This window comes from Onthophagus taurus, chromosome 3 (genome assembly GCF_036711975.1).
Source record: "Onthophagus taurus isolate NC chromosome 3, IU_Otau_3.0, whole genome shotgun sequence".
NCBI classification, from domain to species: Eukaryota; Metazoa; Arthropoda; class Insecta; order Coleoptera; family Scarabaeidae; genus Onthophagus; species Onthophagus taurus.
Genome location: NC_091968.1, coordinates 24,133,705 through 24,422,062, shown reverse-complemented (window position 1 = coordinate 24,422,062; position 288,358 = coordinate 24,133,705). Strand labels below are relative to the sequence as shown.

At 30.3% G+C, this 288,358-nt stretch overlaps 13 protein-coding genes, 2 long non-coding RNA genes and 3 other non-coding genes across 23 annotated transcripts in view; 9 read left to right on the top strand and 9 right to left on the bottom strand.

Annotated features, from left to right (window-relative positions):
* Nucleotides 1-43,137, bottom strand: part of LOC111420118 (tyrosine-protein phosphatase non-receptor type 13-like) — a 118,294-nt gene extending 75,157 nt beyond the window's left edge. Inside the window, exons 1-3 of one of the 4 annotated variants that reach the window (XM_071195462.1) lie at nt 43,041-43,137; nt 42,961-42,982; nt 32,567-32,608 (exon numbers count right to left, since the gene is read on the bottom strand). The gene's annotated coding sequence lies outside the window, so the exon portion shown is untranslated. Of the gene's footprint in view, nt 1-15,943; nt 16,364-17,039; nt 17,276-32,566; nt 32,609-42,412; nt 42,433-42,490; nt 42,648-42,960; nt 42,983-43,040 lie in introns of those variants that run through there. The other 3 variants (XM_071195461.1, XM_071195463.1, XM_071195460.1) reach the window with 3 other exon arrangements.
* A 1,392-nt stretch (nt 43,138-44,529) lies between these two features.
* On the top strand, nt 44,530-50,749 carry LOC111420586 (sialin-like). Its single transcript, XM_023053602.2, has 9 exons — nt 44,530-44,700; nt 44,763-44,992; nt 45,665-45,889; nt 45,952-46,203; nt 46,253-46,405; nt 46,463-46,595; nt 49,199-49,354; nt 49,415-49,500; nt 49,559-50,749. The coding sequence occupies exons 1-9, from the start codon at nt 44,631-44,633 to the stop codon at nt 49,733-49,735; spliced, it is 1,482 nt and encodes a 493-aa protein (XP_022909370.1). The 5' UTR covers nt 44,530-44,630; the 3' UTR covers nt 49,736-50,749.
* Nucleotides 50,750-52,303: 1,554 nt separating this feature from the next.
* Nucleotides 52,304-54,369, bottom strand: LOC111420581 (uncharacterized). Of its 2 annotated transcripts, XM_023053598.2 has the most exons (3): nt 54,184-54,368; nt 54,042-54,117; nt 52,304-53,981 (listed from the first exon to the last, which is right to left on the bottom strand). In XM_023053598.2, exons 1-3 carry the CDS (start codon nt 54,196-54,198, stop codon nt 52,450-52,452), a joined length of 1,623 nt encoding a protein of 540 aa, XP_022909366.2. In that variant the 5' UTR covers nt 54,199-54,368; the 3' UTR covers nt 52,304-52,449. The 2 variants fall into 2 exon arrangements, with proteins under 2 accessions (XP_022909366.2, XP_022909365.2); XM_023053597.2 differs by having other exon boundaries at nt 52,304-54,117; nt 54,184-54,369.
* Nucleotides 54,370-67,069: 12,700 nt separating this feature from the next.
* LOC111420582 (uncharacterized) lies at nt 67,070-85,679 on the bottom strand. The gene is made up of 3 exons (XM_023053599.2): nt 85,533-85,679; nt 72,768-73,535; nt 67,070-68,668 (listed from the first exon to the last, which is right to left on the bottom strand). The coding sequence occupies exons 1-3, from the start codon at nt 85,551-85,553 to the stop codon at nt 67,658-67,660; spliced, it is 1,800 nt and encodes a 599-aa protein (XP_022909367.2). The 5' UTR covers nt 85,554-85,679; the 3' UTR covers nt 67,070-67,657.
* Nucleotides 80,545-164,315, top strand: LOC111420585 (nuclear transcription factor Y subunit gamma). The gene is made up of 7 exons (XM_071195425.1): nt 80,545-81,076; nt 97,053-97,129; nt 97,793-97,918; nt 99,054-99,128; nt 99,832-99,867; nt 133,401-133,904; nt 162,646-164,315. Exons 6-7 carry the CDS (start codon nt 133,860-133,862, stop codon nt 163,828-163,830), a joined length of 1,230 nt encoding a protein of 409 aa, XP_071051526.1. The 5' UTR covers nt 80,545-81,076; nt 97,053-97,129; nt 97,793-97,918; nt 99,054-99,128; nt 99,832-99,867; nt 133,401-133,859; the 3' UTR covers nt 163,831-164,315.
* On the bottom strand, nt 105,390-112,148 carry LOC111420583 (cuticular protein 97Ea). Its single transcript, XM_023053600.2, has 3 exons — nt 112,056-112,148; nt 111,435-111,571; nt 105,390-106,682 (listed from the first exon to the last, which is right to left on the bottom strand). Exons 1-3 carry the CDS (start codon nt 112,071-112,073, stop codon nt 105,857-105,859), a joined length of 981 nt encoding a protein of 326 aa, XP_022909368.2. The 5' UTR covers nt 112,074-112,148; the 3' UTR covers nt 105,390-105,856.
* Nucleotides 117,611-118,980, bottom strand: LOC111420584 (vacuolar protein-sorting-associated protein 36-like). Its single transcript, XM_023053601.2, has 2 exons — nt 118,878-118,980; nt 117,611-118,683 (listed from the first exon to the last, which is right to left on the bottom strand). Exons 1-2 carry the CDS (start codon nt 118,890-118,892, stop codon nt 117,874-117,876), a joined length of 825 nt encoding a protein of 274 aa, XP_022909369.1. The 5' UTR covers nt 118,893-118,980; the 3' UTR covers nt 117,611-117,873.
* Nucleotides 144,827-144,897, bottom strand: TRNAG-GCC (transfer RNA glycine (anticodon GCC)). The gene has a single exon. It is a non-coding gene; the product is annotated as a tRNA-Gly (tRNA).
* LOC139429575 (uncharacterized) lies at nt 161,653-212,965 on the bottom strand. The gene is made up of 4 exons (XR_011640131.1): nt 212,801-212,965; nt 212,301-212,491; nt 193,618-193,754; nt 161,653-162,064 (listed from the first exon to the last, which is right to left on the bottom strand). It is a non-coding gene; the product is annotated as an uncharacterized lncRNA (long non-coding RNA).
* On the top strand, nt 164,347-164,442 carry TRNAY-GUA (transfer RNA tyrosine (anticodon GUA)). The gene is made up of 2 exons: nt 164,347-164,383; nt 164,407-164,442. It is a non-coding gene; the product is annotated as a tRNA-Tyr (tRNA).
* Nucleotides 183,014-184,554, top strand: LOC111421366 (nuclear receptor subfamily 2 group E member 1-like). The gene is made up of 4 exons (XM_023054510.2): nt 183,014-183,124; nt 183,180-183,413; nt 183,466-183,677; nt 183,734-184,554. The coding sequence occupies exons 1-4, from the start codon at nt 183,070-183,072 to the stop codon at nt 184,427-184,429; spliced, it is 1,197 nt and encodes a 398-aa protein (XP_022910278.1). The 5' UTR covers nt 183,014-183,069; the 3' UTR covers nt 184,430-184,554.
* LOC111418259 (uncharacterized) lies at nt 195,172-199,856 on the top strand. The gene is made up of 2 exons (XM_023050763.2): nt 195,172-195,287; nt 199,219-199,856. Exons 1-2 carry the CDS (start codon nt 195,261-195,263, stop codon nt 199,741-199,743), a joined length of 552 nt encoding a protein of 183 aa, XP_022906531.2. The 5' UTR covers nt 195,172-195,260; the 3' UTR covers nt 199,744-199,856.
* On the top strand, nt 210,544-211,592 carry LOC111418258 (DNA translocase FtsK-like). Its single transcript, XM_023050762.2, has 2 exons — nt 210,544-210,635; nt 210,697-211,592. Exons 1-2 carry the CDS (start codon nt 210,624-210,626, stop codon nt 211,378-211,380), a joined length of 696 nt encoding a protein of 231 aa, XP_022906530.2. The 5' UTR covers nt 210,544-210,623; the 3' UTR covers nt 211,381-211,592.
* A 2,414-nt stretch (nt 212,966-215,379) lies between the features above and the next one.
* Nucleotides 215,380-221,593, top strand: LOC111418257 (uncharacterized). Its single transcript, XR_011640126.1, has 2 exons — nt 215,380-215,550; nt 221,448-221,593. It is a non-coding gene; the product is annotated as an uncharacterized lncRNA (long non-coding RNA).
* Nucleotides 221,594-229,562: 7,969 nt separating this feature from the next.
* TRNAV-AAC (transfer RNA valine (anticodon AAC)) lies at nt 229,563-229,635 on the top strand. The gene has a single exon. It is a non-coding gene; the product is annotated as a tRNA-Val (tRNA).
* A 5,026-nt stretch (nt 229,636-234,661) lies between these two features.
* On the bottom strand, nt 234,662-253,796 carry LOC111418256 (ubiquitin-conjugating enzyme E2 eff). Its single transcript, XM_023050758.2, has 5 exons — nt 253,203-253,796; nt 252,645-252,708; nt 252,555-252,586; nt 252,305-252,488; nt 234,662-236,249 (listed from the first exon to the last, which is right to left on the bottom strand). Exons 1-5 carry the CDS (start codon nt 253,224-253,226, stop codon nt 236,110-236,112), a joined length of 444 nt encoding a protein of 147 aa, XP_022906526.1. The 5' UTR covers nt 253,227-253,796; the 3' UTR covers nt 234,662-236,109.
* A 5,593-nt stretch (nt 253,797-259,389) lies between these two features.
* LOC111418261 (progestin and adipoQ receptor family member 3) lies at nt 259,390-279,559 on the top strand. 2 transcript variants are annotated; one of them, XM_023050765.2, is made up of 6 exons: nt 259,390-259,615; nt 260,012-260,094; nt 278,166-278,567; nt 278,619-278,771; nt 278,825-279,013; nt 279,068-279,559. In XM_023050765.2, exons 2-6 carry the CDS (start codon nt 260,017-260,019, stop codon nt 279,302-279,304), a joined length of 1,059 nt encoding a protein of 352 aa, XP_022906533.1. In that variant the 5' UTR covers nt 259,390-259,615; nt 260,012-260,016; the 3' UTR covers nt 279,305-279,559. The 2 variants fall into 2 exon arrangements, with proteins under 2 accessions (XP_022906533.1, XP_071051527.1); XM_071195426.1 differs by lacking the exons at nt 259,390-259,615; nt 260,012-260,094 and adding an exon at nt 277,985-278,106.
* Nucleotides 266,933-267,817, bottom strand: LOC139429356 (uncharacterized). The gene has a single exon (XM_071195044.1). It carries the CDS (start codon nt 267,698-267,700, stop codon nt 266,981-266,983), a length of 720 nt encoding a protein of 239 aa, XP_071051145.1. The 5' UTR covers nt 267,701-267,817; the 3' UTR covers nt 266,933-266,980.
* Nucleotides 279,560-288,358: the final 8,799 nt, after the last annotated feature.

The window sequence follows — 288,358 nt, the reverse complement described above, 5'->3', positions numbered from 1 at the left end:
ATCTTTTTTTTTTTCTAATTTTTGGTAAGTAAAAGCTAGTAATTTACTTACCAAAAATAACAAACAGAAGATCAAATAAATGAAACTATTAAAACAAAAAGTTAATGACAAAAATTAGATTTGAATAAAAATATACATTTATAATATAAATTAGATTTGGAAATGTAATAAAATACGTTAAATTATTTATTTCGTTGTCTTCATCACTGGTGACCGGAAATATGCGATTTCTTTTGGTCTCGATATATCCAGAACTAATAAATTCTTTATCAATTTTGTGAAATTTTTCGTCGTCTCGTGATGGGCGTTAGGTTTGTTAGGCATTTGTTAGGAAAGTTTATTACATTCCCCATCAATACAAAATAAATTTCAAATATCGGCGTTGGAATAATTTACCATGATGTTCAATAACTTACACCCGTCCTCAAATGTAACTAATGGCAACAATAATACAAATATAGACCAAAAACCATAGCTTCCATAGCTTTCTAATAAAAAAACCTGCATTTCGTGCATGTTGTAATAAATTTCGCAATATGAGGCAAACTACAATAAATAGGTATGGGAATTTTTATAGATAATTTGTAGAGAATTAAATTGTCTTTCTGATAGGCTAAAAAAATATGGGGCGTTCCGTTTAAAATTTTCGACTTTCTCGCCTTTGAATATGGAGAAACAGTAATTCAATTTTTGACCACCCTGTATAAGATATTCCGATACAACAAATGACAATCTCTTTGACAACATCTGAAGAGTAATCATGCCAACGTAGATCTTTTTTGAATGAACGTTGGCTGAGATATGGAGCTTTAAAGAGCATGTTGAAATTTTCCAAAAAAAGCTTAAAACCAAAATAACTCGAAAACGAAAAACGCTAAGTACTAATAATTTTTATCAAAGTCAACCTATTTTTTTACAAACAATTAAACGGTGTAATAAAAAGTATAGCATTCCATTTCAAATAGCGAAGTTATGGTCTACTTCCGGTAGACCGGAAGTGGCGGCCATCTTGAAAATATTTTAGATCGAAAGTTCCGAATGAACAACCTATGCTACCAAAATTTCAAATCTCTACGAATAGTAGAACCTGAAAAAGTTCTAACGAACCAGTTACGTGAGACACCCTGTATAACAGATGACTATCCTCTGTTTTTAAACCAGGAGGAGTATTTTAAATTTGTCACCAGATTGACCTTGCACGTGATTGGTTGAATGCGAGGAAGGTTCACACACAGGCAATTTTGAATTTTGAATTTGAAGGTTAGGTAATTGATAATTCGACAGTTTCGTGTCATTACTGTATATTTTGTGTTCTTAAACCCTTTTTTATTATATTTTGAAATAAATACACTCATAACTTCAATGTTAATTTGTATGTATAGTGTTGACGATAACAAACGAAAATAAATACAATAATAAGTAAATAAATAAATAATAATTATTAATTTAAATTTACCGCCAAAATATCTAGTGATATTTTCTGGTGATTTTTTCCAGTGTAAATCTGACTTTCGCGTTTACTCCTCCTGGTTTAAAAACAGAGTATAGTTCTAGTGCAAGTGTTAGTTCTAGTTTTAATTGTTATTCAGCGCTAAGTTGTATATTTTTAAGTTTCGGGTTTAGCCCTGTGTCTTCAGACGCTGAATGTTAGGTAAGGTTAGTTTTGTTTACAAACATTAATTATACCATGAAGTATTCTTTGGCAATTAGTAATGGCAATTATAGCGTGAAGTTTTCTTTTGTAATGTCAATTATAGCGTGAAGGAATGTGAGGTAAGGTTAGTTTTGTTTACAAACATTAATTATACGATGAAGTATTCTTTGGCAATTTGTAATGGCAATTATAGCGTGAAGTTTTCTTTTGTAATGTCAATTATAGCGTGAAGGAATGTGAGGTAAGGTTAGTTTTGTTTACAAACATTAATTATACCTTGAAGTTTTCTTTGGCAATTGGTAATGGCAATTATAGCGTGAAGTTTTCTTTTGTAATGTAAATTATAGCGTGAAGGAATGTGAGGTAAGGTTAGTTTTGTTTACAAACATTAATTATACCATGAAGTATTCTTTGGCAATTAGTAATGGCAATTATAGCGTGAAGTTTTCTTTTGTAATGTCAATTATAGCGTGAAGGAATGTTCGGTAAGGTTAGTTTTGTTTACAAACATTAATTATACCATGAAGTTTTCTTTGGCAATTAGTAATGGTAATTATAGCGTGAAGTTTTCTTTTGTAATGTCAATTATAGCGTGAAGGAATGTTCGGTAAGGTTAGTTTTGTTTACAAACATTAATTATACCATGAAGTATTCTTTGGTAATTTGTAATGGCAATTATAGCGTGAAGTTTTCTTTTGTAATGTCAATTATAGCGTGATGGAATGTGAGGTAAGGTTAGTTTTGTTTACAAACATTAATTATACCATGAAGTTTTCTTTGGCAATTAGTAATGGCAATTATAGCGTGAAGTTTTCTTTTGTAATGTCAATTATAGCGTGAAGGAATGTTCGGTAAGGTTAGTTTTGTTTACAAACATTAATTATACCTTGAAGTTTTCTTTGGCAATTTGTAATGGCAATTATAGCGTGAAGTTTTCTTTTGTAATGTCAATTATAGCGTGAAGGAATGTGAGGTAAGGTTAGTTTTGTTTACAAACATTAATTATACCTTGAAGTTTTCTTTGGCAATTTGTAATGGCAATTATAGCGTGAAGTTTTCTTTTGTAATGTCAATTATAGCGTGAAGGAATGTGAGGTAAGGTTAGTTTTGTTTACAAACATTAATTATACCATGAAGTTTTCTTTGGCAATTAGTAATGGCAATTGAAGAGTGTAAGTTCTAAAGGGTCTAAGTGCCAAAATCGGAAATTTTTAGTTATACATGCAGAAAAGGTCTAAGTGCCATGCCTAATAGTAGTACAAACGGTATAAGTGCTGGCGATTTATTTAGGTGTTCATCTACTATAGGATAGATGGCGCTTCCTGTATGTGCCAAGATAAAATTGTAGTCAAAAGCAAGGACCATTATAGTCGATTAAAATCTCAAAAAGAATTTCTGAGCCCCGATTTAAACATAAACCGCCTCTTTATAGCATTTAAAAAGAAACATCCTAACACTGCAGTAAATTACAGATTTTATTCGGACACATTCCACAAACACTTCCAACATCTTCAATTTGGGAAACCAAGATCTGATACCTGCCCAACTTGTGATTTACTCAATTCCAAAATAAAGGCAAGCACTGCTGAAGACCAGAGATCCCTTAAAGGGAAACTTGAATTACACCAGCGAAAAGCCGAAAAAGCCAGGAAAGAGCTGCAGAATGATTCAATTGAATCACAGCAACCAACGTCTAATAATATAGTGATTTCCATAGATTTAGAGCAGGTCATCTTCATACCAACTCTCACTCATAGTGACATGTTTTACAGCCGTCAGCTCTCCTGTTATAACTTGGGCATACATTTGGCAGACACCAATAGTGCCTTCATGTGTCTTTGGGACGAATCAGTAACAGGAAGAGGAGGTTGTGAAGTCGGATCTGCGCTCTTAAGAGTTCTTCTTTTCAACAATACGTTCGCAACTACAAGTAAACTAGTCATTTGGAGTGACAACTGTATTGGGCAAAATAAAAATCGAATGCTCCTTATAGTGCTTATATATTTAGTTGCAACGGGCAAGTTTCTGCAAATCGATCAAAAATTTCTAGTAAGTGGACATTCTTATCTTCCCTGTGATAGGGACTTCGCCCAAATAGAGAAACGCAAACGAGTTTGTAAGCTATTTGTACCATCAGATATAGAACGGATGATTAAAGAAGCTCGTCATCAAAATCCATTTGAGGTTGTCAACTTGGTTGAAAATGATTTCTAGGATCTGCAGAAGTTCGCGGATACTTTCATAAATACAGCAAATCTACAGATTTCTCAAGCTTCATGGATTCGAATTTCTAGTGAGAACCCAGGCCATGTAAAAATGAAGAAAAATTTCAGCGAGTTCGAAGATTGGAAAATCTGCAATTTATTAAAAAGAGGGAAAAGTATCCAGGCTCTTCGTTCGTACCAGATACCTCCCCTGCAATGTAAGAATCGGATTACTGCAGCCAAACTCAAAGATCTCAAAGCTATGCAAGACTATATTCCACTTAGACATTATCGTTTTTATTCAGACCTGATTGGTAAAACCTCTAAGCTCATGCAGGAATAATAATCCTCCATAAATATTAATTTTAAAGTTTTTAGTTACCTATGTATGTGGGTTTAACTTTTTTTTGCAATAAAATATCCAAAAACTGATGGAATGTTGTGTTATTTGTAGTATTCAATCCCTTCTCAATAATATATATTAAGGTACATAGACCCTTTGAAAAAAAATAAACAAGGCACTTAGATCTTTTTAAGATTTCCTGTTTTCATTTTTTTTTTGCAGTCCGATTTAAGCTTTTGTCTGCACTTTTTTCCTGAAGTAACATGTTCTATGTAAAAAATATATAGTTACAGCTGAAATACTGTTTGCTACTTTCCAAGATAGTTTTCTTTGATTATCTCGCTTTCATGTTTTTGGCACTTAGACCCTTTAGAACTTACACTCTTCAATTATAGCGTGAGGTTTTCTTTTGTAATGTCAATTATAGCGTGAAGGAATGTTAGGTAAGGTTAGTTTTGTTTACAAACATTAATTATACCTTGAAGTTATCTTTGGCAATTATACTCTGTTTTTAAACCAGGAGGAGTATTTTAACTTTGTCACCAGATTGACCTTGCACGTGATTGGTTGAATGCGAGGAAGGTTCACACACAGGCAATTTTGATTTTGAATTTGAAGGTTAGGTTATTGACAATTCGACAGTTTCGTGTCATTATTGTAAATTTCGTGTTCTTAAACCCTTCTTTATTATATTTTGAAATAAATACACTCATAACTTCAATGTTAATTTGTATGTTTAGTGTTGACGATAACAAACGAATATAAATACAATAATAAGTAAATAAATAAATAATAATAATTATTAATTTAAATTTACCGCCAAAATATCTAGTGATATTTTCTGGTGATTTTTCCTAGTGTAAATCTAACTTTCGCGTTTACTCCTCCTGGTTTAAAAACAGAGTATAGGTATGACTAGTCGAAATCGGTACCGTTAAAATAAAGAAATTAATTGCAAGAAAAGAAGTTTTATTTATTTACCATTTTGATATTTATACAAAACTTGCAACATAGATTTCAACAGGAATATTTCTAGTTCTAGTGTTAGTTCTAGTGCTAGTATTAGTCTAGTTTTAGTTGTTATTCAGCGCTAAATTATTGTATAATTTTATTGAGCTATTACGAACACTGCCTGAAAATCAAGGTTTTAGTGTAACGTCAAATTACATACAGGGCGTGTCAAATGTCTGGAATATAGCCAATAACTTCGTCATTTGTGGTTTTAAAGAAAAATGTTTCAAATAAAAAATTCCTTAGTAATTGTGGCGTATTTTTTAGCGATACTTGCGTCGTAAATCAGCAAATTACAATCAAAGAAGGTGCCGACATAACGCCGTTGATAGCTTGAAATGCGCAAAAAACGCGCCACAATTAGTAAGGAATTTTTTATTTGAAACATTTTTCTTTAAAACCACAAATGACGAAGTTATTGGCTATATTCCAGACATTTGACACACCCTGTATATTGACATGTTACATTTTATGTGAGACAAAGTAAGTAGGTACTCCCTAATCCATTATATCGAGGTTTTAGTGTAATGTTAAATTATATTGACATGTTGTATTTATGTGGGACAAAGTAAGTAGGTACGCCCTGGTTTTTATTGTAACTACAGTTTACTTAAAATCCTCTCTGGTTTTAAAACTCCCGCCAAAAAATACCTATGAAAAATTACACTGCGTAAACGTGACTTTTCAGTTTACTACTCCGAATTAAAAAATAGAGTATAGTTGATGTTAAGGAATGTATCTAATCTCAGAGGACTTAGGAACTTTTGAGTTTTTAGGGTTGGGTGAAACAGTTAAAAAAAGAATGTCACGATCAACAGTTGAAATGTTTTGGGTCAAACCGATCGCGTTGCTTGGTTACGGGTTGGTTACCGTTAGTTACCATCCAACCGCCATGTGACGTGCGAAAATTGACTTATTTATTTTTTTTTTTTTGATAAATTAACCTATTTGCATCATTTAGTGAAATGACAATTTTTTTTTACTTATCATGAACAGAAAGGAATGCAACGACAAGATGACGAGGATTTTGGATCCAGTCACCTACAAAAAAATCAAAAAGATGAAATCTACACAAATTCCTGTTTGCTTGTACAGGGTGTCCAAATTTCGATGGGTTTGCAGGGTGTCTCAGTTATTATAAAAGATATAAAGTTGCGACTTTCGTGAACCTGAGCTACTTTTTTGTGAAACTTACAATGGCGCAAACCAAATTTTCATAGCCCTCTTCGTTTTTGATATACAGGGAGTGTTTCAAAATTTACGATTTTCAGACACCTCCTGTATCCGGAAACGTAAAAACGGGTTCTAATAGATGTTTTCATGTAGAATCCAATGGTGCACGAAGAATTTTTCTAGTCATCACGGTTTTTGAGTTATAAAAAGTTAAGTATTTTAGAAGTTGAGTATTCAGTATTTGAGTTGTGTTTATAACTCAAAAACCGTAAGCGCTAGAAAAATTCTACGTGCACCATTGGATTCCACGTGAAAAAGTCTATTAGAACCCGTTTCTACTTTTTTACTAAGTTTTCGGATAGCCGAGATACAGGAGGTGTCTGAAAATCGTAAATTTTAAACACTCCCTGTATATCAAAAACGAAGAGGGCTATGAAAATTTGGTTTACGCCATTGTAAGTTTCTCAAAAAAGTAGCTCAGGTTCGCGAAAGCCGCAACTTTCTATCTTTCATAATAACTGAGGTACCCTGCAAACCCATCGAAATTTGGACACCCTGTACAGGCCTCAGTATCACCAATAATTCATGGACTACCTAAAATCCATAACCCAGATATTGTCAATGCCACAAATTCTCCAACGTATCAGTCGACAAAGCTCCTTGCCAAGATTCTGTTTTCTTTTAGAAGTAAAACAACATCATATGTCAGAGATACTATGCATTTTGTGGAATCAATCAAAAGTGTGAAGTTAGATCCTTATGATGTGCTGGTAAGTTTCGATGATTTTTATATTGAACTGTCTAAATACAAATCGATATTAATTTTCAATTGTTAGTACTAAATGGCAATAGTTAGGAATCTTGTCTAAATGATTGCAAAATAACTTATCGCTATGCCAACTTATTCAAAATAATTACAAACTAGTTGGTAATCATTGCAAATGTGTCTAAATACTTAAAACTTGGTCATAACTATTAAAAGTTGTTCAAAATGATTGTTAACTATTTGGTGATTATTGTAAACTTGTCTAAAAGATTGACAAATGTTTTATAGTAATACCAGGATGTTCAAAATGATTAAAATCTGGCTGAGTCATTGAAAAATTATATAAATGATTAAGATCTGGTTCCTAGCTAAGCGCAATTTTTAAAAAATGATTAAAAACAAGCTGGAACTTATTGAAAGTGTGTCTAAATGATTAAAAATTGGTCGACTATCATTGAAAACATTGCGATATCATTGAGAGTTGGTTTCTAGCTATGCCAAGTTGTTCAAAATGATTATTGAAAACTTGTCTAAATGTTTTAAATCTGGTTCATACCTAATCTATGTTGTTTAAAATACCTAAAAACTGGATGTTAATCATTGATAACTTATTTAAATGGTTAAGAACTCTTTGTTACCTCCGTCAGGATACTCAAAAAGATTGAAAATTAGTAATAATCATTGAAATTTGTCAAAATACTCATAATGTGGTTGAAAATTTGTCTAAATGATTGAGATTGGGCTCCTAACAATATCAGGTTGTTCAAAATGATTAAAAATTAAGTAGCAATACTTGAAAAATTGTAAAAATGATTGAAAACTACTTCCAAGCTTTGCTAGGTTGTTCGAAATGAATGAAAATAAGTTGCTAATCGTTGCAAGCTTGTCTAAATAATAAAACACAATTTGGTAGTGACCAAAAGTTTCTCTAAAAGATTGAAATCTGGATAATTAACATTGAAAACTTGGCGATATCATTGAGAGCTGGTTTTTACCTATACCAGGTTGTTCAAAATGGTTGAAAATTGATAGATTATCCTTGTAAGCTTGTCTAAATGGTTAAAAACTAGCAGGCTATCACTGATAACTAGTGTATATCATTGGAAATTGGTTTCTAGCTATGTCAGGTTGATTAAAATGATTAAAAATAAGTAAATAAATAATCACTAAAAACTTGTCTAAAAGTTTTAAATCTTCATTTAAGATTTTCTGATGTTAGTACTGTTTTTATCGATGACAGATGAATAAATTTCTTCATAATTCTTTGGCCACAACCTTTGACTACAAGTCCAACTTTACATTGTTCTTCTATATTTTCTTCCATTTGTTTTTTAGTTTGGTTTTTCTATTTCAAATCAATTTCTCTTTCCATTACTTTTAACCAATAATACATGGTTTCACATTTCTCTATGCCTTCATAGTCCTTTGGAACTTCCTCTATATAATTCGTTGCATCATATGCCATATACAGGGTGTATCTAAATTGATGCGAAAGATTTTAAGGGTGATCTTTTAACGAAAATTAAGGATGGTCTGTTTGGTCAAAATCATTTCTCCTCTAAGTTATAGCCCTCAAAAGTTAAGGGAAAAAAATCTGTAGCTTTTTTATCTCTCCACATTTTACAACTAACAAATTGTTGGTTTGATCACAAAAAATAAAATAATGCTGAGTTCAATTTGACACAACTTCATTTTTTTGACTAATAATAACCAATCTCTGAATTAATTCATTTGAGGCTGTGTATTATTTTATTTTTTGTGATCAAACTAACAATTTTAGGAGACAAAAAAGTTGCGCATTGAACCCCTCTCTTTAAATCAAGATTGCATCTGATGCAAAGTATTATAGGGGCTGATTTTTTAAGCCCCTTCTAATAACATTTTCGGATTATAAAACAATTTTTCCCCCTAATTTTAGAGGGCTGTAACTTGGAAGAGATGTGGTTTTGACCAAAAAGTTATATGAAAAACCCCCCTTAATTATCACTGAAAAGCACCCCTTAAAGTCTTTCGCATCAATTTAGATATTCCCTGTATATCTCATAATGTATCATTTCTTATTTCATCTTCACCTGATACATTTTCTTTTTTCATTTCAATACTTGCACTTAAATCGTCTGCTAATATCTCCTTTTTCCCTACATTTATATGTTCATTTATGTTTATTCTTGTTATCATCACGATAAAAAGATGAGAAGGATTACGAATTTATTCAAGATACTTGTTTTAATTACACACACTTCTTGATTTTTACACTTCTATTTTTCTCTCGTACACGTTTCACTTTAAACTTTAATTAACTCCAGTAATAATTAACTTAAAATCATACAAAGAGTTAAAAATATTTCAACCCTTCCTTTATTTAGATAAATTACGCTGTAATTTAAAATAATTTTAATGTATTTTTTATGAAACGTGCACTTTTCTCTTTTCTTCACCGTGTTATTGTGTTGCACTAAAAATGTTATGTCTATTATTTAATTTAATTAAATTTTAATTAATTTATTGATTATATAAATATTAAAATCCATGTTGAAAGCGTTGCTTAATTAAATCACCAAATCGGATCTCTGTACCGGTTTCGAATAATATATTCATCATCAGGCGAATTTGAACCAAATCATTAAATTTATACGGGGTGTTCCGTATCTTCCGCATCAGAGTATTATACGGTTGTAGGATACATTATTAAAGTCGTTTAATAGCGTTATAAGTTTATTTCTCTTTCCGTGTCAAATCTATTGCGGAAGATTATACAGGGTGAGGAAAATATACAGGTGTCCCGTGTCACTTTGTATATTTTCGAAGATATCAATGTTACTGGAATAAAGAAATAAAAATGGACTTAAGAAGGAAATAAGATTCTTAATATCTTAAGATTATAAACAAAAACTACCCCTTATTATAGGATAGTACCAAGTACAGTCAAACAACAACCGCAAAACTTGAACGACCATTACAAGAACCATTGTAGGCGACTACGATGTTATCAACGAGAATTTACGACGCCGAAAACTTGTCGCAAACTTTGCATTTACCGCAATAACGCAACCTTCCTCCTCTAATATTTATTTTCTTCTTTATTTTCGTCCTTATTTTCGCGGGATTTTCTACACTTCAAAGCCGATCGACAGGATGTGTATTTACTATATCGCGTTTATCCAGAGTGTCTATGAAATGAACTCTGAACTCGTCGTTTCCCGCTCGGAAGCTTGTCAGGTGTCGGATAAAAGGATTTAAGAAAATCTCGAAGGATATTTTTAGTACGAATTTTATTTTGTGGTGATAAAAATTTGAACCTACAATATTTTAAGCTTTTTCGTGTATGCGAATGCATTCGGGTCGTTTCTCGTAAGTGCTAAAGCACTGAGAGGTGGGAATAATCTCAAATGGAAATGGACAGCCCACACAATAGCGTTAGTTGCCGCTATGGTATATCGACCGGTTGCAAATTTTTCAAGTTCCTCTCCGAGTGGACGCCAAAGCGGAATCCAATTCACCATCCCCTATTTCACAGCTGTCCAACGTCAGGACAAGGGTAGACATTAAGTATTTTCGAGATGCATTTAATTTGCGTCTTTAAAAACAATGACTAAAATTCAAATCGATCACAAGGAATTGCGAAAAAAACTCGATTAATAAGAGCAGTTTAATTGAAATTCTTCACTTTATTTTAGATTAATAAAACTGGTACGAGCAATTTCGTCCGCCGCTAGGCAAATTGGAAAAGAAGAAACCGACAAAAATGAGATTCCAGGAATCCGTTATTAAGGAAGTTTTCATACCTGGAACTTTCAGGAATCCCCGTAACCATTCCCGTGTAGGTACGTTTTTAGTTCCGAGTCGGAATGGCAGTATTAACTTTAACTATTCGAATTCTCGATCATTTTATGTTAGTACGTAAAAATAAAAACGAATAGAATTAGAACAGTGATTTCCAAAAACTATGCATATAAACAATCATGTTTTTTTCATCTTCGGGCAAAAAATTGCAATAGAAGGAATCTTGTCTAAATGGTTGCAAAATAACTTACAGCTATGGAAAGTTGTTCAAAATAATTGCAAACTTGTCCAAATACTTAAAAACTAGATCATAACTGTTAATTAAAAGATGTTCAAAATGATTGTTAACTATTTGGTAATTATTGCAAACTTGTCTAAAACATTGCCAAGTGTTTTATAGTAATACAATGGTGTTGAAAATGTTTGAAATATAGCTGGGTTATCATTAAAAAATTTATAAATGATTAAGATGTGGTTCCTAGCTAAGCGAAATTCTTTGAAATGATTAAAAATGAGCTGGAAATTGTTGAAAGTGTGTCTAAATGGACACACAAAGGACACATAAAGAGAGCTGGTTTTTAGCTATGCCAGGTTGTTCAAAATGATTGAAAATTGATAGATAATATATCAATGAAAGCTTGTCTAAATGGTTAAAAAGTAGCAGGTTATCACTCAGCTATGCCAAGTTGATCAAAATGATTGAAAATAAGTTGGTGATAATTGAAAGATACTGAAAATGATTGAAATTTAGTGATAATCATTGAAATTTGTCAAAATACTTATAATGTGCTTGTCTAAATGTATGAGATTTGACTCGTAACAATATCAGGTTATTCAAAATGATTAAAAATTAATTGGCAACCCTTGAAATATTGTAAAAATGATTAAAAACTAACTGGTAATTATTGAAAACATGTCTTTATGATTGGAAACTACTTGCAGCTATGCTACGTTGTTCAAAATGAATGAAAATAAGTTGGTAACCGTTACGAGCTTGTCTGAATAATAAAACACAATTTGGTGGTCATCAAAAGCTTGTCTAAATGATTAAAATCTGGATAATTAACATTGAAATCTTGGATATATCATTGAAAGCTGGTTTTTACTTATGCCAGGTTGTTCAAAATGATTAAAAATTGATAGATAATCCTTGAAAGCTTCTCTACATGCTTAAAAACTAGCAGGTTATCATTGATAACTTGTGTATATCATTGGAAACTGGTTTCTAGCTATGTGAGGTCGATCAAAATGATTAAAAATAAGTTACTAATCATTGAAAACTTTTCTAAATGTGTTAAATCTGGTTCATATCTAATCCATGTTGTTTAAAATACCTAAAAACTGGATGTTAATCATTGAAAACTTATTTAAATGGTTGAGAACTATTTCTTACCTACGCCAGGATACTGAAAATGATTGAAAATTAATGATAATCATTGAAACTTGTCAAAATACTCATACTGTGGTTGAAAAATTGTCTAAATGATTGAGATTTGGCTCCTAACAATATCAGGTTGTTCAAAATGATTAAAAACTAATTGGCAATCCTTGAAAGATTGTAAAAATGTTTGAAAACTAACTGGTAATCATTGAAAACATGCCTTTATGATTAGGAACTACTTTCAAGTTATGCCATGTTGTCCGAAATGAATGAAAATAAGTTGCTAACCGTTGCAAGCTTGTCTAAATAATAAAACACAATTTGGAAGTCATTACAAGTTTGTCTAAATGATTGAAATCTGGATAATTAACATTGAAAACTTGGCGATAATATTGAGAGCTGGTTTTTACCCATACCAGGTTGTTCAAAATGATTGAAAATTGATAGATAACCCTTGAAAGCTTTGTGAAGTTAGCGAAAAACATCAATTTCTTAAAATTTTAATGATTTATACTGTCAATTATGCGAAAAACCTTGAAAAAATGTTCGATATATTTATGTTGGGTTGTATCAGTTTTTGGAAACTCATAAAAACATACATCGAAGTAGAAAACATTTATCAAATTTCCCAAAATCTTGAAGGGAGTGTTGTGTTATATTTAGTGAATTGAAAATAAAAAGTGTATTAAAATCTTTTCTTCGACAAACGTCGTTACCTCGATACTATATAATTAAATGTTTTTTTTTACTAAAAAAATTCCAAAAGGTTTAATCCTAAAAATGAAGAGTTTTACAAACTTATGATTTTTACGGAGAACTCGAAAAATATATAAATGGAGTCATTTGTCGTTTTGAAAAGATGACTGAGGAAAAACCGGTGTTTTTACAAAATATAATTCGGGGTGGCGCAGTCGTAAAATTTCGGTTGAAAGAAGGCAGCGGTCACAAGAAAAGGATGTAAAATCTATGATTACAGATCTTAGAAGTTACAAAATTTCAAAAAATATTTATGTGAGTTAATGTCTCGTTTAGATATGAAGAATTCTTCGTACAAGTCTAATTCTTTTGACTTTTTTAGGGTTTTTAATAAAGTGACATTGTTTAAATTTACGTTGTGTTTAAATTAATTTATGTTTGAAAACTGTCGACGTATTTTTATTTTTATGTTCGTTAAGACGGAGTTTTAAATTTCTGCCAGTTTGGCCTATATAGAATTTATTGCAATTATCACACTCTATCTTGTAAACACCGCCTCTTTGTTAAATTTATGTTTGCAATTCATGATGTAAGAACGTATCCTATTATTTGAAACAAATGCCGGAGTAATGTTAAATTTATGTAAGTTAAGTTTGATTTCAAATTGTGATGATGGTACAAAAGGTAAAGTTAAATCATTTAAATTTTAAGAAATTGATGTTTTTCGCTAACTTCACAAAGCTTTCAAGGGTTATCTATCAATTTTCAATTATTTTGAACAACCTGGCATATGTAAAAACCAGCTCTCAATGATATCGCCAAGTTTTCAATGTTAATTATCTAGATTTCAATCATTTAGACAAAGTTGTAATGACTTCCAAATTGTGTTTTATTATTTAGACAAGCTTGCACCGGTTCCTAGCTATATCAGGTTGATCAAAAAGATCAAAAATTAATTGGCAATCCTTGAAAGATTGTAAAATAACTGGTAATCATTGAAAACATGTCTTTATGATTAGGAACTACTTCCAAGATATTCTAGGTTGTTCGAAATTAATGAAAATAAGTTATAACTGTTACAACCTTGTCTAAATAATAAAACACAATTTGGTAGTTATTAAAAGTTTATCTAAATGATCTGGATAATTATCATTGAAAACTTGGCGATATCATTGAGAGCTGGTTTTTCCTATGCTAGGTTGATCAAAATGATTGAAAATTGATAGATAATCCTTGAAAGCTTGTCTAAATGGTTAAAAACTAGCAGATTATCACTGATAACTAGTGTATATCATTGGAAACTGGTTCCTAGCTATGCCAGGTTGATCAAAATGATTAAAAATCTGGTTCATACCTAATCCATGTTGTCTAAAATACCTAAAAACTGGATTTTAATCATTGATAACGTATTTAAATGGTTGAAAACTATTTTCTACCTACGCCTACTTCAGGATACTTAAAACGATTGAAAATTTGTCAAAATACTCATAATGTCATTGAAAGGTTGTCTAAACGATTGAGATATGGCTAAAGTTAGCACCTCACTTTTTTTGAAATTTCAAATTTTTCTTGAGTTCCCATTGCACCCCATTGAGTTCTATAGTTCTCTACCATTTTTAATAATAGTTCCGCAAAAATAGGCAAAAAAATCGATATCGACTTTTTGGGGTTCACAAAACGAGTTAACAAAATTTGCAATAACTATTAAACGAATGCAGGTATCAAAAAATGTTATCAAAATGTCTTTTAGAACTCGTGAGGTGCTATCCAATCACCAGTTATTTTTCAATCATTTTTAGCAACCTGATATTGTTAAGAGCCACGTCAGTGAAGTTAGCACCTCATTTTTTTAATTAAGAAATAAAAGACAATAACTTCTTTCTTGCTTTTTTATATTAAATTTCCTCGGTACCGGTTTCGACTAAACAGTCATCCTCAGCCGAATCTACATATATGTTAAAAATATTTTACACAAAAAACTTAATTCTATAATTATTACACTTACGGTCGAATAAAATCTAAATATGAAAAATTGAGCACATCATATTCAAATAAATCTTGCATAAAACATTTTTTAATGAAAATAATCCAAAATAGGGTTATGTTACGGTTTTTGACGACCGTAATAATTATAGAATTAAGTTTTTTGTGTAAAATATTTTTAACATATATGTAGATTCGGCTGAGGATGACTGTTTAGTCGAAACCGGTACCGAGGAAATTTAATATAAAAAAGCAAGAAAGAAGTTATTGTCTTTTATTTCTTAATTAAAAAAATGAGGTGCTAACTTCACAGACGTGGCTCCTAACAATATCAGGTTGCTAAAAATGATTGAAAAATAACTGGTGATTGATGAAATGAAAACATGTCTTTATGATTGGGAACTACTTTCAAGGTATGCCCAAATGAATGAAAATAAGTTGGTAACCGTCTAAATAATGAAACACAATTTAGTACTCATTAAAAGTTTGTCTAAATGATTGAAAAGTGGTTATTAATCATTTAGTACTTGTTTAAACCATTGAAATTTGGTTCATAGCAAATCCATGTTGTGCAAAATGTTTCTAACAATACTAGGATGTACAAAATTATAAAAAACTAGTTGTGTACAGAAGGACGGCTAAACCCAAAACTTTCTAATTTTAGATCTAGTGTTAGTTCTAGATTTATTTGTTATTGGTTGGTTGTTGTAATAAGGCAAAAAGACTAGAAAAGTTTAAGAATCACTGGTTTAGAAAATTTAGGTACTATGTCTCTAAAAGAAAATCTTTTCTCTTGGATTTTCTTATATATATTAACGGCCACCATTCCAAACTTGGATAGATATTTATACCTAGAGATTTGTCTCCGAAACGACGATATATGTCTACGAACGATTTATGTTTAGAATTCACTAGTCTAGTAGTACATATATCATTTTTGATTACTTACTGAAAACAATCATTTTGTATGGTTATTAAACGTGGTCAACTGGAGATTGTTGAACGTCTGCTGAAGAAACGGTGACGTAACACTGTAATGGTCGGTCGTCGTGTTCCGGTGTTCTTCTCCCGGGTAAATAATAAACGAGACAGGTGACACCGATCAAAAACAGGAAGAATGCGAACACGATGTCGAACATGATCAGTGAATTCCAAGTTAACAGGCGCATCACAGACCGACTGACTCCACGTCATTCACTCGCCACTCCGTTACAAAGACCGTTGTTTGCAGTGGCCTCCTCCAGGTGATCTTGCCGACGAGGGTCCATCACATTTGCAGACGGTGGCAAGAAACACATTAATGAGCCGCCTTTTCGATAAATGATACTCAATAATTTCTTTTTAGCGGAAAGTACATTTTATAATTTTCCTATAAAAAAATTTCACGTGCAGCAATTTATTTCAGTTTCCGAAAATTTTCAACGCGGTTTTAAATTTAATACCCTCGACGTTTAAGAGTGATTTACACGAGAACACGACACCGGTGTTGTAACAATTTATCGCTCTACACCGCTAGTCCAGACTGTGATTGATATAGACCAATATTGAAATCTCTCCTTTCCTGTCCTATTAAAACCGCAACATTGAAGAGATCCCACTAAATACGATCGATTTTTTTTTTTTTGAAATCAACATATTTCGATGTCGCGAATACAATGGAAGTTAAATATAGTTTTGGTGCGGGAGAGAAAATTAAACTATTAATCCATACGGCTTTGAGGGAAATATTTAGATTCAAGCTGACCTACTTCGCTTTGTTCTCGGGTTTAATCAAAAACGTGTTATGAGATAAAAGGATTAATCAAAAAATAATAACTTAATATAGCCTGATGATTGCAAAAATTTTGAAATCGGTTTGTGTACAAAATTAAGACTTAACCACAAATTCATTGAATATCCTCAAAAAGGATTTGATACAATAACACAAAACGTAAACCGCGTAACATTCGGATTAAAAGCTCTATCATTGAACATTTCATAAGCTCCATACGGATTAATTTGAAAGCTTTTCATCCAAAAAAAAAACCGCTTATGGTTACGCTTACCACTCGAAGCCTACAAAACCAGACAACAATTATTAAAACGACGACGATAAAATTGCTGCACGTGTTGCGTTTTAATTTTAACCGTGTGATCTTTAATTTTATTGTTAAAAGCACGGTTTTGGTGAGGACAATTATGTGGCCACCATGTATGCGGATTAAAGCTAAACTTAAAATGCCTATTAATTCACCGAAAGCTCGCACGTCCGTTATGAACACGGAGTTTCGCGCGGCGACCGCTTCGACCGAAAGCTTCCGTATCACTGAAAGCTCACAAAGTTGCGCGCCCTAGCTTATGTACGCGAACGTCGCTGCTTTTGAGCCAGGCAGCAAGTGGGGGTGCTTACGTAGCTTCCATTCATAATTTTTTTTTCGTTGTGGCAAAAAACTCGTCGAGCTTTGACGTCCTGGGTAACCGAAAAAAATTTTTTGGTTAACTATTTATGGATCATAAAGTATTTTTTAATTCCATTATGAAAATTACATTTCACATGTCTTTCTGACGTTATGTAACGTCTCTTTTTTATCACTAGTGATGTAATGAATTCCATTACCTAACTAGAAATTGATAAATTGACATCTGAACTAATAGAATAAGTCAAGTTTTGAACAAAAATTGCTTTTTCAATGGAATTAGATACAATTTTGTACTTAACACGTTATGAAACGGCTAATTTTGTTTAACTCGCGTAATTTGCATAATTGGACCGCGTTAGGCATCACTTGACTAAGCGACAAATTAATAATGTTGAGAAAAACGGGATTTTCGTTTTCATCTCTCTAAAAATATAAGACTTCTCAAAACAGAGAGGCTCAAACTATTGAAAATTGCTTGGTGCTTGTCCATTTTTATCAAAGAACACTGATGACAGCTATCACAAGCACAGAAGCCGCTTGGTACGTTTTACGATCATACAGGGTGTTTCTATAAGTCGTGGCATAAATTTAATCACTAAAACTAGAGACAAAATGATGATTCGTGTAAAAATTTTTGAAGAAAATAATCTAGAGTTTGATTTTATACCTTTAACCTAGTTTTTGATTTATATAGAATTTAAGTCTAACCGGTCATCTATTCTACAAATAGATTAACATCTCTTATCCATTTTACAAATAAGTTTCTTAATATTTCTTTTTGTTTTGTTAAAAAATATTTTATATCAAAATCGAAATCAGATTATTAATTACTAATTTACAAAATTAAAGTTTAAAGAGTTTAAAAAAAAAAGAGATTAAAATTTAAAAATGCTTTTTTTTAACAAAAGAAATATGTATTAAGAAACTTGGGAAAAATTCAAGAATCATCATGTGGCTTAAAAATCGACAATTTTTTTTAATCAATGTGAAATGACTCAAAAACACGTTAAAAATTAAAAAGAAAGTGCGGAAAAGTAATTAACACTAGATTAACTTCAGTTATAAAACTTCTATTATATGATAACTAACTTCAGGTTTAAAATGTCAACCTCAATTTTGACATATTCGTAATCTTCATTAAAAATCCTTTAAAATGAGTACAAACACGACATATTTATCTTCAAAATTAATGAATTTATTGTCAACTTCCGGTTAAGAATGTCAACGTCAATTTTGACATATTTGTAATCGTCGTGAAAAATCCTTTAAAATGAGTCCAAACATGATACATTTAATTCCAATATTACTCGAGATATAAGCAACTTCCGGTTTGAAATGTCAATGTCATTTTGACATATTCTTAATTTTTATAAAATGTCTTAATATTTGTGACAAAAACAAAAATATAATAAAAAAAATACAAAATTAAGGTTGGTATTGATATTTAAACATTAAATTACTATCTTCATTGTTGCTAACTTCGCGTTTAATGTTTTTTATTCTAATTTTTTTGTTTTTTGAGATAAGTGCGTCATCTTTGGACTCATTTTAATGGTTTTTTAATGAACATGACAAATATGTCAAAATTGATGTTGACGTTTCAAACCGGAAGTGATTCTATTTCCATTAACATTAAAGTTAAATATGTCGAGTTTGGACTCATTTTAAAGGATTTTTTATAAACTTGACAAATATGTCAAAATTAAAAGTTGAAAGTTCGAATTTTTTGGATGACAACATTATTAGTTCTAGTGATAGTGTAAAACTAGATCGAAAACTAGAATCATTCGGGTTTAGCCACACGTCTCTAAAGTTAGTTCTAGTTTTAATTGTTATGCAGCGCTAGATGTTGCATATCTGGTCTTTAATTAGCAGTATTTAGTAAACTTTCAGCAAAAGCTAGACTTCTGGAAGCCATATATAGTTTTTTATTGGTAATTTCTAGTTTTCTTTCACCAGTGTCTAGTGCTCTATTGCCAATATATCCTCTGCCAGCGGTATCTAGTGTTTTGCAAACAGTATCTTATCTGCCATTAGCAATTTTTAGTTCTGTTTCAGCAGTCTCTAGTTTTTCACTAGCAATATTTAGTGTTCTACTAGCAGTAGAGGTTTTCATTATCAATATATTCTATTTCAGCAGTATCTATAGTCCTTCGCTAGCAGTAATTAGGTATGTCAACAGTATTTAATCTTCTGCCATCAGTAGCTAGACTTCTGGTCTTCTATTATAGTGCGACCAGTTGGATTTGGCCGGCGGAAAATATGCCAACTATTATCGGAAACGTCTTACCCCTCACCTCCTTGACCTATATATTTGGCTGTAGTACAGTCAAATTACCAAATAAAACAATATGTATTTGATATATTTCTGACATTTCATTTCTTTGACAGCGTTGCTTGAGTTAGATCACGGTTTTGTGAGTTTATCGAGTTTATTTTCTATTATCGTTCTATTTCGTTTATCTATTAACTGTTCTTTTCAAAGCAAAAGCCCTTCTCATCTGATTTTCAGGTCAGTAATGTATATGGTCTGTAATACTGCAGAATATTATCACATTTTGCGAGAATGAAAAGGCAGCAGGAAGATATACATTTTGTGTTGACCAGGTTATAAGTCGTGTGGCAGCAATGACAGGGAAATCCGAGAGAACAATTTGAAATACCACAAGTATATTTTATGTTATAATGTAATCAATAAATATGTATGTAGAGTATAATATTGTTTTGTATATGTCGACATAAAATCAAATATTAATAACTAAACAAAAAGCCATTATTTTATAATCTAAAATGCAACACTCATAACCTCGCATTCACAATTGTCCACATTATAAATATAAATGTCAAACTTTTCAATTAAGCGTCACAAAATTTTTGTTCTGAGTGTACCTTTCAAAACGATCGCGATGCTTGACCGTCCATATTGGGTTGGTCGTACTATAGTAGGAGATATTCTGGAGGCAATATATAGTCTTCCATTAACAATATTTAGTGCACAGTCAGCAGTATCTAGTCTTCTATTAGCAGTATTTACTTCGTTATCAACATTATCTAATCTTCTGCCAATTATAAGATGACGAAAAATGGGTGAAATGCGCTTACAAGAATTTTTAGTTATATTTTTTTTTTATAAAAATACAACATTTTTTGGTTAACTATTTATGGGTCATAAGGTTTTTTTTTGTAATTCGCAACGGTAATGAAAACTATTACAGTACTCAAACGGGTGCTGTAATGAGACTCCTTACAGCATCCGATGCTGTAATGAGATTTTAGTAACATTTTATGGAACCAGTTCAAGTTGGTGACATTAGGTCATTAATTTTTCTAGTTGTCAATGTGACAATTTTTGTCTATAGATGTTTAAACACGTTCTTAGCATCGAATACAAGATCCACAATGATGAGGACATTGAACTCTGAGCAATTTCTCTTATTTTGGGAGGTGTACATGAAACTTTTTTTTCAGGTGAATACATTTTGTGTTTTGATACTTTTAATTGTCAATTCAAATTTCTATTTTCAAGTGTTACGGTGTTACCAACTGCTACATACCTATTTCTCTACATTGTCAACATTTATTTTATTTTTGAGCACTGATTCATTAAAATTCAATTTGAATTCCCGCATTTCAAACGTGTCTTACGAAGCTTGTTTTTTAATATACTATTACCTAATTCTATAATGACAATTACATTTTACATGTCTTTATAACGTTATGTAACGTCACTTTTTTATAACTAGTGATGTAATGATTTCATTACATCACTAGTGATGTAATGAATTCCATTACCTAACTACAAATTAATAAATTGACTTCTGTCACTAATAGAATAGGTCAAGTTTTGACCAAAAATTGCTTTTTCATAAAATACGATAACATTTTGTACTCAACACATTATGAAACGGCTAATTTTGTTTAACTCGCGTAATTAGTCTTTTCATAACTAGTTACGTAAATAACTATTGTTTATTATTTGGGTTTACAACTAAATTGTAAGATAACAGAAAAGGACTTTTTTAAAAATACGGCGAGGTCATGATAACACAAATTGATGTCGTTTGCATTTTTCGAACGAACCCATCCAGGGTGTGACACTTTGGTTGAGCATTTTTCACACGTAACGGCGCCCCGTGTCATCTGATACGGGTTACACGCCCCCGTATCAGCGTCCTCTGTGTTCATTTTGTCACGTAAACACCCTCCAACATTAACGACTGACGAGATACACACGCGGTTGTATACATAACAACCAACATTTTAACACAAAAATAACACTAACATCAACTAAAACAAAAATGGAGCTTTTGATTCAATATTTACGAGGCTTTTCGTTCGTCTGTGGTTTGACGATAACGAAATCGTGAAAAGTCCCAATTTCACTTTGGGAATTCAAATCTACGTCGTCGTCGTCTTCCAGACGGACGTTAACGAGGATTGTTGTGAATGGTAGATTAATCGGGAAGGCCGCAGCATGTTCCCGTGGGAGTCGACGCTTTCCAACAATGGAAACGAAACGACTACGAGGAGCAAAACCGAAGGTTAGAGCAACGACAAAGCCCACGTCCATTGGGGTTAATTTCGAACTCAAAACTTTCTCTAAGCAGCGTAGTTGCTCTTTTTTTGGGGTTGAGTCGTTTATATAAAATGAAATTGATATGGGTGTAATGGTAATGTTGAAAAGTATTTTAATTGTAATGGAGGAACTCGTAATTTTAGTCGCGTCCGAGGCATATTCGAAGAATGCGCAGTATTCAAATAAGGCGCATTCTCGTAGTAAAAGGGTTGAAACCAGTTGGGAATTTTGCATTTTCCGCTGGCCCGATTTCAAACGCTCCCCTAACTACAATACTGGCGCTTCCGCGCAATAACGTCCTCACAATAAATTATAACAAAAAAAGTCACCCTCGATGTATTCATATGGAAAATATTCAATCGGTTAATAAATTTTGTGGATAAAATATTATTTGTATTACAAACGACACTAAAAAAATCCTTCCAGTTTCCATTACTAATTACTAATAACATTTTCGCATAGATTATGGATTTTGCCGACTTCAAAGCGATCAACTTATCCAACCAATTTTGGATATCTTGGTGATCTTGCAAAACCATTGAGCCATTGATTTGAAATTATGATAATCCGATGGAGCGATGTCTGGAAAATAAGGAGGGTGAGATAACACTTCCCAATTGAAGTTTTTTATGGTGTCTCCTTTATCGATTTTGGTATCTTTATTGCGCTACTACCTGATATTGATAGCGATTGGCATTTCGCTTGTTTAGACAAGCTCATGGTACAGTATGCCAATCTCACCATATGCACAGTAATCATGATCTTTATTATTGACGTCAAAATTATCCGATTTGACCAATTCTGGGCAGATTCTTATTGAAGGAGCATCAATGCCATAAGCTTCAACGAGCATTTGGTGAGTGGCAGAACCGTTTTTCTTGAGATGGAAAAGGAAATGTAAAGTTTCCCGCAAATAACATTTTTCTGGCACAAAATTGGACATCTTATATAATATCGTATAGGTACTATTATACAGGATGGAACAAAAGTGTGTAATATAACTAGTATATATGCCATTTGTGATTTAAATGAAAAATGTTTCAAATAATTCCCTGCTTAATTATGGCACTATATTTCTTTGTTTGTATTTTTCTTAGTTTTGTTGCTATGGTAACCAATATTGTTTTTTTGCACATTTTGATAGATATATCATATTATCAGGTTTTATAAGAAAAAAAACGTTTTCTATCGCCGTACCAATACATCATTAAGTTTTTAATTCGTTGTTGTTCGCTTAAATGTTCCATAATTTGTTGTAACTGACAATTTCTTGACGTTTATTGATGACAACTGTCAGGTGAACTCTGTCTACACTGATTTTAGTAAAGCTTTTGATAAAGTGGATCATCTGCTTTTGCCAAAAAAAATTGAACATGTTGCTTTACCCTACAGCATTCAATAATGGCTTCCTTCCTCTGTGGCTGATAGGACGCAGTCGGTTAGACTTAGAGATTCTCTCTCTCAGACGTTGTCAGTCTCATCCGGCGTCTTTCAGGGAAGTATTCTTGGGCCTTTCTTTTTCAACACTTATATTAATGACATATCTTTTTCGACATTTTTTTCTTGTTACATAAGCGGAACTTTAAGGTTTAGCCATGTTGACGATTTGAGTGGGATCGTGATCGAGAATGGGGATTTATTTGGAATAAGCGAAACATATTCCAAATGCAGCTATCGAAATACCTGGTTATACCATTGTGAGACGAGATAGGGCCACTCGTGGGGGAGGTGTGGCATTATACATAGCGCAGCATCTGAGGTATGTCAATCATGTCTGGAACTATTGCTTTCGGGTGCGTGTATAGGTCTCCAAGCTCAAATGTGTCTGCTTTCCTTGACAAGCTGGGTTCCGTGTTGTGTCATACGCAGGGTGTCTCTGACTTCCTGTATTGTATAGGGGATATAAATATAAAAATGGTGGATTTTGTTGGAAGAGCCACAATGAGGTTCAATATACTCTTAGACGAATTGTCTCTTGATCAGGTAATTAATCTACCCACTAGAACCACCACCACTTCGGTTTCTCTGATTAATTGTTTAATTACGAACAATTCAGAAAGTTGTACAAACCGAATAAACAGCCCTCTAGATATTTCAGACCATAACCTAATCCAATATGATATAGTCTTTTCAGGCTTGAAGTCCGCTTCATATCTGGCATGGATGACTCCGACTTATGGCGTGATCTCGCTTGTTTATTTCTTCATAACATGTATCATATGAATTATATTAATCAAAAAATAAACTCTCATCTGTTGATACTGTTGAATCTACATGCACCCATTTGGATTATTACAAATCTTTGAGAAATTAAGTTACATCGGCAATACGCCGTAAAAAAAAGCTTATTTCAATAGCACATTTAAAAATATGGACGGGCAGAATAATTGGAAGCTGTTAAATAGGTTGAACATCGGGAAAAAGTCCAAACCAATTATTCCTGCAGACTTGCATGATGTGAATGAAATTAATGATCATTTCCTAAAATCTGTCGGCCATACTGGTGTAGACACTGCTTTACTTACATTTTATAATACAAATACTCTTTTTGCTGAATCCCATGACTGGTTTTCTTTTAAAATAGGTGATACCCCTACAATAATAAGTGTATTAAACGAAATCAAATCGACAGCTGCTGGAGCCAATGAAGTAAATATCATATTTATCAGAAAATGCCTTCCGGACTTATTGCCATACATTGTGCACATCGTGAACTCCTGCCTTGAGCAATCAGTATTTCCCGATGCCTGGAAGTCTGCTGTTATAATGCCCTTACGAAAAAATGTGAATCCTTATAATTTCGAGTCAGTATTCTTCCAGTTCTTTCCGAAGTCTTGGAAAAGTGTATGGATGAACACAATATTCTGCGTCTGTTTCAATCCGGTTTTCGACCTAGTTATAGTTGTCCACTGCCTTATTAAACGTCATTGATGAACTCTTGAGGGCTCGCGATGATGTCAGAGTGGAGTGGTTGTGCTCCTGGATTACAGCAAGGATTTTGACAAAGTCAACCACCGAATGCTGTTATCCCTCTTGCATTATGTTGGTATACCTAAGTCGGCAGTGTCTCTTATAAACAGCTTCCTTTCTGGCCGAGTCCAAGTGGTGAGATTGGGAGAGGAATTTTCGGCTTCCTTACCCGTGGAGACTGGTGTATCTTCGTTAGCTCCGCTACTATTTACTCTGTACACCTCTCAACTGCCCAAATGTGTTAAACACTCAGTACACATGTACGCTGATGATATTCAGCTGCATTTGACTTTTCGACATTTGACTTTTCGAAGAGAGCACGCTGCCTTGTCATGTACAAAATTAAACGCAGATCTTCTAGCACTTTCGAAATACTCCATTAAATTGGTGTTAATACTCAATGCAACCCAATCAACAATAGTTATCTTTGGCAATTTATCAACTGATAATGTCAATGTTTCATTGAATGGTGAGTGACTGGTGGTGTCTCAGGAGTTAATGTTATTTGGAGAATGTTATTATTTTTATATATTTTTTATCTTTCTTTCCTCATAATTAGTTATGTAAGAGTGGAAAACGATATACGCTAACAGTTCTAGGTTTTTGTTTTATTATCTTGAACGTTTGAACGTTCAACTCTTGGTTGAGTAGAACAGATGACAGAATCTTTGTAAGCTGTTATCTCGACTTCGCCGTTTGACTGCATAAAGTTTAAGTCTGATGATGGTATATTATCGTACTCTGTCATCTTCTGATTAGACACACGAATCCTAGAGACTGTTCTGCTCTTCAGCGAGATCTATGTCAACTTGCTCAATATTGTTTGATGAACTTCATCACCATAAATTATTACAGCAAATGCTCACAATTACTTTTACAAAAAAGCCTGGTCCTATACGCTTTGACTACATCATTGGAGGGATGTGGTTGAACAGGGTTACTTCTATAAGAGATTTTGGCGTCACGTTTGATTATTCAATGAGCACGTCAATTTGGTGGTTGGACACTAACTCATTAATGACTCTCTATTTTACGTATGTATTTAACATTTTGAATTATTGCACTGTTGTATGGAATCCACAATATGATATATTTTATTTAAGGTACTATTATAAGTATTTTGTGTCCTTTTCTTCTTTCTTTTTGTATTTTTTAGTGGCACAGCTTTAATTGGGTTTATCCTGTGCTGTAAATTACTTTAATGTTAATAAAATAAAGAATGAAGAAACATGCGTTTTGTACATATTAAAAAAAATGTGCTTAATGATGGGTATTAAAACTGTAAAGGGGGGGGAGGAGAAAAAATTAAAAGTCACATTTCGTTACTACCCTTTACTAATTAGGGGTAAAGATCGCACGCGACGCAAATTTAGCCCTCGTTTTGAGAAAACCCGACCAGGGGTCGTTATTTCACCCTCTTCAACTTTTAATTAACGAACAGTACGAATGGGGCGCAAAGACTGATTATCGTCACGTTCCAAGGACCTATGTTCGCGGTATAGCAACCCTGTTGAATTTCACGTTCTCACCTCATTATCCCTTTTCGATTCTTCACGCATTCCAAACACTCAAAGGGTGACTGTAGATTTATTTTAGTGAGTTTATCTCCTTTGTTAATATCTTTGTTGGTTTTATCGTTTAGGTAAATTTTTAGCAAATCATATTTTTATACAATTTGATTTGAATTTATTTTAGATAACTTCGAGTATTGGATCAAGTTCCGGTCGTAGATCGCAAAAGCTTCGATAACGATATTCGCAACGGGATATTGCCTAATTTCCCGTTGACGCGACTTGATGTTTATCGGGAAACCAATTATTATCATTGGATTTTTCAATACTCAAAAGATTCGCTTTGAAAATCTAATTTTCTCGTGTACATCGGAGTTGATAAAGATGCGCCGTTAAATTATTGAAAACCCAGTGAAGTGCTTAAGTTAAGTTTGAATTGAGTGTGCTCCCACAGGATGAGTAATTAGTTCAAAAGTTGTTCGACTAATATTGTTGTTGAGTTCGAGAAGTTAGTTACAGAAAGTTAACTATCTCGAAATAGTTTAAGTTTCGTACATATGTTTTAAAAATGTAACCCAAGAAAATCACAAAACTCGTTATTTCCTAAAAACCACTCGTTTACCATGCTACAAACGGGAAACTTCCACCAGTTAATATCCTCGGGTCGTAATTTTCTCTCGTCTCGCTAAATACATTTTCACTAACGACGAGTTTTTACCCTAGGTCATTAGAATACCATTCGAAAATGTTTCACAACTTGCACAATAATTCCTTTGCAATGTCTTTACGTAGCATCACGTTTTACAATATTATACGGGCCATTTACCACCATAACCACGTGGAATGCTCCGAATACGTGGGAATGCAGCGTCAACGACATCTTGTGTTTATCGAAGAATTTATAATGATGTGCTCATGATTAAGTTACATCATCATTATTAAACATACACATTTCGAGATGTCTGAAAAGTTTCTATCTAAAGTTATTTGCATTCGATTTGAATTTCCTTTCCCCCTCTCTCTTTCACAATTCCGAATACTGCACCAACCCCTCGAAAATGGCGTAGTCGAGACGGTTTAACAAATCGATACCCATTGCCTCGAGTAAACAGTCCCAAACAATGCGTTATGCTGGGTGGAATACCTTCACGATTTCCACCGAGTAAGAGATCCTTATGCCATGACCAAAGCTCACCGGAAACCGGAGCAGCAGCTTATGGAGCTCATAAAGCAGCTACCCCGAAACTGGTCGGGGCTGCAAACGACCAGAAATTACCCAAGCTGTAACGCTGTCCTCGACGTTGACGTCGTTCCACCACTTCCGTTTAAAACTACCTCGCTTCATCTTAGTGGAAATGTCGCGAGGTCAAATCTAACTCTATAAAAGTAGTACGTATTTATGTGTAGGTAAATATGTAATAGAGATGTGGAAAGATCTTACTCAACCTATCCTAACTCATATCTTCTACTTTTATATACAGTGTGTTAATTAATTATTATACCCGACGTCATCATTGCAAGTATGCAACTAATAACACGATTTGCGTATTGCCATACGAAAACTGTGACATTTTCATATTTATTTAAATAAAGTACAAAAACGATACAATATTACATCAAAAAAGATATTACAATAACTTGCATTTAGAAAATGAGTCGGTTAAAATTATAAACAATCACAATATTCTTGGACTAAATAAAACCCCTTTTCCAGGAGTTTTCCATACTTTTCGTTTTTGAGTTCTAAATTTAGTATTTGCTGATTCTCAGTTCCCTGATGTATTAAAAATCGCTAACGTGGTGCCTATGCATAAAAAAGGAGATACTACGGATTGCTCCAATTATAGGCCAATAAGTGTACTGCCGGCTTTTTCCAAGGCGTTTGAGCGTGCAATGTATGATAAAATGGTTTCTTATATAGAGATAAATAACTTGCTTTGCCCAAATCACTACGGATTTCGAAAGGGTATTGATTTGGAGCTTGCCGAGTTGACCAAACTGATTGCATCAACACAGCTAGTCGAAGAGTGTTTTGATACAGCCTCGATTTGCGAGAAGAGAAGGTCTTGGAGATTTAATGCTGAATTTTCTGCTGCGTTTTCCTGAATTTTCCAGTTTCATGTTTGACAAGTTTCCAGGCAAGTCAAGGTTTTAAATGTCAACATGTTTTCAGTGTTCATTTTTCTACATTTTATTTGTATTTGCTTTTCTGCTTCAGAAGATAGTTGGAAAGTAGCAATCTGTGCCAAGTGATCTCCAAGATGTAAGTTTATTATTAGTCTGTGAATACATTGTCTACGCAGCGTTTCCCATTAATTCTTGAAGGACTGTTAAAGATAGGACGTAATCCAAACTCGGACATTCCCGCCAGGAAATCGTCTCTTATAGTACTTTTTCATTAATACAGATGTTATAATCTCCAATTACAAATATATTCTTACATCGATGTGTTTGTGTTATGTGTGTTAGTATATCTTCAAGCCTTTTAATCATCTCATTTTTGTCACCGTTTGGAGCATGATGCTAAATTTTGGTAGTGCTACAGAGCAGACCTCAAAACATCTTTCTTTGTTGTAAGTAGAGATATCGATATTTTGAAAAGTAATGGAGTCTTTTACGATTATTATAACGCCTGCATGTACATTAATTGTTGGTTCTCTAAGCTGTAAGCAGCAACTGAATAATTTTGGATGTGTACTGATTGAACTTCCGATTCCTTTAACCAATATTCTGTTATGGATAGTATGTCATAGTCGGTTGATTTTTGCATGTTATACTGTAGACGAACAGCTGAATCCCGATTTATAAAAAATGTGTACCTTGTGTGTTCATAAAAGTAGAATGTCTCTTAAAATCAAATCTACGAATAGCAACGTTGGTAGGCCAGAAATCTGGTTTATAAAGTTTTTAATCTTATGAACTAAAACTAACACTAGAAACTTTCGGGTTTTGCCGTGCGTCTTTTAAGAAAAGGTTTGACGTTTCGGATGCCATGTTGCAACCTTCTAGAGAAGACAGATAAATCCAAGAGGTTTTGTACTTACCGCGTCCTCCCTCTGCTATCGCTGCTTGATGGCCCGGTTGATGTCCTCGACGTGTATCCGTTCTTCTGCAGTACGCCTCGTAGAAACTGTTGCTCCTTCCTCAAGTTATCTCTTCACATATTCTCGCTGCTCGCTGAAATAAAGTGCCGATCACGGACCTCTTCTGTTGGAGATGATGATGCTTACAAGTACCTGTTGGTATAGGTCTTCTTCCGATATACACCAAGTTCCATATCTCCACTTGTCATCTTGATGACCAACACATCTAGGAAAGGTAGTTTTTTGGCAGTTACTGTTTCCATGGTAAACTTAATCATGGGATGTTGAGAGTTCAAGTGATCCAAGAAGTCTTGGAGCCGTTTTTGACCATGTTGCCATATCACAAACGTGTCATCCACATATTGAAGCCATAATTTTGGTTTCCACTGGCTCTTCTTCAAAGCGACTTCTTCGAATAATTCCATATAGAAATTCGCTATAACTGGCGATAATGGAGATCCCATGGCTACCCCTTCGAACTGCTCGTAAAATTCTCCCTTCCAACTGAAATACGTCGGTGATAAACAGTACTCCATTAGATCTGGCACGTATTCTGGTAATCCCTCCGGAATGAGCTTTTGGCGGGGACCATCTACAGCATCCTTAACTGGTACCCTAGTAAAAAGGGATTCCACATCGAAAGTCACCAAAATATCCTCAGCAGCTAGCTTTATATCTTTTACCGATTCCACAAAGTGTGTAGAATCCCTGACATACGATTCGGTATTCCCTGTGAAAGGGGGCAGAATCTTTGCAAGATATTTGGCCAACTTGTATATTGGAGAGTTGATGGCACTGACGATAGGGCGGAAGGGGACGTCTGATTTATGAATCTTCGGTAGTCCATAAATTCTTGGAAGTACCGGCGCCTGCACAAACAACCTTTCTGCTGTTCTGCTGGAATTCCTGTGGATTTTATCAGGTCCTTCATTTTTCTTACGATTTTGTCTGTGGGGTCCTTCCTGTAGATGGCTGGTTCCAGTAGGTTCATCATTTTGTCGTCATATTCTTTTTGTCCAAAACCACGGTGGCATTCCCTTTGTCTGCTGGTAACACGTCAACTTCAGACTTTTCTTTAATAGATTGAAGTGCCTTCTTTTACCAACCGTCAAGTTGGATTTCGGTGGTTTTGCTTGGAACGAATTGCCAGGCACACTCCCGATAGCCCAGGACAAACTAACTCCATTAAAAGGAACGGGAGTCTACCGACTATCGTGTAGTTGTGGGAAGGTTTACGTTGGCCAAACTGGACGTAACGTCGAGTGCCGCATCAAGGAGCATGAAAGGGATGTAATGTTGAAGAAGATCCAGCAGTCGGCGGTTGCGCAATATTGCCATGCAGAGGGACACCGAATAGACTTCGAGCAAACAAAGGTACTGGCTAGGGACAACACATATCACTAGCGACTGACAAGAGAAGCCATAGAGCTCCACCGACATAGAAATAACGTCAACAGAGTGGATGGCTGGGAGCTTAGCAGAACCGCCTCACACCGGACGCGACGCAATTAGTTAACAATTAGCTTTAATTGATTATTAAAAGCACCTTAATTTTTCGGCACCTTAAAAGCAGACATCTGGGGTCTCAGCTGTCCTGAGCCTTTTTTGTCTTTGGTTTTCCCGGTTCGATCGTCTTGGAACTTGTTGCCATTCCCCGTCATCTTTATCTAAATTTATTATTTTTTCAGCTAACATTTTAATTTGCTGTTCATGCAGGACATTTTGTACTTGTTGTATAAAAATTTATTCTTTCTCTTTGTCTATTTTAGGTAATTGCGGTACGTTATGTGGACACTTACCGCAGTTTTGTTTACAGTACTTGCGGAGCCCTCTTTTAGGTTCGTTTGCAACTTCTTTTTATAGGTTATGTTATTTATATTTCATTTTTATATTATTATTACGCTTTTCATGATTCAGAGATTCGATTTTTCCATACAATTCTTTAATAAGAAGATCCTTTGCATTAATAGTTTCTTCTTTCGCACGTATTTCTATTAGTTGTTTATATAGGGTCTCGATTTTATTTACAACACCTGTTTCTTCATGTTTTTCTGCTTCGCAGCACTTTATTAAGCTCGATTTTATTGCTTTGGCTTCTTTGCAAGCTCTCTCTTTACACCCCGTGTGGTAAGCTTCGCCGCAATTAACACACACGACAGTTTTCAACACTTTACTTTTACAGTACTTATAAGTGGCGTCAACTTCGTCAGCCATTTTTGAATACATTGGTTGCATACTTGCAATGATGACGTCGGGTACGATAATTAATTAAGACAGTGTACTCTTTCCTTATTAGTAAAAATAAATAAAAAAAATTAGTGAGTTTAGATACTTGTAGATTATAAAAAGGGTAAAAATATCCCTGGGGTAAGGTAAAGAATAAATCTTCAAGGTCTGCAGATTCAACGTACCGAACGTAATTACTAGAACCGAGTAAACTTGAAGTTAGTAGAGAGGTGGAAGGAAAAAGTGGAAAAACCCGTTAGCTTTTTTACTCACAAGGCAGGAGTAGGTACGCCGTTCCACGAATGATAAAATTGGAAATTAGGCGCCATCTGGGAAAAGGGGACAATAACGCCTCGGAAAAGCTTTAACTTGGCAAGCTAAAAACTTGGAGCGTAAATGCGCCGTTCGTCCGTTAATTTGACTGCATTCGGCGTACTACAATTTCCCTATTCCTTTTATTATGAGCAACTCGACGTTTGGTGGAACACTTTGAGTACTAGATGAAAAGGGCAGTTTAAAAAAGAAAATTATAAATTTGTGCTGAAATATACATTATTCACGAGAATAACTTTATTTGCTAATCGAGAATCAGACTTAACCCGACGAGGATTTACGATTCCTCGACACTATAACATGGAATTTCAAAGCGAATCTGGTTACATCCGAAACCATCTGGCGTATGCCACATCAGTTATGGCACAACGCGGCGCGACGCCACAAATCCCAGAGTAATTGTAGGCTTACATCAAGTATTCAACAATTTCAAACTCCCACTATTCCCTAATAATAAAACAAAAATTGACTCACCTAAAAATCGTTTTTTCTTAATCCCTCCAACACTTCTTACATCTAAAACAAAAAAAAAAGAGTTTTTAAGAATTTCAAATAAGAAATATTCGAATATGCAAGTAAAGGGGTGTTGTAGGAAATGAGGTCGTAATATTCATCAAAGAGCGTTTCACACAGAGCGACGTCGTTTTCTTGTCGACGTCTTTGTCGTCAGACGAGAGAATGCCGTAATTCCCGTTCGTATTTTTAATTGCACCCCATCAAGAGCTGAGAGCGCGACGAAAGCAAATGGGGAAAAAAACTAGGAATTTTCCCGAGCCGCCGTTCTTGATGGAAAATTGCACCTCAGGACACTACTATTACTTATAAAAGCAAAAAAAAGAATGAATCGCAAAATGGACCATCCGATCCAACAAAAAAAATCTTATTGTTCGCTTTTGCTTCATTTTCTCCATTTAAGTTCGTATTTTTAAATAAAATCTTATCATAGATCTTGTAGATTAAATCTTTTGGGACATGGTGAAAAAGCAATTTTCGATCTCCCTTTAACGACACGTTTGGGTCCCTTAAAACTAGTTAATGGAAAATTAAGTAACGTCACGAGGTTCCATTATGCTCTCGATATTACTTGATAAAACGGCGAGGCAAGGAAACTACACGGTAATTTAACCGTTTTAATATGCAGTTCGTTTATGGTTTTTCTTATTTTACGGCGATTATTTTTTACTTTTTGAAATGTAACCATTTCAAACCGAGACGTTCATTAATATTTTACACTGAGTACCAAGGTTTTCACGGTCGATGTTAATTGAACTAAAAGTGGAACCAACACTAGATCTAGAACTAATAGAAAGTTTCGGGTTTAGCCGTGCGTCCTCAGACGCAACAACAATCTAGCCCTGAACAATAATTAAAACTAGAACTAAAACTAGGTCTGAAGACGCACGGCTAAACCTGAAACTTTCTAGTTCTAGGTCTAGTGTTAGGTCTAGTTTTACACTGGCACTGTTACTATGTAGAACTAACAGTATAACTAGAACTAAAATCATTTGGGTTTAGCCGCACGTCTCACTTGTGTTAGTTCTAATGATAGTGCTAGTGTAAAACTAGAACACTAGACCTAGAACTAGAACCATAGAAACATAGAACCCAAAAAACGTGTGCCATAAATAATTCTATCCCATCGATTAGTTCTGCCAATGCAACTTGGTTAAAATCTAGAAAAATGTAAAACTGAAGTTTTTGGCATTAAAACTGATCATAACTCATGAATAAATAGAGATGGAAAAAAGTCTTTACGACAAAAAATTTTCTTTATTAACCCAAAAAGTCGTGGCATAAATAATTTTAACTCATCGATCAGTTCTGCTAATATTGCTTGGTTAAAATCTATTAAAATCCAAAATTGACGTGTTTGGCATTAAAACTTATTATAATTCATGAATAAATAGCGATGGAAGAAAATCTTTAGGACAAAAAATCTTCTCTGTTCACCCAAAAATCGTGTGCCATAAATAATTTTAACCCATCGATTAGTTCTGTCAATGCAACTTGGTTAAAATGTAGAAAAATGCAAAATTGAAGTTTTTGACATCAAAACTGATTATGACTCATGAATAAATAGAGATGGAAAAAAGTCTTTACGACAAAAAATTTTCTTTATTAACCCAAAAAACTCGTGCCATAAATAATTTTAACTCGTCCATCAGTTCTGCTAATATTGCTTGGTTAAAATGTATTAAAATACAAAATTGACGTGTTTGGCATTAAAACTTATTATAACTCATGAATAAATAGTGATAGAAGAAAAACTTTAGGACAAAAAATCTTCTCTATTAACCCAAAAAACTTGTGCCATAAATAATTTTAACCCATCGATTAGTTCTGTCAATGCAACTTGGTTAAAATGTAGAAAAATGCAAAATTGAAGTTTTTGGCATCAAAACTGATTATGACTCATCAATAAAAAAAGATGGAAGAAAGTCTTAACGAGAAAAAATTTTCTTTATGAACCCAAAAACTCGTGGCATAAATAATTTTAACTCATCGATCAGTTCTGCTAATATTGCTTGGTTAAAATCTATTAAAATACAAAATTGACGTGTTTGGCATTAAAACTTATTATAACTCATGAATAAATAGCGATGGAAGAAAATCTTTAGGACAAAAAATCTTCTCTGTTCACCCAAAAATCGTGTGCCATAAATAATTTTAACCCATCGATTAGTTCTGTCAATGCAACTTGGTTAAAATGTAGAAAAATGCAAAATTGAAGTTTTTGGCATCAAAACTGATTATGACTCATGAATAAAAAGAGATGGAAAAAAGTCTTTACGACAAAAAATTTACTGTATTAACCCAAAAAACTCGTGCCATAAATAATTTTATCTACAACTATTGAATTATCTATTCGTTATACAATTGATTTTTGACGGGTAATGACACTCATTACCCATGACAGACAAAGTGTTGAATAATGAGGCCATTATTCCACACTTCTGACACTGCCTACTAATCAAAAAATAAAATATTAACAGAAATGACAGCTTTCTTATATTGAGGTTATGTCTGAAATGTCTATCAAGTTTATTTCTTTTTCGTTTTTTTGATTTTTTTTTCAAAATTAAATAGTTGTAGATAAAGTATAGTATTCAACTTGCGTATAATGGATTTTACCCACTCAGATTACAACACTCGCTCGCTTCGCTCGCTCGTGTTGCAACTTCTTCTTCGTGGGTAACAGCCGCCATTATACGCTTGTTGAATAATATACTATTAACTCATCGATCAGTTCTGCTAATATTGCTTGGTTAAAATCTATTAAAATACAAAATTGACGTGTTTGGCATTAAAACTTATTATAACTCATGAATAAATAGCGATGGAAGAAAATCTTTAGGACAAAAAATCTTCTCTGTTCACCCAAAAATCGTGTGCTATAAATAATTTTAACCCATCGATTAGTGCTGTCAATGCAGCTTGGTTAAAATGTAGAAAAATGCAAAATTGAAGTTTTTGGCATCAAAACTGATTATGACTCATGAATAAAAAGAGATGGAAAAAAGTCTTTACGACAAAAAATTTTCTTTATTAACCCAAAAAACTCGTGCCATAAATAATTTTAACTCATCGATCAGTTCTGCTAATATTGCTTGGTTAAAATCTATTAAACTCCAAAATTGACGTATTTGGCATTAAAACTTATTATAACTCAAGAATAAATAGCGATGGAAGAAAATCTTTAGGACAAAAAATCTTCTCTATTCACCCAAAAATCGTGTGCCATAAATAATTTTAACCCATCGATTAGTTCTGTCAGTGCAACTTGGTTAAAAAGTAGAAAAATGCAAAATTGAAGTTTTTGGCATCAAAACTGATTATGACTCATGAATAAAAAGAGATGGAAGAAAGTCTTTAGGATAAAAAAATCTGTTTATTAACCTCTTTATTATGTTCTGCAATGTAACTTGGTAAAAATCTATAAAAATATAAAATTGACGTTTTTTTTGGACCTGAACTGATCTAGTTAGTTCTAGTTTTAATTCAATAACAACATAACGCTGAAAAACACCTAAAACTAGAGCTAACACAAGTACTACACTAACACTAAACCTAGAAATATGCGGGTTTAGCCGTGGATAAAGTAAAACTCCGTACGTACTTCAAAGCAGATTCTTCGCCAAACCATTACAGATCCTCCCTGGTGTTGTACTCTTTCAGAGAAGTTGCATTGAGCATAACGTTCTCCTGCTCTTCTCCAAACTCTCTCTCGACCATCTGAAAAGTACAAGCCGAACCTTGACTTGTCTGAGAACAGTACGTTTCGCCACTCTGCATTGCTCCACTGAACATGATCTCGTGCAAATTGTAATCGAGCAACACGATGTTCTCGAAGTAACTGTGGTCCAATTGCTGGTCTCTGTGATCTCAACCCCGCTTCTTCAAATCTCCTTCTTAACTGTGCGTTCACTCACGTTCACCCGACGCACTTGCTCCAGACGATTTCTTATCTCAACTGCTGTGGTATGTTGATTTCGTAACACGATCGTTACAATATATCGATAATCACGGGGTTGTGAAGTGACCCAAGTCGTCTGATGAAGGTCCCAGTCTGCCGAAATCTTTGAATGGCGCGACAAACCATACTCTGTATCGTGGCAAGAACACGAGCAGCATAACGAGTGCTGCGTCCATCTTCCACCAAAGCCTTTGCTTGAGCAAGTTCTGCAAGACTTAAAGGTATTTTTCTTGTCTAGCAACAGTCAATGACGTTGACGACTCTAAACGTCACTGAGTCAGATGGTTTTTTGTCAAATGATAGACCTTTCAAATAAAAAAAACCGTATTCAAATCGAGTTATACGTTGGCGATGCGTTTCTTATGCCGCTGAGATAATATACATAACATTTATAACTTAAAAAATTATTTCAAAAAAATCTTAAATTGGCACATAATGCTGTTTCCAGTTTTGTTTCCATTTTATGGCATATTGAAACCGTTCCTGTGGTAGTATCCGTATGTACTGTCTTTTTTAACCGGTGCGTCGGTATTGCAAGTTGTGCTTTTTGTAGAGTATTGTATTCATGCTTTTCTTCATATATTTATCAATATTTTGCCGCATATGTATAATACAATTTAGTACATGTACTGAATATAGGGTAAGTATACGTAGGTTTTTAAAATGTTAATCTTTGATTGGATTTAAGGTTGCATCAGAATCTTTCTGCTGCTGATGATGCTCCCCTCAATAGTATTCCAAAAGTAGCAATGTTATGAAAGTTGGCATAATAATAAGTTGGCGTCTTTTCTTCGTTTAGTTTTATGCCATTTGCTTCAAACCATTCTTTTGCAGTTACTAATGTTTGATGGGTTTTATTTCGCAGATTGTCCAAGGTGTTTGCAACTGATATAAAAGTGGTGTCATCCGCATACAAGCACAACTGTCATTAGGGGCAGAATAAGGCATGTAAGGATAGGATCCTCGATAATAGATTGTATTACTTTATGGGCTTTACTAGTAATAATATGTAGATCGCCCTTATTGAGGACCTCAGTTTTCTTAAATCAATTTGTCAGTCTGGCAGCTATTATGTGCTCGAAAAGTTTAGAAATTGCAGGAAGAATCGATATTGGTCTATAGTTTGCTGGATTCTTCAAATGTCCCTTTTTGCGTAGTTAGGAGATATTTTAGTAACTTTTAATTCGTCAGGAAAAACATCATGTTTTAAACATGCATTTATTAAATATGTTGTACATTCTGCCATCGCAGGTATGACTTTTTTTAGAAAGATTATCGAAATTCCATCTATATTTCTGGATTTTTTTAGATTTTAGTTTCATAGTTACCTCGTTTTTGTCAGTAGATCTGAAAAAGCGTGAACATTTCTTTTGTGAGTCACGTTTACTTGATCATATTGTACGGAAGCAAACTGATCTGGGGTTACTTTCAATTCTTGTTTTTATCTTCTTAGTGTACTTTGTCTCTGAATTTATTCTTTCCCATGTTGCGTTTTGCGTATTATCTGCATTTAGAATCACAGATGCATTATAATGCACTTTTAGTATCTTTGAATCAGACTTGCATTTGTCTTGCAAGTACAACCCCAGTTGGATTCCGTATGTCCATTTTGATTTTAATACTTGCTTGTATATTAGCAACTTGTTACTTACAATTAGTGATAGCGTTGATTTTCTGTCAATAAGCCAATATTAGTGTCTAAATTTAATATCAAGTTCCTCACGTATTTTTTTTTTTGACGTGAGCTTTCCATTTGAGTTTGGCATCCAGCGTCATACCAAGATATTTTGCGGATTGCATTGCCCTTTATGTGTACTGGGACATAGGTTACTTTCTTATAAGTAAAGTTTATGTATGTCGATTTATTTTTGTTTGGTCCAGTTTTCTATTGAATTTAAGGCCAATTGTAACTTATTTGCTGCAACTACTTCATTTTCTTCACATTCTTCAGGTCGAATGTGTAGAGTAAGTACAGTGCCAAGCACACTTCCTTGGAGGAACTCCGGAAATTGTCGAAAGCTTGTGCAACATCCAAAAATACGGCGGAGCAAACTTTATTTTCTTCCAATGCTATTTCGATAGTATTCGTTATTTTATGCACTTGGTCTATTGTTGCATATTTATTCCGAAACCCAAATTGGTGTGTTGGTATTAGGGCTTTTTCTTCTATGACACGTTTTAGTCTTTTTAATAGTAATTTTTCAAGCAGTTTTGATAGTAAGGGTAATAATGAGGTTGGCCTATACGATGTAACATCTGTGGGGGGTTTACCAGGTTTTGGTATCATTATTATTTCAGCAACTTTCCATATGCTTAGGAAGTATTTCTGTTTAAAAGTAGCATTAATTATGTGTAATAGTTTTGTAATCGCCCGTTTTGGTAGATGTTTCAATGTTTTTACATGAATTAGGTCATAGCTTACTGATTTCTTTATATTTAGTTTTTGTATTTCATAATACAGTTCTTCCATTCTTACACATCGTATATTACTCTGCTGATTACTTTGAATTACGCTAGGGACATTATTTAGCATAATGTCTGATGTAAAAGTTTCTTTCAGCTGTTAGCCCAATTTCCATTATTATTTCGAAATGGAGGTGTATGTGTTTTTGGAACTTTAAGCTTTCTTGTTGCCTTCCATAGAGAATAATCAGTACTGGCATCGTCAGTAAAGTCTTTTAAGTAATCTTGAACATTATTATCTTTGTGGCTATCTGTTAAAGCTCTTAATTCGGCTGTTATTTTATTTAATTTAGTTTTATCACTAGGAATTCTATTTATTTGCCATTTCTTTCTTGCTTTCCGCTTTTCTGCAATTTTGTCTCTAATGAATTTAGGATAAATATTACATTTAGGTTTTGGTGTTAAAATTGGTGTTGTGGCCCAGGCTGCGTTTTGTATGTCTTGAGCATTAAGATGAATTTTATTATCTAATGTTTGTTGAAATAGATTCCAATTAGTGAGTTTATTAGTTAGTGATAAAGAGTTCTTTGTTATTAAGAGTAAGTTAAGCGATATATTTTTCGTAATAAAAAAATCAGCTCTATTGCATGGTTCAGTTCTCTTCCTTTTGTATTTATCAAGTGAGAACCCCAAGACATATGTTTTGCATTAAACTCTCCTCCAAGTATAAATTTGTTGTCAAGATGTAGAATTTCCCGATAATCTTGTCTATTGAGATTATATCTCGGTGGTATATACGCTGCTCCTACAGATATTAAGCCATTAGCAGTTTGAACTTTTACCACTGTAGTGTGGTGTTGCTCAAAGAATTTAAGTTCAAATAATATTGACACATCATTTTTATAGTCGTAGTATTAGTTCCAGTTTTAATTAATTTTACATTAGATGTTAAATTTCACTTCGAAACTTAAGAGGAAATGAAAACGGTAGTAATCTCAACCGACTTACTTAATCATCTCATCATTTTTAATCTTAACTACTCCTGGTAATACCGTGCTTAAGGAGATTTAAAAAGATTTTAGATTTGGAGTACATAATTACAGCTAGTCATTATCACCGTCATTTTCGACGAATGATTTCCACGGCAGGATATTACGATCCGAACCCGATTGAATCCTGGGTGATTTGCAATATCTGCCAGTGCGGATATTAACGGGAGACTGGGAGATACGCGAACTCGAGGTTTGATAGCGATTTTCATCTCTCGCAGTTTATGCCACACATTCGGATTGATCGAGAACACGAATAAAACGAATGCGAAGACTGATGGCGAAAACTAATGTGTGTTCGTGAACCAGATTGCGGCGATCGGCTGTGCGTGGTTAGATAGGGACTATCTATCGAGGTTTTGGGACACATAAAATACCGCAAAATGGGACGATTTGGATGCTGGATATATATTAGGTGGAAAGCTTTTTATCTTCTACTCTTATAATGTCACACATAACATGATCAAAGAGTTACAAATTCTTTTCATAATAATAAAAATAAATCATATTGGATCGAATTGATATTTGACAGTTTTCAAATGAAAACAATTCGTAAATCCTCTTGGGCAAAGCTGCAAAAGGTTTTAACGATAGACTTTAACAAAGCGAACGATTGACTTTCAATTAAGAGCCATTCGATTTGAGATTAGAGGACTATGACGTATGAGTTTGGAAAGCTCGGAGCTTAGGTGAATGCGTCACCAACAAAATAGAGTGATCAAAATAGTTCCTATGATTAGTTAAAAAGTTGCAGGATGATTTAAAATAATTATTGTAAAATTAAAATGTAACGGTTATAATTTTTTTGGGGGAAAATCAATATTCGGGATATGAATATTAATTATAACCTGCGTCAGAACGTGTCCCGAACAAAAACGTTCAAAAAAAAGCTCAGTCTGCTAGCTTTCGATAAATTGATGCGCTTTTTATTAAAGCTTCCGGGTACAGTTGCACTGAATTCCCAGTGATAAATTGAACCCGTTTATCGGTATTATTGATTCGAAAGTTTTTATAAATTTCTTTTCATTTCGATTAATTTTTTTATAAAAAAAATTATTTTTAACCCAATTTTCTCTCAATTTATATTAACCAAGTGATTAATTTCAGTGTTTCTAATTACACAAAGCTTTTAATTACAACCCTTCTACAATGACGGCTTAAAAAAGAGAAAAAGTGGAAATTTACGTTTCTGGATTCTCTTCGAAAAGCACAAATACAATAGAAACTAAAGAAAATGCACCTTTTAACCCAGTTATTCTTAAACTTTAAGAGTTTTCGTGACATTTATCGTGCTGAAAATGAACGGTAATAAATCCGGGATTTTAAGCCCTTTTCCAATTGCCGTTTCGATTCGGTATTGTTCAATTTATACCTTTTCTCTCATAGTGAAGCTTTAACATTTTTAACGCATATTTACGGGTCTATAAAATTAAAAACGACGACCATCTAGGCATGCCACGGTTGGGTAATAAAAAAAAAACGGAAAATCCTGATTCCCTTTTATGTAGATGTCGTAAAATTCGCCAATAAACCCTTTTATTTTATTTCCTCTTCCTATATTTAGACGTCACGAAATGAAAGATAGCTACATTTTCAATTTATTTTTCTTAGAAACCTAAAGAATTCCTTTTTTTAAGTAATAAACGTTAAATAAACCGCTTTGTTTTAACTTAAATGGCTTCCACTAACGAGATTTTTATCGCTAATCAATATCACAACCTATTTTTAAATCAAATTCAGTCAATTCACATCTTTTCACCACAAAACAATGCTGATATATAAGTTGTATTAATAAAATTGGTAAGAAAATTCGATTTAAAATAATTCCCTTTGGTTTTAGGTTCAAAATATGAAAAGAAATAGAAAATGTTTAAACCCAAAAAAATTAAAACAAAGCGAATTAGATTCTGAAACTGAAGAGAGTTTTGCAAATTGGTTAAGAACTGGGGAAGGAACTGAATATTTAAAGCTTTTTGTCATTGCAAATAGTGTGTTTGTAACACTTTTAATGATTTGGCCCCAATTAAAAGAATTTTATTATTTAGGGATTGAGTATTTTAGGAGTTAAAGATGTTTGTGTTAATGCTACGTATTATAGTGTTCATCGGAATTATGATTTGGTACACAATTACAATTTGGGAGTTGATTAATACATACTTTCAACAAGAATTTAAACGATTCTTAAATGATACCTTTAAGGAGAACAAATTTACAAACCCCATGTACTTAGATTACCTAAAACAACGTTCTAATTTGTGTTTCCAACATGTAACCGATTATTTTAAAACTTTATACTTACATCAATGTTATAATAATAATTTATGTGATTGATGTTAAACATAGAAAATGTAATAAATTAAGTAGGATTTCATTCATTAAATTGTAATTTTTTACCTTATTCTTGCATAATCGATCTGAAACAAAGTTTTTTGAGGTTATGTTACCATAAACAAAAATATTAAACGGTTTTACCTCGACTTGAATTGGTAATTTATCACCACCATATCCTCAAAGATGGGTTAAAAACGCGCACGATTCGAATTCATGGTTATTTATCAACATAAACACTATTAAAGTTAACGAAAAATTCAAAAAACCACAACAGGTGTTTAAATAACAGTTAATAACGTTGCGACATCTATTGGGAAAGACCTCTATTATAAAGTGTCAATTCATTTTTCTAATTTGTTTTAATTTATAATAAAAATGTAACTATATTTTTTATTTAAACGTAATTAATGATGATATATTTAATTGTTAATATAATTGATATAATCAATTGAAGTAAAATTTAAATTTACACATTTTTTGGAGCGACATCTCTTGATAATAAGGCAAAACTTTTAAAATAATTTAAAAGTGAAAGAGGAAGAAATAGGAAATAAAAATAGGAAATGTAATAAATTAAGCTAGATTTAATTCAATAAATTGTAATTTTTTACCTTATTCCTGCATAAAATCGATCTGAAACAAAGTTTTCTGAGGTTATGTTACCATAAACAAAAATATTAAACGGTTTTACCTCGACTTGAATTGTTAATTTATCACCACCATATCCTCAAAGATGGGTTAAAAACGCGCACGATTCGAATTCATGGTTATTTATCAACAAAACACTATTAAAGTTAACGAAAATTCAAAAAACCACAACAGCTGTTTAAACAAGTTAATAAAGTTGCGACATCTATTGGAGAAGACCTCTATTATAAAGTGTCAATTCATTTTTCTAATTTATTTTAATTTATAATAAAAATGTAACTATTTTTTTTATTTAAGCGTAATTAATGATGATATATTTAATTGTTGATATAATTGATATAATTAATTAAATTAAAATTTAAATTTATACATTTTTTGGGGTGACATCTCTTGATAATAAGGCAAAACTTTTAAAATGATTTAAAAGTGAAAGAGGAAGAAATAAGAAATAAAAATAGAAAATGTAATAAATTAAGTTAGATTTAATTCATTAAATTGTAATTTTTTACCTTATTCCTGCATAAAATCGATCTGAAATAAAGTTTTTTGAGGTTATGTTACCATAAACAAAAAATTAAACGGTTTTACCTTGACTAGAATTGTTAATTTATCACCACCATATCCTCAAAGATGGGTTAAAAACGCGCACGATTCGAATTCATGGTTATTTATCAACAAAACACTATTAAAGTTAACGAAAATTCAAAAAACCACAACAGCTGTTTAAATAAGTTAATAAAGTTGCGACATCTATTGGAAAAGACCTCTATTATAAAGTGTCAATTCATTTCTCTAATTTATTTAAATTTATAATAAAAATGTAACTATTTTTTTTATTTTAACGTAATTAATGATGATATATTTAATTGTTGATATAATTGATATAATTAATTAAAGTAAAATTTAAATTTATACTTTTTTTGAGCGACATCTCTTGATAATAAGGCAAAAGTTTTAAAATAATTTAAAAGTGAAAGAGGAAGAAATAAGAAATAAAAAATGTAACAAATTAAGTAGGATTTCATTCATTAAATTGTAATTTTTTACCTTATTCCTGCATAAAATCGATCTGAAACAAAGTTTTTTGAGGTTATGTTACCATAAACAAAAAATTAAACGGTTTTACCTCGTTTTGAATTGTTAATTTATCACCACCATATCCTCAAAGATGGGTTAAAAAACGCGCACGATTAAAATCAACAAAACACTATTAAAGTTAACGAAAAATTCAAAAAACCACAATGTGCTTAAATAACAATTAATAACGTTGCGACATCTATTGAGAAAAACCTCTATTATAAATTATCAATTCACTTTATTTTAATTTATAATAAAAATGTAACAATTTTTATCATTTTAACTTAATTAATAATGATATATTTAATTATTGATATAATCAATATAATTAATTAAAGTAAAAAATAAATTTATTCATTTTTTGGTGCGACATCTCTTGTTAATAACGCGAAACGTTTAAAATAATTTCAAAGTGTAGGAGGAAGAAATAAGATACATATTATTCAATTTAACCGGCACTTTTGACGGTAATTTTAAACAACCGGTCGTTAAATTGTTCAAAGACGAATGTTTAAAATGTTACTCTTTGAATTTGCGGTTTATTTTCAAAACTGAAATGTCCGGAACGTTGGCAACAATTAAAAGGGGTAGCGTCCAAGTTCAATTAGCTGCAAAAGCCGTTAACGGTAAGATTCTTTATTATTCAAAAAAAATTATAATAACTTTATTTATTTCTCATTGTTTTAAGATCAAATAAGTTCGCGACAAATAATTTGCATATTTATCATCACCGGATTCGTTTTATGCGGGATCGTTGAGCAATCTGCTTCCGTTGCTTTGAGAGCAAACAGCACATCTTCATATTCACCGGATGAATTTGCTGAATACGTCGAAAATACCAGTTATATTACAAGATATTGCCAGCCGGTTGAAAATGATACGACGATTCATGTTATAAGATCTATTCCTCACATTGAAGTAAGGTTATTAAAAATTTATTTGACAGTTTAGGTTATGCAACCAAACATACTTCATCATCATTATCATTGATTCTACAACCCTGGAAGGGTCTTGATTTGTTTAAACATTTTCTCGTCACCGCGATCTATAAGATCTATTGTAACTTAAGCCCTCCAAATGTTTAGGACAAATATAAGTCCTTGATAAACCTTAGTATGGCTCCAAGGACTTTTACCTTGCTGTCAGTAGGTGTCAAAATACTAATTACCTGTTTTAAGTGCCTTTTTTGTAGTCCATAGTCGGTTGGGGTCCAATATGCAGCATTTTTGCTGCGTCTTTGGCCAGCTTCTTGATCTAATAATTACAAGTTTCTGATCATGACATCGTTCAATGTGACATTGAGCTTTTTGTGACACACACAGTCTAAAGAGATTATTACCGGATGTTTAAATTCCAGAAGAGAGTGAGATGCTTGGAGGAGTATTGAGGTCAAGGCTCGATTTGAGCTGTAGCGTCATTCAAGAAGAAGAATTTGGCCAGCTCTGTTACTTTTTCTTCTAGTCCTTTCTGATATTTGTTCCTCTACTCATCGTTTCTGAGCTTTATTATCATAATACAATATTATACAATATATTACATACTAATCATTACACCGAGATTTTATTTACTTTATTTCTTATAAATTTTCAGATCCCAATGACAAGAACTGACCGTACTGAATCAGTACTACGTGAAGCTTTTTTATGGGGAACGTTAATTTCGCCTTTAGCAGCTAGTAGAATCGCCGCAAGAGTCGGTGCTGAACGATTATTTGGAGCTGGAGTTTTTGGAGCGAGTGTTTTGGCCGTTATGGTTCCAGCAGCTTGGCTAACACCTTATCACGTCGCGATAAGAATCGTTCAAGGAATTTTTATGGTTTTATACATAACTAAATTGTTTAATTCAAATTTGATCTATGTTTTGTATTATTTTTTAAGGGTGCAACTTGGCCAGCTGCCCATATGTTAGCTGTAACTTGGTTCAAATCAAAACATCTTAGCGGTTTTGTGTCAACATACACTGCTGTAAATTTGGGATATGCAATAGTCGGAATTTTGGGAACTTTATTGGTTAGAACGATGGGAAGAGATTGGTTGAGTTATATTTTGACTTTATTAGCTTGTTTGTGGTATTTTCTTTGGTGGAGATTTGTCGAGGAAACTTTAAACCCAAATAGACCAATAAGAGATGTTCGTTTTGTATCAAAAAAAAGTAATAATTTTAATGAAATATTTTAAGGAGCACCGTTTATTACCTTGGCAAAAACTTCTGTTGTCTAAACCGGCTTGGGCTTGTGGGATAGCCGTTGTTGGAAGTCAATGGGCTGACGCAACTTTAATGTTGGGAGTAACCAAATACTTGAAATTAGTTTATGGATTTTCAATAGATTATGTGAAATAATCCCTTTTTAGCTTTTACTAAATTATTCTAGATATTTATCTGTTTTAGGAGGATGTTTTAACATCTCTTCCTCATATAGGCCATTTCTTTGCTGCCATCACATTCGGATTATTAGTAGACCACATCAGATCAACCGGAATTGTATCCACCACAACTGCAAGGAAACTTTTTGTCTATATTTGTAAGAATTCAATTTCAGTATAATTCAAGAATCATCATGTTGCTTAAAAATCGACACGTCGATCTCTTTAACTTATTGGTTCCTGAATGCTAGATACTGTTGGCAAAAGACTAATGATTGCTATCAGAAGATTAAATACTGCTAGTAAAAGGCTAAAAACTTCTTGGAAAGAGGAAATACTACATGAAAAAGTTACCTAATGCTTCTAAAATGCTAAATACTGCAGAAAAAGACCACAACTTACTTGGAAAAGACTAGATATTGTTTTCAAAATAATACCTATTGCATCCAGAACGCTAAACACTGCTATTAAAGGTTTTGACTTACTTGGACAGGCGAAATACTGCTTCCAAGACCACTTATTATTTTCAAAGGCATTAATAATTGTTTGGAAAAGAGATATGCTTTCCAAAAAGCTACCTACTGTTAGCAGAATGTTAGATAGTGCTGAAAAAAAGGTACCTACTGTTTCCAAAATGTTTGATAATGGTGGAAAAGATTACTAATTGCTTGGAGAAAGCTAGATATTATTGGCAAAGACTATTTAATGTTTTCACAAGACTATATACTGCTGCCAAAACACTACTAAGTGCTTGGAGATTACAATACTACTGGTTATTTTATCAATTAAATCAACTACGATCGATTAATTTCTTTTATTTATTGTTATAATATTATTGAACTACAACAGCAGATTTTTTTTCTCTTGGAAAGAGATTCTAAACGCTTATAATAATGCAAATGGAATGGGGAAATATACACTGAAAAGGTGTATACCTCAACGTTGTCCAAGCACTTAGAATTGATTCTGAACGTTGGAAACAGTTACCACATCCTAAAATGTACTGCGTCGTTTCCTGCCAACTTATATAATTTTATGTGAACACTCAAAATTGAGTCTGATAAGTTTTAGTATTTGCCAAAAGATGTAATAATGCAAATTAAATAGTTTGGAATGTTTCAAAACGCAGTTTTGAATAAGACCAGAATCTATTGTAAGTATGGCAATAGAATAAAGTCCAACCTCAACGTTATCTAAATACTTTTAACTGATTCTGAACTTTCTGGAATCAATTAAAATCTACTTGTGATGTTAGATGCTCAAATTTGACAGTTACAATGTTAATTGGTTACAGAAAATAAGGTAAATATGTCATTCAGAATGTCAAATTGTCAATTTTGTCTTTAAGCTATCATTTAGATGTCACTTCTGACGTTAAAATCATCGTGTGAGGCAAAATAATCAAATTTGACAGTTAGAACTTCAATTGGTGGCAAAGATTGAGGTTGACATGTCATTTAGAATGCCAAATTGTAAATTTAATCTTTAAGATGTCATTTAAATGTCATTTTTGACATTAAAATCTACTTGTGATGCAAACTGATCAAATTTGACAGTTAAAACGTCAATTGGTAGCAAAAATTGACGTTCACATATCAATTAGAATGTCAAATTATAAATTTAATTATTAAGATGTCATTCAAATGTGACTTTTGACATTAAAATCTACTTGTGATGGTACATGCTCAAATTTGACAGTTACAATGTCAATTGGTAGCAGAAACTAAGGTAAATATGTCACTTAGAATGTCAAATTGTCAATTTTGTCTTTAAACTATCATATAGATGTCACTTTTGAAGTTAAAATCTTCGTGTGGGGCAAAATAATCAAATTTGACAGTTAGAACTTCAATTGGTGGCAAAGATTAAGGTTGACATGTCATTTAGAATGCCAAATTGTAAATTTAATCTTTAAGATGTCATTTAAATGTCGCTTTTGATATTAGAATCTACTTCTGTTACAAAATGATCAAATTTAACAGTTAGAACGTCAATTGGTAGAAACAATTAATGTTATAAATTGTAAATGAACGTAGCCAATGATGATTTGACATTTAAACGTCATTTTGAATTTAGAATATTAATTAATTAAAACTTAACCTTTATCAAATTACACAAAACGTCAAATTTGACATTAAATATCTTATTTAAATTTACAATTTTCTTCAAATTTTCAATTTTTGCTACCAATTGACATTCTAACTGTCAAATTTGTAAAAAGTGACATTTGAATGACGTTTAAAGATAAAGTTTCCAATATTTTGTCATTGTAGGTCTAGTTCTAGGTCTAGTGTTAGTTCTAATATTAACACAGAGTCTATTGACACATAGTCCATCTAACGACAGGTAGTTATATGTATCGCAAACCTAAGAAAAACAAGGTGTTTCATCCAAAAATATACGTTGTAATCTCACTTAGTTTAGTGAAAATAACTTTACTTTTAAGTTGATCAGATTGATTTCGTGCTTGGCTATAAAATAAACAATTTGTAGGTTAGGTGTTGATCGGTTTAATACGAAAATCCATGGTTAACATTACTTGTGACGTCATGTCACATCGAAACTTTAATTTGATTTTTCGGTATGTTCTACTCGCTTTCTTTTTATATTTAACGTGTTTTTTTCGTCGATTTTTAAGCCACATGATTCTTGAATCTAACTATTTTGAGGTTAATTTGACATTTCAATTTGACATTCAAAAAATTATTACCAACTTAAATTTTACTAAGAAAAAAAATTTATTAAACTTTTTTTTCTTTAGCTCATTTTCTTCCTGCTGCTTTACTTTTCGTTTTGGGTTATACAGGATGCGACCCAGCAGCTCCTGCAGCTTTATACACTGCTGCTTTAACTTTAACTGGAGCGACCCCCGCTGGGGCTTTTGCAAGTGCAGCGGATATCGCACCAAATTTTGCAGGTTAAAAAAAGCTTGCAAGTCTTAAAATTTACTTTTAAATAATTTAATTTTGTAAAAAAGGAACTGTATTTGGGCTCTGTCAAACAATAGGAGCCGCGGGGCTTTTGGCAGCTAATTACGTCGTTTCGGAGGGATTACACGGATCGGTAAATCTTTTTTATAAATTTTCTTTGACAAATATTAACATTTAACATTTCTTTTTAGTTCGCTGGTTGGTGGAGATTAGTTTTCGGGGTCTCATCCGCTGTGCTTTTAATAACAGCAACGTGTTTTATGGCGATAGGAAGCGGAAGCATTCAGGATTGGAACGCTCCGTGCAATTTCGAGATAGAAAGGGAACCGGTTGAGGAAGCCTCACGATTAGAATCCGTTTTAGAATAAAAAAATATTAAAAAAGTTCCCAAGAACTCGTTCTTGTTGTCACAATTTCTTCTTGTACATTTTTTTTTCTTTTTTGCAACCCGAAGAAGTCTTGCGATGAGAACACTATCAGTTCGATCTTATTCTTCATTATTTCAAAAGTTTCCCAAGAAATTGTATTGCGGGAAAATGAAAGTGCTCTTTTAATATTAATTGTTAATGAATAGTAGTGAATGCAAAAATGCAAGCGTTTCATATACAGGTGTCTCATGTAATTTGTTCGTTAGAAGGAACGTTTAGTTCGGAACTTTCGATCTAAACAGGAATAATACAAACTTGGACCAAAAACTGTCAAAATTCCATAGTTTTCTAATAAAAAAAACCTGCATTTCGAGCATGTTTTAATAAATTCCCCAATACGAGGTAAACTACAATAAATAGGTGTAGGAATGTTTATAGATAATTTGTAGAGAATTAAATTCCCTTTCTGGTAGGCTAAAAAAATATGGGGCTTTCCATTTAAAATTTTCGACTTCCTCGTCGTTGAATATGGAGAAATAGTAATTCAATTTTTGACCACCTGTATAAGATACTCCAATACAACAAATGACAATGTATTTGGCAGCATCTGAAGAGTAATCGTGCCAATGTAGATCTATTTTGAATGAACGTAGGCTGAGATATGGGGTTTTAAAGAGCATGTTGAAATTTACCAAAAAAAGGTAAAAACCAAAATAACTCAAAAACGAAAAACGCTAGGTACCAATAACTGTTATCAAAGTCAACCTATTTTTTTATGTATAATTAAAGGATGTTCTAATCTCTACGAAGATTAGAACCTGAAAATGTTCTAACGAATCAGTTACGTGAGACAGCTGTATAGTTTAATAAGAAAGGTAAATAAATATTAATCTGTCATCTGTCATTAAAATTTGAGGTTATGTAATTAATATAATTATTATTATAAATTCAAATTATAACAAAATCAGCATTTTAACGATATTTGTCATAAAAAATAAATGTTTTTAACATAAATATTTGGGGAAAATGAATTTATCTGATGAAATAAAAAGTGAGGTTAAGTAAATTTTATAAATTTATTTAAAAAGTGTATAAAGCGATTTTATTTGATAAAAATCGCAAATAAATAACTAAAATAATGCATAATCTCAAAATGACTTTATATTTAATATTTAACTTTAATCATAGATATTTATCTTTATTAAAATATCAATTGGTAGCAAAAATTGAGGTTGACATGTCAATTAAAATGTCAAACTGTAAATTTAATCATTAAGATGTCATTTAAATGTGACTTTTGACATTAAAATCTACTTGTGATGGTACATGCTCAAATTTGACAGTGACAATGTCAATTAATAGCAAAAAATAAGGTAAATATGTCATTTAGAATGTCAAATTGTCAATCTTGTCTTTAAATTATCATTTAGATGCTACTTTTAACATTAAAATCTACTTGTGATGCGAAACGATCAAATTTGACAGTTAGAATGTCAATTGGTAGCAAAAATTCGGGTTGAGATGTCAATTAGAATGTCAAACTGTAAATTTAATCTTTAAGATGTCATTCAAACGTCATTTTTGACATTAAAATCTATTTGTGATGCAAAATGATCAAGTTTGATAGTTAAAACGTCAATTGGTAGCAAAAATTGAGGTTGACATGTCAATTAGAATCTCAAACTGTAAATTTAATAATTAAGATGTGATTCAAATGTGACTTTTGATATTAAAATCTACTTGTGATGATACATGCTCAAATTTGACAGTTACAATGTCAATTGGTAGCAGAAAATAAGGTAAATATGTCATTTAGAATGTCAAATTGTCCATCTTGTCTTTAAATTATGATTTAGATGTTACTTTTGACATTAAAATCTTCTTGTGATGCGAAATGATCAAATTTGACAGTTAGAATGTCAGTTGGTAGCAAAAATTGAGGTTGAGATGTTAATTAGAATGTCAAACTGTAAATTTAATCATTAATATGTCATTCAAATGTTACTTTTGACATTAAAATCTTCTTGTGATGCAAAATGATCAAATTTGACAGTTAGAATTTCAATTAGTAGCAGAAAATAAAATAAATATGTCATTTAGAATGTCAAATTGTCAATTTTGTTTTTAAGCTGTCATTTAGATGTCACTTTTGACGTTAAAATCTTCGTGTGAGGTAAAATAATCAAATTTGACAGTTAGAACTTCAATTGGTGGCAAAGATTGAGGTTGACATGTCATTTAGAATGCCAAATTGTAAATTTAATCAAAGTTAATTAGATGTTACTTTTGAACAAAAGTAACATCTTGAAAATATTTTAGATCGAAAGCTCCGAATGAACAACCCATTCTACGAAAATTTCAAATCTCTACGAACAGTGGAACCTGAAAAAGTTCTAACGAACCAGTTACGTGAGACACCCTGTATAGTTTAATAAGAAAGGTAAATAAATATTAATCTGTCATTAAAATTTGAGGTTATGTAATTAATGTCATTATTTATGTTAATGTTATCAACATAAATATTTGGGGTAAATGAATTTATCTGATAAAATAAAAAGTGAGGTTAAGTAAATTTTATAAATTTATTTAAAAAGTGATTTTATTTGATAAAAATCGCAAATAAATAACTAAAACAATGTTATATTAATCTACATTATTAAAAACATAATCTCAAAATGACTTTGTATTTAATATTTAACATTAATCCTAAACATTTATCTTCCAGATATCTTCGAATCATCCTCTTCGCCTAAAATCTCAACATTCCTCACCCCCGATTTTCTCAATTTTGGTACTGAAGTGGTTGCATCGACCAAGTTATCAGGAACGTTTAACGGCAAACCAGGATTAATCGCCAATTGCAGCATTCTCAACAACAACATCTCGCGAACATCCGCAGGTAAGTAATCGGATTCTTCATCTTTTTGTTGTTGCGGTGTTAATAATCTTGCAACTCTTCGCGTGGGGGTATAAGAAGATTCGGATGTGACGTAATTATTATAACCGTAATCTAAATTTTGATTATAATTCGTTTTATAAACGGGACGTGTTTTTTGCCCGAACATATTTCGGTACTTCCGACTCAAAAAGCTAATCTGTTCTAATCGACTTTGTCTTAAAATTAATTGTTCCAGTAATTTTTGAAAATCCCTCGTGCTCACCGGGGGTTTTATCGAGTTAATAACTTCTTCGTTGTTGATGTAATCATCGATATCGTTGATTTTTTCGTAATTACGGTGATATTGTGGTTGCATTTCTCTTATGTAGCCGTTTTCGTCGACTCTTACGGGGATTGCTCGAAATTTTTGTTGTTCTGGGGGGTTTCGTTGAATCGGTTGGTATCTTTTTATGTAAAAATTATCGGATTCAATTTCGGGGATTTCCCTTAAAGGAACTAAAATTGTTCTTCCATCGGGTTGAGTTATCGCAACTAAAGTTTCTTCTTTCGTTGAAGGAATTTGAATTTGAGGGGTTGGTGTTGTGGTTATTTCTGGTTGATATTGATATTTAATCCCTTGAAGGGGGGAAATTGTTGATGAAATATATTTGGGTCTCGATGTGGTTGTAAATAAAGGTCTTTGGGGACTCCCCGTTGTTAAAGATGAAGTATAAACATCGATCATATCGCCACCACGATTTTGTTGGAATTCCATAACGTGGTCTTTTGGATTAAAAGAGTTTGATGGTTGGAGTTGTCTTCGAAGATTATTTTTTAAATTTTCATCTATTATTTTCCCCTCTTCATTTGAAATTGTTTTTTCTTTATCTAATAAAGTTGGGGGATAAATTGGAGGTTCCGTTGGGGGGATATTCGTATCTGGCCTAACAATTTGTCCTTCCGAAGATTTTTGGCTTAAAATAGGTCGTTGCAATAAAATCCTTGGATATTGATTCTCATATTTTATATTTTTCGAAGCCTCAACAGCCGATTTAATGAAATCATTAACTTTAGGAGACTCCGTTGTTGTTGTAGTTGTCGTTGTAACTCTTCTTTTTGCGATATTTTGACTTGATGAAGTCGTTGGAGGAATCGTTGGAACATAAACTGGTCTTCTCGTCGTTGTTTTATTCAACTTTGGGATTCTTTGCACCACCGAAGATTCGGTTTTTAATTCGCTACTGTTATTTGAAGTGTACGAAACTCTTTTAATATCACCGTTTTCATCGATGTAACCATAAGTTCCTTTTACATTTCCCAAAACATCGCGACTCTCGATTTTAAAAGAACCATCATCGGCTTCATATCCTATTGTGTATGAACCATCATCGTTTACTTTTTTAATTTGTTTAATTATTTCTAATTTACCATTTGCTTCAGCTATTTGGAGATCTTCTTGCTCTTCGCACGAAATGAAGATAAAAAAGGAGATAAACAATATAATCTACAAAATAAATTTGATTTAATTTATTCGGAAGATATTTGGTATCGTTTAATTAATTTAACTCACCTTTCTTAAAATCATTTTAAATTATTTAACACATTAATCACTTTTTCACTTAATACTTTGTGTTGTTGTTGTTGTGGTTTAAACTGAACTGTCTTAGACAGAGCTCGAGTTATCTTCTTTATAATTTCTCCGAGTTGTGTTCCTCTTCTTCTTGGTTGTGCGGAAAAAACAGTTAAAGTAGGGATGGTCCTTGACTGGATTTAAAATCTCACGATCTCTTGGATGCATGCTTCAATTGTGGAGGCAGTGAAAGTGTTTAAACGATTTGAGAGATCTTCAAGACCTTAGATTTAAAAGCAATTAGAGGAGCGGATCGTGACCTTGAATGAGGTGTTGTTTTTGTTGTAAATTATAAATAATAGCAAATAGTTTGTTTATTAAGGAACGATTTATACCTTAAATTGTTTAAAATTAATGAACAATTTTCGCTGATTAAGTTTTAAAAATTCGTATAAAATCCACTTCTTTGAATATAAACATGAAAATTTCTCAAAGTGTTAATAAAGGTGTCCTCTTTCCAATGCACCAATCCGTTTTGAAAAATAACTTTTAGTTTTTGAGAAAACAATATTTGAAGAATGATAAAATTTTCGATGTTGCAATTTTCATCGATAATTTTCAAAATTCGCTATAAAATTAATTTCTTGAAGGATCCTTGTGGAAATATCACTAATTATTAATTAAAGTATCCTCTTTTTAATGCAACAAGCCGTTTTTAAAAATCGGTTTTAGTTTTTGAGAAATAAATTTTTGAATTCGAATTTTGCAATTTTCGCCGATTAAGTTTTATAAATTCGTATAAAATCCACTTCTTGGAATATGAGTATGAAAATTTCCCAAAGTGTTAATAAAAGTGTCCTCTTTCCAATAAACCAACCCGTTTTGAAAAACAACTTTTAGTTTTTGAGAAAACAATATTTGAAGTTTTGATAAAATTTTCGATGTTGCAATTTTTTTCGATAACTTTCAAAATTCGCTATAAAATTAATTTCTTGAATGATCCTTGTGGAAATATCACCAATTATTAATTAAAGTATCCTCTTTTTAATGCAAAAAGCCGTTTTGAAAAATCGCTTTTAGTTTTTGAGAAATAAATTTTGTGAATTTTGCAATTTTCGCCGATTAAGTTTTAAAAATTCGTATAAAATCCATTTTTTGGAATATTAGTATGAAAATTTCCCAAAGTGTTAATAAAAGTGTCCTCTTTCCAATGAACCAAGCCATTTTGAAAAATAACTTTTAGTTTTTGAGAAAACAATATTTCAAATTTTGATAAAATTTTCGATGTTGCAATTTTCATCGATAACTTTCAAAATTCGCTATAAAATTAATTTCTTGAAGGATCCTTGTGGAAATATCACCAATTATTAATTAAAGTATCCTCTTTTTAATGCAACAAGCCGTTTTGAAAAATCGCTTTTAGTTTTTGAGAAATAAATTTTTGAATTTGAACTTTGCAATTTTCGCCGAATAAGTTTTAAAAATTCGTATAAAATCCATTTTTTGGAATATGAGTATGAAAATTTCCTAAAGTGTTAATAAAAGTGTCCTCTTTCCAATGAACCAACGCGTTTTGAAAAATAACTTTTAGTTTTTGAGAAAACAATATTTGAAGTTTTGATATAATTTTCGATGTTGCAATTTTCATCGATAATTTTCAAAATTCGCTATAAAATTAATTTCTAGAAGAATTCTTGTGAAAATTTCACCAATTATTAATTAAAGTATCCTCTTTTTAATGCAAAAAGCCGTTTTGAAAAATCGCTTTTAGTTTTTGAGAAATAAATTTTTGAATCTGAATTTTGCAATTTTCGCCGATTAAGATTTAAAAATTCGAATAATATCCACTTTTTTGAATATAAGCATGAAAATTTACCAAAGTGTTAATAAAAGTGTCCCCTTTCCAATGAACCAACGCGTTTTGAAAAATAACTTTTAGTTTTTGAGAAAACAATATTTGAAGTTTTGATAAAATTTTCGATGTTGCAATTTTCATCGATAATTTTCTAAATTCGCTATAAAATTAATTTCTTGAAGGATCCTTGTGGAAATATCACCAATTATTAACTAAAGTATCCTCTTTTTAATGCAACAAGCCGTTTTGAAAAATCGCTTTTAGTTTTTGAGAAATAAATTTTTGAATTTGAACTTTGCAATTATCGTCAATTAAGTTTTAAAAATTCGTATAAAATCGATTTCTTGAAATGTGAGTATGAAAATTTCCCAAAGCGTTAATAAAAGTGTCCTCTTTCCAATGAACCAACCCGTTTTGAAAAATAACTTTTAGTTTTTGAGAAAACAGTATTTCAAGTATTGATAAAATTTTCAATGTTGGAATTTTCATCGATAGTTTTCAAAATTCGCTATAAAATTAATTTCTTGAAGGATCCTTGTGGAAATATCACCAATTATGAATTAAAGTATCCTCTTTTTAATGCCAAAAGCCGTTTTGAAAAATCGCTTTTAGTTTTTGAGAAATAAATTTTCGAATTCGAATTTTGCAATTTTCGCCGATTAAGATTCAAAAATTCGTCTAAAATCAATTTCTTGGAATATGAGTAAGAAAATTTCCCAAAGTGTTAATAAAAGTGTCCTCTTTCCAATGAAGTAACCCGTTTTGAAAAATATCTTTTAGTTTTTGAGAAAACAATATTTGAAGTTTTCATCGATAATTTTCAAAATTCGCTATAAAATTAATTTCTTTGCAGGATCCTTGTGGAAATATCACCAATTATTAATTAAAGTATCCTCTTTTTAATGCAACAAGCCGTTTTGAAAAATCCCTTTTAGTTTTCGAGAAATAAATTTTTGAATTCGAATTTTGCAATTTTCGCCGATTAAGTTTTGAAAATTCGTATAAAATCCATTTTTTGGAATATGAGTATGAAAATTTCCCAAAGTGTTAATAAAAGTGTCCTCTTTCTAATAAACCAACCCGTTTTGAAAAATATCTTTTAGTTTTTGAGAAAACAATATTCAAAGTTTAGATAAAATTTTCGATCTTGCAATTTTCATCGATAATTTTCAAAATTCGCTATAAAATTAATTTCCTGAAGGATCCTTGTGGAAATATCACCACTTATTAATTAAAGTATCCTCTTTTTAATGCAAAAAGCCGTTTTGAAAAATCGCTTTTAGTTTTTGAGAAATAAATTTTTGAATTCTAATTTTGCAATTTTCGCCGCTTAAGTTTTAAGAATTCGTATAAAATCCACTTCTTGGAATATGAGTATGGAAATTTCCTAAAGTGTTAATAAAACTGTCCTCTTTCCAATGAACCAACCCATTTTGAAAAATAACTTTTAGTTTTTGAGAAAACAATATTTGAAGTTTTGATATAATTTTCGATATTGCAATTTTCATCGATAATGTTCAAAATTCGCTGTAAAATTAATTTTTTGAAGGATTCTTGTGGAAATATCACCAATTATTAATTAAAGTATCCTCTTTTTAATGCAACAAGCCGTTTTGAAAAATCGCTTTTAGTTCTTGAGAAATAAATTTTTGAAATGATGCACATTTTTTTCGAATTTTGAAAAATAACTTTTAGTAGTAGTAGTGAAAGTATTTATTCCGGAATTACAATTATTATACAAACATTATTTACAATTAATCCTCCTGCCCTTGTTGAACTCTAATCCATATAATAATTACAATTTACTTCATATCCTTCAACAAATAACTAATTGACATTCGGTAAAGGGTTGTTATCCGAAAGAAATAACGATGTGAGACTGTGGTTTTCAGTTATTTTTAAATTGCTGTTATTAGCAAGTGCAACTATTCGGTCTGTAATTGGTGTTATTTTACATTTCTCAAAAAGAAGTTGATTCGATGGGTTATAAAGTGGATTTCTAGGGTTTCTTAGTTTTGTTATGCATCTTAAACACGTTCCCTCGGCAACTTCAAGATTTCGTCTGGCTTGATTTCCTACGTCGCACAAAATTGATGCTCCATAATCCAAAATCGGTCTGCAGATGGTTTTATAAACGTCAACTGCGCATTTAAAACTGATGCCTCTGGTTTTATATGTTAAACATCTAAAATATTTCGCCATAGCGTTAGATTTCATTTTAAATTTTTTAGTGTGAATATTAAATTTTAATTTGTTATCTAGATCAATTCCTAAATATTTGCACACCTTAATTGGAGTAATCAACATATTAACTATCGATATTTTAGGTGATCTATCAGATATTCTATGGAATGGTAATAATAACTGTGTTTTTTTGTTTATTAATTTGAATACACCACGTCCTATACCAGCTTTCTATTTTTTCCGTCAGATTTTGAAGTAACTTTTAGTTTTTGAGAAAATAATATTTGAAGTTTTGATAAAATTCATCGATAACTTTCAAAATTCGCTATAAAATTAATTTCTTGAAGGATCTTTGTGGAAATGTCACCAATTATTAATTAAAGTATCCTCTTTTTAATGCAAAAACCCATTTTAATGCAATTTTTGAAATAATCGACAATTTTTGCCGATTAAGTTTTAAAAATTCGTATAAAATCCATGCAAAAAACCATTTTGAAAAATCACTTTTAGTTCTCGAGAAATAAATTTTTGAAATAATCGACATTTTTTGCCGATTAAGTTTTAAAAATTCGTATAAAATCCATTTTTTGGAATATGAGTTTGAAAATTTCCGAAAGTGTTAATAAGAGTGCCCTCTTTCCAATGAACCAACCCATTTTGAACAATAACTTTTAGTTTCTGAGAAAACAATATTTGAACTTTTGATAAAATTTTCGATGTTGCAATTTTCATCGGTAACTTTCAAAATTCGCTATAAAATTAATTTCTTGAAGGATCCTTGTGGAAATATCACCAATTATTAATTAAAGTATCCTCTTTTTAATGCAAAAAACCATTTTGAAAAATCACTTTTAGTTCTTAAGAAATAAATTTTTGAAATAATCGACAATTTTTGCCGATTAAGTTTTAAAAATTCGTATAAAATCCATTTTTTGGAATATGAGTTTGAAAATTTCCGAAAGTGTTAATAAGAGTGCCCTCTTTCCAATGAACCAACCCATTTTGAACAATAACTTTTAGTTTTTGAGAAAACAATATTTGAAGTTTTGATAAAATTTTCGATGTTGCAATTTTCATCGATAATTTTCAAAATTTGCTATAAAATTAATTTCTTGAAGGATCCTTGTGGAAATATCACCAATTATTAATTAAAGTATTCTCTTTTTAATGCAAAAAGCCGTTTTGAAAAATCGCTTTTAGTTTTTGAGAAATAAATTTTTGAATTTGAATTTTGCAATTTTCGCCGATTAAGTTTTAAAAATTCGTATAAAATCCAATTCTTGGAATATGAGCATGAAAATTTCCCAAAGTGTTAATAAAAGTGTCCTCTTTCCAATGAACCAACCCGTTTTGAAAAATAACTTTTAGTTTTTGAGAAAACAATATTCGAAGTTTTGATAAAATTTTCGAGGTTGCAATTTTCATCGATAACTTTCAAAATTCGCTATAAAATTCATTTCTTGAGGGATCCTTGTGGAAATATCACTAATTATTAATTAAAGTATTCTCGTTTTAATGCAAAAAGCCGTTTTGAAAAATCGCTTTTAGTTTTTGAGAAATAAATTTTTGACTTTGAACTTTGCAACTTTCGCCCATTAAGTTTTAAAAATTCGTATAAAATCCACTTCTTTGAAAATAAGTATGAAAATTTCCCAAAGTGTTAATAAAAGTGTCCTCTTTCCAATGAACCAACCCGTCTTGAAAAATATCGTTTAGTTTTTGAGAAAACAATATTCGAAGTTTTGATAAAGTTTTCTATCTTGCAATTTTCATCGATAATTTTCAAAATTCGCTATAAAATTAATTTCCTGAAGGATCCTTGTGGAAATATCACCAATTATTAATTAAAGTATTCTCTTTTTAATGCAAAAAGCCGTTTTGAAAAATCGCTTTTATTTTTTGAGAAATAAATGTTTCTTAAAAGAAATAAATTTCTTAACAAGACCTTCCATATTTTTACACCTTTTTTTAAAACCATTGACAAAAAAAATAATAAAAAGTAAAATTTTTCACATGATGTTGGCAAAGACTTCATTAAGAACTAAGGAACCCCACTTCTAAGTCAAAAAAATGGGTAATTACGGTTTGGGAAATGAGATAAACGTCGGCAGTAAAGTTTTTTTGCATAATGTAAAAAGGTTTTAGGCGGGGAATCGTAATTTTCTGTTGCAAGCAAAAGAACATTGTACCAAGCAGTATTGTTAAGTTGGTGAGAAACGGCCTCAAAAACTCAATATATACAAAACGGTCCTTGCAAATTTCGTTTTTAATTCGTTTCGAAACACTCATTTAAGAATTAAAACGAGTCTCTTGCGATTAAAAGAGAAATTTTAAACGCGGATGTTGTTGAAGAGGAAAAATGATCGGTTACGTTGTCGCTTTAATTTTATGATTTTAGAAAATCGCAAGATGCTTCCATATCTTTATGTAATTCAATTTATTTAGTTTCTGGATAATCACAAGTTTTCATAATTCTTATTTCATTGTTCACCCACAATTACGCCTTGCATAATTCGGTTGTAGTTGGTAAGTAGGACGAAAAAAACGACAAAAAAGAGGTAAATGAGGACATACCATACAAAAATTGCGAATGTATGGGAAAAGATTTGCAAAAACCGAAAATAATTAGCTGTTTATAACCAAAATTTGTTGCATTTTGTATTATTTATCTAGTTGTGCATTAAAATTGCACAAACAGGCCGTTAATTTCCGGAAGTTGCTAACATTAAATGCATGCTTCGAAGATTTTTTAAACGACAAGACAAATGGGAGATGATGTAATCCTTGTTTATTCTAGATGTCTTTAAGACGCAGTTTTAAAAAATAAAATCGTTAATCAATTAACGCTTTTTTATTGTTATAGGAAGATTTATTTTACTAAATAATATGTTGTTTAATAAATAATAATTAATTGAAGCAGCTAAAAGCGAATTTTGGTTTAAATAGTATAGGCAACTTTAATTACATTTTAGTATACTTGGTGGTTGATTTAATAATTTAAATTTCTAAATTTAATCGAATTTGTTTAATTAATTAAAAATAACTTTTATTTCAAAAAAAATAGATTAAAATAATAATCCTTAGACGTTAATAATAAAAAAAATCATAAAAAATTATTTAATTTTTAGGTTAGAAAATTGGCGGAGGCGCCGGTAAAATTTAATTCATAAAATTAATTTAAACAATTTCTTATACTTTAAATAACATAATGAGTGTTCATCGGACTTTGGATAAAGTTAAGATATAATTTTTTTTATAATAATTTTATTTTTATTATTAATTTTAAGTGGTTGGTAATGCTGAAGAGATATAACCTCACTTTTTATATGTTAATGTCAAAGTGTTGTTTATAGAGAATTTCTTTTCAAATTTATGTAATGATGTAAAAAATAATGCCTTTGAAACATATTTCGAAGATATATTGAGGTAAATATTATGATAGATAATTTTGTAATAACCTATAATTAATTTTTACTAAAAAAATTTTTTGTTACAGGTTTTTATGGTATAATCGGAACACTTTCTTAAACCACTTCATTATCGATGAGCTGGAAAATTGTTTAAAGAAAATAAACTTATTACATACTCAAGAGATAATGCTGGAGGAAACTACGAAAAATATAAGGTAATAAACCAAAAATTTATTTTTAAACAAAATACATTTTAAAAGTTAATTGTAATCACAACGAATTACAGTATGCTTTAATTTTGCTTGTTTATTAAAGATTTATTAAAAAATAACAATTTAAGACAGTTTAAAAATTAAAAAATAATATAGGCAACTTATATTACACATTTGCTATCTTGGTTGCATATCCTTTTAACTCTACTTTTTTACATAAATTTTTTTTTATCTAATCTTTATTTTAAATGATTTTTCTTTTTATGTATATGAAAGTTTGAATCTTAAAACGCAGCGAGCGTAACGTGTATTAGAAAAAAACCTCTTCCTAAGAACGAAGAATTGACTTTAAACGGCCACTTTCTTCGTTTCGGTTCCTGCTCATTCATTTGAACCATTCTCGGTTTTAATCGGACCTCGACCTCTCTATACATAGAGTGAAATCCGAATCGATTTCCTGTCGGTTTTATTTTTGATGCTACGTAAGGTATTCGTTGTAATACGAGTTCAAAGGTATTTCGTGATTGACTCAATGATTTTTATTTAGTTATTAAGTTGGTATTAGTGAAATAAAGGATTATTTACCTACTCAAGACTTCTATTACACATAACTTACATAAAATGGAACACAATATCCTCTACCTTTTAGTTGCTTTCGAATAATAAATTTTTACGTGAGAAATATGTGAAAGTTTTGATCGCTATTTGGAGATAATTGTAGATATTTTCGTATGATCGATAATTTGTACCCTGTACAGGGCAATTTTATCTTTAAACAATATATTGGGCGTGAAATACAATATAAATAACCTATTGTATTTAAAATAGACAAGAAATAAATCGAGGAATTTAAGTTAATACTGTAAAATTTCGATATAACGGACTTAAGATATACTACTTAGTGAATGTTGAAGAAGAAATTTGTCGAAATTGTTGATGCAGATCTAAGTACTAGTATTCGTCAAATTTCTTACCAACTCGAAGTTTCCCAGAACTTTGTTTGGCGTACATTGAAAACTCATAGTTTGTATCCCTACCATTTCCAAAAAGTGCAAGGACTGACTCCCGCTGATTATCCTTTGCGGTTGCAATTTTGCGAGTCTCTACTAAATCGTATCAACAGAGAAGCAGATTTTGCGACCAGTATACTGATAGCGGATGAATGCTGCTTTACCAGACATTTAATGGTGTTCTAAATTTTCCAAATTACCATGTGTGGTTGGACGAAAATCCACAACAGCGATTCAAAGATTTAATGGAAATTCTTATTTACAGTTTTTACAAGAAAGTCTGCCAGAACTCCATATATAATAGATAACATATAGATAACAAAACTACTGAAACCATAAATTGTCTGGTTTTACAGCTCCTTCAAAAAAGAGGATGGCAAGTGAGATGACAAGTATTTTAATTGTTCTTTATTGAATATCAGCGGTTCTCAAAAATGGACGTTAATTTATTTAAAAAATTAACATGCGATATCTTAAGTTTTGAACAAACGTTATTAAGAAAATCTCTTCACTTTGACCCCTAGTACCTACCTTTTAATCTGCTCCGTATGTTATAAAGCACCCTATATTATACAGTGCTTCCCAAAAGTAACGGAAAAATTCGTTAAAACAATTAAAAACGGTTTATAGAAAAATCGCTGAGGATTTAAATTTTTTCGCCATTTTTAAACTAGTTATGACAGCATTGATATTTTTTTCAAATAGCAACCAGGATATTTTTCTGAATTTGGTACAGGCAAAATTAATATTAGTTACATAACAAAATTTTCGAGAAAAATTGCCTTAAAGTTTCATGATTTTCCATTCATTTAAGGTAGAAAAATAGCGGTAGCAACGCGTAACCATGGCAACCGGTTGGTTTAGATATTTTATTAAGACAATGATTAATTTTTGATATCTGAAACAATTGGTTGGCATGGTTACGTATAGCTACTGCTATTTTTCTATCTGAAATGAATGGAAAATCATAAAACTTTAAGATAATTTATCTCGAAAATTTTCTTATGTAACCAATATTAATATTGACTGTACTAGATTCAAAAAAAAGGCATCTTTCATGTTCCGTAATAGAAATGGAGCATTGCTATTTGAAAAAAATATCGATGACGTCATTACTCGTTTAAAAATTGCGGAAAAATTTTAAAATTTATACCAAACAATTCCAAAAAATGTAAATCTTTAGACCCGTCTCACCGATTATGCCATAAACTGTTTTTAATGGTTTTAACGAATTTATCCGTTTCTTTTGGGAAATCCTGTATATACCGGGTGTTTCATTTAAAATGACATATAAAAAAAGTTTCAAGTAACATTTTTTTATATTTAATACCCAATACTGATTAATGTTTTTTATTCTCTTTTTTCTTTTTTGAGATAAATGCGTCATGAAAGAACACCATGAAGTTGTCCATTAGTCTATTATATGATAACTAACTTCTGGTTAAGAATGTCAACGTCAATTTTGACATATTTGTAATCGTTATGAAAAATCCTTTAAAATGAGTACAAACATGACATATTTATCTTTAATATTAATGAAGTTATAGTCAACTTCCGGTTGGAAATGTCAATGTCATTTTGATATCTTCTTAGTTTTATAAAATGTCTTAAGATTTGTCACAAAAACAAAAATATAATAAAAAAATTCAGAAATTAAGGTTGGCATTGATATTTAAAAATTAAATTGCTATCTTCATTGTTGCTAACTTTGGGTTTAATATTTTTTATTCCAACTTTTTTGTTTTTTGAGATAAGTGCGCCATGTTTGGACTCATTTTAAAGGTTATTTTATAAACATTACGAATATAATAATAAAATTGAAGTTGACATTATCACCACAAAGTTTTTTTTCTTAGTCCTGCGTCGAAACTCTTTCAAAAAACATCAAAATTATTTTTTTGGCGCACGGCTAAACACGAATATTTCTAGATCTAGTGGTAGTTCTAGTTTTTGTGCAATAAAAATATATAACATAATAATATCTTATGCTAACTAGCGCTACATATCACTGCCATTAGATCTAACACAAGACCTAGAACTAGAATCGATAGTGCTAGTGTAAAAAAAGAACTAACACTAGACCTAGAACTAAAAACATTCAAGGTTAATGTTTTTTATTCTCTTTTTTGTTTTTTGAGATAAATACATCATGTTTGGAAAGAATACATCATCAAAGAACACCATGAAGTTGTCCATTTGTCTATTATATGATAACTAACTTCATGTTTAAAATGTTAATCTCAATTTTGACATATTTGTAATCTTCATTAAGATTAGACCGAAAACTAAAAACATTCGAAATTAGCCCTATGTCTCTCAAACCCCAATGATTCTAGTTCTAGGTCTTGTGTTAGTTCTAGTTTTACTGCAATAAAAAAATGCAACATAGTGACACCTTATGTTAACTAGCGCAACCTACCACTGTCGTGTTTACACAAACCCAACATTCGGGTTTAACTCAACCCGGAATTTCCAACCCACCCTCTGCTCCATGCCCAACCCGACATTTGAGAAATTCGCACTGGTTTAAATGTTAATTAACCTAACTCAAAGTGAAATTTCTACACAAAATTCTGAAATATATCAGTAAATTAGGTAGATCCGAATGTCACGTATAAATAGGGGGGGCCCTACTCCCTTCTAAAAAAATATGTCACACCTGAGTGACAAAGAATAGAGTGTTGCAGGAGCAATTTTTAAATCTGTAATCGAAAGGACACAGAAAGATATCACTCAACAGAAGAATAGTTTCAGTAAATAGTCTTTAGCCAGTAGTATTGTAATCTCCAAGCACTTAGTAGTGTTTTGGCAGCAGTATATAGTCTTCTGAAAGCATTAAATAGTCTTTCCAACAATATTTAGCATTCTGAAGGTAGTTAATAGTCTTTTGGATACAGTATCTTGTCTTTCCAAGCAGATAATAGTTTCTCCCAGCAGTATTTACTCTTCTCTAAGCAGGTCGTTATCTTTTCTAGTAGTATATAGCGCTTTGAAAACAGTAAGTAGTCTTATGGAAGCAGTATCTCGTCTTTCCAATCAGTTTGTAGTTGTTTGCTAACACTATCTAGTCTTCTCCAGGTAGATTGTAATCTTTTCCACCAGTATCTAACATTTTGGAGGCAGTAGATACCTTTTTTGGAGAGCATATCTCTTCTTTCCAAGAATTATTAGTCTTTTCCAGTAGTATCTAACATTGTGAAAGCAGTAGGTAGCTTTTTGGAAAGCATATCTCTTTTTCAAACAATTATTAATGTCTTTGAGAGCAATAAGTGGTTCCAAGACCAGTAGCCGTAGCAGTATTCCGCCTGTCCAAGTAGGTCAAAATCGTTAATAGCAGTGTTTAGCGTTCTGGATGCAATAGGTATTATTTTGAAAACAGTATCTAGTCTTTTCCAAGTAAGTTGTGGTCTTTTTCTGCAATATCTAGGATTTTAGAAACATTAGGTAATTTTTTGATACAGTATTTCTTTTTACAAAGCAGTTTTTAGTCTTTTACTGGCAGTATTTAATCTTGTGATAGCAATCATTAGTCTTTTGCCAACAGTATCTAGCATTCAGGAACTTGTAAGTTAAAGATGTCACAAAAGTGACATCACGTTGAAACTTTAAAGTGATTTTTCGGTAAGTTTTACACTCTTCCGCACTTTTTTTTGAGAATATATCAATATGACATTGACATTTCAAACCGGAAGTTGCTTATATCTTGAGTAATATTGGAATTAAACGTATCATGTTTGGGCTCATTTTAAAGGATTTTTCACGACGATTACAAATATGTCAAAATTGAGGTTGACATTTCTAACCGGAAGTTAACCATAACTTCCGCGCTATATTAATGAAGTTAACCATAACTTCATTAATATAGCGCTAGTTAGCATAAGATATCACTATGTTGCATATTTTTATTGCACTAAAACTAGAACTAACACTAGACCTAGAACTAGAAACCCGATACTTTCTAGTTCTAGGTCTAGTGTTAGTTCTAGTTTTAATTGTTATTCAACGCTGGCCGTTCACGAATATTCCCGGAATATAGCAAACCTCTTAGATCCTCTTAGTTCTTGGTATAAATATAAAGTCAGGAAGCCTGAACGCAACGATCTGGATTTCAGTCCGAATTTGTTTGCATTAAAATATTCTTTTGGCTATAATGGACACTCCCTTCCCCATATTAATCTGTCATATCAAGGTTTTATTGCAATAAAATAAAACCAATTGTTTATATACACAATTTTATTTATTACAAAAATAATAAAAATAAAATACGGATTACATAAAATAATACTTAAATCGATTATCGTCGATTATTAAAAAATAGAAAGAACAGGGTAACCATTTTTTTTTTCAAAATTATCTTAAAATAACTGTTTTATTTATTTTTATTCATTTTAATTTATTATTAAATTTATCGATAATTTCATTTTATATACAATGTCGTACATCGTAATCGTTCGTAAAAAAAATTTTTTAACGTTCGTAATTACCACGCATAATTCCGCTTCTTTTCATACATTCCTCGTCGTACAAGAAAGTGAAGTGAATAGAAAATTGCGCAACACATCGGGCGTGTCTCACTCTCTTTGAAATTACTTTCACTCTTAAGAAGTGTATTATTTACACATTGTTTTTACTTTTTACCATCTAATTTTCAACCTAACGATGATAATAACATGTTATTTATTTATTTATTTATTTTTTTTTTATTTCGTCACACAACATTTAAAAAATTCGATAATTCGTCTTTGTTTTTCTAATTAAAAAAAAAAAATTATCGCTCAATAAGAATAAATTTAATAAAATAACTTAAAACTGTATATTATGACCCCTTAAAAACGCATCTATTTGTCCACCTGTATAAGATGGTTGAGGTTGGACGTAATAAAATTGTTGCGGCGAAGTTTGTTGTTGAGTTTGCGTCGGTTGACTTTGCGGTTGTTGAGATTGTTGTTGTTGTCGAGCTTTTTGTTGTTGCGCGTATAATTGGGCTGAATTTTGAAATTGTAACTCAGCTTGTTGTTGTTGATACAAAGCTTGACTCGGTTGCTGCTGTTGATGTTGTTGTTGTTGTTGTTGTTGTTGTCTCCCCCCACTTTGACTTGATCCCCTATACAAAGGACTTTGAGATTGTAATTGTTGGAAATTCAATAATTGTTGTTGCGGGGTAAACACGTAAGGTTGAATTTTTTGATTTAACGTAAAATCGCCGTCGGTTTGAGGCAAAGCTTGATACAACTGCGTGTTATATTGACCTGATTTTGGATCATAAACTAAAGCTGAGGAATAAACTTGACCTGAATTCGATAGAGTTGGATTCGCTTTCGGCGTTGATAAAGTTGCGGCTTTAGTAACAGCTTTTGGTACACTCGTTGGAGTTGACGAAACGATGGTATTTTCTTGTTGGAATTTTTGGAATTCGGCGTCAAAATCTAAATTTCCTCTTGATCCCGCCGACGAAGAGGTATAAGATGGATATGATGGCGTGTAAGATGATGAATAACTCGGTGAAGGGGTTGTTATGTAACTCGGTCTTGTCGCGTAAGCAGATAACGGTTTTGTAAATAACAACGGTGATTTAGGTGTTACACTTAATTGAAGAGTTTGCGGTCTGTAAGTTGTTACAGGTTCCGGTCTTGGAGTTGGTCTCGGAGTTATGCTAATTGGAGTTATTGTATTCTTGTAAATTAACGAGGAAGGCGTCGTTGATGGGATGCTTAAATATTTAGGTGTTTGATATCGAGGAGCTTCCGTTTGTGGTTGTTCAACGTATTGTGGTCTTGGGATGTAAATCGTTGTTGATGGTCTAGACCTGATTGGCTATTTAAAAAAGAGATATTAATTTGAAATAAATTTGAATGTTGTAACTAGTGATGGAACGAATTTTTAAAACTTAGGACCGGTTTATCAATATCTAGTTAAGACGATTTATCTGTCAATTAAAATTGTAGCTGATAGGTAACGTCGACGAATCGTTTATCCACCCGTAGTTTAGGGTAATCTTATAGATAAATAGGACATTTGGATACCCACCAGATTGAAGTACTGGTTAAGGGTTTACCTATTAGATATTGTCAAAAAATGTGAGCACAAGTTTGGTTGCTTGGTGAAAGGAATTGACAATAAAATTAAAATATAACGTCAAAAATAAATTAAGCTTATAATTGTGGTAATGGATAAGCAAGAGATAGAAAAGATCATCAAATTTTAGTACAGCAGAAAAGAACTTGCTGATGGATTTGGCAAAAAAACGTGGTCGTCCAACTCCTCAAAGTGGTTTTGACTTCTGTCTTTCTTTTTTAATATATGGTCGTCGTTTATAATTTAAGAGTTGGACAATATCCTCAACTTTATCGCTGTCTAATAAATATTCATGTAGGAATTCCATTATAGAAGAGGTTTTTGAAAACAAAGCACAATACCGAAAGTACACGGGAACGATAACCTCCAATACATCAGCTGTTTATATCAACTTCATAAACTAAAGCCAATTATTCAAATTTCACCAATTACGTTTCATTTCCGTTTCTAATGTTATCTGTTAGGCAAGTTTATCCATGAGTTGCGTATCTAACAGATTTAACTCGACATTGATAAACCGGCCCTTAATCGGCGAAAATTGGAAAAAATTGTCGATCATATCACAAAAACTGAAAGTGAGTTTTCAAAACGGCTTGTTGCATTAAAAAGAGGATATTTTATTTAATAATTGGTGATATTTCCACAAGGATCTTTCAAGAAATGAATTTTATAGCGAATTTTTAAAGCTTAATTGGCGAAAATGGCAAAATTCGAAATATTTCAAAAATTTATTTCTCAAGAACTAAGAGCGATTTTTCAAAACGGCTTTTTGCATTAAAAAGAGGATACTTTAATTAATAATTGGTGATATTTCCACAAGGATTCTTCAAGAAATGAATTTTATAGCGAATTTTGAAAATTATTGATGAAAATTGCAAAATCGAAAATTTTATCAAAACTTCAAATATTGTTTTCTCAAAAACTAAAAGTTATTTTGCAAAACGTGTTGGTTCATTGGAAAGAGGACACTCTTATTAACACTTTGGGAAATTTTCATACTCATATTCCAAGAAATGGATTTTATACGAATTTTCAAAACTTAATCGACGAAAATTGCTAAATTCGAAATATTTCAAAAATTTGTCAAGAACTAAAAGTGATTTTTCAAAACGGCTTTTTGCATTAAAAAGAGGATACTTTAATTAATAATTGGTGATATTTCCACAAGGATCCTTCAAGAAATTAATTTTATAGCGAATTTTGAAAATTATCGATGAAAATTGCAACATCGAAAATTTTATCAAAACTTCAAATATTGTTTTCTCAAAAACTAAAAGTTATTTTTCAAAACGGGTTGGTTCATTGGAAAGAGGACACTTTTATTGACACTTTGGGAAATTTTCATACTCATATTCCAAGAAATGGATTTTTTACGAATTTTCAAAACTTAATCGACGAAAATTGCTAAATTCGAAATATTTCAAAAATTTATTTCTCTAGAACTAAAAGTGATTTTTCAAAACGGCTTTTTGCATTAAAAAGAGGATACTTTAATTAATAATTGGTGATATTTCCACAAGGATCCTTCAAGAAATTAATTTTATAGCGAATTTTGAAAATTATCGATGAAAATTGCAACATCGAAAATTTTATCAAAACTTCAAATATTGTTTTCTCAAAAACTAAAAGTTATTTTTCAAAACGGGTTGGTTCATTGGAAAGAGGACACTTTTATTGACACTTTGGGAAATTTTCATACTCATATTCCAAGAAATGGATTTTTTACGAATTTTCAAAACTTAATCGACGAAAATTGGTAAATTCGAAATATTTCAAAAATTTATTTCTCAAGAACTAAAAGTGATTTTTCAAAACGGCTTTTTGCATTAAAAAGAGGATACTTTAATTAATAATTGGTGATATTTCCAAAAGGATCCTTCAAGAAATTAATTTTATAGCAAATTTTGAAAATTATCGAGGAAAATTGCAACATGGAAAATTTGATCAAAACTTCAAATATTGTTTTCTCAAAAACTAAAAGTTATTTTTCAAAACGGGTTGGTTCATTGAAAAGAGGGCACTCTTATTAACACTTTCGGAAATTTTCATACTCATATTCCAAGAAGTGGATTTTATACGAATTTTTAAAACTTAATCGGCGAAAACTGCAAAATCGAAAAAAATGTCGATCGTTTCCAAAATTTTTTTCTCAAAAACTAAAAGCGATTTTCCAAAACGGCTTTTTGTATTAAAAAGAGGATACTTTAATTAATAATTGGTGATATTTCCACAAGGATCCTTCAAGAAATTAATTTTATAGCGAATTTTGAAAATTATCGAGGAAAATTGCAACATCGAAAATGTTATTAAAACTTCAAATATTGTTTTCTCAAAAACTAAACGTTATTTTTCAAAACGGGTTGGTTCATTGGAAAAAGGACACTTTTATTAACACTTTGGGAAATTTTCATACTCATATTCTAAGAAATTGATTTTATTCGAATTTTTAAAGCTTAATCGGCGAAAATTGCAAAATTCGAAATATTTCAAAAATTTTTTTCTCAAGAACTAAAAGTAATTTTTCAAAACGGCTTATTGCATTAAAAAGAGGACACTTTAATTAATAATTGGTGATATTTTCACAAAGATCCTTCAATAAATTAATTTTATAGCGAATTTTGAAAATTATCGATGAAAATCGCAACATCGAAAATTCTATCAAAACTTCAAATATTGTTTTCTCAAAAATTAAAAATTATTTTCCAAAACAGGTTGCTTCATTGGAAAGAGGACACTTTTATTGACACTTTGGGCAATTTTCATACTCATATACAATCGGCGAAAATTGAAAAATTTATTTCTCAAGAACTGAAAGTGATTTTTCAAAACCGCTTTTTGTATTAAAAAGAGGATACTTTAATTAATAATCGAAAGTGATAACTGATAACAGCGACAGTTCTGTTAGTAATGAATGTGATGATGAATTACAAGCAAAGAGAAGAAAACTAGACGAAGCTACAACAAGAGATTTTATACAGCCTGTTTCAGAGTAAGCGCCTTATTTTTTTTAGCCGAACTATGGGTACTACTTTCAAAATATTTGGCAGTAATATGTTTTAGGACATTCTCTACACGATGGTGATGGTGACCAGATTTTCAATTGAACGAATTATTTCAAAATGGCGCCTTTCAACAATTTTTTTTAAATGGCATGCCATAATTTTTTTTTATTGTTGAGATCCTAAACACATTCTTTTTACGATAGTATTTCGTTTTTCTGAAAAATTCATGTCTTTTCTCATCAAAAAGCAAATTAACATTTTAATCTAGTAGCGCATGAATGTTTTACTCGATGTTATTTTTGTAGCCGTTGACACAAAAGAAACAATTAAACCTTATTTTGGAATAAACATCTACTTTTTGAAACTCAAAATTAAAAATTTACATCAAATAAAAATGTTTTCCTACTTTTTCAATACGTAAATTGAAACGTCGTTCAATGGAGTCAATAGATTGATAGCATTGGCTGACGTTTGACTACTAGATTAAAGTTCAATTGTTCTTTTGTGTCTACCGCTACTTGATATTTGGACAAAAATAACATCGAGTGTAAAACATTCATGAGCTACTAGATTAAAATGTTAGTTTGCTTTTTGATGCGGAAAGAAATGATTTTTTAAGAAAAACAAAATACCATCGTAAAAAGAATGTTTTTAGTATCTCAATAATAAAAAAGAAATTTTGGCATTCCATTAAAAAAAAAGTTGATAGTCGCCATTTTGAAATAATTCGTCCAATTAAGTACTAATTAATAAGTACTAATAAATTGATTCCATCACTAGTTGTAACTCATTCTCTTTTTGTAAAACTAATATTTTAATTAAGTCAAATAGTTTACCTGAACTGGTTGAGGTCTAGAAATTGGTACAGGAACATCTTCTTCTTCCTCCTCCTCTTCTTCTTCATCCCTAACATAATTGTTTTGGAACAAAGTAACGGAAGGTTTTGGAGCAGGGGTTGTCACAACGGGTCTTTGAATCGGTCTTTGGACCGGCCTAATCGGGTAATTGGGATAATTTGGATAATTCGGAACTCCATCATCATCCTTTTCAACTTCCCTACTCCTATCTTGATCCCTTTCCGGTTCTTGTTCTTCTTTCGGCGCGTTAGGATCGCAGGGATTTCCACTAACATAAGTAAACTCCCTTTTATTCCCATCAGGATCAACGTATCCGTATTTCCCTCTCACGACGCAATCAGTTCCCCTAGTTTCTTCCTTAAAACTTCCATCAGCAGCCTCATACCCAAAAGTAAACGAACCATCATCGTTAACTTTGTTATAATTTCTAATCGTTTGAACCGGGGGTGATTTCGAAGGTTCTTTCGTTTTCGTTTTACTCAAACCTCGAACGGGTTGGATGTAATTGTCTTGTTGGGATGATCTCGAAGACGCTGAAGGTTGGCCGTAAAGACCGTTGTATTGATCAGCTGCTGATATATAAACGACTCTTTGATCTTGGGAATCTTGAGGAACCGCTTCGTAATATTCAACGGGTTGTTGTTTATCTTCGTATTGTTCTTCGTCTTCTTGATGAACCGGGCGAACTCGGACTCTTTTCGATTCCGATTCAGATATTAGTAAAGTTACTAATAGAAGTGGAATACACTAAAAATTAAAATAAATTAATGTAGTTTATGCAACCAAATATACATTTAAAAATTAATAAATTTAATTAAATTAAGTCGTAACTTTATTTGTAGGTGTTATAAGAAGGGAACAAGAATTGGACCGCGTTATACATCACATGTTATTATTTTATATTGAATTTAAGTCTAACTAGTTTCGGCCCTTAGCCATCTTCAGGACTCTACAAATAGATTAACATCTCTCATCTTATCGGATAAACATTTCATTCGGGTTTAGTCGCGAAAAAAACTTTTAGTTATCAATGTCAAGTTTAATTTGATTATTAATTATTATTACTAATTATTAATAGGTAAATGGGTTTTCATCCATATTGGTATATTATGTGTTTTTAAAAATAACCAATGTTTAAATACTCCAATATATTTTATAAATTTCTCGTTTTCTAAGTTTAGGTAATACAATAATTGTTAAAACTTTCGATTTACATCAGTTTCAATACATCATTCTGTTTCATTTTACAGTCCGTTAATGATATATCAAAATTTGAATGTAATTGAATGTAAATTTGAATATGTTTTCTAACCTCAACCTTAAACAACGAGACTCCTGACAATGGTCTAGGCCGAAACCGGTAGAGTTAATAAATTTATAAAATATATTGGAGTATAAACATTGTTCATTTTTAAAAACACATTTCAACTTTTAATTTTGACATATTTGGCAAGTTCATAAAAAATCCTTTAAAATGAGTCCAAACTCGACATATTTAACTTTAATATTAATGGAAATACAATCACTTCCGGTTTGAAACGTCAACGTCAATTTTGACATATTTGTCATCTTCATTAAAAAACCTTTAAAATGAGTCCAAACATGACGCACTTATCTCAAAAAACAAAAAAGTTAGAATAAAAAATATTAAACCCGAAGTTAGCAACAATGAAGATAGCAATTTAATTTTTAAATATTAATACCAACCTTAATTTTTTATTTTTTTTTATTATATTCTTGTTTTTGTCACAAATATTAAGACATTTTATAAAAATTAAGAATATATCAAAATGACATTGACATTTCAAACCGGAAGTTGCTTATATCTCGAGTAATATTGGAATTAAACGTATCATGTTTGGACTCATTTTAAAGGATTTTTCACGACGATTACAAATATGTCAAAGTTGAAGTTGACATTCTTAACCGGAAGTTGACCATAACTTCTTTAATATTGAAGATAAACATGTCGTGTTTGTACTCATTTTAAAGGATTTTTAATGAAGATTACAAATATGTCAAAAGTGAGGTTGACATTTTAAACCTGAAGTTAGTTATCATTTATTATATAATAGACAAATGGACAACTTCACGGTGTTCTTTCATAATGTATTCTTTATTAAAAAAACCTTTAAAATGTGTCCAAACATGACGCATTTATCTCAAAAAACCGAAAAGTTCCAACTTTCAACTTTTAGTTTTGACATATTCGTCAACTTCATAAAAAATCCTTTAAAATGAGTCCAAACTCGACATATTTAACTTTAATATTAATAGAAATACAATCACTTCCGGTTTGAAACGTCAACGTCAATTTTGACATATTTGTCATCTTCATTAAAAAACCTTTAAAATGAGTCCAAACATGACGTACTTATCTTAAAAAACAAAAAAGTTAGAATAAAAAAGCTTTAAACCCGAAGTTAGCAACAATGAAGATAGCAATTTAATTTTTAAATATTAATACCAACCTTAATTTTTTATTTTTTTATTATATTTTTGTTTTTGTGACAAATATTAAGACATTTTATAAAAATTAAGAATATGTCAAAATGACATTGACATTTCAAACCGGAAGTTGCTTATATCTCGAGTAATATTGGAATTAAACGTATCATGTTTGGACTCATTTTGAAGGATTTTTCACGACGATTACAAATATGTCAAAATTGACGTTGACATTCTTAACCGGAAGTTGATCATAACTTCATTAATATTAAAGATAAATATGTCGTGTTTGTACTCATTTTAAAGGATTTTTAATGAGGATTACAAATATGTCAAAATCGAGGTTGGCATTTTAAACCTGAAATTAGTTATCATATAATAGACAAATGGACAACTTCATGGTGTTTTTTCATGATGTATTATTTATTAAAAAAACTTTTAAATCCAAACATGACGCATTTATCTCAAAAAACCAAAAAATCCGAACTTTCAACTTTTAATTTTGACATATTAGTCAAGTTCATAAAAAATCCTTTAAAATGAGTCCAAACTCGACATATTTAACTTTAATATTAATAGAAATACAATCACTTCCGGTTTGAAACGTCAACGTCAATTTTGACATATTTGTCATCTTCATTAAAAAACCTTTAAAATGAGTCCAAACATGATGCACTTATCTCAAAAAACAAAAAAGTTAGAATAAAAAAGCTTTAAACCCGAAGTTAGCAACAATGAAGATAGCAATTTAATTTTTAAATATTAATACCAACCTTAATTTTTTATTATATTTTTGTTTTTGTGACAAATATTAAGACATTTTATAAAAATTAAGAATATGTCAAAATGGCATTGACATTTCAAACCGGAAGTTGCTTATATCTCGAGTAATATAGGAATTAAACGTATCATGTTTGGACTCATTTTAAAGGATTTTTCACCACGATTACAAATATGTCAAAATTGACGTTGACATTCTTAACCGGAAGTTGACCATAACTTCATTAATATTGAAGATAAATATGTCGTGTTTGTACTCATTTTAAAGGATTTTTAATGAAAATTACAAATATGTCAAAGGTGAGGTTGACATTTTAAACCTGAAGTTAGTTATCATATAATAGACAAATGGATAACTTCATGGTGTTTTTTCATGATGTATTTTTTATTAAAAAAACCTTTAACATGAGTCCAAACTCGATATATTTAACTTTAATATTAATAGAAATACAATCACTTCCGGTTTGAAACGTCAACGTCAATTTTGACATATTTGTCATCTTCATTAAAAAACCTTTAAAATGAGTCCAAACATGACGCACTTATCTCAAAAAACAAAAAAGTTTGAATAAAAAAGCTTTAAACCCGAAGTTAGCAACAATGAAGATAGCAATTTAATTTTTAAATATTAATACCAATCTTAATTTTTGATTTTTTTTATTATATTTTTATTTTTGTGACAAATATTAAGACATTTTATAAAAATTAAGAATATGTCAAAATGACATTGACATTTCAAACCGGAACTTGCTTATATCTCGAGTAATATTGGAATTAAGCGTATCATGTTTGGACTCATTTTAAAGGATTTTTCACGACGATTACAAATATGTCAAAATTGACGTTGACATTCTTAACCGGAAGTTGACCATAACTTCATTAATATTGAAGATAAATATGTCGTGTTTGTACTCATTTTAAAGGATTTTTAATGAAGATTACAAATATGTCAAAAGTGAGGTTGACATTTTAAACCTGAAGTTAGTTATCATATAATAGACAAATGGACAACTTCATGGTGTTCTTTCATGATGTATTCTTTATTAAAAAAACCTTTAAAATGAGTCCAAAGATGACGTACTTATCTCAAAAAACAAAAAAGTTAGAATAAAAAAACATTAAACCCGAAGTTAGCAATAATGAAGATAGCAATTTAACTTTGAAATATTAATACTAACCTTAATTTTTGATTTTTTTTTATTATATTTTTGTTTTTGTGACAAATATTAAGACATTTTATAAAAATTAAGAATATGTCAAAATGACATTGACATTTCAAACCGGAAGTTGCTTATATCTCGAGTAATATAGGAATTAAACGTATCATATTTGGACTCATTTTAAAGGATTTTTCACCACGATTACAAATATGTCAAAATTGACGTTGACATTCTTAACCGGAAGTTGACCATAACTTCGTTAATATTAAAGATAAATATGTCGTGTTTGTACTAAACACGTATGTTTAAAGGATTTTTAATGAAGATTACAAATATGTCAAAATTGAGGTTGACATTTTAAACCTGAAGTTAGTTATCATATAATAGAAGTTTTATAACTGAAGTTAATCTAGTGTGTCACTTTTTCGCACTTTCTTTTTATTTTTAACGTGTTTTTTGGTACACGTGATGATTCTTGAATTTTTTCCAGTTTTTTTAAACTTTAATTTTGTAAATTAGTAACTAATAATCTGATTTCGACTTTGATATGTGATCTTTTTTAACAAAACAAAAAGAAATATTAAGAAGCTTGTTTGTAAAATGGATAAGATGAGAGATCAAGAAACTCAACATTATTCATTTGTCGCTTAGTCAAGTGATACATAACATGGTCCAATTATACAGAGGATTATATCGTCATTGATTGCTATAGTATTTTGACATATCAATTTTATTTTGAAATGAAACATAAATGTCAGAAGAATTCAATTTTATTAAATATATGTGTGAACCGATTGTTCTCGATTCCTCTGGGGCGTGGTAATTCTGAATGTTCTAATGTCGTGACCTGAACGTTTGAAGCCCCGAAACGTTTGTAAGTTGTGGTGAAGGCGACCGGATTTCTGAACCGTAACGACCTCTCTCGGTTAACAAAAAGAAAAATTAACCTTTAAACCAATTTCAAGTTGCGCAATTAATTTAACGAATACGTTTATTGAGGAAAAGTAGCGTAGAGGAAAACCCGCACGAATTTTTACCATTAAAAGTTAAAATTACGCAAGAAGGTCGAAAGCAAGGCCATCAACTTTGATTGCGGTGCAGGAAACTAACTGTTAAATATTCAGATTGGAAGTAGATTTTGCAACAACACTCTTTTCGTTTTCATTTGAACCTTTTCTTTTTTTATTTATTCTTTTTTTATCGGGGTCAAAGCGATAAAATGAATCGGTACGAAATTTATGAATGAATCTGAAAGTGGCATCGTCTCATCTCGTCGTATTTAGCCTCGGGGATATTAAGCAATATCAATTTATGAATCGAGCATCTTAAACGATGCGAAAATGAGGTGTAAACGATTCATAATGAATTTAAAAGGCGGTCGTTTAAATTGGTTTTATTGGTTTTTAATTCAAAATTAGAATTGAAATTTCAATCAACGTTTATTTAGGATATCTTGAGGCTACGTTTTTGGTTGCAAAACTTCGTCGTGCTAGAGAGACCCAAAATTACAAAGACTCGTTGCGCAAATTGAAATTTTGCGCAACTGGACAATATGTCAGAGGAGTTTTAGGTTGATTTCTCAAGAAATAAATTTATTTTTGAACGATTATTTGTTTATTTATAATCTTTTCTACGTTTGGAATAACGTTTTATTTCGATACGTGGGAAATAGACTTCTGTTTAACCTGTTGTGTGGCGTATTGGAGCAACCGGTGAATTGAACTAGCGACCTTTCATCTTAAGCAGTGTGTTGCAACCACCTTAGTCTTGGGTTATTACGCAATTTTAACCGCCACGCATGCAGTGACTATATTTACTTGCTACAAATACTTAACTAGATATACTTATGTTGGAATTAAAAGAACCAATTAAAATTTCTTAAAACACGAACGATTTCGATTCATATTCTTTATTTCAACGCTTGACGAAGTTTCGTGAGCGTAAATTATGAAAAGAATTAAATAAAAGTGTTCAACCGGAGCTATTAGGTGCAAATAATTTTAAACGTACCATTAAATTGATGCAGTTTAAATGGTTCGTTAAGTTGCATAACAAAATAACAGAAAATAAGATACAATTTCCTGTATTTTTTTTACTAAATCTTTATTTTTAAACGCTTGGTTTCAGATAAATCAAGAATTTTCGTTGCGATTATGAATCATCATGTTCTAAATTCAAATGTGGAGAGCAAACTTTCAAGGATATCAAAATATGAAAGGCGTTGGTCATTACATGACTATCTATTACTATTATTAGAAAGAATGGGATCTTTTAGATACCATTTGAAGATTTCCCAAGGTAAAGACATTTTAATATTCACTCCTCGATTGTATTTGGATTTTTATTTTGGGATTTTTATTTATTGCTTTTTTTTTGGTAGATCCGCATCGATAATACTCAATCATGGTTATTTTGTAATTCTTCTTAAACGACCTTGCAAAATAATATGAATTCAAGATTTATGGAGGTAAGTTTTATTGCAAATTCTTGCATTTTCTACCGTTATATTAATTATATAAGACTTACTAGTTCTATAAAGCATTTGATTTAGTTTAAAATTCTTCTTAAACTGCCTTAACTTAAATTAATTCTTCTTAAACTGGACATTTTTGATAAATCCTTGTATGTAGAATTTGAAGGAAAAGTTTTGCACTTTTGCATTATTCGATTTTGGTAGTGTAAAATAACGATTTTAAATAATAACGTTAATCAAATTTGACAGATGTCAAATTAAAGGAATCTGTCAATTCAATGCACGCGCGGGATTGCTATCAATCTAAGTTTTCTTAGCTAAATGATAATAATTAAATAAATACAAACATTCGATATTGTTAAGAGGGAATAATAACAATTTTAATAAATATTAATATTTGTGAAATGTAAAACTAAAATTAGAACCAACTAAAATGAAGTTAATTTTAATCATCAGCGCCATCTATTGATTTTATTTGTAAACTTGTCTATGACGTCCAAAAATTATTAAATTTTAATTCAAATTCAATTTAATTTATTCGTTTGAATTTAAAATTAAATCGTTTGAATGAATTTTTATAAATAATTAATAATAAATTAAAAACCAAATTAAAAAAATTATTTATAAACATCATCTTATCGTAGCTAACTTCACTTTGTTTTCGTTTTGTTGTGATTCAAGAGTTGACAGTTTATCAAACGCTATAAATTTCGAGTTTTATTCGTTAATATTTTATTAAAAACACGCTCGTGCTACATAAATCCCGTTTAAATAGTTTACTAGGATACTAAATTAAATGTTTTGGTAATTATACGTTGTGCGGAAATTAAAAGAATGGGTTAAATGTGTTAACAACTTTGGGAGACAAAACTTTCTAGTTCTAGGTCTAGTTTTAATTGTTATTCAGTATTAAACAACACTAAAATGCTGGAAAATGAAAAAGGTGATGATGAACCTGTTTTATACTGTTCAACAATTGGATTGATCTCAACATACAAAATAGAAGAGGATTTGAAATTGTGGCTAGAAAGATTAGAACAATATTTTGAAGCAAATTATGTAGAAAATAAAAAATGATTGATTGTGTGACTCTGTGACCTAGAATTACTAAAAAACAAGACATTTGAGGAACTGTACAGCATCCTATCATATCAATTTCTAAAGGAAGTTTCAACTTTCAAGGAGAGAATTGAATTTATGGGCTAAAACAGCAAGAAAACGAGTTACTTGCAAATTTTGGGCAAATCTTTGTTGCTGGAATGTGCAAGGGACCATACAAAAATGTTGGAGGATATCCTAGAAATGGTTTTGAACAAGGACCTTATCCAATGAAATGGGGTCAACACAGTCCTAGAAGGAACATCAAACACCAAGAAGCTGTGGAGAACAAAAATGATAGGGGGTCAAAACTAAAGAAGATGGGAAAGGTAAGATTACTTGATATTGTTGCAAAATAAGGACATTTGAGAAAAACTGTAAATATGAAGCATATAAATGCAGAATATGTAACAAAATTGGGCATTTTTTCGTCACTTTTCGAAATATTCGCTTACTGACTAATTTAGGTTGGTATTACTAATTCATGAGATATAATGGTTTATGAAATATGTTCCCCAGGTTAATAATGAACATTTTTTGTCCTAATCACATTCTCCCAACTCTTTTTATTCTTGAGATATCATCATTTTTTATGTCAAAAACGTCATTTTTCGAAATATTCGCTTTTTGACTTATTTAGGTTGGTATAATTATTTCATGAGATATAAACGTTTATGAAATATGTTCCCCAGGTTAATGAAAAACATTTTTTGTCCTAATCACTTTCTCCCAACTCTTTTTATTCTTGAGATATTATCATTTTTTATGTCAAAAACGTCATTTTTCGAAATATTCGCTTTTCGACTTATTTAGGTTGGTATGACTAATTCATGAGATATAACCGTTTATGAAATATGTTCCCCAGGTTAATGAAAAACATTTTTTGTCTTAATCACTTTCTCCCACCTCTTTTTATTCTTCAAATATCATCAATTTTTATGTTAAAAACGTCATTTTTCGAAATATTCGCTCTTTGACTAACTTAGGTTGGTATGACTAATTCATGAGATATAACCGTTTATGAAATATGTTCCCCAGGTTTATGAAAAACATTTTTTGTCCTAATCAATTTCTCCCAAGACTTTTTATTATTGAGATATTATCACTTTTTATGTCAAACACGTCATTTTTCGAAATATTCGCATTTTGACTTATTTAGGTTGGTATTACTAATTCATGAGATATAATCGTTTATGAAATAAGTTCCCCAGGGTAATGAAGAACATTTTTTGCCCTAATCACTTTCTCACATCTCTTTTTATTCTTGAGATATCATTTGTTATGTCAAAAACGTCATTTTTCGAAATATTCGCTTTTTGGCTTATTTAGGTTGGTATTACTAATTCATAAGATATAATCGTTTATGAAATATGTTCCCCAGGTTAACGAAGAACATTTTTTGTCCTAATCACTTTCTCCCAATTCTTTTTATTCTTGAGATATCAGCAGTTTTTATATCAAAGACGTCATTTTTCGTAATACTCGCTTTTTGACTAATTTAGGTTGGTATTACTGATTCATGAGATATAATCGTTTATGAAATATCTTCCCCAGGTTAATGAAGAACATTTTTTGTCCTAATCACTTTCTCTCAACTCTTTTTATTCTTGAGATATCAGCAGTTTTTATGTCAAATACGTCATTTTTCGAAATATTCGATTTTTGACTTATTTAGGTTGGTATTACTAATTCAAGAGATATAATCGTTTATTAAATATGTTACTCCGGTTAATGAAAAACTTTTTTTGTCCTAATCACTTTCTCCCACTTCTATTTATTCTTGAGATATCATCAGTTTTTATGCCAAAGACGTCATTTTTCGAAATATTCATTTTTGACTAATTTAGGTTGGTATAACTATTTCATGAGATGTAATCGTTTATGAAATAGGTATCCCAGGTTAATGAAGAACATTTTTTGCCCTAATCACATTCTCCCAACTCTTTTTATTCTTGAGATATTATCATTTTTATCATTTTTTATGTCAAAAACGTCATATTTCGAAATATTCGTATTTTGACTTACTTAGGTTGGTATAACTAATTCATGAGATATAATCGTTTATGAAATACGTCCCCCAGGTTAATGAAGAACATTTTTTGTCCGAATCACTTTCTCCCAACTCTTTTTATTCTTTAGATATCATCATTTTTTATGTCAAAATCGTCATTTTTCGAAATATTCTCATTTTGACTTATTTAAGTTGGTATTACTAATTCATGAGATATAATCGTTTATGAAATATGTTCCCCAGGTTAATGAAGAACATTTTTTGTCCTAATCACATTCTCCCAACTCTTTTTATTCTTGAGATATTATCATTTTTTATCTCAAAAACGTCATTTTTTGAAATATTCGATTTTTGACTTATTTAGGTTGGTATAACTAATTCATGAGATATACTCGTTTATGAAATAAGTTCCCCATGTTAATGAAGAACATTTTCTGTCCCAATCACTTTCTCCCACCTCTTTTTATTCTTCAGATATCATCAATTTTTATGTCAAAAACGTCATTTTTCGAAATATAGGCGTTTTGACTAATTTAGGTTGGTATTACTGATTCATGAGATATAATCGTTTATGAAATATCTTCCCCAGGTTTATGAAGAACATTTTTTGTCCTAATCACTTTCTCCCAACTCTTTTTATTCTGGAGATATAATCATTTTTTATGTCAAAAACGTCATTTTTCGAAATATTCGATTTTTGACTTATTTAGGTTGGTATTACTGATCCATGAGATATAATCGTTTATGAAATATGTTCCCCATGTTAATGAAGAACATTTTTGTCCTAATCACTTTCTCCTACCTCTTTTTATTCTTCAGATATCATCAATTTTTATGTCAAAACGTAATTTTTCGAAATATTCGCTTTTTAACTAACTTAGGTTGGTATGACTAATTCATGAGATATAACCGTTTATGAAATATGTTCCCCAGGCTAATGAAGAACATTTTTTGTCCTAATCACTTTCTCTCAACTCTTTTTATTCTTGAGATATCAGCAGTTTTTATGTCAAAAACGTCATTTTTCGAAATATTCGATTTTTGACTTATTTAGGTTGGTATAACTATTTCATGGAATATAATTGTTTATGAAATATATTCCCCAAGTTAATGAACAACATTTTTTGTCCACACTTTCTCTCACCTCTTTTTATTCCTGAGATATAATCATTATTTATGTCAAAAACGTCATTTTTCGAAATATTCAATTTTTGACTTATTTAGGTTGGTATTACTAATTCATGAGATATAATCGTTTATGAAATATCTTCCCCAGGTTAATGAAGAACATTTTTTGTCCTTATCATTTTCTCCCAACTCTTTTTATTCTTCAGGTATCATTATTATGTCAAAAACGTCATTTTTCGAAATATTCGCTTTTTGACTAATTTAGGTTGGTATTACTGATCCATGAGATATAATCGTTTATGAAATATGTTCCCCATGTTAATGAAGAACATTTTTGTCCTAATCACTTTCTCCCACCTCTTTTTATTCTTCAGATATCATCAATTTTTATGTCAAAAACGTCATTTTTCGAAATATTCGCTTTATGACTAATTTAGGTTGGTATTGCTGATTCATGAGATATAATCGTTTATGAAATAAGTTCCCCAGGTTAATGAAGATCATTTTTTGCCCTAATCACTTTCTCCCATCTCTTTTTATTCTTCAGATATCATCAATTTTTATGTCAAAAACGTCATTTTTCGAAATATTCGCTTTTTGACTAATTTAGGTTGGTATTACTAATTCATAAGATATAATCGTTTATGAAATATGTTCCCCAGGTTAATGAAGAACATTTTTGTCCTAATTACTTTCTCCCAATTCTTTTTATTCTTGAGATATCATCATTCTTTATGTCAAAAACGTAATTTTTCGAAATATTCGCTTTTTGACTAATTTAGGTTGGTATTACTAATTCATGAGATTAATCGTTTATGAAATGTGGTCCCCAGGTTAATGAAGAACATTTTTGTCCTAATCACTTTCTCCCAAATCTTATTATTCTTGAGATATCATCAGTTTTTATGTCAAAAACGTCATTTTTCGAAACTAGAACGAGAACTAAAATTAACACTAAACCTAGAACTAGAAACATTCTAGTTTAGCCATACGTCTTTTAAGACGGCTAAACCCGAATGTTTCTAGTTCTAGGTTTAGTATTAGTTCGAATTTTAGTTATTTCCCAAATATCTGAGCCTATGATGGAAATGCTTCAATTCGTTAATTTAAATAATTATTTCTTTCTTAATTAGAAACTTTCTTATTTTTCTCTTATTATGCTCTTTCTAACAGAAAGTGAATTCAAATTTAATTGGATTAACAATCGATTCTCTTTAAAGATTTCTTCAATTTCTATTTTTCCGACAAAGAAATCTCGAAAAACCCAATTATTTTAATTGCAATTCAAATTTTAGACTCCAATTATTTTTAATTACAAATATGAGTGTTAACTTTCACTCAATGCTCTAAAATTGGAGCTAATTTTTCCAAATTAAAATTCTTAAAGTTTCCTTTTTCCAAATTGGGGAACAATGCGTTACTTATTTTTGGTGCGTTTTCAATTAGCATAGAAAACTGTAAATAAATTCAAAATGCCCCCTTAAAAAAACCTTTGTTTGAACTTTCACCGTTTCGTTCTTTCACAATAGTTTTTCCACAATAGTTAGTTCCCATATATTTCCCCCTTTCCTTATTATTTCTTCAAAGAAATGAACCATTGTTTATTTATTCGTTCAATGAATAAATTATTATAAAAAAAAACTTACCAATTGATGAAAACACTTCATCCTAAATCCCTTCTTTTTCACGAGTTTTAACACAAAAACTGAAGAAGCACAAAATAATAAAATACAAAAAAAAAACCGTCACAGTTGGTAACCCTTTTCCTCAGTGTAGCAACTAGTTCTTGTCTGCGTCCTCCACGGCCCGAACGTGCATATATAAGTTTTTCCTTTTGCCGCCACTCAGAGGAAGTGGGGATTTGGTTTCAAACAAGTTGAAAAAATAAATTTAATCCGCGAAGACCGTTGTAGTTCAAATTCCCCACATTTCAAAACCACCAAAAAAAATCTTTTTATATAAATTATGTTAACATCTTAAGATCTTTCAAATGACTTAGAAAATCGTTTTATCTAGTGAAATCCTATCCTATGAGGAAAATGAAAGTGGACAGACGGTCGATGGAAAGAAGTTAATGTTGGTTAAAAAAAAAGATAATGTCTGTGTTTGTTAATCGTCTCATCTGTTTTATTAGGTTTGGATTCAAGCTCTTTACTTGGTCTTTAAAGTTAATGAAGAAGGAACTCGAACGATAATTGCCATTTAAGATAATCTGCAATTCGAGTCGAGTTTCCATTAATATAATCCTTTTTTTATTGCTAAAAATGTGATGTTTTTGCGCCAAAATGTGATGTTACACTTTCTTTTTGATAGGAAAGTAATAACATCAATGATATAACCCTGCTATACAGGGTGTTTCAGGTTGCACGTCAATAAACAAGAAAATTGAATTTAACACTTTAATAAAAAAAAACAATTTAACATTATTATTATTACTGAGCGCCCTCTACCGGCTATAGTAAAACGGACTCCATAATCGTCTTTGTCATGCCAAAAAACCTCCGTATACCAAATTTCAATAATATCGGTTGAAATACACGTGTAATATTAAATAAAAATCAATTTAATTTGAACACCCTGTATCTCCACAACAAAGTGTTTGTCGATCTATGTTTATATGAAGTTTTTATGGTAATTTTAAAAGATCTATCGACTGTTAAAGTTCTGCTAAAAAAACCTGAAACACCCTGTATAATAATATACAGTGTGACCCATTTGAAAGCGGAGCACCCTCGTAAAATTTGTATTTATTATCCGATTTTGACAATTTTTTTTTTGAATTGTAAACTGTAAAAAACTGTATCTTCGGACAAAGAGTCATATTTTTTTTACAACAAATCTGAGTACACCACTGCATTAAGTGCCTTTTGAAATGGGTTTATACGGGTCACACTGTATAATACATATAAAAGTAATTATATATACAGGTGTTTCTGTAAGTTGTGGCATATTTTTAATATGATATGGACCTCAGTAGATTTAATCATGGCAACAAATACACTGCTTTTCAATGTTTTTTACGATTTGTATGTCATGATATTTTTAATACTAATGAAGAAAGATTCTTTATCTCTGCAGTTTTAGATACAACTTTTACTACTACACATCTAATTAGCAACACCTGCAGTAATAACAATTCAAAACCATCCCCACACGTAGTAACTCTAAACAATCACAATAATACTAGAAAACAACCTACACCACACAACCATCGACTATACCTAGACAAACTCGTTGGCTTACATCATAGAATTGTCACTATACAATACAACGCCAAACACCAAGTAAGTCCAAACAATCCCATCATCAATTCGAATTTCAACCGTCGCATAATCGTAACAAACCATAATGCACAGTACTACTCGTCCTGCAAATCTACATGGTTCTGCAATGAAACTTGACTTGGGTTGCATGGGTTTTAGGAGTGTCTCGATTTTAACCTGCATAAAATTTGCTGTAGTTCAATAACTATAGATTAGCTTTTGGAGAAACAATGTTAGGTGATTGTATTCTCAAACGAAACTCACTTTCAGCCTAACGGTTCCATTAACAATCTAAAAGATGCTGCCTAAGTAGCAAATTGGTCCCCACAATCTAGATCTTCGAACATTGCTTATAATACTCGCAACCCTAAAACAACTCCTAAGATCCCAAGATCCATCACATAGTTTCAACAAGCTATAAACAGCACTAGTTTTAAAATGGAATACTTTATTTTCATCTATAACAACAAACTATAATGAGCCTACAGCACTCACGAAGATATTAGTTTCACAGCGATCTTGTAAAATTTGATGTTGCGTGGTGAAAATGTTGAGTAGCATGGGCATTGAGCCCTGTGGAACGCACTACATTTAGGAACTTATAGAATGATCTTCTCTCTTATCATCTATGATGATAATAAAATAAGATTTGAAACATTCTACTTCTAGGTCTAGTATTAGTTCTAGTTTTAATTATTATTCAGTGCTAGATTCTTCTGTATTTGTCAGTTTGACATTCTAAATGACATATTTACCTTATTTTCTGTTACCAATTGACATTCAAACATTCAAATTTTGGCAGCTTTTAATGTCAGAAGTGACATTTAATCTAACTTCATCATGTGGTGCAAACTAATCAAATTTGACAGTTAGAATGTCAATTGGTAGCAAAAATTGAGGTTGACATGTCATTTAGAATAATATCAAACTGTAAGAAAATTGTAAATTTAAACAAAATGATATTTAATGTCAAATTTGACGTTTTGAGTAATTTGATAAAGGTTAAGTTTTAATTAATTTTCCGAGTTATTAATTAATTACAGTATGACCACCGGTATGACACTCTAAATAACATTGGGCGCGTTCACCAGAGAATTCCGTTTATGTTGGCAAACGCAAACGGGTTACGATTGCGATTTTTCTATAGACATATTTACTAGGTTTGATAACAACAGATGGCGCTTTAATGACATTTATTTACAATTTTAATTAATTTATAGGTGCATACCGCGAGCATACCTAACGAGATCTTCTCTACCATCTCGAGCCTCCAAGGGAGTATGCACAAGGGGCCCACTGGGGCCTAAGTGCGCGTAAAAATTACGCACCCCTCTCTCTACATACATACATACATAGGTGCATACCGCTCAATTTATTATGAATTTCCTCATTTTCAAACATAGTATACACTAACCCATTAAATAAATAATTTCGGACTTCTGCCATTCGTTTTGTTGATTTTAAATTTAAGATGACACTAAACACCGTTTGCGTTTGCTAACGGCAAAATCTTACGATTGATAAAATGGCGGCCGTTTACCAAACACGTTTGAAGTTAGGGTTGCGTTCACCTAAAATATTGCCAACAGTTTGGTCTCCGTTTGCAAACGTTGACAGTTGGTGAACGCGCTCATTCATTGTTGCTACCAATTGACATTCTAACTGTCAAATTTGATCATATCGCATCACAAGGCGATTTTTATGTCAAAAGTAACATTTAAATGATAATTTAAAGACAAGATTGACAATTTGACATTCTAAATGACATATTTACATTATTTTCTGCTACCAATTGACATTCTAACTGTCAAATTTAAGCATGTACCATCACAAGTAGGTTTTAATGTCAAAAGTCACATTTGAATGACATCTTAATGATTAAATTTACAGTTTGACATTCTAATTGACATGTCAACCTCAATTTTTGCTATCAATTGATCTTTTAACTGTCAAATTTGATCATTTTGCATCACAAATAGATTTTAATGTCAAAAATGACGTTTGAATGACATCTTAAAGATTAAACTTACAATTTTCTTACAATTTAGTATTCTAAATGACATGTCAACCTCAATCTTTGCCACCAATTGAAGGTCTAACTGGCAAATTTGATCATTTCACCTCACAAGAAGATTTTAATGTCAAAAGTAACATCTAAATGATAATTTAAAGACAAGATTGATAATTTGACATTCTAAATGACATATTTACCTTATTTTCTGCTACCAATTGACAGTGTAACTGTCAAATTTGAGCATGTACCATCACAAGTAATGTCAAAAATGACATTTTAATGAAATCTTAACGATTAAATTTACAATTTTGTTATAGTTTGACATTCTAAATAACATCTACACCTTAAAGTCCCTATATTTACAAATTACCGCGGTTTGACGCCATTTTGGCTCGAAAGTCAAGCGGGAAATTTAAAACTACAAAACAAAACATTACGCCAAATTTCCTTTCTATTATCTCGTGGTACTCTGAAGAGTCGAAAGTCCTTCTTACTGCCATTTTTGCAACTCCAAAGGCAACAAGACGGCAATATTTTTGTAAATAAGTGGTGAGATGCAGTGACAAGCTGTCAAACCGCCATTTTGGCTCGAAAACAGGCTTCATGAACCGCGGTACTTCGTAAATGTAGGGACTTTAGTACACCTTATTTTTTACTGCCAATTAATATTCAAACTGTCAGTTTTACACTAGCACTGTCACTAGAACTAACACAAGATCTAGAACTAGAATCATTCGGGTTTAGCCGTCTTGAGAGACGTGCGGCTAAACCCGAATGTTTCTAGTTCTAGGTCTAGTGTTAGTTGTAGTGATAGTGCTAGTGTAAAACTAGAACTAACACAAGACCTAGAACTAGAATCATTCGGGTTTAGCCGTCTTGAGATACGTACGGCTAAACCCGAATGTTAGTTCGTTAGTGTTAGTTCTAGTTTTAATTGTTATTCAGCGCTAGGTTCTTCTATATTTTTATTAAACTAGAACGTAGAACTAGAAAGAAACCAAATAAACCCGAATGTTTCTAGGTTTAGTGTTAGTTCTAGTTTTAGTTGTTAAATTTATTTAGCGTTACTTCTGTCTCTAGTGTTTGTTTTATTAGGAATCGAATTAAAAATATTTAATAATAATATACTTTATGATAATGAATATATCTCTGGTTTTATTAAACCCAAGATATAATTAAATCCAATTTGAAATCGTGATATCTTCCAAGATAAAATAAGATTTGATTGAAATCCTTGAGCTGGTTTTCGCTTTAATTTAGTCGTTTTAAACCCTTAGGTTAATAAGAAAACGTAAGGCTTCAAAGAAGCCGTAAGGTTAAGCAATTCAAAATTTATTTTAACTTGTTGACGGAAAAGTTTTTTTATTGAAGGTTATTGTCTATTCTAGGATTACTAACAATAAGTAATCGTTTCTTGTAAATCTTAAGAAACGTAAAATAAATTGTAATAATAATTACAACTTCGTGGGAATAAATTCAGGTTAAAATCAATTTTGAATCTTTTTACCGTTTATTTGGGTTTATAATAAAAAGAGATTGGCACATTTTATCCTCTCTCGTCGTTTTAATTTTTATTAGCGGTCTCGAGGATTACGTTACCGAGGTTAGGTAATGGTTGAAATAGGAGCGATCCAGAGTTTAAACATAATACGAGCATTTGTACGATTTGAAAGCGATATTTATTTTTCCCTTGCGTTGTAAATTTATTTTTGGTTAATACCTTTCAATTAATTTTTTTTAATATAAGTTCGTTCTTAAGATATCCTTGTCTCTATTATAAAGAAAATGAAGTTCCGTTCAAAGTCCGGTTATGCCAAAGAATCCGGTCGAGTTGCGAAAATACAACGCTTTTATTGTTCATTCAAGTGCGACCATTCCATCGTCTTTTTAGTCATCGCGAAGAGGCGTTATTGCCACAATATAATTAGTTCCAACGTGATGGCTGAGGTGTTGTCAGTTGGCTAACGGATACCCAGTTACGTGTTATACAAGAGATAATCGTGCCAATTTAAAGAATGTCATTGCTCGGCGATGATTGGAATTTTTAATTATCTTGTATAACGGCTGCAATTAAAATTTATTACAATTTTTATTTATGTAATATTAATACATTTACGCAGAAATTTACCTGTTTTGATTGACACTTAAATACTTTGACTTTTGACAGTTCTCAAAATGCAATAACATGAAGTTAGGAGAGATTACATTACATTATACAGTGAATTTCACTTAAAATGCAATATACAAAATTTTAATACCATAAAAACCAGGACGTACTTACTTTGTCCCACATAAAATGCAACATGTCTAAATGTTTCTAGTTCTAATGTTAGTTCTAGTGACAGTGGTAAGTAGCGCTAATTAACATAAGATATCACTATGTTGCATATTTTTATTGAATTAAAACTAGAACTAACACTAGACCTAGAACTAGAAACTGACAAAATATTGGAAATTTTATCTTTAAACATCATTCAAATGTCACTTTTTACTAATTTGACAGTTAGAATGTTAATTGGCAGTAGGAAATAAGGTGTAGATGTCATTTAAAATGTCAAACTATAACAAAATTGTAAATTTATTCTTTAAGATGTCATTTAAATGTCATTTTTGACATTAAAATTTACTTGTGATAGCAAAAATTGAGGTTGACATGTCAATTAGAATGTCAAACTGTAAATTTAATCATTAAGATGTCATTCAAACATGACTTTTGACATTAAAATCTATTTGTGATGGTACATGCTCAAATTTGACAGTTACACTGTCAATTGGTAGCAGAAAATAAGGTAAATATGTTATTTAAAATGTCAAATTGTCAATCTTGTCTTTAATTAATTATCATTTAGATGTTACTTTTGACATTAAAATCTTCGTGTGAGGCAAAATAATCAAATTTGACAGTTAGAACTTCAATTGGTGGCAAAGATTGAGGTTGACATGTCATTTGGAATTCCAAATTGTAAGAAAATTGTAAATTTAATTTTTAAGATGTCATTTAAATGTAATTTTTTTCATTAAAATCTACTTGTGATGCAAAATGATCAAATTTGACAGTTAAAACGTCAATTGGTAGCAAAAATTGAAGTTGCCATGTCAATTAGAATGTCAAACTGTAAATTTAATCATTAAGATATCATTCAAATGTGACATTTGACATTAAAATCTACTTGTGATGGTACATGCTCAAATTTGACAGTTACAATGTCAATTGGTAGCAGAAAATAAGGTAAATATATCATTTAGAATGTCAACTTGTCAATCTTGCCTTTAAATTATCATTTAAATGTTACTTTTGACATTAAAAGCTCTGTGATGTAAAATAATCAAATTTGACAGTTAGAACGTCAATTGGTAGCAAGAATTGAGGTTGACATGTCAATTAGAATAACAAAATTGTAAAGTTAATGTTTAAGATGTCATTCAAATGTCACTTTTGTTAAAATTATTATATAAAATCCATTTTCATCGATATTATTTAAGGTAAATTGAATAAATATTACTTTCTATTTTACTGTTAATCGATGTATCAATTAAAATATTTCCTTTACGTGTTTCGGCTTATTAGGCCATCATCAGAAGGTTTAACGTTAATATGGTTGGAGAGGAATTGGTTTTTATTATTATTATTTGTAGCGATTTATCGTATTGTTATTAATTTAACTTTACACTACTAATAACATCAACGGAACGATGTTCTTTTATTGCGACGAGATTTCAGGTTGTTATTAAAATCTACTTTTGATGCAAAATGATCAAATTTGACAGTTAGAACGTCAATTAGTAGCAACAATTAATGTTATTTAGAATGTCATACTGTAAGAAAATTGTAACTGAACGTAGCCAAAGATGATTTGACATTTAAACGTCATTTTGAATTTAGAAAATAAATTAATTAAAATTTTACGTTTATCAAATTACTCAAAACGTCAAATTTGACATTAAAAAGGGCGTACTTACTTGCTTTGTGCTAAAGTCCCTAGATTATCAAAGTACTGCGGTTCATGAAACCTGTGTATTCGAAATATTCGAGCCAAAATGGCGGTTTGACAGCTTGTCAGTGCCATGCTGTGTTAATTCCGTATAAGCATGCGTCAATAATAAATTTAGTTGTGACCCGTGATACCTTTGGCGCTGATAGCATACAACACAAGAACAGCTTCTTTACCGATTGAATTAATGTTCACATTTTTTATTTTTAGTTGTCTAAGAAATAATCTAAAAACTGTTTATGGCAGGCTGGTAGTTTATTTATAACGAAGTGACAAGTGAGTGACAAGAAGATTGAAAAGGAAAGTATTGTTAATGTTAATATTGATTAATGAAGTGAGTAACTAAAAGAAATAAAATCAGGGGTTTATATGTGTCATTTTCCAAACAACCAAGTGAATTGTGCTTATTTATAAAATAATTTTGTAATTTAATTATAGTTTTTTATTACATACTTTTTTTACTTCATTTTATATGTTTTTTTATTTCGTTGTTTTACTTGTATGTAATTTATTTTATCAAATTTTGTTTTATTATTAACATTATAATACCTGTTACACTATATAATTGTTTTTTGATAATTGTGTATGTTGAAATTTTGCAGAAACAAATTCGCTATAAGCGAAAATTGTTTCTGTTTAATTTTATCATACAGTTTTCAAAAATCAAGGAAATCAAATTTGAAAGATTTTTAAAAATTCCCGCGCATGTTCACTAGCGCCATTGGTATCGTGGGTCACAACTAAAAACAGCGTTAAATCTAAAGGTGGAGAACACGCCATCTATATAAGTATATATATTTATTTAATCTATGGTCAGTGCATGTTTCCACTTATTTACAAAAATAATGCCGTCGTGTTGCCTTTGGAGTTGCAAAAATAGCAGTAAGAAGGGCTTTCGACTCTTCAGAGTACCATGAGAAAAAAAGAAAGGAAACTTGGCGTAATTTTATCAACAAAACAACATAGTTTTAAATTTCCCGCTTGACTTTCGAGTCAAAATGGCGGCAAACCGCGGTACTTTGTAAATCTAGGGACTTTACTTTGTCCCATATAAAATGCAACATGTCTGAATGTTTCTATACTCTGTTTTTAAACCAGGAGGAGTATTTTAAATTTGTCACCAGATTGACCTTGAACGTGATTGGTTGAATGCGACGAAGGTTCACACACAGGCAATTTTGAATTTGAAGGTTAGGTTATTGACAATTCGACAGTTTCGTGTCATTGTAAATTTTGTGTTCTTAAACCCTTCTTTATTATATTTTGAAATAAATACACTCATAACTTCAATGTTAATTTGTATGTTGAGTGTTGACGATAACAAACGAAAATAAATACAATAATAAGTAAATAAATAAATAATAATAATTATTAATTTAAATTTACCTCCAAAATATCTAGTGATATTTTCTGGTGATTTTTCCTAGTGTAAATCTGACTTTCGCGTTTACTCCTCCTGGTTTAAAAACAGAGTATAGCAACAATTAATGTTATTTAGAATGTCATACTGTAAGAAAATTATAAATGAACGTAGCCAATGATGATTTGACATTTAAACGTCATTTGGAATTTAGAAAATAAAAGAATTAAAATTTAACGTTTATCAAATTACCCAAAACGTCAAATTTGACATTAAATATCATTTTGTTTAAATTTACAATTTTCTTACATACAATGACATGTCCACCTCAATGTTGGCTAAAATATATTTCCATAGAAACCAGGACGTACTTACCTACTTTGTCCCACATAAAATGCAACATGTCTGAATCAACCGTCATGCAAGTTGAAATTATGCATGCATGGATCAGAAAAGTCTGCACCCTTCTGAAATCACTGGCGCCAGTGATGAGTCTAAAAACATGTAACCTTGACAACATAGATGAGTATCCACAAGAACACATATTTTTTTAATGTCAAATTTAGGTTATATTTTATTGCATTCAAATTAAATCCCAATTACGTTAACACATTTAACGATAACGTTTAATTATCCACATTAAACCTAGAATACATCTATTTTCGTTTCCGTTGAGGTCCTAATTTGTGCATATAGTTGTAGTTTATATAGTTTATTATGGCTAAACAAAGTGATCGGCAGAACTGGCGTGTCACTTATTTTTGTTTTCGTACATGTAATGTAAACCTTTACTGGCATGTCTAAACCCACCTTAATGTTAGTTCTAGTGACAGTAGCAGATAGCGCTAGTTAACATAAGGTATCACTGTGGCATATTTTTATTAAATTAAAACTAGAACTATCACTAGAACTAATACAAGACCTAGAACTAGAATCATTTGGGTTTAGCCGTCTTAGAAGACGTGTGGCTAAACCCAAATGTTTCTAATTCTAGGTCTAGTGTTAGTTCTAATTTAACACTATCACTAGAACTAACACAAGACCTAAAACTAGAATCATTCGGGTTTAGCCGTCTTGAGAGACGTGCGGCTAAACCCAAATGTTTCTAGTTCTAGGTCTAGTGTTAGTTCTGGTGTTAGTTCTTTCAAGTTAGGGAGTACCAACCTTGAAATATAAAACAAAATTAGTTAAAAAGTATATTTTGACGTTCCCTTTCAATTTAAAATGTCACAATAATAAACTTATTTAAGCGAGTTATTTTGTATTGCAAAATTGAAAAATGTTCCCATACGCGAAATCATAAATCGTAATTTGTGTCGGAGTGAAATAATTATTTCGATTTGAAACGGTATGAAGTAATGTTGGTAATATTTCTAAGACGGTAAATGTTTAACCACACTCTAAAATAGATTAATTTTTGTTTAATTTGTTAAAGAAAAACTTTCTTTTCTTAAAGTAGTATTTCCTTTTTAATCTTCTGTAGATTTCCTGTTTAATTGTTGCTTAAAAACTCATTCATTAGGAGTTGAGCTGTGGGAGGCGATACAATCTTACGTAAACTTAATTAAACAAGGTAACACATTGTTTTAAGAGAAGATTAGGAAATGGATTAATAAGAATTCTTTTCGGCGATCATAAATCATTTAAATGAAATCTTTTCGCCCGTGAAACGACTTCGTTATTTATTTTCATTACTAAATCTAAAGCTGAAATCAGCATCTTATTTGCACACATAATTTGGATAAGTGCCATACCACGTTCGCATATTTCGAATTGTTTTTGCAACCCGAAACGGAGCGTTTCTAAATCGAACGTGGACTTAAATACGAAACCATTAAATGCAACAAGGTATCAATTATAAGAATGATTGGAGAAAGGACATTTTGGTTCACGGACGTTTGACCTAATTTTTCTTCATTTCCTCTTCTCTAAAATAACATTTCTAATCAAAAAATTTAAAAAAAAATAATTTTACTTAAAAATTATAATCAAAAATTAAAAATCCTTTAAAATGAGTACAAACACGACTAATTTATCTTAAAAAATAACCGAGTTAACCCAAAAATAAAAAGTATAACCTCACTTTTTAATAAATGTTAAAATGATCGTATAAATATTTTTTTGAGATAAATGTGTCGTGTTTGGACTCATTTTAAAGGATTTTGAATGCAGAATACGAATTTAATAATAAAAATGATTTTTTTTTATACTATATTTATTTTATATTATTTATTTAGTAATATATTTAAGTAATCAAATAGAATATTAAGGCTGCAAAATGTGTTAGCGAGATGACGAAAGTGAAATTGTTGAAAATGATTGGAATACCAACTATGTAACATAACGTAACGCCCAGCGAACGACTCCACCTTTCATTCGAAACTGCAAGCAAGGTCGAACTTGGTATTCACGTACAACCATCTGGAGAGTTTTAAATTTTAGATTTGTTAAAATCATTTTTACTAAAATTTATTTAATATGAAATAAAATAAAGCAAATATTTATTCGTTTTTAATGTATTAACTTCTTCTTTACAGTGTTATCTGTTACCGAGGCACTTTCACCAACTTTAAAGAGAAGAATTTCGGGTCGGAAGCGGCGTATGACATCAATGGTAGTGTATAGTCAGTATTTTATTGAATAAAAATGTAACAAATTTAAACTTAATTTGATAATTTAATCATTTTGAACAACTTGGCATAGCTAGGAACCAGAACACAATGATATACACAAGTTTTCAGTAATAACCAGCTAGTTTTTAATAATTCAGTCAAGCTTTCAATGATTACTTACCAATTTTTGATCATTTTGAATAATTTTTATAGCTATAAATCAGATTTTAAGCATTTAGACAATGCGTCAATGATTACCAAAAAGTTTGTAATTATTTTGAACAATCTGGCGGAGTTATACATCATTTTGCAAACATTTGGACAAGTTTGAATCATTTTAATAAATTTTGCAACGTTGTAGGTTTGTTTTTAACTACATTAGATGCTGTTTTATATGACTTTGCACAACTTGGAATAGCTATAAATCATTTTGCAATCATTTAGACAAGTTTCCAAACATTACCAACCAATTTTTAATCATTTTGAACAACTTTGCAATCTAATAGGTTTGTTTTGAACGACATTAGATGCTGTTTTTTTTATTGTTTTTAAATAACTACGAATAGCTATAAATCATTTTGTAAAGATTAATGCAGTTATAGCTGCAAACTACTTACTGCAAAGTGTAGGAGTTCTTTTTTAATGTATTGTCTTCTTCTTTACAGTGAATGAATTACTAAGGCACTTTCACCAACTTTAAAGTGAAGAATTTCGGACCGGAAGCGGCGTTTTTAGTTTCGGTGTCTTCCTGAACATACTGAAAGAAAAGTATGGCATCAATGGTAGTGTTAGTAAGTATTTTATTGAATAAAAATGTTATATTTTTCAACAAATTTAAACTTAATTTGATAATTTAATCATTTTGAACAACTTGGCATAGCTAGGAACCACAGCACAATGATATACACAAGTTTTTAGTGATAACCAACTAGTTTTCAATAATTTAGACAAGCTTTCAATGATTACTCATCAATTTTTAATCATTTTGAATAACTTTTATAGGTATGAACAAGATTTTAAGCATTTAGACAATGTGTCAATGATCACCAAAAAGTTTGTAATTATTTTGAACAACCTGGCGGAGTTATATATCATTTTACAAACATTTAGACAAGTTTGAATCATTTTAATAAATTTTGCAACGTTGTGGGTTTGTTTTTAACTACATTAGATGCTGTTTTACATGGTTTTGCACAACTTGGAATAGCTATAAATCATTTTGCAATCATTTAGACAAGTTTCCAAACATTACCAACCAATTTTTAATTATTTTGAACCATTTTGCAACGTTATAGGTTATTTTGAACAATGTTAGATGCTGTTTTTTTATTGTTTTAAATAACTAGGAATAGCTATAAATCATTTTGTAAAGACTACTGCAGTTATAGCTGCAAGCTACTTAATGCAAAGTGCAGGAGCGCACTACAAAGTATGTTATAGCATATTTTACATCATAACTGTAAATTTATTATCATTACTGCGAACTGAAGACTACAGGTCATAACCACAAAATAAGCAGAAGTGACACTGGTGCCAAATCTGACGCCATATTGTTATGAGGAAGCAAGTTTTTGCTGTTATTGATGGTAAATTAAGTTGTTTCTGCTTAACTTGTCTTTCTCATTCATTGTGCGATCATCGTGCCTATGGATCCTCGCGATGTGATGGCGGATTTTAAATCGAGGTCATAAAACGAGATGCCGCCTACATCAAATAACCGACGTCAGTGTCTTCTGGTTATTCTGTGTCATAACTATGAACTGTGTATTTTAAACTATGGGTGTACAGATGGCAAATCATAGTTTCCTATTTTACCTACACTTATAAGAAATAGTACTGTATACAAATCGCAATTGCCCCCAACAATAATGATAATGCCATCTCTTACCCCATCCCACCTTCATTCATTTCTTCTTAATTTTACAGATGGTGGATTTCTCGGAAATTTCTATTCTTCGCCCTTCAAGAATTGCATTTTGCTGGTTTCTACGTGTAACACTGGTAAGTGTTCTTTTTTTTTATAATCATGGGTTGGGTTGGGTTGGGTTGGGTTGGAACCAGAGCCCAATGACATACACAAGTTTTTAGTGATAACCAGCTGGTTTTCAATAATTTATACATGCTTTCAATGATTACTTACCAATTTTTAGTCATTTTGAATAGCTTTACAGTTATGATTTTGGACAACCTGGCAGAGTTATTCATCATTTTGCAAACATTTAGACAAGTTTCAATCATTTTAGTAAATTTTGCAACGTTGTAGGTTTGTTTTTAACAACATTAAATGCTGTTTTATATGGTTTTGAACAACTTGTAATGGCTATAAGTCATTTTGCAATCATTTAGACAAGTTTTCAAAATTACCAACCAATTTTTAATCATTCTGAACAACTTTTCAACGTTATAGGTTTGTTTTCAACGATATTAGATGCTGTTTTTTATTGTTTTGAATAACTTGGAAAAGCTATAAATCATTTTATAAAGGCTACTGCAATTATAGCTGCGAGCTACTTACTGTAAAGTGCAGGAGCGGACTGCAAAGTATATCATAGCATATTTTAAATCATACAGGTCATAACTATAAACTGTGTATTGTAAACTATGGGTGTACAGATGGCAAATCATTGCCATCCTCTGCCAAGAGTAATGATAATGTTATCTCTTATCCCATCCCACCTTCATTCATTCCTTTTTAATTTTGCAGATGATGACATTTTGCTGGTGTCTACGTGTAATACTGGTAAGTGTTCTTTTTTTATAAGCATGCTTATGAGATCTGTTCTAGATCTCATAAGTCTTATCTCATTCTTCAATGTTTCACCTCTTTTGCAATTAAGCTATTCAATCGTTAGATGTAAATAATAATGATATAATTATATAGAATGATGAGTTATCATGCTGCGGGTGTTTGGAACTTAAATCCAAAGCGTGCTGACAACCATCTTAGTACATCTTTGTTTTTATACTGTACGATAATGACACTAGACAAGAAGAACATTCTGTAGTGCATATTTGTAAATTCTGCAGAAACTTTTTTAGCATAAACTTAAAATTTGCGCAGTTGCCAGCTCTCGGAGCATGGTCTTATTTGGTAGTGTATTTTGTATGATTCTTTTTCTCACGATTAGCAGATTTTGTCTTCTCCAGTTGAGGATTCTCCCTCATCAACCTTGTCTTTGTATCCTCTCCCAGTGTAATATCATAAAGTTGCAGTGCAAAGATTTTGGCATTTTGATAAAACAAGTTTTCAAACATTACCAACCAATTTTCAATCACTTTTAAAAATTTTGCAACGTTATAGACTTATTTTGAACGACATTTGATGCTGCTTCATATGGTTTGGAACAACTTGAAATAGCTATAAATCATTTTGCAATCATTTAGACAAGTTTTCAAACATTACCAACCAATTTTTAATCATTTTGAACTATTTTGCAACGTTGTAGGTTTCTTTCGAACATTGTTAGATACAGTTTTATATGATTTTGAACAACTTGGAATGGATTTTATCTTCTATTTTATAATCTTATTTTAGCTTCTTGCAATTAGCTGTAGTAATCACGGAACTAGTAACTGAATGTTTCACTTCTTTGTCAAGGCGTAGAGATAGGATTTCTTCCACTTTCCTCTAAGCTTGTGATATTAGGAAGTGTGTATTTAGCATAAATCATCACAAATATGATTGAAAATAGTGTTTCTTCTGGGACACCTCTATAAAAAAACCTTAATTATTTTTTGAACAAGTTTTTTTTTTTTAATTTAATTAAATTGACCTAAAATTACAATTAAGAATGGCATCGACGGATGTATAAAGAAATATCCTTGAACTTTCTAATGCGCAAAAATAAATCTGTACAACGCCAACACACACATACACCAAGAGATACCTTCACCATATCCTTTTTCTTTTAAATCTCGATTAAAAAAAAAATAATTTCGTACTTGAATTTATCTACGGACCATTGTTTTTGAATTTACACCACAAGACGCGTGCGTGTGTTGTAAACGAAATTGCCCAACCAAAAAGCGTGCCACCGAAAAAATCTCTAAAAAAAGAAACAATGGTCCATTTAGTGCGAGTGTGAAAAAAATTAAGTACACTTAATATGATGAAGAATTCGAGTAATACGATTTTCGGGTTAGTTTCGCTAATTTCTAGTTTTAAACTTGTGGGGAATGGAATTTTTTCTTTCTTAGAATCCAACTTTCTAAAACTGGACGTTACATATTTGAGTTTTACTATGAAAGTAGAGCAGAACGAGTATTATACGAAAACATAAAACATCATATTAAATTTTGTTACGTTAAATTCGTATTGGGTTTAAACATTACCCGATAAAACGTTTTGAATCGAAAGGGATCATAAATAACGAAGCGCACGTTTTCAATGTGTTCCCACGTAGTCTTTAACAAACAAATATTTCGCAACAACCTTCTATTTTATTCTATTCTATTTTTATTTACACTATAATGTTTATATAAAAAAAATTATTTGAGTTTAATCAACACTTTTTAGATTATTTCAATATTTATTAATTTATTCTTGAATATAGGCAACTTATTTAGATGATGTGTCATAGAAGTTGCCTATATTAAAAATTTTTAAATTCATAATTCGTAAAAAAATTTTTTTTCAAATACATATTTTTCTTTTAAGAACTAAAAGTTATTTTTCAAAACGTATTCGAAAATTTTCATACTCATATTCCAAGAAATCGATTTTATACGAATTTTTAAACCTTAATCGGCGAAAATTACAAAATTCGAAAGAATTGACGATTATTTCAAAAATTTTTTTCTCAAGAACTAAAAGTGATTTTTCAAAACGGCTTTTTGCATTAAAAAGAGGATACTTTAATTAATAATTGGTGATCTTTCCACAAGGATCCAGAAGGATCCAAGAAATTAATTTTATAGCGAATTTTGAAAGTTATCGATGAAAATTGCAACATCGAAAATTTTATCAAATCTTCAAATATTGTTTTCTCAAAAACTAAAAGTTATTTTTCAAAACGGGTTGGTTCATTGGAAATAGGACACTTTTATTAACACTTTGGGAAATTTTCATACTCATATTCCAAGAAGTGGATTTTATACGAATTTTTAAAATTAAATTGGAGAAAATTGTAAAATTCGAAAAAATTGAAGATTATTTCAAAAATTTATTTCTCACAAACTAAAAGTGATTTTTCAAAACGGCTTTCTGCATTAAAAAGAGGATACTTTAATTAATAATTGGTGATATTTCCACAAGGATCCTTCAAAAAATTAATTTTATAGCGAATTTTGAAAATTATCGATGAAAATTGCAACATCGAAAATTTTATCAAAACTTCAAATATTGTTTTCTCAAAAACTAAAAGTTATTTTTCAAAACGGGTTGGTTCATTGGAAAGAGGACACTTTTATTAACATTTTGGGACATTTCATACTCATATTCCAAGAAATCGATTTTATACGAATTTTTAAAACCTAATCGGCGAAAATTGGAAAATTCGAAAAAATTATTTCAAAAATTAATTTCTCAAGAACTAAAAGTGATTTTTCGAAACGGCTAATTAATAATTGAAAGTAATAGCAGCGACAGTTCTGTTAGTAATGAATGTGATGATTAATTGCAAGTGAAGAGAAGAAAACTAGACCAAACTGCAAGAAGAGATTTTATATATCGTATTAGGATTGTTATAATGAGCGGCCAAAGCCGGATATTTGGTAACTATCCGGTATCCGGTCGGATTTTAAAAAATTGCCGGATATCCGTTCCACCACTACTGTATAGGCTGTTCAAAAAAGTTAATTCCATAAAACTACACTCAGCGGCAAAAAAAATGCATCACCTAAAATAATGACAAGGTTCAAACTGCAATAACTTTTGAATGTTTTGCTCGATTTGACTAAGGTTTTTTTTTATTAGAAAGGTCTACCCTTTTCTAATATTTCTGTAGGTGCGTTCCCCATTTTGGCGCTCTTCAATTTCAGCAATGGTTAATAACGCTTTAATAACACTTTGAAGCTTGCTATGGGGTGCACCGACAAAAGAAATTAATTTTAAACACAAGAAGCTTGTAGTCTCGTCTGTTCTGATGATTTCTGTTTTTTGTTCAACTTCCTATTATTGTTAACACCAAAGTTACAAGCTCTAAAGGATAACGCAGCTTCTTCGGCAGCACCATCAGAAATTAAACCAAGCCATGGAAATTGACGAAAACATTTCAGTGACGTTTAGTGTCGTTAACATCGTTAACTGTTGCTAGACAAGAAGAATACCTTTAAGTCTTACCTTCTGTAAGGTAGGTAATTTTCATATTTTTCTCAATATCTATGCATCTAGGAGTAAAAGTACAAGAGAGTAATATTGTTAAGAATAAAATTTGCTACAACTTTTCTTCTAAAAGTTTTTTTCTAGTATGCTTAGATTCCCCAGTAGTACCTCCCATCAGCAACTTGCAAAAAACAAGGATTCTCAAATTTTCATATTTTTCTCAATATCTATGCATCTAGGAGTAAAAGTGCAAGAGAGTAATATTGTTAAGAATAAAATTTGCTACAACTTTTGTACTAAAAGTTTTTTTCTAGTATGCTTAGATTCTCCAGTGGTACCTATAATCAGCAACTTGCAAAAAACAAGGGTTCTCAAATTTTCATATTTTTCTCAATATCTATGCATCTAGGAGTAAAAGTGTAAGAGAGTAATATTATTAAGAATAAAATTTGCTACAACTTTTCTTCTAAAAGTTTTTTTCTAGTATGCTTAGATTCCCCAGTAGTACCTCCCATCAGCAACTTGCAAAAAACAAGGATTCTCAAATTTTCATATTTTTCTCAATATCTATGCATCTAGGAGTAAAAGTGTAAGAGAGCAATATTGTTAAGAATAAAATTTTCTATAACTTTTGTTCTAAAAGTTTTTTTGTAGTATACTTATATTCCCCAGTGGTACCATCAACAACTTGCAAAAAAACAAGGAATTCATCAAATTTTCATATTTTCCTATTTTTCTCGATATCTATTCATCTAAGAGCAAAAATGCAACAGAGCAATGTTGTTAACAACAAAATTTGCTACATATTTTGTTTTAAACACTCAGGCAGTGACTTTGATGGAAGATAGACGCAGCACATTCGTTATACCGCTCGTGTTCTTGGCGCGATACAGAGTATAGTTTGTCACGCCATTCAAAAATTTCGACAGACCTTCATCAGACGACCTGGACCAGGAAGAAGATGAACCACATAATCCCGTGATGATCGATGTATTGTAACGATCGTGTTACGAAATCGGTATACCACAGCAGTTGAGATAAGAAATCGTCTGGAGCAAGTACATTGGATGAACGTGAATGAACGCACAGTAAGAAGGAGATTTGAAGAAGCGGGGTTAAGATCACAGAGATCAGCAACTGGACCATACTTGCTTTGAGAACTTCGTGTTGCTCGATTACAATTTCCACGAGATTATCTTCAGTGGACCAATGCAAAGTGGCGAAACGTACTGTTCTCAGACGAGGTTCGGCTTGTACTCTCCAGCTGGTCGAGAGAGAGCAGGAGAGTGTTATGCTTAATACATTTTTTTGGATATCAGCAGAATAGAATGGCCTGCACGTAGCCCTGATTTAAACCCTATAGAACACATGTGGGATATGCTAGAGAGACGAGTTAGAGCCGCTATACAAACGCTAGATGATCTCCAAATAGCGCTAGAAGAAGAGTGGAACCAGATTCTCTAAAATGAATTTAAGCTTCAAAATGTAGGAAGAAAACACGGATTAGCGTTATTCATCATTGCTGAAATTGAAGAGCGCCAAATGGGGAAGCTACTTACAGAAATATTGTCAAAGGGTAGACCTTTCAAATAAAAAAAAACCTTATTCAAATTGAGCAATACGTTCAAAAGTTATTGCAGTTTGAAACTGGTCAACATTTTGGCCGCTGAGTGTATTTTATTATGTATAATTGTATATTTTATTATATATTATCACGAAACAGTTCTTCAGATGCACGTATAAAACAATTTTTGACGTAGTCACCATCTGTGAATGATTTTCCTCCTTTTGCAACTTCTAATGATACTTCAAAGCCAATAAATTATTAATTTTTTCGTATGGACCTGGAGAGCCGCAACTTTACATTAAAAGAGTTTTAGATCAACAATTTTTACACGAATCGTTATCATTTTTTACTTTAGTATTTTTAATTAAAATTATGCCATGATTTACAGAAACACCCTGTATATTCGTGATAGAAATTATTAAAGAAGAATTACTTTATTTTCTTTCCATTTATTAAAAACCGCATAAATACAACACACAAGATCACACTTTAATCAATTCAAATTTATTTTATATTTATTATTTTTATTTCCTTATCGATAAAGATTTCGTAAATTAATTAATTGAAAACTTGGACAATATTTACAGTCTAATTTAGGAATGAATTTTATATAAAAAGAATTTTGATTCGCCTGCATTGAGGACTAGCAACGAAAAGTTGTTGAATTTTAAAAAAAATAATCAGTTTTGAACTTTAGGTTAAAATAAGTATTTTTTAATGATAGAAAAAGAGAAAATATAAGATTTGAGATTTAAAAGAAGAAATTAACTTGTTCAACCTAAAATTCACACAAATTTTTTTAAAATAACCCAACAACCATCGAATCCTTTAACTTAAGATTTATAAAAAAAATTTCGATTACAAATTTAATCGTTAAAGGATTACCAAAAAAAGTATAAATTAATAATATCCAAAACTAATATCGTGTAAAGGTGCTCCACCTCCATTTGGAAGGGCATAATCCTTAGCTAATTGATCCAAAATTCCTCCGCTACTTCTTACGGCCGTTGCAGGTCTTGCAATTGGTCTTGGTGCTGGAGCTGGAGCTGGAGCTGGTGCGAATTGTGGTTGGGGTGCAGGTCGTGTTTGAGGTGCAAATCTTGGTTCATCAAAAGAAAAACTTTGTTTTTGAACCGGAGCTGGAGCTGGTCTTGAAAACGCATCGTCGTCAAACGAGAATCTTGTAGGTGCCGGTTTCGGAGCTGGAGCTGGTTGGGCGTAAGAAATCTTTGGAAGTGGTCTCGTGTCGAAATCATCCCCGAAACTAAACGAAGCTGACGGTCTTAAAGGAGCTGGAGCTGCTCCGGAAATTTGTGGTCTTTGAGGAATTGGTCTTTGTGGGGCTGGTTCGAATTGTTGGGGTGGAGAGTAAGAATCGTAAGATGGTGATGGAGCTGGACGTGGAGCGGGGCGCGGTGCTGGACGAGGAGCGGGACGTGGAGCAGGAGCTGGTTCTGGGTCGTAGAATTCAGCGGTGTACTCGGGTTTAGTTGAACCATCTTTATTAGTAGTTTCATCGACTAACGTGGGGGGAGCTACGGTAATTCCTTCACCGGCTGGTTCAAAACCGTATTTGGTGGCACCATATTCGACCACTCGGACTTTTCCAGTATCGTCAACATAGCCATATTTTCCTTTTACTTCACCAGTTGGAAGTTTTGTTTCAATTTTGAAGGAACCATCAGCACCTTCGTAACCATAAGTATAGGAACCATCTTCGTTATGCCTACAATAAAAAAAAAATTAGTATCTCTTTTAGGTGTTGGACACTGCAGATAATAATCAAGTTCAACCTCAATAGGACTTTTCGTCACCCTAATTAGCAAACCTCGTAACTCCATTTTTATCATAATTTTAGATATTTGCGCCATGTGTTAGTATGACTTGGTAGCTACGTTGTAACTCCGTGTTAGTTGGTATAGCGTTAAAAAAAACCTCGTAACTCCGTAACGTTTTGTGCCAAGGGATCTCCAAAGCGGAAGCTAGATGAAGATGTGGAGATAGAAGCTAGTGAAGTATACTTCTTATCTGAAGATACTTTGGAAGACGAAAACATAGAAGTTACTGAGAAAAATGCCAATAAGGTGTCACAAACTGAAGACACAGATTATCAACCTACTGCAGTTCAAAGTTGCAAAGAAAAAGATTCGGAGCCTAACTCAGCGGAAGATATTTCTAGGGATGAAATTGTGAAAGGCAGTGTGAATCAAAATACTACTAAAACATCAACTGCCGAAAATCCAAATTATCGACCTACTGAAGACTTGAATAGCGAAGAAGAAAATGCGGAAAACGAAGAGCCTTTGAGAAGAAAAAGACTGAAAAGAAGACACGTTAAAAAAGGCAACTGGAAGAGGGAGCAAAATAAAAGAAGAAGAGAGCTGGGCGACTCGTATAAAGGAAAAAAGATAGTTGATGGGAAATGGGAATACAGCATTCCAAACCAACAGCTAGTTCTGAAAGAGAGGTGTTCGTGCAAAATATCTACCAAAAATCAGGGTTCAGCAAAAAAGCCTACATTAAAATGTTATTTATTTTCTAAGGAGGATAGAGAATCAGAATTCGACAGTTTTTGGAAATTGAGTTGGAAAGAAAAGAAACATTTTGTGCAGCTGAATATGAAATTGGGTAAAACTCAACGACACAGAGATCGAAAAGAAGAGGAGAACTCACGAAGGGTAAATAGCTTTACTTACTATTTACGAAAAAACAATGAACGACTCAAGGTGTGCAAAAGAATGTTTCTTAATTCACTAGGAATAGGAGACAGTTCCTTTAAATGTGAAATGAAAGAAGATGAAACAGAACTTGGTTTACACTCTACGGCTGATGATGACGAATCTATAAAAACTGAGACAAACCGGAAAAATGAGGACCCAAGTCAAAAGAATCAACATCTAAGAAATTATATCTCGAACCACAATGGCAGTCCAAACAACAGTTGTATGAACTCTACAGTAAAGATTGGTGTCATCAAAGGAACGTCGAGCCATTTTTTACTACTTATTTTGAAAACTATTTCAACGACATGAATTTGTGTCTATTTCAAAAAAAAGAAGGACCAATGTAACTTATGTGTGGCTAAAAATGCGAATAATATTTTAGAAGAAGAATACACAAAGCATCAAGCAAAGAAAAAAGAAGCCAGAGAGGAGAAGGAGCAGAATAAAAGCAGTGAGAGCAACAAAGTGTATACTATGGTGATACAGGCAGTTCTTTGGTGCCCAAAATCAAATGTCTCCAGCTTGTATTATAAAACAAAGTTAGCTGTACACAACTACATACATGCTGGTGCAAATGAATTTTCTACAATAATTTGCTGCTTTGCAGAAATCCTGCAGCCACGTCTTCAATCTGGACAAGAACTAATTTTTGTTTAGCGATGGTTGTACTGGCCAAAATCGCAACGCTATTCTGTCCAGTACCTTACTTAATTTGCCGTCCATCACAAAGTGCGTGTTGTCCAGAAATAATTAAAACACACAAATGGAAGCTGATTCCATGCATTCTTGCATAGAACGGCAACTACGAAATAAAATTATAAATGTGCCTGCAGATTACTTCTCATGTTCAAAAAGCTCGTAAACGACCAGAAACATATCAAGTAAAATATTTAAAGTACAGTTTTTTGCAGCATGCACTGAGGACTGGCAGCCTCTCCCAATTAGAGATAACAAAAAGGTACCTTTAGGCATACCATTTAATGAGATACCACAACTTTACCAAGAAAAATTGAAAATTAAACAAGAAAAGTTTCAACATCTCCAGACATTAAAAAACACTATGCTGTCTGATTACTACGCATTCTATGATAACTTTAAAGTTTTGTTTTTCATAGTATGTTTTACGTAATTCATTTTGAGTTTACTCCTAGTACAGTTTGTTGTCGAGTGCTTAGTTGCATGTTTAATTTTAAGTAAATTAATGCTAGTTCTTAGAAATATATATATTTTCTTGAAGTACTTTTCTTTTTAATGTGACGTTTTTCATTGAATACAACTTTATTTATATCAGGATTATCTTTAGCAACCTCATTTTAACAATCCTAATACGATATATAAAATCTGTTGTTGCAGTTTCGTCTAGTTTCCTTCTCTTCACTTGCAATTAATCATCACATTCATTACTAACAAAACTGTCGCTGTTATGACTTTCGATTATTAATTAAAGTATCCTCTTTTTAGTGCAACAAGCCGTTTTGAAAAATCAGTTTTAGTTCTTGAGAAATAATTTTTTGGAATTTTGCAATTTTCGCCGATTAAGTTTTAAAAATTCGTATAAAATCTATTTCTTGGAATATGAGTATGAAAATTTCCCAAAGTGTTAATAAAAGTGTCCTCTTTCCAATGAACCAACCCGTTTTGAAAAATAACTTTTAGTTTTTGAGAAAACAATATTTGAAGTTTTGATAAAATTTTCGATGTTGCTATTTTCATCGATAATTTTCAAAATTGGTTATAAAATTAATTTCTTGAAGGATTCTTGAGGAAATATCACCAATTATTAATTAAAGTATCCTCTTTTTAATGCAACAAGCCGTTTTGGAAAATCATTTTTAGTTCTTAAGAAATAAATTTTTGAAATAATCAACAATTTTTTCGAATTTTATAATTTTCGCCTATTAAGTTTTAAAAATTCGTATAAAATCCATTTCTTGGAATATGAGTATGAAAATTTCCCAAAGTGTTAATAAAAGTGTCCTCTTTCCAATGAACCAACCCGTTTTGAAAAATAACTTTTGGTTTTTGAGAAAACAATATTTGAAGTTTTGATAAAATTCTCGATGTTGCAATTTTCATCGATAACTTTCAAAATTCGCTATAAAATTAATTTCTTGAAGGATCCTTGTAGAAATATCACCAATTATTAATTAAAGGATCCTCTTTTTAATGCAACAAGCCGTTTTGAAAAATCACTTTTAGTTCTTGAGAAATAAATTTTTGAAATAATCGACAATTTTTTCGAATTTTGCAATTTTCGCCGATTAAGTTTTAAAAATTCGTATAAAATCCATTTCTTGGAATATGATTATGAAAATTTTCCAAACTGTTAATAAAAGTGTCCTCTTTCCAATGAACCAACCCGTTTTGAAAAATAACTTTTAGTTTTTGAGAAAACAATATTTGCAGTTTTCATAAAATTTTTGATGTAGCAATTTTCATCGATAAATTTCAAAATTCGCTATAAAATTCATTTCTTGAAGGATCCTTGTAGAAATATCACCAATTATTAATTAAAGTGTCCTCTTTTTAATGCAACAAGCCGTTTTGAAAAATCACTTTTAGTTTTTGAGAAAAAATTTTTTGAAATCATCGAGAATTTTTTCGAATTTTGCAATTTTCGCCAATTAAGTTTTAAAAATTCGTATAAAATCCATTTCTTGGAATATGAGTATGAAAATTTCCCAAAGTATTAATAAAAGTGTCCTCTTTCCAATGAACCAACCCGTTTTGAAGAATAAGTTTTAGTTTTTGAGAAAACAGCATTTGAAGTTTTGATAAAATGCAATTTTCATCGATAATTTTCAAAATTCGCTATAAAATTAATTTCTTGAAGGATTCTTGTAGAAATATCACCAATTATTAATTATAACATCCTCTTTTTGATGCAAAACGCCATTTTGAAAAATCATTTTTACTTTATGAGAAAAATTTTTTTGAAATATTTAACAATTCTTTCAAATTTTGCAATTTTCGCCGATTAAGTCAAACTATGAGCCACATTTTAATCGTTTAGGCAAGTTCTAAATCATTAACAACGCGTTTTCAATCATTTAGACAAACTTGTAATGATCACCAAATAGTATTTAATTATTTAGACAAGCTTGCAATGGTTATCAACTAGTTTTAAATCATTTTGAACATCCTGGTATAGCTAGGAACCAGTTTCCAATGATATACACAAGTTTTCAATATTAACCAACTAGATTTTAACCATTTGGATAAGCTTTCAATGATTACTTATCAATTTTTAATCATTTAGATATTGAGTCAAAAATCACCAACAAGTTTGTAATTATTTTGAACAACCTGGCATAGCTATAAATCATTTTGCAATCATTTAGACAACATTTCAAACATTATCAACCAAGTTTTAGTCACGTTGAAAAATTTTGCACCGTTATAGGCTTGTTTTGAACATCACTAGGTGCTGTTTTATATGTTATTAAACAACTTGGAATAGATATAAATCGTTTTGCAATGATTTAGACAAGTTTTATTATTGTAGATCAAATTTGAGTTTGTTTCTAAATTCAATAAGTATTGTTTCGAGTTCTGATAAGTATTCAATCATTAACTTTGCTCGTAATGATATTTATTTATGATCCAAAAAAGATTTATATTCTTCAAAACTGAGTTTGAATGAAAGAAAAATTATTTGAACGTAATTGTCCTTGTGACCAGGATCCAATATGACGATGACCTTAACGTTTAAGGTAAAAAATTTTGAAAAGTAATTGTTCACGTTTAATATTTACCGGTTAATTTGTTTCAAAATTGGGACAGGCGTCGGTTTTGGTCCAGATGATTCCAACCTTGATGGTGCTGATCGAACCGGAGCATCGTATTGATAATCTTGAGCTAAAGATATAGCCAAAACGGCAAAAATTGGTACCTACAAAAATAAAGATAACAAATAAATTAATTAAAACTTTCACTTCATTTGCGATCTACTTTTTTCTTTGTTTTCGAATGAATTATTTATAAATACTGAACATTTTTAATCTTAACTGCGCCTGGTTGGCATTGAGAGTCAGGGTGGAGTTAAATGTTGAAGGTGGCCCAGAGAAGGTCATTTCCTCAACAAATCAGTTACCAAGTCAATAAACCGATACAAAGAAATTATTATTTTTAGTTTCAAAATTCTTAGATTATAAATGATCCAAGATGAACCTATTGTTACAAATTGGGATTGGCCTTAGAAAGTGTATTGTTAAACCGGGTATAAAAAATAAAAATGGGTGCGGAATTTCTTAACTATTTATGCTCAAGAATCATAAAAATTAAATGGTGCAATTTTAAAATTGTCAACAAATTGATTTGGACTTATTTTAACTTAGCCTTATTATACGTTAAAAAAAAAACTTGAAAATACTTACGATTTTAATCAATATCATTTTGTTGTATGTTTTGCACGACACTGAGGTGTCGTGGGGGTAACTACAAGCCTTTTATAATCTCGAAATGCCAACTTAGTAGGGGACAAGGATAGTCAGTAGCCACAGGTTTTGTTGGCCAGAGGTTTTCAACTTCTTCGCCGATATTGAACCTTTCACTCTTACATTTTCAATTCCATTTTTATCGATCCCATTTCATTATAATATTATTAATAAATAAATCATTTGAATTTTTAATTATATAGAAATAATTCTATTTAAATTATTTATTTAGTTATAATTATAATAATCTTTTAATTATAATGATTTATTAAAATTTACGAGGTGATCTAGATTTTTAAGGTTATGTAATTTTCTTTTTGGGTGTTAAAAGTATGTCAAGTTATTTTCTCGAATCTCTTAAGTTTTTTCCTTTTCATTACCATTTAATTTAATGTTATAAAATAATAAGGAGTGGTTGACACATTTATTAATAATATTTATTTGCCAACATATTCTGGCCAAATAACGGTAGAATCAATGATAAAAAATTGGTAGGTTTAGTGCTAGTTCTAGTTTTAGTTCAATAAAAATATACAACACTCTAACACTGTTAGAAACATCATTAGATGCAATTTTATATGATTTTGATCATTTAGACAAGTTTCCAAACATATCCAACCAATTTTTTAATCGTTTTGATCAATTTTGCAACGTTGTAGGTTTGTTTTGAACAGCGTTAAATGCAGTTTTATATAATTTTGAATAACTTGGAATGCATATAAATCATTTTGCAATCATTTAGACAAGTTTCCAAACATCTCCAACCAATTTTTAATCATTTTGAACAATTTTACATCATCATAGGTTTATTTTAAACATCGTTAGATACAGATTTATGAGATTTTAAACAACTTAGATTAGATATAAATCATTCTGCAACCATTTAGACAAGATTCTAAACATTGCCAACCAATTTTCAATCAATTTGAACAATTTTGCAACGTAGGTTTGAAGTTGTACAATTTGTTTTGTCATTTTTTGAAAATGATGTCTAATAGGTGGCATCTCCCAGCTGTCACCACAAAATCGGCCCTTTTACGAGTGTTTCGGGTGTTATTTCGGCGATTTCTTGGCGTATGTTGGCCTTAAGTTGCTCAAGTATGTCTGCCTTGTTGACATAAACCTTGCTCCCATCAATTTGGAAACATGGTAATCAAGCAGGATGGTATGTTACATACACCATCTTGCTGGAACCAGTAGTCCTCCATGTCATTTTTTTCAAGTTCTGTTGCCAAAAAATCGCGTAACATAGCAATTTGACAGCTGATTGTTGAGTTATTCAAAAAAACACAACCCAACCCAACCCTGTATTATTATTTTCTTGTTTTTTATTTTGTTTTGATAGAAAAAAATGTTATTGAGTATTAAATTTTTCATACCAACCCAAATGCCGTATTCAGGAACATATTTTTATAGTATAACGGACTTTCTGATATAACAGACACTCCCTCCCGCGTATTAGACAGAAACAGAACAGCTTGGGATAGCTATAAATCATTTTACAATCATTTAGACAAGTTTTCAAACATTATCTTCCAAGTTTGAATTATTTCGAACAATTTTGCAACGTTATAGGTTTGTGTTAAACGACATTAGATGCTATTTCATATGGTTTTGAACAATTTGGAATAGCTATAAATCATTTTACAACCATTTTGACAAGTTTCCAAACATTACCAATCAATTTGAACAATTTTGCATCATTATAGCTTCGTTTTAATCATCGTTAGACGCAGTTTTATATGATTTTGAACAACTTTGAATTGATATAGATCATTTTGCAGTCATTTAGACAAGTTTCCAAACATTACGAACCAAGTTTCAATAATTTTGACAAATTTTGCATCGTTATAGGTTCGTTTTAATCATCGTTAGATGCAGTTTTATACGATTTTAAACAAATTGGAATGGATATAAATCATTTAAAATCATTTTGACAATTTTCCAAACATTACCAACCAAGTTTAATTTGTAACATAGTTATTTTGACTGATTTTAATATTATTTAATATTGTTTTATTCATTTTTAAATCATATGTGTTACTTTTATATTTTCAAACTTAACATTTTCTTCATATTTTGACGTAAGCTATATTTTTATAACGATTTGTTAATTTAGTTTAATTGATGTGATGGTTTTTTGTGTCTACTTACATAGATTTTGGCTGATGATGACTTAAAAGTCGAAACCGGTACCAATAGACATTAAAATACAAGCAAGTACGAAGTTTAATATAAAATAATTTCCTTCATATAAGTTTCAATCATTTTGAACAATTTTGCATCGTTATAGGTTGGTTTTAAACAGCATTATATGCAGTTTTATATGATTTTGGATTACTTGGAGTGGATATAAAGTCTCCAACCCTTATCAACCAAGTTTCAATCATTTTGAACAATTTTGCATCGTTATTGGTTTGCTTTAATCATCGTTAGATGCAATTTTATGTGGTTTTGAACAAATTTGAATGGATATAAATCATTTTGCAATCATTTAGACAAGTTTCCAAACATTGTCAATCAAGTTTCAATGATTTTGAGCAATTTTGCAACGTTATAGGTTTGCTTTAATCAACATTAGATGCAATTTTGTATGATTTGGAACAACTTGGAATGCATAAAAATCATTTTACAATCATTTAGACAAGTTTTTAAATATTATCAACCACTTTTCAGTCATTTTGAACAATTCTGCATTGTTATAGGTTAGTTTTAATTATCATTAGACACAGTTTTATATGATTTTGAAGAATTTAGGTTGGATATAAATCATTTAGACAAATTAATATCTGTGAAGTTAGCTTAAAATGATTCTTTTCTTTTTAACTTTTAACAATTTTGCATCGTTATATCTTAGTCTTATCAAAAAACTTTTATAACACAATTTGTAGCAAATTTTGTTCTTAACAATATTGCTCTCTTGTATATTTGCTCTCAGATACGTCAATATCGAGAAAAATACCAAAATATGAAAATTTTATGAATTTCGCTGTTCTACAAATTGTTAATGGTAACACTTGGAAATCGGAGCATGTTATAAAAAAACTTTTTGAACGAAAGTTGTAGCTAATCTTATTCTTAGCAATATTGCTCTCTTGTATATTTGCTCTCAGATTCGTCAATATTGAGAAAAATACGAAAATTTGATGAATTTCCTTGTTTTACTATTAGCTAATGGTATCCTTCGGGAATAGAAGCATGTTACAAAAATACTTTTAGAACAAAAGTTGTAGCTAATCTTATTCTTAACAATATTGCTCTCTTGTATATTTGCTCTCAGATTCGTCAATATTGAGAAAAATACGAAAATTTGATGAATTTCCTTGTTTTACTATTAGCTAATGGTAACATTCGGGAATCGAAGCATGTTACAAAAATACTTTTAGAACAAAAGTTGTAGCAAAATTTATTCTTAACAATATTGTTCTCTTTCACTTTTGCTCTCAGATTCGTCAATATTGAGAAAAATACAAAAATTTGATGAATTTCCTTGTTTTACTATTAACTAATGGTATCATTCGGGAATCGAAGCATGTTACAAAAATACTTTTAGAACAAAAGTTGTAGCAAAATTTATTGTTAACAATATTGTTCTCTTTCATTTTTGCTCTTAGATGTGTCAATATGGAGAAAACACAAAAATGCTAAAATTTAATAAATTTTGTTGTTTCTTAATGGTAACATTTGGGAATCGGAGCATGTTATCAAAAAACTTTTATAACAAAAGTTGTAGCAAATTTTGTTCTTAACAATATTGCTCTCTTGTATATTTGCTCTCAGATTCGTCAATATTGAGAAAAATACGAAAATTTGATGAATTTCCTTGTTTTACTATTAACTAATAGTATCATTCGGGAATCGAAGCATGTTACAAAAATACTTTTAGAACAAAAGTTATAGCAAAATTTATTCTTAACAATATTGTTCTCTTTCACTTTTGCTCTCAGATTCGTCAATATTGAGAAAAATACGAAAATTTGATGAATTTCTTTGTTTTACTATTAGCTAATGGTAACATTCTGGAATCGAAGCATGTTACAAAAATACTTTTAGAACAAAAATTGTAGCAAAATTTATTCTTAACAATATTGTTCTCTTTCACTTTTGCTCTCAGATTCGTCAATATTGAGAAAAATACGAAAATTTGATGAATTTCCTTGTTTTACTATTAGCTAATGGTATCATTTGGGAATCGAAGCATGTTACAAAAATACTTTTAGAACAAAAGTTGTAGCAAAATTTATTCTTAACAATATTGTTCTCTTTCACTTTTGCTCTCAGATGTGTCAATATCGAGAAAACACAAAAATGCCAAAATTTAATGAATTTTGTTGTTTTACTTGCTCTTAATGGTAACATTTGGGAATCGGAGCATGTTATCAAAAAACTTTTATAACAAAAGTTGTAGCAAATTTTGTTCTTAACAATATTGCTCTCTTGTATATTTGCTCTCAGAGACGTTAATATCGAGAAAAATACGAAAATATGAAAATTAAATAAGTTGACATATCTTAATTTTTTCGCAAAATCACCATCCGTTCTATCACTAATATAAATCATTTTGCAATTATTTAAACAAGTTTCCAAACATCATCAACCAATTTTCAATCATTTTGATCAATTTCGCATTGTTATAGGTTAGTTTTAATCATCATTAAATGCAGTTTTATATAATTTTGAACAACTTGGAATGGATAAAAATCATTTTGACACATTTTCAAACATCATCAACCAATTTTCAATCATTTTGAACAATTTTGCATTATTATAGGTTTATTTTAATCAACATTAGATGCAGTTTTGTATGATTTTGAACAATTTAGGTTGGATATAAATCATTTAGACAAATTAATATCTTTGAAGTTAGCTTAAAATTGATTTTTTCTTTTCAATTTGTTCTATTTTCGATGTAACCTTGATTTTTTCGGATAATTTAGTTGGATTTATTTCAAAATTAGTTTCACCCCAGTTAACGTAATCTAAAAATACCCAACAAAAGTAAAACTCTTTTACATAACACACTGTCTCCCGATCGCGATACAACGTTGAGTAAGCGAAAGAACGTTTTCTTTCAACTACACGATACCCACACCAAACGGAGCGTGACTTTGTCCACGCATTGTGTCCGAACTTATTATGTATAAAACAAGAACCTTAAATAATAAAAATGGCTATTTAACATGCACGCGATTCTCGTTTGAAATTTCCAATTCAACCCTCGATTAAATAAACTTTCTTTTTTTAGAAACGTTTCCATCCTGATTTTGAATCGAACTAAATTAGTAATGAATTGATTTTATTTGTCACCAGATCGTTGGAATTCCGATTCAAGGTTGTTTTCGACTCCACCCTTCCTTGTTCTTGTGCTATAAGTTATAAGCTGCCCGTTTTAAGTGCGTACAGGATATCGAACGAGACATTCCAATCTTAAAACGACCTTTCAGAAGAACCAATTTTATCTTATACATCGAAGCAAATCGAAACAAAGAGAAGAATTATTTATTATCACATTTTCTTTATTCATTTTCAAAGTTACAACACAATTTTTTTGATAATAACATAAATATCTTTATTATTTAAGTATATACATACACAACTCCTTATTATTATTGGCATAACCTTAAAATTAACATGAATAAGTGATTAGATTAATGGAGATAAGTCTTGGGATGTTTATTTTTATTATAGACTAGTTTTTTTTTGTCATTTTTTTTTACATTAACCCTCCTCATAATTAAAAATACACAAATAATTCTTATTAATAACTAACGGAGTAACTTCCACTGGCGTAATCAACACCTGTTAAAGGATGAGGTTGAGAAACTTGAGGTTGGCTATTAAAATTAAAATGAGATTGAGGTCGATAAGGTTGTTGATAAGTGTTTTGTTGATAACTCGGTTGTTGATAATTTGATTGCTGATAACTCGGTTGCTGATAATTCGATTGCTGATAACTCGGTTGTTGATAATTCGATTGCTGATAACTCGGTTGTTGATAACTGGGTTGTTGATAACTACTTTGCTGATAATTAGATTGCTGATAACTCGGTTGTTGATAACTAGGTTCTTGATAATCTTGCTTAGTATTAGTATAAACCGGTTGAGATTGGTAATTTTGACTCTGAAAGCTTTGATAACTCGGCCTATTGCTATAAACATTATTATTATTGACGCTATTTTCAGAATTAAAAGCATCATTCTTGTAATAAGCAGCGGGATCTTCGCGATATTGCCCATCATCCTCTTCATTCGGCGCTAACGGCCTCAAAGCTTGTTGATTATTAGTTAAAGTAGGTGGAGCCACCGTGATGTCTTGCCCGGCTGGTTCAAATCCTCTTCGAGTGGCTCCATATTCAACCTCGCGCAATTTTCCTTGATCATCTATATAACCATATTTCCCATAAACCTCTCCATTCGGGTATTTAGTTTCGATCTTATACGAGCCATCAGCCCCTTCATAACCGTAACTATAAGACCCATCTTCGTTGTGTTTATTAATTTGCTTCAAAATTGGAACTGGGGTGGTGTATTGTTGAGCCAAAATTATTGGCACAAACACTAAGAGTATCTAAAAAAAGAAGAAATAAATGGAAAAAAGTGAAAATAAGAAATAAAAGTCTTCAAGGTTATTAATTTATAAAGTGCAACTTAAGACCTTGATATTTAAAAAGTTATATTTATATCAAATAAGATAATATTTATTATGAAAAATAAAATTAATCAATTTAATTATTAATCATAATTAATAAAAATGATACTTACGAATATTAATTGCATCTTGGTGGACACAACGAAGAAAAACAAGTCGATAAACGGGCCTCGCCCAATATCGTTGGTTCTTATATAGTTTTCAGTTTCCCCCACAGTTGCGGTTCTTGCACGCTGAAGGTTGGCTCAATTCTAAACCGATTCAACATCCAATGCGGATTATTACTTCCGAATGTACAAATTAATAATTCATAAATTTCTCAAAAAAATAATAAATTTAAATCTTCGCCTCAAATTTATTAATATTAATAAGATCTCCCTCACTTATTTAGTAATCAATTAATTTATGTGGAATCGTTCGATATAGAACACCTGTATTTGTAGTTGATTTAAACCCGTATTTATGTATTTTCCAACATTAAATGCCATTGGATTGTTTTGCTCTCCATAACACACCTCTTGAATACTTTTTATATGGTAATTTTATTTAAAATTCCTTAGCTACTTTTTTTTACTTCATTTTTACTCCAGTGAAAATTATAGATTTTCGTATTGATTAGAAAATTTTAACCTAATTTGATGTATCACACCCCGTATCTATCTTAAAACTCATTTTTACCAGTATATTTAATCAGTAAATGTAATTAATCAGTGTTTTGTTTTCGGCCATCTTGAATTAAAGAGATTAAAGTATCTAGAAACATTTCGGTTTAGCCTTCTGAAAAATTAAATATAATGTATTTTTGATAAATATTGAAATGATTGTAATAAGAATCAAAAATGCTTTAATTTGATACCAAACATGATATACTTGGGTTAAAAAATAAACAAGTTAGGTTGGAAACTGTCAAATGTCAAAATTAAATATAACGATTTTTTGATAAATGTTGAAATGATCTTAATAAGAATCAAAAATGCTTTCATTTGATACCAAACATGATATACTTGGGTTAAAAAATAAACAAGTTAGGTTATAAACTGTCAAATGTCAAAATTAAATATATCGATTTTTTGATAAATATTGAAATGATCTTAATAAGAATGAAAAATGCTTTCATTTGATGCTAAACATGATATATTTGGGTTTAAAAATAAAAAAGTGAGGTTATAAACTGTTAAATGTCAAAATTAAATATATCGATTTTTTGATAAATATTGAAATGGTCTTAATAAGAATCAAAAATGCTTTCATTTGATACCAAACATGATATACTTGGGTTAGAAAATAAACAAGTTAGGTTGGAAACTGTCAAATGTCAAAATTAAATATAACGATTTTTTTATAAATATTGAAATGATCTTAATAAGAATGAAAAATGCTTTCATTTGATGCTAAACAGGATATATTTGGGTTTTAAAGTAAAAAAGTTAGGTTATAAACTGTCGAATGTCAAAATTAAATATATCGATTTTTTGTTAAATGGTCTTAATAAGTATCAAAAATGCTTTCTTTTGATACTAAACATGATATACTTGGATTAGAAAGTAAACATGTTAGGTTATAGACTGTCAAATGTCAAAATTAAATATAACGATTTTTTGATAAATATTGAAATGATCTTAATAAGAATCAAAAATGCTTTTATTTGATGCCAAACATGATATATTTTGGTTAAAAAGTGAAAAAATTAGCTTAGAAACTGTCAAATGTCAAAATTAAATATATCGATTATCTGATAAATATTGAAATAATCTTAATAAGAATCAAAAATGCTTTCATTTGATACCAAACATGATATATCTGGGTTAAACAATGAAAAAGTTAGGTTATAAGCTGTCAAATGTCAAAATTACATGCAACATTTTTATGATAAATATTGAAATAATGTTGATAAGAATCGAAAATGCTTTCATTTGATACCAAACATGATATATTTGGGATTAAAAATAAAAAAGGTAGGTTATAAACTGTCAAATGTCAAAATTAAACATAACGATCTTTTCATTAATATTGAAATGATCTTAATATGAATCAAAAATGCTCTTATTTGATATTAAATACGATATGTGTACGTTAAAAAATAAAAAAAAAAGATAGGTTATAAACTGTCAAATGTCAAATAACCGCCATTTTGTTTTGCTAAAAATTAATATATCTCTATAACGATCGGAGATAAATAAGCCAAGTTTGGATTCATTTTAAAGGATTTTTAATTTTCTATCCATTAACGTTAAAAACACAGCGTTATAACTAAAAAAATTGTCTAAATTGATGCTTATTAAAACTAATCGAGATTGAGAGAGGTAAATATAACGATTTTTTGATAAATATTGAAATGATCTTAATATGAATCAAAAATGCTTTTATTTGATGCCAAACATGATATATTTGGGTTAAAAAATAATAAAGTTAGGTTAAAAACTGTCAAATGTCAAAATTAAATATAATGATTTTTTGATGAATATTAAGATCATCTTAATAAAAATCAAAAATGCTTTCATTTGATGCCAAACATGATATATTTGAGTTAAAAAGTAAAAAAGTTAGGTTGGAATCTGTCAAATGTCAAAATTAAATATAATGATTTTTTGATAAATATTGAAAAGATCTTAATAAGAATCAAGAATGCTTTCATTTAATACCAAGCACGATAAATATGTTTATGTTAAAAAATAAAAAAGATAGGTTATAAACTGTCAAATGTCAAATAACCGCCATTTTTTTTTGCTAAAAATCAAGATATTTCGATAACCGTTGGAGAGAAATAAGTCGAGTTTGGGTTCATTTGAAACGATTTGTTATTTTGTATCCATTAATTTAATCCCATTATTTGTATTAATATTGTTTTTATTTTATGATATACAGAGTGTCCAGAAATGACGTGTACAACGCAAGACCCAACTTATCTATATGCAACATAGCTTAGTTTAGCCTCTAGAGGGCTTTAAAAATAATATTTTTTTTTAAATAAGTCGAAAATCAGCAAAAAAAAAAAACTTTGTCACAATAATTTATTCATCCATATCTTTTTAACCCCCTGTACAAACACTACCATTTTTCTTTTCTGAATATTTAGTTACTTTCATTTAGAAACTATTTTCTCTCTTACAAAATTTCAGCTGGGTGAACGGTTTAGCCACAAAAAAATATTTTCTAAATCCCCACAAGCGCGAATTAGTGATGTCTACCTTACATCACATCTAATAATTTTTTTTTTAATAGTTGGCTAGGTGTTATTAATTTTAAGAACAAAAACAGTTTGTTACTTAAACTTGACAGCGGTATTCGTAATTCTCATTTTGCGTTTTATCTTTAATTCATCATGAATTTTTAAAGCCCTCTAGCGACTAAATTATTTTATTTTTTTTAACAATTTTATATAGATAAGTTGAGTTAAATCATCATACTTTTGGTTAAGGTACTTGTGGTCTTCCGTTGTACACGTCATTTCCGGACACCCTGTATTTGGGTTAAAAAATAAAATAGTTAGGTTGGGAACTGTCAAATTTCAGAATTTAACAACGATTTTTTGATAAACATTGAAATGATCTTAATATGAATCAAAAATGCTTTCATTTGATGCCAAACATGATGTATTTGGGTTAAAAAGTAAAAAAGTTAGGTTATAAACTGTCAAATGTCAAAATTAAATATAACGATTTTTTGATAAATATTGGAATAATATTGATAAAAATAAAAAAAGTTTTCATTTGATGCCAAACACGATATATTTGGGTTAAAAAATAAAAAAGTTAGGTTAGGAACTGTCAAATGTCAAAATTAAATATATCGATTTTTTAATAAATATTAAAATGATCTTAATAAGAATCAAAAATGCTTTAATTTGTTACCAAACATGATATATTTGTATTAATATTGTTTTTATTTTATGATATGTTTGGGTTAAAAAATAAAATAGTTAGGTTGAGAACTGTCAAATGTCAAAATAAAACAACAATCTTTTAATTAACATTCAAATGTTCTTAATATGAATCAAAAATGCTTTCATTTGATGCCAAGCATGATGTATTTGGGTTAAAAAATAACAAGTTAGGTTAGAAACTGTCAAATGTCAAAATTAAACATAACGATCTTTTGATTAATATTGAAATGAGCTTAATAAGAATCAAAAATGCTTTCATTTGATACCAAATTTGTTATATTTGGGTTAAAAAATAAACTAGTTAGGTTGGGAACTGTCAAATGTCAAAATTAAATATATCGAACTTTTGATTAATATTGAAATTATCTTAATAAGAATCAAAAATGCTTTAATTTGATACCAAACATGATATACTTTGGTTAAAAAAAAAAGTTAGGTTATAAACTGTCAAATGTCAAAATTAAATATAACGAGCTTTTGATAAATATTGATATGATGTTAATAAGAATCAAAAATGCTTTCATTTGATGCCAAACATGATATATTTGGGTTAAAAAATTAAAAAGTTAGGTTATAAACTGTCAAATGTCAAAATTAAATATAACGATTTTTTGATAAATATTAAAATCATGTTAATAAGAATCAAAAATGCTTTAATTTGATACCAAACATCATACACTCGGGGTAAAAAATAAAAAAATTAGTTATAAACTGTCAAATGTCAAATAACCGCCATTTTGTTTTTGCTATAAATTAAGATATCTCGATAACGGTTGGAGATAAATAGGTCGAGTTTGGGTTCATTTTAAAGGATTTTTCACGATAATTACAAATATAATTATGTTATTTTTACCATTAATGATAAAAAAAGAAGAGCTTTATAATTAAAAAAAAATTCTAAATTAACCCTTGTTGAGAAAAAAATACGACATTATTCGACTAATCGATGTTGAGAGAGGTCGAGATAATCCAACGAGTTGAATTGATCTGGGAGACATATTTGTTGGTCCACTTGATGGCTAGACTAATGGGGCAATATTGTTATTGAAGACGATTTTAAGTAGAAAAGGATTAGATAACACCACGTGTATGCATGAATTTAATTATAAAATTAATAACACAAGAAGATACCAAAGTTTAATTAATTTAAAAAAAATCTGATTTATTATTAATTATTATCACGTTATTACATAACATTTTACAATCGATATACTAAACACTTTCACGTTCTAACATTCTAAGCCGTGATATAATCATAAAATGAACTTATTACAACCACGCAAAACAAAGATTTTATCCTAACAAAAAAAAAATTTCTAACAATTTCATTAAATCCGTCACACTTCGTGAGGATCATTTCAAGATCAAATTCCTGCCAAGGACACAATCGAACCACAAAAAAAAAGCGAAGATATCGTTCTCGATTGTCGCGACAGCCCATAAAAGAAAAAGTTTCGCTCGAAAATTGGGCGTTACATTAATAAACGCGCTTTTTGTTTGCGTAAAAACGAGGGGAAATCCACGTCGATTGTAATCATCGCGAAAGCCACCGAAAAGGAAAATGCGGAAGTACGCCGCAGTATTCTTTTCAAAACGACGTCGACTTTAATCAATTATGTTAATAATCGTTTCTAAAGTTCGATTTTATTCATTCTTCGGTTACACCCAAAGTGGTTGCGTCAAAAACGATTAGAAAGATATTTGTAGGCGAGAAATTCGCTTGACATTCCACGAAAATGAACTTAAAATTATAACGCTTCGAAATTTCATTCAAATAAATAAACCCTTTTTGAATATTATTTGCGATGAGGTAACCTTGTTTTAAGTACATTTACCTTTATGCACGATTAAAATCCACGTAATTCATGATTTCCCGGTATTAATCACCCCGAAGGCGTCTTGAGATCTCATAAAAGGTGCGTCTAATGAAATTTATAAGGTATTTGTGGTCATCGTTGTGGTCATTGGAGCAAGGTTAAAAGAACCGCACCTAAAATTCCATAACTTAACTTGCAAAATTAATCTAAATTAAATTAATTATTTTTATTTTGACTTTATTGATTAAAATAATTTGATTTTAAACGGAATTAATTTATTTTTGAATTAATTTAAAAGAAATAATTTTATTTTAGCGCCATCTAATTAAAAATAGCTAAACTAAAAAGAATCGTTTCATCGTTAAAGTAGATTTCTACTACTTATAAGAATTTGTTGTTATAAAAACGTTTCCTGTTTATTTATTACGTCGTAAATTTAAATAATAATTTTTAAACCGTTTTCGTAACGGGGTATTAATAGTTCGGCAATATCGTAAATTATTCGTTTTAATTGTGCCGGATTTAATTTTCGAAAGAACTTAAAGGCCATAAAACGGCCTTTATTATTTTTAAATCATTTTCCGAATTGCTGACCGAAATGACCGTTTTAATATGTTTCCTTTGTATCTTTACGAGGTTATCTTTTCGTTGCAAAACGTTGCGACAACTTTAGCGCGCTCTATTTTTGTTTTCAGTTGTAGTCATGCTTTAGGTATTATCTGAACGGAAATAAAACACAAAGAACAACAACGATGACAGGTGTATACAGATATTTTTTTTCCCCTTTAAGATTTATTGTTGGGAAAGTTTTCAATGTATGGTTTAATGTTTCTTTGTTTTACTTTTTATGTTAGAAATAGTCTAATAGTTTCTTTTTAGTCAGTTATAATATCTATTAATTGTATAGTGGAGCCATCTATGAGTAGTTAAAAAAAATAAAATGACATATTCATTTTGATTTTTGACAAGTTAACGATGTACGTATGTATGTAGTTTCATTTGGGGTGAATTCCTGCACAGCACTTAGGCCTCAATTTGCAGTTCATTCAGGGACCAAAAAACCAGCCCAAGGATTTAGTGAACGTTAATATACTGGGTGATTCTCAAGTTATACGCGTAATTGTATTAAAACTTATTTAGTTTTCTAGATATCCATCAAAAATTTTCTTTCAAATCTTATATTTCTCTAACGAGGAACTTATGGACATGGTATTCACCAGCAAAATTTCTTGTGCTTGCGGCTCCTCTCTGTGCAGAAAGGTTTCTAGATAAATATCATCTTTTTTACGTGTGGTGCAACGTGGTAAGCAAAATAGCAATATTCGACTGAGGCTTGGGCCAGATGAAGGCCCAGTTACACGATATTTTTGTTACAAAGAAGGTAATGAAGCAAATTAGAACGTTATTTTGAAGCATTTAAATATTAAATATTCGGAAGATAATTAGCAAATCCTATCAGTATGGACGGCTCAGCCCAGTTCACAAAAAATGATTCATTCCTGATCTACTTCTTAATAGCTGAGAGGAAGTACATCTCTAAATTGGTGAAATTTAGAAAGCTGAGGAACCCTGCGGAAGACTGAGAAGCAATTTCAGGATCTACTCGTTACTGTAAAAATAACACCAATAAGAAAGAGGAAATAAAGTACTTATCACAGCATTTATTTATAAAAACGTAGTGTCTCTTAGATCATTTCAAAATACCGGAGAGTCTCCAGAACGAAATTACTAGAAAGCTGATAGAACTAGAACTATATTTCCACAACTTATGGAAATTCGGACCAATACCAAAGTATGTAACCTATACCAATATAACCTATATTGGTGAATACCAAAGTGGCAGATCTACAATTGACCAATCCATCAGAATAGAAAAGGTGAAGTGACAAAGTTGATAAGTTTGATATTCAGCTTGTCCAATGTGGAAGAAGTGGTTTTTAGGACGTGTAAGTCTGAGAGCGACCTTAATTCCCTTTTTTGAGGCATAAAACCTCTTTAGTTTTCTTTTACGACGAAATAATCATACTTTTCGCCTGTCTATGACCTGAAAGTTCTTTCCAGCGTAAGGCAACCTTTGAGACCTGTTGTAGGTGGCTTTTTTGTACTTCACACTCGGGTTGGGGTCCATGAAATGGCGTCCTTGCTACCTTTTTGGCCAAGCCTTTTCATTTCTTCGCCCCTGGCGAGTTCTCTCAGGTATGCAATGGGTAGTTTTGCTGAAAAAAGTAGTTTTGCTATCTTGGAAAGATGGTGTCTGAAATCATAAAGGGAATATCTCCGTTTCTAGTGGTTCTACGAATAAAAACTTAAATAATAAACCGAAGAGAATGAAATTCTGCATAACTTTTAATGATTCTAATAAATATCTTTATTTTTACAATAAATTTTCAAATATGTTATATACAGGTCATCCACGACAACCGTCCATTAGAACTATACGGGGTTCTGGCCAAAATTGCGTTCTCTTCGACTAAAATATTTTCAGATTTCTTGCATTTCCGGTTATACCGGAAGTCGCCACCTACTTTATTTTTTTAAATGGAACATCCTGTATATTTTTACATATTTGGATTTCTCTGTTTTCTAGGTTTATGAATAACTTTACGTTTTGCAATTTTATTCGGCCGTTCTCGAGTTATTCGAATTTTTCTAGAGAAATCTGCTCCAGCAGACATTTGTTAAAAAAATCAGAAATCACTCGATTTTTGGGATATCAATTTAGGATTCAGAACATGCTTAAGCAACATGATGGAGTATGTTTTGGTGCCGAGTACGACTGTCTAGAGCGTTTGGTCACTTTACTATGGCACGTTAACTTTTGCGAAACTTAGAAGTACAATAACTTCATTTTTTTAGATGACATTTTATTACTTAGTCGTCTTCGTCCCATATGTCCTATACCTAACATTTATAGTTTGGGAGATAATTAGGTTCTTTCAAAAATGCACACATATCATAACGATATTTAACCTAGTTTGCCATGAATACTAGTGTGACTTAATAAATAACCAAATGAAGTGGAGGTTTGAAAATTTGCAGACTTGTGATGTTTGATGCCAGCTTTTTAACTAAAATATTTTCAGGTTCCAGGTACTTGTGGTTACAACGAAACAGGTGACAATTTTCATATTTCAAATGAAATACCCTGTATTTTATTACATTTTTGAAATTTTTATTCAATTTTAGGCCACATGTATGTTACATACACATAAGTTGAGTCATTTTTGAGATTTTAATTTTTTGTAATCAAAAATGTTAACTAGGCTAAACGCACCAGTGTTCTAGTCAGTGTTTGACCGAGCCATAGTATTTTTCTTGTAGATCCCTCTGCCTTTACATAAAATGATCAAAACATGATCAAATACACATCTGATTCATTTAAAGTTACTTACCCTTCATATAAAATATAACATCATGAAGTAATATTTGTTAAAAATTAAAAAGGAAAACAGTATTTCGCATTTAGTGTTTGGCCATTATATAGCCAATATATTAATATTCATTTTATTATTTGTCCATACTATTTTGTTCACAAAATACATTCACACAATATCTTTTAAAACAGGAGCAAAATATTCTTGACTTAACTTTTCACCTAAATTTTATGTTTTCCAACTGGGTTTTTGTAACAGGAAAACCTCTATTTGCTTTGCTGAATGAAACAACCATTCAACCAGTAGTTTTTCTTCATCAGAATTTAAAAATGCTGGTGGGTCCATTTTCCTCTGCATTGGCGTTTTTCCTTTTACTTTATAAATAAAAGTTGACTTTGGTACATTAAACATCTTGGCTGCTTTTTCATAAGATAAACCCCTACTTCTTGTATCGTGAGCCATTTGAAGATCTTCTTCACTATATTTAAACTTAGGCTTCGTTGTCATATTGGTACTGAAAAAAGTTAACCTGATGCATATTTGCTAAATTTTCCATCTAGATTTTTAATGAAGATTACAAATATGTCAAAATCGAGGTTGGCATTTTAAATCTGAAATTAGTTATCATATAATAGACATATGGACAACTTCATGGTGTTCTTTCATCATGTATTTTTTATTAAAAAAACCTTTAAAATGAGTCCAAACATGATTTATCTCAAAAAACAAAAAAGAGAATAAAAAGTATTAACCTTGAATGTTTCTAGTTCTCAGTCTAGTGTTAGTTCTAGTTTTACACTAACACTATCACTAGAACTAACATAAGACCTAGAACTAGAATCATTCGGGTTTAGCCGTCTTGAAAAACGTGCGGCTAAATCCAAATGTTTCTAGTTCTCGGTCTAGTGTTAGTTCTAGTGGTAGTGGTAAGTAGCGCTAGTTAGCATTAGATATTACTATGTTGTATATTTTTATTGCACAAGAACTAGAACTAACTAGACCTAGAAATATTCGTGTGTAGCCGTGCTCCTAAAAATAATTTTGATGTTTTTTGAAAGAATTTTCGGCCAAGAAAAAACTTTCAGGTGTTAATGCCAACACTTATTTTATTATTATATTCGTAATCTTTATAAAATACCCTTTAAAATGAGTCCAAACATGACGCATTTATCTCAAAAAACAAAAAAGTTAGAATAAAAAAGATTAAACCCGAAGTTAGCAACAATGAAGATAGCAATTTAATCTTTAAATATTGATACCAACCTTAATTTCTAATTTTTTTTATTATATTTTTGTTTTTGTAACAAATTTTAAGACATTTTATAAAATTAAGAATATATCAACATGACATTGACATTTCAAACCGGAAGTTGCTTATATCTCGAGTAATATTAGACTTAAACGCATCATGTTTGGGCTCATTTTAAAGGATTTTTCACGATGATTACAAGTATATCAAAATTGAGGTTGACTTTTCTAACCGGAAGTTGACCATAACTTCATTAATATTGAAGATAAATATGTCGTGTTTGTTCTCATTTTAAAGGATTTTTAATGAAGATTACAAATATGTCAAAATTGAGGTTGACATTTTAATGTGGCTGAAGTTACGAACCCTAACAACTATATATTGGGACAAAATAAAATGTGTATATAATTAACAATAATTAAACAGCTTAATTTGTTTTAATAATTTTTTCAGATTAATATCATTTGATTATATAATTAACAACAATTTTGTCTAATGAACAACACAAAAAACAAAATATATACCCTATTGCTTCTAATTAAACTAGAAAAATGTACATTTTACCTGACAACTTAATATTGGGACAGTGCAAAGTAACTTCCATAAAAATGGAACAAATTAAGATAAGTAACCTGTGGAAATAACTTAATATGAAATGTTAAATTGCCGGTTTGTTCCAAAGCTTGTAACATTGTTGCTGTTGAGTAAATCTGTATTTATCAATTAAAATGGTGCGTGGTATCTCTACAGGATCAAAAATCCGTGAATTAGTGATTAAAAATTATTGCCACAATAAAACAATACGTGAAAAAGCAGATGAACTTAATATTCCTAAAAGCATAGCGTGGAAAGTAATTAAACATTATGGAGAAAGTTAGTTTCTGATAGAAATAAAAGAATACTTGTAAAAATCTGCAAAAAAGGACGAAGAAAAATAACAGAAAGCCAGGCTTACATGGGCAAAATCTAAACTGTCTTGGTAAGCAGAAGACTTTTCCAGGATAATATTCAGCGATGAATCGATATTTGCAATAAACATGAGGCATTTCATAAAGATTGTTTAAAACGTGTAAAATTTCTGAAGGGAGTAATCATTTGGGGCTGTATGACAGCTTCAGGATAAGGATGCTTTGAATTTATTGATGGCACCGTGAGCGCCGCAAAATATCAACAAATACAACAAAACAGCATACTACCAAGTATCGTGCAGTTAAATTTTGGCGAAAATTACATATTTCAGTAGGATGGAGCGGCTTGTCATACGGCCAAAACTAGACAAAAGTGGTTGGCGATCAAAATATTAATGTTCTGTATTGGCCTACCAACAGTCCAGATCTGAATGTAATTGAAACAGTGTGGCACAAAATGAAACAAACTTTCAGGAATAACCCACAACGAATATTACCAGAACTTAAAGCCAAAATAAAACAAATTTGGCATGGATTTACTCCTGAACAGTGTAGAACCTTAGTGAATTCCATGCCCAACCGAATTCAAGCGGTTATAAAATCTAAGGGCGATGTTACTCCATATTAGAAATACCCAATATGTCCCAATATTTAGTTGTCAGGCAAAATTTACATTTTTATAGTTTAATTAGAAGTAATAGGATATGTATTTTGTTTTTGTGTTGCTCATTAGGTAAAATTGTTGTTAATTGTCTAATTAAATGATATTAATTTGAAAAATGTATTAAGTATGTCCCAATATATACACTGTTGGAAATAATTCACGAGCACACCCTGTATAATCTGAACGCGTGTGTCTAGCGCAATAAAATTTGGTATCGAAGTAGTACTAAAGTAGTGTAACTTACTCTCACATGGAGAGCGGCACAACTCTGCTGGGAGGAGAAACATCAATAGCGAGAGTATCCCCCGTGAGCTTCGCGTACCATCGCTACACGACGGGGCATGGAGTCTATAAGTTGCTGTATTGTAGCAAAAGGGATGGCCAACCATGCCACCTCAACTCGCCTCCATAGCTCCTCAACGTTAGACGAGGAAGCCGGATAACGTAGAAGTCTCCGACCAGTCATTTCCCAAACATGTTTGATCGGATTCAGATGCGGAAACCGAGCTAGCCACGGAAGCATTCGTATACGGTGCTCTTCCACAAAGGTCTGTACAACACTCCCGATGTGCTGTCTTACGTTGTCGTGCATGTATAGCAGACCTGGGAGCCACCGAACGTAGTGAAGCACAACGGACCATAGCACCTCATCTACGTATCGTTGACCCGTCATGGGCTGCTATACACGCAGCAGACGTGTACGTCCATCATGTGTAATAGCACCCCAAACCATAATGCTCGGTTGTCGGTGGATAGGGCATTCTTGCACGCACTGCTCGAGTAGACGATCACCACTTCTCCGACGAACTAAAATTCGCGCATCACCTGTGCTCAATTCGAATCTTGATTCGTCGGAAAACAAAATGTCCCTCTACTCGGCAACCCACTAATGCCTAGCGTTGACCCACTCGTGACGTATGCTGCGGTGCTCGGATTTTACTGGAACCCACTGTTTCGCACGACGCACGCGCAGTCCACTATCTACCAAACGCCGCCGTACAGTTCTCGTAGTGAGTGCACCTTCCCCTGATGGTGGCCAAACAGCTCCAAGTTGCCTTGAGGAGGACTCAACCGACGCTGAATCGCTGAGCACAAGAGCGCGATCCTCGTATGCTGGGGTCACGCAGAGCCCTCCCGGCCGCGGCTGAAGGTACCTATGTCCTACCTCAGACCGTTCTCACCATGCCCGTTGCACTGCCGATAACGACCGGTCGAGACGACACGCAATTTCACGGAACGATACACCCTCAATGTGCATACCCTCAAACATTCCTCGCTCAAACTCGTTTAAGTAACGCGATCGCCCATCCATTGCGCACAGAGTACGATAACAATGTGGTTCCTCACACCACACTAAAAACGACCGGTATTTTCCATCCACTTTGGTCTCCATAGCGACGGAATGTTCCACTTGGAAGAGCGGCTCAGTCAACAATGCCGCGACGGAACATCTCGAAACTCGATGAATAAACTCGTCTACAGTAAACCTTTGTACTCCGCAAATATCATGGATTTATCTTCACGCGTTCAGATTATATAGGGTGTGCTTGTGAATTATGTCCAACAGTGTAGTTGTTAGGGCTCATAGATTCATATTCGAATCTGTACCAGATTCAGATACATACAATTTGTCTGGTCAACTGTAATTATTACAGTTGACCAGACAAGTATTGAACATATCAATTGAAAAATCGTTTTCTGAAACTAAAGAAGTTGTAGCAATCTGCGACTATCCTAGATAATTCGAATAGACCCTCTAGTATGTTCTACCTTTACCCCCAGATACGTAGAGGCAGAGTGATGAATATTTGAATACTCATCGATTTCAATTAAAAAATTAAAAATTATTTTCTCAACAACTAAGGACTGCAGCACCCTGGGACTAGTCTAGATTATTGCATTAAGTCCTCTGGTATCCTTTTAGCACACCAGCACCCCCAGATTTGCCGTAGGGGCCGAATTTTTTAATATTCCTCGTTTTCAATATCAAATTTAAACATTATTTTCTCAATAACTAGAGACTGCAATAAAAAGCATTAACCTTAAATGTTTTTAGTTCTCGGTCTAGTGTTAGTTCTAGTTCTACACTAGCACTATCACTAGGACTAACACAAGAACTAGAATCATTCGGATTTAGCCGCACGTCTCTCAAGACGGCTAAACCCGAATGATTCTAGTTCTAGGTTTAGTGTTAGTTCTAGTGACAGTGGTAGCATAAGTTACGCCAGTTAGTATAAGATATTACTATGTTGTATATTTTTATTAAACTGAAACTAGAACTAACACAAGACCTAAAAGAACTGTTGGCTCATCTGATAATGTAATATTAAAATGAAAACTTACCAAAATTGACTTGATAAAAATTAATCATTAAACAGTTAAGCGCCAATTTAGACCTAGACCAGGAAAGTTTTAGATAGATATTACATAGATATTTTTAAATATAATTTATACTGATTAAATATTTCAAAATTTTAATGTTTTAACTTTTTTCGTGTTATTTTTTTAACGTTATCATTGACATGTGTAAATTGGTTTAACATATTTTTTCATTAAAACGGCGTCACAAACAAAAGCAGGGATTCATTTAGGAGAAGTTAATTAGCGGAATGGTTCATTTTTGTATCCTAATTTTAACCGGGCCAAGGATCCCATCTTCTTTATTGAAATTACGGGAATTTTTTTAAATCACCGAATTCTCGATAATAATAAAATTTCTTCATTTCTCTTTTTTTTTTAAGGATAATCGCATCGTTCTTAATTTTCGAATGAGTAAGAAGACAATTTCAAGGTTGTTTTATCGATTATCGCCCAGGAAATCCCATCCAATTCAAATAACCTTGACGATGGCACACCAAGAAGCAATAATCACCATCAAAAGAATTTTTTTTCGTCTAATTCAATCAGTGAATCAAGAATGTTTTAACGTTGCGGTTAGATCCTAACTTGCAAAAGAATTTCAAACGACCTCTGGATTCTTCTTGGAGGAATCCACCAGCAATAGATTCTGTGGCGTTCCTTCGTAGGCGGAGCAGAAACAAGAAGCAAAGTTAACCTCCTCCGGCAGCAGCAGCAACAACGACGAAGAAGGAGTTTTGTACGACCGCAGAGGCCAGTTACGAAGTGGCCACCAGCAGCCTAAGGAGGCTTCGGGGAGTGCGCGTTTGTGTGAGATCCAGGATGATGTGAATGTAGCAGCGATGTTTACCAAGGCAAACTTATACAACACCCTGTTATTCTTCACGGTAAGCTAAATTATTAATTTTTTTTTAAATTAATTAAAAATTTATTTTGATTCGAATTGATAACGATAACTGACTAAGGTTAACTTATTTAATGAATACACCTACTCACTAAACAGATAAGTCGCTAATTGATATTGGCATTTTAATATTTATTTACAGAACATTTAAAACCCAACCCAACTCCAAAAATATTTGTTTAACACTTTGCTTATTAACACGGTAATAATAATATTAATAGAAAATTAGTCTTTGTTTGAAGATTTTGAACATTTTTTTCCTTTTGGGTTGAGATTAAGTAAGCAATGATTTTAAAAGGAGTTAAAAATGTCCATTAAGATAAAAATCAAATTTAATTTTGATGTGGTTACATTATTTTCGATTTCATAATTTCATAACTGGGCAAGAGTGTGTTAGTACTCGTTGAACCTTCGATTCGACCGCATAAATCGGGGCGGTCATGCTCTATATACTTTCGTTATAATTGCGTTATGGATCTTTTGTTGGCAATAACAAACAGAGATAATAACTAATACATGGGTACCACGGATGAATGAATTAAATTTTTACTAATATCAATGTTGAGAAAAACGGGATTTTCGTTTTCATCGCTCTAAAAATATGATTTCTCAGAATCGACAGGTTCAAACTATTAAAAATTGTTTGGTTCCTATCTATTTTTATTATCTAGGAAATTATCTACAGTTTGATTTTGTACTTTTCAACCGGTTTCTATTTTATATAGAAATTAAGTCTAACTAAAAACCCAAAAAACACTTTAAAAATGAAAAAAAGTGCTAAAAAAGATAGATTAACTTCATTTATAAAACTTCAGATTTAAAATGTCAACCTCAATTTTGACATATTTGTAATCTTCATTAAAAATCCTTTAAAATGAGTACAAACACGGCATATTTATCTTCAATATTAATGAAGTTATGGTCAACTTCCGGTTTGAAATGTCAACGTCATTTTGACATATTCTCAATTTTTATAAAATGTCTTAATTGTCACAAAAACAAAAATATAATAAAAAAAATCTAAAATTAAGGTTGGTATTAATATTTAAAAATTAAATTGCTATCTTCATTGTTGCCAACTTCGGGTTGAATGTTTTTTATTCTAACTTTTTTGTTTTTTGAAACAAGTGAGTCATCTTTGGACTCATGTTAAAGGTTTTTTTAATGAAAAATACATCATGAAAAAACACCATGAAGTTGTCTATTATATGATAACTAACTTCAAGTTTAAAATGTCAACTTCAATTTTGACATATTTGTAATCTTCATTAAAAATCCTTTAAAATGAGTACAAACACGACATATTTATCTTCAATATTAATGAAGTTATGGTCAACTTCCGGTTAAGAATGTTAACGTCAATTTTGACATATTTGTAATCGTCGTGAAAAATCCTTTAAAATGAGTCCAAACATGATACGTTTAATTCCAATATTACTCGAGATATAAGCAACTTCCGGTTTGAAATGTCAACGTCATTTTGACATATTCTTAATTTTTATAAAATGTCTTAATATTTGTCACAAAAACAAAGATATAATAAAAAAAATCAAAAATTTAGGTTGGTATTAATATTTAAAAATTAAATTGCTATCTTCATTGTTGCTAACTTCGGGTTTAATGTTTTTTATTCTAACTTTTTTGTTTTTTGAGGTAAGTGCGTCATGTTTGGACTCATTTTAATGGTTATTTTATAAAGATTACGAATATAATAATAAAATTAAAGTTGACATTAACATCTGAAAGTTTTTTCTTAGCAGTGTAAAATGTCAATCTCAATTTTAACATATTTGTAATCTTCACTAAAAATCCTTTAAAATGAGTACAAGCACGACATATTTATCTTCAATATTAATGAAGTTATGGTCAACTTCCGGTTAAGAATGTCAACGTCAATTTTGACATATTTGTAATCGTCGTGAAAAATCCTTCAAAATGAGTCTAAACATGATACGTTTAATTCCAATATTACTCGAGATATAAGCAACTTCCGATTTGAAATGTCAATGTCATTTTGACATATTCTTAATTTTTATAAAATGTCTTAATATTTGTCACAAAAACAAAGATATAATAAATAAAATCAAAAATTAAGGTTGGTATTAATATTTGAAAATTAAATTGCTATCTTCATTGTTGCTAACTTCCGGTTTAATGTTTTTTATTCTAACTTTTTTGTTTTTTGAGATAAGTACGTCATGTTTGGACTCATTTTAAAGGTTATTTTATAAAGATTACGATTATTTAGTTCGTTTTTTTTCTATAATACTTGTCAAGGCAAATTTTTTAGGGTTTCTGGTGGTATTAATTAGAACCTTTATAAAATATATGTTGTTTTCCTGATTTTTATTAACATTTTCAGTAACTAAATAGTTGAGGTTAAAATACTAAAAAAATTTAAAAATTTCTAAAAAGCCACCTCTGCATAGAGTACAGTAAACCTGTCTTTGTCACTTTCTATTTCATTGTTAATCGAACTTGCCCTATATCATCGTTTCTTACCTATCTATGTAATTCAGAACCATTCTTATAGCTTCTTTTGACTTTTTGAATAACGAAGCTCAAATAAACGTCAGTGTGACATATTTGTTCCTAAACATGATAAAACAAAACTCCCTGTTAACTTTGAACTTAGAAAACGAACTATAGTAATAAAATTAAAGTTGACATTAACACCTGAACATTTTTACTTAACGGTCTAAAATGTCAACCTCAATTTTGACATATTTGTAATCTTCATTAAAAATCCTTTAAAATGAGTACAAACACGACATATTTATCTTCAATATTAACGAACTTATAGTCAACTTCCGGTTAAAAATGTCAACGTCAATTTTGACATATTTGTAATCGTCGTGAAAAATCCTTCAAAATGAGTCTAAACATGATATGTTTAATTCCAATATTACTCGAGATATAAGCAACTTCCGGTTTGAAATGTCAATGTCATTTTGACATATTCTTAATTTTTATAAAATATCTTAATATTTGTCACAAAAACAAAGATATAATAAAAAAACTCAAAAATTAAGGTTGGTATTCATGTTTAAAAATTGAATTGCTATCTTCATTGTTGCCAACTTCGGGTTTAATGTTTTTTATTCTAACTTTTTTGTTTTTTGAGATAAGTGCGTCATGTTTGGACTCATTTTAATGGTTATTTTATAAAGATTACGAATATAATAATAAAATTAAAGTTGACATTAACACCGGAAAGTTTTTTCTTAGCAGTGTAAAATGTCAATCTCAATTTTAACATATTTGTAATCTTCATTAAAAATCCTTTAAAATGAGTACAAACACGACATATTTATCTTCAATATTAACGAAGTTATAGTCAACTTCCGGTTAAAAATGTCAACGTCAATTTTGACATATTTGTCGTCATGAAAAATCCTTTAAAATGAGCCCAAACATGATACGTTTAATTCCAATATTACTCGAGATATAAGCAACTTCCGGTTTAAAATGTCAACGTCATTTTGACATATTCTTAATTTTTATAAAATGTCTTAATATTTGCCACAAAAACAAAAATATAATAAAAAAAATCAAAAATTAAGGTTGGTATTAATATTTAAAAATTAAATTGCTATCTTCATTGTTGCCAACTTCGGGTTTAATGTTTTTTATGCTAACTTTTTTGCTTTTTGAGATAAGTGCATCATGTTTGGACTCATTTTAAAGCTTTTTTAATGAAGATGACAAATATGTCAAAATTGACATTGACATTTCAAACCGGAAGTGACTGTATCTCCATTAATATTAAAGTTAAATATGTCGAGTTTGGACTCATTTTAAAGGATTTTTTATGAAATTGACAAATATGTCAAAATTAATAGTTGAAAGTTCGAACTTTTTGGTTTTTTGAGAGAAATGCGTCATATTTGAACTCACTTTAAAGGTTATTTTATGAATATTTTATGAAAATCTCTAAAAACGATAAAATGTCGCTTAGTCAAGTGATGTATAACGCGGTCCAATTAAAGTTAACTTTCATGAATTAATAGTAATTAAAGTTTAATTCATTAAAATCCTTTTCTGTATAAAATAAAATAAAACAATTCATAACCTTGCCTTTTAAATGGAACGAATTAATTTCAAAGTTATGTTATAACTTCGTCGTTTCACAACGTTTTTACATATTCGTTCCACATCATAATAATAATATTGGAAAGTCTAATTATTGCACCTCATCTTCCGGAGTCGCTTAACCAAAACCTTTATTAATTCTTGCATTCTTTATTAATTCTTGCAACTATTAAGTCATAAATGACAAAACCATAAAAATTGTTATTAGCCTCGTTAAACTAATTTGGGTCATGTGCGTTTTTGTAATTTACTTATGCATTCTATAAAAATTACAATAGCATTGAAAGAATGAAATCGTCCCGTAAATAATTAAAGATAACAACCCTTTTAATGAAAATGTTGTTTTTTGCTTTCAATTTGTTATCTTAAAATCCGTTTTGAAACGGCGATGAAATCCTTGGAACCTCCAAAACTCAAACATTAAATTAATCCCAACATTAAAGTTATTTTAAAATGTTATGCACCACTTGTGAAAGTAAATAATAAGAAAACTTGTTAACCGTGATAGCTTTAGTTACAGTCAATATCAAGGAGAAGTAATTATACGGTAATAAAAAAAGTATTTTGCAATTTCTTCTTACAAGGGTTGATCAATCAACATTATTTTCTTCAATATTACTCTTAAATAATGTTCCGTTCTAATAATGATCTCCTAAAGGCATTTTCGAAGTAAATTGAATTGTAATTTTTTAAGTTATAACAAGTTGTAACCGGCGGGCTAAAATAGTTGTCGATTACCCTTTAAAAGCGACAATGAGGAGTGCCTCAAAGCACGGAAAAAATGTGATATCGCGAAAAACTGGTTGTCCTTGCGATTTTGACATATAATAAATAATCTTAAATTAAAATTAAAAGAAATTCTTTGAAAAAAGTGACATCCTACTTAACTGGTTTATTTATATCCTGCTTTATTTATATACTTTTAGTTGCAACTGAAAAAACACTAAATAATCGAGGATACCTTCATATTGAACCCAATAACATCTACGCCAATGACTATTTAATAAGTTTGAGATTATTTTTGAATTCCAAAAACAACAAAAATTAAAGATATCTTCATTTTTTACACTGTAACATCAACGTCATTGACTAAATTGTAATTATGGATACATTTTTGAATTCCTCGGCGTATTTTACATAAAAAAGGTACTCTTAGTTGAAATTGCTAACACCAATAGTTCTTGAGATAAAAATGATTTTGTGCGAAAAAATACTAAAAACGGCAATAATCGAAAATATCTTAATATTGAACCCAATAACATCTACGCCAATGATTATTTAATAAATTTGAGATTATTTTTGAATTCCTTGAAGTATTCTACATCAAAAAGGTTCTTTTCATTTCTATTCTGTGATAAAGCATTCTCGAGATAAAGAAGATTTTGTGATAAAAACCCCAAAAACAACAAAAATTTAAGATATCTTCATTTTTTAACCTGTAACATCTACGTCTTTGACTAAATTATAATTATGGATACATTTTTGAATTCCTCGACGTATTTTACATAAAAAAGGTACTCTTAGTTGAAATTGCTAACACCAATAGTTCTTGAGATAAAAATGATTTTGTGCGAAAAAATACTAAAAACGGCAATAATCGAAAATATCTTAATATTGAACCCAATAACATCTACGCCAATGATTATTTAATAAATTTGAGATTATTTTTGAATTCCTTGAAGTATTCTACATCAAAAAGGTTCTTTTCATTTCTATTCTGTGATAAAGCATTCTCGAGATAAAGAAGATTTTGTGATAAAAACCCCAAAAACAACAAAAATTTAAGATATCTTCATTTTTTAACCTGTAACATCTACGTCTTTGACTAAATTATAATTATGGATACATTTTTGAATTCCTCGACGTATTTTACATAAAAAAGGTACTCTTAGTTGAAATTGCTAACACCAATAGTTCTTGAGATAAAAATGATTTTGTGCGAAAAAATACTAAAAACGGCAATAATCGAAAATATCTTAATATTGAACCCAATAACATCTACGCCAATGATTATTTAATAAATTTGAGATTATTTTTGAATTCCTTGAAGTATTCTACATCAAAAAGGTTCTTTTCATTTCTATTCTGTGATAAAGCATTCTCGAGATAAAGAAGATTTTGTGATAAAAACCCCAAAAAGAACAAAAATTTAAGATATCTTCATTTTTTAACCTGTAACATCTACGTCTTTGACTAAATTATAATTATGGATACATTTTTGAATTCCTCAACGTATTTTACATAAAAAAGGTACTCTTAGTTGAAATTGCTAACACTAACCGTTTTTGAAATAAAAATGATTTTGTGCGAAAAAACACTAAAAACGGCATTAATCGACGATATCTTCATATTGAGCCCAATAACATCTACGCCAATGACTATTTAATAAATTTGAGATTATTTTTGAATTCCTTGAAGTATTCTACGTCAAAAAGGTTCTTTTCATTTCTATTCTATCACAAAGAATTTTCGAGATAAAGAAGATTTTGTGATAAAAACCCCAAAAACAACAAAAATTAAAGATATCTTCATTCTTTAACCTGTAACATCTACGTCTTTGTCTAAATTATAATTATGGATACATTTTTGAATTCCTCGACGTATTTTACATAAAAAAGGTACTCTTAGTTGAAATTGCTAACACCAATAGTTCTTGAGATAAAAATGATTTTGTGCGAAAAAACACTAAAAACGGCAATAATCGAAAATATCTTAATATTGAACCCAATAACATCTACGCCAATGATTATTTAATAAATTTGAGATTATTTTTGAATTCTTTGAAGTATTTTACGTCAAAAAAGTTCTTTTCATTTTTATTCTATCATAAAGCATTCTCGAGATAAAGATGATTTTGTGATAAAAACCCCAAAAACATCAAAAATTAAAGATATCTTCATTCTTTAACCTGTAACATCTACGTCTTTGACTAAATTATAAATATGGATACATTTTTGAATTCCTCGATGTATTTTGCATAAAAAAGGTACTCTTAGTTGAAAGTGTTAACACCAACCGTTCTTGAGATAAAAATGATTTTGTGCGAAAAAACACTAAAAACGGCAATAATCGAGGATATCTTCATATTGAACCCAATAACATCTACACCAATGACTACTTAATAAATTTGAGATTATTTTTGAATTCCTTGAAGTATTCTACGTCAAAAAGGTTCTTTTCATTTCTATTCTATCACAAAGAATTTTCGAGATAAAGAAGATTTTGTGATAAAAACCCCAAAAACATCAAAAATTAAAGATATCTTCATTCTTTAATCTGTAACATCTACGTCATTGATTAAATTATAATTATGAATACATTTTTGAATTCCTCGAGGTGTTTTACATAAAAAAGGTACTCTTTGTTGAAAATGCTAACACCAACCGTTCTTGAGATAAAAATGATTTTGTGCGAAAAAGCACTAAAAACGGCAATAATCGAGGATATCTTCATATTGAGCCCAATAACATCTACGCCAATGAGTATTTAATAAATTTGAGATAGGTCGAATTTGGACTCATTTTACGCGTTTTTTAATTATCTACCGTAATATACCATCATTATTTATTTTCGACCATCTTCAAATTTTATAACATTTAAAAAACATAAAAAATAATACGATTTTTGTAAAGATCGGAAAATTCTAACCTAATTTGATATATCACGTTCTATATCCATCATAAAATTCACTTTCAAAACCATAAATGACATAAATATTTAGTGTTTTGTTTTCGTCCATCTTGATTTTTAAAAACAAGTATATCTCGGGTGTTATAACACATAGATAGGTCGAGTTTGGACTCATTTTACGAGTTTTTCAATTAACTACCGTAATATACACGCATTATTTATTTTCGACCATCTTGGATTTTATAAAATTTAAAAAACATAAAAAATAATACGATTTTTGTAAAGATCGGAAAATTCTAACCTAATTTGATATATCACGTTCTATATCCATCATAAAATTCACTTTCAAAACTATAAGTGACATAAATAATTAGTGTTTTGTTTTCGACCATTTTGATTTTTAAAAACAAAGACATCTCGGGTGTTATAACACATAGATAGGTCGAGTTTGGACTCATTTTACGCGTTTTTTAATTATCTATTGCAATATATACGCATTATTTATTTTCGACCATCTGAGATTTTAAAAAATTTAAAAAAACAAAGAAAATAATACAATTTTTGTAAAGATCGGAAAATTCTAACCTAATTTGATATATCACGTTCTATATCCATCATAAAATTCACTTTCAAAACCATAAATGACATAAATAATTAGTGTTTTGTTTTCGGCCATCTTGATTTTTAAAAACAAGTATATCTCGGGTGTTATAACACATAGATAGGTCGAGTTTGGACTCATTTTACGCGTTTTTTAATTATCTACCGTAATATACACGCATTATTTATTTTCGACCATCTTGGATTTTAATAAAATTTAAAAAACATAAAAAATAATACGATTTTTGTAAAGATCGGAAAATTCTAACCTAATTTGATATATCACGTTCTATATCCATCATAAAATTCACTTTCAAAACCATAAATGACATAAATAATTAGTGTTTTGTTTTCGGCCATCTTGATTTTTAAAAACAAATATATCTCGGGTGTTATAACACATAGATAGGTCGAGTTTAGACTCATTTTACGCGTTTTTTAATTATCTACTGCAATATACACGCATTATTTATTTTCGACCATCTTGATTTTAATAAAATTTAAAAAACATAAAAAATAATACGATTTTTGTAAAGATCGGAAAATTCTAACCTAATTTGATATATCACGTTCTATATCCATCATAAAATTCACTTTCAAAACCATAAATGACATAAATAATTAGTGTTTTGTTTTCGGCCATCTTGATTTTTAAAAACAAGGATATCTCGGGTGTTATAACACATAGATAGGTCGAGTTTGGACTCATTTTACCCGTTTTTTAATTATCTATTGCAATATACACGCATTATTTATTCTCGACCATCTTAGATTTTATAAAATTTAAAAAACATACAAAATAATACGATTTTTGTAAAGATCGGAAAATTCTAACCTAATTTGATATATCACGTTCTATATTCATCATAAAATTCACTTTCAAAACCATAAATGACATAAATAATTAGTGTTTTGTTTTCGGCCATCTTGATTTTTAAAAACAAAGATATCTCGGGTGTTGTAACACATAGATAGGTCGAGTTTGAACTCATTTTACGCGTTTTTTAATTATCTACCGTAATATGCACGCATTATTTATTTTCGACTATCTTGGATTTTAAAAAAATTATACGATTTTTGTAAAGATCGGAAAATTCTAACCTAATTTGATATATCACGTTCTATATCCATCATAAAATTCACTTTCAAAACCATAAATGACATAAATATTTAGTGTTTTGTTTTCGGCCATCTTGATTTTTAAAAACAAATATATCTCGGGTGTTATAACACATAGATAGGTCGAGTTTGGACTCATTTTACGAGTTTTTTAATTATCTATTGCAATATACGCGCATTATTTATTTTCGACCATCTTAGATTTTAAAAAATTTAAAAAAACAAAGAAGATAATACGATTTTTGTAAAGATCGGAAAATTCTAACCTAATTTGATATATCACGTTCTATATCCATCATAAAATTCACTTTCAAAACCATAAATGACATAAATAATTAGTGTTTTGTTTTCGGCCATCTTGATTTTTTAAAACAAAGATATCTCGGGTGTTATAACACATAGATAGGTCGAGTTTGGACTCATTTTACGCGTTTTTTAATTATCTATTGCAATATACACGCATTATTTATTTTTGACCATCTTAGATTTTTAAAAATTTAAAAAACATAAAAATAACACATCGTACAATCAATTCATTTAATAAAATTGTGATGATGTTTTTATAAACCAGGATGATAATAACATTTCATTCAAAATTAAGTTGTTTAATTTCTGTGGGTGTTAATAACATTTTTTGTCGATGTGAAGGTGTTAATTTAACGATATTTATTTAAATAACGAAATCGAGAATGCGGAAGAATGCATTTTATTTTTAAATTTATCCCACAAAGAGCGATTTCTTCCTCTCGATCTTTATCCTCGTTATTTCGTGCTCCAGTTCTTATAATAAAATCGTTATATAATCGTTTGAGTGCTTCAAACGGTTGAATTGAAAGTCTGCGTTGCCGCCGTAATAATAGGGAAATGTGTCTTGTATTATTTCTCGTGTATTTCTCTAATAAGTGTCAAGGGCAAGTTGACATTTCGCTTTACGTACCGCGAAACGGAGAGGTTTATAAGAAGAAAACGCATAACGCTTTTAACATTTTTGTTGTTATAAAAATCTTTTTGATCGATTAATTTTTTTTTGTTGATATTAATGATTATAAATTAACCTCGAAAAAACCTGTTAATACATAATTAAAGCTTGCTACCGTTTTTAATGTCTCAAAGTATCGAAATTAAAGTATGTTTCTTTGAATAACCCGTCGCGGTGTTTAAAAGAGCCATCGGGAGCGTGCAAGAAGTCATCGTTCGCCTGCAGGTAGCATTAACCTTAACGTTGGCTTTGTGAAGGCCGTTCAATGCCGAATTGAGGCCCTGGGGCTACTAATTACGACCGACACTCTCCCGGCTACTCTTTCATACAAATTTTTTGCTTCTTTTTGAGGCATTTTTAAGATGACCTTTAAAGTAAAAACCGTTTTTTTTTGGTTAACGGAATAAGAATTAATCGCTCTTTTAAAGTTCATCTTGATCTCATTTTTTTTTTAATTAATCAATAAATTTAAATAAAAAAAAAATTGCATCGGCCGGGAATCGAACCCGGATCGCCCGCGTGGCAGGCGAGCATTCTACCATTGAACCACCGATGCTGACACAAACTGACAGTTATTTTTTAGGTTAGATTTAATTCTAATTAGTTTCAACGATGAAGGCTTTCTTCGATTAAAAAAATCTTCGCCAATGATGTAATTTCTCTTGCATCATCTACTAAGGATAGAGGAATTCGCCTTCTTTGACCATGAGCACCTGTTTGCAAAGTACGTTTTTATTTAACCCGTTACAAAACGCGCGTTGTGCGTAAATCTTTGTAAAGTTCGAGGGAAGATCAAGGATCATAAAAAGAACGAGAACGAGTCGTTGAAAATGAGACCTAAATGAGGCTCAAAACGAGCTCTTTGTTAAGATACAAAAGATCTCGTTGATGGTTTTCTTATTTTTGATTTTTTTCACTTAGTTACAAATGTTGGGTAAAATTGGTCTTTGTTGATGACCCTGGGATATCTTGAAAGTCATTGTCACGATACTGTGACGGGCGCGCGTTTCGTGCTGCGTTTGACGCAAAAAGTGAAAAAATTCGATTCTGGAAAGTTCGTTGTCTCATTGAAAACGGAAGCTAATTCTTTTTTTTTTAATTTTTTTTCTTCGTCGATTAAAACGACGCCTCCACTTCTCATTCCCACAAACAATAAGATCCGGATAGATTTTTTTAAAAAGTCATAGATCGATAGAGTGAACCTTGAAGGCGTGGTCCACATGGTTACTACTACAATCTTTAACAATCTCGAACAATTCTCTGTGTATTAGCGAAGTAGGGAATTGCCTTTTCTATGATATTTTAGAAATGATTATGAAGGACGCTGGAAATATCGTCATATTCAACATCGCAAAATTATTAACACCAAACTTAGAATTACAGTGAATTTCACTTAAAATGCAATATACAAAAATACAGGTGTCCGCCGGGAAGGTATACTATTTTGTTTTGCCGCCATTTTGGTAAACATTAGTCTTGACAGTTCATATTTGGCAGTCGTCGATTACTGTGACGATGAGAAAGTTACGTGAAATTTTTGGGAGAAACAACGTGTCAACAAGACGCATTATTTATCGTGTAGTGAATGATTTCGAAGAAAGAGGGACTGTAACTAATAAACCCAAGCATGGACCACAACGTACTGCAAGATTTTCTGAAAACATTACTGCTGCTCAAGAAAGTATTCAAAACAATCCTCAATTCGACGCTGTGCTCAGGAGCTTGGTCTTCAAAGAACAACTTTGGGCACAATTTTGCACAAGGATTTGCATTTGTTTCCATTTAAGATTCACTTGACACAAGAGCTTCTTCCAGAAGACCATTTACGCCGCCGTACATATGCCAATAGGATGTTACAGCTCGCCCATGACAACCCCGATTTTCATGAAAAAATCATAATGAGTGACGAGGCACATTTTTATTTGAATGGATATGTGAATAAACAGAATAGTCGGTTCAAGAAACGCTGGAACAACTCAAACAAAATATTCGTGAAGAAATTAATGAAATACCGCATGAAATGTGTGAGAATGTAATGAAAGATGTGCTCAAAAGGGCTCGCATTTGTGAGGCTAATAGAGGCGGATATTTATCTGATATTGTATTCCATACATAATTGACGACATTAAATAAAACATTTATCAATATAAGATCCATTCTCTTTCATTTAATCAAAAATTATAAACAAACGAAGTAGTATACCTTCCCGGCGGACACCTGTATATAATAATAATAATAATAGTCTTTATTAATGAAAATATGCTATTAAGCATTATCACACGTCACACTGAGAGAAATGGACTGTACTATGCACTAAAAATATACTATAAGGTAGGCTATAATGTATAATACGTTTACTACGAATAGTGACAGCGAGACGAGATTGTATTGAGTACAATAAATATAATGAATATAATACAATGAATTGCTGCATATATAATATTTTTTCTATAATACGATTCGTACAATCTATTTCTCTCAGTGCAGCAGTACAAAATGCTGTATAGTAATACATATTACTAGTTATAAATAACCTACTTATACAGGGTGTCTCACGTAACCGGTTCGTTAGAACTTTTTCAGGTTCCACCATTCGTAGAGATTTGAAATTTTGGTAGCATGGGTTGTTCATTCGGAACTTTCGATCTAAAATATTTTCAAGATGGCCGTGGCGGAAGTGGCTTCCGGTCTACCAGAAATAGACCATAACTTCGCTATTTTAAATGGAATGCTATAGTTTTTATTACACCGTTTAATTGTACGTAAAAAAATAGATTGACACTTAGAGTGCGCTTTCAGTTTTTAATTTACTACCTATAATAGTGTTATAAGCGCGAAAATCTGAAAATTCATCGGATTTAGTTCCTTAGGTTGGAAAAACCAATGACATGGACAAATCTCTTATGGATTATAATTTTTAGAGTTATTATGAATGCTTTTAGTCCAAATTATTTCACTCCATCATCCTCGGGCCGTAACTTATTACCTATAATAATGTTAGAAATGCTAAATTTGTTTGCTAGGTTGGTAACAATCAATGCCAAGGACAAATTGTTTATGGAATATAATTTATGAGTTGATTATCAATGTTTTTTATCTAAACCATTTCACTTCATCACTCTCAATCCTTTATTTATTATCTATAATAGTGTTAAAATCGCGAAACTTTGAAAATTCTTCAGTTTTAGTTCCTAAGTTGATAATAACTAATGACAGGGACAAATCTCTTATGGATTATAATTTTTAGGGTTATCATGAATGCTTATAGTCTAAATTATTTCACTCCATCGTATTCAGAACGTAATTTATTACCTATAATAATGTTAGAAATGCAAAATTCTGAAAATTCATCAGCTTTTGTTTCCTAGGTTGGTAACAATCAATGCCAAGGACAAATTATTTATGGAATATAATTTATGAGTTGATTATCAATGTTTTTTATCTAAACCATTTCACTCCATCACTTTCAGTCTTTAATTTATTATCTATAATAGTGTTAAAATCGCGAAACTCTGAAAATTCTCCAATTTTAATTCCCAGGTTGATAATAACTAATGGCAGGGACAAATTTCTTATGGATTATAATTTTTAGGTTTATTATAAATGTTTTTAGTCTAAATTATTTCACTCCATCGTATTCAGAATGTTACTTATTACCTATAATAATGTTAGAAATGCAAAATTTTGATAATTCGTCAGTTTTTGTTTCTTAGGTTGGTAACAATCAATGATAAGGACAAATTATTTATGGAATATAATTTATGAGTTGATTATCAATGTTTTTTATCTAAACCATTTCATTCCATCACTTTTAGTCTTTCATTTATTATCTATAATAGTGTTAAAATCGCGTAACTCTGAAAATTCTCCAATTTTAGTTCCCAGATTGATAATAACTAATGGCAGGGACAAATTTCTTATGGATTATAATTTTTAAGTTTATTATAAATGTTTTTAGTCTAATTTATTTCACTCCATCGTATTCAGAAACTTATTACCTATAATAATGTTAGAAATGCAAAATTTTGATAATTCGTCAGTTTTTGTTTCTTAGGTTAGTAACAATCAATGATAAGGACAAATCGTTTATGGAATATAATTTATGAGTTGATTATCAATGTTTTTTATCTAAACCATTTCACTCCATCACTTTTAGTCTTTCATTTATTATCTATAATAGTGTTAAAATCGCGAAACTTTGAAAATTCTCCAATTTTAGTTCCCAGGTTGATAATAACTAATGGCAGGGACAAATTTCTTATGGATTATAATTTTTAGGTTTATTATAAATGTTTTTAGTCTGAATTATTTCACTCCATCGTATTCAGAATGTAACTTATTACCTATAATAATGTTAGAAATGCAAAATTTTGAAAATTTTCAGTTTTTGTTTCTTAGGTTGGTAACAATCAATGATAAGGACAAATCGTTTATGGAATATAATTTATGAGTTGATTATCAATGTTTTTTATCTAAACCATTTCACTCCATCACTTTCACTCTTTCATTTATTATCTATAATAGTGTTAAAATCGCGAAACTCTGAAAATTCTTCAGTATTAGTTCCCTAGGTTGGTAATAACGAATGAAAGGGACCAATTTCTTATGTAGTGTTAGTTTTAGTTCAATACCAAATATACAACAATCTAGCGCTTTATAACAGTTAAAACTATACCTTTTCAAGTTCAAATTGGCATTAATCAAATTCAAAACAGGGTATGATTTCTTGATAGGTATAAAATAAAGACGAAATTTTATTTACTATAATAATCCACTAGATGGTGCTGCTATACACAATTTGCTAAAGTCCCTAGATTTACAAAGTACCGCGGTTTGACGCCATTTTGGCTCGAAAGTCAAGCGGGAAATTTATAACTATGTCGTTCTATTGATAACATTATGTCAAATTTCTTTTCTTTTTTTCTCGTGGTACTTTGAAGAGTCGAAAGTGCTATTTTTGCAACTCCAAAGGCAACAAGACGGCAATATTTTTGTAAATAAGTGGTGAGATGCAGTGACAAGCTGTCAAACCGCCATTTTGGCTCGAAAACAGGCGTCATGAACCGCGGTACTTTGTAAATCTAGGGACTTTACAATTTGCAATGTAATTATTTATATATATACCAGAAATCGACGTCAGTGTCATATGCCATAATGTCAGGCATAATGTGGCATAATGTTAACTTCACATTTCTTTGCCATAAAGAAGACATCACAAACTTTATTATAAATATGTTTGTAAAATTAATTTTGTTCAACTTTTGTAAAAGGATAAATAACATATAAAAGGTAAAACTAGAAAACTAAATTCTAAGAACACATTGGCTGTTCAAGCCGGTCATATTTTTTTTAAAGAGAAAAAAATAAATTTATTTAATAAACTATTGTGTTCTATTTATCAATTAAATTAAGAAGTGGAAACTTGAGTATAATTGAACTCAGGCATTGTATCATACATATATACATATACAGGGTGCCCATTATGTATGGAATATTGTATATATCTTGGCAAGTATCAACTTTATAAAAAAACATTTTATACAAAAGTTGGTTAGTATTTTATTTGCCATAATAAGACACCATTCAATTGTTTTTATTTCAGCAAACAAATGAGCAACGAATAACATTTAATTTTTTTTAAATGGCAATGTACCCTTTTATTAGGCTTATTTGATAGAGATTTCTTTTCTCTTTATGATGACGTAAAATTTTTGTACCCTTACATCAGAAAATTTTTGCATAAAATGTAAAAATTGTTTATTAAGAAAATTTAACCAATAACATTAATCTAGATATCCGAGATCGTCAACTACCTCGAATTATTACCGTAAATTAAATCTACATACAAAATAAAACAAATAAACTAAAAATTAGTGTAAATGAAAATTATTAAACTTTGAAGACAAAACGAAATTAGCCCTAAAATGGTTTTCACGACAATAAATGTTAAAAATGTTCACCATTAACTGCAAGGCAGTGGCCCAATCTATCATAAAAGGCTTGAAAAGAATCGTCGGTTTACATAAACTTTAGATTTTAAATATCCCCAGAAGAAGAAATCGCAAGGTGTAAGATCCGGAGATCGGGGTGGCCACTCTACAGACCCTCTTCTGCCTATCCAACGGGCCGGAAATACCGTATCTAAATATCGGCGTACATCTAAATGATAGTGGGGCGGTGCCCCATCTTGTTGAAACCAAAGATCATCAAGATTTTCTTGGCAAGCTGGGATAATTTGCTGTTGCAATAATTGTAAATAACGGTGACCAGTTAGAGTACCTCGAATAAAGAAAGGTCCAATTATGTGATCTGCACAAATTCCCACCCATACGTTTAATTTCTGTGGTGTTTGAGTATGATTTTGAATCATCCAATGGGGATTTTTAGCTGCCCAATATCGAGAATTTTGCTTATTTACATTACCATTTAAACAAAACGTAGCCTCGTCAGAGAAAACCATATTATTGAGAAAATTTGGATTGCTGTTGATTCGCTCCATCATAAATTCACAAAATTTAACACGTCGACCGTAGTCATCTTCGGATAATTCTTGCAATAAAGTCGATTTGTACGGATGTAAATTTTCTGCATGTAATATTTTGTGTATTGAACCTTTACTTAGAGCATGGTTTAAACATAACTGACGAGTTGAAATGTTTGGATTTTCTTCGATTTCTATGAGAATATCGATCTTTTTATCTTCATCTGTTGCAGATCTCTGCGGACCAGTCTTTGGCAGATCTTTAACGTTACCAGTTTCCCTAAAACGTTTCGAAGTTTTGCTAACTACTGATTGAGTGATTGGTTCTCGATGTGGATAACGCTCATTGAAAATTTCACATACTTCTAATTGTGTTCGTTTGCGATCCCCATAACCGACCATAATTAAAATTTCTATGCGTTCAGTTTCTGTTAAATGAACCATTTTTCTTTTTTGATCTACCAACTTATTTAAATAAACAAGATTCTGTCACATTCAATAGCTTACATTCAATTGTTAGGACAAATAAGATTTCGGATATCTAGATTCATGTTATTGGCAAAATTAACTTAATAAACTGTTTTTACATTTTTTTCAAAAATTTTCTAGTATAAGGGTACTAAAATTTTATGTCATCGTAAAGAGAAAAAAATCTCTATCAAATGAGCCTAACGAAAGGGTACATTGCCATTAAAAAAAAATTAAATGTTATTCGTTACTCATTTGTTTTCTGAAATAAAAACAATTGAATGCTGTCTTATTATGGCAAATCAAATATTAAACAACGTTTGTATAAAATGTTTTTTTGTAAAGTTGATACTTACCAAGATATACTATATTCCATACATAATGGGCACCCTGTTATTAACCCGGTTTATTAAAATTACTTCTATTATAATCCCCTTGGCGGCGCTGCATTCAATTTTGTCGGTAAAATAGTGCGGAGTAATGCTTCTATATAAGTATAATATAAATATTTTCTATGATTCAAAATGGCATTAAACAAAACCAAGTTGGCAACTGCCATAATCAAGTTGGCATTAATCAAAATCAAAATTACATTAATCAACATTAAATTGGCTTATTTATTAAATTTATTAAAACTAAATGAATAATTTAATAAAACTATCTTTGATTCTTGATTAACGTTATTTAACTTTAAATTATTAATTAATTAAGTACAAAATCTTATCTAATTTGTAGTTAGGTAATGGAATTCATTACATCACTAGTGATGTAATGAAATCATTACATCACTAGTTATAAAAAAAGTGACGTTACAAAACGTCAGATAGACGTAAAATTTAATTTTTATAACTGAATTAGATAAACAATATTGTTAATTCAAAAAGTTACAACTTCCATGTTTATAATAGAGGTGATGTGCTTTTGAATTCCGGCTTTAAACTTGTTACAGTTATATTAATTTTTGAAATATTGTTTTTAATTATATTTTTTAATTTTCGAATTCTGTACTTTGTTTGAGACAAGTTTTCTTAGTCATTTCCCTCCAAAATACTATAAGGACTTAGCCTTACAAGTTTCTGCTGAAAAAAATTCTTGTTCTTCGACACCACAATGACAAAGAGCATTATCAATGAGTAAAGCCACTGAACATTAGCTATCTTGAGCTCTCTTTAAGCATTGGCTCACAAACTCATTAGCCTCTTCTCTTTTAAATGACCCCTTTTTAATTCATGATAAATCAATCCCAAGCTACTAGTAAATTTTTCAAGCAAATTTCTTATGTATTCAGATGTTTTTGTGTTTTAATGTAAACATGAAGCCAGCAAGATGTAGTCGAGTAGTTAAAAAGGTGGTTGTAAATACAAGGTTAAATGTGTTTTATTACCAAAGAGTTATTGTTTAATTTTTCAAAAAAGAAAAAAAATCGTTGAAATAAAACGACCTTTAGTGTATGTATGCGGAAAAAAATTATGCAAAATTATGTATGTTACATTGTCTCCTAATAAAATATTCCACGACTTTAGCGGAGTATAAAAATACAACTTTCACAGTTATTACAAAGAGATCTAATAAAAGGAATGAAAACAAAAAACAACCCCTACACAAACAAAATTGCAATAAAGAATACAACCAAAGATTGCGTAACTCGCCCCTGATTCAACACTGTTATAATAATGTACCGTAAATGGCAGTAAATCAACGAGTTTTGACGCCGAGCGAATGCCATTCTTGTTACGGCTCTTAAATCACGGAGAAGCAGTATTCATGTCGGTTGAGATGATTTATCCGGTGCGGTTTCGAGATGTAAAATGGAAAATAGCGCAAAAAGAGATGTAAATAAAAGTTGAAGCGAAGAGTTAAATGCGAACTAAGAAATAGACATAAAAATAGAAATGGGAATAAAACGAGAAGTAAAAAATAGAAATAAAACGCACTCGGGTAGTATAATTGCCACCGCAGATGGTATCTTGAAGCGCAACGATAAATTTGGACGTGTGCCGTCGCGAAATCTGATCCGGTCGACTCCCACAATGATCTCCACAAAACGGGACGATTATTTTTCTTTCTTTCGCGCGCCCCCTTTTTGATTTCTTTTTTGGCGTCTCCGCAACGAGACAAGGTCGATCTAAATCCACGTTAATATATTTCTGGACACCTTGCGACATATTTTACGCCCTCCTTTTATTGTATTACCTAAGATGACCCTTTTATTTTATTCTTTTTACCCACTACAGTAGAGCCATAACATTCGTGGTTTCAAATTACACATATTCGCGTTTTAAATTTTGTTATCTCTTTCAACATTCGCGACTGTGTTAATTAATTATCGTGCAAGTATGCAACCAAATACGCTAATCACGTATTACAATACCAACAGTGTGATATTGGTTGCATACTTGCAATGATGACGTCGAGTACGATAGTTAATTCTCATTTAGGATAGATTTTAATGTTTGTGTTAGGTTAAGTGCTTATTTTTGTGTTCTGTATTTCATTCAGATTCGTATTTCTCCTAATTTTTTTACACCATAATTTTATAAGCAATTTGCTATTTAAAGTACAAAGTCAGTTATGACTCTAGAAAAAAAAAAGATTTAAATTCGAGCTACCGAAGTAGGTCAATGAATCTACGATAAGATCTATAAAGATAAAAATAATCAGAAATAGCGTAAAAAATGGAGAAGTTTATCTTTGGATTGAAAACCAAGGTTGCAGAAATATACCATTAACTAGGGCTAGATTAATGGATAAAGCCAAAGAACTTTATCAAGATTTTTCGGATGATATGGATTGTGCTGAAGATGACTATAAATTTAAAGCAAGTAAGGATGGTTCGAAAGATTCAAAAATTGGTTTTAATGTCCATAACATTAAGTTGTGTGAAGAATCAGCTTCAGATTATCATCAGAAAGCTGCAAAATTTCCTGGTGAAATAATAAAACTAATAGAAGAAAAAGGTTACGTCATGAACAAGTATTTAATGCGGATGAAACCGGGGTTTATTGGAAACAAATACTAACACGAACATACATTTTAAAAAATGAAAAGACAGCTCCTGGTATTAAATCAGCTAAGGATAGAGTTACACTTTTATTTTGTGCAAATATTTCTAGTTCTAAGTCTAGTGTTAGTTCAATAACAATCTAACGCTAAATAACAACTAAAATTAGAACTAGCGCTAGCACTACAACTAACACTAGAACTAGAAAGATTCGGGTTTAGACGTTTCTAGTTCTAGATATAGTATCTAGTGTTAACTCTAGTTTTAATTGTTACACAGTGCTAGATTATTGTATATTTTTATTGAACTAAAAATAGAACTAACACTAAACCTAGAATTAGAATCATTCGAGTTTAGCCGTCTTAAAAGACGTAGGGCTAAACCCGAATGTTTCTAGTTCTAGGTTTAGTGTTAGTTCTAATGCTAGTGTTAGTTCTAGTTTTAGTTGTTATTCAGCTTTAGATTGTTGTATATTTTGATTGACTTAAAAGTAGATAACATAAAGTATGAAATTAAAAATTTAATTATTACAGTACAACAAGCCACAAAACCATCCAATTTTCATATTTTCGTATTTTCCTCGATATTGACGCATCTAAGAGCAAAACTCCAAGAGAGCAATATTGCTAAGAATAAAATTAGCCACAACTTTTATCCAAAAAAGTTTTTTGAAAGATGCCCCGTTTCCCACGTGTTACCATTACTATCTTGAAGAAGCAACAAATTTATCCAATTTTCATATTTTCGTATTTTCCTCGATATTAACGCATCTAAGAGCAAAACTCCAAGAGAGCAATATTGCTAAGAATAAAATTAGCCACAACTTTTATCCAAAAAAGTTTTTTGAAAAATGCCCCGTTTCCCAAGTGTTACCATTACTATCTTGAAGAAGCAACAAATGTATCAAATTTTCATATTTTCGTATTTTCCTCGATATTGATGCATCTGAGAGCAAAACTCCAAGAGAGCAATATCGCTAAGAATAAAATTAGCCACAACTTTCATTCAATAACATTTTTTGCAGTATGCCCAGTTTCTCGAGTATTACCATTACTATCTTTATGAAGCAACAAATTTATCAAATTTTCATATTTTCCTTGATATTGACGCATCTAAGAGCAAAACTTCAAGAGAGCAATTTTGCTAAGAATAAAATTAGCTATAACTTTTATCCAAAAAAGTTTTTTGAAAGATGCCCCGTTTCCCAAGTGTTACCATTACTATCTTGAAGAAGCAACAAATTTATCAAATTTTCATATTTTCGTATTTTTCTCGATATTGACGCATATGAGAGCAAAAGTGCAAGAGAGCAATATTGCTAAGTATAAAATTAGCCACAACTTTTATCCAAAAAAGGTTTTTTGAAAGATGCCCCGTTTCCCAAGTGTTACCATTACTATCTTGAAGAAGCAACAAATTTATCAAATTTTCATATTTTCGTATTTTCCTCGATATTGACGCATCTGAGAGCAAAACTCCAAGAGAGCAATATTGCTAAAAATAAAATTAGCCACAACTTTCATTCGAAAAATTTTTTGTAATGTGCCCCGTTTCCCAAATGTTACCATTACCAACTTGAAAAAACAATAAATTTATCAAATTTTCATATTTTCCTCGATACACTTCGGCATTGAAACGATACCCTAGAGCAACTTTAGCACAGGCAATTCCGAAGCGGGAATGTTCTTGCGCGATCTCCAACTGCACCTTTCTATTTTGCTTGGGTCGTACAGCACGACTGCTCAAGCCGAAATAACTGCTATAAATATAGCAGCTGATGCGATCATCGATTCCATAAAAGTTGCCAGAAACGATGTAATCTGCACTGATAGCAGACAGGCTATGCTAGTGCTTAATAGGCATCGAACTACATCGTTAGTGAAGTCTTGTCGGTAATCATTTGAAGAGGCTGATGTTTATGACAATGTCAGGATAAAGTGGCGAGGTTTTTGCGATAGATGAGTTAAGACTGCAGTAGGTGTCTTTGCAAAAAAAGTCTGCTCTAGTCTGACCGGAAGAGATCAACTCAGTTCGTGGGAAAATCAAAAAGTGACTTGAGACTCCTCACCCACTTCCTGACCGAACACTACAGGTTACGTAAGCATGTTCTACATGTTGCGCCCCTAATTTTGGACATACTCTTCCGTTTTATATCAACGTTCATTAAAACCTTGGGCTGGTTTTCTGACCCCTGAATTAACTGTAAATTGTGAGGGTGTACAAACTACATACATACATATAACGATCCTAATTTTCTTACCACAACGATCGTGCATCCTTCTGCAGACACACTATCTTTTTCACTATCTCCAGTAAGTCTCTAAGGAAGAAGAGTACCTGTTTCTGTGAATTATAATTGAGTTCCATAACGCTTAATCTAAAAGATGGAAGAAAATCTTCTTGTAGTAGCTTTTTGCCCAATTTTCTCCTCTTTTTAATTTTTCGTTTATAAGACTGGTATGGCACAGCTTATCTTGAGTTCTAACATGAATAATATGATGACCATGAAAACGAAATGTGAGCCAAATCAATTCTCAATTTTATGCCATTGTTTGAAGTCAAGTTTTACCGCATCTTCTAGAAAAGTCATTTTAAATATGCACATTCCTTCATATCATAAAAATAATTCATATTACCATATAAATCTTTTTTAATATTTTTATTTAATTAAATGGAAATTGGTTGTTATTGCTTTTAAGACACGATTCTCGATATACATCTAATTGTGACCTTGAACTTCACCACGAGAATTAACGGCAAACAAACAGCGAGTTGCTTTTAACTCTAATAATATATTCGCAAAGATATCTTTATTCGTGTTCGAAAACGAGTTGGGCGTTGCCGGTTTTAATTTATCGCCCCGATTAGAGATTCATTCTTTGATACATTTTAAAATAAATCATTTCGTCCTTAAATTTCTCCTTTTTTTCTTGCCATTTTCGTTTTCGCTTCGTGTAGCTAAATAAGATCGGGTATTAATCCTGTTCTCATCCTGTTCTGCAGGATGTGGTATTCCGATGGAATTTCGCCTTTTTTTGTTGTTGTACCAACTTGACAAGTTGCGCTTGACCTTTACCTGCTATTGTTATTACCGTTCAAAATACCATCAAGTTTCCTTTTCGTTTTATTCGTTAATAATCATAAAATAAATTCAAATCGATAAAAAATTTATTGAATTAAATTAAAATATCTCGCGGTATCAAGCACACCCACATATCTCCAGCAATCCACGTTCTAAAATTATTCCTTTTCTCGGCTACGCTGCCTGCATCGTTAAGCTCGTAAATAAGGTTTAAACGTGAAATTTATCGAGACAGATTCAGAATCGCACTCTCAATTTGAATACAATTAACTTCTATAACCAATATCATCATCGCTATCAACTATAATCCCAGATTATTTTTCGCTGTTGTCATCGACCTTATTTCAAAAGATTCGATATCTCTCTATTTTGGCTGCTAAAATAATTTTATAGTTATCTACTTTTAGTTCAATCAAAATATACAACAATCTAAAGCTGAATAACAATTAAAAGTAGAATCTAGTTAACCTGTTAGTTCTAGTAACAGTGTTAAATAGTGCTTTTTGAAAATCTGCTTATTATGGGACCCCATTTGGTTATCAAGGGACTACAAAGTGGTCCTTAAATGGTTAAGCAGAACCATTGATATAATAAAATTGTGGCTGTGATGATGTTGTCTAATTTAAACAGTTCTATTGTAATTCCATCTTCTCCTTACCTTGGAAAGTAAATCTGTCTAGTTGATACGCACAATCTATTTGATTTCAGTAGATAAGTAATGAGAGTTCTAGATTAAAAGTTAATCCCCTTATGACGTCACGTTATGTTATAAATATAGGGAAAGTGACCAACTTAAATCTGGGGGGAAAAGTAACTAAATTTAGGTTGGTATTGGAAAAGTAACTAGAATCTGGTGATTAAATGCACGCATGCAGGAAGTTAGGAATATTAAACGAAAGAAAACGGAAACGGAGAATATTACAAAAAATTTTTTCGAATGAAAGTTATAGCTAATTTTATTCTTAGCAATATTGCTCTCTTGCAGTTTTGCTCTCAGATGCGCCAATATTAAAGAAAATACGAAAATATGAAAATTTGATAAATTTTTTGCTTTTTCAAGTAAGTAATGGTAACATTTGGGAAACGGGGCACATTACAAAAAAAAATTTCGAATGAAAGTTGTGGCTAATTTTATTGTTAGCAATATTGCTCTCTTGCACTTTTGCTCTCAGATGCGTCAATATCGAGGAAAATACGAAAATGTGAAATTTGATAAATTTTTTGCTTTTTCAAGTTAGTAATGGTAGCATTTGGGAAATGGAGCATATTTCAAAACATTTTTTTGAATGAAAGTTGTAGCTAATTTTATTCTAAGCAAAATTGCTCTTTTGGAGTTTTGCTCTCAGATGCCTCAATATCGAGGAAAATATGAAAATACAAAAATTTGATAAATTTGTTGCTTTTTCAAGTGGGTAATGGTAACACTCTGGAAAGGGAGTATATTATAAAAAAACTTTTCGAATGAAAGTTGTGGCTAATTTTATTCTTAGCAATATTGCTCTCTTGCAGTTTTGCTCTCAGACGCGTCAATATCGAGAAAAATACGAAAATATGAAAATTTGATAAATTTGTTGCTTTTTCAAGTGGGTAATGGTAACACTCTGGAAAGGGAGTATATTATAAAAAAACTTTTCGAATGAAAGTTGTGGCTAATTTTATTCTTAGCAATATTGCTCTCTTGCACTTTTGCTCTCAGATGCGTCAATATCGAGCAAAATACGAAAATATGAAAATTTGATAAATTTTTTGCTTTTTCAAGTTAGTAATGGTAACATTTGGGAAATGGAGCATATTTCAAAACATTTTTTCGAATGAAAGTTGTAGCTAATTTTATTCTAAGCAAAATTGCTCTTTTGGAGTTTTGCTCTCAGATGCCTCAATATCGAGGAAAATATAAAAATTTTATGAATTTCGTTGTTTTACAAGTTGTTAATGGTAACACCCGAGAGTAAGAGCGTATTACAAAAAAATGCTTAGATTAAAAGTTGTTGCAAATTGTATTCCTAACAATATTACTTTCTTGTAGTTTTGCTCTTAAAAGCGTCAATATTGAGGAAGATACGAAAATATGAAAATTTGATAAATTAACAAATTGGAAACCATGAATGTTGTATAGCTATATTTCACTTTCAAGAAAATGTATGATTTTAATAATAAAGAAGTATAACTCTTTATTCGTTATATGTTATAAAAACATAAATATAAGCACAAATATAATCCCCTTATCGTCCTATGACGTCACGCTCCAATGTTATAACTATAGGGAAAGTGACCAACTTAAATCTGGAGGAAGAAAAAGTAACTAGATTTAGGTTGGTATTAGAAAAGTAACTAGAATCTGGTTATACAATTTAATATTACAATTTACCAATCAACACAATTTAAATAATGTATTGAAACATTTTAAAATAAAAATTGCAAATAAATACACATCTTAAAAGTTTATACGCAATTAAACAAATAAACTCTAAATTTGGTTCCGTCACACACCACCAGATGGCATTACATAATTTTTGAATTTTCGAATTTTAAATTTCCCGCGCTATGACGTCACGGCAGAAACAAGGAACAACTTCCCGCTTAGAGAAATTTACCAGATTCTAGATACTTTTCCAATATCAACCTAAATCTAGTTACTTTTTTCCTTCTACTTATAACATAGGAGCGTGACGTCATAGGAGGATTAACTTTTAATCCAGAACTTGCGTATATGTCATTGTTGGTCTGATACAAGTTTTGTATATCCTCACTTAGATCGCGGTGATCTCTAAGTGATTTTAAGATGATTTAAGATTTTATATATCAGAAACAATATATATATAGGGATGTTTGGAACAAGATAATGGTGACAGGGATCATATCAACGTATATTTGACAAAATTGTGGGATGTTTGGGTCGATGTGGCATGAAGGGATGATATTGAGAGATGAAGGCAAATGTTGTCAAAAACAGCAATGACTTGTATCCAAAGGATTGTTTAGGAAGTGACAGGGACGACGTTATTGCTGACAATATCGAAATGATGTTGAGGTATGCCAAGAAAGATAGTGACGATTATTCGAAATATTTCCAACGACAATATTGAGGAATGTCCTGGATAAAAGTTGATACAAAATAGATCAAAATACCACAACAACAATAATCTTTGCGTCAATATCGAGGAAAATATGAAAATTTGATAAATTTTTTTGCTTTTTCAAGTTGTTGATGGCAACACTCTGGAAAGGAAGGGTATTATAAAAAAGTTTTGGAATGAAAGTTGTGGTTAATTTCATTCTTAGCAATATTGCTCTCTTGCAGTTTTGCTCTCAGATGCGTCAATATCGAGGAAAATATGAAAATATGAAAATTTGATAAATATGTTGCTTCTTCAAGAGAGTAAGGGTACCGTTTAGGAAGCGGGGTATATTACAAAAAAATTGTTTGGATAAAAGTTGTGGCTAATTTTATTCTTAGCAATATTGCTCTCTTGGAGTTTTGCTCTCAGATGCGTCAATATCGAGGAAAATACGAAAATACAAAAATTTGATAAATTTGTTGCTTTTTCAAGTGGGTAATGCTAACACTCTGGAAAAGGAGTATTTTATAAAAAAACTTTTGGAATGAAAGTTGTGGCTAATTTTATTCTTAGCAATATTGCTCTCTTGCAGTTTTACTCTCAGATGCGTCAATATCGAAAAAAATACTAAAATATGAAAATTTGATAAATTTGTTGCTTCTTCAACACAGTAGTGGTAACACTTGGGAAACGGGGCATCTTGCAAAAAACTTTTTTGGATAAAAGTTGTGGCTAATTTTATTCTTAGCAATATTGCTCTCTTGGAGTTTTGCTCTCAAATGCGTCAATATCGAGGAAAATACAAAAATTTGATAAATTTGTTACTTTTTCAAGTGGGCAATGGTAACACTCTGGAAAGGGAGTATATTATAAAAAAACTTTTGGAATGAAAGTTGTGGCTAATTTTATTCTTAGCAATATAGCTCTCTTGCAGTTTTGCTCTCAGATGCGTTAATATCGAGAAAAATACGAAAATATGAAAATTTGATAAATTTGTTGCTTTTTCAATTTGTTAATGATAACACTTAATAAACGGAGCATATTACACAAAAATTTTTTGAATGAAAGTTATAGCTAATTGTATTCCTAACAATATTGCTCTCTTGCAGTTTTGCTCTCAGATGCGTCAATATCGAGAAAAATACGAAAAAATGAAAATTAGATAAATTTGTTGCATTTTCAAGTTATCAATGGTAACACTCGAGAAACCATGAATGTTGTAGCCGATTTTGTTATACTTCCTTATTCGTTATATATTATGTCATAAAAGCATAAATAAATGTGCTTGATTTACTTGACTCACTAATTTTAATTTGTTTTCAAAATCTACTTATGGAACTTTGTTTGCTTACCATGAGACATCAAAGTGGTCCTTAAGTGGTTAAGAACTGTTCTGACATGGATACAATAAAATTGTGGCTGTGATGATGTGGTCCCTTCTCCATTCTATTTTGCCTGCATTTCTTATGATCCATCTTTTTGGAGGTCGTCATGACAATCTTTGGGATGCTGGAATTTTACGTTTCGCTTTCTTACCGAATGTTTTTCCTTCTTCTTTAAGTCTATGTAGTAGTTGGTACGCACAATCTATTTGATTTCAGTAGATAAGTAATTAGAGTGACCAACTTAAATCTGGGGGGAAAGAAGTAACTAAATTTAGGTTGGTATTGGAAAAGTAACTAGAATCTGGTGCGGAATAACGCGGGAAATTTAAATTCGAAAATTTACAATCATGTAATTATGTTAATCATGAGGAATCTTTTATTTTTTTTTTCACCTAATTAATTGAAATTTAATTAAAATAATAAAAAATAATGGATATGTTTAATATGAATGGTATTTAAGTTAAAATTAATGTTTGACGTGAATACAAAAATGTATTTTCTTGCAAAGATTACATAATAAGATTCGTCAAAGAAAACCAAAACAAATTCTCGAAACGGTAGCGTCCTTGTCGGTTTCAAAATCCTTTCGCAACCAAAGAGCTCGTTTCCCCACCTCCCTCCACCTGGGGGGTTACATTCCTGACCCCTACTTGCAAAATTCTCTCTTCTCCGTGGCGCCTCTTTTCTTTTTCTTTTTCTTCTCTTCGATTCCTCCTCCGCGTGCGTCTCCTTCTCGTATATCGATACAACTCTCCTCGCCTGTCACTAAACTGACAGATTTCGACCCAGATAACGTCCCACAAATTAATTTTTCTTTATTCTTTCTAGATTTGTGCTTGTCTGATCCTGGATATCGTGGGCCTGCCTATACCCAAACAGCAGGAGCCCGATACCGTAGACGGCCTCCTAGCAGGAAAAGATTTCCTCCAAGTACTCCTGGATTTACCAACGACCAAAACCCATCTGGACACCACATCACATTCGATAACTTCCCCAACATCAATCGAACTCGAAGATTATCCGAGACATCTCCCGATTTTTCGAAAGAGTAGAAGTACGGTTAAAAATCCCGAGAAGAAAGAAGACGTGAGGAAAGTGATTAACGTTAAAATTAGCTCGAAAGAATCGAGGATTTATTTAAGAAAGAATCGAATTGTAACAACAACGACGACATCGACGACGACGACGACGACAGAAAAGAATTTAATTGAAGAAGAAATTCCTATTTTACAAGAAGAAAGGGAGAGTATTATTGCGGAGGCGAATAGACACGAATTTAACGTTGAAGAAATGGAACCAATTACGCGAGATGCAGAACCTGGGTATACTGAAGAACTTCCTGCGAATGTTAAATCAATTCCTGTTATTAAAAAATTATCGGATTTTGAAAAAACTTCGGAATTACTTAAAGAATTGTCGCAGGAAAAATTAAAAGATAAACTCCAACCGTTTCATCACACTGTTATTTATCACGATAATAATAATAATCACAATAATAATCATAATAATAATAATAATAGAAGAGGAGAATCAAATTTACCAAGATCAGTTTCATATAGTGCTGTGGTCCAAAACGTTCAAAATGATCATTGGAAAAATCCTGATACAACCCAATCCACCATATCGAGTGAAAAAATGGAATTTCAAACCGAATCTTGGAATAATAACCCAATAATTTATGGTCAACCAGAACAAAATTACGAAATAGACGAAGCGGTTAGTGTCCAAACTAACGGAAGAACACACGGGGTACAACCCACGGTTCAACAACAACAACAAGACCAAGAAAATGATAAACCATCATCGTCGAAATCAAAAATTGGGTATGTTATTGAAGGTAGAAAAGAACGTAGGTATCGTGTTGAGGAAAGAACTCCTGACGGTTTTATAGTTGGTGAATTCGGTATAGTGAATCACGACGATGGTTTATTACGCGGTGTTAGATACACGGCGGAAGAAACGATCAATCCGAAATTGATTTATGCTACATTGATGAAGTTTTTGTCGTTGTGAGTGTGTCTTAGTTCCTTATATATAACATCGAAAAATTACTTATTTACGTAATTACTTATTAAAACGAGAATTTTAATTGTTTTTATTTAACCCTAATTGTTTTAAAATTATTTTTTAAAATAAATTTGAATAATTGGTTGCATAACTTATGTTTTTTTATGACATTTTTGACATTATTAAATCATTACCAACTTAAATTTTTTTTTAATAAAATTTAATTGATTTTTTATTTTAAATTAAATTATAGGGTTAAATAAAATTAATTAATTTTCGTAGAGGTGATAATTTAATAATGAATAATGCTTTGTATTTGCTCACTCGATTTTTTTTCTTTTTTTTTTTTTAATAAAGAAAAAAATCGATTTATTATGTATTTTTTTTGTATGTAATATTTAATTTTAACGAGTACGATTCTAGTTTAATTAATTAATTTTTTTTAGATAGTAATATTTTATAATTTTATTAATAAAAATTATTTAAAACTTTTTATGATCAAATTTTATAAAATTAACCCAACCTTCGATAGCTCAGTTGGTAGAGCGGTGGACTGTAGAGGTCTCTCAAAAAGTAGCTGATATCCATAGGTCGCTGGTTCAAATCCGGCTCGAAGGATTTTTTTTTTTTATTTATTTTTTTAAATTTAACGTTTTAACGCAAAACGATCGAGTGAAAACGAAAATTTATTACGCAAGATTAATAAAAAAAAATGTAGAACGGGAAATTGTCTCGACCTTGCTGTGAAAAGGAAGTGAAAAAAAATTATGGCATTTCTACTACGTGAAGTTTCACGCGTTCGTGGAGTGATATGAAACACTTCTTATGGCCGTGATCTAGAGCCGCACCTTTTGTTAATGACAGAAAAAAACTTGGTTTTGTGCGAGGCGTAATAATTATTTAAAAAAAACTAGAATTTTTCATTAAACGGAGAACGTATTTTAATTTTCAGGCCTTCACGTATAAGGAGTTGCCTATACGTAAAAAGAATAATTTGAAATGATAAATTTTATTATACCAAATATACCACTACTACCAATCATAGGGTGCACCAACGAAATAGAAAAAAAAAGGATAAAGAAAAGAACGAATTATTACAGATTACGATTTTAAAAAAAATCGTATCTCAAAAAGTAATTGAGATAACAAGATGATTTAAAAACCATTTTATAGCAAATTTAATCTAGTTTTAATGCCCCAAACATATTTCCTTCGTTTCTATAAATCCCGTTGTTACAATTTTTTGAATTCAACTCTGTTCTTATTGAGGCTAAGTGGTAAAAATGAAATTCACGACATTGTATCTCAAGAACGAATTGAGATATCATCTTGAAATAAAAACCGTTTTAAAGCAAATTTAATTAATATTCAATGTAGTAAAGATCATTTTTTTAATTCGAGAAATTTCGAGGTTATGATTTTTTTGAATCATGTCTACACAAGCAATTTTGACATACCTACTACGATTATAAATATGTATTTTGAAAAAAATCATATCTCAAAAAGTAATTGAGATAACGAAATGATTTAAGAACCATTTTATAGCAAATTTAATCTAGTTTTAATGCACCAAAAATATTTCCTTCGTTTCTATAAATCCGGTTGATACGATTTTTTTAATTCAACTCTGTTCTTATTGAGGCTAAGTGGTAAAAATGAAATTCACGACATCGTATCTCAAAAACGAATTGAGATATCATCTTGAAATAAGAACCGTTTTAAAGCAAATTTAATTAATATTCAATGTAGCAAAGATCATTTTTTTAATTCGAGAAATTTCGAGGTTATGATTTTTTTAAATCATCTCTACACACGCAATTTTGACATATTATGGTTATAAATACGTATTTTGAAAAAAATCATATCTCAAAAACTAATTGAGATAACAAGATGATTTAAAAACCATTTTATAGCAAATTTAATCTAGTTTTAATGCCCCAAAAATATTTCCTTCGTTTCTATAAATCCCGTTGACACGATTTTTTTAATTCAACTCTGTTCTTATTGAGGCTAAGTAGTAAAAATGAAATTTACAAGACCGTATCTCAAAAACGAATTGAGATATCATCATGAAATAAAAACTGTTTTAAAGCAAATTTAACTATTATTTAATTTAATACAGATAATTTTTTTATTTCGTGAAATTTCGGAGTTATGATTTTTTTAAGTCATCTCTGCACACGCAATTTTGACATTTTACGGTTATAAATACCTATTTTAAAAAAAATCGTATCTCAAAAAGTAATTGAGATAAAAAGATGATTTAAAAATCATTTTATAGCAAATTTAATCTAGTTTTAATGCACTAAAAATATTTCCTTCGTTTCTATAAACCCCGTTGATACGATTTTTTTAATTCAACTCTGTTCCTATTGAAGCTTAGTAGTAAAAATGAAATTCACGACATCGTATCTCAAGAACGAATTGAGATATCATCTTGAAATAAAAACCGTTTTAAAGCAAATTTAATTAATATTTAATGTAATAAAGATAATTTTTTTAATTCGAGAAATTTCGGAGTTATGATTTTTTTAAGTCATCTCTGCACACGCAATTTTGACATATTACGGTTATAAATGCGTATTTTGAAAAAATCATATCTCAAAAAGTAATTGAGATAACGAGATGATTTAAAAATCATTTTATAGCAAATTTAATCTAGTTGTAATGCACCAAAAATATTCCCTCCGTTTCTATAAATCCCATTGATACGATTTTTTTAATTCAACTCTGTTCTTATTGAGGTTAAGCGGTAAAAATGAAATTCATGACATCGTATCTCAAGAACGAATTGACATATCATCTTGAAATAAAAACCGTTTTAAAGCAAATTTAATTAATATTTAATGTAGTAAAGATCATTTTTTTAATTCGAGAAATTTCGAGGTTATGATTTTTTTAAATCATCTCTGCACACGCAATTTTGACATGTTATGCTTATAAATACGAATTTTGAAAAAAATAATATCTCAAAAAATAATTGAGATAACAAGATGATTTAAAAACCACTTTATAGCAAATTTAATCTAGTTTTAATGCACCAAAAATATTCCCTCCGTTTCTATAAATCCCGTTGATACGATCTTTTTAATTCAACTCTGTTCTTATTGAGGTTAAGTGGTAAAAATGAAATTCCCGACATCGTATCTCAAAAGCGAATTGAGATATCATCTTGAAATAAAAACCGTTTTAAAGCAAATTTAATTATTATTTAATGTAATAAAGATAATTTTTTTAATTCGAGGAATTTCGGAGTTATGATTTTTTTAAGTCATCTCTACACACGCAATTTTGACATATTACGGTTATAAATACGTATTTTGAAAAAAATCATATCTCAAAAAGTAATTGAGATAACAAGATGATTTAAAAGCCATTTAATAGCAACTTTAATCTAGTTTTAATGTACCAAAAATATTTCCTTCGTTTCTATAAATCCCGTTGATACGATTTTTTTAATTCAACTCTGTTCTTATTGAGGCTAAGTGGTAAAAATGAAATTCACGACATCCTATCTCAAAAACGAATTGAGATATCATCTTGAAATAAAAACCGTTTTAAAGCAAATTTATTTAATATTTAATGTAATAAAGATAATTTTTTTAATTCGAGAAATTTCGGAGTTATGATTTTTTTAAATCATCTCTGTACACGCAATTTTGACAAATTACGGTTATAAATACGTATTTTGAAAAAAATCATATCTCAAAAAGTAATTGAGATAACAAGATGATTTAAAAACCATTTAATAGCAAATTTAATCTAGTTTTAACGCACCAAAAATATTCCCTCCGTTTCTATAAATCCCGTTGATACGATTTTTTTAATTTAACTATGTTCTTATTGAGGCTAAGTGGTAAAAATGAAATTCACGACATCGTATCTCAAGAACGAATTGAGATATCATCTTGAAATAAAAACCGTTTTAAAGCAAATTTAATTATTATTTAATGTAATAAAGATAATTTTTTTAATTCGAGAAATTTCGGAGTTATGATTTTTTTAAGTCATCTCTGCACACGCAATTTTGACAAGTTATGGTTATAAATACGAATTTTGAAAAAAATCATATCTCAAAAAGTAATTGAGATAACAAGATGATTTAAAAACCATTTTATAGCAAATTTAATCTAGTTTTAATGCCCCAAAAATATTTCCTTCGTTTCTATAAATCCCGTTGTTACAATTTTTTTAATTCAACTATGTTCTTATTGAGGCTAAGTGGTAAAAATGAAATTCACGACATCATATCTCAAGAACGAATTGAGATATCATCTTGAAATAAGAACCGTTTTAAAGCAAATTTAATTATTATTTAATGTAACAAAGATAATTTTTTTAATTCGAGAAATTTCGGAGTTATGATTTTTTTAAGTCATCTCTACACACGCAATTTTGACATATTACGATTATAAATACGTATTTTGAAAAAAATCATATCTCAAAAAGTAATTGAGATAACGAGATGATTTAAAAACCATTTAATAGCAAATTTAATCCAGTTTTAATGCAACAAAAATATTTCCTCCGTTTCTATAAATCACTTTGATACGATTTTTTTAATTTAACTATGTTCTTATTGACGTTAAGTGGTAAAAATGAAATTCACGACATCGTATCTCAAAAACGAATTGAGATATCATCTTGAAATAAGAACCGTTTTAAAACAAATTTAATTAATATTTAATGTAGCAAAGATCATTTTTTTAATACGAGAAATTTCGAGGTTATGATTTTTTTAAATCATCTCTGCACACGCAAGTTTGACATTTTACGGTTATAAATACCTATTTTAAAAAAAATCGTATCTCAAAAAGTAATTGAGATAAAAAGATGATTTAAAAATCATTTAATAGCAAATTTAATCTAGTTTTAATGCACCAAAAATATTCCCTCCGTTTCTATAAATCCCATTGATACGATTTTTCAAAATTCAAAGTCAAAATTGACGACATCGTATCTCAAGAGCGAATTGAGATATCATCTTGAAATATTGACCGTTTTAAATCAAATTTAATTCTTAAAAAACATTTTCATGAAAAATAACAATATCTAATTAATTAATTGAATTATTTAAAAAAAAAAGGTTTTTATGAAACATAGGCAACCCAAATGATGCTTTTGTATAAAAAGTTGCCTATGTTTAAAATTAATTAAGATAATAAACAGAAATCATTTTTAATAATATTAATACCAAATTAATAATAATAATATTTATTTATTTATGCTATATTCAATAGAATTTGATTTATTAAAATAATATTGTATTTAATTCCCTTAAATTGCAACTTTTGAGTTTTTAAAGTGTTAAAAAAATTTAAACCCTTTCAAATTTAAATTTGCTCAACTTAAAACGAATAGGTCAAATTGCAAACGTCTCGTATTTCCATAATTGTCCAAATACAATTAATTCCTTCTGATATACGATCACCGAGAATAGAACTCAAGGGGGTTGGTAACAAAGAACGTAAAGAGAGCAATCAGAGGGCGTTATATTGCTCAATTCACAAACTAACAATACTCATTACGCATTATTAACACTATTAAAACCATAAACAAGAAAGAATTTTCCTCCTTTTAATCATCGATAACGATTTCTTATAGAACTCGGGTATAACCGTTGAGTACCTGATCTACAATCTCTTTTTCTATTCACCGTCATTACACGCCACTTCTTCCGGAGGTACAAAAAGCCTCGCGACTCAGAGCTTTCATTTTTCGATCCTCTTCTCTTCATTCTTCCCTTTCTTGGATTCATAATGGTTTCGTCGTCGGTATATTGAAGAGAGAGTAAATATCAGGTGCAAAAAGAATGGTACAAAAGAGGACATATCAGAAAAAAAGGACATCGAGCGCCGAGCGGGTTTTTCTTTTTGCGCACATCCGGGGCGTGGTTGTTAGAGGAACACCCGATCCTCGATTTTTGGATCATTTAACGGCCAAAGAAATCAAAAAATCGGTTTCGTATTACTACATTTAAACAAATTATGGATAAATTAAGTACCTGAACAAAGAGATCATGTAAAAAGCAATGGTGGCAAGTTTGTGGTTAAGTAATAAAATAAATATAATATGTTTTTAATCTGTATATACAGGTAGCGTTTTGACCCTAACAAATTTGTTTGACATCGGTTGACAAATTATTTGGAAGAGCACCACAAAAGAATTCTTTTTTGGTTTATGAAAAGAAACAACTCAACAAATCTTTTTTCTGGGATTAATAGTTTGTTTTTTATAAAACTTAAAAAATTCAGAGTTAATTTGACGCATCTAAAAAGTGAATGAAGAAAAAAATGATTTTCTCCTAAACGGTTAAAAATTAAGGAATCAAATTTTTTGAGGTTATAAAGGAACGTTTGAGGTTAGGTTATACCAAATTATAATCTTCTAGGATAATTAGTTTGTTTTTTATAAAATTTAAAAGAATGGGATGTAATGTGGCGTTTCTAAAAAGTTAATATAGGAAAAAAATTATTTTCTCCAAAACTGTTAGAAATTAAGGAATGAAACTTTTTGAGGTTATAAAGGAACGTTTGAGGTTAGGTTATACCAAATTATAACCTTCTAGGATAATTAGTTTATTTTTTATAAAATTTAAAAGAATGTGATGTAATGTGGCGTTTCTAAAACGTTAATATACAAAAAAATTATTTTCTCCAAAACTGTTAGCAATTAAGGAATGAAACTTTTTGAGGTTATAAAGGAACGTTTGAGGTTAGGTTATACCAAATTATAACCTCCTAGGATAATTAGTTTGTTTTTTATCAAATTAAAAAAATTCTGATGTGGTTTGATGTTTCTAAAAAGTGAATAAAGAAAAAAATGAGGTTCTCCAAAACTGTCAGGAATTAAAGAATGAAATTTTTTGAGGTTATAAAGTAATGTTTGAGGTTAGGTTATACCACATTATTACCTTCCAGTATAATTAGTTTGCTTTTTAGAAAACTTAAAAAATTCCGATGAGTTTGACGTTTCTGAAAAGTGAATGAAGAAAAAAATGATTTTCTCTAAAACGGTTAGAAATTAAGGAATGAAATTTTTTGAGGTTATAAAGAAACGATTGAGGTTAGGTTATACCAAATTATAAACTTCTAGGATAATTAGTTTGTTTTTTATAAAACTTAAAAAATTCCGATGTAATTTGACGTTTCTAAAAAGTCAATAAAGAAAAAAATGATTTTCTCCAAAACGGTTAGGAATCGAACAATGAAATTTTTTGAGGTTATAAAGAAACGTTTAAGGTTAGGTTATACCAAATTATAACCTTCCAGGATAATTAGTTTGTTTTTTATAAAACTTAAAAAATTCCGAGTTAATTTGACGCTTCTAAAAAGTGAATAAAGGAAAAAATGATTTTCTCCAAAACTGTAAGAAATTAAAGAATGAAATTTTTTGAGGTTATAAAGGAATGTTTGAGGTTAGGTTATACCAAACTATAACCTTCTAGGATAATTAGTTTGCTTTTTATAAAACTTAAAAAATTCCGATGAGTTTAACGTTTCTAAAAAGTGAATGAAGAAAAAAATGATTTTCTCCAAAACGGTTAGGAACTAAGGAATGAAACTTTTTGAGGTTATAAAGGAACGTTTGAGGTTAGGTTATACCAAATTATAACCTTCTAGGATAATTAGTTTGTTTTTTATAAAACTTAAAAAAATCCGAGTTAATTTGACGTTTCTAAAAAGTCAATAAAGAAAAAAATGATTTTCTCCAAAACTGTGAGGAGTTAAAGAATGAAATTTTTTGAGGTTATAAAGGAATGTTTGAGGTTAGGTTATACCAAATTATAACCTTCTGGGATAATTAGTTTGTTTTTTATAAAACTTAAAATATTCCGATGTAATTTGACGTTTTTAAAAAGTGAATAAAGAAAAAAATTATTTTCTCCAAAACTGTGAGGGATTAATGAGTGAAATTTTTTGAGGTTATAAAGAAACGTTTGAGGTTAGGTTATACCAAGTTATAACATTCTAAGATACTTAGTTTGTTTTTTATAAAACTTAAAAAATTCCGAGGTAGTTTGATGTTTCTAAAAAGTTAATAAAGAAAAAAGTGATTTTCTCCAAAACGGTTAAGAATTAAGGAATGAAATTTTTTGAGGTTATAAAGGAACGTTTGAGGTTAGGTTATACCAAATTATAACCTTCTAGGATAATTACTTTATTTTTTATAAAACTTAAAAAAATCAGATGTAGCTTGACGTTTCTAAAAATTGAATAAAGAAAAAAATTATTTTCTCCAAAACTGTGAGGAATTAAGGAATGAAATTTTTTGAGGTTATAAAGAAATGTTTAAGGTTAGGTTATACGAAATTATTACCTTCTGGGATAATTAGGTATCTCAAACATTTTTTGTCCCAATTTGATGAAAAGGAAAATTGAATTTCCTGTTATACTATTTGTGGATGGGCACAAAACCCACATGACCTACGAGCTAAGTCAACTCTGTACAAAACTGCAGATAATATTAATATCGCTTTATCCGAATTCTACCAGAATACTTCAACCAGCCGACGTATCCAGCTTTAAGCCGTTGAAAACCTATTGGAAGAGTGCCGTATCAAAATGGAGAAGAAATAAATATACAGTAAAAATATCAACAGTTGAGTAAATTTCATTTCGCCGCAATTTTAAAAGATGCATTGTCTCATCTAAAACCAAACACAATTTCCAATGGTTTCAGGGCGTGTGGGCTGTGCCCCTGGAATAGTAACGCAATAGATTATAGCAAATGTCTAGGAAAACAGAATAACATTTCTAACATACCAACAACAAGTACTGAGAATCAAAAAACTGTTACATATGATGAATTTTGCAATATTGTCGGTACAGATAAAATTAATGAATTAAAAGAAGCAAAAAATGGTGGTGTTGATGGAAAATGCAACAATTTTAAGCTATTATTTGAAATATTTAAAACCATTGATTCGAGTCAACCAAAAGTTGATCTACCAAACCCTGCAGATGCTTCCACTGTTTTTGTAGATGATATTGATATTAATGATCCTTTTGTCGTAGAAAATACCTACACAGAAGAGCAGATTCTTCGAATTTAGAAACCAAAGATGACTATAAAGATATCGATAATTCTAATAATCTTGCTGAGTATCTCTTTTAGCCAAAAACTCCTGAGAGAAAAGGCAAGCGCCAAAACGAAAGAATACCGTATGTTATATCTTCAAGTGGCTGGAAAAAGATTCACGAGGAAAAAGAAAACAAACAACTAGAAACCGAAAAGAAAAAACAAGAAAATAAAGCAAGAAGCGCATTAAGTAAAATAAATAAAGAAAGTAAAAAGAAAGTGGGTTCCAAAGAAACAGAAAAGAAACACCAAAAAGTTAATAAAGAAAAAAATGATTTTCTCCAAAACGGTTAGAAATTAAAGAATGAAATTTTTTGAGGTTATAAAGAAACGTTTGAGGTTAGGTTATATCAAATTATAACCTTCTTGGATAATCAGTTTGTTTTTTATAAAATTTAAAAAATTCCGATGTAGTTTGACGTTTCTAAAAAATCAATAAAGAAAAAAATAATTTTCTCCAAAACTGTGAGGAATTAAAGAATGAAATTTTTTGAAGTTATAAAGAAACGATTGAGGTTAGGTTATACCAAATTATAACCTTCTGGGATAATTAGTTTGTTTTTTATAAAACTTAAAAAATTCCGATCTAGTTTGACGTTTCTATAAAGTGAATAAAGAAAAAAATTATTTTCTCCAAAACTATGAGGAATTAAAGAATGAAATTTTTTGAGGTTATAAAGAAACGTTTGAGGTTAGATTATACCAAATTATAACCTTCTAGGATAATTAGTTTGTTTTTTATAAAACTTAAAAAATTCCGATGTAATTTGACGTTTCTAAAAAGTGAATAAAGAAAAAAATTATTGTCTCCAAAACGGTTAGAAATTAAGGAATGAAACTTTTTGAGGTTATAAAGAAATATTTGAGGTTAGGTTATACCAAATTATAACCTTCTACGATAATTTGTTACTTTTATATAAAATTAAAAAAATTACGAATTAATTTGACGTTTCTAAAACGTCAATAAAGAAAAAAATTATTTTCTCCAAAACTGTGAGGAATTAAGGAATGAAATTTTTTGAGGTTATAAAGAAACGTTTGAAGTTAGGTATTTATTAGGTAAAAAATTCTTTTTTAGTTTATGAAAAGGAACAACTCAACAAATCCTTTCTTCCTTCTAAATTGAAAAGTCTATTATTTCAACATTATTTAAGACGTGTTATAGCAACTACTTTGCAAGTATTTAATAGAACCAGGGGAGTACATATTATATAAAGAGGCGTGAGATTGAAGAGATCGAGGGGTAGACACGCTGTCTTCAGTTTTTGACCATACGGGTAGTCAAGATGTCTGCCTTTTTGTAAAAGGGCCCCGATACCTGTTAAATATCATGTTACAATCGCGAAATTATTAAGCGAAACTCGAGATTTTCCACACAAAAATTATTTAAACATTATTGATTTCAAAAAATTATATAATTATTATTATTATTGTGGATAAACACGATTTCGTTATTATTATAAATTTTTTTTTAATAAGAACGAGTACACAAAAGAATTGAAGGGGGAGGTATGTAAGACGATATCAACATCGTCTACCGTTTGAAGAAGGTATAATAATAAGAAGTTGGGAGTCTTATTCTTGAAAGCACAGGATGTGAGGGCTTTTGACGTGACTATGGCGGGCGAAACCATGAGAAGTTGAGCGAGTAAGAAGTTGTATAGGAAGTCAGGACACTTGCAAGGAGGTGAATTTGAGAAGCAACAGGTCTGAGAGGAAATGGAAAAAAATTTCAATGAAAAGGTATCTAAAAAAAGAATGAAAGTACGTTAGGTTTGCATAACAAATTATGGAAGACGTGTTTAACGTTTAATTTATTGTTCCAACGATCTAATCAAATCTAATCAATGATATAAAATATAGTGGTCACCCTGGAAGGTTGTAATTTGGTACAACTCAACCTCAAACCTTCCTTTATAACCTCAAAAAAATTCATTCTTTAATTCTTAACCGTTTTGGAGAAAATCAGTTTTTTTTTATTCACTTTTTAGAAACGTCAAATTAAATTGGATTTTTGAAATTTAATATAAAATATAGTGGTCACCCTGCTAGGTTGTAATTTGGTACAACCTAACCTCAAACGTTCCTTTATAACCTCAAAAAATTTCATTCCTTAATTCCTAACGGTTTTGGAGAAAATAATTATTTTCTTTATTGACTTTTTAGAAACGTCAAATTACAAGGCATTTTTTTAAATTTTATGAAATACAAATTAATAATCCTAGAAGGCAATAATTTGGTATAACCTAACCTGAACCGTTTCTTTATAACCTCAAAAAATTTCATTCTTTAATTCCTCACAGTTTTGGAGAAAATCATTTTTTTCTTTATTCACTTATTAGAAACGTCAAACCACATTGGAATTTTTTAAGTTTTATCAAAAACAAACTAATTATCCTAGAAGGTTATAATTTGGTATAAAGTAACCTCAAACGTTTCTTTATAACCTCAAAAAATTTCATTGTTCAATTCCTAACCGTTTTGGAGAAAATCATTTTTTTCTTTATTGACTTTTTAGAAACCTCAAATTAACTCGGAATTTTTAAGTTTTATAAAAAACAAACTAATTATCCTAGAAGGTTATAATTTGGTATCACCTACCCTCAAACGTTTCTTTATAACCTCAAAAAATTTTATTCTTTAATTCATAAGAATTTTGGAGAAAATAATTTTTTTCATTATTGACTTTTTAGAAACGTCAAATTAACTCGAAATCTTTTAAATTTTATAAAAAACAAACTAATTGTCCTAGAAGGTTATAATTTGGTATAACCTAACCTCAAACGTTTCTTTATAACCTCAAAAAATTTTATTCTTTAATTCCTAACCGTTTTGGAGAAAATAATTTTTTTCTTTATTCACGTTTTAGAAACGTCAAACTCATCGGAATGTTTTAAGTTTTATAAAAAGCAAACTAATTATCCTAGAAGGTAATAATTTGGTATAACCTAACCTCAAACGTTTCTTTATAACCTCAAAAAATTTCATTGCTCAATTCCTAACCGTTTTGGAGAAAATCATTTTTTTCTTTATTGACTTTTTACAAACGTCAAATTAACTCGAAACTTTTTAAATTTTATAAAAAACAAACTAATTATCCTAGAAGGTTATAATTTGGTATAACCTAACCTCAAATATTCCTTTATAACCTCAAAAAATTTCATTACTTAATTCCTAACCGTTTTGGAGAAAATCATTTTTTTCTTTATTGACTTTTTAGAAACGTCAAATTAACTCGGCATTTTTTAAATTTTATAAAAAACAAACTAATTATCCTGGAAGGTTATAATTTGGTATAACCTAACCTCAAACGTTTCTTTATAACCTCAAAAAATTTCATTCCTTAATTCCTAACCGTTTTGGAGAAAATCATTTTTTTCTTTATTGACTTTTTAAAAACGTCAAATTAACTCGAAATTTTTTCAATTTTATAAAAAACAAACTAATTATCCTGGAAGGTTATAATTTGGTATAACCTAACCTCAAACGTTTCTTTATAACCTCAAAAAATTTCATTCCTTAATTCCTAACCGTTTTGGAGAAAATCATTTTTTTCTTTATTGACTTTTTAAAAACGTCAAATTAACTCGAAATTTTTTCAATTTTATAAAAAACAAACTAATTATCCTGGAAGGTTATAATTTGGTATAACCTAACCTCAAACGTTTCTTTATAACCTCAAAAAATTTCATTCCTTAATTCCTAACCGTTTTGGAGAAAATCATTTTTTTCTTTATTGACTTTTTAAAAACGTCAAATTACATCGCATTTTTTTTAATTTGATAAAAAATAAACTAATTATCCTAGAAGGTTATAACTTGGTACAACTTAACCTCAAACGTTCCTTTATAACCTCAAAAAATTTCATTCCTTAATTCCTTACCGTTTTGGAGAAAAAAAATTTTTTCTAAAATTGATTACAAATCACATCATGTTATAATTTTAATCATCCCTATCTTTCTCGTTTATTTAGTTTCACACGACCACCTGTTTTTTCACGTGTAATCGTCCGTGATGCATTGTTTTACAGTTTACAGAGGGTGAAACTACACCATTTCGCTTCAAATGGGGTGGATGCAAAGCGTCATGTGGTGCAAACTAATTAAGAATATCAGGAAATTTTTGGATGTTTCATTACAATTTTTGATTTAATGAGTTTAATTTTTTATTTAGAAAATCAATTATACTCATAAACAAATAAGAGAGAAACCAAATTTTGAATAAAAACATTAATTTGAATTGGAATTGAAATAGATTTTTTGTGTATCTCCCACGATTAGGGATGATTCTGACTCATCAACATCCCCTGCATTATTACAGTTTTAGGTGAAATTCCTGCACACAATGTTATCCCACATGGTGTTTGAAATCGTGAGAGAGTTTTACGATCTAATTATTCATGGGAATCATTTTATATAATTACATATTACTTTTTTTCTTAAAAGCTGCTAAAACGTAGATGGTAAATGCGGCTAACAAACAATACTTTTCACGTAGTTTCAACAAAAGGCGAGATTAACTGACAACGTGGTCATGAAGGGTCGAAAAAAATCTTTTGTTCGATAGAAATAAAACATGGGACGTTTTATTATCGTCGTTAGAGCCCTCAAGCAGAGATCATACCCACAAATAAACCCCATTATATAATTGATATGTGACGACAACTATCTGTTGTTGTCATCTTTAATCATCGAAATCTAGAAGTTGTTTTAAAAAAGTTAAACAAAATAGAAATTGTGGATTAGAAATAAACGTTAATAACTTTTGTCGCCTTTTTCTTGTATGGGTATGGTTGAATGAAGAATCTTTTTTGCCGGGAGAAGTGAAGAACGTCAATTGAGTTGAATTCGGGGGTTGGATGAGCTACGTGAAGCGAAATTAAAACGTGAATCCCGAAATGAAACTCGTACACCTGGACCTTCGTACGTCAATCGGAACCGTTTTCTGAATGGGATTGACCTAACTCTAGTTATCCTCATTAGTTGCTCCGGTGGGTTTTCACAAAAGGGATCTCAGATACTTAGCATTGGTGACCCCAGCAGGAGGGGAACACGAATCTGTAATGTCTTTGCGCTTCGATGCCATCTTAAATTCGACAAATTTCGAATTTAGCCAAGAATTTTAGTTCTAAACAAGTTATAACTTTGATTATGTATAAACAAATTTTTGAGTGAAAATATTTAGTGCCTTTCCGAGATAAATACCGGATTATTTTGTCCCCGAAACGAAATAAAAGCTTTTGTTGCAGAAACGGAGGCATGTTCCAGAAGGCTTTTGATGTCAGATAAAATCTGTAAACGAAATTTTTACAAAAAGTGACGAAAAGGTGTTTAGAAACTAATTCCACACAGATTTTCAAAAGTCCCAAAACGTTGGGAAAGAATTTTAACGTTAAATACTTATTTAGTAACTTGTTACGCAAAAAAATCTTAAAAAGCTTACAATTTGGTATAAACTAACCTCAAACGTTTCTTTATAACCTCAAAAAGTTTCATTTCTTAAATACATGCCGTTAAAAAGCAAATGATTTGTTCTTTAACCTCAAATTCTAAAAGCGTTAAATGAAATAGGTGACTTTAAAAAATTATATTAAATGAATCGATCATAATGGAAATCTATAATTTGGTGTAAGTTAACCTAAAACGTTCCTTTATAACCTCAAAAAGTTTTATTTCTTAAATCCTAGCCGTTATGAAGAAAATGTTTTTTTTTTTAAACATCATATTTTCTTCAACAAACGTCAAATTAAACGTCACAGGTGATTTTCAAATGAATCCATTGCAATGGAAATCTATAATTTGGTATAAGTGAACCTCAATTATTCCTTTATAACCTCAAAAAGTTTCATTTCTTCAATCCTAGCCGTTTTGAAGGAATCAGTTTTAATGTTTAACTCCATTTTAAAAAACTTCAAATTGAAATGACAACTTTCAAATGTTATATAAAATAAAGTATTGATCCTGGAAACTTATAATTTAGTATAACATAACGTTAAACGTTCGTTTATAACCTCAAAAAGTTTCATTTCTTAAATCCTAGCCGTTTTGGAGAAATCAGTTTTAATGTTTAACCTCATTCTTAATAAACGTCAAATTGAATTGGCATCTTTGAAATTTTATACAAAATAAAGTATTAATCCCGGAAACTTATAATTTGGTATGAACTAACATTAAACGTTTCTTTATAACCTCAAAAAGTTTCATTTCTTCAATCCTAGCCGTTTTGGAGAAATCAATTTTAATGTTTAACCTCATTTTTAGCAAACGTCAAATTGAAATGGCAACTTTGAAATTTTATATAAAATAAAGTATTGATTCTGGAAACTTATAGTTTGGTATGAACTAACATTAAACGTTTCTTTATAACCTCAAAAAGTTTCATTTTCTAAATCCTAGCCGTTTTTGAGAAATTAGTTTTAATGTTTAACCCCATTTTAACAAACGTCAAATTGAAATGACAACTTTGAAGTTTTATATAAAATAAAGTATTTATCGTGGAATCTGATAATTTGGTATAATCTAACTTTAAACGTTCCTTTATAACCTCAAAAAGTTTTATTTTCTAAATCCTAGCCATTTTGGAGAAATCAATTTTAATGTTTAACCTCATTTTTAACAAACGTCAAATTGAAATGAAAACTTTGAAGTTTTATATAAAATAAAGTATTTATCATGGAATCTGATAATTTGGTATAATCTAACTTTAATCGTTCCTTTATAACCTTAAAAAGTTTCATTTCTTAAATCTTAGCCGTTTTGCAGAAATCAGTTTTAATGTTTAACCTCATTTTTAACAAACGTCAAACTGAACTGGCAACTTTGAAATTTTATATAAAATAAAGTATAAATCCTGGAAACTTATACTTTGGTATAACTTAACTTTAAACGTTCCTTTATAACCTCAAAAAGTTTCATTTTCTAAATCCTAGCCGTTTTGGAGAAATCAGTTTTGATGTTTAACCCCATTTTTAACAAACGTAAAATTGAACTGGCAACTTTGAAATTTTATATAAAATAAAGTATAAATCCTGGAAACTTATATTTTGGTATAACCTAACTTTAAACGTTCCTTTATAACCTCAAAAAGTTTTATTTTCTAAATCCTAGCTGTTTTTGAGAAATCAGTTTTAATGTTGAACCGCATTTTTAACTAACGTCAAATTGAACTGACAACTTTGAAATTGTATATAAAATAAAGTATTGATCTTGGAAACATATAATTTGGTATAATTTAACTTTAAACGTTCCTTTATAACCTCAAAAAGTTTTATTTTCTAAATCCTAGCCGTTTTGGAGAAATCAATTTTAATGTTTAACCTCATTTTTAACAAACGTCAAATTGAAATGACAACTTTGAAGTTTTATATAAAATAAAGTATTTATCATGGAATCTGATAATTTGGTATAATCTAACTTTAATCGTTCCTTTATAACCTTAAAAAGTTTCATTTCTTAAATCTTAGCCGTTTTGCAGAAATCAGTTTTAATGTTTAACCTCATTTTTAATAAATGTCAAATTGAAATGGCAACTTTAAAATTTGATATAAAATAAAGTATTGATCCTGGAAACTTATAATTTGGTATGAACTAACATTAAACGTTTTTTTATAACCTCAAAAAGTTTCGTTTCTTCAATCCTAGCCGTTTTGGAGAAATCAATTTTAATGTTTAACCACATTTTTAACAAACGTCAAATTGAGATGACAACTTTGAAGTTTTATATAAAATAAAGTATTGATCCTGGAAACATATAATTTGGTATAACCTAACTTTAACCGTTTTTTCATAACCTCAAAAAGTTTTATTTCTTAAATCCTACCCGTTTTCGAGAAATCAGTTTTTATGTTTATCTCATTTTTATCAAACGTTAAATTAAATTAAAAACTTTGAAATTTTATATAAAATAAAGTAATTATCCTGGAAACTTGTAATTTGGTATAAACTAACTTTAAACGTCCCTTTATAACCTCAAAAAGTTTCATTTCTTCAATCCTAGCCGTTTTGGAGAAATCAATTTTAATGATTAACCACATTTTTAACAAACGTCAAATTGAGATGACAACTTTGAAGTTTTATATAAAATAAAGTATTGATCCTGGAAACATATAATTTCGTATAACCTAACTTTAAGCGTTTTTTCATAACCTCAAAAAGTTTTATTTCTTAAATCCTAGCCGTTTTGGAGAAATCAGTTTTAATGTTTATCCCATTTTTATCAAACGTTAAATTAAATTGAAAACTTTGAAATTTTATATAAAATAAAGTAATTATCCTGGAAACTTGTAATTTGGTATAAACTAACTTTAAACGTCCCTTTATAACCTCAAAAAGTTTCATTTCTTCAATCCTAGCCGTTTTGGAGAAATCAATTTTAATGTTTAACCACATTTTTAACAAACGTCAAATTGAGATGACAACTTTGAAGTTTTATATAAAATAAAGTATTGATTCTGGAAACATATAATTTGGTATAACCTAACTTTAACCGTTTTTTCATAACCTCAAAAAGTTTTATTTCTTAAATCCTACCCGTTTTGGAGAAATCAGTTTTTATGTTTATCTCATTTTTATCAAACGTTAAATTAAATTGAAAACTTTAAAATTTTATATAAAATAAAGTAATTATCCTGGAAACTTGTAATTTGGTATAAACTAACTTTAAACGTCCCTTTATAACCTCAAAAAGTTTCATTTCTTCAATCCTAGCCGTTTTGGAGAAATCAATTTTAATGTTTACCCTCATTTTTAACAAACGTCAAATTGAGATGACAACTTTGAAGTTTTATATAAAATAAAGTAATTATCTTGGAAACTTATAATTTGGTATAACTTAACATTAAATGTTTTTTTATAACCTCAATAAATTTCATTTCTTAAATCCTAGCCGTTTTGGGGAAAACAATTTTAATGTTTAACCCTATTTTTAACAAACGTCAAATTGAACTGGCAACTTTTTAATTTTATATAAAATAAAGTAATTATCTTGGAAACTTATAATTTGGTATAATTTAACTTTAAATGTTCTATTATAACCTCAAAAAGTTTCATTCCTCAAATCCTTGCCGTTTTGGAGAAATCAATTTTAATGTTTAGCCCCATTTTTAACAAATGCCAAATTGAATTGGAAACTTTGAAATATGATATAAAACAAAGTATTGATCCTGGAAACTTATAATTTGGTATAATCTTACTTTAAACGTTCCTTTATAACCTCAAAAAGTTTAATTTCTTAAATTCTAACCGTTTAGAAGTTAACAATTTTTTTTCACTCATCTAATATCAAATTGGTGGCATTTATTTATATAAAATTTCAATATAATTGCGTAAACGTAGCAGCACTTTACCCGAACACAATTGGTGATAAAAAGTGACAAAAAGAATTTGTTTCAGTGGTCATTAAATGATCATTACCATTTTTTTTGGTTTTTACAGGTACCTTTTCAATTTTAACCACCGTATAAATTTCACAATTATCTCATTATTTCTGGTGACTTTTCCCTAATGGACCTGCTGACCAAAACAATCATCAGGCTCTTAAAAGGAAACCAACACAACAATGAAACGAATTAAACGAATAAAACCAATTTTATTCATCTTGTTAATTGTGGTTTAACTACTTTACTAGAATTTAGCCCCCTTAGAATTTTTAATATTGAAAAGGTAAGATTATTAATTCAAAAAATATTTTTTAATAAACCAAGTGGAGTATTTCACGTATTCACATCTGTGATGAGATGAGAGGGAGAAATATTAATTTTAAAACATCCCAACCCCTTGTTTCACGTTTTCTCATTGTATTATTTATTAATTTAATAAATCCTTCACCTTTATGATTCGAAAGGAATTTTTTAATAATCCATTTCAATCTCGGGATACATTTCTACGCGAATTCGTCAAAAAGTAAAAAGTTAGAACACACCAAGAATCAAAATCACCACGATTTCAATCCCCACCACATCTTCGGAGGGTAGAAAGAATATCTCACCAACCAATCGGAGGGCTTTTCAGGTCAAAAGGGCGTTTGAGGGACAACCCAAACTTTAAAAGCATTAAGGGAGGGCTTTTAAAGCCAATACGCTCTGTTCGAAATTTAACAGAACGACTTTGGTGGTTCGAGTTAGAAGTTAGTTTAAAGTTATAAAGTGAAAAAATAAATTGTGGTGTGATGGTGTCAGTTATGGAAAGTAGTTTAGTTAAACCAACGACTCCTCCAGCATCAAGTAAGTTTTTTTTTAATCTCAATCTTAAACAAGTAAGTTAATAATCATCTTTTAGGTAGGATTCTTGATATTCCTTGTAAAGTTTGTGGGGATTTCTCTTCTGGGAAACATTACAACATCTTTGCTTGTGATGGTTGCGCCGGATTTTTTAAGAGATCAATTCGGAGGAATCGCCAATATGTTTGTAAAGCTCGCGATGAAGGATCTTGCGTTATTAATAAGCTACAAAGGAATCAATGTAGAGCTTGTCGATTAGCGAAGTGTCAAGCTGTTGGGATGAATAAAGATGGTAAATTTCTTTTTTATAGTAATAAAATAAAAATTAATTAAAAAAAATTTAGCTGTACAACACGAAAGGGGCCCAAGAAACTCAACGTTACGAAGACAACAAATTGCAGCGCAACTTTTTGGGGAAAATCGCGAAAGATTTGGATTAATTCCAAATAGTCCTCATTCCCCGTTGGATTTAGCTTTACCAAAACCGACTCCAATCCCGGGGATTCCCCCACCTTTAGGAGTTTTCCCACATTTTTCACCTTTCGCTTTCCCAAGGGTAAGAAAAATAAATTTTATTTTAATCAATACATTTTCTAATTTATTCTGTTTTAGTTTTTTCCTCCAATTCCAGCTTTTTTACCCCCAACTCTTCTCCCACCGACATCACCAAGCGAATGGGCTGCCAACATCGTTTTAGAAACGATAAAATGGTCAAAAACTTTGCGAGACTTCATAGCACTACCAAAAAGCGACCAATGCCTCCTTCTCGAAGAATCCTGGAGAGATCTTTTCTTATTAAGCGCATCTTTATGCCCATTTTCGTTCGATGTAAACTTTTTGGTCGAAGAATCCGGGTATAAAGAACGAAATCCCGATTCTTTACCACGTTTTGTTCAAAACGTTAAAGATTTCATCGATATTTTAAGAAGTATCGCGCAATTTCAATTGGACCACACCGAATATTTACACATCCGGTCGTTTATTTTATTTAAAACTAATTTTGATAAAAATTCTTCGTCGTCTATTTCATCGGGTGAATCTAAAAGTTTAATTCGCGTTGATTTGGTGAGTTCTTCTCAAGATCAGAGTCAATTGGATTTGAGTAAACACGTTTCGTTGGTGCATCCGTCTCAACCGACGCGATTTGGACGATTGTTGATGTTAATTCCTAGTTTGAAGAATATCTCGGTTGAAACGATAGAGGAGTTGTTTTTTAGGAACGCGAGGAATGGGCCGTTACACATCGATTCGGTGATTAGAGATATGTATAAAGATAGGAACGATAATGTGTTGAAATCGGATTATTAGGGTTAAGATTGTGATAAAAAATTGTATATAAAGTGAGAGATTTAGATTTATTTATAAAGAAGCACGATTTTTGTTTTTAAATGTTTTTTTGCAATATTTTTTTTAAGGGATAATAAATTAATTAATAAAAAATTGTTTTTGACTAAAAAATTTGCAACCTAAATTATGTTCTAGACAAGGACAATCTACATCCATTGTTGTTTTTACGGATTGGTTGCCGGCACTCTACGTCACACTATTTGCCACGCCCAGTTAGCTGTCATTGAGTTCTAAGGTTATATATAAAATTACTATTCACTAATCAAGAAATTAATTTTATAGCGAATTTTGAGAATTATCGATGAAAATTGTAATATCGAAAATTTGATCAAAACTTCAAATATTGTTTTCTCAAAAACTAAAAGTTATTTTTGAAAACGGGTTGGTTCATTGGAAAGAGGACACTTTTATTAACATTTTGGGAAATTTTCATACTTATACTCCAAGAAATAGATTTTATACGAATTTTTAAAACTTAATCGGCGAAAATTGCAAAATTCGAAAAAATTGTCGATCATTTCAAAAATTTATTTCTCAAAAACTAAAAGTGATTTTTCAAAACGGCTTTTTGCATTAAAAAGAGGATACTTTAATTAATAATTGGTGATATTTCCACAAGGATCCTTCAAGAAATTAATTTTATATCGAATTTAAAAAATTATCGATAAAAATTGCAAAATCGAAAATTTTATCAAAACTTCAAATATTGTTTTCTCAAAAACTAAACGTTATTTTTGAAAACGGGTTAGTTCATTGGAAAGAGGACACTTTTATTAACATTTTGGGAAATTTTCATACTCATATTCCAAGAAATGGATTTTATACGAATTTTTAAAACTTAATCGGCGAAGATTCATAATTCGAAAAAATTATCGATCATTTCAAAAATTTATTTCTCAAAAACTAAAAGTTATTTTTCAAAACGGCTTGTTGCATTAAAAAGAGGATACTTTAATTAATAATTGGTGATATTTCCACAAGGATCCTTCAAGAAATTAATTTTATAACGAATTTTGAAAATTATCGATGAAAATTGCAACATCGAAAATTTTATCAAAACTTCAAATATTGTTTTTTCAAAAACTAAAAGTTATTTTTGAAAACGGGTTAGTTCATTGGAAAGAGGACACTTTTATTAACATGTTGGGAAATTTTCATACTCATATTCCAAGAAATGGATTTTATACGAATTTTTAAAACTTAATCGGCGAAGATTCATAATTCGAAAAAATTATCGATCATTTCAAAAATTTATTTCTCAAAAACTAAAAGCGATTTTTCAAAACGGCTTGTTACATTAAAAAGAGGATACTTTAATTAATAATTGATGATATTTCCACAAGGATCCTTCAAGAAATTAATTTAATAACGAATTTTGAAAATTATCGATGAAAATTGTAACACCGAAAATTTTATCAAAACTTCAAATATTGTTTTCTCAAAAACTAAAAGTTATTTTTGAAAACGGGTTAGTTTATTGGAAAGAGGACACTTTTATTAACACTTTGAGAAATTTTCATATTCATATTCCAAGAAATGGAGTTTATACGAATTTTTAAAACTTAATCGGCGAAAAGTGCAACATTCGAAAAAATTGTCGATTATTTCAAAAATTTATTTCTCAAGAACTAAAAGTGATTTTTCAAAACGGCTTGTTGCATTAAAAAGAGAATACTTTAATTAATACTTGGTGATATTTCCACAAGGATCCTTCAAGAAATTAATTTAATAACGAATTTTGAAAATTATCGATGAAAATTGCAACATCGAAAATTTTATCGAAACTTCAAGTATTGTTTTTTCAAAAACTAAAAGTTATTTTTCAAAATGGGTAGGTTAATTGGAAAGAGGACACTTTTATTAACACTTTGGGAAATTTTCATACTTATATTCCAAGAAATGGCTTTTATACGAATTTTTAAAACTTAATCGGCGAAAATTCAAAATTCGAAAAACTTGTCGATTATTTCAAAAATTTATTTCTCAAACACTAAAAGCGATTTTTCAAAACGGCTCGTTGCATTAAAAAGAGGATACTTTAATTAATAATTGGTGATATTTCCGCAAGGATCCTTCAAGAAATTAATTTTATAGCGAATTTTGAAAATTATCGATGAAAATTGTAACATCGAAAATTTGATCAAAACTTCAAATATTGTTTTCTCAAAAACTAAAAGTTATTTTTGAAAACGGGTTGGTTCATTGGAAAGAGGACACTTTTATTAACATTTTGGGAAATTTTCATACTTATACTCCAAGAAATGGATTTTATACGAATTTTTAAAACTTAATCGGCGAAAATTGCAAAATTCGAAAAAATTGTCGATCATTTCAAAAATTTATTTCTCAAAAACTTAAAGCGATTTTTCAAAACGGCTTGTTGCCTTAAAAAGAGGATACTTTAATTAATAATTGGTGATATTTCCACAAGGATCCTTCAAGAAATTAATTTTATATCGAATTTTAAAACTTATCGATAAAAATTGCAAAATCGAAAATTTTATCAAAACTTCAAATATTGTTTTCTCAAAAACTAAACGTTATTTTTGAAAACGGGTTGGTTCATTGGAAAGAGGACACTTTTATTAACACGTTGGGAAATTTTCATACTCATATTCCAAGAAATGGATTTTATACGAATTTTTAAAACTTAATCGGTGAAAATTCAAAATTCGAAAAAATTTTCGATCAGTTCCAAAATTTTTTTCTCAAAAACTAAAAGTGATTTCTCAAAACGGCTTGTTGCATTAAAAAGAGGATACTTTAATTAATAATTGGTGATATTTTCACAAGGATCCTTCAAGAAATTAATTTAATAACGAATTTTGAAAATTATCGATGAAAATTGCAACATCGAAAATTTTATCGAAACTTCAAGTATTGTTTTTTCAAAAACTAAAAGTTATTTTTCAAAATGGGTAGGTTAATTGGAAAGAGGACACTCTTATTAACACTTTGGGAAATTTTCATACTCATATTCCAAGAAATGGATTTTATACGAATTTTAAAACTTAATCGGCGAAAATTGCAACATTCGAAAAAATTTTCGATTATTTCAAAAATTTATTTCTCAAGAACTAAAAATGATTTTTTAAAACGACTTTTTGGATTAAAAAGAGGATACTTTAATTGATAATTGGTGAAATTTCCACAAGGATCCTTCAAGAAATTAATTTTATAGCGAATTTTGAAAATTATCGATAAAAATTGCAAAATTAAAAATTTTATCAAAGCTTCAAATATTGTTTTCTCAATAACTAAAAGTTACTTTTCAAAACGTGTTGGTTCATTGGAAAGAGGACACTTTTATTAACACTTTGGGAAATTTTCATACTCATATTCCAAGAACTGGATTTTATACGAATTTTTAAAATTCCACTAGTTGAGAGTAATTTGCTTAAATATATCTTATCTTCTCTGGATGATTCTTGTCCAGTTGATTCAGTTTATACGGATTTTAGTAAAGCTTTCGACCGAGTGGATCACAACTTATTTCTGTTTAAACTAATAAAGTTTGGTATTCCTTCTTGCTTCCTATCTGAAGGAGGAAAGCCAGATTGTTACGGTTAATGGTTTTTTGTCTAATCTTGCGTCGGTTCCTTCTGGTGTTCTCCAGGTTTAGCCATCTAGGCCCTTTACTGTTTAATATTTATGTTAATGACGTATTTGATGTCGTTACAACTCTTTCTCCGTATCTTTTCACCTCTTGATTGTTCTAGATTACAATCTGATTTAGATAATTTTCAAGCTTTTTGCTTAAATAATCGCTTTTCATTAATATAGAAAAAAGAGAAAAATAAGCAGCAAGCTTGTGAAAAGCAAGAGGAGGGAGATGATGGCGATAGGGATGCAAGATATCGAGAAAAACTATAATCAATAGAAAGTAAAAGATTTTTACGAAATGATAGATAGGGAGAAGAAAGGATATCAACCAAGACTGAATGTATGTAAAGACAAGGATTGTATACTTCTGACTGAGGAAGGGGAGGTCATGAAGAGATGGGAAGAATACTTCTCGGAATTACTGAATGTAGGAAACACTGCTGAACCAAAGGACCACGTTATGACAGTGCCAAAAAAAGTATTTCAACGGCAAAATAGGACTGAGATCTTTTGTTTATAAAGAATCGGGCAAGAGGAACAATTTCTATTATGTGCAACCAAACTGCCATTGAAACAGCTGAATTGTGTTTAAATGTGTAAAATTTTCATTAATGTATGTTTAAATTAAGTTACAAATTGAATTACTGATTTTACAAAAACAATAAAGCAGTTTTCAAAGTTTTGTGTACCATAATTTGGGACAGAGGAAGTATATGATATGGCAACGAGAACGGATGCCGGAGAAATAGAAAACAGGAATCATCTGCCTGATACACAAGAAAGGGGACAAGACCAACTGCGACAATTTTAGGAGAATTATGCTCTTGGATGCTGCATACAAAGTATTATCGAATGTAATCTATTAGAGGATAAAGCCATATGCTGAGAACATGCTGGGTGACTACCAGCGTGGCTTCAGGGGAGGAAGATCTACAATGGACCAAATCTTACTCCTTTGTCAAGTATCGGAGAAATACTTACAAGTATAACACTGATTTACACTGTATATTTATATACTTTAAAAAATATCCGATGTTTTTGAGATACGGAATGGTGTAAGACAGGGAGAAAAAACAGAGGCAGCATAATGGCACAGTCATTTCAAATATGCGAATAAACGGATGATGTATTGATAATGACCAGAAGCTATGAGAGGTTTATTGAGATATATAGAAGAGCAGCCAGAGATGAAGGCCTGTATATAAATCAAGGAAAGACTAAATATATGAAGATAGCACGAAGTGAACACAAAGAAAGATCTGAAATTATAACACTAGGCGAATATACTTTCGAGAATTGAAGGATTCTCAAATCAAAGGGCATATTTAGAGGGGCCAAGTTGAGAATGTATAAAACCTTGGTCAGACCAGTTTTAACTTACGGAGCGGAAACTTGGAATCTGACGGAAGCGAACAAAAACGCACTTCGGGTCTTTGACAGAAAAATACTTCGTAGAATATTTGGACCAGTGATAGAAGCAAATGAAATACGGAAAACAATGAATTTTGAAATCCGAGCTTTGATGAGAGGCGAAGACGTCATACGGTTTGTAAGATCACAAAGACTTAGATGGGTCTTGCTGTTCTAGCTGTGAGTATATAATTTTTAGAGCAAACATGGCAGGCACAAGAAGTAGTATGGTAGGGTTCTGAGGATCGGAAATTGGAGGAGTGCCGCTGAAGACCGGATGGATTGGAAGAGGATAGTGGAGGAAGCCAAGGCTGACCCCGGGCTGTAGCGCTAACAGAAGAAAAAGAAGAATCGTCTTTCATTAAACTTATCGAAGCGTAATATTATTTCCTTCTCTAGGAAAGTAAACACAATCCACTACAATTATAGCGTCGCTGATGAGAAGTTACAACGTGTCTCATTTATTAGAGATTTGGGTGTTACGTTTGATTACAAATTATTATTTGATAAACATATTGATACTGTTGGTTCCAAAGCCTGGCGTATGCGATTGTAATTGGTGCTAGAACCGTGTTAGGGTTTCCGTTTCTTGTTATAAATACATATTTTCTCACCCCCTCCGTAACTTCAATCCTAGCTATTCTTGATTCTTCCTCAAACTGTGCAAAGCTCTCCACTAAATTCCCTTCTGTCCTTGCCACCAAATCAACATCATCATCATTGGCTAAATAATGCTCTGATTTATTCAGTAGTGTTCCTCCAGGATTAATATTGATTTTTCTCGTTACTCTCCCCAGGGTCAAATTAAATTCTTAGACATTAATTACTAGAAGATGCATCTAATCGTAAAAATGTGATCTATGGTTGATCGTTCTTTTCTGAAGCCGCTCTGATAATCCCCGACAACCACCACTTCGTAGGTTACATTCGAGCTTTGTACTTTTGAACCCTTTTTGTGTCTAACAATAAGTGCCGTGTTCTATTCCTTGGGCATCTTTTCTTACTACCATATTTTAGAAATCAGTGAGTCAAATTTGTCATTTTTATGGCTTCAGCCACTTCGGCGTAGGTAAGATTAAGTTCTGATATTGTATCCTGTTATTGGGGGATCTCCTTTGCCCGATTAAACTAAGGTTGCGATGCTTTAAGTATATTTATATAAACTCAAAGATGATCAACACATTGCAGTGCCATAAATGTAAATGACCTCGAATTAAGTTAGAACAAAGCAACTGCTCAAAACTGGTTAGTTCAGACTGCAGACTTTCAAATCGTAGGTTTTATCTGATTAAGCTAAAGCTAAATGCGTCTAAGGTGTAGCTATTAATACGATATGCTCAAAATGCTGGTTATAACACTAATTTTTATCTCGGCTTAATCAGGTACAATTCTACGCTTTCAGTTCTTTAAACTCAGACCGGAGATTTTAAGAATTTCCCTGATTAAGTTGAGGTGCTTGTGATTGATTTTGACTAGGTCAGGCATTATTGAAATGATTATAGTTTATCATCAAACTATCAAAACTTTTATTGTACAGGGTGGTTCAAATTCGATGTCTGAATAGGCTATCTCGGAAACTATAAGAGTTAGAAAAAAAGTAGCTTACATGTCATGATCTCGTTTTTCGAAAATCGTCTAATTTACAGTTTCCTGTAAATTATGGTACTATAATTAAAAATTATTCTACTAAAAATTTATATAAAATTTACTTTATTTAATAATATGTAACATTCTAACATGTTAAACTTTTCGTAATTTTCTTAATCCATCTTAAAAAACAGGATTTTTGGATTTTATGTTTATTTGAATACAGGGTGATTAATAAGTAATGGGCCAAATTGTAAATGTACGTTCAGGAGGCCAAAATAATAATATTTTCATTAACAATAATGGGTCTTAGTCTGCTCCTTACTGAGATACAGGATGTTAAAGCGAAAAAAATAAAATAGATTTTTGTTAATAGATCAGCTACTTTTCTACATAATGACTCATAGTTGACTTATAGTTTTTGTAAGGGTAAACAATAATGTGTGAGAGGATTTGAGTTAACTCGTAGATGTCGCCACATGCGCCATATGAATTATGAAACGTCAATGAGCTTTTACGTTTAATGAATAGTTTAAAACATTTTATTGTTAAGTAAACTGATTCATTCTTGTCCTAACATAAATCAAAATGCCGAGACATAATCACTTTTCAAACGAAGAAATGAGAGACATGTTATGCGTTTACGCACAAGAACGTTTTTCTGGGCAAGCAGCATCCAGAAAATATCGTGAAATGTACCCTTACAGAAGGCAGCCAAACCGGAAGATATTTCAAAATATTTATAATCGATTGGGTGAAACAGGTTCATTTCGTCCAAAATATCATACAGGACGTCCTAAGATTATCACTCCGCAGCAAGAAGATGAAATTTTGGTAAGAATTGCGCAAAATTCTGAAATAAGCACTCGTCGATTGTCTGCAGCAACTGGAATAAGCCAACCATCCGTGACTAGAATTTTACACAAGGAAAATTTATATCCCTATCATTTTATACCTGTGCAAAATTTACTTCCAACAGATTATCGAATCAGAGTTCAATTTTGTCAGTGGCTAAAAGGAAAATTGAATAATAATCCAACATTCCTAAATAACATTCTTTTCACGGATGAAGCAACCTTTACCAGACGCGGAGTTTTTAATTGGCGAAATAGTCATGCCTGGGAAACCGAAAACCGTTCTGTTCTAATGTTGTATTTCGTTTTATTAACTGGCGTACAATAAATTGTTTTATTACGTAATTTTTTTATGGTTTCAGTTTAATATTGTTATCAATTATCAATTACGGTTAGGTAAATGTCAACATTCCATGCCATGCTTGTGTCTTAACAGATTAATGCTACGTCGACCACCGTGAAATGTAGTGTAGTGAATTAGTAAAATTCAAATATCTCGAAAATCGTTAATATTTTCAAGATCAAAGAAGTATAGCTTTTTTCTACAGAAATGATGGGGCTATCCAAATTAAACAAGTATGTTGTAAAATAATGAGCGATAAAAAATTTGTAGCTGATTTCATCTAATTCATATGGCGCATGTGGCGACATCTACGAGTTAACTCAAATCCTCTCACACATTATTGTTTACCCTTACAAAAACTATAAGTCAACTATGAGTCATTATGTAGAAAAGTAGCTGATCTATTAACAAAAATCTATTTTATTTTTTTCGCTTTAACATCCTGTATCTCAGTAAGGAGCAGACTAAGACCCATTATTGTTAATGAAAATATTATTATTTTGGCCTCCTGAACGTACATTTACAATTTGGCCCATTACTTATGAATCACCCTGTATAAAAAAATATTTATGAGCGCCATCTATCAATAATTTATTAAGTGATTTAATAATAATATTAAATATTAATAAAAAATGTGAAATAATGCAATCTATTCCAAGTTTTGCGTAAAACAAATATAAATTAAATAGTTCAACAAATGTATTTGTTTGAAATATCAGAAATGTTTTTTTTTTAAATTTTTAATCATAATTTACAGGAAACTGTAAATTTAAATTCTTTGACGACATTAAAAAAAAGTTTATTTTTAGCTTTATTCTAAAACATTAAGAAATAAACCTGTTAAAAATGAGTGGTTGTTTCCATTTAAAAAAACGAAAATTGTTATATCTCAAAATCTAAAACAGAAAAAAATTTTTTGACTACGTCATTAAATTCTCTGTAAAAAAGTGTTCATATAATGTCTGAGTTATAATATTCCACTTATAATAATAACCAAGATAATTGCATTTGTTGGTTTTGCGATATTTTCATTTTTGGCCTCTAGGGGATAAACAAAAGACGATAGCGCTTTGAGGTTTTCGGCATTAGCAGTTTCTCGAAAAATGAGATCACGACATGTCAGCTACTTTTTTTCTAACTCTTATAGTTTCCAAGTTAGCCTATTTGGACATTGAATTTGAACCACCCTGTATATCTATTAGAGAGGTTCTAAAAATTTCTTGTGTTATCTTTGGTACTTTGAGTACAAATAACGTGGAGGCAACACTGACATTTTTTCCGTTTTACCAACATACAGAAAATATACATAGAAGGAATAAAGTTAGAGTGCAATTGGAATCTTATAAACTTACCAAGGTTTTTGACATTTCACTAATGTATGGAAAAGGATTGTTATGGCATGAATCTTCTTCTCATTCCACAATCTATACAAGCACTTGGCAAAATCATCCAAATACGATGTGGTACGATGAGTGAATCTGATTTTTTCCTAAAACCAAAAAGAAAATGAAAATTTGAGTTCGATGTTAATACCTATACATATAAATACAAATTATAACGTTTTAAATCGTACAAAATGGCTGAAATAAGAATCTTTTTTTGTGGTTTATCGAAATGGCCGAAAAGATTGACTACGAAGAAGAAAGAAAAGAGTGGTTCAACCCCTGATGGCAGTAAATGTGGGGTTACAGTGACACATTCGTGGGGATAATGTACGGCTTAATAATGTGGCGTTGAAAAGGCAGGTCACTTTGTACCAGGAGTTCATTATACGTGGCACCCTCTCCCGAAAAAAAAATTTGTTCTCTTCTTCTCTTTGGGGGCTGCTCCGCTAACAGCTGCGCGCCCAACAACACTGACAGAGAGATCAACTGAGAGACAGCCAGATGTGTTGTTGTCAGTTTAGAAGATTCCCATTGAAATAAGTAAAGAATAAAAATAAAATCTGGGGGACTCTTCTCTATGTCATAGAGTTACAAATACAAAAAAAAATCTTGTTTAAATATATACTTACTCCCACGATAACTAAATAAATTTGTTTTAAAGAATTTCGAGAGGTTAAAATAAATTTGTTTCGCTTCCTCGTTTTTACTTAAAAGATTCTTTTTTTGACCGTAAATAAATAGGTATTAATCTCTGGGTGGTTTTTTGTATTGTGTTAGTTTTTGAAAACAACTTTTTGGAATTTCTAACTGTATCTAATCGGTGGTCAACACAGCTTTTGTACCTTTTTTTTTATTATTATTTTGCATTTTGTGTGGTTTCCATTCAATAAAATAACAAAGAAATTCAACGCAATCTATTTAACATTAACCCCAAATGGAATGTGCGTTTTTATTATCATTATCTCTATCTCATTTTAATTCGTTTGAATTCGAGGAATTCGCGCGTGCTACAAGACTGGTTTAATTTTTTTTAATAAAAATCGTTTCAAGTTCACTTTTGCGTAGAATTTAATTTTCGAATTGGTTACAGGGTTAAATAAATAAAAAAAATGAGGAGAGAAAGAATCGAAAGTCGTATATTTAATCATGTATTAAACATTATCTAATAAATTATGTTACCGTTAACGTTTTGCGCATTTATTTAAATTAGAGTCTAGTTAAGATTGAAAAATTATGTTGTGTAACGTGGTTGTTAAATTAAATAGTACGGGATTATTGTTATAAATTATTTATTTATTTTATTACTTTACCGGCGGCGCCAGAGGGAAATTAATTGATATATTTTATTAATGTTTAAAATTCCGATTATGTACTGTGGGTTTATTTCTTGTTAAATAATTAGTATGAATAACGGGTCAGGTTAAAAGTGGTGCAAGAATGCAATTATTATCTCTTTGCGAACTCGCACCGGGAGTGGCAAAACCTATATAAAACGCTTGGTTTACCATGGCGCCTCTGCTATTAACGTTTGCAACATTAACCTCTTTTGCGATTCATTTGTAACGCAACCATTCGTTATTTGTGGGTGTTTCTGCGAAATTTCAAAAACCATGGGGAAATATCTGTTTGTTTGTATCGTAAGTATTTTATTAACGAAATTAAATTAAGAGAATTTTAAATGTTTTTCGTTTCATTCAAGTCGTCCTTCTAAATCTAACTGGAATTTAATTCGATGATTATACGTTGATTAAACATTGATTTTGCATTGTGCAAGATGTAATTATCATATTTTTGCCATTCATTATTCAAATTTTTTGTGTCAATGTTAACAAGTTATGAGAAAACAATAACTTTTTAAATTAAAACAATATTTTTACTAAAAATTCAAAAAATTATAAAATATTTATTAGTAACATCTACGCCACTGACTTTGTTGTAATTCTTAGAACATTTTTGGATTAAATGATGATTTTTATGTAAAACAAACAATCGTTCCTGAGATAAACAATATTTTGAACTAAAAAACACTAATCCATAAAATTTAACAACTTATAACGTCTATGCCATTGATTAAATAGTAATTTTGAGGATATTCTTGCATTCCTTGATGAATTTTATGGAAAAAAGTACTATTCGTAAGTATCTCCACAAAAAAAGAAACAAAACAGGCAATTTTTTATAACAAAATATTAAAATAGAAATCATTTACCAAATGACTCACTTGCCGCAATGTTTGGCATATATGATATCTGGCAAAGTTTCAAGTGAGATATATAATCCCTAATAGATTAAAGTATGAAATGCAGGAAATGTTACAATTGTAGTCTTATGAAAACTTAGAAAACTTCACAATAACATTACAAAACAATTTAACATAACTTAGATCACTTACGTATCTAAATAAAAAACTTGTTTTGAAAAACGCACTTGCCCCGTATGACTCACTAACCCGCTCTCCCCTAATCGTTCTTGAAATAAAAAATGTTATTGCTAAAATTATTACAAAAATTGTTAAATTTTATGATATCTTCATTTTGGACCCAATAATATCTACGCCACTGACTTTATCATAACTCCGGCTACATTTTTGGATTGCTTGAAGTTTTTTACGTAAAAAAGTACTCTTAGTAAAAAGTTCTAACATTAATTGTTCTTGAGAAAAAAATTATTTTTGGTAGGAACTCTAAAAATTGCAAAATTTCGCGATATCTTCATTTTGCACCCAATAACATCTACGCCACTGATTTTATCATATTTCCGGAAACATTTTTGAATTACTTGAACATTTTTACGTAAACAAGTACTCTTACTAAAAAGTTCTAACACTAATTGTTCTTAAGATAAAAACTATTTTTGCTAGAAACACTAAAAATTGTTAATTTTGCGATATCTTCATTTTACACCCAATAACATCTACGCCACTGACTTTATGATCATTCCGGCTACATCATTGGATTACTTGATGCTTTTTACGTAAAAAAGTACTCTTAGTAAAAAGTTATAACACTAATCGTTCTTGAGATAAAAATATTTCTTTGCTAGGAACTCTAATAATTGCTAAATTGCGCGATATCTTCATTTTGCATCTAATAACACCTACGCCACTGACTTTATCATAATTCCGGATACATTTTTGGATTATTTGAACATTTTTACGTAAAAAAGTACTCTTAGTAAAAAATTCTAACACTAATTGTTCTTGAGATAAAAACTATTTTTGCTAGAAACCCTAAAAATTGTTAATTTTGCGATATCTTCATTTTGCACCCAATAACATCTACGCCACTGACTTTATAATAATTCCGGCTACATTTTTGGATAACTTGAACATTTTTACGTAAAAAAGTACTCTTAGTAAAAAGTTCTAACACTAATTGTTCTTGAAATAAAAACTATTTTTGCTAGAAACACTAAAAATTGTTAATTTTGCGATATCTTCATTTTGCACCGAATAACATCTACGCCACTGACTTTATCATAATTCCGGTTACATTTTTGGATTACTTGAACATTTTTACGTAAAAAAGTACTTTTAGTAAAAAGTCCTAATATTAATTGTTCTTGAGATAAAAATTATTTTTGGTAGGAACTCTAAAAATTGCAAAATTTCGCGATATCTTCATTTTGCACCCAATAACATCTACGCCACTGACTTTATCATAATTCCGGATACATTTTTGGATTACTTGAACATTTTTACGTAAAAAAGTAGTCTTAGTAAAAAGTTCTAATATTAATCGTTCTTGAGATAAAAATTATTTTTCGTAGGAACTCTAAAAATTGCTAAATTTAGCGATATCTTCATTTTGCACCCAATAACATCTATGCCACTGACTTTATGATAATTCTGGCTACATCATTGGATTACTTGATGATTTTTACGTAAAAAAGTACTCTTAGTAAAAAGTTCTAACACTAATTGTTCTTGAGATAAAACCTATTTTTGCTAAAAACACTAAAAATTGTTAATTTTGCGATATCTTCATTATGCACCCAATAACATCTACGCCACTGATTTTATCATAATTCCGGAAACATTTTTGGATTACTTGAACATTTTTACGTAAAAAAGTACTCTTAGTAAAAAGTTCTAATATTAATTGTTCTTGAGATAAAAATTACTTTTGGTAGGAACTCTAAAAATTGCTAAATTTCGCGATATCTTCATTTTGCACCCAATAATATCTACGCCACTGATTTTATCATAATTCCGGGAACATTTTTGGATTCCTTGAACATTTTTACGTAAAAAAGTACTGCTAGTAAAAAGTTCTAACATTAATCGTTCTTGAGATAAAAATTATTTTTGCTAGGAACTAAAAATTGATAAATTTCGCGATATCTTCGTTTTGCACCCAGCAACATCTACGCCACTGACTTTATGATAATTCCGGCTACATCATTGGATTACTTGATGCTTTTTACGCAAAAAAGTACTCTTAGTAAAAAGTTCTAACACTAATTGTTCTTGAGATAAAAACTATTTTTGCTAGAAACATTAAAAATTGTTAATTTTGCGATATCTTCATTATGCACCCAATAACATCTACGCCACTGACTTTATCATAATTTCGGATACATTTTTAAATTACTTGAACATTTTTACGTAAAAAAGTACTCTTAGTAAAAAGTGCTAATACTAATTGTTCTTGAGATAAAAACTATTTTTGCTAGAAACACTAAAAATTGTTAATTTTGCGATATCTTCATTTTGCACCCAATAACATCTACGCTACTGACTTTATCATAATTTCGGATACATTTTTAAATTACTTGAAGATTTTTACGAAAAAAAGTACTCTTAGTAAAAAGTTCTAACACTGATTGTTCTTGAGATAAAAACTATTTTTGCTAGAAACACTAAAAATTGTTAATTTTGCGATATCTTCATTTTGCACCCAATAACATCTACGCCACTGACTTTATCATAAATCCGGAAACATTTTTGGAATACTTGAACATTTTTACGTAAAAAAGTACTCTTAGTGAAAAGTGCTAACACTAATCGTTCTTGAGATAATCATTTTTTGCTAGGAACTCTAAAAATTGTTAAATTTTGCGATATCTTCACTTTGCAGTTAATAACATTTACGCCACAGACTTTATCATAAATCCGGAAACATTTTTGAATTACTTGAACATTTTTACGTAAAAAAGTACTCTTAGTAAAAAATTCTAACACTAATCGTTCATGAGATATTCTTATAAGTATTATGTACCAAAAAACTCATGAAATTTGAGTATCTCTTCATTTAACAACATGCAACACTCATTAATAATTTTGGGGATATTTCTGAATTCCCCAAAATATTGTAGTTAAAAGTTCTAAAACTAATCGTTCTTGAGATAAAATTTGTTTTACATTATTATTTATTTTTACATTTTAAACAAAATCGGAAAAGTGAAAGTTAAACATTATTTAAAACTCAAAATTTCCTCCACACATTAGAAAGCGAACAAAAAAAAATCCAAATTGGTCTCACGTAAACCTCAATCATCACAGACATTAGAAACGACACTCAACTTAGTTTCTATTTTATTTCTAATTCAGTTTGAATTCATTTTTAGTTTTTACTTCACCTCAACTCGATCTTTTCGCAACACAGCAACCCGGCAATTCTCCAAGATAGCCGAGATTTACCAAAAGTTGATGGAGCTTTCGGATTTCTTTATCGAACCGAAGATGGTATCGCCCATGCTGCGAAAGGCGAACAAGATGGATCTGTTAGAGGGAGATTTACTTATACAGATCCAACAGGGTTGAAAGTTAATTATAATTATAACGCCGGATCTAGAGTTACTCCAAAATATAATTATAACGAACCTTTAACGTCTTATGAACAAAATCGTTATAATAATAATAATAATAAGGTTCAAACTCAAAATGATGTTGGTTATGAGGATGATGGAAGTTATAGGGAGAATCAACCAATTTATCAAGAAACACAACAACCGATTTATCAACAACCTCAACAACCGGTTTATCGAGAAACTCCTCAAAATGTTTATCAAAATCAACAACCGATTTATCAAGATCAAGGTGATGATCAAAGGAGTCGACCTCCACATTTAAGGGCAAGAAATAATTATTAAACATTCAAAAAGGTTTTCAATTTTGCATGATATGTTACCATTAATTCGCCAAAAAGTACAAAACTAACATTTTTATATTATTAGATTTAAAAATAAAAACTTCTTTCACAACATCAATTTTTTTTCAACGGTCCCTTAAAGTCGAAAAGTGGATGTTTAATAATTTCATGTTATTTGTGTAGTCGCGTGATCGATTTGTTCCAATTATTATTATTATTTGTGGAATTAACATGTGGTGAACTTAAACTTAAACCCTTAAACATCGGGTTCTTTTCGTCTAAAATAAGTATTAATTAAAGTCAGCTGCTTAAATTTTTTTATAGGAAGAATATATATAAGTAGTTTGATCTCACGGTAACATCCTATAATATAATACGGGCTTTCCGCTTTCGATAAAGTTCCCACCGCGATGTGGTACAAGTTCAAGTGCAATTCAGATATGGAGGGTACCGAAAAGAGGTGTTAAAATCCACCCTGCTGCGATCAAAACTTTCAAATCGATTTCAATCACTTTTATTTAACCGAATTCTTAAGAGATGTTTTTCTTGTAATATCCAGGTAGGTAATTGCCCTCAACACGGTTCATTAAACACCTTAGCTACCGAATTTTTACAACTCATGCATCGTTGATTACAAATACGTAATTACTAAGGAAATTTTTTGGCTTTTTCGTCGGTATCTTTGAACCCGGTTTAAGTTTTTACCTCAAATTTTGTAAAACTCTTTGTAAAACACCGCAGAGTCGACACAAATTTTGTAAATTTAATCCTTATTATTTAAAAAAAAATCAACAAAATTATATTAACATTTTTTGCACACCCCTCTCTCTCTGTTACTAAAAACGACAATATAAAATCACCACCCCGAGGGCATCGGCTTAATAAAACTGGGGCCGAAGGACCGTTTAGTTTAAGGATTAGCTTCCATTCTTTATGGCGATTGTCGAAAACATGGCGAAGGGATCCGATTTTGCCTCTGGCGAATTTATTTTTTTATTTAATAAAGTAAAATCTAAACCACATCCAATTTAAAATAAAAAATTAATAATCAAAATGATTATTTTTTAAAAATTATTTAAACTAAATAAAATTTATTCCTCCCCAACAATCAAAAAGATTAAATTTCAGGGTGATAATAATTTAAATGCACCGCTTATGATTGTGACAGTTAGACATTTCTATTTTTCTCTCTTTCTACTTGAAGAGAGATTATAATATTTAGGATTAAGCGTTTTTTTTTTTCTTTTCGGCTACCATGTTTGCAAATGGGGTGGGTTTGGTTTTGCGGCTTTGCGTTTCGCAGAAGGAAGAGTATCTGACTGGTTTTGACTCGAAAAGTACCGTTACCGTTACATTTTAAGTTATACCTGAAGGATTAAAAAATAAAATGTTTTTAAATTATCAAAAAAAAGATTACCTGAAGTTATTAATTTAAAATTTTTTTTGCTACATCCATAAAAATTGTTAAATTTCGTGACTTTATGATAATTCAGGGTACATTTTTGAATTACTCGACGATTTTTACGTAAAAAAGTACTCCTAATAAAAAGTTCTAACACTAATTGTTCTTGAGATAAAAACTATTTTTGCTAGAAACACTAAAAATTGTTAATTTTGCGATATCTTCATTTTGCACCCAATAACATCTACGCCACTGACTTTATCACAAATCCAGGTACATGTTTGGATTAGTTGAAGATTTTCACGTAAAAAAGTACTCTTAGTAAAAAGTTCTAACACTAATTGTTCTTGAGATAAAAATTATTTTGGTAGAAACACTAAAAATTGTTAATTTTGCGATATCTTCATTTTGCACCCAATAACATCTACACCACTGACTTTATAATAATTCCGGTTACATTTTTGGATTACTTGAACATTTTTACGTAAAAAAGTACTCTTAGTTAAAAGTTCTAACACTAATTGTTCTTGAGATAAAAAGTATTTTGGTAGAAACACTAAAAATTGTTAATTTTGCGATATCTTCATTTTGCACCCAATAACATCTACACCACTGACTTTATAATAATTCCGGTTACATTTTTGGATTACTTGAACATTTTTACGTAAAAAAGTACTCTTAGTAAAAAGTTCTAACACTAATTGTTCTTGAGATTAAAAACTATTTTTCTAGAAACACTAAAAATTGTTAATTTTGCGATATCTTCATTTTGCACCCATTAACATTTACGCCACTGACTTTATCATAATTCCGGCAACATTTTTGGATTACTTGAACATTTTTACGTAAAAAAGTACTCTTAGTAAAAAGTTCTAATATTAGTTGTTCTTGAGATAAAAATTATTTTTGGTAGGAACTCTAAAAATTGCGAAATTTCGCGATATCTTCATTTTGCACCCAATAACATCTACGCCACTGACTTTATCATAATTCCGGCAACATTTTTGGATTACTTGATGCTCTTTACGTAAAAAAGTACTCTTAGTAAAAAGTTCTAACACTAATTGTTCTTGAGATAAAAATTATTTTTGTTAAAAACTCTAAAAATTGTTAAATTACACGATATCTTCATTTTGCACCCAGTAACATCTACGCCACTGAGTTTATCATAATTCTGGAAACATTTTTGGATTACTTCAAGATTTTTACGTAAAAAAATACTCTTAGTAAAAAGTTTTAACACTAATAATTGTTCTTGAGATAAAAATGATTTGTGCTAGAAACTATAAAAATTGTTAAATTTCGCGATATCTTCATTTTGCACCCCGTAACATTTACGCCACTGACTTTATGATAGTTCCGGCTACATCATTAGATTACTTGATGCTTTTTACTTAAAAAGGTACTCTTAGTAAAAAGTTGTAACACTAATCGTTCTTGAGATAATAAAGTTTTTATGCTAAGAATTCAAAAAATTGTTAAATTTCGCGATATCGTCATTTTGGACCCAGTAACATCTACGCCACTGACTTTACTATAATTCGGGATACATTTTTGGATTACTTGAAGATTTTTACGTAAAAAAGTACTCTTAGTAAAAAATGTTAAGACAGATAATAATAATAATAATAATAATAATAATTGAGATAAAAATGATTTTTGTTAAAAACTCTAAAAATTGTTAAATTTCGCGATATCTTCATTTTGCACCCATTAACATCTACGCCACTGATTTTATCATAATTCCGGTTACGTTTTTGAATTACTTGATGATTTTTACGTAAAAAAGTACTCTTAGTAAAAGATTCTAACACTAATTGTTCTTGAGATAATAATAATTTTTGCTAGAAACTCTAAAATTGTAAAATTTCGCGATATCTTCATCTTACACCCAGTAACATCCAGACCACTGACTTTATCATAATTCCGGCTATATTTTTGGATTACTTGAGGATTTTTACTTAAAAAGTACTCATAGTAAAAAGTTGTAACCCTAAGTGTTCTTGAGATAAAACTGATTTTTGTTACAAACTCTAAAAATTGTTGAAAAACGCGATATCTTCATTTTATACCCATTAATATCTACGCCACTGACTTGATCATAATTCCAGGTACATTTTTTAATTACTTGATAATTTATACGTAAAAAAGTACTCTTAGTAAAAAGTTCTAACACTAATTGCTCTTGAGATAAAAATTATTTCTGTTAGAAATTCCAAAAATTGTTAAATTTCGCGATATCTTCATTGTACACCCAGTAACATCCAGACCACTGACTTTATCATAATTCCGGCAACATTTTTGGATTACTTGAGGATTTTTACGTAAAAAGTACTTGTAGTAAAAAGTTGTAACCCCAAGTGTTCTTGAGATAAAAATTATATTTGTTATAAACTCTAAAAATTGTGAAATTTTGCGTTATCATCATTTTGCACCCAGCAACATCTACGCCACTGACTTTATCATAATTCCGGCTACACTTTTGGATTGTTACAAACTCTAAAAATTTCATTTTACAATAATAATGATAATAATAATAAGTTTATTGTATTATATGCCAGGGCTTACACTCGTCATATATAATTTAATACAATAAGTAAAATCACAATCAACAATCAAATCTCAATTACAATCCTGTCTTTCAGATATTCCTCAACTGAATAGAACGCATACCTCAACAAAAACGCTCTTATGACATTTTTAAATTTACTTTTTTGCAAAGATCTAATGTCCATGGGCAATTTATTAAATAAGATTTGTGCAATATATATGTGACTTTTTTGTGTTCTACTCAGTCGGCAAAAATCAACGTAAATGTTTTCACGGTTTCTGGTCCCATAACTATGCACGTCGGCATGCATGCTGTATTTGTCTTTGTTATCGTAACAGTACAGAAGACACTCAAGTATAAACAAAGATGGTAGTGTCAAAATATCAAGTTCCAATGATCCTCACCGCCTTGCGCTGCAAGCCAAATATATGGCCACTAGCTGGACTACCACCCCAAGCAATGACACAATAATTCAATATTGAGTGAATGAGCGAGAAATAAGAGGTTCTGGCCAATAACGTACACCCAGTAACGTCAGCGCCACTGACTTTCTCGTAATTTCTGCTACATCATTAAATTACTGATGTTTTTTACATAAAAAAGTACTTTTAATAAAAAGGGCTAACAACAATCGTTCTTGAGATAAAAAATATTTTGTTCTAAACTAAAGGAAAAGCCTCATCTCCGACAAAGACATGAGGCAGAAATCCGTTAGTGCTAGATAACTCTTAATACGATTTACAATGGCCCTAATGAATAAAATTTTAGCAATTATCTTTAAGCAATCGTTTTTTATTAAGCAATTGCTTCATAAGTAAAAGCTAGCAGTAAAAGCAATGGCTAGATCATCACATGAATAAAATTTTTAAGCAAATGCTACCGTTCCTACATCTCTATAGCTTATTCGAATAGGTCTCAATCTGCAAATTTAGATAATTCAACTTTTACTATTGTGTTGACGTTAATACAACACCGTGGGTTAAACAACGTTAATTGAATCGCACCGATTGCAGTTGGAAAACGGTATTTCTTTGACCATAACAGTTTAGCTTCTACAAAATCTTCAGCACTTCTAGGAAATCTAATGAATTTGATTTTCATTTGCTGTATAGGTGATAATGCAGCACCTCGCCTTTCACCACTATCAGTCAAAAAGTAATTTGCTAACCACTCAACATTTTCGCTATCAAACCGATATAACTTTTTGAAATCATCGTCCCTGCAATTTTGACGTACACTGTATATTTCATTCATATATTCAGGCATAATTAAAAAGGCTTAAATTAATAGGAACTTAGTAGAGATTCAAAGTTGACTGTATAAGCAAATGATGCAAATATCTCGCAACACTGCCTTTATCTCCATCAAAGTTTTCAACATATCACCATGGCACCACAACCCCTAGTGGGTTCTTGGTGTGTTCTAGAATCAGTTTCCACTCGCTTCAATCTCGTGTAACATTTTTAGACTTTCTTCCACCTGGTCCTTACATCTGGTTTTAGGCCTTGTGGGTGCCAAAAACTGTTTGGCGGAACATTTAACATTCTAATGATTTTGATGGATTGTACAATATTCAGTTCTTCATAGAACCGGTACGGGACGTCAAAAAAAGGAAGTAAAAATTAAAAAAATTGCAACTGTAAAGCAAGCATTAAAGCTTCATATAAAGGTTACAACTAAACAGACAATTAGAAAAGACAAATTTGTAAATGTTAGTAGATAAACACAATCATAACCTTAATTCTGCCGAAAAGCTGTCGTATTTACATCTATCTCAGAAAACAAGACAACAATTTCAGGAATACTTTGAAGGTGGTTTTGGAATAAAGGAAGCGATCAATTATCACGAATCGAAATTAGGCTTAGGATATGGACCAGAGGGTGTAGATCTTGCTAAAGTCCAAATTAACCCAAAGTATAGTGCAGTGCAGTTTTGGTTTGAAAATTGAAGAACTAAAAACTTAAAAGTTAACTAAAAGTTGTGCATTTTTTTTGGAAAATTGCTAAGGAGCAAATTAATCAGAAGGAATAGGTGTAAAGTATTCAGAAAGGCCATTCGCTCTTATAGTTGTAACTAAACTGATGCAAAGAGCACAGTTTGCTTTTTTCCAAAGGTATTGTATTCGTAGACAGCATCTTGCGATGCCTTAAATCATTGATTAACTTTTGTACACCTTGTCAAAGCTTACATTATAACTCTGAAAATAGTAAGCTGACTTGTGTTTGGGTTTGGTCTCCTTTCTTATGTATAGCTACGATTATACCTATATTTCAGTCTTTTGGGAGTTTTAAGTGCTTCCAGATTAGTTCCAGCAGCCTACATATATGACCCTTCAGCTTGTTTATCCCATGTCTTCATTATATAGTGAAATAAATACGAAATCGTCAAAATTAGAGGATTCTAGCGCCTCGCCCGCAAGCGACCTCGGCAATTTGAGGGTAAATGTCGTTTTATAAAAGACTTTGTATTTTTACCAAGAAATATAAAGAACGATTTCACCTCAAATCGCCGAAACATTACTTTAAAGCAAACTAACACATAGATTGTAAGATAACGTTAAGGACGAAATGGAACAAAGGTCTCACATATAAGAAGATATCCAATTTAACGTTTATTTAAATTAAATCAAAAATGTTATAATTTCTCCTTTCAAAAGCAATTTTAAAGGAGCTATTACTATATCGGTAAATAATTGACCTTAAGTACTACACTATGTGAGGGTTAAAAAGCCACGACATACGTTGCAAATTTGCTAAGCTTTGTTGCGTACGAACAATCAGTCAGGGTTCTTAAAAGCGTTCGAGAGCACGCGGGGTTAAAATAAAGGGTGAAAACAATGCGGTTGAGAGAATCACTAAAATTGTAGCCGTTTTTTTTTTCGTTTTCTTTCACAGACTTTTAAAGATGAGAGTTTTGATTGTTTATTGTTTTAAAGTTTTGTGTTGTTGGTTACTATGAAGGGGTTGGCTCACTTCATCCAACTCAACTCGACCCGACCAAATCATTAAGAAAAGAACGACCGTTATAGAAGAAATTTGTGAAATTATCAAGATTTAGTTAAAGGTGTGCCAGAAATTAGTGGTGGAACGGATATCCACCAACTATCCGGTATCCGGCAATTTTCTAAAATCCGGCCGGATACCGGATAGTTACCAAATTAGTAGTACTCCACCATTTACAGGAATTAGTATCTCTTTTAGGTGTTGGACAGTGCAGATAATAATCAAGTTCAATCCCAATACGACTTTTTTCATTTAATACAACTTTATTTATCATTAGCATCCTCATTGTAACAATGTTTCTTCTCTTCGCTTGTAATTCATCATCACATTCATTACTAACAGAACTGTCGCTGTTATCACTTTCAATTATTAATTAAAGTATCCTCTTTTTAATGCAAAAAGCCGTTTTGAAAAATCACTTTTAATTCTTGAGAAATAAATTTTTGAAATAATCGACAATTTTTTCGAATTTTGCAATTTTCGCCGATTAAGTTTTAAAAATTCGTATAAAATACATTTCTTGGAATATGAGTATGAAAATTTCCCAAAGTGTTAATAAGAGTGTCATAGGAGTGTAAAATTTTCGATGTTGCAATTTTTACCGATAATTTTCAAAATTCGCTATAAAATTAATGTCCTGAAGGATCCTTGTGGAAATATCAGCAATTATTACTTATATTATTATTATTATTGAAGAAAGAAAAAAAGAGTGCTTTGACGTCATAGGCCATTAGCACTGACAATAATTTAACTCAGGGCCACATAATAGCACATTAAGAGTATTCAAAGTTGGTCGAATAGTTGTATGTCTTTAAAATATTTGATCAGATTCAATGAGCTTTCATAGATAGAGTCTATGCTTGTTATATTATAAATATTTCTTGCTTGTTCATATAATGTACATTCCACAATTATGTGTTCTAAAGTGAGTTTCCTATTACAATTTGAACACATGGGTCTCTGCTCCCCTTTTAACATATATTTGGAGGTCAACGATGTATGGCCAATGCGCAATCTACTTAGTTTCACCTGTTCTGACCTGCTTAATTCCCTTTCGGAACTTATACGATAGGTTTGATTTTTCTCAAGAAACTTGGAGTATTTTGCCATTGTTCTTCCCAGCTGTTATAAATCAAGGATCTTACATGTTTTGCAATATCTTTATGTCTGCAAAAGTTCACATTCATAGTTTCTTTATCTGCAACCTCGGATGGATGCTGCACAATCAGCACGTCCATTCCCCCCAATTCCAACGTGACTTGGCACCCATATAAAAATTACTTTCTGATTTTGTTTTGTGATGCTGTCTAGTATGCCTAAGATTTGTAGTAGCATTGCTTCTTTTGTGTACAGGTTTTGTAAGGATTTGATACTACTAAGCGAAGCACTTATTATTAGAAAATTGCGGTTATTGAGGTTCATATTAATGTATAGTAGTGCTTGGAATATTGCATTTAACTCTGCACGAAATATTGAGGAACATCGTTGAAGTGTCCAGGAATGTTCTGTATTATTGACTGACATTGCACTACCAACACCGTCTTCTTTTTTTGATCCATCAGTGTAAACACAAAAGGTATCAGGGTAAGTATGCACTATGTTGTGAAAATCAGCAAGAAACATTGCATGGGGGGCGTTTGATTTGAAAAATTTAGTGAGGTCCAACCTAGCTTTAATGGGATTCAACAACCATGGAGGCACTTCAGAATATTGGTAGGTAAGTACCTGAGATAATACCATATCTAAAGATTGTATCAATTCTTGTGCACGAACGATAGTTGGTCTGGTAGCTGTCAATCTAAAGGTAAGTGTTTGTTGTTGGATTATCGCGTAAATTGGATTATTTGGTTCAGCTAGGAGTCTAAGATAGTAGTTTACTAATTGTATATCTCGTCTATAATTCAAGGGAGGTAAACCTGATTCACTATATAGACTATTGATAGGGCTTGTAGGAAAGGCACCAAGTACATATCTTATACCCAAATGATGTATGGTATTAAGTTTATTAAGTACACCTTTTCTCGCTGAACCATAAGCTTTGGAACAATGCCAATGGTCGAAGATAGGTAGTACTGTAGCTGTATATAGTTGCATTAATATCGTAGTATCTGCCCCCCACCTTGTATATTAATTATAGTATCCTCTTTTTAATACAAAAAGTCGTTTTGAAAAATCGCTTTTAGTTCTTGAGAAACAAATTTATGAAATAATCGACAATTTTTTCGAATTTTGCAATTTTCGCCGATTAAGTTTTAAAAATTCGTATAAAATCCATTTCTTGGAATATGAGTATGAAAATTTCCCAAAGTGTTAATAAGAGTGTCCTCTTTCTAATGAACCAACACATTTTGAAAAATACCTTTTAGTTTTTAAGAAAACAATATTTGAAGTTTTGATAAAATTTTCGATGTTGCAATTTTTACCGATAACTGTCAAAATTCGCTATAAAATTAATGTCCTGAAGGATCCTTGTGGAAATATCACCAATTATTAATTACAGTATCCTCTTTCGAATGCAAAAAGCCGTTTTGAAAAATCACTTTTAATTCTTGAGAAATAAATTTTTGAAATAATCGATAATTTTTTCGAATTTTGCAATTTTCGCCGATTAAGTTTTAAAAATTCGTATAAAATCCATTTCTTGGAATATGAGTATGAAAATTTCCCAAAGTGTTAATAAGAGTGTCCTCTTTCCAATGAACCAACACATTTTGAAAAATAACTTTTAGTTTTTGAGAAAACAATATTTGAAGTTTTGATCAAATTTTCGATGTTGCAATTTTCATCGATAATTTTCAAAATTCGCTATAAAATTAATTTCTTGAAGGATCCTCGTGGAAATATCACCAATTATTAATTGTAGTATCCTCTTTTTAATGCAAAAAGCCGTTTTGAAAAATCACTTTTAGTTCTTGAGAAATAAATTTTTGAAATAATCGACAATTTTTTCAAATTTTGCAATTTTCGGCGATTAAGTTTTAAAAATTCGTATAAAATCCACTTCTTGAAACATCCTTGTCCAAATATGGCCAATTTTTAATTAAAGTATCCTCTTTTTAGAGTTGCTTCGTTAGTTAAATCAGTATCAAAAAAGTTCATTTTATATCTTGGATCCAAATAAGTTGACATATCTTATCAGCTTTTTTATTAATTTCATTTTTATTTTCACATATCGCAATAATGTGGCAATATAGGGTGTCACTTCAGAAATGCACTACCAAATGAAATGGTTACCAGAAATAGAAAGTTGTAAGAATAAGTCAACCGGAACAAATTTTGCACAAAGTTAAAAAAATTATGTGTAGATTTAAAAAAAATGTTTAAGACCACTGAGTAGAGCAATTGCCATTTCTAAGCTAAATATAGAGGTGTAGAAGTAGGAGAAACACCTACACTATCTAAGGTAATACTGCGTTGGATACAATGAATAAATTCCTTAAAGAATTTTCTTAAAATTTTTTTTAAACAATATAGATTTATTTTTTTTTTATAAAAATCAACTCAATTTACCTTTCCAGCTCAAGAAATAAATGAAACCTTGACATTAATAATTCACATATATGATTGTATGTAATCTAGAAAGTTCGATAAAAAGTGATAATCAAATTTTTTTATATTCTAATCTTATAATATAGAATTCTTTATTTTGGAAATAACCAAAAAGTAAAGATTTTAACATTTCTAATTGGAGGAAATTGATAAATTTCTTGGTGACCCAAAAAAGCTTCCTGCTTTAAGCAGGAAATCCGAAATGCCATCAAACTCGAAAACAAAGCGTACACGAACTTAAAGAACCAGGGAGTGGTACCAATCAGGGTCGTAACGTTTACAAGGTTGCCCTTTCCATATAAAACGCCCGTTTACTCTCTTTTCCGTTGTAGTCACAGTTTACCATTTGAAGTAGACTGATTTAATCATCAAAAAAATGTTTCAATTCGTAAGTTTTCTTCCTTTTTTTATTCAAAATAACTTTCTTTCCATTATTTCTTTTGATTTAGTTATTAGTAACGTCCTCAATAATCCTTGCGGTTTCATCGCAACAAAAATATGGTGATAGTAGAGATATAGCAATTTTAAAAGAACAAAGATATTTATCTGGAGATGGAACTTTTGGTGCTACGTATCAACAAGAGGATGGGGTCCAATTTAAAGAAGAAAGTGACGCTGCTGGAAATCGAGTAGGAACTTACTCGTACGTTGATCCAAATGGACAAAGAAGAACCGTTTCTTATACGGCTGGTAAAAATGGTTTTCAAGCAACTGGGGATGGGATCCCTCAAGCGCCACCTACACAACTTCCGGTGGCACCTCAACCCCAATATACACCTCTTCCACAATATAATTCACCGGATTATCAAGCTCCACAACAACAATATAAGCCACAACAAAGTTATCAACAACCTCAACAAAATTATCAACCCCAACAAAATTATCAACCTCAACAAACTTATCAACAACCTCAACAAACTTATCAACAACCACAACAAACTTATCAACAACCACAACAAACTTATCAACCTCAACAAACTTACCAACAACCCCAACAAACTTATCAACAACCTCAACAACAATATCAACCGACTTACACAACGACGCCTTCCCCACACAGATTTTTACCACCAGGAAAATTATCTTTGAATAGATCACCAGATGGTTTTAGTTACAGTTTTCAAAAATCGTAATTTATAATTATTATTTTTTGTACGATAAAAAGCTAGTAATTATTGTAATTGTATAATAATATGATGATTGATTGTATGCTAGTGATACTCGTAATGATGATTAAAAAAGACTATAAATTAATTTTTATTAAAAAAAAAAGTTCGTTTTTGTACACCGCTTACAATTAGATATCCTTGGCACTAATTGAATAAACGTGAGTATCCTGCAGGAATTTTTTTTGACCCGATTCTTTTGTACCAAGAATGTTAATGCAAAAACGAAAAGGATATTGACACAAATAGGATGTTGATATAAAAAAAGATGTCGATTCAAAAAGAATGTGAATATTAACACAAAAAGAATGTCGATACAAGAATGTTAATACAAAGAGTGGTATTACAAGCAGAAGTTGTCTTTTCTATAAATAGAAAACTAACCGGAGTTTAAAAAGTCCTTGAAGAATTTTTTTATAATTAATAAGAGAGTAATATATAACAATAAAATCGAAATTAAGTTTAAATTAATCATTTGATGGGTAAAAATGATTAAAAAAGTACAATTAAGTCAGTTGTCAAAGTTTGGTGGTAGCACTGCCTTTCAAATTTGACATATCTAATATGTCACATTTCATTAAAAATTATAGGAGTACATCTTTTAAATTAAATAATAAATATATATTATATTATTCCTTAGAATAGTTTTAAAAATGCCGACGTGTTCAATTAAATCACAGTTTTACAACAAAATGTAAAGATTTTGAGTAACATAATTAAATTCAATAGTGTATATTGGGTTGCCTAATTCTCATAAGCCTTAATTACTTTAAATAATTTTGGTACATATAGATAATACTCCTTATCATTCTTAGTAAGTAGATAAAGCTCAATTTTTCTACACAAAAACAATAATATAAGAAAATGATTAATCAGAAATAACATACCTTTCAAAAAAATCATTTTGGGAAATATTTCCATTGTTATTAAGTTAAAATTTCCTTCCTCTAAACTCCTGCGTTATCATCCCATTGAATTATTCATCCCATTATCGTGGGTCTTCTTAAAAATATGTTGTAATAAACATGTTCAATCCAGTTCCAATTATATTGTAGATATATAGGAAAAAAGTATGAACCTAAAAAAAGCAAAGAAAAAAAATTAAAAGGGAAATTATCATTGATAATTGATTTACCGTCAGGTTTCTCCAATAACTTTAAAGTTAAATCTATTATTATAATTTCTTTTAATACTTTTAAAACGTTGAGGTTAAAGACGCCAAATTGACAGTTCAAATAAAAAGTACATAACCTCACTTATTATTAGGAGAAAAATGTTATTGTATTTATCATAAAATATAGTTTAAATGTTTTTTCATAAATTTTCGGTACCAATAATTAATTTAACGATTAATTTACAAAAAGAATAAAATAAAATTTAAACTTACAGCGAAATTTTTCGGTAGTGTTCTATAGGTTAACTTTATAGTTTTGTTCATAGATGGAGCTTTAATTTTAATATTTATTAATTTTAACGCCTTATTTTTTTATATATAGAAGCGATTACAATATGGAATTTATCGAGAAAGAGAATTTACCTCTCTCATTTCGAATCTCCTAAAACATTAAAGAGTGGCATAATTAGGTACTATAACTCTTATTACATTTATTTATCTTATTACCTTTACAGTTGCAATAAACTTGTGATATAAATCATAAAGGTTGAGGAATTTTGAATTTTAGAACAGGGAATTTTGTTATATCACGTTTTAAAACGAATGTATATGGGAAAAAAGTATGAACCTCTGCAAAAAAAAATTAAAAGGGAAATTATCATTGATAATCGATTTACCTCCAGATTTCTCCAATAACTTCAAAGTTAATTCTATTATTATAATTTCTCTTAATACTTTTAAAACGTCGAGGTTAAAGACGCCAAATTGACAGCTCAAATAAAAAGTACATAACCTCACTTATTATTAGGAGGAAAATTTTATTGTTTTTATCATAAAATATACTTTTTAGAGTGATTTAAGTATTTTTTTATGAATTTTCGGTACCAATAACTAATTTACAAAAAGAATAAAATAAAATTTAAACTTACAGCGAAATCTTTCGGTAGTATTCTATTGGTTAACTTCATAGTTTTATTCATAGATGGCGCTTTAATTGTAATATTTGTTAATGAAAAAAGTATGAACCTCTGCAAAGAAAAAAAATTATAAAGGGAAATTATTATTGATAATTGATTTACCTCCAGATTTCTCCAATTATTTCAAAGTTAATTCTATTATTATAATTTCTTTTAATACTTTTAAAACGTAGAGATTAAAGACGCCAAATTGACAGTTCAAATAGAAACCTCATTTATCATTAGGAGAAAAATATTATTATTTTTATCATAAAATGTAGTTTTTAGCGTGATTTAAGTATTTTCTTTTATAAAATTTCGGTACCAATAATTAATTTAATTAATTTACTAAAAGAATAGAATAAAATAAAATTTAAACTTACAGCGACATCTTTCGATTGGTTAACTTTGTAGTTTCGTTCATAGATGGAGCTTTATTTTTAATAAAATTAATATTTATTAATTTTAACGCTATAAATATTAAATTGTTTACTTTAATTACCATTAAACCTAATTTTTTTATATATAAAAGGGATTAGAATATGGAATTTATCGAGAAGAAGAATTTACCACTCTCATTTCGGATCTCCTAAAATAACCTAAAACATTAAGAAATTGCATAATCAGGTATTTAAAATTAAGAAAAGAGATTTTTTTACATTTATTTATCTAATTATCTTTAGAGTTGCAATAAACTTCTGATATAAATCATAACGATTAGGAAATTTTGAATTTTAGAACAGGGAATTTTATTATATCACGTTTATGTCAAATTGAACGTCACTTTGACATAAAAGTGACGGTTTCGTTATCAAAAAAGGTAAAATTTAGTTTTTGGTTTTATATTTTATGCAAAAAGTATTGAAACATGTAAAATCTGCATTTATTTACACTTTATACTTTAAAATGATAATTTTTGAGTGTTTTAATCTTACGTAAACAGCATAACTAAAGTTCAATTTTGATTATAACTTTCAAAGCTGAACCCATACAGATTTACAACAAGATTTCGCGTCTTTAACTGCAAAGTACACAATTCTCTCGTCTAAAACTTTCCCTCGCTCGAGTTTAGACAATATAATGGAGTAGTAAAACGAGGAATGGATTTTGCCAATTAAAATTTTCACTGAAAACGATTCTAACGCAATTTATGTAATTTTTTCAGTGTTGGATATGTAAATGTTTGAAATGTGATTACGGAAGACGTTAAATCGTTTTTACAGCTTAGAGAAAGGGACGTTTCTGATTATCTAACCTAATTAACATTTTATTTCTATTTTAAGCAAATAAAATCGCACCCATTTAATGATTGGGAATAAATTGTTAAAGATCGACTCTCATTAATACAGATCACGCCATTTCAAAATATGCCTATAAACAACCCACATTCAATGTCACAAAGAAACAACAACTCTCACTTCTTATTCTTAACTCACCGTTTATTCAACGACCTAAGAATTCGATAATGTTAAGATTAAGCAACGCAAAAAAAATCGTTCAAGTCCGACTTGAACTTGAACGATGAATGTGCATAAAAAGATTAATAAAAAAAAATTCTTTCAAACAGGAACTAATTTTTTTGTTTGAATTTTAAAATGAAATTAATTATTAATTAAAATAGAAAGACTTGATGGTTTAATTGGGGCAAATGAAAAGGTAAACTTCTCCCACGTTTATTCCATAATAATCCATTAACAATATCGTGTTACAACAGCCCCTATTGTTTTATTAGAATCGCGAGAAAGGGAAAAAATCAATCAGTGTTTTGTAAATCGTGTCTGAAAAGTTGAGTGAAAAGCACGTGGTGGGATTTTTATAAAGTGAGGTATACGGCAGCGCGCGACCAACTCATTTCAAAACGTCTTGTAGTCTTGAGGAGGTCATATCATGGTAGGTTTAACTAATTAATATTAAATCATTTCAATAAATCGATATAAAATTGGTGGTTTTTGGTGAGACATTAAAGTGAGATCATTTATAAATGTTTATGTTTATGTAAGAGGTAAAAATGCAAGTTCATCGAGATTGTGATTCTAAATTTAAACGAGGTAAAAGTGTTTTCTTCAGGTATGTTTATAAGAAATTGTTTTCAACAATAAATTCAATCCATGATGTTATTATAATACAGTAGTTGTAAAGGTTAGAATTGTCATAAACTTAATAAAAAAATCGTTTCCAAGATTACATCAACTTAAGAACAAGAAATGTCATCTTGAAGTTTAAACAGCTAACGTCACATTAAAATTTATGATGCCAACTTAACACATAATGTCAAGGTTACGACCTCTTAAAATTGACAAATGTCATTTTGACGTTAGAAATGTTACCGTTAAGTTAGAATGTCATATTGAAATTAATGCTGCCAACTTAAGAATAAGAAACGTCATTTTGAAGTTAATATCAACTTAATAGGATATATCGTGTCCAAGGTTGCGTCAATTAAGAACTGTCATATTAAAATTTATGATGCCAACTTCACACATAACATCGTTTTCAAGATTACATCTTAAGACTGACAGATGTCATCTTGACGTTAAAAAAGTTACTGTCAAGGTAGTAATGTCATATTGAAACTAATGCTGCCAACTTAATAGAAAATGTTGTTTCTAAGGTTATGAAATGTAATAAATAGGAAATGTTAGTTTTGTGTTTAAACTGTTAACGTCAAGGTGAACTGCCATATTGATGCATAAACGCCAAATTCAAGTCCTTGTCGTCTTAAAAATAAGAAACGTCATTTTGAGGTTAATATCAACTTAATAGGAAATGTGGTTTCTAAGGTTGCGTCAATTTAAAAACAAGAAATGTCATTTTAAAGATTAAATTGTTAACGTCAATTTAGAACTGTCACATTAAAATTTATGATGCCAACTTCACACATAACGTCGTTTTCAAGGTTACGACATCTTAAGAGTGACAAATGTCATTTTGACGTTAGAAAAGTTACTGTCAAGGTCAGCGTTGCCAACCTATGCCGACCAAATGTCGGTAGAATCAATGGTAAAAAGCCGAATCTATTGGCATGTTGTATAATGGTAGCACTTTGGAATCGGAGGATGTTACAAAAGAACTTTTAAAACAAAAGTTGTAGCAAATTTAATTCTTAACAATATTGCTCTCTTGCACTTTTGCTCTTAGATGCGTCAATATCGAGAAAAATACGAAAATATGAAAATTTTATGAATTTGTTGCTCTTTCAAGTTATTAAAGGTAACACTTGGGAATCGGAGCATACTATAAGAAATCTTTTATAACAAAAATTATTGCAAATTTTATTGTTAACAATATTGCACTCTTGCACTTTTGCTCCTAGATACGTCAATATCGAGATAGCTACGAAAATATGAAAATTTTATGAATTTGTAGCTTTTTCAAGTTATTAAAGGTAACGCTTAGGAATCGGAGCGTGTTACAAAAAAACTTTTAACACAAAAGTTGTAGCAAATTTTATTGTTAACAATATTGCTTTATTGCACTTTTGCTCTTAGATACGTCAATATCGAGATAGATACGAAAATATGAAAATTTTATGAATTTGTTGCTCTATCAAGTTATAGAAGGTAACACTTGAGAATCGGAACATGCTATAAGAAAACTTTTATAACAAAAATTGTTGCAAATTTTATTGTTAACAATATTGCTCTCTTGCACTCTTGCTCTTAGATACGTCAATATCGAGATAGATACGAAAATATGAAAATTTTATGAATTTGTAGCTTTTTCAAGTTATTAAAGGTAACGCTTAGGAATCGGAGCGTGTTACAAAAAAACTTTTAGCACAAAAGTTGTAGCAAATTTTATTGTTAACAATATTGCTTTATTGCACTTTTGCTCTTAGATACGTCAATATCGAGATAGATACGAAAATATGAAAATTTTATGAATTTGTTGCTCTATCAAGTTATAGAAGGTAGCACTTGGGAATCGGAACATGCTATAAGAAAACTTTTATAACAAAAATTGTTGCAAATTTTATTGTTAACAATATTGCTCTCTTGCACTTTTGCTCCTAAATACGTCAATATCGAGATAGATACGAAAATATGAAAATTTTATGAATTTGTTGCTCTATCAAGTTATAGAATGTAGCACTTGGGAATCGGAACATGCTATAAGAAAACTTTTATAACAAAAATTGTTGCAAATTTTATTGTTAACAATATTGCTCTCTTGCACTTTTGCTCTTAGATACGTCAATATCGAGATAGATACGAAAACATGAAAATTTTATGAATTTGTTGCTCTATCAAGTTATAGAAGGTAACACTTGGGAATCGGAACATGCTACAAGAAAACTTTTATAACAAAAATTGTTGCGAATTTTATTGTTAACAATATTGCTCTCTTGCACTTTTGCTCTTAGATACGTCAATATCGAGATAGATACGAAAACATGAAAATTTTATGAATTTGTTGCTCTATCAAGTTATAGAAGGTAACACTTGGGAATCGGAACATGCTACAAGAAAACTTTTATAACAAAAATTGTTGCGAATTTTATTGTTAACAATATTGCTCTCTTGCACTTTTGCTCTTAGATACGTCAATATCGAGATAGATACGAAAACATGAAAATTTTATGAATTTGTTGCTCTATCAAGTTATAGAAGGTAACACTTGGGAATCGGAACATGCTACAAGAAAACTTTTATAACAAAAATTGTTGCAAATTTTATTGTTAACAATACTGCTCTCTTGTACTTTTGCTCCTAGATACGTCAATATCGAGACAGATACGAAAATATGAAAATTTTATGAATTTGTTGCTTTTTCAAGTTATTAAAGATAACACTTGGGAATCGGAGTATGCTATAAGAAAACTTTTATAACAAAAATTGTTGCAAATTTTATTGTTAATAATATTGCTCTCTTGCACTTTTGCTCTTAGATACGTCAATATCGAGATAGATACGAAAATATGAAAACTTTATGAATTTGTTGCTTTTTCAAGTTATTAAAGATAACGCTTGGGAATCGGAGTATGCTATAAGAAAACTTTTATAACAAAAATTGTTGCAAATATTATTATTAACAATATTGCTCTCTTGCACTTTTACTCTTAGATATGTCAATATCGAGATAGATATGAAAATACGAAAATTTTATGAATTTGTTGCTCTTTCAAGTTATTAAAGGTAACGCTTAGGAATCAGATCGTGTTACAAAAAAACTTTTAGCACAAAAGTTGTAGCAAATTTTATTGTTAACAATATTGCACTCTTACACTTTTGCTCTTAGATACGTTAATATCGAGATAGATACGAAAATATGAAAATTTTATGAATTTGTTGCTCTTTCAAGTTATTAAAGGTAACACTTGGGAATCGGAGCATGCTATAAGATATCTTTTATAACAAAAATTGTTGCAAATATTATTGTTAACAATATTGCTCTGTTGCACTTTTGCTCTTAGATACGTCAATATCGAGATAGATACGAAAATATGAATTTGTTGCTCTTTCAAGTTATTAATGGTAACACTTGAGAATCTGAGCTTACTATAAGAAAGCTTTTATAACAAAAATTGTTGCAAATTTTATTGTTAACAATATTGCTCTCTTGCACTTTAGCTCTTAAATGCGTCAATATTATATTTTGAACCGTTTTCAAATTAGGGAGGGGGTTTACTTATGACGCGTACTGTATATATCAACGATACCAACTGGCAACGTTGCTCGACCGACATTGCCATATCGTTGGTATATATACTTTTATGCAATATAAGTAGGGTATTCCCATAAGGTACAATTTTTGTCACAATTGTATTGATTTTAAGTACGATGTGTTTCATAATACTTTGTTAAAATTTTGAGAATCGATAGATTAATCGGTAGACTATCTTCTATATCGGTAGGGTTGGTAACGCTGGTCAAGGTAGTAATGTCATATTGCAACTAATGCTGCCAACTAATAGCAAATGTTAGTTTTTTAAATGTTAAATAAAATGTCAACCTCAAAGTAGAATATACAATTGAAGTTTTAATAAATCTCAACTTCAAAGTAAGGCATTTCTGATTGATAGAAATGTCAATTTGAAGTTTAATTTGACATTTAATGTGTTTTTAAGGTAAAATATTTATAAAAGTCAAGATCAATTCGAAGATATTTTAGATGATTAGAGTTTTAGTGACTTCAACTTTAAGACGTTGGCTATACTGTCATTTTTATTCCGATGTTAAATAAAACGTCAACGTCAAAGTAAATCGTCAATGTCAATCGAAACGTAGGAAATCATTTGAGTGTTGGAAACGTCATTTTGACGTTTAAGATATCTGTCAACTTATTTTGAAACGTCATTTTGACATTTAAACGTCATTTTCAAATTACATATGTCAATAATAGTAAGTTAACCCTTTTTAAAAATTTCTTTTTCGTTTTTCTTTATAAACAAAGTTTAAGAAATGTTGATTTGTGAAATGTTGAGAAAAATGCAAAAATATGAAAATCTGATGAATTTTGTTACTTTACTAGTTGATGGTAACACTCGGGAAATGGAGCATATTACAAAAAAAACTTTAAGAGCAAAAGTTGTAGCAAATTGTATTCCTAACAATAATGCTCTCTTGCACTTTTCCTCTCAGATGCATAGATATCGAGAAAAATGTGAAAATATGAAAATTTGATGAATTTTGTTATTTTACTAGTTGATGGTAACACTTGGGAAATGGAGGATATTACAAAAAAACTTTTGGAATAAAAGTTGTAGAAAATTGTATTCCTAACAATATTGCTCTCTTGCACTTTTGCTCTCAGATGCATAGATATCGAGAAAAATACGAAGATATGAAAATTTGATGAATTTTGTTATTTTACTAGTTGATGGTAACACTTGGGAAATGGAGGATATTTCAAAAAAACTTTTGAAACAAAAGTTGTAGCAAATTGTATTCTTAACAATATTGCTCTCTTGCACTTTTGCTCTCAGATTTATAGATATCGAGAAAAATACGAAAATATGAAAATTTGATGAATTTTGTTATTTTACTAGTTGATGGTAAGTAACACTTGGGAAATGGAGGATATTACAAAAAAACTTTTGGAACAAAAGTTGTAGCAAATTGTATTCCTAACAATATTGTTCTTTTGCACTTTTGCTCTCAGATGCATAGATATCGAGAAAAATAGGAAAATATGAAAATTTGATGAATTTTGTTACTTTACTAGTTGATGGTAACACTTGGGAAATGGAGGATATTACAAAAAAACTTTTGGAACAAAAGTAATAGCAAATTGCATTCCTAACAATATTGCTCTCTTGCATTTTTATTTTACTATTATTTTACTAGTTTATGGTAACACTTGAGTTTTAATAAAATGTCAACATTAATGTCACTTATGTCATTTTAAAGTTTACCATAAGTCAAAGTAGAAAATATTGAAGTTTCAATTAATCTCAACTTCAAAATAGGAAATGTCATGAATGTTAAAAAACGTCATTTTAACATTTAATATGTTTTAAAAGTAAAATATTTATAAAAGTCAAGATCAATTCGAAGATATTTTAGATGATTATAGTTTTAGTGACTTCACCTTTAAGACGTTGGCTATACTGTCATTTTTATTTTGATGTTAAATAAAACGTCAACGTCAAAGCAAATCAATGTTAATCGATTTAAGTGTTGGAAACGTCATTTTGACGTTTAAGATATCTGCCAACTTATTTTGAAACGTCATTTTGACATTTAAACGTCATTTTCAAATTACATATGTCAATAATAGTAAGTTAACGCTATTTAGAAATTTCTTTTTCGTTTTTTTTATAAACAAAGTTAAAGAAATGTTGATTTGATGAACGTGATTGAAAATTAAACAAAGTAAAAGTGCATTCTAAGAGATTTTTCAACTTCAAATACAAATCACGTTTCTTCGCGTATCTAGCGTTGAATATTAACTTAAAGAATTTAATATAAAAAAGAATTAACCCAACCCAACCTATAATTAATTCAATTTCTTTTTCTTAACAGCAAACATTCATAATTTTATCACTTCTTCTTGGAGCGGGTTATTCCCAGCACCCTTTACTCGGCGACATCCCATCGAAAATCCACATGGAAATCTTCGGATCACCTCTACGAACCCCGTTTACTTTTCCAAGAACTCCATCAACCCAAACAAACCCTCCCGGTAATTCGTTTTTACCGGTTCCATCATTTCCTGTGTCAGCTTTTCCTGCATCATCTCTTCTTCATCACCCCATTACTTTCGATTATCGAAACACTTTCTTAAACTTCACCGCAACTCAAGAAAGAATCCCGCAAGCGCACGAACTTTTTGCCCCTGCGATAATAAAAACGCCGGCGGCTACAAAAGGACAAATTAAAGCATACATGAAAGCACTTCAAGAGGAGGCCCAAGAAGAGCTAAAGGAGCAAATGAAACTCCAAGGACAACAACAAGAACAAAGAGGTTATCTAGTTTCTGATTTATTAGAATCAAAAGCCGTTAGTTATGTAAATGTTAAATTAGGTGGGATGCAAAATATTAAATATCATTATTTGGCTTAAAAAGAAAATAAAATTTTTTTTTGAGAGTTGAAAATAAATCATCTTTAACTTTCTTATTTTATTTTTTAATTGACCAACTGATCCAAATTCCTTATGATGTTATGTAAAACGAAATATCCAAATAAAAATCACCAAATATTATGCAAGAGGAGATATTTCGTTATTTTCTTCGTGACCTTAATATAAAATAAAAGGTTTAGATTGAAAAATTGGATTAGTCACGATTAAAACATTCATTAAAACAAAGAGAAATTATTTTAGATTTAAATTAAATGTAATCGAAGGAATTATTGTATAAGACGACAAATAATTTGCGTCTTTCGGAAGAACGAAACGATTAAAAAGGAACGTAAACAACTTACACGAATCGTTTCAGATACGGTCGGTTTCGCAAAACATTTTCAAAACGAGATTACAGTCTAAATATGACGTCAACCGAAACGTTTATAGCAATGTGTGTTTGTTAAACGACCGTGAGTTAAGAGAAAATTAAATTAGTCTTTAAATGGAAAAAATATAGGATTAGTAAACTTAACAAAGTTAGATTTGACGACATATCGGCGTTTATTCCACCACAACATCCAGTCTATCAATAATTTAATGAATGTCGTTGTTAATGGTAACATCCGGTATTCAGCGCATATTTCAAAAAAGCTTTTTAAATAAAAGTAGTAGCAAATTGTATTCCTAACAATATTGCTCTCTTGCACTTTTGCTCTCAGATGCATAGATATCGAGAAAAATACGAAAATATGAAAATTTGATGAATTTCGTTACTTTACTAGTTGATGGTAACTCTCGGGAAATGGAGGATATTACAAAAAAGCTTTTGCAACAAAAGTTATAGCAAATTGTATTCCTATCAATATTGTTCTCTTTCACTTTTGCTCTCAGATGCATAGATATCGAGAAAAATACGAAAATATGAAAATGTTATGAATTTTGTTACTTTACTAGTTGATGGTAACACTTGGGAAATGGAGGATATTACAAAAAAACTTTTGGAGCAAAAGTTGTAGCAAATTGTATTCCTAACAATATTGCTCTCTTGCACTTTTGCTCTCAGATGCATAGATATAGAGAAAAACACGAAAATATGAAAATTTGATCAATTTTGTTACTTTACTAGTTGATGGTAACACTTCAGAAATGAAGGATATTACAAAAAAATTTTTGGAACAAAAGTTGTAGCAAATTGTATTCCTAACAATATTGCTCTCTTGCATTTTTGCTATCAGATGCATAGATATCGAGAAAAATACAAAAATATGAAAATTTGATGAATTTTGCTATTTTACTAGTTGATGGTAACACTTGGGAAATGGAGAGTATTACAAAAAAACTTTTGGAACAAAAGTTGTAGCAAATTGTATTCCTAACAATCTTGCTCTCTTGCATTTTTGCTATCAGATGCATAGATATCGAGAAAAATACAAAAATATGAAAATTTTACCAATTTTGTTACTTTACTAGTTGATGGTAACACTTGGGAAATGGAGGATATTACAAAAAAACTTTTGGAGCAAAAGTTGTAGCAAATTGTATTTCTACCAATATTGCTCTCTTGCACTTTTGCTCTCAGATGCATAGATATCGAGAAAAACACGAAAATATGAAAATTTGATGAATTTTGTTATTTTACTAGTTGATGGTAACACTTGGGAAATGGAGGACATTACAAAAAAACTTTTCGAACAAAAGTTGTAGCAAATGCTATTCCTAACAATATTGCTCTCTTGCATTTTTGCTCTCAGATGCATAGATATCGAGAAAAACACGAAAATATGAAAATTTGATCAATTTTGTTACTTTACTAGTTGATGGTAATACTTGGGAAACGGAGGATATTACAAAAAAACTTTTGGAACAAAAGTTGTAGCAAATGCTATTCCTAACAATATTGCTCTCTTGCATTTTTGCTCTCAGATGCATAGATATCGAAAAAAATACGAAAATATGAAAATTTGATCAATTTTGTTACTTTACTAGTTGATGGTAACACTTGGGAAATGGAGGATATTACAAAAAAACTTTTGGAACAAAAGTTGTAGCCAATTGTATTCCTAACAATATTGCTCTCTTGCACTTTTGCTCTCAGATGCATAGATATCGAGAAAAACACGAAAATATGAAAATTTGATCAATTTTGTTACTTTACTAGTTGATGGTAACACTTCAGAAATGAAGGATATTACAAAAAAATTTTTGGAACAAAAGTTGTAGCAAATTGTATTCCTAACAATATTGCTCTCTTGCATTTTTGCTATCAGATGCATTGATATCGAGAAAAATACAAAAATATGAAAATTTGCTGAATTTTGCTATTTTACTAGTTGATGGTAACACTTGGGAAATGGAGAGTATTACAAAAAAACTTTTGGAACAAAAGTTGTAGCAAATTGTATTCCTAACAATCTTGCTCTCTTGCATTTTTGCTCTCAGATGCGTAGATATCGAGAAAAACACGAAAATATGAAAATTTGATCAATTTTGTTACTTTACTAGTTGATGGTAACACTTGGGAAATGGAGGATATTACAAAAAAACTTTTGGAACAAAAGTTGTAGCAAATTGTATTCCTAACAATATTGCTCTCTTACATTTTTGCTCTCAGATGCATAGATATCGAGAAAAATACGAAAATATGAAAATTTGATGAATTTTGTTACTTTACTAGTTGATGGTAACACTTCAGAAATGAAGGATATTACAAAAAAATTTTTGGAACAAAAGTTGTAGCAAATTGTATTTCTAACAATATTGCTCTCTTGCATTTTTGCTATCAGATGCATAGATATCGAGAAAAATACAAAAATATGAAAATTTGATGAATTTTGCTATTTTACCAGTTGATGGTAACACTTGGGAAATGGAGAGTATTACAAGAAAACTTTTGGAACAAAAGTTGTAGCAAATTGTATTCCTAACAATATTGCTCTCTTGCATTTTTGCTATCAGATGCATAGATATCGAGAAAAATACGAAAATATGAAAATTTGATGAATTTTGGTATTTTACTAGTTGATGGTAACACTTGGAAAATGGAGGATATTACAAAAAAACTTTTAGAACAAAAGTTGTAGCAAATTGTATTCCTAACAATATTGCCTTCTTGCATTTTTGCTCTCAGATGCATAGATATCGAGAAAAACACGAAAATATGAAAATTTGATGAATTTTGTTATTTTACTAGTTGATGGTAGCACTCGGGAAATGGAGGATATTACAAAAAAACTTTTGGAACAAAAGTTGTAGCAAATTGTATTCCTAACAATATTGCTCTCTTGCATTTTTGCTATCAGATGCATAGATATCGAGAAAAACACGAAAATATGGAAATTTGATGAATTTTGCTATTTTACTAGTTGATGGTAACACTTGGGAAATGGAGAGTATTACAAAAAAACTTTTGGAACAAAAGTTGTAGCAAATTGTATTCCTAACAATATTGCTCTCTTGCATTTTTGCTATCAGATGCATAGATATCGAGAAAAATACGAAAATATGAAAATTTGATGAATTTTGGTATTTTACTAGTTGATGGTAACACTTGGGAAATGGAGAATATTACAAAAAAACTTTTCGAACAAAAGTTGTAGCAAATTGTATTCCTAACAATATTGCTCTCTTGCATTTTTGCTCTCAGATGCATAGATATCGAGAAAAACACGAAAATATGAAAATTTGATCAATTTTGTTACTTTACTAGTTGATGGTAACACTTGGGAAATGGAGGATATTACAAAAAAACTTTTGGAACAAAAGTTGTAGCAAACTCTATTCCTAACAATATTACTCTCTTGGACTTTTTCTCTCAGATGCATAGATATCGAGAAAAACACGAAAATATGAAAATTTTATCAATTTTGTTACTTTACTAGTTGATGGTAGCACTCGGGAAATGGAGGATATTACAAAAAAACTTTTGGAACAAAAGTTGTAGCAAATTGTATTCCTAACAATATTGCTCTTTTGCATTTTTGCTATCAGATGCATAGATATCGAGAAAAACACGAAAATATGAAAATTTGATCAATTTTGTTACTTTACTAGTTGATGGTAACACTTGGGAAATGGAGAGTATTACAAAAGAACTTTTGGAACAAAAGTTGTAGCAAATTGTATTCCTAACAATATTGCTCTCTTGCATTTTTGCTCTTAGATGCATAGATATCTAGAAAAACAGGAAAATATGAAAATTTGATGAATTTTGGTATTTTACTAGTTGATGGCAACACTTGGAAAATGGAGGATATTACAAAAAAACTTTTGGAACAAAAGTTGTAGTAAATTGTATTCCTAACCATATTGCTCTCTTACACTTTTACTCTCAGATGCATAGATATCGAAAAAAATACGAAAATATGAAAATTTGATGAATTTTGCTATTTTACTAGTTGATGGTAACACTTGGGAAATGGAGAGTATTACAAAAAAACTTTTGGAACAAAAGTTGTAGCAAATTGTATTCCTAACCATATTGCTCTCTTACACTTTTGCTCTCAGATGCATAGATATCGAAAAAAATACTAAATGAAAATTTGATGAATTTTGTTATTTTACTATACTCTGTTTTTAAACCAGGAGGAGTAAACGCGAAAGTCAGATTTACACTAGGAAAAATCACCAGAAAATATCACTAGATATTTTGGCGGTAAATTTAAATTAATAATTATTATTATTTATTTATTTACATATTATTGTATTTATTTTCGTTTGTTATCGTCAACATTAAACATACAAATTAACATTGGAAGTTATGAGTGTATTTATTTCAAAATATAATAAAGAAGGGTTTAAGAACACAAAATTTACAATAATGACACGAAACTGTCGAATTGTCAATAACCTAACCTTTAAATTCAAAATCAAAATTCAAAATTGCCTGTGTGTGAACCTTCCTCGCATTCAACCAATCACGTGCAAGGTCAATCTGGTGACAAATTTAAAATACTCCTCCTGGTTTAAAAACAGAGTATAAGTGCCAAAGAAAACTTCAAGGTATAATTAATGTTTGTAAACAAAACTAACCTTACCTAACATTCCTTCACGCTATAATTGACATTACAAAAGAAAACTTCACGCTATAATTGCCATTACTAATTGCAAAAGAAAACTTCATGGTATAATTAATGTTTGTAAACAAAACTAACCTTACCTCACATTCCTTTACGCTATAATTGACATTACAAAAGAAAACTTCACGCTATAATTGCCATTACAAATTGCCAAAGAATACTTCATGGTATAATTAATGTTTGTAAACAAAACTAACCTTACATAACATTCAGCGTCTGAAGACACAGGGCTAAACCCGAAACTTAAAAATATACAACTTAGCGCTGAATAACAATTAAAACTAGAACTAACACTTGCACTAGAACTATACTCTGTTTTTAAACCAGGAGGAGTAAACGCGAAAGTCAGATTTACACTAGGAAAAATCACCAGAAAATATCACTAGATATTTTGGCGGTAAATTTAAATTAATAATTATTATTTATTTATTTACTTATTATTGTATTTATTTTCGTTTGTTATCGTCAACACTATACATACAAATTAACATTGAAGTTATGAGTGTATTTATTTCAAAATATAATAAAAAAGGGTTTAAGAACACAAAATATACAATAATGACACGAAACTGTCGAATTATCAATTACCTAACCTTCAAATTCAAAATCAAAATTCAAAATTGCCTGTGTGTGAACCTTCCTCGCATTCAACCAATCACGTGCAAGGTCAATCTGGTGACAAATTTAAAATACTCCTCCTGGTTTAAAAACAGAGTATAGTTGATGATAACACTTGGGAAATGGAGGATATTACAAAAAAACTTTTGCAACAAAAGTTGTAGCAAATTGTATTCCTAACAATATTACTCTTTTGCACTTTTGCTCTCAGATGCATAGATATCGAGAAAAATACGAAAATATGAAAATTTGACGAATTTTGTTATTTTACTAGTTGATGGTAACACTTGGGAAATGGAGGAAAATAAAAAAAAACTTTTGGAACAAAAGTTGTAGCAAGTTGTATTCTTAACAATATTGCTCTCTTGCACTTTTGCTTCCAGATGCATAGATATCGAGAAAAACACGAAGATATGAAAATTTGATGAATTTGTTATTTTACTAGTTGATAGTAACACTTGGGAAATGGAGGATATTACAAAAAAACTTTTGGAGCAAAAGTTGTAGCAAATTGTATTCCTAACAATATTGCTCTCTTGCACTTTTGCTCTCAGATACATAGATATCGAGAAAAATACGAAAATATGAAAATTTGATGAATTTTATTATTTTACTAGTTGATGGTAACACTTGGGAAATGGAGGATATTACAAAAAAACTTTTGAATCAAAAGTTGTAGCAAATTGTATTCTTAACGATATTTCTCTCTTGCACTTTTGCTATCAGATGGATAGATATCGAGAAAAATACGAAAATATGAAAATTTGATGAATTTGTTATTTTACTAGTTGATGGAAACACTTGGAAAATGGAGGATATTACAAAAAAACTTTTGGAGCAAAATTTGTAGCAAATTGTATTCCTAACAATATTGCTCTCTTGCACTTTTGCTCTCAGATGCATAGATATCGAGAAAAATATGAAAATTTGATGAATTTTGTTACTTTATTAGTTGATGGTAACACTTGGGAAATGGAGGATATTACAAAAAAACTTTTGGAACAAAAGTTGTAGCAAATTGTATTCCTAACAATATAGCTCTCTTGCACTTTTTCTCTCAGATGCATAGATATCGAGAAAAATACGAAAATATGAAAATTTGATGAATTTTGTTTCTTTACTAGTTGATGGTAACACTTGGGAAATGGAGGATATTACAAAAAAACTTTTGGAACAAAAGTTGTAGCAAATTGTATTCCTAACAATATTGCTCTCTTGCATTTTTGCTCTCAGATGCATAGATATCGAGAAAAATATGAAAATTTGATGAATTTCGTTGCATATTGTAAATCTCTCTCTTGCACTTTTGCTCTCAGATAAAAAAAACCTGATGATAGTTTCAAGAAAACGAAACGTCAGAGAAAATTTCTAGTTGTGTCATGACATTTTTCATAAAAAGTTGCCTCAAGAATGTTTTTTCAGATTCACGAACAAACGAAAAATAAAGAAGTTATAGGCAAAACAAGAAAAAGTCATTTTTTTGTTTTTCGGCCATATTTTAAAAACTAAAACGGCTAGATCCAAAAACTTAGTTGAAAAATGATTAGCTCTAACTAAGATACGCAACTTTGCCCCCATTTAACCATTTCTGTATTTCTTATGGTTTCTGAGATGCCAATGGTGGGGGTCGAATTTGAATTACCCTGTATACGGTCTTGGTCCTGAAAGAGTCAAAGAACAACTTGTTTGCTGAGAAACGTCATCAATTCCAAGAACTGTCAAAGAATAGAGTCTACAGTAGGAACAAAAAGCAGAGTTAGTAAGCAAGAAAATCCCTTAAATATTGAAGTATTGAAAGAACCTCTGATTACAAAAAGCTTATTTAGTTTAAATATAACTTTAAAGTGCCGGATAAAGCTTCTCTATGTTAACTTACAGAGTTTCCGTGGTGTAGTGGTTATCACATCCGCCTAACACGCGGAAGGCCCCCGGTTCGATCCCGGGCGGAAACACTTTTTTTCTTATTAATAAATAATAATAATAAATTAACAAATTTCAAAAAATTAGTAAAAATGTATATTCCGCTCCATATACGCCTATACAAATATTTGATGGCATTTCGGAATTTTTTTCCCTTTGAACAGGGGATTCCCGGGGTTGTAAAATATGTACAGGGTGGTTCAAATTCGAAGTCCAAATAGGCTATGTCGGAAACTATGAGTTAGAAAAAAGTACATACGTTTACATGGTATGATCTCGTTTTTCGAGAAACTGCTAATGTCGAAAACCTCAAACCGCTATCGTCTTTTGTATTTCTTCTAGAGGCCAAAATTGAAAATATCGTAGTTCTAGTTTTAGTGCAATAAAAATATACAACATAGTGATGTTTAGCAACATCATGTTTGGACTCATTTTAATGGTGTTTTTTAATAAAGAATACATCATGAAAGAACACCAGGAAGTTGTCCATTTGTCTATTATATGATAACTAACTTCAGATTTAACATGTCAACCTCAATTTTAACATATTTGTAATCTTCATTAAAAATTATTTAAAATGAGTACAAACACGACATATTTATCTTCAATATTAATAAAGTTATGGTCAACTTCCGGTTAGAAATGTCAATGTCAATTTTGACATATTTGTAATTTATTGTCGTGAAAAATCCTTTAAAATGAACCCAAACATGATACGTTTAATTCCAATATTAGTCGAGATATAAGCAACTTCCGGTTGGAAATGTCAATGTCATTTTGACATACTCTTAATTTTTATAAAATGTCTTCAAATTTATCACAAAAACAAAAATACAATAAAAAAAATAAAAATTAAGGTTGGTTTTAATATTTAATTGCTGTCTTAATTGTTGCTAACTTCGGGTTTAATGTTTTTTATTCTAACTTTTTCGTTTTTTGAAATAAGTGCGTCATCTTTGGACTCATTTTAAAGGTTTTTTTAATGAAGATGACAAATCATCATGTCAAACTTGTCAAAATTGACGTTGACGTTTCAAACCGGAAGTGATTGTATTTCCATTAATATTAAAGTTAAATATGTCGAGTTTGGACTCATTTTAAAGGATTTTTTATGAAGTTGACAAATATGTTAAAATTAAAAGTTGAAAGTTCGAATTTTTTGGTTTTTTGAGATAAATGCGTCAAGTTTGGACTTTAAAGGTTATTTTATGAAGATTACGAATATAATAATAAAATTAAAGTTGACATTGACAACTTAGTTGACACTAAAACTTTCTAGTTCTAGGTGTAGTGTTAGTTCTAGTTTTAATTGTTATTTAACCCTAAATTCTTGTACATTTTAATTGATCTAAAATGATTTAACCCACTTACCTTGCTTATAATTTCATCCATTCACCCATTTTGAATTAAATACAACCTTTAAATCCAATTAATTATGTTTTTCATTAAAAAAAACTTAAATTCAACGTCAATTTTGACAAGCACCTGCAATATTTGGATCTTAATCACCATGGTAACCGAGCCGAGTTGATAACCTTAAAATAATAAAATTTTATTACGATTTTTTTATCAATTCTAACCAAATTTTTATTAATTTTAAAACAATTCGAATTCTTTACGATTATCTCGCATTCATAACAAATTCGTTAATTGTAATTTAATTTAAATCGATTCTAATTAAGAGAAATAAATTAAAAATATCTTTGTTTGATTTAATCCACTTACCTTGTTTATAAATACCCTAGATAAACCAATTTTGAGTTAAATACAGCCTTTTAAACCAATTAAATAAGACTTTTTCCTTAAAAAAAACTTAAATTCAATTTCAATTTTGACAAGCACCTGCAATATTTGGATCTTAATCACCATGGTAACCGTGTCAAGTTGGATAACCTTAAAATAATAAAATTATAACCGTTAATATTTCGCTTTGTATTTTAATGTTTTTTTAATTTTATTTTACCTTTTTGTGTCATATTTTTGTATATTGCTTCTTAAGTGAAATACACTGTATAAATAAAAACATAGAAATGCCAATTCTTCCAATGACGTCACAGTAAGGCGCTTGCGGGGGATACGTTCATAAATTCATTACAATAGTGTTCGTATGGAAGTATATTATATTGCGCAGAATCCTAATCATGAATGGGAAAATAAATTTTATTACTAACAAGCCGATAATTAATTGTTCAAAATATATAATCAAAGAAATATAAATAAACTTAAAAAAGACTGGAATAATCATAATCCATACTTCAGCAAAAAATTAAGAATTATACTGGTGAAAAACCAATCTTAAGGGAACACTCTGGTCAGAACGTTAATCTGCAAGAAAAAGTCTGAAATTGCAATAGTTGCAAACTAGACTTCAACAAAAAACAGGAATTACATTGTTCAAAGTCCACATGAAGTCTGAAATTACTGTTCAGAGAAAACAAAAAAATTGATTATAAACCAAACATGATTTTTCATGGCAATACTTATGTGTTCAACAAAAGAATGCGAAGAATATGAACAAGAAACCAATGGACTTGTCTTGTTATTGCACAGGACAGGAAATCACCAATACGGAAACTTTGCCAATGCAGGATAAGCACAAAAGCAAAGTAACAGCTGCAGAAATGAGGTACAAGATCCGTATAGATAATAAGAGACTCGCAAAAAGATCTACTGCTTCTAAAAAACTAAATACTGCTTTCTGAAGACTAGATACTGCCGACAGGTCTAAATACAGCATCTGGAACACTAAATACTGCTTTCTAAAGACTAAATACTGCTTTCTGAAGACTAGATACTGCTGACAGGTCTAAGTACTGCGAAAGAAAGATAAGATATTGTTGGAGAAAACATACATAACGTTGGCAGAAGACTAGATACTGCTTTCTGAAGACTAGATACTTCTGACAGGTCTAAATACAGCGTTTGGAACACTAAATACTGCCTTCTAAAGACTAAAATTGCTTTGTGGAGACTAAATACTGCTTTCTGAAGACTAGATACTGCTGACAGGTCTAAATACTGCAAAAGAAAGATAAAATACTTTGGAGAAAACATACATAACTTTGGCAGAAGACTAGATACTGATTCTAGAAGACTAAATACTGCTTTCTGAAGACTAGATACTGCCTACAGGTCTAAATACAACGTCTGGAACACTAAATGCTGCTTTCTAAAGACTAAAATAGCTTTGTGGAGACTAAATACTGCTTTCTGAATACTAGATACTGCTAACAGGTCTAAATACTGCAAAAGAAAGATAAAGTATTTTGGAGAAAACATACATAACTTTAGCAGAAGACTAGATACTGCTTCTAGAAGACTAAATACTGCTTTCTGAAGACTAGATACTTCCGACAGGTCTAAATACAGCGTCTGGAACACTAAATGCTGCTTCCTAAAGATTAAAATTGCTTTGAGGGGACTAAATACTGCTTTCTGAAGACTAGATACTGCCGACAAGTCTAAATATAGCGTCTGGAACACTAAATACTGCGTTCAGAAGACTAAAATTGCTTTGTGGAGACTAAATACTGCTTTCTGAAGACTAGATAACTGCTAACAAGTTTAAATACTGCAAAAGAAAGATAAAATATTTTGGAGAAAACATACATAACTTTGGCAGAAGACTAGATACTGCTTCTAGAAGACTAAATACTGCTTTCTGAAGACTAGATACTGCTGATAGGTCTAAATACAGCATCTGGAACACTAAATACTGCGTTCTAAAGACTAAAATTGCTTTGTGGAGACTAAATACTGCTTTTTGAAGACTAGATACTGCTAACAGGTCTAAGTACTGCGAAAGAAAGATAAGATATTGTTGGAGAAAACATACATAACGTTGGCAGAAGACTAGATACTGCTTTCTGAAGACTAGATACTTCCGACAGGTCTAAATACTGCGTCTGGAACACTAAATACTGCGTTCTAAAGACTAAAATTGCTTTGTGGAGACTAAATACTGCTTTCTGAAGACTAGATACTGCTAACAGGTCTAAATACTGCAAAAGAAAGATAAAATATTTTGGAGAAAACATACATAACTTTGGCAGAAGACTAGATACTGCTTCTAGAAGACTAAATACTGCTTTCTGAAGACTAGATACTTCCGACAGGTTTAAATACAGCATCTGGAACACTAAATGCTGCGTTCTAAAGACTAAAATTACTTTGTGGAGACTAAATACTGCTTTCTGAAGACTAGCTACTGCTAACAGATCTAAATACTGCAAAAGAAAGAAAATATTTTGGAGAAAACATACATAACTTTGGCAGAAGACTAGATACTGCTTCTAGAAGACTAAATACTGCTTTCTGAAGACTAGATACTGCTTTCTAAAGACTAGATACTGCTGACAGGTCTAAATACAGCGTCTGGAACACTAAGTGCTGCTTTCTAAAGACTAAAATTGCTTTGGGGAGACTAAATACTGCTTTCTGAAGACTAGATACTGCTGACAGGTCTAAATACTGCAAAAGAAAGATGAAGAAAACATTAAAAAGGCGCCGGCGCCCCCTTTTAGGCTTCTCAAAACCATCTCTAGCGATTTCTTGCACTGCTAGGTGTTTTTCACTCCCTCATAGAACCTCGTCCAAGAATCCAAGATTTCAATTTACACGGTTTTGTGCATAATCTATCTCCTATATAAATCTGGTGATGAGTGTATTCTTGAATATAAAAATGATTTAATTAATTAATAACAATTAATATAAAGGGGATTAAAACAACATAATTTTAGATCATAGTTTTTAATAGATTGAAATATGAGAAAAAATAAATTACAACATGTTCTAAATAAGTGTCACACCAGCGTTTATTTATTTCATTTAATCAATTTATTTTTTTTTTTTTATTAAAAAAGATTTTCTCCTCGCACGGCCGCTCGTCGCCTTTTCGCAAAAATTCCTAGAGTATAAGTGAAAATAATATTTCCCACAGGCAAACTTTTAAAAAACGTCGACGTTTCAAACACATTCTTACAATTTTCCTTTGTTCAATGTTATTATTAATTCAATTAAAAGGGACCCCGGAACGAGTTGAAATAAAAACGAAAAAAATTAAATAATAAAACATTGACGCTTTGCCAATTTTAATGTATTTTTTTCTTTTTAGTCTCGTACACACTGTATTTATAAAAATTACAACTGTTATTTATTATTTATTTTATTAGAAAAAAAAAATATTAAAGATTATTATTAAAATTGATAATAATTATTTACTTAGATTAAACAAAACAAAAAAAAAAAACGCGAAGAGGGTTTTTGTTATTAAAAAAAGACTAGACATTGAGAATTTTAAAATAAAAACCTACAGAGGTCGTTTTTAGCACTGAAAATTTATTCTAAGTTTTTCGAAAGTTAACATTTTTTTTCAATAAATACTAAGTACCTTAAACGGAAAATAAAAAGGACGTTTATGTTAATATTATTTAAATTTATGAATTTGCAATAATTAATGTTTAAATCTTTTATTAAAAATAACCCCAATAATAATTATTCTCCAACAAATTAATTTTACAAATTTTTAATAAAAGAAAAAACACCAAAAAAAACAAGCTATACAGTTTCATTTCATTTTAATCAGCATTTTTACCATTTAAAATAATAATAATTTTTGAGATCCTCTCTTACAAAAAAGAAAAGTAAATAAAACGTGCTGGAAACGACGTGTGTGTATAGAAAAGACAGCGACAGCCTCGGAAACAGTTTAAAATAAATTGCATGCGCATTAATTTTTTTTAGTACACAAAAATCTATTACGCATGCACAACAAACTTGTTTCTTGTTGCTAGAACTCATAACACCACAACAAAACCTACTTCTTCGCTTAATGTTCACCTTGAATTCAATTTATCTAACTTTTAAACATAATTATTTTTAATAATAATAATATGGGGGGGGAAATTGGGAGGAAAAAACGTCCGGGGACCCTAAAAAAAAAATAAAACAATTTTTATTTTAAATCGGTTTTTTGACATCCAAATTTCTGTCTTGTTGAGTTATTTTTCTTTGTTGCAAGCGTTACAACCACAAAACTGTTATTTTTATTATCCTTTAAATCTGTATTTAAATAAAAATACGAATTATCCTACAAATATTATTACATGATATTAATATAAATTGTTTGAAATATTTTTTTGTTTATTTTATTATTTTTTTTTTATTCGCGTGTTCTTTTTTAATCCGCCGATCATCATCGATCCTTAAATTAATTCATCATCCATTGTTATTATTTTTTTCAAATTATTATTTAAGGTGGGTAGAGCGTTCGAAACGTAACTTATTTTTATATTTTATTTTTTATTATTATTTTTTAATTATTTGTGGGATGGAAAAATGTCTTAACGTTTTGTATTTTTTGTTTGCTTTTTTTTGCAGATTTGCGGTCGGTCGGTCGGGTTCGGTTTGCTGTTGTTGTTTTATTTTATAGATGACAATGGAGTTGTTGTTGTTGTTTTTTCAAAAAACTAATGTGTAAAGTGAACGTTTTGTGGGGGGCCGAGGCATCACATGGCGTACTTGCGAGTCCACTCACGCGCTAACTCATTGTACTTTTCCCGGTCCGTCTTGTATATCCTAGCAATCTCCGGCACCAGAGGATCATCTGGATTTGGATCGCACAGGAGAGAGCAAATTGATAATAGTACTGAAATCAAAAAAAAATGTATTTATTTAACAATTAATTAACGCACGGCTTAAATAGATACACCTATACTTAATGAAATATTAATAGGAAATAGAACAACTTCTTTGGTATGTCTTTTCTTTAATAACTATATAGTTTCACTTTTTCTTACAGTCGTAATAACAACAATAAAAACAAATTTATTCTGGCACGCCAGGTTTTGGTACAAACCTTATCGAAAAAAAATTAATTAACATACAGTGTGTTAATTAATTATCGTACCCGACGTCATCATTGCAAGTATGCAACCAATATCACAGTATTGGTATTGCAATAAGCGATTTGCGGTGTAAATTAGGTACGTAAATTATAAGGAACTGTATGCTATCTTAAAATGTTTATGCTGTTCTTCGATACTTTCTGATATCAATGTCCAACAATAATCAGGCAACATTTCACTGTTATCCTGATAACGTTTTTCAATAACAGAAACGTCTTGATGAAATCTCTCACCGTGTTCATCACTGACGTCGCCGAGATTCGCGAGAAAGAAATCTAGTTGGGAATGTAAAAAAAGTTTTTAAGGCTTACGTTACAGCCCAGTTCATGATAACTTCTAAGAAGTTCATTAACAATTGCTATGTAATTGTCAGATTTTGTTTCCTAGAAAATTTTGGGTCAGAGAAAAAATTTCCGTAAGGTACAAAAAAATGTTTATAGAAGGATGTCAAAATAATTGTATTAAAACTATACAAAGAAGTTATTATGTGTATTGAAAATATAAAATATATAAACATGATGTTTTTATAAAATAATATTCTGTAAAGGGGTTTTCAACCATATTGGTGTTTTATGTTTGAAAAATAAAACTGTATTTAATACTCCAATATATTATTTATTGTTGACTCCACCGGTTTTGGCTTAAGCCATCATCAGGAGTCTTGTCAAATATAGGTTAGGAATTTCATTCGGTATTAAATTTGAAGATTTATGTTGTTTTCCAACTTTAAACGGGTTCGTATATTTTATGTTAACTAATTTGTAATTAAATGTCTGAATAAGAATATATACTAATAAAACAACTATACCAGAAAAGTCGGAAAGTAGCGGCCAGAGAATCACGCCAATGCAACGAAAGAAAATCTCTTCAGTTTTACCTCTAGTTCCGTATGTTATAAATCACCCTGTATACACACAGTGTGTTAATTAATTATCATACCCGACGTCACCATTGCAAGTATGCAACCACGTACGCAAATCACGTATTGCAATACCAGTACTATGATATTGGTTGCATACTTGTAATGATAATGTCGGGTGCGATAATTAATTAACACAGTGTATATTATGGTGATGGATACAGGCCATCAAAGTTAGGAAATTTTAACACATTTTTGTCAATATCTTAAACACTATTTTAGATAATGCGTTGAAATTTGGTACAGTATAAACTAATATCACGTAAATAGGGAGGGTGAAGGATATGTACAGGAAGACGATGGCCAAGGTTAAAGTGGCGGAAGAGTTAAGTGAGGTATTCTGGACGACAAAGTGATTGAGACAGGGGTGCCCGCTTAGTCCCACACTATTTAGAATATATACAGCGGACTTTGAAAAGAGACTTGTGAAGGGGCAAATGGGTGGAGTGGTGCTAGGCGGAACAAAGGTGCAGCCTTGGCGTATGCGGACGATTTGGAAAGATATTTTAAGGAGAAGGGGTTGGAGGTAAACGTCCAGAAAACAAAGATAATGAAGTTCTGCAAAGGGGGGAGAAGAATGAAGGAGGAATGGAGGTAGCAAGAAAGAGAAATAGAGCAAGTGAAAGAGTACAAGAGCACATCTGGGATATGGGTTCGCGAAAAGTAATAAGGTGACACGTGAGGGCGATGGCAAAAAGAGCGAACAGGGTGATAGGACAGTGATAGTGATAGGACATGTTTAATGTCTTGGTATTATGGTGCCTGGTAGTTGATGACTTGATGAACACCCTAACTAAAAACGGATTTAAGATACAAGGGTATGCTGATGACCTGGTAATCACAATCCGAGGTAAATATGATTCAATCATAACTCAGCTAATGCAGAAAGCCCTACTACTCACCAGTACTTGGTGCAGAAGCAATGGGCTCAGCATCAATCCCAATAAAATCTAAATAGTCCCTTTCACTCGGAGAAGGAAGCTACAAATAGAAGCACCCTCCATTGAAAGCAGAACTATTAACCTCAAAACAGAAACTAAATACCTAGGGGTAATACTTGACAGTAAACTAAACTGGAACTCACACTTAGATAAGGTGAGGAAAAAGGCCATCATGGCAAACCAGATCTGCCGCAGGCTCCTAGGAAGGAACTGGGGTCTCAAACCACGAATGACTCATTGGGCCTACGTAGCAATAATCAGACCCATCAAAAATAGCCACATCAAATTGCCCCTCAGCTCGGACTTAACAATTTTCCAAGCAGAAGTTCTTGCTATAAACTTCTGCACCGCTTTGAACCTACAGAAGGGACAAAAAGGTGCATCCATGAACATTTTCACAGACAGTCGGGCCGCCTTAAAGGCAATTCAGGCCTACACGCACTGATCAGAGAGTGCACCAACAACCTGAGAGAACTCGCTAGGGGCAATGATGTTACCCTATGGTGGGTTCCAGGTCACAGCAACATTGAGGGCAATGAGAAGACCGACAAGCTGGCCTAAGAGGCAGCAAATACGCCCTTCATTGGACCCCAACCTGGATGTGGACTACAAAAAAGCCACCTAAAACAAACAATCAATAACTGGGAGGCTTCAAAGCTGGAAAGAACTTCCAGGTCACAGACAAGCGAAGAGTATGATAACTCCGTCGCAAAACAAAACCAAAGAGTTTTTATGCCTCAGCAAAGGGGATCTAAGAACGCTCTCAGGCTACCTGACCGGCCATGTGCCCCTAAAATACCACCTCTTCCACATTGGACAAGCTGAGGATCAAACTTGTCGACTATGCAATGACGAGTCAGAAACTGCTGAACATATACTGTGCAATTGCGTCGCCAGAGGCCGTCTAAGGCACAACGTCTTCGGTAAAACTCCCCTGTTACCTACCGACATAAAGGTTCAAGACCTCAGGACAATACTAAAGTTCATTAAGGACCTACATTTGCCCTAAACCTTTGGAGGGCTAAAATTACAATAGATGTTATAGGTCGCGGTAACGAGAGGGGCCGCCCTCCTCAGCCCGGCAGCAATAATAATAATAATAAATAATAATGTCTTGGTAAGGAGCACAATGATGTACAGAGCAGAAGTATGGGGAAGGAGAGAACAAGGGTTGCTGGAGGATATACAAACTCGGTATTGGAGTTGGGTACTAGGGTTGGCAAGGGAGACTCCACGGTATGTAGTGAGGGAGAAGGTTAAGATGGATGCAGTAAGGGTGGAGGCTGGGAGAACAGCAGTGAGGGATGAGGAAATGATAGAAACAAGACCGATTTGCAGAATCCTATGAGATTGCTGGAGGGAAATTAAGGAGAGGAGACTGATCTATGGGCAAAGAGACAGGGAAGAATATTATAGAAGCTGGGATCGAAAACAGAAGAGCGGAAAGAGATGAAATCTGGAGAGAACTGAGAGATATGGACAGGGACACACAGAGGTAGGAAAGAAAGTCACAGATACGAGAATGAAAGGTATGGGGAGATAGTGACAGAGGAACTACCAAAGTATTTGTTGACGTAGAGGGTTGATGAAAGGAAGAGATTGGTGGCCAGATTCCGCTGTGGCAATGAGGAGAGGGGAATAGGTACTGGGCAGACGGTGTGGAGTGGATTGGGAGACACTGGAACACAATAAGAACATAATAATATCCTAGCATCAGATGTTATTCTCTCCCTTGCTGCTGAAACCTCAGCCGCGTCAATCGCTTCCTGAATGTGGATAAGCTCAGAGTTCGCATATCATTTGGCAATTTACTATAAGGTTTGTAAATGTGATAGCTGAAGCTTCTTTCAAATAGAGACGATCGATGTTTTGATGGACATATAGGATTATTTAATCTCGTAACATATGAGTTTGAACTTAATTTTGTATACAGATATTCAGACTTACATGAGATTATAATTTTATGGAAGAAACATAATAATAAGAAGCAAATAAGAATAAACATTTTTGATGTAATAGCCAATTTGCGATCAGTATCTAAACGTATTATGCATTCTTAACCCTAAGCATTTGGATTCCTGGACTAAATTGATTATTTCACCATTCATTTGTATATTTAACACAGGTCTGCTACTAGCCCTGGCATTACCGAAACACATACAAGGATTTACTTGGGTTGACTCTCAATTGATAGTTAGCTGCCAGGCGATACATTCTATTTAAGTCACTATTTATTTTTGCTTCAGCACCATGATAATCAATACTTGGGAACGAAAAATATAACTGTAAATCGTCAGCATATTAATTTGGCAATTATGACACCTGTGGTAATCCTCACATCTCCTATCCTATACATCCGCATCCTATCCCAGTAAGATAATATATTCAAGCTATACAAAAAATATGCCCTCTTTTTATTTCTTATTGCTGTGATAGTACAATTACGCGTTGACTTATAATAACTCCAATTGACCTGTGTATTGTCATGTTTAAATTATGCTTTAGCCTGGTCACGCAACCGTATTAATAGTTTTACATTATCAGTTAACCAGGGAGCAGTAGGTTTTGTAAATCTGCATTTCTTTAATGGTGCATAAAAATTGTTTTAGTTTTGGAACAGATAACAACGACTCCTTTATAGCCTCCTGTAATTTTCTTTTAAATATGTCGCGATCAGATGGAAATGGAGGACTAGAGGACTCTAGTTGTGATACAATGATTACTTCTGCGTCTGACGATGAGCAGGATGGTTTTTGTAGATCTTCAAGTAGTAGTGCTTCTTGTTATATAGCTACAAATGAGACTTGTTTGCTGAATGAAACAATGCGCTTCGTTAGGCATACTTTAGTTATGCGTTGCAGTATCTCATTTTTTTCTTGATGTCCACTTTGCAGGTACTGCTGTATTTGTAATGTATCTGTAGTTCTTTGCAAGATTTGAAGTTTTAATGCATTTGGCAAATCCTAAGCAATTAAACTTTCTTATTCAGACAGTGTATCTACCATGAACTTTAGTGATACCTTAGCAATGAAAAGATTAGAATCTCTTTGGCATAACGAATCTACTGTCACTTTTACAGACGCCAAACTGCTAATAAGTGCGAATAATAAGTTCATTTCATCTCCTGAAAATTTTATATCGCATTCTACATCAATTAACGCTTTTTGAATGCAATGTCGTAACAAATTTTGGTCAAAGTCAACCCTAGAAATAACTCTGAACTGATGTTCTATGATAACACCATCCATATACCCTCTTCTACTTCATCATCAGAATCGTTGTATTCTTATTCAACCATATCTTCATCATTTCTACCTTCTCCTTTCGCTTCCCCATTTTTACAGTTTCATTTATACTTTTGGTTTTAAATAAAACATCTGTTATGGCTAAATTTGTACCATGACCCAAGCATAACTGATGTTCAGCAACTATTAGTTTTCTTAATTTTATTATAACCGCTGCACCACCAGTGGTGATGCTAAATATGTCTTCATTCATTTTTAAACCAAAAGTTGTCAATTTTTCTGCTGGTACTGAACTAATAATGTATCGACGGTTACGAACTGAAGTCCACTCGTCGAATGTTATGCTGAATTGAGTACCTTTTGACTTTAAACTACATACTTCAGAAGTTATTTTATCTTTAATTTTCTCAAAGTGGAGTCATTCGGTATTGTGGTTGAAGTTTTTGGAATATCTGCAAATCCTCTCGTAAACCTTCTCTAATGTCTTGAGAGGTAATAAAGATATGAAATGGCAAGCCATCTTGAGCAGTCATACGGGCCAGTACCTTTGAAAGTTCATCATTATTCTTGCTTTTGAAATAGCTGGTAATCAGTTTTGGTTTCTTGGAAGTAATTTGACTATCAGTATCGCTGGAGTTCATGAATTGTTTTTAAATGGATATAAAGACCACTACTAGTTGATCAACCAGTACACTTTATTTCCCTCGAACATTTTTTACATTTAGCAATCTGTCCATTGAGCTCTATTAGGAACTCTATTGTGATGGACAAATCGTTTTTTATCCATAACCAGCTAATTAAAATAATAAAATATTATTTATTGTAACTTTACTTATTTTATGAGTTGTAAACTAAATTGTTGTTAATTGTGCTTTCTAGCGTTTAACAAATCCTAACTGGAATAAATAGAGATAAATTAATACCGAAATACCGGTATTTAAGTATGAATACCAGTTTTAAATACTGCAGCAATTTTGCCTGAGATCCCGGGTATTTTTGAAAGTGTTTCAAAGTTGCCAAATAATAGAAAAAAGTGACTGGTCTGTGTCAAAATGGTTCTAATCTTGAAGAAACATCTTGAGGATACTTGATAAAGAAAAAATAAGTTGAAATTATTAAATGGGATGTTGTCCATAAACTCCAAAAAATCATAAAGTGGGAATAAATGATTACTTTGGTTCAAAATTATTCTAAATGATTAAAAATATATCTGTGATACTTAAATAAGACGATTAAATTGAAAAGAATATTTGTATGGCTTTCAAAGTTGCCAAAAAAATAGAAAAAAGTGACTGGTGTGTGTCAAAATTGTTTTAATCAATAAGAGACATCAAGAAGATACTTTATAAGAACAAAATAAGTTAAAATAACTAAATGGGTTGCTGCCCATAAACTTGAAAGAATTAAAAAAATGGGAATATAATTATTATTAAACCCGAAACATTCTAGTTCTAGTGTTAATGCTAGCTTCAACTATTATTCAGCGCTAGATTGTTGTATATTTGTATTAAACTAAAAGTAGATCTAACATTAATCTTAGAATCATTCGGATTTATCCATCTTGAGAGACATTCACGACAAAACCGAATGTTTCTAGTTCTAATGTAAATTCTAATTTTAGTTCAACTAATAATCTTATCTAAAAAGTTATCGCGGTTTTAAACAAACAATAAAACTCAAATATAAATTCATATTATTTGCCTTTTCTTCATCATTGTTAACGTTTTTTTGCAACCACGTTTTTTATCTAAATTTATCAAATTCACATTGTTTAATAAACTAAAAAAACAAGACTAACACATTTAATTTTCGACTCCTTTAAAAATAAACCCAAGGAATGAGGTCGAAGTAGTCTCTTGGCTTTGATTTTGCGGCCTTGGCATTGATACCTAAATACTTTTACTCGCAAATTTCATTCAAAATAAACCTATTAATAATATTAATATTACATCAATCAATAAAATATTTTTTACGACTTAATTTAACCCCTTAAATAATAAATAAAACACGCTACACATCAATCGATACTAAATACAAAATCAATAATAATAAGGCTTCAAATCCTTAAACTTACTTTAACGTAAATGTCAAAGGTTTAAACTTGGAGAATTAATTTTAAACAAACCTATTTTTTTTTTTAAGGAATATCGTTAAAATAAGCAGTTGTTTGTATCGTTTTTTTTTGTTATTGATTGAGCAATTATGACCCACTTTAACCTCGACACGAGTATCTACTCATCAAAAATTTACTTATAAATTTAAAAAAATGTATCTATATCGGTTTTTATAAATGAAATTTTTAAATTTAACTTGAAAAATCTCTAATCTAATTGATAACAAGCAATTAGAATCTCCAATGTTAGATATTTTAACAGTATTCAAAAAATTGATTCCTTTTAATGACGTAAAAAAATTATTTGTTGCTACTCTTCGCCATTAACCTTGTGATTTCTTATCTTGGTATTTTTGCTGTGTAAAAATGTACGTTATAATAGCACGATTTCTAAGTCTGCAAAAGTAGGAAGGTATCAATGTTGTGTTATAATGTATAAATGAAGGCTTCAGAAAGTTATGCCCCAAAGGTTTTTCGAAATAAGAAATAGAACTTGAGCAATGAAAAATTTAAATAGAGATTCTTTGTCATAATAGATAAACCATCTCATCTCTTACAAATCTATTCACTTATTATATGTGCCATCTCTTTACCATAATCTTCTTATCCTTCATATTTCTTCTTTTTTAAATGATACAAGAATTCTTTTAATGGTGATTTTAAGTTTTTCTTACTTTAAGTTCTTTTGTACACATTTTGAGCCATTTAGATCTTAATTTTAGCTATTACAGCATTAATTTCTTCAATTCTTCCTTTTAAATCAATGTTTTCCAAATAAATAATCGATTTAATTACAAACGTAGTAAATATTTAATAATTTTTGATTAAAGATGTATTAAAGTTTACTTAATTTAAATCTTTCGTGACTCATAATGTATTGTTTTTAAAGTGCATACTCGTCATAACTTAATTTTAACGAAAACTATGAGTCGTTATTACAAATAAATTCCTTAGATTACTTTTTAAACGAAATTCATTCGAAATTAATGTACTTAAACGCATAAAAAAGAAATTTAGTAAATAATTAATAGTCAGTGCCAAAAGATTTTTGCAAGATTTCTAAAATAGAATCGTATATAAGAGTTAATTTATTTATCATAGTTGTAATTATTTTATTTGAACGCATTTGTAAATAATAAACACTTAAATTCAATAAAATAAGAATATAAATTAATAATTCTTCAAAATTGTTCCATTGCAATCTTAATAAAAATAATCGTACAGCGGGGATTCCCCCATGTCTTTGTGAACCTTACCTAACCTATCAGTAATTGTTTATCACATAAACAAATGTTATACCACCCCCAAAAACGGAAATAGGGGTGGAAAAGTTAGAAAAATTGTCATAAAATTGCTTGGTAAAAGTGCTTATACTATTAAGTACATAATTAAAAAGTTTATAGATACCAGAAATATTGAAAATACACCACATATGGGCCAAAATTGCTAACTCCCCAAGATGAACGAAGGATTAAAGAACAAGTTATCGCAAATCAAGTTAATAACTGCACAATTTCACGTATAAAAAAATAATAAAGAAAATATCCAATATTTTTTGGCTCAAATTTATACATACAGTTGGTTTTTAAATGAAATAATTAAGAATAACACTATTACTGACGATTATTTAAGAATGAAGCGTAAAATTTCAAGTCAATCTAGGTTGGATACAAAAATTAAAAAGATTATTAAAAATTGAAGAAGAAAAACTTTCCGCAAATTATTCAGCTGTTCTTGGGTTCATTAAAGATAAATCAAGATAAATCTTCTAAATTTACATCCTCAACAAACTTATAATGCCGATGAGACATGATTAGTTTATAAGAATTTAAACCATAAAACATTGGTGATGAAAAATGAAAAAAAGAGTTACTTCCACTATTAATTATTGTAATATTTATGTTGCTTTTCGTATTATATACTATGTATCAGTTTAAATAAATGATAAAGTTTGTAGCTTAATAAAAGATAGTATTTTGAATTGTAATATTTTAATAAACTCAATAAAAATGAAACAGAAGCCTTTTTTTATGTTATACGTGCATTTAACGTCAATAAATAGCACCTTGTATTTAAAGATAACAATCAATTCGATAAAAGCAACTTTTATTACAAATAAAATCAGGGTTGTTGCAATTATTGAATTTTTACCGCTTTTTTCTTTTATTTGCACTCCCCAACATCTCTTGTGCACATTTTGCGCCATTTAGATCTTCATTTTTGTCAATAAAAAAATATTACTATGTTGTATATTTTGATTGAACTAAAACTAGAACTAACACTAGACCTAGAAAGTTTCAGGTTTAGCTGTGCGTCTAGTGTTAGTTCTAGTTTAACTATTTTCTAGTTTTATGTTGTGACTAACACAACATAAGAAATTTGTTACCAACCTAGGGAATTAAAACTGAAGAATTTTCAGAGTTACGCGATTTTAACACTATTATAGATAATAAATGAAAACGCGTGTGAAGTTGACCATAGATTTCATAAAAAACTTTCCTAACCATTTCTCTTATTCCGGGAAAATCGTTTTTCTTCAAACAATCGCAAATTTTGGACTGTTCGGGGTTTCTAATCGATCTAATTAAACTCTAATTAAAAAAACTAAACGTGCAACGCGCGCACGACAGCCTGCAAAAGAATTTGAAGAATTTTGTTAAAGAAAAGTTAAAACAGACCTGCCAAAGAAATTGTCTTATATTAATGAAATTCCTAATGCACAAAAAGGAAAAAAAAGAGAAGTAGAAAATATTATGAACGGGTTTTTTACTAAAAACAATTAGCAAATTCCAAAAATATTTTTTAGTAGCAAATGTTGAAGATCAGCAAGTTTTATTTTTTGATCCAATGACTACTGAAACTAGATATGCACAAACTTATTATAAACAATTGTCCAATTGATTGTTGGATTGAAAAAATGGTTAGGATAATTTTCTTTTTGGATCTGAAGCAAGAGGCGACCAGGAATACGATGCCGTTGAAATTAGACCGATTAGAAACCCTGAACAGACCAAACTTTGCAAAATTCTGCATTTCTAACATTATTATAGATAATAAGTTACAGCCTGAAGACGATGGAATGAAATAATTTAGACTAAAAGCATTCATAATAAACCTAAAAATGATAATCCATAAAAGATTTGTCCCTGTCATTAGTTATTATCAACCTAGGAACTAAAACTGAAGAATTTTCAGAGTTTCGCTATTTTAACACTATTATAGATAATAAATAAAAGACTGAAAATGATGGAGTAAAATGGTTTAGATAAAAAACATTAATAATCAACTCATAAATTATAATCCATAAACGATTTGTCCTTAGCATTGATTGTTACCAACCTAAGAAACAAAAACTGACGTATTATCAAAATTTTGCATTTCTAACATGATTATAGGTAATAACTTACGGCCTGAAGACGATGGAGCGAAATAATTTAGACTAAAAGCATTCATAATAAACCTAAAAACTATAATCCATAAGAGATTTCTCCCTGTTATTAGTTATTATCAACCTAGGAACTAAAACTGAAGAATTTTCAGAGTTTCGAGATTTTAACACTATACAAAGAATACAAAGAATTTAAAAATAAAATATATAACGATTAAACTAAAAAGAAATAATGTAGAAAATAATAATAAAAGATATGAAGAATATATAAAAACAAATATATAAAAAAGAAAAAGAAAACAGCGCGCTCAATATGGATTAGTTCGACTGACGCTGTTCTTCCACTAACCCATTAGACATACAATCAAAGAATAACACGAGAGTACACCACCTAATTCAAGCAAATATTAAAGTTAATAATCAAATACCGCAAAACAAACAAGAAAAACACAAAACTATACCTCATCGCTCCCACTCCATTACTACAAACTCTCTGGACCCTGCATTAGTGTTATTTTTATTTCCCTTTTAAACCGCCCCACTGAAGAGCACACTTTTACAATCAACTCTTTAAATAATTTATAAATTTGGTAGGTAACGCTGTTTTTAAAAAATTCTGTTCTGTGTCAAGGCGGTGTTAGCATTTCCTAACAAATAAGATAATAAATGAAAGACTGAAAGTGATGGAGTAAAATGATTTAGATAAAAAACATTATTAATCAACTCATAAATTATAATCCATAAAAAATTGTCCTTATCATTGATTGTAACCAACCTAAGAAACAAAAACTGACGAATTATCAAAATTTTGCATTTCTAACATTATTATACGTAATAAGTTACGGCCTAAAAACGATGGAGTGAAATAATTTAGACTAAAAGCATTTATAATAAACCTAAAAATTATAATCCATAAGAGATTTGTTCCAGTCATTAGTTATTACCAACCTAGGGAACTAAAACTGAAGAATTTTCAGAGTTTCGCCATTTTAACACTATTATAGATAATAAATTAAAGACTGAAAGTGGTGGAGTGAAATGGTTTAGATAAAAAACATTAATAATCAACCCATAAATTATAATCCATCAAAAATTGTCCTTATCATTTTGATTGTTACCAACCTAAGAAATAAAAACTGATGAATTTTCAGAATTTTGAATTTCTAACTTAATAATTTTCTCGAATTTTAGTAGTAAAAAATAGAGTATAAAAGTGTATGAAGCACTAGCTATGAAGCAGTGTAACATTTGGAACTGTATGATTACTTTTGTGAGGTTGCAATGGAACAACGTTGAAGAATTATTAATTTATTTCGCTATTTTCTTGAGTTTTTTTCTTATAAATCTGTCTAAAATGAATAATTATAACTATTTAGAACAAAAAAAAACTTATTTACGATCTTATTTTAGAAATCATGCAAAAACCCTTGGTATATCTATTATAACTTTTGGGGCTGACTGTAAATCTATTAAATTATTAATTATTTATCAATTATGACTTTAATTATAAAGGAGGTTATATAGATTGTGCTAAATTTTCTTAAAACTTAGTTTTTTTACTAATTGAAAGAAAGTATACAAAAAAATTTCAAATTTGACCGTTGAGGTTAGGTTATTTCATGTGTCAAATTGTTTACTACAAGATAAATCTATTAAATTAGTAATTATTCATCAATTATGACTTTAATTGTAAAGGAGGTAACACGAATTGTGTTATTTTTTTCTTAAATTTGTATAAATTAAAGAAAAATATACAAAAAATTTCAAATCCTAAATTTGACATTTGAGGTTATGTTATTTTCCGTGTTAAATTGTTTACTAACAAGATAAATCTATTAAATTATTAATTATTTATCAATTATGACTTTAATCATAAAGGAGATTATACAGATTGTGTTTTGTTCTTAAATTTTTACAAATTAGAAGAAAATATGCAAAAAAATCAAATTCTAAATTTGACATTTGGTTATTTCATGTGTTAAATTGTTTACTACAAGATAAATCTATTAAATTATTAATTATTTATCAATTATGACTTTAATCATAAAGGATATTATACCGATTGTTAAATTTTCTTAAAACTTAGGTTTTTTTACTAATTAAAAGAAAGTATATAAAAAAATTTCAAATTTGACAGTTGAGGTTAGGTTATTTCCTGTGTCAAATTGTTTACTATTATCTTATAGTATCTATTAAATTATTAATTATGACTTTAATTATTACAAAGGAGATTTTATGAATTGTGTTAAATTTTCTAAAATTTTTACAAATTAAAAGAAAATACACAAAAAGTTTTAAATTCTTAATTTGACATTTGTGGTTTAGTTATTTCTTGTGTCAAATTGTTTACTACAAGATAAATCTATTAAATTATTAATTATTTATCAATTATGACTTTAATCATAAAAGAAATTATAAGGATTGTGTTATTTTTTCTTAAATTTGTATAAATTAAAGGAAAGTATACAAAAAATTTCAAATTCTAAATTTGACATTTGATGTTAGGTTATTTCTTGTGTCAAATTGTTTACTATAAGATAAATCTATTAAATTATTAATTACTTATTTATCAATTATGACTTTAATTATAGATGAGATTACACCATTTTTAAAAAGTAAAAGAAAATATACAAAAAGTTTCAAATTCTAAATTTGACATTTGATGTTAGGTTATTTCTTGTGTCAAATTATTTATTATTATAAGATAAATCTATTAAATTATTTATCAATTATGACTTTAATCATAAAGGAGATTATAAGAATTGCATTATTTTTTTCTTAAATTTGTATAAATTAAAGGAAAGTATACAAAAAATTTCAAATCCTAAATTTGACATTTGAGGTTATATTATTTTCCGTGTTAAATTGTTTACTACAAGATAAATTTATTAAATTATTTATCAATTATGACGTTAATTATAAAGGAGATTATACAGATTGTGTATTTGTTCTTAAATTTTTACAAATTAGAAGAAAATATGCAAAAAAATCAAATTCTAAATTTGACATTTGGTTATTTCATGTGTTAAATTGTTTACTACAAGATAAATCTATTAAATTATTAATTATTTATCAATTATGACTTTAATTATAAAGGAAATTATAGAGTTTGTTATTTTTTGCTTCAATTTTTATAAATTAAAGTATACAAAAAGTTTCAAATTCTAAATTTGACATTAGAGGTTAGGTTATTTCTTGTGTCAAATTGTTTACTACAAGATAAATCTATTAAATTATTAATTATTTATCAATTATGACTTTAATCATAAAGGATATTATACCGATTGTTAAATTTTCTTAAAACTTAGGTTTTTTTACTAATTAAAAGAAAGTATACAAAAAAATTTCAAATTTGACAGTTGAGGTTAGGTTATTTCCTGTGTCAAATTGTTTACTATTATCTTATAGTATCTATTAAATTATTAATTATGACTTTAATTATTACAAAGGAGATTTTATGAATTTTGTTAAATTTTCAAAAATTTTTACAAATTAAAAGATAATACACAAAAAGTTTTAAATTCTTAATTTGACATTTGTGGTTTAGTTATTTCTTGTGTCAAATTGTTTACTACAAGATAAATCTATTAAATTATTAATTATTTATCAATTATGACTTTAATCATAAAAGAAATTATAAGGATTGTGTTATTTTTTCTTAAATTTGTATAAATTAAAGGAAAGTATACAAAAAATTTCAAATTCTAAATTTGACATTTGATGTTAGGTTATTTCTTGTGTCAAATTGTTTACTACAAGATAAATCTATTAAATTATTTATCAATTATGACTTTAATTATAGATGAGATTACACCATTTTTTAAAAGTAAAAGAAAATATACAAAAAGTTTCAAATTCTAAATTTGACATTTGATGTTAGGTTATTTCTTGTGTCAAATTATTTATTATTATAAGATAAATCTATTAAATTATTTATCAATTATGACTTTAATCATAAAGGAGATTATAAGAATTGCATTATTTTTTTCTTAAATTTGTATAAATTAAAGGAAAGTATACAAAAAATTTCAAATCCTAAATTTGACATTTGAGGTTATATTATTTTCCGTGTTAAATTGTTTACTACAAGATAAATTTATTAAATTATTTATCAATTATGACGTTAATTATAAAGGAGATTATACAGATTGTGTATTTGTTCTTAAATTTTTACAAATTAGAAGAAAATATGCAAAAAAATCAAATTCTAAATTTGACATTTGGTTATTTCATGTGTTAAATTGTTTACTACAAGATAAATCTATTAAATTATTAATTATTTATCAATTATGACTTTAATTATAAAGGAAATTATAGAGTTTGTTATTTTTTGCTTCAATTTTTATAAATTAAAGTATACAAAAAGTTTCAAATTCTAAATTTGAAACTTGAGGTTAGGTTATTTCCCGTGTTAAATTGTTTACTACAAGATAAATCTATTAAATTATTAATTATTCATCAATTATGACTTTAATCATAAAGGAGATTATCCAGATTGTGTTATTTGTTCTTAAATTTTTACAAATTAGAAGAAAATATGCAAAAAAATAAAATTCTAAATTTGACATGTGAGGTTAGGTTATTTCTTGTGTCAAATTGTTTACTACAAGATAAATCTATTAAATTATTAATTATTCATCAATTATGACTTTAATCATAAAGGAGATTATACAGATTGTGTTATTTGTTCTTAAATTTTTACAAATTAAAAGAAAATATGCAAAAAAAATCAAATTCTAAATTTGACATTTGAGGTTGGGTTATTTCATGTGTTAAATTGTTTACTACAACATAAATCTATTAAATTATTTATCAATTATGACTTTAAATATAAAGGAGATTGTTATTTTTTGCTTCAATTTTTATAAATTAAAGTATACAAAAAATTTCAAATGGTAAATTTGACATTTGAGGTTATTTCTTGTGTCAAATTATTTATTATAAGATAAATCTATTAAATTATTAATTATTTGTCAATTATGACTTTAATTATAAAGGAGATTATAAGGATTGTGTTATTTCTTCTTAAATTTGTATAAATTAAAAGAAAATGTGTAAAAAATTTGACTTTTGAGGTTATGTTACTCTCAATAATAGCTTATTACAATAAATGTATCTAAAAAAATGATAAATAATGTAATCAAATAAGAAATTAAGAAAAGTTATATAAAATAAATTGTAATTTCTCACCTTTTGAAATTGTAAGAGCAGGAGACCACTGAGACCGTAAAATATCAAGACAAATGCTACCATTACTGTTTATATTTGGATGGTAAATTCTAGTTGTAAACGCCACTTTCGGTGGTTTGAATGGGTAATCTGTCGGAAAGTGTATGGTTAAGAAAAACACACCTCCTTGGTACGGACTGTCAGGCTGAAAAAGAAGTTAGAGAAGGATTGATGAAAATTGGAGATTTTTTGAAATCAATTTTATACTTACAGGTCCCATTATTGTGGCTTGCCAATGAAAAACTATTTAAGAAGTAATGTAGATATTAATAAGTAAAAAAATGTGTTGTTATAAACTTACGATCATCTCCAACCGGACCTGCCGAACACTGTGCTGGAGGATCTCTACCGAGATCTTGTAATTCCTAACCAAAAAAAAAAAGCAAAAAAATTATTAAATAGAAAGGTTAAAAATAAAAATAAATTTAGGAGTAAAGAAAAGAATGTAAGGTAAAGGTTAATAATAGAATTCCAAGCGGGGTTTAGGTTAGAAACGTGGTTGATTGAGTTTAAAAATACACGAGGGGGGCGAAGAGTGAATTAAAAAAAAAAAAATTGTTCGATTACGTTGTTAAAATGACTACCGGATATTCTTTTCTCCGTAGACACGCGATAACGGTATAAATCGGGGAAAAAAATGCTATGACACGTCGTGAAAAAAACTCGTCGAGGGTTATCCTTGAGAAGTATCGTGTGTGTGTCATCTCGTCCAAGGAAAAATCCTTCTACGAAAAGGGCGTTCAACCCAAAATTAATAATTTGGTGACGTTTATCAATCCGCAAAAAAAAAATTCTTTTTTCTAATTAATTTTATCTTATTATCCTCACCCTTTCGTGAATCGATCCGATTTGAACTCACCTTATTAATTCGCTTTAAAGCCATTTAATCGTGAGTTTGCGGCCAAAACTTGTATGGTAGTCGAAAAAATGGGGACACAAGGAGGACAGGACAATGAAACGCCGCACGAGCGAAGGACCTTTGATAGGGGATCGCAAAGATGGCCTCCTCGGAGAACACCAGCGAACACAACGTTGTTCAAAAGAAGTACTACAAAACAGATTGGTCGGCAAATGAGTTAACTCGAATGGTAGTCTGCGGTTAAACGCGACCACGATTTTTCAAGCCCTAGAACGTGTCTTCGCGCCCCAGAACGGCCCCAAAACGCGGACAAACTGTTCTAGAATTATTTGACTGATCACTTCCGTGCCGGACACCTCTCTACCCACAAAAACGTTTCCTTCACTACCGACCGACTATTACGCCACTACGCGACAGGGCGCGCCACTATTTTTAATAACGTTTCAATGGACATCGCATAGATCGCGTTATTTACGCGATTATTTTTTAATTTTTTATTCAATTTTTACCCAAATTAATTATTTTAAAATAAATTTTTTCGTTTATTTTAAACTCATCGAAGTTTTTAGTTTTTTGACGTAATCGTAATCAATTTGTTTGACGTTTCTACAGATACAATATCTTGATTGAGAAATTAATTTATTTACATAAAAAAAAGTTATTATTATTTATTTATTAAATAAATTTCATTATTTATACACATTAATTCATTTAAACGCGATTTATTAATTAAAATAACAATTTTAGCACGAAATTTCATTTATCACCGTGAAGTTAGCTAATTAAAAAATTTAATTTTAACTTAAAATTTGACAATTCATATTTTTGAGGTTAGTACAGTAAAGTGAACCATTTAACCGAAGTTCGGATTGTGATTTATATTTATTTATTTACAGGATGTATCAAAAAAATGTACTCACACTTCGAATGACGAGAAAAACATTATTTATGAACGTAGAGTGAAGCCATTCCATGCTTCGAATATAGAAGATAAATGTAATTATTAAAGAATCATGTTCGCAATCAATTCATTGGAAATATCGTGATATTGTCTTTCAATGCATGGATTATTCTTGGTTTGGTGCGATAAACTTTGTCGTGGAGATATCCGCGCAAAAAGAAGTCTATGGGTGTGAGGTCTGGGGAACGCGCAGGATATGCCCTTCGTCCAATCCATGTGTCTGGAAAAGCTTGCTGAAAGGAAATCTCATCGTCCTATGATGCCCAATGGTTTACTGGCTACTCCTGGTAAGTTTACATGATGTTCTAGTGTTACAATTTTGTGTGGAAACCCTGCCCCATTCACAGAATTGAGCTCTTCTGTGAAGATCGTCTTCGTTGAGTGCATAGATTACTGTTGGAATGTAGCATTTCCATGATGCGATAGACGCTATCTTTTGAGACGTGAATGATGGAGTGTTTCCTGCACCTGTTCTTCTTTTCCAAAGCTCGTGGATGTCCGTGATCATCCAGAACGTTTCTTATTGACGTTCTGGGTGGTTCCATCTGCTTCAAATTTGTCTCTGATGCGAGCAATGGTTTTGCGAATCATCTTTGCATTTCAATGGCGTCTTCAGTTTTAAAATAACATTTCAGGACAAACTTCCTATGTTTCAAACTAAGTTGATTTCCTGCCATGCTGTGATTAATTAATTATATCTGTAATACAAAAAATGCAGAGTATGTTAGCGACAATTAAAGTGTACATTGAGACAAGTCACGACGGTATGTGCAAAAACAAAATTAATCCTATCTGGATACAAAACTGAGTATGGCGCTTCGAATAACACGTCTAAAATTGTTAGGCGTGAGAGCAAGTATGTCCAACCTAAGGCGATCTACTGCTCTTTCCATCCTGGGTCAAACTGTTGGTGCGCAAAATAAGAAGTCATATCATAACCGACGAGCAGGAACATGTAAGTCAATTTTTGAGAGAACATATCGGGAGTCGCAATAACCAACCTGAACAGGAAGTGACCATCACTACAATATCTACACTGCTAACGCGTGGACAGATGATAGATTTGGCAGGCAAATAAATAATCTGTATAAGGATGATGCAATCGATAGGAAAGGTATTTCAGATACCTAATCTGAACTGTCTCTATTCTATTAACATAAATATCATAGTGAGGATCCCAAACATAAAATACCATTTACAAAGACATAGGCAATGCGTTATTAAAAGACTCGGACGAACTAAACGAATTCCAGCATCCTATTAGCTCTAGCTACAACTTCATCAACGTGTTGATCAAAAAGTAATCATAAAATCTGTTTAGGTCGGTTTGAATGGTAATGCAATTCGAGAGATTACTAACTGGAGAAAAAATTTTGAGGTCATCAGCATACATGAGATATCTGGAGTTAATAACTGATTTAGCTATATCTCCTTGAACATGAACAAGCAGCATACAGAGCAAGCAAACAAACGAATGATAACATACATGTAATCTGAAATATCATTGAAAGGAAAATAAAAACGGGCAATGAATTATACCTAATATTCTTGGACCTAAAGGCAGCTTTTGGCACGGTTAACCGTAGTATTGTATGGAAATGGCTAGAACAATTAATGGTGCTACAAAAACTAACAAAAATAATAGAAAACCTGTACAAGAAAATAAATCGTATAGTACAAATGAAGGAAGCATCAAAAGCTTTTGACATGAGCATTATTAATGGACAAAAAATTGAATAAAAAATACAAAAACAAGAACAAATAAATATCAAACAGTAATAGGCAATAAAAGTTTGGAACTAGTAAAAATAGATAATTTACTCTATGCTATATCGTCAGCATAGTGCTGATACCAGAAAAGTTGGCAAAAAAGTTGATTTTGAAATATGGACAGAAGAAATTGAAAAGGTGGGCCTAGAATTGAAGGACAATAAAATACTGAATTGACATAAAAATACATAACCCGAAAGAAATATATATTGGAACAAAAAATAGAAGAAGTATCATCATATAAGTACTTGGGCAATATAATATTACAAGATGGAAGGATAGATTTAGACATAAATGCAAGATCAAAGAAAACAAACAACGTATATCATACTCTAACCAGAACAATTTTTGGGAAAAGGGAGCTAGATAAAAAAATAAAATTGAAAGTGTACAACTCGATGGTAATCCCAATATTAATATATGCCAGTGGGTCATAGACACTCCAAGATAAACAGGAAAATAAGGAAGTTTTTACGGAAAAGACGAAGCGGGATACGATAAGTAGTGAGGAAATAAGACTGGGAGTGGGTCAAGATGAGATAATCAGCAAAATAGAGAGAAAGCAACTAAACTGGTACGCCCACATAATTAGAATGGAAAACAAATACCTTTTTTGAAACAAAGAATAAGGATAAGAGAAAGAGGGGAAGACCTAGGAAGAAGTGTGAGAAAAGAAGTTGGGAAGAAGAGAGGGAAGACTCTAGCAGATATAAGGAAATTGGTTAGGAACCGGAGCCATATAGGATTATAGCGCTAGTTAGCATAACATATTACTATGTTACATATGTTTATTGCACTAAAACTAGAACTAACACAAGACCTAGAACTAGAATCATTCTGATTTAACCGTCTTGAGAGACTTGCGGCTAAATTCGAATGTTTCTAGTTCTCGGTCTAGTGTTAGTTCTAGTGGCAGTGGTAGATAGTCAACTTCTTTTTATTATTATATTCGTAATCTTCATAAAATAACCTTTAAAGTGAGTCCAAACATGACGCATTTCTCTCAAAAAACCAAAAAGTTGGAACATTCAACTATTAATTTTGACATATTTGTCAATTTCATAAAAAATCCTTTAAAATGAGTCCAAACTCGACATATTTAACTTTGATATTAATGGAGATACAATCACTTCCGGTTTGAAACGTCAACGTCAATTTTGACTTATTTGTCATCTTCATTAAAAAAGCTTTAAAATGAGTCCAAAGATGACACACTTATCTCAAAAAATGAAAAAGTTAGAATAAAAAACATTAATCCCGAAGTTAGCAACAATGAAGATAGCAATTTAATTTTTAAATATTAATACCAACCTTAATTTTTGATTTATTTTATTATATTTTTGTTTTTATGGCAAATATTAAGACATTTTATAAAAATTAAAAATATGTCAAAATGACAATGACGTTTCAAACCGGAAGTTGCTTATATCTCGAGTAATATTGGAATTAAACGTATCATGTTTGGACTCATTTTAAAGTATTTTTCACGACGATTACAAATATGTCAAAATTGACGTTGACATTCTTAACCGGAAGTTGACCATAAATTCATTAATATTGAAGATAAATATGTCGTGTTTGTACTCATTTTAACGGATTTTTAATGAAGATTACAAATATGTCAAAATTGAGGTTGACATTTTAAATCTGAAGTTAGTTATCATCATAGAAAAATTTATATATATTATGTATATAGAAGGTCATCTTCCCACTATTTTTCGGTACAAGCGATCCCAAGGGGATTGTGAGGGAACTAATTAGGTTAAAGCGCGAAATTTAAATATAGGTATTTCTATACCGATTTATACCATTACTTTATTTTGAAGAGGTCAAGTGCATTTTCCAAATAAATAAGAAAAAATATGAATTTAAAGTTTTTCCAAGATAATATTCATAATTCTTAACGTATATTGCTCTCATTGGCAAAAAGCGCCAATTTATCTATTGGATAACTTATCAAGAGGTGGTAAAAGTGGCCCTAACTTATTTAAATACTTAACTAAAGGATATAAAACACTAAGCCAAAAGAACGTAAGGAAGAAAATTTGCTTATACAACGGGGTTATCACCAATTATCACACTAAACGACAAAACAAAAATGTGACGTTTGCTTTCACCTCTGAGTTTGACGTTATACATAAATTTTTCTAATGTTACAAACGCTTTGTTTGTGTAGATAATGCAGATTGCTGCAAATTCAGTTTACAGCGTCATCCAGTGGATTGTGAGGGTACTAAATCTCGGTCTACATTTTTATAGTAGTAAGATTGCACACCATGGTTATCATATAATAGACAGATGGACAACTTTATATGAATATTAACCTTTAAAATGTGTCCAAACATAATGTATTTATCTCAAAAAACAAAAAAAATAAAAAACATTAACCTTGTATGTTTTTAGTTCTAGGTCTAGTGTTGGTTCTAGTTTTACACTAGCACTATCACTAGAACTAACACAAGACCTAGAACTGTTAAGATACTACTATGTTGTATATTTTTATTGCACAAAAACTAGAACTAACACTAGACCTAGAAATATTCGTGTTTAGCCGTGCGCCTAAAAATAATTTTGATGTTTTTTGAAAGAATTTCGACGCGCGGCTAAGAAAAAACTTTTAGGTGTTAATGTCAACTTTAATTTTATTATTATATTTGTAATTTGTATAAAATAACCTTTAAAATGAGTCCAAACATGACGCACTTATGTCAAAAAACAAAAAAGTTAGAACAAAAAAACATTAAACCCGAAGTTAGCAACAATGAAGATAGCAATTTAATTTTTAAATATTAATACCAACCTTACTTTTAGAATTTTTTTTTTATATTTTTGTTTTTGTGACAAATTTTAAGACATTTTTTAAAATTAAGAATATATCAAAATGACGTTGACATTTCAAGCCGGAAGTTGCTTATATCTCGAATATTATTGGAATTAAACGTATCATGTTTGGGCTCATTTTAAAGGATTTTTCACGACGATTACAAATATGTCAAAATTGAGGTTGGCAACATCTCAAATTTTGCTAGTGTAATTTTTGCTTAAAACTGACCAATAGCAACCCGTTTTTTTGGCGCTTCAATTTAAAAACACTCCTCCGAATTAAAAAAAAAATAGAGTATAGCAAGTGCTGAAACTCTTTTAAATTTTATTTTATTGAATATATAGACATTTTAAAAATTCTTACTTTAATAACAAATTAACCAGAAAAGGACCCCGACTTTTTTAAAAAATAATTAAGTGTTTTATTATTAGTTTGTTATTATTGTTTAGTTTTATAGTATAGAAGGTTGTTTTACACCACTTTATTTTTTTTATTATACAATTCTCTAACCTTTTTTTAGAATAAAAATTAAACATTCCTATTTCAATAATTTAAAAAACACCTTGTACTCTACTCTGCTGTACCTATTTAATTATTGTTATTTTTTTAGGTTGTTTCTGTTATTAATCCCCTCCACGCTCGACGTTAGAAGTAAAATCATCAGCGATTTTGTAACCGAAGTTCTCGTTTGGAATCAGTCTGTTTTGAACGTTGGTAAAAGCAGCATGAAGCCCTCAATTCTCTTTAAAATCGTTTAAGATTGTTAAACGTTCGTGCGTGTTCTAGAAAGTTTAAACAAATCTGTACAAAAAATAAGCGACGAGGATTTTCGAAAGTTTTTTATTAAACAAACGTTAGGTAAGGAATTAAAAATTATATAACAACCTGGTTTTTGTGTACTTTGTTGGATTACATGAAGTGTCCTCGATATTTCTTCTTGTAGAAACGAAAATGTAAAGGAAATAAAAGAAAATTGTAGTGTGTTGAATTTAAAAACAGTTATGTTATAAAAAGGATATAGCGGTGCTTTTTTGAATAGGTCAGTTCAATTTAGTGTTGGGTGTTATTGAATCTAAACACTTTTAACTTATCTTAGAAAAGAAACGAGCCTCAAAGCACAATAGGATTTATTAGGAAGTCGTTTCTTTGGTTTATTTTATACTCGTTCTGATTCGTACGAGTTGAGTTCAAAAAGTTCATTTTTTTTATTACAAAGTGAAAGTTAATTTTTGTAATTTTAATATTTCTTTATAGATAAGATGACTGTAACAATAATTGCACGCCATGAACTCTCCAAAGCTGGATGTGATGATAATGGAACTTGTTGTGTCGACCAGGTGAGTAAACTAACTTTCTTCTTGCGATGAAAGTAATTTCTCCGATACTTCCTCTCGAAATAAAACGGTACTAAACAAGAACCTGTTTGAAAATACCTAAGCTATTTACTTCCTTGTATAAAAAGAAAGTCTTTTTGAATTTTATTACTTCAAAAATTAATATAAATGACAAAGGAATTCAATTAATTTGAAATTTAATTGATAAAAATGATAAAAAAATTTGAAACCTTTCTCTTTTTGTCTTTTTTTTTTATTGAATCATCAACATACTTTCTCTTGAGAGTGTTTATAACAAGTTCCGTTTCTAACATTTAGGACGACGTTAAGAAAAAGTTAAACTAATTCGAATCGAAACATATAATTTTTTGGTGAAATTTTGAAAGTTGCCACAAAAAAAAATTACTTCTTGACATTGAATCGTTGCGTTTTCGATTCTTCAAGGCTTTTTTGCAACATAATCGATGAGGCAAAAAAAATCGGGGTCATTATCGTCGTTGAACTCTTTAAGAATAAAAATTGTTTCTTTTTTATGTTTAAATCCAAACAAATTCTTATTCATTTCATTAATTCTTAATTGATGTGGTTCGATAAATAAATTGGTTTTTGTTGGAATGAAATGCAATTAAAATTGCAAAAATAAATGCTAATTTAAATGAAATTAAAAAAAAATGATTGGATTAAATTGGTAATTTGTTATTTTTGTGTTATACAGTGCGTTTCAAAAGTAACGGATAAATTCGATAAAATTATTATAAACAATTTATGAAAAAATCGCTGAAACGGGTCTAAAGATTTAATTTTTTTGCAATTTTTTGGTGTATATTTTAAATTTTTTCCGCCATTTTTAAACGAGTTATGACGTCATAGAAGTTTTTTTTAAATGGAACACCCCATTTTTTATATCGGAATTTGAAAGAAGATTTTTTTCTGAATTATGTACAATAAATATTAATATCGGTTACATAAGAAACTTTTCGAGAAAAATTAATTTAAAGTTTCTTTAAAATGATATAAAAAATAGTAGTAGCTGTGCGTAACCATGGCAACCAATTGTTTTGATTTAAAATTTCCAACTGTCAAAATTCGATTTGAAACAGTTTATTGTGCGTTAATGAGATTATTTTGAGTAGTATTGTGGAGTTTCTTTTGTTAATTGTTGTTATTCATCGCTATTCGTTGTTATTTTTTTGTTGTTATTTGGTCTTATTGTTTATCCTGGCACCACTAAATCCATGCATGTCTAAACTCACTATTAATGATATTATTGTTTTCTATCTTTCATGTTATTTTTGTAAATTTAAAGTTTAAAATTTTCATCAACAAGCTATTGCTACTTTTGTATCTCAAGTACAATAGTAATAATAATTAATTTAAATAAATAATTCAATTCCAATTGAATTTTGACACTTGGAAATGTCAAATCAAAACAATTGGTTGCCATGGTTACGCACTGCTACTGCTATTTTCTATATCAAATGAATGGGAAATAATGAAACATTAAATTAATTTTTCTCGAAAATTTTCTTATGTAACCGATATTAATATTTATTTTAATACCAAAAAATTGCAAAAAATTGCAAAAAATTTAAATCTTTAGACCCGTTTCAGCGATTTTTTTCATAAATTGTTTGTAATGATTTTATCGAATTAATCCGTTACTTTTGAAACGCACTGTATAAAAAAAGGATTTTAATAGAAATTCGACTTCAGGTCAATTTAATGGATTTATGCGTTATAAAAATATATGTTTTTGTTTATCCAGGTTATTGAGGATTAGTTTACTAAGCCGAGGCGCTACATCGGTACCATAATGATACCAAAACAGAGTAATTTACTATTTTTCGATTTAATTAAGCCGAGGTGCTTCATTAGTGCTATGTTGATACAAAAACTGAATGGTTTATAACGCTATGTAGTTTAATTAAGCCGAGGTCGCTTGCGGCCGAGGCGCTACATCGGTACCATATTGATACAAATCTACTCAATTTTGAATAATTTACGAGTTAATTAAGCCGAGGTCGCTTGCGGCCGAGGCATTACATCGGTACCATACTGGTGCAAATTTACTCAGATGTTAAGAATTTTTGAGTTAATAAGCCGAGGTCGCTTGCGGCCGAGGCATTAGATCGGTACAAATCTACTGAATTTTTAAGAATTTACGTGTTAATTAAGCCGAGGCATTACATCGATACCATACTGTTGTAAATTTACACAGGTCTTAAAGATTTTTGAGTTAATAAGCCGAGGTCGCTTGCGGCCGAGGCATTAGATCGGTACAAATCTACTGAATTTTAAAGAATTTACGTATTAATTAAGCACATCGGTACCATACTGTTGTAAATTTACTCAGATCTGAATAATTTTTGAGTTAATAAGCCGAGGTCGCTTGCGGCCGAGGCATTAGATCGGTGCAAATCTATTAAATTTTTAAAAATTTACGTGTTAATTAAGCGGAGGCATTACATCGCTACCATACTGTTGTAAATTTACTCAGATCTTAATGATTTTTGAGTTAATAAGCCGAGGTCGCTTGTGGCCGAGGTGCTACATCGGTACCATATTGACACAAATTTACTCAATTTTGAATAATTTACGACTTAATTAAACCGAGGTCGCTTGCGGCTGAGGCATTCCGGTGTAATGCCTACCATAGTGGTGCAAATTTACTCAGATTTTAAGAATTTTTGAGTTAATAAGTCGAGGTCGCTTGCGGCCGAGGCATTAGGTCGGTACAAATCTACTGAATTTTTAAAAATTTACGCGTTAATTAAGCCGAGGCATTACATCGGTACCATACTATTGTAAATTTACTCAGATCTTAATGATTTTTGAGTTAATAAGCGGAGGTCGTTTACGGCCGAGGCATTATATCAGTACCATACTGATACAAATCTACTCAGTTTTTAAGAATTTACGAGTTAATTAAGCCGAGGTCGCTTGCGGCCGAGGCATTACATCTGTACCATACTGATACAAATCTACTTAGTTTTTAAAAATTTACAAGTTAATCGGACTAATATTATCGGCCGATACATAAAGCTATCGTTCTTATCGGCTTTATTACCAGTGTTCTCAAAAATTTTTTAGCAACTTAAGTATCTTTTACTAGTTACTTACATAAGAACAATGTATTAACCGAATTACAGCATGGCTATAGAGTAGCAAGATCAACTACAACGGCTATTATGAAAATTATAAATGATGTAATTGATGAACACGATAAATTTGAAAAATCAAAAATGATTTGTTGTGACCTAAGCCGAGCTTTCGACACTGTGGATCATGACATATTGTTGCACAAGCTGCACTATTACGTTTTGAGAGGAATTGTATACAAGCTCATAAAATCGCATCACTCTGGAACACATAGGTCGGGTGGTGTGGGGAACTCTCTGCAATAAGGAAATGTGTTCATGAGGTACCGCAAGGGTCCATCCTCGGTCCTGCTTTTTATAATACACGTAAATGACTTACCGGAAAATATAAATAGTGCTACTTCTTGCCTCTGTGTCGACGATACAACTTTTGTGGTGTCGTCAACTCTCAGTTACATGAGTATAATACGAGAAATAGAGAACTTTTAGAAATTCCTGCGCAGAGATTGAAAGTCACACAGCAGGGTGTTGACTATCAGGGGGCAAAGCTGTACAATAGACTGCCAAACCATGTAAAACTTTTAAACACACACAAATTTTGTAAACATGTCAAAGCCATGATTATTAGACATTGCTTCTATTTAGTCGATGAATATACAAATTGTTTGCGTCTCGATTTTTCTTGATGTAATCTGATATTGTATCATTCTGTTATATTATGTTATGTATGTCTGACGTTTTGTTCGATTCGTTTTGTATCAACAAATAATTAAATATATTTCAAAATTTAAATCAAAGAACTTTCGATCTAAAATATTTTCAAGATGGTCGTCACTTCTGGTCTACCGGAAGTAGACCATAACTTCGTTATTTTAAATAGAATGCTATAGTTTTTATTATACAGTTTAGTTGTATGTAAGAAAAAGTAGGTTGACTTTTATAAAAGTTATTGGTACTGATTTAGAGCTAATAAATAAAAAATGGTAGTAATTGAGTTCAATTTTGTTATGGATTTAGTCTTTATGGCCCATTACTAAGGTTTTATGTATAAAAAATATTTCCCCATCGCTTTTAGTTTTTGAGTTATGATTCAGTTAATTTTCGAAAATCAATAATTTTGATGTTTAATCGATTTAGAGCTTATAAATAAAAATTAGTAATAATTGGGATCAATCTTGTTACGGATTTAGTCTTTATGGCCCATTACTAAGGTTTTATGTATAAAAAGTATTTCCCCATTGCTTTTAGTTTTTGGGTTATGATTGAGTTAATTTTCGAAAATCAACAATTTTGATGTTTAATCGATTCAGAGCTTATAAATAAAAAATGGTAATAATTGGGTTCAATCTAGTTATGGATTTAGTCTTTATGGCCCATTACTAAGGTTTTATGTATGAACAGTATTTCCCCATCGCTTTTAGTTTTTGAGTTATAATTGAGTTAATTTTCGAAAATCAACAATTTTGAAGTTTAATCGATTTAGAGCTTATAAATAAAAAATGGTAATAATTGGGTTCAATCTTGTTATGGATTTAGTCTTTATGGCCCATTACTAAGGTTTTATGTATAAAAAGTATTTCCCCATCCCTTTTAGTTTTTGAGTTATAATTGAGTTAATTTTCTAATATCAACAATTTTGATGTTTAATCGATTTTGAGCTTATAAATAAAAAATGGTAATAATTGGGTTCAATCTTTTTATGAATCTAATCTTTATGGTCCATTACTAAGCTTTTATGTATAAAAAATATTTCCCCATCGCTTTTAGTTTTTGAGTTATGATTGAGTTAATTTTCGAAAATCAACAATTTTAATGTTTAATCGATTTAGAGCTTATAAATAAAAAATGGTAATAATTGGGTTTAATCTTGTTATGGATTTAGTATTTATGGTCCATTACTAAGGTTTTATGTATAAAAATTATTTCCCCATCGCTTTTAGTTTTTGAGTTATAATTGAGTTAATTTTCGAAAATCAACAATTTTGATGTTTAATCGATTTAGAGCTTATAAATAAAAAATGGCAATAATTGGGTTCAATCTTGTTGTGGATTTAGTAATGGACCATATTACTAAGGTTATACCTAAGTTCAGTCATTTTTCAGATATTATTTTTTTGTGAAAAAACATCATCTACTCTGACCGCTGGAAAACGATATTTTGTGTTAGAAATGTTATGGTTGTAATGTTATTTTTATTTTTTTTGTTTAATAAAGAATTTATTTAACTCCGTAAAAATACATTTTAGGTACAGGACATTCTACACAATATTAATTATTTTTTTTATAGAATTCGAAAATGAATCCATATGTTAGGGTTACTATTTGAAAAAAATTGACTTTTAGGGCTTTTCTTAAGTACAACTTTGATGTTACAATTTGAACACCCTGTATAGCATTTCGAAGAACTTTACTGATCCTCCGACAATACTGATTCAATTGATTTGTTGTAAGATTAAGTGTGGTATTATTTTTTGATAAATATATAATTAAACATCTTTTTAGTTCGAGCAGTCGATCTAGCATGTAGAATGTAGAAAGAGTTTTTCCTCTCCCATTCATTTGTTATACAGTGTCCTGTAATACTTATATATCAGAAGTATATCCAAATATCAGAAGTTAACGCTATATTTTCCATTTTAGACATTTTTTTTACAATTTGAGTCCGTAATAAGTCATAAATATCAGATATTATATTTTTCATATAGTTCCGAGAAGGAAGTGTATACTGTGGAACAATAGTAGACAATAAACGAGAAAAACCTTTATTATCTACCAGCGAATACGGTTGATTATCTAAGTACAATGTGTTAATTAATTATCGTACCCGTCGTCATCATTGCAAGTATGCAACCAATATCACAGTATTTTTATTGCAATACGCGATTTGCGTATGATGCGTATTGCACTGCGATATTGGTTGCATACTTGCAATGATGACGTCGGGTACGATAATTAATTAACACACTGTAGATCATCACAGCTATTTTAATAGTATTTTTTTGGCTTGTGGATCGTTTCAATGTTTATTTTTTGTTTGGTATTGTTGTAAAGTCTTCCATTAACGTTTTTTATAAATTATATGCAGTCTACTTTAATCATACATTCTCCTTTTTTACTGCCATAACTCCATATCTTTCACACCAAGACCAAACCTTTCTTTTCAACCCTGTATATGACAGTTTTTGCAATTTCTACGCAATTAATCCGTCCCCATTGCGTCAGCTCTTCGTCCGAACCTCAATATACTCTCTTCTTATTATTCCGATTTATGTTTTTATGTTTTTATCCCACCAAATAGAATTAAGTGCTCCCACCACTTTTTTGGCTTTATTGAACTTGCTTTTGATTTCCGTCTGATCAATACCAATCTTGGTGCCCAAGTATTTACATTGTTCTTCTTGACGAATTGCTATGATAATTTCGAATTTGACTTTTTCCTCAATCCCCAATTTGCATGCTCTGAGTCTTTACAACATAAATTCCATGTCATCCTATGCTTTAATAGCATAATGAACACAAAATGAGTGTTATTAATCGGAATATGGACATTTCCTGGCATAACCTTTGAGGAACCATGTCTTAATCCTTTACTAAGGTATATTACATCTGATAACTTGTTCCTCTGTTTAATATCATCATGCAGAACTATTACGACATGACAAGAATGTGAGAATAAGACTTTATGGTTACTCTAATACATAGAGGAGTTAAATAAAAGAGATGATAACTCAATTTCATTGAATTAAATAAATATATTAATAATAAATAAGTATAATAATAAAAATATTTTTTTATCCATTAAGTTTATCAGAACTTTTCCCCATTTGTTCCATAACATATTTAGTATCACGTTCTTCCGTTGAATCCCCATCTTCATAAACATCCTGGTGACAAAACGCTTTACATTTTGGCGAATTTTCCTGATGAAACGCTTGGCACTCAGTAAAAACGACCGTATTCACGTTATCATAAACATTATGATCGGTACCTTCTTCGTCATAATTTTTAAAACAAACAACCGAGCACATCGTAACGATTATTATAAAAGGATACGTTAAAAAGAAGATTACGTTCATACAAAATTCGGTGTTTTTCGATAAAGGGCGAACGGATCGTTTCCCGGTTTGTGGATGAATTGGCCACCCGGCCACGTCGTAAATAACTGGTTGTCCTGCTAATTCTGGTTCTTGATATTTTTTCATGGGTCGTGGAAGATCGACCAAAAGATTCATTCCGCACATTCCGAGTTTTGGAAAAAACATTAATCCGAGAATTCCTTTTAATAGTCCCATAAAAATTAAGACGAGGATTACCGCGCAACATGATATTAAAATCGACATTCCAACTCCTGCGTGGCATATTGGATTGATACTGTCGAATTCGCATGCTCTTATCGGTCGATTTTTCTTTAATAATTCAGCGATTTTATCCTCGTAATTATCTCCACGAGCTGCGACCAAACAAACGAAGAAGAAATTCGTTAAAAATGTTAACTTTAAGGTTTTTCTCATTAAGAAAATTTCATTTTCTTTGGTGATTTTTTTTTTGGTTAAAAATACAACATTTTTTTGGTTGACAACTTTCAATTTTATTCATTTCATTCATTTTATTCGTGTCATTCGTTCAAGGTTGATAACATCGATTGTTTTTATTTCAGAATTTCTTTTTTAATGAATAATTTGATTGCGCCATCTATGCGCGGTGTAAGAATCTATAAGAAAAATCCGAAACTCGCCGAGAATTCAGTCGAGTTAGTCGAGATACGAATATCACAATCAGGATATCAGCAAACCGAGCAAGTAAATTCCTGGCATTAGAAAGGCGCATGGTCACTCTATTGATTAGAAATAAACGCGGTAAAGATTTTTTAAAATAAAACAACATCTTCGTACGATTTTCTGAAAAACCTTTGGGAAAATTCTCGATGAAAAGGCACCTTTTTGGTTTGCAATCGCTCAAGGGAAATTTTGACAGCCGTTAGAAGCTGTCAGTCTTCGAACGTCAGTCTTGTATCGCGGTTCAAAACATCAGGAGAACATCAAATCCGAAGAGATTTTGATCGATGTACTACTATGGAGTTAAATAAAAATTGATTTAATTCATTTCTAATTTTATTTAATCGTTTTGTGACATCAAAAACTAATTCCCACGTAATAATTTATTAATTTGTATCAAATAAGAATAGGAAAATGATGATAAAATATATATATGCGGAGTTTGATGTCTCTCTGGATATTTTGGGATCTCATGATACATAACTGGGAGTAGAATGCGCGATTTCCTCATTTTTGTATATCTCGAGTTTCATCGTTTTCAACCTCAGCTTAAATATATCGAAAAACCTTGAAAGGCAATCAGTTTTCGTGGCAACATGGCACCGATGTAGCGCCTCGGCCGGAAATGACCTTGGGTAAGTGTAATCGAAAAACCATGAAGAACCGGAAGAACGTGTTACAACTCCAATGCAAACAAAAATTGTTTTAAAGGAAGACATTTCCCGTAGACCCAGACGTTTATCGCAGGCAGAAATGGATGAAGTGAATAAATAAGTTGATAGACGGCTACATGAAGGAGTTATCGAACACAGCTGTTCTAAATATTCAAGTCCGATTGTTTTGGTCAAAAATAAAAATTGAATTTGTTATTGAAGACCAACTAGACACATTGCAAAATTTTCATGTCCCCGTTGATGAAGGAAATAGAAAATGTATGTCATTTGTAACTCCTGCTGGTCAATATCAATTTCTTCAAACACAATTTAGGCTTTGTAATTCCATATAGGCCATATTCCAAAGGTTTATTAATTCTAACATACATGGATGACGTTATAATTTTAGCTGAAAACGAGATGCAGGCTCTGGAAAGATTATAAAATGTATTAAAAGTTGCTAAATATCAGAGATTAGAGATTAATTGGAAATAATGTCAATTCTTAAAGTCAGAAATAGAGTATTTGGGTTATGAAATAATTAATAGAAGCATTCGACCATCTCCATAAAAAATAGAAGCTGTAACAAAATTTCCAGATCCTAGAAATTTCAAGCAGCTCCAATCATTTTTGAGCCTTGCTGGCTATTTTTGAAAATTCGTCAAAAACTATACCCTGATATCTAAACCGTTAAACAGTAAAGAAGTAATAGGAAAGCTAGATAGTCAACAGAAAATTTTTGGCAATCTTAGAAGTATAATATCCGATAGAGGAGGAACAATCATATCTGATGAATTCAAAAACTATTGTTCAAAAGAAAATATTGATTATAAAATATTAATCGAAAGGTTAAACCATAATATCATGTCTAAGTGCTTTATCAGTAGAACAACCGGAAAAATGGTTTAAGTATGTGGAAAGATTACAAACAGATTCTTAACAGAACTAACCGTAGAAGTACAGGCGGCTGTACTCATTTAAAGTTTTAACTGAAATCGATATGTGTTATTCTGAAGATCTAAAATTACCAGAAAAAGACTTGATACAAAAACTACGTGAAGAACGATCTCAAGTACGAGATGATGCTGGAAAACAAATGGCATGAATTCAAGAAAAAAATGCAAGAAATTATAATAAAAGAAGAAAGAAAGTAAGATTATGAAATTGGTGATTGGGTTGCAGTGACTGTGTTCGTTTAACACAGTTTAGAAGTGGACTTAAATGGACCTATAATAATGTTAGAAATGCAAAATTCTGAAAATTCATCAGCTTTTATTTCGTAGATTCGTAACAATCAATGCTAAGCACAAATAGTTTGTGGAATATAATTTATGAGTTGATTATCAATGTTTTTTATCTAAACCATTTTACTCCATCACATTCAGTCTTTAATTTATTATCTACAATAGTGTTAAAATCGCGAAACTCTGAAAATTCTTCAGCTTTAGTTCCTAAGATGATAATAACTAATGACAGGGACAAATATCTTATGGATTATAACTTTTAGGTTTATTATGAATGCTTTTAGTCCAAATTATTTTAGTCCATCGTCTTCAGGCCGTAACTTATTATCTATAATAATGTTAGAAATGCAAAATTCTGCAAATTCATTAGTTTTTGTTTCCTATGTTGGTAATAACCAATGATAAGGGCAAATTTTTTATGGATTATAATTTATGAGTTGATTATTAATGTTTTTTATCTAAAACATTTCACTCCATCACTTTCAGTCATTAACTTATTACCTGTAATAGTGTTAAAATCAGAAAACACTGAAAATTCTTCATTATTAGTTCCCTAGGTTGGTAATAAACAATGATGGGGACAAATCTCTTATGGATTATAGTTTTTGAGTTGATTATGATTATTTTTCATCCAAACTATTTCACTCCATCATCTTTAGGTCGTAACTTATTACCTATAATAATGTTAGAAATGTAAAATTCTGTAAATTCATCAGTTTTTGTTTACTAGGTTGGTAATAACCAATGATAAGGACAAACTTTTTATGGATTATAATTTATGAGTTGATTATTAATGTTTTTTATCTAAATCATTTCACTCCATCACTTTCAGTCTTTCATTTATTACCTATAATAGTGTTAAAATCAGAAAACCCTCAAAATTCTTCAATATTAGTTCCTTAGGTTGATAATAAACAATGACGTGGACAAATCTCTTATGGATTATAGTTTTTGAGTTGATTATGATTGTTTTTCATCTAAACTATTTCACTCCATCATCTTTAGATCATAACTTATTATCTATAATAATGTTAGAAATGCAAAATTCTGCAAATTCATTAGTTTTTGTTTCCTAGGTTGGTAATAACCAATGATAAGGGCAAATTTTTTATGGATTATAATTTATGAGTTGATTATTAATGTTTTTTATCTAAAACATTTCACTCCATCACTTTCAGTCATTAACTTATTACCTGTAATAGTGTTAAAATCAGAAAACACTGAAAATTCTTCATTATTAATTCCCTAGGTTGGTAATAAACAATGATGGGGACAAATCTCTTATGGATTATAGTTTTTGAGTTGATTATGATTATTTTTCATCTAAACTATTTCACTCCTGCATCTTTAGGTCGTAACTTATTACCTATAATAATCTTAGAAATGCAAAATTCTGTAAATTCATCAGTTTTTGTTTACTAGGTTGGTAATAACCAATGATAAGGACAAACTTTTTATGGATTATAATTTATGAGTTGATTATTAATGTTTTTTATCTAAATCATTTCACTCCATTACTTTCAGTCTTTCATTTATTACCTATAATAGTGTTGAAATCGGAAAACCCTGAAAATTCTTCAATATTAGTTCCCTAGGTTGGTAACAAACAATGACGGGGACAAATCTCTTATGGATTATAGTTTTTGAGTTGATTATGATTATTTTTCATCTAAACTATTTCACTCCATCATCTTTAGGTCATAACTTATTACCTATAATAATGTTAGAAGTGCAAAATTCTAAAAATTGATCAGTTTTTGTTTCCTAGGTTGGTAATAACCAATGATAAGGATAAACTTTTTATGGATGATAATTTGTGAGTTGATTATTAATGTTTTTTATCTAAACCATTTCACTCTATCACTTTCAGTTTTTAATTTATTACCTATAATAGTGTTAAAATCGGAAAACTTTGAAAATTCTTCAATATTAGTTTCCTAGGTTGGTAATAAGCAATGACGGGGACAAATCTCTTATGGATTATAGTTTTTGAGTTGATTATGATCATTTTTCATCTGAACTATTTCACTCCATCATCTTTAGGTCGTACCTTATTACCTATAATAATGTTAAAAGTGCAAAATTCTAAAAATTCATCAGTTTTTGTTTCCTAGGTTGGTAATAACCAATAATAAGGACAAACTTTTTATGGATAATAATTTATGAGTTGATTATTAATGTTTTTTATCTAAAACATTTCACTCCATCACTTTCAGTCTTTCATTTATTACCTATAATAGTGTTAAAATCGGAAAACACTGAAAATTTTTCAATTTTAGTTCCCTAGGTTGGTAATAAGCAATGACGGGGACAAATCTCTTATGGATTATAGTTTTTGAGTTGATTATGATTGTTTTTCATCTAAACTATTTCACTCCATCGTCTTCAGGCCATAACTTATTACCTATAATAATGTTAGAAATGCAGAATTTTGATAATTCGTCAGTTTTGGTTTCTTAGGTTGGTAACAATCAATGATAAGGACAAATCGTATATGGATTATAATTGATGAGTTGTTTATTAATGTTTTTTATCTAAATCATTTTACTCCATCACTTTCAGTCTTTCATTTATTTTCTATAATAGTGTTAAAATCGCGAAACTCTGAAAATTCTACGGTTTTAGTTCCTAGGTGGATAATAACTAATGACAGGGACAAATCCCTTATAGATAATAATTTTTAGGTTTATTATGAATGCTTTTAGTGTATATTATTTCACTCCATCATCTTCAGGCCGTAATTTATTACCTATAATAATGTTAGACATGCAAAACATTGATAATTCGTCAGTTTTTGTTTCTTAGGTTGGTAACAATCAATGATAAGGACAAATCGTTTATGGAATATAATTTGTGTGTTGATTATTAATGTTTTTTATCTAAATCATTTTATTCCATCACTTTCAGTCTTTCATTTATTATCTATAATAGTGTTAAAATCGCGAAACTCTGAAAATTCTACAGTTTTAGTTCCTAGGTGGATAATAACTAATGACAGGGACAAATCCCTTATGGATAATAATTTTTAGGTTTATTATGAATGCTTTTAGTCTATATTATTTCACTTCATCATCTTCAGGCCGTAACTTATTACCTATAATAATGTTAGAAATGCAAAATTCTGAAAATTCATCAGCTTTTGTTTCTTAGGTTGGTAACAATCAATGCTAAGGACAAATCGTTTATGGAATATAATTTATGAGTTGATTATCAATGTTTTTTATCTAAACCATTTCACTCCATCGCTTTCAGTGTTTAATTTATTACCTATAATAGTGTTATAAACGTGAACATCTGAAAATTCATCGGTTTTAGTTCCTAGGTTGATAATAACCTAATGACAGGGACAATTGACGGCGCTACTTGAATAGAGGTCCCAAACCCTCCGTAAACTGAAAAGATTTTGTCTGGTTCGAATTTGGATAAGAGTTGGCAGAATTTTAAAAATGTCTTCTAAATATGTCTATCTAATTGTGTCTCAAAATACACACAACATTTATGATAAACTACTTCCATCATGTGTTTGCATGGAAGAGTATATCAGTTCTAGTTCTCCCTCTGCGGATTCATCAGAAATTTCAAACAATGTTAATGAACACAGAACTATTTCATTTGTTATAAAAATGGATTATGAATCATAGGAGAAAATTAAACCGATGGATATTTCATATAATGACAAAAAGAACACATCGCGCTTGTATAGTGTTTTGCAATCTGATTGGACCGACGCAATGTACAAGGGATTTGATCCACCTATAAAAAGCCTTCTGAACATGAAGATGTATTGATACGTTGCTCATTAAGTGGTGAATTTTAATAATATTCGTCATCAAAACACAACGATTTTTAAATAAGGAGTGTGCCCTCCGTATAAGAGCGTTAGAAGCGCGAAAAAGAATGAGATGAAATAATGCCAAAAGATTTACCATCATTAAATATCCTGAGCATGGCAAAATATCAACAACGCAAATCCTTGCAATACCATGACTATCCTATTATTTGATGAAGTTTGATGCTCCATACATAAAATATATTTGAGTCGGAGGATATGATAATTTTTTTGTCCATTATTTCGGGTTTCAATGATATGCTCACAGACAGTAAAAAACTGGCATCCTCTTTAGATGTTGATACAAGCTTTAAATACCAAGAAACATTAAGACCACGAACTATTAAAAAGCAATTATCTTATGAATGCGAAGATCAACCCATAAGAATGAAGAAGTAAGCTTTAATGAACTCTTTTTTTTTAAGTGTTAGACGTCGCAATATCGTCCTTAAGTGGCAGGTTTGAGCTGCTATCTCAACATGCAGAAATATTTATTTTTTTATGGAATCTCTCCGAATTCAATAAATATCCTCAAAAAGCTCAACCAGCTCAATCTTTGTGAAAAACTTGAAACAGCATTAAGTGACAAATGACAAATGAACTACAGATTTTGCAGAGCTTTGGGGACAGTCTTACGTCGCCCGTTAAAGCTTCAAATTATATAGTTGATAACAATCTAACCCATTCATTTCCTAATATCTATATGTATTTCTCTATGGATTTTGTTAACAATTCCAGTCTCAGTTGCTACAGCAGAGAGATCATTTTCAAAATTAAAAATAATTAAAAATTATCTGCGGTCTACTATGGGACAAGATAGATTGGCAAATCTTGCAATCATATCTATTGAGAGTGACATTTTACAAAAATTAGATATAGATTTAATAATAGGGCAATTTGTTAAAAACAAAGCCAGAAAAGCTCAGCTTTTGTAAGATACATTTCAATATACGCATTTTCTTATTAATTTTTTGTTAACACGTGAACCACTCGTGATTGAACTATTTTATTGTAAAGTTATATTATTTTATGTAAATATTGTTTATTTTAAAAATATAAATAGTGTGAAACTTAAATAAAAATTTTTGACTGTAAACTTTAAAAGACTGCAAAATATTAATTTAAAAAAAATTATAAATGAAATACGTATTTTCATTAAATAATGGCGCTCATTAAATATGTGCACGACAGCGCTGATTAGGCTTGGCGCGGGCCTGATAATAACTAATGACAGGGATAAATCTCTTATGGATTATAATTTTTAGGTTTATTATGAATGCTTTTAGTCCAAATTATTTCACTATATTGTCTCCAGGCCGTAACTTATTACCTATAATAATGTTAGAAATGCAAAATTTTGATAATTCGTCAGTTTTTGTTCCTTAGATTGGTAACAATCAATGATAAGGACAAATCGTTTATGGATTATAACTTATGAGTTGATTATTAATGTTTTTTATCAAAATCATTTCACTCCATCACTTTCAGTCTTTAATTTATTACCTATAATAGTGTTAAAATCGCGAGACTCTGAAAATTCTTCAGTTTTTTAGTTCCCTAGGTTGGTAATAACGAATGGCAGGGACAAATTTCTTATGTAGTGTTAGTTCTAGTTTAATACAAAATATACAACAATCTAACGCTTTATAACAGTTAAAACTAGACCTAACACTAGAACTAGAAAGTTTCGGGTTTAGCCGTGCGTCTTCAGACCGATACCACCTTGATACAAATTTGCACAGTTTTCAAGAATAGACAACTTAATCATCTCGAGGTCATTTGCAGCCGAGACGCTAGGTTGATACGACCTTGATACAAATCTACACAGTTTTCAAGAATATATGACTTATAATCAAACCGAGGTCGCTTGCGGCCGAGGCGCTAGGTTGATACCCTCATATTGAGCAAAAACTAACATTTTCGCATAATCTAAGTGTCAAAAAAGATGCTAATTCAAAAATTCCTGGAAGCCGTATTTATTGAAATTAAGGACTGAGACTTATTCTTAATTAAAGCTCAAACCTTTCTCTTTAAAATGATGTATAATAATTGTTTGATTGGATTGGAAAAATATTAAGAAAAATAATGTTGAAACAAAACTTACATTTTCGTATAACCTAAAAGTGTCAAAAAAGATGCTTATTTAAAAATTCTGGAAACCGTATTTATTGAAATTAAGGAAGGAGACTTGTTCTAAATTAAAGCTTAAAGCTTTCTTTTTAAAATGATGTATAATAATTGTTGGGTTGAATTGGAAAAATATTGAGAAAAATAATGTTGAAACAAAACTTACATTTTCGTTTAACCTAAAAGTGTCAAAAAAGATGTTAATTTAAAAATTCCTGGAAGCCGTATTTATTGAAATTAAGGAAGGAGACTTGTTCTAAATTAAAGCTTAAAGCTTTCTCTTTAAAATGATGTATAATAATTGTTTGATTGGATTGGAAAAATATTAAGAAAAATAATGTTGAAACAAAACTTACATTTTCGTTTAACCTAAAAGTGTCAAAAAAGATGTTAATTTAAAAATTCCTGGAAGCCGTATTTATTGAAATTAAGGAATGAGACTTGTTCTAAATTAAAGCTTAAAGCTTTCTCTTTAAAATGATGTATAATAATTGTTGGGTTGAATTGGAAAAATATTGAGAAAAATAATGTTGAAACAAAACTTACATTTTCGTATAACCTAAAAGTGTCAAAAAAGATGCTTATTTAAAAATTCTGGAAACCGTATTTATTGAAATTAAGGAAGGAGACTTGTTCTAAATTAAAGCTCAAAGCTTTCTCTTTAAAATGATGTATAATAATTGTTGGGTTGAATTGGAAAAATATTGCGAAAAATAATGTTGAAACAAAACTTACATTTTCGTATAACCTAAAAGTGTCAATAAAGATGCTTATTTAAAAATTCCTGGAAACCGTATTTATTGAAATTAAGGAAGGAGACTTGTTCTAAATTAAAGCTTAAAGCTTTCTCTTTAAAATGATGTATAATAATTGTTGGGTTGAATTGGAAAAATATTGAGAAAAATAATGTTGAAACAAAACTTACATTTTCGTATAACCTAAAAGTGTCAAAAAAGATGCTTATTTAAAAATTCCTGGAAACCGTATTTATTGAAATTAAGGAAGGAGACTTGTTCTAAATTAAAGCTTAAAGCTTTCTCTTTAAAATGATGTATAATAATTGTTTGATTGGATTGGAAAAATATTAAGAAAAATAATGTTGAAACAAAACTTACATTTTCGTTTAACCTAAAAGTGTCAAAAAAGATGTTAATTTAAAAATTCCTGGAAGCCGTATTTATTGAAATTAAGGAATGAGACTTGTTCTAAATTAAAGCTCAAAGCTTTCTGTTTAATATGACGTATAATAGTTGTAGGGTTGAATTGGAAAAATATTAAGAAAAAGAATGTTGAAACAAAACTTACATTTTCGTTTAATTGTTTTAATTACATTGTTCCTTAGGTTGGTAACAATCAATGATAAGGACAAATCGTTTATGGATTTCAATTTATGAGTTGATCATTAATGTTTTTATCAAAATCATTTCACTCCATCACTTTCAGTCTTTCATTTATTACCTATAATAGTGTTAAAATCGCGAGACTCTGAAAATTCTTCAGTTTTAGTTCCCTAGGTTGGTAATAACGAATGGCAGGGACAAATTTCTTATGTAGTGTTAGTTCTAGTTTAATACAAAATATACAACAATCTAGCGCTTTATAACAGTTAAAACTAGAACTAACACTAGACCTAGAACTAGAAAGTTTCGGGTTTTTTTAACCCGAATGTTTCTAGTTCTAGGTCTAATGTTAGTTCTAGTTTTAGTTCAATAAAAATATGCAACTTAGTGATTTCTTATGCTAGTATATCGAAAAACCATGAATAACATTCCGTTTTCTTATCAACATAATTTTGATAAAGTACTACATATTTTTGTATTAATATGTTATCGATGTAGTGCCTCGCCCACAAGTGACCTTGACTTAATTGAATTGAAAACTACAAAATTTTTTGTTAATATCATTTTAAACAATTCCATTTAAAAATTCATAAACATAGAAATTAACTTCCTTGTGTGATTTTAACAGATACATTTTCTTAATAATTATATAACTACAGAGAGAAACCTAAGAGAAATTTGAACCATTTCCTCACTTTCACAATCAATATTTTATTTTAAACCAACAAATACATATTTTAAACAATCCAATTTATCCCATAAATAATTTATTTAACAAAAAAATTTTTTGTGGCATAACCTAATCAAATTTTCTTCAAAAAAAAATAATTTTTTTTCCCCTATCTTTTTATAATCAAACGTTATACGTATATCTCCTATACAAAAAGACAGTTTTTACCCTTTAATTTAAGATATGAAACGTATTTTAACTCGTAACAATAATTTTTTGGTAATTTTATAATGATTTTTGACAAATTCATAACCTCACCTTATTTATTTCTTTTTTAGACTCAAACGATTTGTGACCACACCGAATCCCTTTTAAGAAACCTTTCGAGCGTAAATCTAAGAAGATCTAGATCGATTAATAACAACGAGTTTAAACAGGAACGAGTTGAACCGAACGAAGATGACGACGACGATAAATACAGGAGATTATTTTGTTTTGACGAAGCCCCAGAATATTTAAAACACAATGTCTACATTAGGAATGGATATAGAGGGATGTTAAATACCAAGTTGTGCATGGAGAGTATTTTTTGGTGGACTAATGAGACGATTAATATTTGGTCCCATGTTTTTGGGTTTATGTTGTTCTTAGGATTAACATTGAAAGATTCTGTTTATATTGATATTCAAGCTCCTTGGGAAGATAAAGTTTTAGTGGCTAATGTTTTAGTTTGTTTTCAGGTAAAATTATTTTTTTATTTATAATTGTTTATAAATTATATTAAATTTTAGGTTTGTATGATATTATCTTCTTTATACCATACATTTTCTTGCCGATCAGAAAAGGATTTTAATTGTTTTCTAACCTTCGATTTATTTGGTATAGCTTTATCACTTTTAGCTATTTACACATCAGGGATTTATTATGCTTTTTGGTGCGAGCAGGTTTGTTAAAAAAATAATGTTAATTAAAAAACAATTAATATTAAATCATTTAGTATTGGAGAACTTTTTATATGTTCACTGTTTCGTTAATATTCGCTGGCGCGATGTTACTCCAACTACCAAAATTTAATATCTCATCGAATGTAAAAACGTTGGTTTTTATTTTATGGGCTTTATACGGGGTGATTCCAACGATTCATTGGACCATAAGATCGGGGGGATTAGCAAGTCCTGTTGTAAGAGTAAGTTTTTGATTTATTATTAGCCCAAAATGTATTAAAACATATTTTTTTTAGCTTTTACTTCCTCGCGTAATGGGAATGTATGGGATAAGTGGTTTAGCATTTTTGGTTTACATCACGAAAATTCCTGAAAGATTTTTTGCCGGAAAATTCGATTATTTCGGGCATTCTCATCAATGGTGGCATATAATCATCGTTATGGCGCTTTATTATTGGCATAGCAGTGGTATTTTGTATCTCGAATACAGAATGAACCATGCTTGTCCAGGAATGGAAAGTTCATCGTCATAAAAATAAATCATTTTATTCAAAACTAAATTGAGAGATTTTTATTTTAGGTAATCTTTTCTTTTAGTTGGTTTTAAAAGATTTGTATTGTTGGCTATTTATTTTTTTTTTCTTATTTTGTGGAGAGAAAAAAGTACTCGTTTTTATTTTGTTGTAAATTGTGTGATAAGGTTCTATATTCTATAATATTATTTTTTGAAATGTAATTGATTTAATTAATAAAATTAAACTTTACACTGAAATTAAAATACTTCTCTCTAGATTTGTATTATTTTTATTGTACAAGCAAATATGTAGAGTTGGATTTAAAAAATCATAACAACGATGTTTATTGAAAATAAGAAATTATTTATGGCACATTAAATCTTCATCAAATTATCTTTAAAATGCTTTTTATTTCATAATGATATCTCAATTCGTTCTTGAGATACGATTTTTTAAAATTTTAGTTTCTTTATAAACAATTAAACATGCAGAGTTGGATTTAAAAAATCATAACAACGATGTTTATGTAAACTAAGAAATTACATATGGAACATTAAATCTTCATCAAATTAGCTTTAAAATGCTTTTTATTTCATAATGATATCTCAATTCGTTCTTGAGATACGATTTTTTAAAATTTATATTTCATATCTATAACAATCAAAAAGGGGTTGGATTTAAAAAATCATAACAACGATGTTTATGGAAACTAAGAAATTATTTATGGCACATTAAATCTTCATCAAATTAGCTTTAAAATGCTTTTTATTTCATGATGATATCTCAATTCGTTCTTGAGATACGATTTTTTAAAATTTATATTTGATATCTATAACAATCAAAAATGGGTTGGATTTAAAAAATCGTAACAACGATGTTTATGGAAAATAAGAAATTATTTATAGCACATTAAATTTCGATCAAATTAGCTTTAAAATGCTTTTTATTTCATAATGATATCTCAATTCGTTCTTGAGATACGATTTTTTTAAATTTTAATTTCATTATATAACAATTAAACATGCAGAGTTGGATTTAAAAAATCATAACAACGATGTTTATTGAAAATAAGAAATTATTTATGGCACATTAAATCTTCATCAAATTATCTTTAAAATGCTTTTTATTTCATGATGATATCTCAATTCGTTCTTGAGATACGACTTTTTTAAATTTTAATTTCTTTATATAATAATTAAACATGCAGAGTTGGATTTAAAAAATCATAACAACGATGTTTATGGAAAATAAGAAATTATTTATGGCACATTAAATCTTCATCATATTTGCTTTAAAATGTTGTTTATTTTGTGATGATATCTCAATTCGTTCATGAGATACGATTCTTTAAAATTTATATTTGATATCTATAACAATCAAAAAGGGGTTGGATTTAAAAAATCGTAACAACGGTGTTTATGGAAACTAAGAAATTATTTATGGCACATTAAATCTTCATCAAATTAGCTTTAAAATGCTTTTTATTTCATAATGATATCTCAATTTGTTCTTGAGATACGCTTTTTTAAAATTTTTATTTCTTTATATAACAATTAAACATGCAGAGTTGGATTTAAAAAGTCATAACAACGATGTTTATGGAAACTAAGAAATTATTTATAGCACATTAAATCTACATCAAATTAGCTTTAAAATGTTGTTTATCTCATGATGATATCTCAATTCGTTCATGAGATACGATTTTTTTAAATTTATATTTCATATCTATAACAATCAAAAAGGGGTTGAATTTAAAAAATCGTAACAACGATGTTTATGAAAAATAAGAAATTATTTATGGCACATTAAATCCTCATCATATTTGCTTTAAAACGTTGTTTATTTCATGATGATATCTCAATTCGTTCTTGAGATACGATTTTTTTAAATTTATATTTCATATCTATAACAATCAAAAAGAGGTTCGATTTAAAAAATCATAACAACGATGTTTATGGAAAATAAGAAATTATTTTTGGCACATTAAATCTTCATCAAATTATCTTTAAAATGCTTTTTATTTCATAATGATATCTCAATTCGTTCTTGAGATACGATTTTTTTAAATTTTTATTTCTTTATACAACAATCAAACATGTAGAGTTGGATTTAAAAAATCATAACAACGATGTTTATGGAAAATAAGAAATTATTTATGGCTCATTAAATCTTCATAAAATTAGCTTTAAATTGTTGTTTATTTCATGATGATATCTCAATTCGTTCTTGAGATACGACTTTTTTAAATTTTAATTTCTTTATATAATAATTAAACATGCAGAGTTGGATTTAAAAAATCATAACAACGATGTTTATGGAAAATAAGAAATTATTTTTGGCACATTAAATCTTCATCAAATTATCTTTAAAATGCTTTTTATTTCATAATGATATCTCAATTCGTTCTTGAGATACGATTTTTTTAAATTTTTATTTCTTTATACAACAATCAAACATGTAGAGTTGGATTTAAAAAATCATAACAACGATGTTTATGGAAAATAAGAAATTATTTATGGCTCATTAAATCTTCATAAAATTAGCTTTAAATTGTTGTTTATTTCATGATGATATCTCAATTCGTTCATGAGATACGATTTTTTTAAATTTACATTTTATATCTATAACAATCAAAAAGGGGTTGGATTTAAAAAATCGTAACAACGATGTTTATAGAAAATAAAAAATTATTTATGGCACATTAAATCTTCATCAAATTAGCTTTAAAATGCTTTTTATTTCATAATAATATCTCAATTCGTTCTTGAGATACGATTTTTTTAAATTTTTATTTCTTTATACAACAATCAAACATGTAGAGTTGGATTTAAAAAATCATAACAACGATGTTTATGGAAAATAAGAAATTATTTATGGCTCATTAAATCTTCATAAAATTAGCTTTAAATTGTTGTTTATTTCATGATGATATCTCAATTCGTTCATGAGATACGATTTTTTTAAATTTACATTTTATATCTATAACAATCAAAAAGGGGTTGGATTTAAAAAATCGTAACAACGATATTTATGGAAATTAAGAAATTATTTATGGCACATTAAATCTTCACCAAATTAGCTTTAAAATGCTTTTTATTTCATAATGATATCTCAATTCGTTCTTGAGATACGATTTTTTTAAATTTTTATTTCTTTATACAACAATCAAACATGTAGAGTTGGATTTAAAAAATCATAACAACGATTTTTATGGAAAATAAAAAATTATTTATGGCACATTAAATCTTCATCAAATTAGCTTTAAATTGTTGTTTATTTCATGATGATATCTCAATTCGTTCATGAGATACGATTTTTTTAAATTTACATTTTATATCTATAACAATCAAAAAGGGGTTGGATTTAAAAAATCGTAACAACGATGTTTATGGAAACTAAGAAATTATTTATGGCACATTAAATCTTCATCATATTTGCTTTAAAATGTTTTCTATTTCATGATGATATCTCAATTCGTTCATGAGATACGATTTTTTTAAATTTATATTTCATATCTATAACAATCAAAAAGGGGTTGGATTTAAAAAATCATAACAACGATATTTATGGAAAATAAGAAATTATTTATAGCACATTAAATCTTCATCAAATTATCTTTAAAATGCTTTTTATTTCATAATGATATCTCAATTCGTTCTTGAGATACGATTTTTTAAAATTTTTATTTCTTTATATAACAATTAAACATGCAGAGTTGGATTTAAAAAATCATAACAACGATGTTTATGGAAAATAAGAAATTATTTATGGCACATTAAATCTTCATCATATTTGTTATAAAATGTTGTTTATTTCATGATGATATCTCAATTCGTTTTTGAGATACGATTTTTTTAAATTTATATTTCATATCTATAACAATCAAAAAGGGGTTGGATTTAAAAAATCATAACAACGATATTTATGGAAAATAAGAAATTATTTATAGCACATTAAATCTTCATCAAATTATCTTTAAAATGCTTTTTATTTCATAATGATATCTCAATTCGTTCTTGAGATACGATTTTTTTAAATTTTAATTTCTTTATATAACAATTAAACATGCAGAGTTGGATTTAAAAAGTCATAACAACGATGTTTATGGAAACTAAGAAATTATTTATAGCACATTAAATCTTCATCATATTTGCTTTAAAATGTCGTTTATTTCATGATGATATCTCAATTCGTTCTTAAGATACGATTTTTTTAAATTCTAATTTCATTTCTATAGCAATCAAAAAGGGGTTGGATTTAAAAAATCGTAACAACGATGTTTATGGAAAATAAGAAATTATTTATAGCATATTAAATCTTGATCAAATTAGCTTTAAAATGCTTTTTATCTCATAACGATATCTCAATTAGTTTTTGAGATATATGTAGGTATACTTTTGTTGACTACTTTATATGATTTTCGCTCCGTGAAATATAACAGAGAAATGAGACTTGGACCTGTTTGCTATAAAACTAGGGGATTCTAAATAATGGTTTTTCCATAAAAAAATTAAGTTAAAAACCATTTTCTTAACAATTCAAATTGGAAAATTTAAAAATCCCGCCATTATTGTACTTTTGACGTTCATCGTTTTATTTATGTCAATGGAAATGACTCAATAGAATTTCATTAAAAATTGAAACTAAATCCATTAAAATAGTACTTCTGTGGATTTAAATAATAAAATTAAGTGAAAATTTAAATAATAGTTTTATTACTAAGTTTTAAATTACAGCGCCACCTATCGGGGATTTATTAAACAACGTATTGTTTTGACAGTTTAGAATTAAAAATGAGTTGTGAAGATTTTCATTGAAAATAGTGATAAAATCATTAAATTATATTTGTGTGAGTCCAAAAATAACTAAAATAGAGATTTTACTGTGTGATACATGTAGTGTTTATATTGGTAAGTTAAAATTCACAGATTTTTTTTATAAATTTTCAAACAGTCATTTTTTAACCTCAATTTGCATTGTTTATTGATTAAATTATTGAAATTAAATAAGTTATAAGAAAATTTTGATTGAAAAGTTATCATTAACTCAAATTTTAATCAATATTTCATTTTAAACCGTTCGCTGCTTATATTTTTTATGAAGTTCATCTTTTAAAAAATAGATGGCGCAATAAGTGTAAATATCAAATTTATTATTAATTTGTTAAGTTTAAATTTAAACTAAAAATTAATGTTTTTGAACTAAAAAAAGATTGTTATTCTAATTCGAATTTCGTAATAACAAAAATTTGCATACCTCTCAAATATTAGCCACTTAATTTCGTCAAACGGACAAAGAACATATGTGGCTTAGTTAATGAACAATAAAATGTTATTGCGTTCGACGTGTTCAACAGATAAATCAACAAAGAGTTGCAGATTGAACGTAATTCGATCAATTACGACATCATAATATCGCGGGGATTCATTAATTTAATTTGTTCGTTATCATTTGACGGCGAAACCGAGCACACACTTTGTTCATTAAAATAAACGCCAAACAAAATGCTAGGTTTGGGTAACATATGTTATTTCGTGGTGTTTTAATTAATTTTTGGAATGAATCGGCAAGATTTTTGTTAATTTATGATCTATTTGGTTTTAATAGATTTAAAACAAAAAAAGTTTTTTTTCTTACAATGGGTTAAAAATCAATTGACCACCTCGATCCCAACCCGCGGCCAGTGACAGTGGATAAATCCAACGGAATCAAGTGGGCTTAGGAGAGCACCTGGCGTCGGTGGTGGTGGCGTCGGGACGCTTCCTTCGGGGAACCCAACTCGGAAAGGAAAGATCTCACTCTCTCTTTGAGCAGATTTACAAAATGTAGTTGTTTGATCCCCATCGAAAATTGATCCAAACAATTCAAAAAATAAAAAAAAAAATTGGGGTTGATTAAAAATTTTATCAAATTCATGTAAAAGATGGAAAATCTTTTAAAATGAGTCCAAACACGACTATATTATCTTTAAAAATGGGTGAGTTACGCCAAAAATTAACAAAAAATTAAAAAAAAAAAGACGATCGCTAAAATGACAGATAATCGTATCTCGGTTGTTTTTAAAGATAAATATGTCGTGTTTGGGCTCGTTTTAGAGGATTTTTAATGAAAATTAATTTTTTTTAGAGATTATACCACCTTAATAAGGGTAAAAACGAAGTTTTAATAAAATTGAAACAAAAAAAGTATTAATTTTCAATTAAATTTAAATCAATTAGTACATAGCAAGATTTTTTTTTACAAAATGCAGTTGTTTGATCCCCATCGCAAATTTGATCCAATATTTAATAAAAAAAAATTGAAGTTGATTAATAATTTTATCAAATTTACGTAAAAGATGAAAAATCTTTTAAAATGAGTCCAAACACGACTATATTATCTTCAAAAATGGGAGAGTTACGCCAAAAATTAACAAAAAAATTAAAAAAAAAAGACGATCGCTAAAATGACAGATAATCGTATCTCGGTTGTTTTTAAAGATAAATATGTCGTGTTTGGGCTTGTTTTAGAGGATTTTTAATGAAAATTAATTTTTTGTAGAAATTATACCACCTTAATGAGGGTAAAAACGAAGTTTCAATAAAATTGAAATAAAAAAAGTACTAATTTTCAAGTAAATTTGAATCAATTAGTATATAGGAACATTTTTTTTACAAAAAGCAGTTGTTTGATCCCCATCGCAAATTTGATCCAACATTTAATAAAAAAAAAATTGAACTTGATTAAAAATTTTATCAAATTTACGTAAAAAATGAAAAATCTTTTAAAATGAGTCCAAACACGACTATGTTATCTTTAAAAATGGAAAAGTTACGCCAAAAATTAACAAAAAAATTAAAAAAAAAAGACGATCGCTAAAATGACAGATAATCGTATCTCGGTTGTTTTTAAAGATAAATATGTCGTGTTTGGGCTTGTTTTAGAGGATTTTTAATGAAAATTAATTTTTTTTAGAAATTATACCGTCTTAATAAGGGTAAAAATGAAGTTTTAATAAAAAGAAACTGAAAAGTGCTTCAAATTCATATAAAAAATAAAAAATGTTTTAAAATGAGTCCAAACACGACTATGTTATCTTTAAAAACGTGTGAGTTACGACAAAAATAAACCAAAAAATTAAAAAAAAAAAAGACGATCGCTAAAATGACAGATAATCGTATCTCGGTTGTTTTTAAAGATAAATATGTCGTGTTAGGGCTCGTTTTAGAGGATTTTTAATGAAAATTAATTTTTTTTAGAGATTATACCACCTTAATAAGGGTAAAAATGAAGTTTTAATAAATAGAAACAGAAAAGTACTTCAAATTCATATAAAAAATAAAAAATGTTTTAAAATGAGTCCAAACACGACTATATTATCTTTAAAAACAGGTGAGTTACGTCAAAAATAAACCAAACAATTCAAAAAAAAAAGACGATCGCTAAAATGACAGATAATCGTATCTCGGTTGTTTTTAAAGATAAATATGTCGTGTTTGGGCTTGTTTTAGAGGATTTTTAATGAAAATTAATTTTTTTTAGAAATTATACCACCTTAATAAGGGTAAAAACGAAGTTTTAATAAAATTGAAACAAAAAAAGTACTAATTTTCAATTAAATTTAAATCAATTAATATAAAGCAAGGTTTTTTTATTAAAAAAATTTATTGAGTCCGGCTCCTCCACCAAAAAATAATTAAAAAAATGAAATTTTTTTTATAAAAAAATGATTCGAGAAAATAAAGTGACATTATTGCACATTAAAATTCACTTAGCGTTCGAAAAAAAAGCATAGGTATGATTTACGGTAACCAACATCCCCCGAAAAATAAGAATATTCATCAATCAGCCGCCCCCCGAAATTCTCCACCCCCATTTTCATCCCCATTCTATCGACGACGACTCCAAAAGCCTAATTATGCACGCAAAGATTTCTCGCTTAATTTAGTCGCGTTCTCTTCGAGCTACTTGCTCTTTACCCCCCTCCAAGCCACCCTTTTAGGGTGGCTTGGGGGAGGTTGGTTCTTTGGGGAGGTTTCGAAGCGCTGCTTTCGACCTCATCCTTTTGCCTTGAATGGGGTGGGGGAGACTCCCCCAAAGACCCCCGTCATCCCTCACTAGCGATGGCAGCCGAGGAAGAAACGTATCCATGGCGACCGTGTGGGGGCGCCATTTTGGCGGGGGCGGCGGCCCGCAAATTTATATCTGCCTCATCCGAGAGGCTCACGAGAGATCATTACCGAGCTTTCTACTCAATTGCGGATCTCTCTCTTCGTGTTTCTATTCTTTTGTGCGGATATATCTATTGGTTTAAAAGAAAAGTAAAAATCTTAATGATTATGATAACGAAAAAGTTAAAAAATTAGGATTAAAAAATGTAATATCTCATTTATGAGACCTTGAGATATTATTGTAATAAGGAAATAATTTTTTTTTTAAAGAAATTCGCTTAATTTTTTTCTTTTTAATTTTTTAAAATGATTTTTGCGATGAAAAAAATAACGAATTAATTCCGTTAAGCGTTCGGTAAGGAGGCGATCTGTCTTTTGGAGCCCGCAGCGAGACGCTTGATCCAATTGATCCCTTGAACTCGTGCCGCTAAGTTTGACTGGATTTGTTAGCTTAGGAGGCTTCCTTAATAATTCTTCTTTATTGCGGACGTCGCGACGCCGAACGACGCCGTATTCCACCTCTCGCCAACACCTTTCCAACAACTTATGACTTCCCAACTCTACAATACATTTCCTGTTTCACAAAAAAACATTTTAACCTCAAAAATTACATTAAAAAAATTTTTTGATTTCAAAAATCCCGCCATCATTTTCATTTAGGCGATCATCATTTTATTTATGTCAATGGGAATTAATCGAATCAGCTGATGATTTTTGCGGTGACATAAACGATTGAAAATTGAGACTAAATCGATAAAAATGATGGTTATGTGAGTGAAAATAGTAAAAGTGATGGTTTTATGTTACGATGGGCATAAAATTTTACGCTGTAAGTAAAAATTTAAGGAAATCTTGTTTTTGTGCTATTCATGGATTGTCAATTTTTAAGTTAGTACGCCATCTATCGGTTTTTTATTAAATA

Bases quoted from the DNA above. Each gene is read 5' to 3' on its own strand.
- LOC111420586 (XM_023053602.2), top strand. From the start codon at position 44,631: ATGTCCGGAACGTTGGCAACAATTAAAAGGGGTAGCGTCCAAGTTCAA. The intron at 45,890-45,951 runs GTTTTATACATA...TTATTTTTTAAG, and splicing joins TCGTTCAAGGAATTTTTATG to GGTGCAACTTGGCCAGCTGC. The intron at 46,406-46,462 runs GTGAAATAATCC...TATCTGTTTTAG, and splicing joins ATGGATTTTCAATAGATTAT to GAGGATGTTTTAACATCTCT.
- LOC111420582 (XM_023053599.2), bottom strand. From the start codon at position 85,553: ATGAAGTGTTTTCATCAATTG. The intron at 73,536-85,532 runs GTAAGTTTTTTT...TTTAATTTTTAG, and splicing joins TGAAGTGTTTTCATCAATTG to TGTATTCCACTTCTATTAGT. The intron at 68,669-72,767 runs GTAAACTATTTG...TTTTTTAAATAG, and splicing joins CTAGACCTCAACCAGTTCAG to CCAATCAGGTCTAGACCATC.
- LOC111420583 (XM_023053600.2), bottom strand. The intron at 106,683-111,434 runs GTAAATATTAAA...TTTTTATTGTAG, and splicing joins ATTTTGAAACAAATTAACCG to GCATAACGAAGATGGTTCCT.
- LOC111420585 (XM_071195425.1), top strand. From the start codon at position 133,860: ATGTTTACCAAGGCAAACTTATACAACACCCTGTTATTCTTCACG. The intron at 133,905-162,645 runs GTAAGCTAAATT...TATTCTTTCTAG, and splicing joins ACACCCTGTTATTCTTCACG to ATTTGTGCTTGTCTGATCCT.
- LOC111421366 (XM_023054510.2), top strand. From the start codon at position 183,070: ATGGTGTCAGTTATGGAAAGTAGTTTAGTTAAACCAACGACTCCTCCA. The intron at 183,414-183,465 runs GTAAATTTCTTT...AAAAAAATTTAG, and splicing joins TGTTGGGATGAATAAAGATG to CTGTACAACACGAAAGGGGC. The intron at 183,678-183,733 runs GTAAGAAAAATA...ATTCTGTTTTAG, and splicing joins CACCTTTCGCTTTCCCAAGG to TTTTTTCCTCCAATTCCAGC.
- LOC111418259 (XM_023050763.2), top strand. From the start codon at position 195,261: ATGGGGAAATATCTGTTTGTTTGTATC. The intron at 195,288-199,218 runs GTAAGTATTTTA...ATTCATTTTTAG, and splicing joins AATATCTGTTTGTTTGTATC to TTTTTACTTCACCTCAACTC.
- LOC111418256 (XM_023050758.2), bottom strand. From the start codon at position 253,226: ATGGCTTTAAAGCGAATTAATAAG. The intron at 252,489-252,554 runs GTAAGTATAAAA...CTTCTTTTTCAG, and splicing joins AAGCCACAATAATGGGACCT to CCTGACAGTCCGTACCAAGG. The intron at 236,250-252,304 runs GTGAGAAATTAC...TTTTGATTTCAG, and splicing joins TGCTCTTACAATTTCAAAAG to TACTATTATCAATTTGCTCT.
- LOC111418261 (XM_023050765.2), top strand. From the start codon at position 260,017: ATGACTGTAACAATAATTGCACGCCATGAACTCTCCAAAGCTGGATGT. The intron at 260,095-278,165 runs GTGAGTAAACTA...TTTCTTTTTTAG, and splicing joins GAACTTGTTGTGTCGACCAG to ACTCAAACGATTTGTGACCA. The intron at 279,014-279,067 runs GTAAGTTTTTGA...TATTTTTTTTAG, and splicing joins TAGCAAGTCCTGTTGTAAGA to CTTTTACTTCCTCGCGTAAT.
- LOC139429356 (XM_071195044.1), bottom strand. From the start codon at position 267,700: ATGAGAAAAACCTTAAAGTTAACATTTTTAACGAATTTCTTCTTCGTT.